Here is a 287,559-nt window from a genome sequence, read left to right on the forward strand (position 1 = left end):
AAAAAAAAAGATGTGTTTATTTTATGTATGAGTGCTCTATCTGCGTGGATAATTGCATGCCAGAAGAAAACGTCAAATCTGGTTACAGTTGGTTGCTGAGGATTGAACTCAGGACCTCTGGAAGAGCAGTCAGTGCTCTTAACCACTGAGCCATCTCTCCAACCCCTTATTATTTATTCAGGCGTACACGTGTATGTCTATGTATGAAGCAGTCAGGTTCCCCGGAGCCGGAGTTACAGTTGCGAGTGATCTGATGTGAGTGCTAGGAACGGAACTTGGGTTTTCTACAAGAACAGTGTGTGCTCTATCACCGCTGAACTAGCTCTCCAGCACACATGATTTTTTTGTTTGTTTGCTTGCTTTTTGTCTTTTGTTTTAATGGAGGGACTGGGGTGTTGGTCAATGAGAAGGGCCTCGCCTGGATGGATTCACAGCATTGGGAAGCCTGAAGCAAGAACATCAAGACTTACAGGCCACCTGGATGACATAGAGAGAGTATGTCTCCCACAAAACAAGCCCGTGGGAGCACAAGGTTGGCAGAACGGCTCTGTGATTTCGAGGCAAGCCTGGTCTCCATAGTGAATTCCAGGCTAGCCAACACAACATAGTAAAAGCTTATCGCAAAAAAACAAAACAAACAGTCAAACACACACAGTCTAATCACAAAATGGGCAAAAGACAAGAATAGACATTTCATAGGCAGAATATATGTACAGATAATGGGGAAAGGAGGAAAGGAAGTCTATTATCATAGCTCAGTGGGTAGAATTCTTGCTTAGCTTGCACAAAGCCTTGGGTTCAACCCCCAACATTACCTAGATTGGATACAGATTCACTATATTAACCAGGCCTGTAATCCAACACATCCAAAATCAAAAGTTCAAGATCATTCTTAGCCACACAGTGAGTTTGAGGTTGGCCTAGACTATTTGAGACTGATTCAAGAAGAAAAAAGAAAAAAAAATACCAGACATGTAGCTCATACTTGTAATCCCAGAACCTTCAGGGCTGAAGAAAGGGTCACCTTGAATTCAAGGTCAGTGTTGCTTATGCATGGGTTTCCAGACCAACACACGTGTGCACGCGTACACACACACACACACACACACACACACACACACACACACTTTTAATTTCATTAGCCATTAGAGAAATATGAATTAAATCCATGATGAGATATCAGTACAATTATAAAGAAGGTAAAGTAGAACATAGGAAATATTTTCAGCATTTGGGAAGCTAAATCAAGAGGGTTAAAACTGTAAGGGCAGCCTGAACTACAACAGCAAAAACTTGGCTTAAAGCTGGTTGTGGGGGTTGGGGATTTAGCTCAGTGGTAGAGCGTTTGCCTAGCAAGCACAAGGCCCTGGGTTCGGTCCCCAGCTCCGAAGGAAAAAAAAAAAAAAGCTGGCTGTGATGGGGGCAGGAAGAGCTTGAAGTCATCCTAGGCTACTTAACAAATTTGAAGTCAGCTTGGGTTACATAACACCCTATCTTTAAAAGTAAATTCCCCACCCAAAAAGGAGGGGTCAGAATGATAGCACTAAATATTATTGATGAGGTGAAATAGGATCTAGATTCTTTTTCCTTAAGATTTATTTAGGGGTTGGGGATTTAGCTCAGTGGTAGAGCGCTTGCCTAGCAAGCGCAAGGCCCTGGATTCGGTCCCTAGCTCCGGGAAAAAAAAAAAAAAGATTTATTTATTTATTTATTCTATATAAGTACACCGTAGCTGTCTTCAGACACACCAGAAGAGGTCATCAGATCTCATTATAAATGGTTGTGTGCCGCCATGTGATTGCTGGGATTTGAACTCAGGACCTTTGGAAGAACAGTCAGTGCTCTTAACCACTGAGCCATCTCTCCAGCCCAGGATCTAGATTCTTAATTGGAATTTAAATTTTCTGACTGAAAAAAAATTTGCTTGCTGGTTGAGGATGCAGAACATTAGTAGAGCATATACAGAAAGAACCCTGAGCTCAATCTTAAACTGAAAAGAAAAAAATTGATCTGTACATGGGACTTGCCTGTAGTCCCAGGTCCTCTGGATGCTGACGCAAAAGAATCACTTTAGCTTAGGGCCAGCCTTGGAAACACAATGAGAAAAATAAAAGACTTATATTGTAGCAAAAATTCATTTACATAGCATTCTTTTGGTGTGGTGGATCAGATCTAGGGTGTCACAAATACTAAGTATCTATGCTACCACTAAGCTGCATATATCTTCAGCCTGTGTAAAACATTGTTAAATAACAAGAAATTGGGAATGAATGAGTGGTTATCAGGAGTTCCAGGTAGATACAGGGTACAAATATGTCTCCATAAAGAGATACTATAAGGAAATCCTGGAATAAATGATTCTGGGTTAGGGGATTGAGATATGGCGCCCAAGCTAACTCAGTCTCTTGGGGACTAGAACTTCCGGTATGAGTCACCATGCCTAGCCCATTTCAGAAAACATTAGTTGTTGCTTTTTGTTTGATTAGTTAGTTAGCTAGTTCATTGTTGGCTTTGTTTATTTGTGGTTTGTTTGGAAATGGCCTCCCTATGTAGATCAGGCTGGCCTCAAATGTACTATGTTACTGGTCTAGTTCTGTATCTTGAGTGTGATGGCAATTGCTCAAACGTACACATGTAACAAAGCTCTGAGAAATCATAAATGTATGACTTTAGGGGGGGACTGACAAGAGCTGAATGCATGTGGGTAACAAGGATGACGGTTTTCTGATTTGTGTTTGTTTTACTTAGCTCGGGACTTTTGTTTTCCTTGTTGTTGTGTGGAAGAATTTGTTCTATGTAGTACTTCATTCACTACGTAGCCCAAGCTGGCCTCCAATTTACAGCATTTCCTCCTTATCCCTGGCTAGCCTGGAACTCACTATGTGCACCAGGCTGGTCTTGAACTCAGAGATCTTCCTGCTTCTGCCTCCTGAGTTCTGGAATAATAGGCATGTGCCACCACTGCCTGACTTTAAGTTGCCTCTTTAAGGCTATTTGATCACAGTAACAGTAGCTAAAATTAATATACCCGGTCTGTCTTAGTTGCCTTATAAAAGAAAATATTTAATCTGGGGATCACTGTTGCAGAAGGTTAGTGTGGGAGCACGGCAGCACCCTGGAGCGCCTGGAGCAGCCACTGAGAGCTCACATCCTGATCTGCAAGAAAAAGGAAGAGAGGGGGAGATAACTGGGAATGGCATGTGCTTGTGAAACCTCAAAACCCACAGCTCCTCCAAGAAGACTACATCTCCTAACCCTTCCCAAATAGTTCCAACTGGGAACCAAGCATTCAAATATATAAACCTGGGAAGGGCCAATCTCACTCATACCACCACTTTGTCCCAAAAACAACCACAGAACAGCAGCAACAAAACAGAAAGGTGGGTCTGACAGAACAGCCCTTCAATCCCAGGAACTTGGCAGGCTGAGACAAAAGGATCACAAATCCAAGGGCGCCAGTGTTACAGAGTGACTTTACGCCAGCCCGGGGAATTCTGTGAGACACTGTTTCAAAATATAAAGCACATAGACAGCTCAGGATGTAAGCAAGCTCTGTAGCAGAGCATTCTGGCATGCAGGAGCCTCTGGGTTTAGTCACCAGGACAACAAATGGCTCTAACTTTTCTTCACAGTGTTTCATCTTGAAAACCTTTCCAGTAACATAAGCAGTATCCTAGCCAAATCTGAGTAGAGGTCCCTGAGGAGAGTGCCTCAGGCTGCTGCCCAGCCTGTGATGTCCCATCACACTCTGCCAGTGGCAGAAAAAAAAATTAGTTGAGACTAAAATAGTAGTCCAAATGACAAAGATGGCTTACAAGCAGTGCTGACTGAAGAGCAAGGTATACTTGGTTTCAGAATATACATTTACATTGATGAGCCCAGGTCCGGGTGAGGGTTAAAATGTAGAACATGAGAGAAAGAAGGAATCAATGTGGCCTTCCTGGGGTTTTTGCCATCTTTGGAAAGGGGCTGTGCCTAATGGTGCACACCTGTAATCCCAGTACCAGAAGCAGGAGGATGGAGTTCAAGGTCGTCTTTAGCTACATAGTGGGTTCAAAGCTAATCTAGGATCCTTAAGAACTTGTCTCAAAAAAGAGCAACAAAATAAAATCACCTTCTTGCTGGTTGGGGTGCACTTCCATTGGATCTGTATACAAAAAGGCCACGTGGGCATTCACTAAAACTCAGGTCTGTCATGAAGCCTGAGAGTCTGAGGTTTCCAGACCTGTTGGTCAGTATACTCTTTAAGGTCCTAGCAGAGCTGGGGTCTTGTTTTTTTTTTTTTTTTACCTTTGTGTGTGCTGGGGTAGCTGTTATTTTATATTTGCTTTTATTTTTAATTATTTAAAAATTTTAAATACATTTAGGGTGGAGGGATATGCACCTTGGTGTGCATGTAGAGACCAGAGGACAATTTGAAGGAGCCCATGTGATCCCTCTGTGTTGCACATTCTGGGTCAAACTGAGGTCAGAAGACTTGGCAAGAAGAGCTTTAACCTACTGAGCCATCTCACTGGCTTGTTATGTTTTTCCGCCAGGTTCTTTTGAAGTATTTAAGCTTTGTTAGAAGTTGGGAGATTCACTGGGCAGACGCTAAGGAGCCAGGATAAGAACCGGAAGGCCTCACGGCTTCCCGGAAGCATGCTAATTACATGACTCTCCCCCATCTTCCTTCCTAACCCTGCACAACCCACCTGGGCTTCCCCTGCAAATGTTCCATGGCCCAACTCAAAACACTCTAAGAATTTAAAGTTAAAAGAAAGTTTTATGGCCATGGTATTAGGGTTCTCTAAAGGAACAGAACTGATAGAATGACTGTGTAAGAGAATGTATTCGCATGATTTATTAGAATGGCTTACAGGCTCTGACCCCCCTACTGCGACTACCACTGTCTTGCTGACACAAGGACCATGACTCTGGTAGTTGTTCGGTCCAGGAGACTGGATGTCTCGGCTGGTCTTCTGTCTATTTTGGAATCAGAAGAAGGAGGTTTCATACTACCAAAGGAACACCTCTGCGGCAGGATAGATGATCTGGCCAGTGAGAGAAAAAGCTGGCAGGCAAAAAAGCAAACAACTTCCTTCTTCCATGTCTTTGTATGTGGGGTCGCCGCATCATAAATAATCAAAGTATGACATGTCAGATTTAGAGTGTGTCTTCCCACCTCAAGAGAGCCAATCAAGACAGTCCTTCACAGGCATGCCCAGCTGCTCCATTTCTATTTGATCCCAGATGTAGACAACAAAGATTAGCCACCACTGGCTCATTAACCTGTCCCCTGGTCAGAAGCCTTGGTCAGGGATTTCAGACTGACTTGAAACACCCAGCATGGAATTCACTGTCTCCACTGACCGACCACACAATTGGTGTGCCTTTCCTACATAACTCTTTTTACTGTTTTGTTTTGTGCTTTTGTGTCACTAAGAATCAAACCCAAGGCTTCATCTGTGCTAGGCAAGCAGTTTCCACTGTACTCGGTCCCCAACCCCCCCCTTTTTTTTTTTGGTTCTTTTTTTTGGAGCTGGGGACCGAACCCAGGGCCTTGCGCTTCTAGGTAAGCGCTCTACCACTGAGCTAAATCCCCAGCCCCACCCAACCCCTTTTTACTTCTCTGTTTTTTCTTTTAAATTTTGAGACAGGGTCTCGCTAACATCGTCCAGGTTAGCCTAGAACATATTCTGCAGCTCACAGCTTACAAACCTCCTTCAGACTCCCAAGTGCTAGGACTTATAGTCACCTAAGTGTCTATATTAGTCAGGGTTCTCCAGAGCAGCACTTCTCAACCTACGGGTTACAAACTCGGGGGGGGGGTCCCACATATCAGATATTTACAGTACAACCCATAACAATAACAAAGTTATACTTGTGGAGTAGGAACAAAATAATATTGTGTCTGGGGGAGTCACCACCACATGAAGAACTGTATTAAAGGGTCGCAGCATTTGGAAGGTTGAGGGCCACTGCTATAGAGGAACAGAACTTACAGAATAAACCTATAGATAGATAGATAGATAGATAGATAGATAGATAGATAGATAGATAGATAGATAGATAATTAGATAGACAGACAGACAGACAGACAGACAGACAGACAGACAGACAGACAGACAGGAAGGGGGTGTATTAGAGTAGCTTATGGACTTGTTCCAGCTAGTCCAGCAATGGCTGTCTACCAACAGAAGCCTTAGCTGTCCGGTCCATGCAGCCAATATCTCAGGTGCTCTTCAGTTTACATCAGAATCCCAGAGAAGTAGGTTTTAATGCCAGTGAAAAGATGAATTTGCCGGTGGCTGGAGAGATGGCTCAGTGGTTAAGAGCACTGACTGTTCTTCCAGAGGTCCTGAGTTCAAATCCCAGCAACCACATGGTGGCTCACAACCATCTGTAACAGAATCTGATGCCCTCTTCTGGTGTGTCTGAAGACAGCTACAGTGTACTTACATGTAGTAAATAAATAAATCTTTAAAAAAAAATAAAAAAGAAAAGAAATGAAATTGCCAGGGAGAATGAGACCAAGCAGGCAAAGAGCAAGCTTCCTTCTTCTGTGTCCTTGATATAGGTTCCAGCAGAAATTGGAGCCCAGATTAAAAGTGGCTCTTCCCGGGCTGGAGAGATGGCTCAGCGGTTACGAGCACTGACTGCTCTTCCAGAGGTCCCGAGTTCTAATCCCAGCAACCACATGGTGGCTCACAACAATCTGTAATGAGATCAGATGCCCTCTTCTGGTGTGTCCGAAGACAGTGACTTATATATAATAAATAAATAAATCTTTAAAAAAAAAAGTGGCTCTTCCCACTTCAAATGACTTAATTAAGAAAAAAAATCCCAGGGGTTGGGGATTTAGCTCAGTGGTAGTGCGCTTGCCTAGGAAGCGCAAGGCCCTGGGTTCGGTCCCCAGCTCCGGAAAAAAAAAAGAACCAAAAAAAAAGAAAAAAGAAAAAAGAAAAAAAGAAAAAAAATCCCTCCCAGGCGTGGCCAGCCACTTGGGTTTTTTTTTTTTTTTTTTCTTTTCTTTTTTTCGGAGCTGGGGACCGAACCCAGGGCCTTGCACTTGCTAGGCAAGTGCTCTACCACTGAGCTAAATCCCCAACCCCTACTTGGGTTTTAATTAGTCCAGATGTTGTTGATCTCACAACCAAGAACAGCCATCACACTAGCTAAACATGTTGTTTGAATACATTAAAATATAATAAAATAATAAAGGGAGCTTATTTACTGAACTTCATCAATGATATCAACTATTATCAAAGGGGCCAGTGAGTAAAGGTGCTGGTCACTAAGGCTGATGGCCTGAGTTTGATCAGAATTCACATATTGGAAAGAGAGTTATCCTCTGACCTTCACACGGGTGCCACCTCCCCCAATAAAGAACCATAAAAATTAAAAATAGAAAGAAGGAAAGAGTAGGCAGGTTTATGCCTGTGATCCCAACAACTTGGGAGACTAAGGTAGGGTATTAAGAGTTCAAGACCAGCCTCAGTTACATAGCAAGTTGCAGACAAGCCTAAAGTACATGACACATTGTCCCCCAAAGTAAAAAAAAAAATTCAAAAAAATCAGATGTAACAACACACACTAGAAAATGAACCAATGAGGATTTTTTTCCCCATTCATTAACAGAGAAAAAGACCAAAAGACATGGCCCTGTTTGTTCATGTTTACACTGGTACCAGAAGAGCTGTGATTCAGACCTTCACCAGGTCAGCTAACATCTGGAGATCAGACAGAGAAGCTGGAATGAGAGAAGTCTACAGGAGACATCGGGCACCATCAATGATCGAAGTGTGACACGTCATAATTTCTGGATTCATACGGTCAGGGAACGTGTTTTTGAAGGATTCCTAGGGTACACTGACACTGATTCGCACCTGATTAGAACAGGGAGTCTTAGATGTGCACTTAAGGTAATGACGGTGCTTAAGAGCATGGGTGTGTTTTCAAAACATATAGGTGTGACTTATGGGTCTGTCACCACTTTAGGAATGTGGCCTTGGATGAGTTACTCAACGTGCCTAAGTGTCAATTTCTAGAGTTGGTCAAGGAGGATAATAGCCCCTACATCGTAAGGTTGTTGTGTGGGTTATATAAAGTAACCTGAGTTATATAAAGTAACCCAGTGAAGATTTAACAGAGTGATACACGGCAGTAAGTGTCAGCCTTGGAAACTGACGATGCCATAGTGGTGGGAATAGGAGCCACTGAGGAGCTGGCTAGAGCATCGTGGTCTAGGGTGACATCATCAGTGGACGGCTGAGGTAGAAAGTGTTCAGCCATGGGGCTGGAGAGATGGCTCACATGTCTGGAACACTAAAGCTGTGGGGAGCAGAGACAGAAGAATCTCTGAGGCCTTTTGGCCACCTGTCTAGCTCCAGGTTCAGTGAGGAAACCAATGCTCTGTTCTGCCCTCTACAGGTGCAGGTGTGCACCTGGAGAGAGAGAGAGAGAGAGAGAGAGAGAGAGAGAGAGAGAGAGAGAGAGAGAGAGAGAGAGAATTTTTGCAATTAAAGAGGATTTAGAAAAGATGCTAGGCCCAAGGGAGGACAGACATTTTGGAATTATTTACCTAAGGTGATCTATAGGACATTACTTTAAAAGGGATGTTAACCAGGTATCTCACTACTGAAGAAGCAGAAGGAGGACTGCCATGAGATCAAGGTTGTCCTGTCCCAAAGACAAGACTCAATACTTATGGTTCCTCCCAGCACTTCTTACTCTAACCCCTAACCTAGGCCTCTCCAGCCCAGGGGGCTGGGCTCCTCTCCCATTTCCTCTTCTCCCCTCCCCTTTCTCTCCTCCCCTCCCCCCAAGCTTCTGAATAGACAATCCCACAAAATCAGCTATTTTGGCCATGTGCTTTCTCTGCTCTTGGCTCCACCCTTGGTTCTCTTGACTTCTTGGTCCTCCAGAAGGACCAAGACCTCCTCTCAGTCTGCTTGCCTTCTCTTCTCTTCCTCTTTTGCTCTCCCCATCTCTCTCTCCTCTCACAACCTGGTCTGTTCTGGTCATGTTTGGTCTGGACCCTTCCAGATGCCTCTGGCTGAACTCTCCCACATATCTACAATGAAACCCTTCTCCACCATACTAGGAAACATCATGTAATCATTGTCACTCATAGGTCAAGCTGGGCAATGAATCAAGATTAGTAGGACCTTGTCTCAAAAATAAGGGTGGAGAAGAGGAGAAGGGAGAGGGAATGGGAGGAGTGACTGTGTGAAGGGGCCAGGAAGAGGAGCAGCAATCCAGATATAAAGTGAACAAATAAATAAATTTTAAAAAATAAAGTAGATTTTTTTAATATAAAAAGGAGGAGGGGATATATATGCAAATTACCATTCATTTGGTGTGTTTTTGTTGTGAAGGAAGTGGTGTTTTCATGTTTTGAGGCAGGATCTTGCTTTGTAGCCCAGGCTAACCTCAACCTCAAGTTCATCTTCCTGCTCCGGCCTTTGGAGCGTTAGAATTAATAGCTTGTGCTACCACATCCAGCTTAGCCTGTATTAAAGTTGTACTATTCCAAACACAAAATATCTTGTTTTACTTTGTTTTGTGTTTGTTTTTGAGACAAGTTCTCAAGCTTATGTTGAGCTGAGACTGATCTCACACCCCCATTCTTCGCCTACCTCCTAGGTGCCGGGGTTCCCTGTGTGCACCACGATGCCTATCTAGCTACTCCACTTGTATTAGCTAATTTAATCACACAACTGCATGGCCTACTTATTACCACTGAGCATGGCTCATTCGGGGTCCGCTGTCCGAGCACGTGGGACGTCTGGAGTTTCATCACCAGCACCGCAAAAACAGGAACAATAACAACGGAAAACCGATGTCCTTGCTTTTCAGGGGAGGAAACCTAAAACCTCCCGTGACTCAGGAGGGAAGAATTACTGGGTCACATTAGTTACCTGGAAGAAGCAGGACCAGTGTCAAGCCCTGCACTGCTAGATCCTGGGCCCTTAACCTCTTGTGGGTTGCTTCATAGTTACACAAGACCGCTCCATTCTGGAGAAGGTCACCGTGGTGTGCAAATAAATCATAAGGGGACAATGAGAAGATGGCATGATTGTTTTTAAATGCAATTTGAGGCAAACAATTCAGCTAGCTGTAACGCTGTCCTGAGAATGGAATTGATCCAGGCCACGGAGGTCTGGTTATTAATGATTTAAAGAATTAGAGCAAGTAATATATTATAACCATGCACGAGAAAAGTACTCCGGGAGGCAGGACAGAGACAGGACATTTATAATACTAATTGAGAATGAGCCCCTGGGGGACATTCACTGCCAGTAATCAAGAATAAAGTATGAACCTGCCTACCTTTGACTCCAGGAGCAAAACTACAAATCACACAGCAGGATCTGTTAGTGAAGGGGATGGTCTGAGCTTCAAGTAGTTCATCTGCCTTTGCCTCCTTGCTTCCTCAGCACGCCCCCACCCCACCCCTATCTCTCCGAAAGACAGAGGCAGATAGCTTTGGGAAGACTCTGCACTACATGCTGATTGGAGGAAGAAGTGAGAGACTGGAACTGTTTTTTATACAGTCTACTGCAAAAACCATAGGAAGCAGGGACTCCTTTCCTTCCTTCTTCCCTCCCTTCCCTCCCTCCCTCCCTCCCTTCCTTCCTTCCTTCCTTCCTTCCTTCCTTCCTTCTTCCTCCTTCCTCCCTTTCCTAACCCTGGATGACTTGGTTCTCGGTTTGTAACCCAGGCTGACCTTGAACTCACAACAATCCTCCTCTCTTAGCCTATAGAGACCGAGACCTGCGTATGAATCCCTTTTAGGCCTGTTTGGGGTCTTTGAGGTAGTCCTGCTAAGAAACTCTTGCTAGCCTAGAACTCACAGTAACCCTCCCACCTTAACCTCCAGAGTATTGGTATTGTACATATACCACTATGCCTGGCTTGTGGACACGACTCTTAATCCTGTTTTTACACAGAGAGAAAGCAAGATGTATGAAGGTTAAATAATTTCCCCAGATATCTCAAGTGTCTAGTCTTCTCCAGAAGACAGTGGTGTGTGTGTGTGTGTGTGTGTGTGTGTGTGTGTGAGAGAGAGAGAGAGAGAGAGAGAGACAGAGACAGAGAGAGACAGAGAGAGACAGAGAGAGACAGAGAGAGACAGAGAGAGACAAAGAGAGACAGAGACAGAGACAGAGACAGAGAGAGCAGAGACAGAGACAGAGAGAGAGAGAGATTGATTTGAAGCAGACTCGTGTATTCCTGGCTGGCCTTGAATGCATTATGTAGCTCAGGCTGACCTTGAACTCTGATCCTCTTGCTTCACTGGGATTACAGGTGTACATCAATACACAAGCTTATTTCCATTTTCCAAGCATAGACTCATCACAGCCTCTAGCAAACCTATGAGCTTTTGGCTTGTAACAGTCTCTATACTTGCCCTGGCCTCGGTATTGGCTTTCAGGTTAAGACTCTCTGGGGAAAAGGATTATCCGGATGAAGAGGCTCAACATTCATGACTTGGTATTCATTTCCTTCTTGCTTTCATGTGGTTTAACTCTCTAGGACGCCCACTGGAGTCTGTAAATTTTTGTCTTCCTCAAGGGCAATTCTAGAGCGGGTTTAACTCTTCCTCCTATTAGCCTGTCTAGTATAGAGGTTCAATGACATGTGATCTGTTATTTCTGGAAAACCATATCTCTATAGTACCTTTTGTATTTGCCATGTTGGGTGAGGTTACATAGCAACAACAAAAAAGAAATCCCAGTGTCTGTGACTAAATAAAACCAAACTCTTTCACTCATCTTGAGCCTGCTTCAGGGCCAGCACCTTTCTCCCTACAGTGACCCTGGGAGCCTGGCTATTCCAATATATAGCAATGGCTTTACTGCATCAGTACAAGAAATAGCACACTATGGGTATCGAAAACAAGTCGCAGGGTAGTTCTGATAGATTTGGCCTGGAGGTGACACTCATCAATTCTTTCCAGCCCACCAACCAAAGCAAGTCAAGTGCTCCTGTTAAAGAGAGGAAAGTAAGAAATATTGCAACCCATGGCCTTCTGGGAGCTGGACCATTCAGCATTCACATAATAAATCACGCAGTCTCCTCTCCCAGGCTAGTTGCAAACCATCCACTTCTACACAACCTTGTAGCTCTAAAGCCACTAGTCACTGCTTTGTCCCTTTTCTTCTTCCGTCCCTCTTCCCCCCATGCTTGCCTCCCGTCAAACGACCAGTGCCCTTCCTGTGCATTCTCCACACCTTCAGTGTTTCCTGACTCTTTCTCCCCAAGTTTCCTTACCCATCCAGTTTTCCAGGAGCTACTCAGCTGAGAGTGGTCTGGGAAGAGCCTCCTGATTTCCTGTGATAGGAGGAGTTGGTGAGAGCAAGACCACTCTTTCTTGAGAAGCAGATGAGGAAAGGGAGACATGGGAAACACAGAAGGCATGAAAACAGGTTGCAGTACTCCTCTGGGAGTTGGGTCCTTCTCACACTCCAGGACATAGTTATATAAACAGTAGATACAAAGACCTCTCTGGGGACGCTGCCCAGAAGGTCTGAATGGCCTGAGCTGACTAATTCGGCTGCCATCTGGGGCTAGATCCGGCACTTTGAGTCAGTCCACTGCAACATCTCCTCTATCTACGAGCTGCTGGAGCATGTGGAGGAGCTGGTCCTGAGGAACAAGATGGCATTGCTGAACAGGGCCAGCCCCTAGCATGAGCTCCAGCAGCTGTAGCCTAGGCTGCTTGCTCTGCTAAAAGATGGAGAGCACAGGGTAGTGGTGCTGCCTGTAGGCTACAAGCAAAATGGTCAAACCTGGCTAACCTCAAAGTGACAGACATTGAGGGTGGGGAGATATGCAGCAATCTGTAGCTGGCAAAGAACCTGCTTCCAGTTCATGGGACACTCTGACCAACTCTGGCTAGGATATCCAAAATGAGTCTCGATGATGCTCCAATAATGATGGTGTGCCAGAAATCAGAAACCTTGAACCAGACCAACAACTTGGGGCAATGAATATTTTCATGTAAAGGTGTTTGGGCAAAAATATATACTATGTGACACACTACAGTTTCCAATACAATGGAGAGGTAGGGGAGATAGAGGAGTGGAACTGTGCGTGCACAGTGGAGAGAGGTGGATCTAAAGACAGGACGACAGTGACAGTCATGAGAGAAGTCTACAGTGGACAGGGGAACTTGTCATTGCCAAGTAGTGTCGGCGGGGTGGTGTGCCTGAAACTTGAGAAAACTCAGCACCTTTCCCCCAGTACGCTGCCCAGTTGCGTGACTGCCCTGGCTCCAAGCAATAGCAGGATATCTAAGATGAAGAACGGTTTATTTTCTAGACTGGAACGTCTCGTAAAACCTCCATGATCCATGCTGCCCCTGGAGGCCATATTGGTATTCATGGCCCATGCTGTTGCCCTATGCCATGTTGAAGCCCAAGGTTTCCGTGGATGTCTGTGGTCTAGGCTGCTGCTGGAGGTCAATGCTGGAGTCCTGTGCTAGCGCTGAAGGCCAGGTAGATGTCCATTGCCTGAACTACAGTAGGAGGCCATGTTACTATCTGTGATTCAGCAGAGGCCGATTTGTTGATGTGCATGGGCTGGTCTGATACCTGGGGCCATATTGGGGTCTGTGGTCCTGCTGCAGCTGGGGTCTATGCTGATGTCCATTGCCTGTGTTACCACCAAAGGCCATGTGGATGTTCACATTTGTGCTGACACCTGAAACCATGTTGATGCTTGTGGCCTGTGCTGCCACTGAGGACCATGAGGGTGTCCATGGTCCATGCTGCAGCTAAAGGAGCCTATTGCTGTCCATGTCTGACCTGTAGCCTGAGGCTATGTTGAGGTCTGAGCTGCAAAGGGAGGCCATATTGACATCTGTGATCTGTGATGTTGATGTTTCTCGTCTATGTTACCACCAAGCCCAGCATGGATGTCTGTGGTCTGTGCAGACACCTGAAGCCTTGGTGTCCATGGCCCATGCTGCAGCAGAGGGCCATGTCAATGTTTATGGCCCATGTTGTTGCAAGGAACCATGTGGAAGTCCGTGATCCATGATCCTGCTGACTGTGAAGGGCAAGGGAGCTACTTCTGCAGTGGTTTGATGACTGCAGACCCACAGTTGAGAAAGAGAGTCATAGAAGGCTTCTGTGACAACCCACTACCCACACTCCAAAAGAGTAACAGCCAAAAAAAAAAAAAAAAGAGTAACAGCCTAGACAGAAAGCCATGGAAGAGAAATCTTAAAAACGTCGGTAAGAGATGCTAAAGTTTAGCTCTCTACAGTTGATGGCCTCTGCTGTGTGTGCTGGCAGGAAAGGACTCAGTTTTCTTTAAGGGCTAGCCACTGGGAGCTTGATTATACTCTGGTCAGTAGATGGGCAACACAAATACAAACTGGAGGGGAGCTTTTGGTTTTGTTTTTTCTTTCTTCCCTTTTTGGGGGCTGGGGGTGGGGGAGAATATCACGAAGGTGATAGATGGGCCTGGGAGGACTGGGAAGTGAATGTGATCAGGGTCCATTATGTGAAATTACCAAATAATCCATAAAAATAGTATGCTGGGAAAAAAGCAAACAAAGCCCCAAAGGCCTCTGGGAAACTGACGTCATAATCTCTGATAGGAATGGCTATGGCTCACCCACAGTACTATACATTCTGATCTGACAAGCAGTAATATGCCTTTTATTATTTTGCATTCCTGGGAAACCTAGGGCTGATCGATGCTAGGCGAACACTCCACCAATAGGTACATCCTTAGTTCCCAGCGTTTTGGTTTGCTTTTGTTTTTGTTTTGCTTTGTGGATATAGTATCTTTGTAACCCAGGTTGTCCTCGGATTCAATGTGTATCTGAGTCTGGTCTCCTGATCCTTCTGCCTCCGTTTCCTAACTTGTAGGGTTACAGACGTCATGCCAGAGCTGGCCTTTGCTATTTTTGTTTGCTTGCTTTTGTGTTTGTTGGTTTGTTTGTTTGTTTGTTTGTGGTTTGGGTTATTGTGATAAAACCTCTCTATCCAGCCTTGGATGGGTGGGTACTTGAACTGTGGCCTAGGTGGAAGCAAATAGCACAATTGTTTTGTGTGTGTGACACATACTCACACTCATACTGACATACTCAACATCTAGTCCAGGCTAGCCCAGACCTTACTATGTAGACGAGGCTAGCCTTGAATTTATGTCAATCCTCTTGCCTCCACCTCCAAAGTGCTGAGATTATAAGCATGTGTAGCCATGGCCGTTTTCAGATTGATTATTGTAACCATTCATACAATTTACAAATCTAGAAGTTCCTTCTGAGAATGAATGTGCCTGAGAACGCATAAAAGCTGATAAGAACTAGCTTGTAGAGATTGCTGTCTTCTTTAATAATTAGTTGTGGTCAGTACAGTGAATGTTAGGTACACAAAGAGGAGAGGTAGGAGGAGCCATAGGTCATTCAGTCTTATGGAGATCCCGTAAGAGATTTGTGGTCTCTCATGGCAGGAAATAGTCATTTAGTCTTCGTGAATAAGGATCCATGGGAATAAAATGTTAAAATTAGGAAAAGTGGGCCAGGTGATGGTGGTGCATGCCTTTGATCCTAGCACTTGGGAGGCAGAGGCAGGCAGGTCTCTAAGTTCCAGACCAGACTGGTCTATGGAGTGAATTCAGGACAACCAGAGCTGTGCAGAAAAATCCTGTCTTGCTGCCCCCTCAAATAATAAAACAAAAATATATAAGTAAATAAAAACAGAAAAAGGAGCAGAAAAGGGAAGTGGTCAGCTTGAAGAACAAATTTTTGCCATCCTAAGAATTCTAAGATAATAGATTTTTGGAAATGGAATGAGACTTTTTTTTTTTTTTTGGTTTTTCAAGATTTTTAGCATAGTCAAATGAGGAAGTCCATTGCATTTCAGATTCTTCACAGCCAAACAAGGGGGAGGAGTCTGCCTAAGCATCTCTGTGTCCTTCTTGTCTGTGATGATGAGGGTAGAAAGGTGTCTGCTGCAGTGAGCTTTGGACTTCACATCATGCTCCTTTTTCTTGATCTTGATGGACTTGCTGTCCTTTTGCTGTGAAGAGGGCTCTGCAGAGCTCTGCAGTGTGATAGCGAGCCCAAGGCTTGCGGCTGGCACCTGGTGAAAACTGCAGACTTCGTCTTTTAGACGGGATCTTATTACATAGTCTTGGCTGGTCTGCTACTCACTCTGTAGACCAGGCTGGCCTTGAGTTCATAGACATCTGCCTGCCTCTGCCTCCTGAGGGTTGGGATCAAAGGTAGATGCCACTAGGCCTGGAACCCGGGACTTTTTTTATTTTTTTAAGATTTATTTCATGTATATGAGTATACTGTCACTGTCTTCAGACACACCAGAAGAGGGCATCAGATCCCATTACAGATGGCTGTGAGCCACCATGTGGTTCCTGGGAATTGAACTCAGGACCTCTGGGAGAGCAGTCAGTGCTCTTAACCGCCGAGCCATCTCTCCAGCCTCTTTCTTTCTTTAAGATAGGATCTCGTTATATAGTTCTGGCTGTCCTGGAGCTCACTATATAGATCCAGATGCCCTTAAGCTTTGGATGATCCTCCTGCCTCTGCCTCTGCCTCTCAAATGCAGGGGTTATAGGTAGGAGCTGATGCATTTGCATTTTGGAGTAAGATCTTAAAGTTCACATAGTCCAGCTCCCATTTTATGACACTGGGCCATATCCTTAATGTGTTGTTCTTGCTACTCTTTATTATTGTTTGTATTTCCTGTGATTGGTCATTTTGCATGCATATCTGTCTGTACACCATGTGCATGCCTGGAGCTGGAAGGCAGCTGCAGATCCCCTGGAACTGGAGTTACAGTTTTGAACCTCTATCTGGACGCTGGGAACTGACCCCTATCTTCTGGAAAAGCAGCCGGTGCTCCTAACCGCTGAGCCATCTCTCTAGCCATTCGTGAACAGCTACAAGTGTGAGACCCCAGTATTCCTCGAGTTCCCATGGCTGTTTTTAAACAATTCTTTTCTTTCTCTTCTCTTTTTCTCCTCGTTGTTTTGAGACACAGTCTTCTTATATAGCTCATGCTGGCTTAGAATTCAATAATTTAGTCCTGGTTGATCTCAAAGTCATGATCCTCCTGCTTCAGTCGCCTTCATGATTAAAATTACAAGCCTGTGCCCTCCAGAGCGAACATGTTCTTTCCTTGCATATAAAATTCTTGTTTCGTTAGAAGGGATATCTGCAGGGATGAATCTTCCTTGTTCCAACCCACGGTCTCATGTTCAATGAGATATCGTTTTGGACTTAAGGACTTGAAAGTAGTACTCACTCCTAAAAGAGGAACTTGGAAGCTTAGTGTGTGGGTGTGTAGGTGTGTGTGTCTCCCTGCTGGTCTGGGACTTGGTATGTAGACCAGGCTGGCCTCAAACTCACAGAGATCCACCTGTCTCTGACTCCTGGGTGCTGGAATTAAATGCATCTGCCAAAACGCCTGCCACTGTGTCCAGCGTGTCGAGCACTTTTACCTGGGCCTTTGACTTGGGAACTTGAAGTGATAGAAGTGTGTAATGGAGCTCTGAACTGACTGTCACTAGATCAGGACACTGGTTCCAACATGACCATAAACTTCAGATGGTTCCCTCATTGTAAAATGATGGGCTTGGGTGCCACTCGGTGCTGACTGACAAACCTCAGAAGGCTGAAATCTCTCATAGAGCAAGAAGTAACTGTCCTGCAGAGAGCTGCTGGCCCTCTGGGAAAACGCCAAGGCAAAGGAAGACAGTGGAAGCTGCAGCCTCTCTGCTGTCCCTTGTTAGACTAAGCTAGGTAGTGAGTGTTTCTTCCCTGCTTCTGATGTGTGGGGCTGTGGATTGGCAAATGGAGAGGACGCTTAGGTTTTCATCTGGCTCTGTTGTCCCTGCTAAAAATAAGCCACGGGTGCCAGACAAGCTGAGTCATTTTCATACATGGCTACGTGGAGGAAAAGTGACAAAGGTCACCAAGGACTATTTCCTTTCTGACCGGACACCACCCTCGTTCCAATCAGCCCCTCTTTTTTCTGTTTTCTTTTTCTTCCAGATAAGCTGTATATCTTAAATAGAAACTGTTTCGACAGCACAGTATTGTGATTTCGTTTGCTCACATCCTGTTTCTGCTTAGGGACTGACCTCGTCTTAGATTTCATTTCTTCATTTCTTTGGTTTTTCCTTTTTTGAGGAATAGAAGTTGATTCTCACTTTTGTAACTGCCCTTTACGATGTGTAGACCGGTTTCATAAGTAGTCATCCCCCTGGTGATGTGGCAACAAGAGGACAGGTTCTAGCTAGCTGACTAGTGTTCTGTCTTCCTTCTCCCCTCCTCCAAACAGAATCTTACTCTGCAGCTCAGAGCTCAGGCTGTACTGGAACTCACTGGGTAGCCTAGGCTGGCTTCTCACTTATGCTAACTTTCTACTTCAGCCTCTGGAGTGGTGGGATTACAGGAGTGAGCAACCGTGCCTGGTAGAAGTTAACCCTTAACAAGAATGGATCTTCAAGGTCATCCCCATGAAATCTGCTTAAAGAATGTTGGGGGGGGCAGATGCAGATCAGGGGCACTTAGTATGTCCAGGGCACTGCCAACAACAGCAACAAGCCTTTCAAAAGAAAAAGCCATGGAACACTGAAAAAATATTCTTGACACTTTTCAAGAGGCCAGCATTCCATAACCAACTGCCTCTCCAAACATGTTACGGTTCGTATGGAGTGATGAGTCACTCGGCCTTGTACACAGCTATACCAGCAGGCCTGAGCCCTGAGAGCTCTCTTTCTCTTTCAGTGACGTTCTCTCTTTTCCTAGGTGGGAAAACATGTGTGTGAAACAAGAAAAACTCAGTGTCAGACAGAAATAACTGTAGCCATGTCCTAAGTCTGGCTACACAACTGCACTGGTGATTCCAGCATTCCCTGATTATAACCATTGTGCTTAGGAAGAAACTCCTCCCTTCCTTCCCTCACCCACCCCCATCTCCTCCTCTTGCAGTTTCCACTATTTCTGAAAGGGTAAGGAATCTCTTGGAATGGAATTTCCTTCCCCTCAGGAATCAAAAGCAAACACTCCGAAGTCCACACTGACTTGTCCCCCCACCCCCACCCCACCCCCCGACAACTCTCGGTCTTTATGATCATCTCAGTCCTTGGCGGTTAGAGGTGAGTTCTGGGAATCAGAGTCTACTCTTGCCCATAAAATTAGGAACTCACTACCCCAGGCTCCTGTTACTGCTACTAAAAACATGTCAGAATTTTACTATTAATCTGTACGAGTTTGTGTGTTGCGTATGATGTACCTTAAAGTGGACGCCAGCACGAGTGCGGCCCTGTACAAATGTGGATAGAGGTCAGAGGACAACTTTCTGAAGTCAACCGTCCACTCTGGTTTCCAGGAGTCAAACTCAGGTCGTTAGACTTGCCTGGCAGGAGCTTTATGTGCCCAGCTATCCTAACAGTCCATTTATTTTTACTTCAAGAATTTTTAACATTTTGTTTGATTTGAGACAGGGACTCTGATAGGTTTTTCTCTGCCAGTGAAATGAGCCAATTCACATCAGATTAACACACAAGCACACACGCACTTGGGTTTATTGAGAAGCTGGTCTCCTCTAGGAGAGTTCAATGGCCCCGAGGAAGGAGGCCAGGGAAGTTGCCACAGGGAAGAAAAGAGGGGAGGATAATGATAGAGAAGCAGTGGAGACACAAAGAGAGGGAGAGAAGGAGAGAGGATATAGGGAAGAGTGTCTAGGAGAAGGGCGTCTGAGCACCTGGGCTGGGAAGATCAAGGTTGAGGGTGGGGTGTGCCAGGTAAGGACTGAGGGATGCTGGGAGAACCTGGAGGCCAGGTCTGCTTTGGTATGTAAAATAAGCACATAAGCCCCCTGTCCATGGGTCTGAAACCAAATACCCCAGCCTTTTCTTGATAGTAAATAAGGGGTAAAGTAGTTGTCTGTGACTACTTCCCGCTGACAATAGGGTGTCATTACTGGGGGGTGGGGGAGCAAAAGCTGGAATGTTGGCCAAGTCCAGGAAGAGCTGGTTGTTTCACTGCTGTCCAGGCTGTGAGACTGCCTAGAGGTAGGAGTGTGTAGGCCTGGCTGAAGCAGTCTGTGAGGCTGGGCCAGAGCTCCTGTGGGTAACTGCTTTGAGCTGTCCTGAATGCAGGCTCTGAGTAAACACCTGGACTTGGCAGGATGCTGGAACAGATGTGTGTGTGTGTGTGTGTGTGTGTGTGTGTGTGTGTGTGTGTGTGTGTGTCTGTGTCTGTGTCTGTGTCTGTGTCTGTGTGTCTGTGTCTGTGTCAGGGGCAGAAGATAAAAGTTAAGGAGTTTTTGGACAAAAAATTTTTTCTTGGTTGTACATTTGAAACTTCTAGGCTAATGGTCTTGATACTTGGAGGAGGTGAAGGTGTGGGGCTGGTGGGTGTTCCAGGGAAAGGGGAATAGATCTTACTCTTAGAAATAGGCAGGTGAGGGGTTGGGGATTTAGCTCAGTGGTAGAGCGCTTGCCTAGCAAGCGCAAGGCCCTGGGTTCGGTCCCCAGCTCCGAAAAAAAGAAAAGAAAAAAAAAAAAAAAGAAATAGGCAGGTGAGAGGGAAACTGTTGATTGACAGTACTCGTCTGGAGTCCATTTGACCTGTGAGGGGTGGATGCAAATGGATTCCCTGAAGCTTATAAGAATCTTTTTTAAGTTTACAAAATGATAAATATTTTCAATTACTTTCCTATCACTCTCAAAGTTTTTTTCATATCCTCTAACCTTCATAACCTCCATTGACCAACCTCAAAACACCTTCCTAGACCCTTAAATACTTTCTTAGAAGTTTTCACATCCTCAGACCTTACATAAATTTTAAATCTTTTCCTATCCAAACTATGTTTCACTATGTGGTCCTGGCAGGTCTGTTAGGTCCCAAAGAAACCTGGATCGAGTCTCAGTACCTGTGGCTCCTCCTAGCACTTTTAACCCCTCCGCTCCCCTAAAGTTCTCCAACTAAAGCTCTCCATCTTCACTTTGTTTCTTTTCCTACAGTTTCTTTGATTTCCACATAACCAAGCCATTTTGATTTTGCACTTGTTTTTCTGGTCTCCTGGCTGGCTTTTGGTTCTCCTCTCTTAGTTCACTTCCCCCTTCTCTCTTGTCTTTCCCCTCTCTCTCTCTCCCTGCCTTTCCTCTCAAGGCCCTTACAGCCCAGTTCAGTCTGGATCATTCCAGATGCCTCTGGCTGTCCTCTCCCTCCTGTCCAGTGTAAAACCTTTTCCTCAACCATACCTAGGGGCGGTCATGCTCTCATTTTTTGGGGGGGGGGCAACAGATCCCATTACAGATGGTTGTGAGCCACCGTGTGGGTGCTGGGAATTGAACTCAGGACCTCTGGAAGAGCAGTCGGTGCTCTTAACCACTGAGCCATCTCTCCAGTCTCCTTATTTTCGTTCATAGTCCAGTCTGGCCTTGAACTGCAGAGATCCTCCTTACTCTGCTTCACGAGCGCTGGAACAAAGGTGTATACTACAACTAGATGCTTTATTGCTTTTTAATAGAGGAAGTGAAAGGGTGACAGTCATTTGTAACTGCAGCGCCCTGTTGTAGTCCAGTAACAGCTCTGCTCAGTTGGTGATGATGCTCAGTTCACTCCCGTCTGGCAGAGATTGACAAATGGGGAATCTTTTGGTTCTGGTGTTCTATCATGGCAATGTCTGTCTCCTTGTTCAGCTTCACCAGAGACACAAATTATAGTCTGGAGTGTGTGGGTGCCCAGTACATGAGCTTGCTCATATTTGATCACGTATGGAGTAATGGAAGGGATCTCAATGCTCTCTTGACCTTCCTCCCCCGCATTTTCCAAGTCATCTAGTCTTACATCCTCCTGCACACAGTCAAAGTCACATCATCATAGGAGAGAAAGGAGAGAGTGCAGACAGACAGGGATCGTTGAACCTAAATTCTTTCTTCTTTCTTTATTGAGCACAACCACTAACAAATTGCAACCAACACTCCCTGAACGATCAACAACCACCAAACCAACCTATTGGGCCTCTAGTATTTATCTAACCTCTGAAAAAATCCTGGAATTCCAAATATCACATAACGGCAGAAACTGCTTGCAGCTGGCAAAACGGTGCCCTGATAGCGCATGAGGCAATCATAGCTTCAGCAAAGCAGTCTGAAGCAGCTCCATATCCCCACGCCTGGGGTTAAAATGAAAACATAAGAACATGCCCAAAGGTCAGAGAAAAGGAGAAAGCCAGACCCCGTTGAATTGCCTTCCTCTGGGGATGAGGTTGAACATACAGAGACTGAGCCAGTAGACATCGGATTCTCACTGGATTTCAAGTTGAGTAGTGACTGCAGAGAATATCCTGGAGATGCAACAGACCCTCACCCAGGAATCGGCAAGAGGAGGGAAACAGATATCGACACATTGTCTATGCTAAACCATGAGCACAGAGCAGTTTCATCCAGCCACTGGCAGCTTGATATTTATGTGCTACCTATTCCCAGGGATGTGGAGTCTCCTGCAGTGGCTGGAGTCTCTGAGCGATCATACCTCACAACACCAGTGCAGGATAAAGATGGCCCTGCTTATGAGACACCTGTGCCCCACCAGGAAGGTGTTAAGGAATGAGTTCTTGTATCTCTTGAAATGTCTTCCATAGTTGGTCACTTTTGTATACTTCTGATTAGACTTGTTATTGGATCATCTGGGAAGATTTGAAGTGGGTTGAAGCAAATCAAACACCAAGTTGCCGAGTTAAGACCCTCAGGTCACCTTGGGAAAACGAGGCCATGCTGAAGCTGAAACGCACCTCAACTCCTACCCGCCAAGTGCTGCCGCTCATTGGCTCAACTCCCAGCCCTGGTTAGGTCCTTGCTGTTTGGATTCTTATCAATTAAATTCCGGTCCCCTTGAAAGGAGATCATGAACCAGATTTGGATGGAAGCATCATATGCCCAAATGACTACATACGTGCTGAACAAACAAATTTGGAACAGTGCATGGATGGAACAATTGCTCTATCGAAAGTTGCTTTTGAGATTCTACCTTTCCTGTCTGTGGAGAAAATTTTCAAGAAGCACCTTAGTGAATGGTTTGAATTCATAGGTGCTCTCTGGCAAAATGACTCCATCAAACTTGTTCCAGGAGCATTTCTGAACCTTTCGGCAGCAGCACTTTTTGGGAGCAAGCTCCAGAGTGCAATGATGATGGCATTCAAAGCCTTCTATCATTTAACCTAGTTCAACCTGGTTCAACCTTGATGGAGCCTTACTACATAGGGCTAGAGCCAAATCATACAATCAGGAATAGGTGGAGAAATGAGTTCTGGGATCCAGGCTGTTCTCAAGGTTATTGATATCAGAGACTTCAACATGGAAAAATGAACCGATGCTTTTATTTATTTATTTATTTATTTATTTATCATTTAATTTATTTATGCATTTTTCAAGACAGTGTTTCTCTATATAACAGCTCTGGCTGATCTGGACATTGCTTTGTAGACCAGGCTCGTCTCAAACTCACAGAGATCAACTTGCCTCTACCTCACAAGTGCTGGGATTAATGGCAAGCACCACCATGCCTGGCTTCATGATTTTGCTTTATAATTACATTATAAATATTAATTTATAAATACATTTAATTTATAATCACATTATTGTAATGTATTTATTATGTATTACATTTATAAATTACATTAGTTTATAATTACACACGGAAGTGTCACAGTATGTGTGTAGAGGTCAGAAGACAACTTGTGGAGCAGCCTCACTGCTTCCGTGTGTGTACTAGGAACTGAATGGACAGCACCAAGCTTGGTAGAAATGGCTTTATTCACTGAACTGTCTTGCTGGTCCTCAGGAGCAGAATTTTAGAATGAAAGGAAAACTCTGGTCTTTCACAAATCCCAAAGTTCTATAAACAAAACTAAGGCTCACTAGTCTTTACTGTGGTGACTTGCACCCAACAAGTACTTAGTAATTGCACCCACCAGGGTTGTTTGCAATGACGGGACATATGAGATTGCAAGGTCCTCAACTTCAAAATCATTCTTTCAACTCTCTTACACCAGGGTATGTTGTTCCACGGGATCTACTTGTCCCTAACTTCATGGTACTGTTTCACTTATTTAATCTAACCTGGTGTATGCTAAGTAAGCACCATGCTCTATCCCTGCCCATCTGCCTGTCTATCTATCTATCTATCTATCTATCTATCTATCTATCTATCTATCTAAGCACCATGCTCTATCCCTGCCCATCTGCCTGTCTATCTATCTATCTATCTATCTATCTATCTATCTATCTATGCACCATGCTCTATCCCTGCCCATCGCCTGTCTGTCTGTCTATCTATCTATCTATCTATCTATCTATCTATCTATCTATCTATCTAAGCACCAAGCTCTATCCCTGCCCATCTGCCTGTCTATCTATCTATCTATCTATCTATCTATCTATCTATCTATCTATCTAAGCACCAAGCTCTATCCCTGCCCATCTGCCTGTCATCCGTCTGTCTGTCTATCTATCTATCTATCTATCTATCTATCTATCTATCCATCCTCTATCTCAGCTAAGAGATCTTGCAGATCAGGGTTTGATTCCCAGCACACACATAGGGGCTCACAACCAGCTAAAACTTCAGTTCTAGTTGATATGACACCCTCTGAAAACACTGCACACGACTGGTGCCCAGGCATGCACACAGGCAAAACATTAGTTCACAGAAAAATAAAATAAAGTTAAAAAAAAGTGATAGGGCATTTAGGGCTCACACTCAACTAGCTAGTCAGCATCCCTATCATCCAGACATACACATAAAGTCAGGGTGAGAAATGGAGACCGGGAGACCACAAGCTAAGGGTAGTGGCAAGGGGGTAAGGGAAATTGGCAGAACACACGCTAAGTTAGTTTTGACAGTTTTCATCTCTGTCCTTTGCACAATGCTTTTGGTGGTTTCCAGGAAGACCAAAATGTAGGAAACTTTGGGGACGATCTGAAACTTCTAAACACCAAACAGGGTATTTAGGACTCCAGGAGATAGCGGAGTTTCTCCCTAATAACTTGTCTATTTAAATCCTGTCTGTTCTTCCCTTATTTTTAGATGAGTCGGAGTCGGTGTACTTCTGAGTCACCGAAGGCAAAGAGAAGGGGCTTTTGCAAGTGTCTTCCGCCAAACTTGAGACTGGAAGATGAGAATACGCGGAAGTGATATTTGACTCAGCCTGCCCAAGGCTAGGGTGTTGTGGCATTCCTCACGAGTGACGCACTCCCAGGAGGGGTGACCTCATGTATCACGGGACTTATTCTCACCACTGACTCCACCCCATATCCTCCTCCGCTTCTTTTCTCACTTTCCAGCTCCGCCTCCCCTTCAAGATCAGAGAGGGTGGTGGTTGTGGCTGCAGCCTAGAACGGTCTTTCGTAGGCAGGGAGCAGAGACACCCAGTGTTTGGAAAAATGCAAGAAGTGGTATTCATTCTCCCTTCTCCAGAGGTTTTGCTCTTCTGGTTAAGGCTATCCTTACTCTGCCTTAACATCAAACAGTACTATCTTATTCGAGGCAACCTTATTCTTTAGATAGTCATTTCAACTACGGTTGTTTAACTCATCCTCTTTTTTTTTTTTTTCTTTCCGTTTTTCTCTAGTCCGGAATTCTCAGTAGGAAGCAGTTCGAGTCTCGGCTCTGTCTCTTTCCTGTTCTAGCTGCATGACCTTGACTAGCCCGTAACCCTGGGCCTAGTTTCTTTGTCTGTTAAACAGGGCCAAACGTCTGGCGCACCGTGAAAGCGCTGGGTGAGCTGTAGAAAGGCGAAAAGACGCTTGCTATCTCCTCGGAAAGTTGTCATCCTCCAGAGCCCCTCCCTTTCCTCTGGGAACGCCCAGCAAACGCAGCCTCCGGCTGTCACTTCCTCCACCTCTCACCTTTCAGCCCGCGCGGCGCTGGGTGTTGGCGTCACAGCCGGCGCACGCCGCCGCAAGGCTCCGCCCCCGGCCGCGCCTGGCCTCCCGCGGGGCCCCGCCCACCGGGGCGACGCGGCGCTGGCCCCGCCCACGGGTGACGCGTAGCGCGCGCGGCCGGGCTGCCCCGGCAGTTGGTGCAGCGGCGGTTGGGGTGAGTGCGCTCACCCCACCCCTCCCCTCCTCGGCCCGGGCCCCGGCCCCCACCCCGCGGGGCCCAGCCCCAGCCCCAGCCTCCGCCGGGCCCGTCCCGTGCGGGCCCGTGCCACCCCTCAGCCGGCGACGCCCGGGGCCGCCCGCCCGCGACCATGGAGCTGGAGGACGGTGTGGTATACCAGGAGGAGCCCGGAGGCTCCGGGGCCGTGATGTCAGAGCGGGTGTCCGGCCTGGCCGGCTCTATCTACCGCGAGTTCGAGCGGCTCATCGGGCGCTACGACGAGGAGGTGGTCAAGGAGCTGATGCCACTGGTGGTGGCCGTGCTGGAGAACCTGGACTCGGTGTTCGCGCAGGACCAGGAGCACCAGGTGGAGCTGGAGCTGTTGCGGGACGACAACGAGCAGCTCATCACCCAGTACGAGCGGGAGAAGGCGCTGCGCAAGCACGCCGAGGAGGTGAGGGCCGGCGGGGGCGGGGGTCGCAGTCCGGCTGGGGACGCTGGGCGCGCCAGGCGCACAACCGTGCCAGGGTGGACTCCTGAAGGGCAGGCCTGAGTCCAGGGCCCGGGACGGTGCTCCACAGCATCTCGGGATCCCGGGACACCGGCCGGTGCTGGAAGCCTAGGCAGGCCAGCGAGTGTCCAGGAGAGGGGTGAAGAGGGAGGGGAAGGCCCGGGGAGGAAGCGACACCTTGGCATGAGGGCACCTGGGACTGCCCGAGGGCGGAGACTTGAGGGTATCTGGTTGCTTCTTGTTTAGGGAAGTTTCCGACCACCGTAGGATAGTCGGGTGCGGGTTCAAACTTTTAGCATGGGGAGGGGCAGTCCTGTCCTGCCTGTGTCAGTTCCGCTGGCTTCGGTACCTTTCCAGGGGGCTGCTGCTGCTTTGGGAAGTTAGAGATCTCCCTCTTTCGGTCAGTTTCTTCTTGACATTTAAATCCTCTTGAGAAGGAAGTCTTCTACCTCATGTACCTTTTTTTCTTTTCTTTTAACACTTTGACACCCACTTAGAAGTCGAATAGCAGGGCCCAGTAAGTTCATAAAGTACATTCATTTACTTTATTAATGTTCCTCACCAAGGCATGCCTTCGTATCAGGTGGTAACCTTGGACAGTTCCCTTACAGACTCCTCTATTTATAAAGACTGGGGGGGCGGGGTTGAGTAGGTGTGGGTAAGTGTTACAACACTTTTCCTGTCTGCCTTTGGTTTGCATACTGCAGTTTACAAGTGCACTTGGCTGGCTCTTCGCTCGAACACCTGAGCAGTGACCTTTGTACTCTTCACCTGAGTGTGGGAGCCTTTTGGAATACTGGGCTGTAAATGATCCATCCTCTGGCTTTTTTGAGCAAGTTAAGGATTTTAGCCTTCAGGCTGAGTGCCTTGGCATTGTTTCTGAAGAACCTTTCTTTGGCAGTCAAAATGCTCTCCTTGTTTTTGTACCAGACGTCCAGTGTACCTAGCTAAATACTTGGAGATTGAAGGAGACTAATTATTGGGGGAACCACGTGTTGTTTTTCAAAAATCCATGACGCGGTAGAAGAATGTGACATTTGTTTGGCAGCTCATTTCCTAGCACTAAATTGGCAGCACTATTTAAAGGTTTATGTTGTTATAGGTGCCTCAGCGTTCAGGTAAATGATACTTTTTTTTCTTTTAAATCATGATTGTAGTGGTGGTTTGTAATTGATATTTTGCAGACCACCGGCCATAAAGGAATGGCATTGAATTTGCCAAACAAAATTGGCTCTTTTTCAAGAGTCTGTGTACGAATATACATGGAGGAAAGGGTTGAAAAAAAGGTGAGACCACACTTTCTGTTAGTTTCTTGGTATTGTTTATAAAGCAGATCAGGGCCTTTAAGGTGGCTTGCCACTTGTTTGTGGTGATACAGGCTTTCGTCATGATGTGGATGCAGTTGGAAGAGAGGGGCCAAATATACACAGATTTTAGGAGCAATGTAACCCTTCACTTCTGGTAAAAAGAAATGTTTGCTCCAGCCTTAAACTACAGACAGGGTGTAATGCCAAGGCCACACATTCCAAGAAAACCATCTGGCACAGGTTGCAGAATCAGAAAATAAAAGTGCTAGGCTTTTTGGTTTTTCAAGACAGAGTGTGTGGCCTGGCTAACCTGGAGCTTGCTCTGTAGACCAGGCTGACCTGAAACTCACAGAGCTCCTCCTGCCACTGCCTACCAAGTGCTGGAATCAAAGGTGTGCACCACCATGTCTCACTTATATTTATTTCTTAAGTAAATGACTAAAAACGGGCTATTTGCTAAGTTTCTTTACGTTGATACTTTCTTAGTTACAGTGTCAGATCTCCAAAATGAACCGTTTGCATAGACTCCTGACCTGAGAATTGAGAACACTAATGAGATGCTAGCCGAACCCTTGCCCTAACCACAAACAAAACTCCTCAGCAGCAGCGCCCATGTCAGATGATGAGCTGTTTGCCTGTACCTAGAAGCTCAGTCTTCCAGGCCAGTGTACAGAGTGGGTTCTGTTTAACTCTCTCCCTGAATGATCAGTGTCTTTAACTCGGAGATTAAGAGCATGCTCTTATAGCAGAAGTGCTCTAGGGATGGTATTTACAGCCAAAGAAATTTGAAAGCATTGTAATTGTTCATCTCCACAGCGTAAATTCTGGGAGCCTTTGTGGCATTTAGGGAGGCATGGGGATGGTGAAGATGTTAAGGAACCTATGAGGTGCTGTAATCGTGTGCTTGCAGAAATTGCCAGCAAGAAGGTGAAATGAAATTTCTATTATGATAGTTGTACCTAATTTGAATGTACTCCACTTTTTTTTTTTTTTGCTTTTATTTGAATTGTGTGTGTGTGTGTGTAGTTTGCTGTTTTAGTGACTCCTTTTAGAACTGTTTTGGGAACTGGAACCTAGCTCAGTGATAGAGTGCCTGCCTGGCATTCTATCTGGGTTCAGTCCTCAGCACTGCAAAAAGTTACCACCAGCAGCAAACAGCAGTAAATAAAATACATAGAGAAAGGCAGAGCTTTACATGGTTTTGGGCCAGTGTCAAACGGTAATAAGTCCTTCCCCTGGACACTCTCGCCTCTGGGTTTCCTGCCACACAGCTTTCCCTTAACCCCGGCCCGGCCCGGCAGATACTTTACTCATATTGCTCCCTTGCCATACAGTGTCTCTCCCCAGAGTTTAACCTGGCACGTTCCTCTCTTCCTTCTTTCCCCCTCCCTTTTTTCCCTTCCTTCCCTCCTTCCACACTCTCTTCCTTCTTTCTTTAGTCTTAGCCTGTGTTTTCTTTCTACATAAATGTGCTCTGTGCCTGCATTAGCCTTGAACTTGAAATTCTTTTACCTCAGCCTTCCAAGTGTAGAGGTTACAGGCTTGTACTGCCATTCCCAGCCAGTTCCTGTCAACTATATGCTCAGTTTAAATGACTTTGTCTATTGTGTACTGAATCCATTTATTTGATTTTTGGGGGGGGGGGGTGTGGGGAGAGATTGAGTTACTCTCTTTTCAAGGCTGGTCTAGAGCTTAGAATTTACTGGCTGCAGGTTCCTGACAACAGTCTCAGCTTTCTTGGTGCTAGGATTATAGTTGTTTGCTACCATGCCTGGCTCATTCCTTTTTTAAAAAGTATTTGTTTATTTATTTAGCATCCTTGAGGATGAGTTTGCTATCACTCATGGGCAGAGGTGAGAGAACTCAGTGAGGTCAGTTCTTTCATTCTACCAAATTGTCCTTGGGGGTGGAGGGGTTGGGGATTTAGCTCAGTGGTAGAGCGCTTGCCTAGGAAGCGCAAGGCCCTGGGTTCGGTCCCCAGTTCCGAAAAAAAGAACCAAAAAAAAAAAAATTGTCCTTGGGGATTAAACTCAGGTCATCAGGGGCTGAAGAGATGGTTCAGCAGCGGTTAAAGGGCTGGTACTGGTCTTGCAGAGGACCCAAGTTCCGTTCCCAGAACCCACGTCGAGTTTGACTGTACCTCCAGCCCCAGAGGGATCTGAGGCCTAAGGGCTCTGTGGACACCTGCCTTCAAGTGCTAATACTCACAAGCAAACACACAATAAAACAGAAATAATTCTTAGGAGCTGGAGGGATGGCTCTGTGGTCAAGAGCACTGACTGCTCTTCCAGAGAACCTGGGTTCAGGACCTAGTACCCATACAGGAAACTGACAATTGCTTCTAATTCCAGCTCTAGGATATCCATGACATCTACCTCTTTGAGTACTGCACTCATGTGTACAAACCAACATTCAGACAACACATAGACATGTAATGATTAAAACTTTAAAAAATAGGTCTGGAGAGATCGCTCAGTGGTTTAGAGTCCTGGCTGCTTTTCTAGAGAACCCCTCTTCTGATGCCAACACTCACCGGACAGCTAACAACTGTGTTCTAGACCAAGGTTATCTGACACCTTTCTCTGGACTCTATAGGCTTGTCATGTGTGTGTGTGTGTGTGTGTGTGTGTGTGTGTGTGTGTGTGTGTAGACAGAATACCAGTGACACAAAAACATAAAATCTCAGAAAATTTTAATTAAATAAATCTAACATACACCAAATACCCTTGGCCATCAGGCTTGGAGACAGGGGCCTTTTGCAGCTGCACTGTCTCACTAGCCCAAGTCTGGTCTTTTCATATTTGTTTGTTTATTTGCTTTGAGGAGGATTTCATGATTTCTCTGCCTCTCGAGTGCTGAGTATACAGGTCTGTCCCACCTCTGTTAATTAGTCATAAAAACAAGGTCTAAGCCAGGCGTCGTAGCTTTTAATCCCAGCACTCTGGAGGACAGCCAGACTAACACAGTAAGACCTTGTTTTAAAACAAATAAAAACTTTTAAAAATGCTTTTAATATTTTAAAATGTGGTATATGTTAATGTATATGTATGGTTTCCATGTTCATTGGGGGTATTCACATGTGTGTGGGGTTTCCATATTCATCGGGGGTATGCATAATGTGTGTGGTTTCCATATTCATCAGGGGTGTATTCACCTGTGTGTGTGGTTTCCATGTTCATCAGGGGTGTATTCACCTGTGTGTGTGGTTTCCATGTTCATCAGGGGTATATTCACCTGTGTGTGTGGTTTCCATGTTCATCAGGGGTGTATTCACCTGTGTGTGTGGTTTCCATATTCATCGGGGGTATGCATAATGTGTGTGGTTTCCATATTCATCAGGGGTGTATTCACCTGTGTGTGTGGTTTCCATGTTCATCAGGGGTGTATTCATATGTGTGTGTGGTTTCCATGTTCATGAGGGGTGTATTCACATGTGTGTGTGGTTTCCATGTTCATGAGGGATGTATTCACATGTGTGTGTGGTTTCCATGTTCATGAGGGATGTATTCACATGTGTGTGTGGTCAGAGTTGATGCTAGATGTCATCCTCAGCTGCTCTTACCGTTTCCGTGAACTTGACTGTTTGTTTTCTTGTTTATCAGTGTGATAACACTCTGATAAAAGCAACCTGAGGGGGTTGGAAAGATAGTTCAGCAGTTAAGAGCGTGTGCTGCTCTCACATGGGACCCAGATTTGATTCCCAGCACCCACATGATGACTCACAACTATCTAACTCCAGTTCCAGGGAATCTGATGGTTTCTTCTAACCTTCATAGATTTCAGGCATACACACACACATACATACAGACAGACATGCAGGCAAAATATTCAGACGTATAATAAAATCTTTTTTTTTTAATTAGGAAACCACTTCGTAGTCCGGGTCCTTTATTTCCCTTTTGTCCATCCGTATGAATCTGTATGGCATGCGCTACAGCAGCTCAGGCTTGTTCCCGTTAGTCCTCACAAAGTGGGTGGCGCAGGCTGGCGCTTCAGCTGAACCCAGGTGCCCTTCTCTTTGGCTTCCTTTTTCTTCTGATCGTTCTCCTTCACCCGCTTCAGGAAGCCGTCTCTGCTCTTCAGTGCTCGATGTGCTCAATCCGCACATTGATCTTCTTGGCCAGAATCTTGCCTTTAACTTGCTTGTTTACAATGATGCCCACGCATGCTGGGTGACACTGTAAACCCTTCCAGTTTTGCTGTGGTAACACTTAAGGGGTATTCTTTTTTGAACAGTGCCCATTCCCTTGATATCTACAATATCACCCTTCTTGTAGATTCCCATGTGTGTGGCCAAAGGAACAACTCGTGTTTCCTAAAAGGCCTAGAGAACATAGACCGAGTACCTCTCCTCTTTCCCTTTGTGTTCCTCATTTTGTCGAGTTACTAGAAGATGGCTGCTGCAGCTGAAAGATAAATAAATCTTTAAAAGAAAAAATAGCCCACGGAGAACAGGCTTATTTTAGCTCACAGTTCAAAGTCCAGTCTGTCATGGCAGGGAAGTCAAGGCCTCAGGAGTTTGAAGTAGCTGGTCACATTGCATTCACAGTCAGAAACAAGGATGAGGCATGCTTCTAAGTTTCAGCTTGCTCTATTCTATGTAGTCTAGGAACCTTGCCCCTAGTAAAATGGGTCTTCCAATATCAGTTAACAATGTAGTCCAAATAATCCTTCAGAGGTATGCCCAGAGGTCCATCTCTCAGGTGATTCTAAATCTCTTCAAGTTCACAGATTCCTGACACCTACGAGGCAGCTTCTAACAGCCCGCAGCTCCAGTTTTGGAGGATATGACAACCTCTTCTGACATCCTCAGACTCTTGACACACATACAAATAAAAATAAAATACATAAATTAAAAAACAAATCTTTTGGGGCTGGGGATTTAGCTCAGTGGTAGAGCACTTACCTAGGAAGCGCAAGGCCCTGGGTTCGGTCCCCAGCTCCGGAAAAAAAAAAAAACAAAAAAACAAAAAAACAAAAAACAAATCTTTTGGCTATGAATCACTTGCTATGACACATGCGATGCTTCTTAGAGAAGCCCACTCTTGCGCTCTCAGGCGTATCTTACTTTCTCAGATCCATCTTTATCTCTTTACCTTCATACTTAAGACTGTTAAAACACCTTTACCAAACCTGAGCTTTGCTTCATATAATATAGTGCTTTGGTTTGTAGCTTCAGTGGAACAATGGCTTCTCTCTTTTCCAATAATCAACTTTGGTGCTGACCTCTTCATTAATCCTGTTAGAGAAAAGGCCAGCAGTCTGGGTGTGGCAGTGCATGACTTTTATCCCATCACTTGGGATGCACAGGCAGGTGGATCTCTGAGTTCAAGGCCAGCCTGATCTACAGAACTAGTTTCAGACAGCCAGGGCAACACAGAGAAACTTGTGGGGAAAAAAAAGAAAAAGAAAAAAAGATTAGCATTGTTCTGGAAACAGCTTTGTAGTTCAGGCTAGCCTAGGAACTCACTATGTAGTCAAGAATAACCTTGAATTACTGATCTTCCTGCCTCTACTCCCCAAGTTCTAGGATTATAGGCATATGCCACCATTTCAGACTTGGTGGATTGTTTAAAGATTGGTATATTTATTTGTGTGTGTCAGTATGCGTGAGTGCATGTGCCTGTGCATGAATGGGGAAGCTAGAAGGAGGTACTGGCTCTTCTCTGTCACTTTCCTTTTGATTTGTATTTTGTTTTTGTTTTTGAGAATGGGTTTCTCTGGCTGCTCTGTGTATCCCTGGCTGTCCTGGAGCTTACTCTGTAAACCAGGCTGGCCTCAAACTCACAGAGATCAGACTGCCTCTGCCTCCCATACATCACCACCATTTGCTAGACTGAGTTAAAAGTCAAGGTTGGTAAACGTTTTTTAAATAAAGACCGTCTTTGAAGTGTCTTTGCTCGCCTGCATTTAGTGCTTGACCCACGTAGATGCTGTATGCCTAAAGATGGCAGAAGACCCCCTGGTACTGGAGTTGTGGGTGGTAGGTTCTGGGAACCAAACCTAGGGCCTCTGGAGAGCAGCCAGGGCTCCTGTTCTACTGAGCCGTCTCTCCAGCCACTACTGCTTATGCTTTTTAAGATTTACTTTTTAAACCTTTTATCTATTTGTGTATTTATTTATTTTTTATTTATTTATTGAACTCAAGATCTCTGGAAGAGCAGTTGGTCTTAAACACTGAGCCATCTCTATAGCTCCAAGATTTAATTTTTTAATAGTTCTTTTTTTCTTTTTTCTTTTCCTTTTTTTTTTTTTTTTTTTTTCGGAGCTGGGGACGGAACCCAGGGCCTTGCGCTTGCTAGGCAAGCGCTCTACCACTGAGCTAAATCCCCATCCCCTTTTTAATAGTTTTTAAAAAAGATTTATTTATTTTATTTATATGAGTAAACTGTGGCTGTCTTCAGATACACCAGAAGAGGGCATCAGATCCCATGACAGATGGTTGTGAGCCACCATGTGGTTGCTGGGATTTGAACTCAGGACCTCTGGAAGAGCAGTCGGTGCTCTTAACCTCTGAGCCATCTCTCCAGCCCCCAAGATTTAATTTTTAATTAGTATGTGTGTGTGTCAGATGTGGGAACATGCATGGTACCCTTGGAGTCCAGAAAGGGGTGTTGGATCCCCTGGAGCTGGAGTTAACGCCCATGAGCTGCCTGGCATGGTTGGTGTGACCTGCACTTGTGAGAGCAGGACCTGCATGTTCCTCAGCCCAGTCAGTAAAGTGTATGGTCAGCCGTCACTCCCTGAATATCTGGATACTCACTGTCAAGATCCAGTGGTGTCATTCATCTGTGTATGAGTGTCAGGGTGTTGATGTATATATGCACATCTTATTAGAATGAGTGTTTGTGTGTATATTAAAGGACAGTATGGTGGAGTCGGTTCTGTCCTTTCACCTTTATGTGGGCTCCAGGGGTCAATCTTAGGCTGCCATATTTGCATGGCAAGTGCCTTCCTTTCCTGTTGAGCTGCTGTGGCTTGTATACATACACTTCTTTTATTGTTGAAGTTTCAAAGTAAGTTGACATTCTGACACTTTCCTCTGAATTTATTTTGAGAATACTTTCTAGTTTACCTAAGTTCTATTTGAATTAATTTAAAAAATTAATTTAAAAAACTTGAGGCAAGGTTTACCATGTATCCCATTCTGGTCTCAAGCTTGACATTTCTGCCTCTTCCTCAAACATGCTGAAATATAAGCAGTGCATTACCACATTGCCATGAATTAAGCTTTTGTTGTTCTTTGAGACAGTGTTTCACGTAGCCCAGGCTATCCTCAAACTTGCTATGATGTAGTGGCTGGCCCTGAACTCCTGTTCTCCTTCTTCACTCCCTCAATAGTTTAGATTACAGATGTATTCAACCAAGCCCGCCTTTGCTTTAGCTCAGGATCATGGTGTATGTCAGTTACAGCAACGAATGAGTCAATGTATTCTAAAATGTTTTAAAATTACTGTATGTGAGTGTATGATGTCTATGTGTACTAGGGGGTGTGTGTGTGTGTGTGTGTGTGTGTGTGTGTGTGTGTGTGTGAAAGGGCAACTTTGTGGTGTTGGTTCTCTCAGTTTTGTGGACCCCACAGCTTGAACTCCTGTCCCTAGGTTTCCCAGGCAAGCCTTCACCTGCTGATTTGCTCATCAGCTCAAGTCATTCATATCTTCATATTAATATAACTACAAGGAAACGAGGAAATTATTGTAATTTATGTAATTTAGCTATTTTTCTAAGAAATTTAAATTTGGCCAGGTGTGGAGGTGCACACCTTTAATCCCTGCACTCAGGAGCTAGAGGCAGGCTGATTTCTGTGAGTTCAAAGCCAGCCTGCTCTACACGGAGTTCAAGGATACCTAGAGCTACATAATGAGAGCCTGTCTTAAAAAAAAAAAAAAAACAAGAAAAACTTTGACATTTACAAAACATTATTTTAACATTAAGAGTATATATGGTCATAGTGATACACTCTTGTACTTTATACTTGGGGAGGTAGAGGCAAGAGGATCAGGTTAAGAGTTCAAGGTCACCTTCAGCTCCATAATGGGTTGGAGGCCAGTATGGGCAACAAAGGTCAAAGGTAAGTGTAGTGGTGCATGCTTTTAATCCCAACACTTGGGAGGCCGAGGCAGGTGGATCTCTTTGAGTTCAAAGGACTGCTGAGCTTACATGGTAGAGAGACAGAGACCAGCTTGTGCTTTTCTCAGTGAGTAGTAGTGGTTGAGTGTTTGGTTAATATGCACAGAGTTGGGCCCTGGGTTTGATTCCCAGTGTGGCAGAGCAAGGAACAAGGGAATAAGGAAGGGAAGGGAGAAGGAGTTTAGCTAGTATGGTTGCTGCCTGTGCTCAGGCTAGAGAAGCCTGGGTTCCAGGGTATACGGTATAAGCTATGCAGTTAGACCCCACCGCCACCTTAAAAAGGAGAAGGAAATAAAACAGGCGATTGCAGATTATTGTAGATGCTGTTCAGGAAGTAAATAGGATGATAGAAAGAAGCAGGCATGTTGACTGAAACGAGCTTATAAAAAAGGTTCTGTTGATGCAGAAGGCAACTAGATTCACACGAATAAATATTTAGGTCTGAAATGTTTAACATTTACATTTAGAATTTCCCCGATTCTAGGAAAAAATGAAAATATATTATTTTCATAAATGATTTCTACTATTTTTAGCCATTATTTTCAAACTTGACTTCCCAGCAATGTATAACTTTTGGCAACTCTTTCCAATAAAAGGTTTTGCAGAGCTGAGAATTGAATTGAGGGCTTATATGCAGGCTGTGTGATTTGGAGAGCTCTTGTCTTCCCACCCTCACCCCCCATTTGGTATCTGACCACTGAATTTTCCATATTATGTTAGTGTTGCTTTTCCTTTTATTTGTCCCTCTGCACACCTGTAGCTGATATCCCTCACTCCCATGGGCTTAATTACCATTGTTCATCACTCCATACGGACGTCTTTGATTAACAAGTACTTATCTTCCCACTTATGTTCTTGGTAGGGATATAGTGCTTCTCTTCCTCTTTCGCTAGAGTTTTGGTTTCAGTCACATTACCTATTGGACATGAATATTTTTTAACATGTTTAAAAACGAACTTACCCCCAACGTCTGCTTTCCTTTATCTCTGACCATCTTTTTTTTTCCTTTCTTTTCTTTTTTTTTTTTTTTTTTTTTTTTTTTTTTGGAGCTGGGGACCAAACCCAGGGCCTTGCGCTTCCTAGGCAAGCGCTCTACCACTGAGCCAAATCCCCAACCCCGTTCTCTGACCATCTTACCTGGCCAATCTTTACTTCCCCTCTCCCTCACTTTAGTTATTAGTATGATCTTTTTTACTTAACTTATTAGTTTTATTATTTTTTTTGACAAGGTCATAGCAGCAGATCTGGAACTGTGCCTTCATTTTCTGTGCATTTATACTTTCTTTCCGTGTCATAGTTTTCTCTTGGGGGCGGGAGGGGTGGCATATTGCCTAAGCTGGTCTTAAATTCCTGAGCTCATTTCCCTGCTTTAGTCTCCCAAATGGCTACAAGCATGCACGGTGCTGATTTCCTTTGGCGGAGTGTCTCAGTCTCTCTCTCTGAGTCGGTTTCTATCATCATGGTACATACAGGCTGTCAGTCTCTCACTCCACACGTCACTCCTTGCAAAGGAAGAAAACTCTGTAGTATCCACCACTATCCCCAACTGGCACAGAGGAAGTACTGAGCATTTCTGAATGAAGAACTGTTTTTTTTCCAGTATTGGTAACCTATAAAGTTTCCATTTCTCTAAAATGGAAGTCTGGGACTGGTGTGTACCTGGGAGGTCATGTGCCATACCCTGGGATCAATTGCAATACTGAAGAAAGAAAACCAAGGAAATCTGATCAAATAATCTTCACACTTAGTCTCTAGCTAAATTTCTTGAAATGGCTTCTTTCTGAGTAGAAGGCTTTGGGTGTAGATATCCCTATCTTGTGAGTTTTAGCCACACTAAGCATTTGTATTCTCTCCTGACCTTCATAAAAGCATGCTTCTTTTAATTTTTTAAAGATTTATTTATTTATTATATATAAGTACACTGTAGCTGTCTTCACATACACCAGAAAAGGGCATCGGATCTCTTTACAGATGGTTGTGAGCCACCATGTGGTTGCTGGGATTTGAACTCAGGACCTCTGGAAGAGCAGTCAGTGCTCTTAACTGCTGAGCCATCTCTCCAGCCCCTTCTTTTAGTTTTTTAAACATCTTATTTATTTGTTGTTGAGAGGGGTGTGCACATGCTGTCAGTGATGCTGTCAGTGCACACATGCTGTCCGTGTGCACATGCTGTCAGTGATGCTGTCAGTGCACACATGCTGTCCGTGTGCACATGGCAGTGAGAAGACAACTTTTGGGAATCTGATCTTTCCTTCCACCATATGTGCTCCTGGGATTGAACTCAGTCAGGCTTAGAGCAGCTGGCAACTTTGCCCACTAAGTTACCCTACTGACCCAGTTTTACCTATGGACTGATTGATTTGTTATTTAAGCTGCAATTCTGGATTGCCTTTTATGAAGACCCAAGTACGGATTATGGTGGTTTCATATCCTCCCACAACCAAGTGTCTTTTTCTTCACACCTCACCTATCACATCAGACTAACTATTGTTTTTATTCTTCCACCAAACTGGGAATTCAGTGCGCACGTAATAAGTGTGTGTTGACTAAATGGATAAATATCTAAAGGTCAAATTGCTAAGCCTAAGCTCATTTAAAGTTCTCTTTGTGCATTCAAATTTTTGTCCCTTACTGTTGGTGCCAAGTTATGCTAAAACTTCCAAAAAGTTTTTCCATAAGTCTTTTGGCTTTTTTCTCTCCCGTAACTCCATTTCTAAGGGTATCTAACATTCTCTGGCATCACAGAGTGCACAAACATACATGTGTGCAAAACACCCACCCATATAAAATAATACAGACATTTGAAAAAAGTTATTCCCCTCCTCTGTTGCTATCTGTTGTATATTAAGTATTCCTTCTTGTTTTGATTTGCTTTCCCACAAGACCCTACTTTAGTTGAATATGTTTACTGATAAATTTACTGATAAATTCCTTTTTTTTGGTGAATTTTTTATTCAGCTTTATATGCTTAGTTGGTAACAACCATACCTGAAAGTACATGACTAGGGGTTGGGGTTTTAGCTCAGTGGTAGAGCGCTTGCCTAGCAAGCGCAAGGCCCTGGGTTCGGTCCCCAGCTCCGAAAAAAAGAAAAAAGAAAAAAAAAAAAAAAGAAAGAAAGAAAGTACATGACTAGTTTTGATTTCAGAGATTGTTTTTGGTGGTGGTGGGGTTGAGAGAGGGTCTTTCTATGTTAGCCTTGGCTTGCTTTGAGTTAGTGATGTAGAGCAGGCTGGTCTTGAACTCACAGAGATCCACCTGTCTCTGAGTGCTGAGACTAAAGCTGCATGACAATATTCCTGACTTTTTCTTTTTTAAAGTGAGCTAGTAATCAAGTGTTTCATTCTTTTGTTTTAGCTGTTTTTGTCTCTATCTCTATGTCCCTGTCTGCCTTTCTCTCTCTTTTTGAACAGCCTGAATGCTCTTTGATGACCTTTATAATAAATAGTCTATTAAGGTCATCACTCAGGTGAAAGGCATCGGAAAGTCTGGTTTAAAAGATTGATTGTAGGGGTTGGGGATTTAGCTCAGTGGTAGAGCGCTTGCCTAGGAAGCGCAAGGCCCTGGGTTCGGTCCCCAGCTCCGAAAAAAAGAAAAAAAAATGATTGATTGTAAAAGAGTTCATGAGACAGCCAGCAAAATCTGAATAGTAACCAGGTATTTCCTATTAGTTTATTGAGAGTTGAGAAATGGTTCTGTTTCTAATTTATTTTCTTTCAGCACATGGCAGCTAGGTTTTCTTACAAAGGAGTGTTTCTTTTTCTCTACTGGTTACCTTCAGGTACAGTTTCTAAAAAGAAAGTGTTTAGTGCGTCTTTATACTTCTAGATTTTTGGGAGCTCATACTTATTTTTATTTTCTCTTCCCTCTCTCTTTTAAAAATAGCCCACTGTTGTGGCTCTATGGGAGCAGTGACTTTTCTCTGTCTTTGACTATATTAATTATAGTTTTCCTTTACTCCTGCTTTGTCTGTTTTCCTCAGAATCTCCTCTTCCCCCTGTAATAGTTTTGCTCTCTCTTTTTTTAGGTTGTAGTTTCAAGTGTCTGATGACTGTTAATTACCCCTATCTCTTCCTTTGCTTTGTCGTCGTCGTCATCATCATCGTTGTTGTTGTTGTTGTTGTTTGTTTTTGCTCTTTTCTTTAGACAGGGTCTCACCATGCAGACTCAGCTGTCCTGGATCTCACCAGGTCCACCAGGTTGTCCTTAAACTCAGAGAACTATCTGCATCTGCCTCCAGTGTGTGGGATTAAAGGCGTGTGCACCCTGCCTGGCTAACTTCAGCAGATTTTTCATTTTGTTTGGTTTGGTTTCGGTTTTTCAGGATAAGGTTTCTCTGTGTAGCCCTAGCCATCCTAGAACTCACTCTGTAGACCAGGCTGGCCTCAAGCTCAAAGATCCATCTGCCTCTACCTTCTTAATGCTGGGACTAAAGGCGTGTACCACCACCACCTGCTTTTTTTTTAATTTTCTGTTACTGCATTTACTATGACATGTATATGTGTATGGGTGTGCACATGCCAAGTAGAAATGTGGAGGTCAGGGCACAGCTCCCAGGCTGGTTTTCCCCTTTCACCTTCTGGGTTCTAGGGATTGGGGTTCAGTTGTTAGGGCTTGAAATATATGATTCTCTTGTCTCTGCCTCCTAAATTCTGGGATTATAGTTGTGTAGCACCACAGCTATTTTGTGTGCGTGCGTGTGTGTGTGTGTGTGTGTGTGTGTGTGTGTGTGTGTGAGGAAAGGGGAGGGGGAGGAGAGAGGATGTCCTAGTGTGGAAAGTATTTTGTAGCTGAGAATCACTTTGAATTTCTACTCTTCTGTTAGAATTATAAACTACCATGCCTAGTATAAACCTGATTTTTTTTACACTAATTTTGAGGTAAATAACTTATTAATGATTTTTTTCTACATTTAGATTTGAGGGTGTCCTTCCCATGTTACTTATATGACCTTGAGTCCTTATCTCATAAAACAAGCTATATTTAACTCAAAATAAATAATGATTATATAATGGAAATAATTTCTTCTCCCTTCAGAATAAGTAAGGGTGTTTATCTTGGAGGATGTCTGGCAGCAAGGAAGCCTGTTATTTGGTGGTGCTAAGTTTTTAGACAATTGCTATACTCAAAATTCTATTTAAAGGACTCTCCAACGTTTGTTGGCCTCCTGTGTCTTACTCCAGAGAGCAGCAGTCTCTGAGGAGCCTCCCTTTTCAAAGAATTCATTTGTTTTTATCTAGAACAGTAGGGCAAAGCAGTCCCTATAAGCCATCTGGACTTAGAGGCATTTTGCTTCATCAGAGGGCTGATTCTTTTTTAGATCCTGACATAAGTTGGTATTGTCCACTACTTTTTTTTTTTAAAGCAGTGTCTAGTTGCTCCCAGGAGACTTCTGTCTGAAGTTTCATCAGTATTGTTGCTGGCCTGGTAGCTGTTAAGATGAAGAGTATCTGGTGAAGATTTGTTTATTTTACATATTGAGAATTCCCATTCATAGGCTTTAACTGTCTGCTTAAAAGAGCGTATAGGAGAGACCATGGTAAGAGGAATAGGGAGAGAGACTTATGCTATAACATTTTGGAAGTATTCAACCAACTCTATTATGGTGGGGGTGAATAGCCAGAATTTCCAGAAATGAAGTCATTTAGTAGTTAGGAAAATGCATTTTTTAATCCTGTTTTTATATATTTGGTTGTGAGCCTAGCCTTTAACGGCTGAGCCATCTCTCCAGCCCATAACTTTTCTTTTCTTTCTTTTTTTTTTTTTTTTTCCTGGAGCTGGGGACTGAACCCAGGGCCTTGTGCTTGCTAGGCAAGCGCTCTACCACTGAGCTAAATCCCCAACCCCCCTATTTTTAATTAAAAAAAAAAAAACCTGCCACCATGATTTGCTAGTTCTCTAACTTTACCATGACTGTTCTGATGCTACTAGCCAAGTCTACTTCAGGGTGACCAACTCTGTAAAATCATGCCAGTGTAAAGATAGTAAGTCATATCATCAGTCAGTTATGAAGGTCCCTATACATAACTACTAATTTAGGGTTGTTTCTTTTTTTAACATGTCTCTGGCTGCCAGCATGGTGGCATATACTTATAATCCCAAAGGTCCAAAGTCACAGGCAGGCAGATCACAAATTCCAGGACAGCCTGGGCTACATTGTGAGCTCCTATTTCTAAACAACAAACCTGCATTCTAAACAAAAAGTCTGCATTACAATAATGGTTCAAAAATCTTATTTTGCACACAAATGCTGTTATATATAAATTATAATAAAAAGAATCACCGGGTTGGTGAGATGGCTTATCACTTGCTGCATAAGTCTTATAACCTAAATTTGATCTCTATAATCTATGAAAGGTAGAAGGAAAGAATTGATTCTACAAAGTTTTTTGGCCTCTACATTTGTGACTCATCTGAGCTCCCCTTCCAACACATCATGTGCATGAACACACATATGCATGTGCACACACACACACCACCACCACCACCACCACCACCACCACCACCAACACCAACAATAATGTTTTAAAAATCACAGCAGGTAGTATTTTTCCTAATAATTGGCCAGTATTCCAGAAAGGACTCTGAGCAGTCTCTACCTAGGGAGATGGAGTTACCACCCATCAGATTACATGGACTGAAGAGAAGTAGCATGAAATAAGAAGAGACATTTCCCACAGAAGACCTTGTGTATAGACAGAAGCTGTTTTCTGTAGCATTTGGAAAGCTTGGGTTAGGTGCAGTGGTTTGCATTTAAAGTCCTGGAACTTGCAATGCTGAAGCAGGAGAACTGCCTCCAGTGTGAGGCCAGCTTTTAACAGTAGTTCTGTGTCATCAAGGGCTACACAGTGAGTCTGTCTCAAACAAACAAAATAAAAAATAGGAAAAGAAAGGTTAATACACAGCAAAGGATTAAAAAATTGTACTTTAAAACTAATGAATATTTTTTATTGTGCTAGTTGTGCTAGTTATAATAACCAAGATGTGGAATCAGCCAAGATGCCTCTTCAGCAGCTGAAAAGATAAAGAAGATATATATTATAATATATAATGTATATATTATGCATGTTATTATATGGTATGTAGTTTTATTCAGCCATAAAGAAGAATAAAATTATGTCATTTGCAGAAAATTGTATGGAAGTTAAGGTGTGATAATACAGGATCACAGAGACAAATATCTTGTTATACATGAAAATATAGGGGAACTATAAGGGAAGAGGAAGGGATTCAGAGAGAGAGGAGATGGGGAAACGGATGGTAATGGGAGGAAGAAACTTAGAATACTGTGTTCTCTCTGCAGCAGAGTGTGGACTTACCTGCACACATGCTGATGTGGCAGGAAAGCAGAAGGGGAAGTGCTGGGGGATTAGTGGGTGGAGGGAAGGGTCTATTAGGTGAAACTTCACTCCCTCCCTGCCCCAGTTTTGTGGTTCTTTGGCTTTTTTGTTTCGTTTTTGGTCAGTTCTGTGGAAAGTGCTCTACCATTGAACTATACTCCTCAGCTAGTAAATCAGAAGACTTCTCTTTGTAATTTATAATTTTTTTGTGTAAATTTCAGCTTTTACTTTGAAACTTTAGTTATTGATTTATTTGTATTACAAACATTTTAGAACCTATCATCACTTTTTCTACTAGGGTTACATCAGTACATAAAACAATGCTTTTATGATGCCTGCACTGTGGCAAGGATAGTAAATAAGATAAATTATTAAAATAGTCAGTATGGGGTATGGGAATAATTGCTCTGAAAAAGAGTAAGGAGGGGGAAGATGGGAGAATAAGGAGGTCTCACTAGGAGGGTGATGTTTGTGCGAAGGCATGAAGGCCAGTGAAGAGGGAGCAAGCCATTCTTCATCCAGGGAAGAGAATTTCAACTAACAGGAAACAAGTGCCAAGGCTCACTCCTTAAGCCTCAGTACTACAGTCTCTCAAAAGGAGTTTGATATCAAACAAATAGGATGGTGGGAAAAGATTGTGTGGGTTCCAAGATACCCATTGTATGGGCCGTGGTAGATAAACTTTCAGATCTTGAGCAGAAGAGAAAATCTGACTTCCTTTGAAAGGATCTACCTAACTGTTTTGTACTTTTGAGGATCAGGGTGAACGAGAAAAGATCCTTAAGGAGGTGAATTCTATAGCAATAATTCATACAATAGATAATGATGGCACAGAGCACAGTGGTGATGAAAGGCAGGCATATTTGAGATAGATTTGCTGATAGTATTAGACATGAATACAGTCATTTAATGAACCACAGACCAAGAAAAGATCAGGTTTCAACAAGCTTAGTTTAAGCTTGTCTATTAGAATCCAAATATGTGGCCTAGTAAGTAGACCGTGGACATGCAAATTTGAAGTTCAGGTTTGGACTAGAGATAGAAAATTGGAAGTTGTCAGCATAGGTATTATTTAAAGCAATGAAAATAGATGAGCTCACCAAAGAAAAGAGCAAATGAGAGGTGAGGAGATGACTGATGGGTAAAGAGCTTGCTGCACAAGTGTTAGGACTTGGGTTCTTTTTTCTTTCTCCTTCCTTTCCTTCCTTCCTTCCTTCCTTCCTTCCTTTCTTTCTTTCTTTCTTTCTTTCTTTCTTTCTTTCTTTCTTTCTTTCTTTCTTTCTATAGTTTTAATGTTAGAATTACTATCCCACTGGAGAGATGGCTCAGTGGTTAAGAGCACTGACTGCTCTTCCAAAGGTCCTGAGTTCAATTCCCAGCAATCACATGGTGGCTCCTCACCATCTGTAATGGGATCTGATGCCTTTTTCTGGTGTGTCTGAAGACAGCTACAATGTACTTCTATAAATAATTCTTTTTTAAAAAAACTTTAAAAATTACTATCCATGAATGGAATACTTGTTTGTTTGTTTGTTTGTTTGTTTGTTTGTTTATTGAGACAAGGCTTCTTTGTGAAGCCATGGCTGTCCTGGAACTTGCTCCATAGACCAGGCTAGCCTTGAACTCATAGAGATCCACATGCCTCTGCCTCCCTGAGTTTGAATTCTAAGAGCCTACATAAGACCGGGGTAAGGTAGTACAGGTTGGTAATCCCAGGGTTCCTTTATGAGATGGATTCCCACACAGGAGAATCCTTAGAGGCTTGTGGGCCAGCTAGCTGGTCACAAGAAGTAGTGAACAACAAAAAGACATTGTCATGAACCAATACCTGAAGTTGTCCTCTGACTTCCTCAGGTGCACCTGCCCTCACACATGTGAACACAAACACACAAGCGGACATCTACAGAGTCAACAAGGAGGAAGCCAGTTGCTATGGCACTATAATACCACCTATTAGGGAAGGGGAGACTGAGGCAGGGGGATTGTGAGCTTTAGGCCACTTTAACAACGTAGTAAGGTCTCCTTCAAAAAACAATTTAAAGGGCTATTAAGATAGCTAAGTGTGTATGGGGTTGGGTGTGGGGCAGAGACTGGAGAGAAAGATGCCTCTGTGGTTAAGAACACTGGCTGCTCTTCTAAAGGTCCTGGGTTCAATTCCCAGTATACACATGGCAGCTCGTAACTGTCTGTAACTCCAGACCCAGGGGTCTGATCCCTCACACAGACACACAAGTAGGCAGAGCATCAACATAAAATAAAAAAGATAGTGAAGAGGACGAAGGCACTGCGTCCTAGCCCTGCGAGCTGGGATCTGAACTCCCATTTCTAAAGCCCATCTAAAAGCAGGAGAGAGCAGACGCCACAGATTGTCTTCAAACTTCCACCATGCATGTAGTGAGCGACACGTATGTGCACATACATGAGTACGTTTTTAAAACAAACAAAAGAAGAACAACTGAAAATGTGTCCGAGGACGGAGCACTTCAGTATGAAAAAATGGAGGAGCAGTGAGTAAAGAGCAGCAGAGAGGACAGCGAGAAACTAGGAGGGAAGTAGGGAGAGCCAGAGGGACAAGAGAGCAAATGGTAGATGCGCTGATAGAATGATTAAGATGGAGACCAAGTAAGGTTTAATGACTTCATTTGACCAGTCTTTTTAAAAATTATATTTGGTTGGTAGTAATATTCCTAGCCAAGGTTCTTTCTTGAGTTTAAACCTATATCATTAGTAAATTCACAAGATTACTTATTGCTGATCTTTTTATCATCGTCGTCGTCGTCGTCGTCGTCGTCGTCATCATCGTCATCATCATCATCATATATAAGTACACTGTAGCTGTCTTCAAACTCACCAGAAGAGGGCATCAGATCCCATTACAGATGGTTGTGAGCCACCATGTGGTTGCTGGAAATTGAATTCAGGGCCTCGGAAGAGCAGTCAGTGTTCTTAACCACTGAGCCATCTCTCCAGCCACTTATTGCTGATTTTATTTATTTATTTTGTAGTGCTGGAAATAGAACCCCTGCTTCCTACATGCTAGGCAAGCACACTACCGTGGAGCTGCATACACCCCCAACTCCAGTATTACTTGTTAAATAATCACTCCACACATAGTATTGTTATTCTTTGTCTCTTCTGTATATACTATGGATTGGAGATTTGCCTCCAACTTAAAATGAATATGCAAGCATGCTAAAAGATTTTATTGTAGTGGGATATATATATTCTCTTTGGTGAATGTAAAGTGATAACACCTTATACTACTATATTCTGTATTTGAGGTTTTTGGTATAATGTTAGAGAAGCTTAAAATTAACCCAATTTCATGATTTTCCAGATCTCTTAGATACTACTATATATTTAATATATGTGTTTAATGTATATAATTTATTTTTTTTTAATTTTATGTGTGATAGCATGCATGGACAGGGCAAAGGAGTGAGTTTTCTCCTCCTACCTTTTGGGTCCTGGGAATCAAATTCAGGTCATCAGGCTCGGCGATAGATAGATGACTTTATGGAGTCATGTCATCAGCTTGTTTGTTGTCGGCTTTTGAGATTTTTGCATGTAAGTGTGTCTGTGTACCGCATGTGCACCTGGTATCTTTGGAGGCTAAAAGGCTGTCAGATTCCCCTGGGACTGAAGTTACAGAAGGATGTGAGCTGCCATGTGGGTACTAGAACCAGAACTCTGGGGTCCTCTCGAAGAACAGCCTTAACCTTGAGGCATCTCTCCAGCTCCTAATTATTATCTTTAAAAAACAGGTGTTGAAAAATATAAAATAGAGTTCATTTTCAATAGTGAAAGTGTACATTTTTCTTTATTAGAAATTCATTGAATTTGAAGACTCTCAAGAACAGGAGAAAAAGGATTTGCAGACACGAGTGGAGTCTCTAGAATCTCAAACAAGACAACTCGAACTCAAAGCAAAGAACTATGCTGACCAGAGTAAGTAAAATGCCTTTCTCCTCACTAAAGAGTGGACTCCTAGGGAGTGATTGGCCCTGTCATTTGAATATGCGCTGGGAATTGTCATCACGGGGTGCAGTGTGAGATCTGGGTGCTCTGATAATAGTCATTCCCTTTTGTGCCCATTGTGCTTGACACACATACATGCAGCTATGGCTGAGCCACAGAAACCTGCCTGACTTCCCTCTTTAGTTGAGCCGTCAGCCTGTTTGTGGTTATGTATGTTCTTTGTTACAGACAGACACATGCGTGTGGAGCAGTTCTGACATTGATGAAGCACACACAGCTCCATTGGTTCTGTATTGCTTTGAAGTTTACCAATATAAGAGAAACTAGCCTTGAGTGTGTATAAAAAGTGACTGTTCTGTTCTTTTTTGATGAAAAGGTAAAGGTCATTTAGGGTAACAAGTTCATTTTTCAGATTTGTTTTTAAAACTCTTTAAAAACTTTTTATGTTTGTTTGTGTGTTTTTTTTTTTTAATGTGTGCCAATGTTTGCCTGTCTCCGTGTATGTGTGTGTATCGTGTGCATGCCTGGTGCCCTTCCTCGCAGGTTGGAAGAGGGCATCAGATTCCTTGGAACTGGAATTAGAGAAGGTTGTAAAATACCAGTGGGTGCTGGGAATCCAACTCTGGCAAGAGCAGCAAGTGCTCTGAATTTTTGAGGCATTTCTTCAAATCCCCCAGGTTCATTTTTAATGCAACTACATGTTATTTCTGACTTTTAAAATTATTTCAAATCTCATGGATAATTTTGCCTTTTGCTAATGAAAATGGACAAAGTTTTAAAAAGTGAAATTTATATAAAGCACTGGTAAAAATTACAAAAGGAATTGAGAAACTTCATGGTCCCTTTTCTCTTTAAGTTAAATTAGTTGGGGGGGGGGGCAGGGCACACATGGCATGGTGTCCATGTGGGTGTCAGACGACAACTCAGAGGAATATGTCTTCTTTTTCTGCCGTGTGGATCCAAGGGATTGTCTTAGCTTATCAGCCATGTCCTATCTCATGTTATGCTTCTCAGGTCACTCGTTAGGGCTTTATACCAACGCCTGCTGTTGTGTTTTGGTTTTTTGAGATGGGGTCTCCTTACTATGTAGCTAGTCTGGTATCAAGCATCGTCCTTCACAGGGCTGGATGACAGGAATTTGCCTCCAGACCCAGATGTGATAGCTGCTGTTAAGGAAGTGCCAGTTGTCAGGGATAACTTCCAACACCAGAAAGTGAAGTGTATGTGAGAATGGAACTAAGTGCATCCTCTAGAACTCTAGGGCCTACTTGAGTACATACAGACCAGTAGGAATTTGGAGCTCAAACACTAGAATTCAGGAATTCACAGGCTATTTAGCAGACATTATGGATTTCCAGTAGAGAGTTGGTTTCAGAAGCTAATGAGCAAAACAAGGAGCTATATCCCATGACTTTATTTTAAGCTTGCTGATACATAAGAGTTATGCAGCCTCCTTTTGTTAATTAAGAAATCGGTGGTTTCTCTAAATTTTGCTGTAGACTCTGCTAAGAAGCCTGAGAGCTTGTGAGGTGCTCTAGTTCAGACTCAAACACTGTGAACAACACTCATCTGGAACAACAGTTTGTGGCAGTAGCATTTGGTACACTTTTAAGAGTTGAGTATCCTATATTCAAATAAGAAAAATTGGCCTTTTTTTTTTTGAGACAGTCTTACTTTTTTTGAGACAGTAACCCAGGTTTCTGGAACTCATATAGTCTATGCTGGCCTTGAACTCACAGTAGTCCTTTCAGCCTCCCAAGTGCTGAGAATACACATGTGAGCTATGCTCAAGGAAGTGTGGTTATTGAAGATAATATTTTAATCCTAAATTAATTATACTGTTTTATGAAGGATTATATAATGCCTTAGTTTGAGTTTTATTGCTATGAAGAGACACCATGGGGTTGGGGTTTAGCTCAGTGGTAGAACGCTTGCCAAGGCCCTGGGTTCAGTCCCCAGCTCCAGAAAAAAAAAAAAAAAAAAAAAAGAGACACCATGACCAAGGCAACTCTTACAAGGTCAACATTTAATCTGGGCTGCCTTACAGTTTCAGAGGTTCAGTCCACTATCATCATGGCAGGAAGTGTGGCAGCATCCAGGCGGGCATGGTGTTGGAGAAGGAGCTGAGAGTTCTGCATCTGGATCCTTCTGTAGCCAGGAAAGACTGTCTCTTCTGCACTGGGCAGAGCTTGAGCACCAGGAGCCCTCAAAGCCCGCCTACACCAGTGACACACTTCTTCCAACAAGGCCACACCTCCTAATAGTGCCACTTCACATGGACCAAGCATATTCAAACCACCACACATAGTATTCTAGAACTACACAATAAAGACATAATGGGCTGGAGGGATGGCTTAGAGGTTAACAGCACTGACTGCTCTTCCAAAGGTCCTGGGTTCAATTCCCAGTGACCACATGGTGGCTCACAACCACCTGTGATGGGATCTGATGCCCTCTTCTGGTGTGTCTGGGGACAGTGACAGTGTACTCACATACATGAAATAAATAAATAAATCTTTAAAAAAAAAAAGGCATAACAGAACCAGACAAATTTTCATTATTTTGCTAAGTGGTGTGGTGCACACCTTAATCCTAGTACTCAGGAGGCAGAAACAGGTGGGTCTTTGAGAGTTCGAGGCCAGCCTAGTCTACAGAGTAAGTGCCAGGGCTGTTACACAGAAAAACTGTCTCAAAAAAACCAAAAAGCAACAACAACAAAGGTTTTTTTCATTATTTTAATGATCATTTTTCTTTGTACAAAGTACTGTTTTTGCTAAGACTTTTTCTTTTTGACTTATCTAAAATCTTTTTAGACATAAAGTGATATGTTTCTGTTGTAAGAAATTTGAGCAAAGCTCCTTTTGTACCTAAAATTACATTAAATGTTTCTTATCTGTATTCGTATCTCTGAGTACCTACATATATGCATATGCACCACCTTTGTTCCTGGTGCCTGAGAAGGGTGTCAGGTAACTACAGCCATGTGCCTGCTAAGAACCTGTCTTGCTCCAATTCAGGAACAGCAGGAGCTCTGAACCTTTGAACTGAAATCATATTTTTATTTGATAATTTGTTTCACATTGAGCAGAACTACTGTTGCTTTTCCAACAAAAGGTAGATCCAGTGGATAACTCTCCTGACCCCTACCCCAGGCACATTATTAGCCTTTGTTTTAAATTTTTTTAAAGATGTATTTATTTATTTATTTATTTATTTATTTATTTATTATGTAGCTGTTTATTATATATATATTGTAGCTGTTTTCAGACACACCAGACAGACCAGAAGAGGGCATCAGATCTCATTACAGATGGTTGTGAGCCACCATGTGGTTGCTGGGATTTGAACTCAGGACCTCTGGAAGAGCAGTCGGTGCTCTTAACCACTGAACTATCTCCCCAGCCCCATTATTAGCCTTTTTAATCACTAAAAATAAAAAGCAAAACTTTTTCTTCTTTCTGATGAATGTAAACAAAGCATACTTGTTAGGTTTTTAGTTTTTCAAGAGAGGGTTTCTCTGTGTAGCTCTGTCTGTCCTAGAACTCCATGTAGAACAAACTCAAACTGGCCTCAAACTCAGAGCTCTGCCTGCTTCTGCCTCCCAAGTGCTGGGATTAAACATGTGTGCCACCACTGCCTGGCCTAGGTTTGTTTTCTAGCTTAGTGAACCACACTCAGTGTTTTGGATTTGTCATGTTCTAGGAAATCTGTGTGTGTGTGTGTGTGTGTGTGTGTGTGTGTGTGTGTGTGTGTGTGTGTGTGTGTGAGAGAGAGAGAGAGAGAGAGAGAGAGAGAGAGAGAGAGAGAGAGAGAAAGAAATCTATTCTCATTTCTCTTGTCAGAAGTATTAATTATCATATCTTTATTTTAACTCCAAGGTTTTGTTTTGTTTTGTTTGAGACAAGATTTCTCTGTGTGTAGCCTCAGCTGTCCTAGAACTCACTTTGTAGACTAGGCTGGCCTTGAACTCACAGAAATACTCCTGCCTCTATCTCCAGAGTGGTGGGATTAAAGGCATGGGCCACCATGCCTGGCTATTTTTTCCTTTTTCAAAAATATGTAGACCTTGTGGGGGAGGGTTAATTAGCTTTACCTCCAAATTTCCTGAATGAACTAAAGCCCCTCAAAATATTTTTTTTCTTTTTTTCGGAGCTGGGGACCGAACCCAGGGCCTTGTGCTTGCTAGGCAAGCGCTCTACCACTGAGCTAAATCCCCAACCCCCGAAATATTTTTTTTAATGTTCTTACACATGTCTCTGGAGACTGAAGGAATTATCTTGGGCAACATCTTCAGAAATGCTGCCTACCTCATTTGAGACAAAGTTATTGATTTGGCTCACTAATTAGACTGCATTGCTAGCCAGAGAGCTCCAGGTATCCTCCTGTTTCTGCCTCTCCAGTGCTGGAATTATAAGCATATCTTCATGACCAGCATTTGCACCTGAGTTCTGGGGATTAAACTCAGGTATTCAAGTTTGCAAAGCAAGAACTTTACTAACTGAGCTGTTTCCCCAGACTTTATTTAGTTCCTTAATTAAAATGAGAGGGGGGAGGGGAGGGAAAGGTGTTTGTAGCACGTGTGTGGGGGTCAGAGGACAACTTTTTTTTTTTTTTTTTTTTTTGGTTCTTTTTTTCCGGAGCTGGGGACCGAACCCAGGGCCTTGAGCTTCCTAGGTAAGCGCTCTACCCCTGAGCTAAATCCCCAGCCCCCAGAGGACAACTTTTGAGTCAGTTCTCTCTTTTCACCTATTGGCACTGAAGATCAAGCTCACATTGTCAGGGTTCAACCTGAGCCATTTCCCTGGCTCAGCCCCGTAATTGAAAAACATTATTTCACTTGTGTGCATATGTGTGCGTGTGACTATGCCCATGTGGAAGTCAGAGATAGCTTCCTGGAGTTGGTGTTCTCCTGCCGCATGGACCCTAGGAATCGACCCAGACTCAGCATCACATAGCTTTACCTGCTAAGCCAGCTCCAGCCCCAGGCCCCTTAGTTAAAAAACAATGGTGGCAAGAAGTAGTTATATCATTGGACTCTACACTTTTGGGAATCCAGGCCTGGAAACGAGATTTTGTTTTGTTTTTGTGTTGTTGTTATTGTTGTTTGATATTTAGTTTGCTGGTGACTGTTTTTCAGCCTGTTTCAACACAGGGTTTCTCTGTGTAGCCCTGGCTGTCCTGGAACTAGCACTGTAGACCAGGCTGGCCAAGAAATCACAGAGGTCAATGTGCCTTTGCCTCCCGATTGCTGGAATTAAAGGAGTGGACCACCACTGTGGAATAAGAGCTTTTTAAGAGATGAAAATAAATTTCTGCAGACTATGTCACACTTTGTTTTATTTTATTTATTAACACAGGCTCTGGAGATAGAATCAGTGCTGGCCTCAAACTCTCCGTCCCTCGAGCCTCAGTCTCCTGCATGCTGAGATCAGAGTGTGCAGCTACATTGGTTTCCATTTCTAAGTTTTTTGTCTGAACAGTGGAGATTCTCTAGTTGTAAATTTCTGAGTTTGTCAGCCTTGGTTGATTTATTTCAAAGTCCACATTCTTTTTAAAGTAGTTGTTAGAAGCCCAAGTTCTTCTCTAAAGACCATTTCCTATTTTAAAAGAGGAAATTTTGGTTGTGGTTTTCTACGTGAAAGCAAGAAAAGGTAAAGAAATAGGAACTGAATTAAAGGGTATTCTTCACCCCTTATTTTTTTTTAACATTTATTTGGGTTGAGGGGGTGTGCATGTGTGCCACAGTGCATGTGTGGTAATCAGGAGAAAGTGTATATGGACGCTCTCTCCGTCTTACTACCATGCGGGTCTTGGAATTTGAAGCAGGCCATAAGGCCTGGTGGAGGTTTCCTGTGCCAACTGAGCCACCTCAGCAACCGATGGACAGCTGTTGAGAGAGTGGTTTATCAGACAGTGATGCGGCCTAACTGCTGAGAGGCTAAGTCTCTCAGGAATCTTGTCACGGTTCTGTGGTAATGCTTGAGTTTGGAGATTTCTGGTTGTTCTTCTCTCAGAACAAAGCATTTGAAAAGCTTTATGTTCTTTCCCCAAAATAATGGCGACACTCCTGTTAATTAACACTGCATGGTTCTTTCGAAGGATCTGAACTAGGTATGATGTTTGGTAAGAAATATGTAAATTGAAGAAGTCCAATTTGGAACTTTACAGCTAATCAATTTTGCCATTCACAGTATGGTAGTAATTTTATTTTTAATCAGAAAATACCTTCTACACTCATCATTTCTGTTTTATTTTACATTTTATACTTATATTTGGTCTCTGTTTTATCTTATAAGCTACTTAGGGTCAAGTAAATGTAGACATTTAAGCACAGTTAAGTATGAACTACAGTGTGTTTAGCATTCCACAGTGCTGTGTTCTGGCTATGGTACAGAAGAATAAGATAGAGCCCTGGTGTTCAAAGAAATCACACTATTGAGAGGTAGGAGGGGGAAGGTTAGGGCCATAGCTGTCTAGTTATTTCATTTGTTCTTACAACACTTAACGTTGTACCTTAAGTATTTCTCCATTGTATAACCTTTATTTATTTTATATGTATTAAATATATTATATATGTACACATACATTTATCCTGATTTTTATTTGTTATTGTGCAAACAGCACACGTTTGGTTATTAGAGGCAACTTTGTTAAATGAGTTCTCTCCTTGCAACCTTTACATGGATTCTGGGCATCTAACTTGGTTACTAGGCTAACCAAGACATTTTGGCAGTTCTGATCAGTTTTTAGAAGTTTTTAAGATTATATTTATTGTGCATGTGGAGGTCATAGAACAACCTTCCACCTTGTGGGCTCCAGAGATTGAACTCAGGTCATCAGGCTTGGCAAAGCCAGTGCCTTTACCTACTGAGCCACCTCACTTTGACCCTAATCAATTGTTTAAATGTGGATACTTTGAACACCTAGAAGCTGTGCTATCTATCTGTTAGTAATTCTTGTTTCTCCTGAAGAACTATGTATCTTGCCTCTAATGAGAATTATTTAATAGCCATTTCTTTTTCTTTTTTTGAGACGTGGTCTTTCATGTAGTCCACGCTGGTCAGTATTTGCCTTTCCAAATACTGTCAACGTGCTCTTCTCTGTGTCTCTCTCCTTTTCCCTCTTCCCCCTTCCCTCTCCCTCTCCTTGTCTCACTTCTTAAATTTTGGCTGTTCAGAAAAAACTTGAGGCGAATGTTATAATAATATTTTGACTTGATTATCACATTAATATTTTCTAGACCAAAAGATGGTAACAATATTGAATGCTACTTCAAATCCTTCACTAAATAAATCAAGGCGCAAATAGGCTGGTATAAAGTAGAAGCAGGAAAATGAGAAGTTCAGGACTAGTCCGGTCTACAGAGTAAGTTCAAGGCCATTCTGGGCTCTATGAGAGAGAGGGAGGGAGGGAAGGGGGAGAGAGGGATGGGAGAGGGAGAGGGAGAGAGAGAAACAGACAGAGGTAATACAACAATCAAGGTAGAGGTAAATGTGAGCCAAGTAGGAATTGTAGTTCACTGGTTGGGGAACTATACAGGGGGATCAGAACAAACAAAACCCAAAGCTTCCTTTACCGGATGGATGGATGGATGGATGGATGGATGGATGGATGGATGGATGGATAGATGGATGGACATTTTTTTATTAAAATGAAGGATATTAACAGTAAATACTGTTTCACATCTATAGGTTTCCCCTCTTGTCATAATCTTCTTAGAATATATTTAAGGAAGCTGGTCAAGAAATATGAACATTTTTAGTATTTGATAGTAGTTGTGTGCTGTCATAGTTTTTGATTTTGGACATTTTTAAACAACATATTAGTACTGAGAGTAAATGCTAATATTATTATATATTAATATATTTTTATATCTAAGTACACTATAGTTGTCTTCAGACACACCAGAAGAGAGCATCAGACTCATTACAGATGGTTGTGAGCCACCATGTGGCTGCTGGGATTTGAACTCAGGACCTCTGGAAGAGCAGGCAGTCCTCTTAACAGGTACAAACTGTTTAGGCTACTTGCTCTGGAACTGATTGCCTTACACTCAGCTCCTGAATTTAGATTACTTTCCCTAAGGTAACCTAAAGGTGTTATTCGCCTTTGTGATGTGATGACAAAAAACAGAGATTTAGTGTGCATTGATTTTCTCTCTCTCTCTCTCTCTCTCTCTCTCTCTCTCTCTCTCTCTCTCTCTCCCTGCCTACCTATCTATCTATCATCTATCTTTATCTAGGTATCTATTTTATATACATTGGTGTTTTACATGCATGCATGTCTTGTGAGGGTGTCGGATCTGGAGCTGGAGTTACAGACATTTGTGGGCTGCTATGTGGGTGCTAGAAATTGAACCAGCATTCTCTGGAAGAGCAGCCAGTGAGTGCTTTTAACATCTGAACCATCTCTCTAGCCCCAAGATGGCATTAATTTTTAAGCTGTGTGAAAACTGTTCTCTAACTCTGCCATGCTTCCTTTGAATGGAATCCTTTGTATGATTTAATATTAATTCCAAGTTGGCAGATGTTTGCCTGCATGTATGACTATGTACCACTCGTGTGCCTAGTACCAGAGGAAGTCATAAGAGATTATCAGGTCTCTTGGAATGGAGTTATGGGTGGTTGGGAACTGCCATGCATCCATTGGAAGAACAGAGTGTAATTTATTTGCTGAACCATCTCTCCAGCTCTATTTTTGAGACAGAATCTCCTTATTTGAACCAGGCTAGACTTGAACTCACAGAGATTTGTCTGCTTCTACCTCCCCAGTGCCAGGATTAAAAGCATGCTTGCTTGAAAATTTATTTTTAAAAATTAAATGGAAAATATTGAAGTCTAAAAACATGTATTAGACTTGTTGATCTTTTCCCCCTTTTTGTACCTCACCAAGACGTTCATTTACCTCTTCTATTTGATAAAGATCTTAGTCTAATAAAACACTCTACGCCTTCATCTTGAAACTTTGTTGTTGGAAGGAAAATACCTCTTGTTTCTTTTTCAAAGGAATAGTCACTTTATTAGTTGGAAACTATGTAAAAGTAGTAAGGTTATCAACACACTGTGTTGTAAAAGAGTAAATGGCTCTAAGCAGACCTTCCAAAGCAAATCTGTTACTGAGTTGATTGATGGTTGGGTTTTAACACCTCAGAAGGAGTAGACAGTTTTAAGTTTACAAGGTCTGTTTTCATGCCTAAACCTTGTTTGGTTTTTTTTTTTTGCTGTGCTTTTCAGTAAATGTTACTATTCTGAGAGGAGGCAGGGACGTGGCTAGGTGGTAGCTTACACAGTGTAAGGCAGACCTTCACTTCAGTCTTCAGTACTGCAAAGGAAAAGAAATCTGAAGACGCTTGAGGAATACTGTAATAAGTCATCTTACCCAGTTTAGTTTTATCTTGTCAATAGAAAAAATCTCTTCTACATAATTCTTAGAGCAATAAAGTTAGATAACATTTGTGGTTTGTTTTTTAAAGATAACTTTAGAAGTTTCAGATTTGTATTTTCATACTAAAAAAAAAAAGACCTTGGAATTAACTGTGCAGAAGGTTATTTTTAATTCATTTCAATTTGAGTTTAGTTCTTTTAGGTTTGGAAATCTGTGTATTTAATAAGCTTTACTTGAGGGAATTTTTTTTAAAAACCTGTCTATAAAAAGCAAAGCAGAAGATCAGTGTAGTGGAAGTGTGCAAATGGCGGTAGTCGTTACTTCTGTATCATTTGATAATGGCATCTTCTGCTGTCTGTTTGTTGTCTGTATTCGGGCTTTCCATTTTTATAGTCTAGTGTTTGCTATTGAGAATATTAAAAATGTAGCTTATAATTAATATCCAAAACTACAGGTACTTAATTTTTATGAGTAAAGATCAAAGAATTTCTGGCCATTTAATTTAGAAAACATAAAAGGTGAATTAATTGATTTCCCCCTCAAATATGTGAAGGGGTGAGTGGATAAAGCAGATATCAAGCTGTCTTACTATAAGTTCAGAAGATTAAAGGAAGTCATCTTGTTGGTTTTGGTACATTGTGAGGAAGTATTTTGTGATCATGTGGATGATAATAAAGATATATGCTGAGGTAGAACATGGCCCCTCTTTATATAGAGAGTCTTTAGGCTGGAAAGAAGCCAAATTTCTGTTGCTCTGGGAGACATCTTGAAGGCAGTGGCATAGAGTGTTAGAAGTCTCTAACACTGGAAGATGTTGAAGTTATCACCCTTAGAGTTTTAAAATATCATTGAATGTTTTGTTTTTGATTAATGACATGCAATACCTTTCTGAAAATCTTTTGACAGATGTGGTGAAAGCCTTGGTCAAGGACAGGTTTCTATCACTGTTTTGATGTGTCGTGTGAGATGGTTTGCTCTTAAGTCAGCACTTGGTTTCTGTTTACTTTTTGGACTTTTGATGCTAAATTGTTGAAGGAGAGTCTCTGAAAGGCCAATGTTAATCCTCTGAGGTCCAGCAACAATTGGATTATCTGCCTTCCATCAACAGTAAGAACTGATGATTCCTTTTGAGAAGGCAACTAATAGTCGGATGTGGCATTCTAGCGGGTCTGTTTCTCTTTCTTCCCCCCATAGGCCTATCAGCAGTCTGATGGGGCAGAAGACAGCAGAGATGGAAGGTGTTCAGGCCACCACTCTGAGGAGGTAAGCTCCGACTTTGAGCCGGCAGAGCAGGGGGCTCTTCCTGCCTCAGTTATATCCCTGTGCTCTTTGGAAAGCTGGGTAGAGAGAAAGAGCATCCAAAATGAGCTGAAGCATCTCATCCGCCCTGTTAGAGGGGAGCTCTAGGGTGCTTTGAACGTTCTATCTCTTGTTCTTTCCCACTTTTCCCTTTGAAATCCTGTGGTTTTATTTTGTTTTTCTTCCCAGAAAATTAGTAGTCAAAACAGGCAGATTGACCATCTGTTGTATGGGGATGATCATGAACAGATCCGCGTGCGTTCCCAGTCAGCGCTGAGTTGTGTATAGCGAGTCTTGATGAGTATAGTAATCATGAGAGTTTAAGGTTTTTCCTGAGATCTTGGTAAAGTGTGGGTTTACTCCAACAACGAATGACCTCTGACTACAGCTTAGACGTCCTGCAATAGACATTGGTCACTGCTGTGGGACTTGAGGCTGTGGGGTGACAGTTGTTGCTGAGGTAGGGTTTCCTTCCTGCTTTGCCTTTGCCTCTTCCCTATTTTCCCCTTTAATGGTTCCTTAGTGGCACTTGGGACTCTCAAGGTGGCTTTTCCTGTGTTAATCGGTGTCTTCAGAAACAGTTATGCTATTTACCGTTACTTAGTCCTTAAGTTATGCTTACTGGATATGTTGTTGTATGGAGTCATTATATTTTCAGAAAAGTGATTTCTTCTGAAGTTGTATTATTGATCTTGGCACATATTGAAGCATTTGTACATAGTACATAGTTACTGTATTTATATGATATTGTATGATATTTATGATTTGGGGTATATGTGCCTAAAAAGGTAATATTGGTATTTAGATCATAGTACAAGTAAAGAAAACATGAAACACAGAAGTTACTAACTGTTTCTGTCAAGATCCTTTCTGTAGGCATTAGAAAGGAAAAATAACCCCTGGAGGCATGCTCCCAGTAACACAGACAGTAGTGATAACCTACTCTTAAAGCAGGGCTCTATGATCTAGAATGCCTTTTATAAGGACTTTAATATATGTTTATAAGCTAAAATACATTTTAAACTTAACTTTGGTAGCTGTAGTGTATAAGCCATGAAAATTTTATACCTAAAGACTGAATAATAATGTTCCACCCTGGTGAACTGCATTTCTCACAGAAGTCCTGTGAAGTTTATCACCTACTGCCATCATAGCTGAGCTTGTGTGTGTTTGCACAGTGATTGAATTGGATAGTGAGGCAAATCTGAGGATATATTGGTTTTTGTTTGTTCATCTGTTTGTTTGAGACAGGGTTTTTATTGTACGGCCTTGGCTGTCCTAGAACTGGCTCTTAGACCAAGCTGGCATCAAACTCACAGAGACCCACCTGTCTCTGTCTCCTGAGTGCTAGGACTAAAAGCATGCAGCATCACTGCCTGTCTTCATGTAGAAATTTAAAAATTAAATGTTTCTGATAAATCAGTATCAAGACAGACATTTTACAAGTCATGGCATCTAAGTTTATTATATTCGTGTACATTAAGTTGGAAGACTAGAAGCAGAAATGGAGGATTGGTTGTGGACTGTGTATAATGGTCAGGCATAGGGGTAGATACACAACTAGAGTGGTGTCATGCAATAGGAAACCACTTCGGGTAACATTTGGGGGCCTTTGCCTCAGCTTAGCTTTCATTAGGTGGTACTTTGGTTTATGTGTTCAGGCTAAAGGAATTTAGAGCTTAGCAATTATCTGTGTATTCTTTCTACTGCGAATTACTTGGGAAAGAGAAGAGGATTTTTGTTTGTTTGTTTGCTGTTTGTTAATTTTGTGAACTTTTGAGCTTAATGGAAATAGTATTTATGGCATTTAGCTCTTACAAAAATAACTGGTAAAATAAACTGGCAATCTATATAATGGATATAATCCAGCCATAAAAAGTTAGGGAGTGACCTTAAATACATACACCTAAGTGAAAAAAGTAGTTTGAAAAGACTGCACACTGTGCGATCCCAACTCTAGGATACTCTAGAAAAGAAAAACCTTTGAAGACAGCACAGAGATCAAAGACAATGTGCCACTCTTTTATTTTCTTTAATTAATTAATTTATTCTATATAAGTACACTATACCTCTCTTCAGACACACGAGAAGAGGGCACTAGATCCCATTACAGATGGTTATGAGCCACCATGTGGTTGCTGGGATTTGAACTCAGGACCTCTGGAAGAGCAGTCAGTGGTCTTAACCACTGAGCCATCTCTCCAGCCCCACAGTGTGCCACTCTTAGTATGGATAATGAGATTGGGGGAGTTGTGTTTGTGTTGAGGAAAGAGCTGGGGCTCAATTTTACAAGTCCATTAAAACAGCACATGCACCTATACACACCTACGATCTTGCTCCTCAAGATTCTGAGGAGGATTCTGTGAGGTTTAAGGCCAGCCTGGGCTTCACAGTGGGTAAGACCCTGCCTCAAAAACAAACAAAAGACAGCACCACAAAACTTAACATGTACAATGGGCTCCAGGTCAGTTACTAAGAAGACCATACAGTAAGATCTTGTCTCCAAACAAAGAAAACAACACATAACACACAGGACAAGTAGTCTGTAATGCCTATTTATGTATCATCTGTGTCTGTATGTATCAATTTATCTGTCATCTATATCTACCCATCCCCTCCCTTCTATCCATCCACCTACCCACCCACCTATTAGTCAACAGAATCTCTCTGTCAGGCTGATTTCAAACTGCCTTGCCTCACTTTTCTGAGTGCTGGGTGATAGGTGTTTGATATCTCACCTAGCTTCAAATGTTGTTTTAGGGAAAAATAAGAAAATGGTGCCACGTGGAAATAATTGAAGCAGAAAGTATTCTTCATGGCTAGAAAGCTGTGAATGGAAGCCAAAGGAATTATTAGTGATAATCTGAAATGTTTAAAAAACAAAACCACCAGGTGGCGGTACCCCTTTCATCCCAGCACTTGGGAGGCAGAGGCAAGTATTTGGATCTCTGAGTTTTTGGCCTACATGGTCCACAGAGTGAGTTCCAAGACAGCCAAGGCTACACAGAGAAACCCTGTCCAGAAAAACCAAAAACCAACCAAACAAACAAAAAGCAAAAAGAAAAAGAAAACAAAAAACAAACAAAAAAGGAAATATTTTGTGAATAAACTTAAGCCAATCCTAGTGACGATAAATATTAATTCGGATAAATTTGGAAACACAGAAGTCAGTCATATACTGGGGTTATAATGGCTAATTTCTTACAGTTTTGTAAAGTGGTACATTTCAATGAAGCTATGCAAGCCAAACTTGATTAGCAAGCTAATATAAAATCAGTCAGGACCTGTTTCTGTAAGCTATAGGCTCTGGTCAACTCTTAGGAAATAGCACACGTATCTAAGCATTTCTTAGGTATACTTACTTACATTTAGTTGTGTTTTAGTTTATGAAAGCTGTCAAAATAAAATACTACAATTTAAATATTACTGTCACAGTCTGGAAGAGGAGGTCAAATCAAGCAATGGCCGGGTTGCTTTTTTATTTTATTTTATTGTTTTCTGTCCTGAAGCTCTTCTTCTTTGTTCGTAGGTCATTGTCCTTTTCCTGCTTGTCCACATAGCTATTGCTGTGTGAATAGAGTGGTAGCTCTAGTGTCTCTTACAGCCCTGGTGGGTCAGTGCACTCCCTGTTAATTATAGTCTTAAAAACTATTGCCGGGGTTGGGGATTTAGCTCAGTGGTAGAGCACTTGCCTAGGAAGCGCAAGGCCCTGGGTTCGGTCCCCAGCTCCGAAAAAAAGAACCAAAAAAAAAAAAAAAAAAAAAAAAAAAAAAAAAAACCTATTGCCAAACACAGTTCCATTGGGAGTTAGGGAACCCCATCTTTGAGTTTGTGAGCTGAGGCCCAGTTTAGTCCTTAACAAGACATCAGTGTTCTCCATGGGGTTTGGAAATGAAAGGTAATGTGATTTGACACATTGGATCCTATAACGTCTGGACCATTGTAAGAATGTCTCCTTATTTTAAACAAAGCAGGGATCATTGAAGAATTACAAGCATGGTATTCTACCCAGACTATAGAATAAAAGCTAAGTAGATATACTAGTCAGGAGATAATTGTAATAGTAGTACAAGCATTAGATGATATGATAGAATAAAATTTGATGGCACAGATGGAAAAAGTAGTCAGAGTCTAGATTTATTTATTATTATTGTTTTTGAGACAGGATTTTACAATGTAACTCTCATTAGCTGGAACTCACTATGTAGACTAGGCCAGCCTTGAACTCACAGAGATCCTCCTGCCTCTGCCTCCCAACTACTGCGATTAAAGTCACCACCACTACACCTGGCTTGTATTTATTTTTTTTTAATTTTTTTAAAGATTTATTCATTTATTATATATAAGTGCACTGTCGCTGTCTTCAGACACACCAGAAGAGGGCATTGGATCTCTTTACAGATGGTTGTGAGCCACCATGTGGTTGCTGGGAATTGAACTCATGACCTCTGGAAGAGCAGTCGGGTGCTCTTAACGGCTGAGCCATCTCTCTAGCCCCTGTATTTATTTTTAAAATTAGATACATTGTATTTACTGATAAATGCTTTGACAAAATAAGTAGAACAAACAACTTCAGGGAGGAAAGATATATTTTGGCTCATTGTATCAGAGATTTTAATCCTTTGCATAGGGAGGATATGACAGGAAACAAAGATGGAGGGAAAGATTAGGGACCAGGTGTAACATTCAGATTATGGCCCAGAAACCTACTTCCTCTGGCTAGACCTGGTCATACCATTTCTACCACCTCCCAAAATAGAACTACCAGCCTGGGACTAAGTGTTCACCTCATGAGCTTGTGGATAGTTCAGATTGACACAGCAGTTGGAGTACGGTGTGAAAGGAGGTATGAAGAGAGGGGCAAGTGTGGGGAAGGGAGGAGATTTGGGGGAGGGGAGGGTGGCTGCAGGACTTTTGCCTGAGTAAGGGTATGGGAATGAGCTGCTTTGGGAGTCAGTTTTTGTTTTGTAAATATCTTACAGGCCATACTGTTTGTTTTTAGTATATTTTTTTCTTTTGTTTTTTGACATTTTTGTTTTTGTTTTTGCTTTTTGTTTTATTTTGTTTTGCTTTGTTTTTTGAGATAGGGTCTTACTCTGTAGCCCTAGTTAGCCTGGAACTCTACTACATAGACCATCTGGCCTCAAATTCATGGACATCTATCTACCTCTGCCTCCCTAGTACTTGAATTAAAAGCAGTATCATCATGCTAATTAAAGGCATGTATCATGATGCTTGGTTATAGATTCATTCTATCTCTCATCTGTCCATCATCCATAGCTATCTATCTAAACCCACTTATTTATTTATTTAGAGACAGAGTTTCTCTGTGTAGCCTTACCTGTCCTGGAACTTATTCTGTAGACAAGACTAGCCTTGACTTCAAAGATCCCTCTGCCTCTGTTCCTGAGTGCTGAAATTAAAGGTGTGCATCACCACTACCTGGCTTTTTTATTTTTAGTGTGTGTGTGTGTGTGTGTGTGTGTGTGTGTGTGTGTGTGTGTGTGTGTGTGTGTGAACTTGTGTGCCTGCCTGTATGCATACATATATGCATGTGGAGGCCAGAATAGGGCATCAGTTCTCTTGGGGCTAGGGCTACAAGCACTTGTGAGGTACCCAGTGTTGATATTAGGGTATAAATTCGGGTGATCCAGCCCCTGTTTATTTGTTGAGATCAGAGTCTCATACAGCTCTGGCTGGTGCAGAACTCACTCTTACGTGGAACTTGTGATCTTCATGTCTTCCCCTCCCAGGGTGGTGCTAAGATTCTATGCACAACCATTCTTGGCCTACTCTTGTCTTTTTATTTTCTGTGATATACTTTCAGTCCCTGTTCATTTACATAGGCACAATCCTGAATTGGTGTTTTCAGATAGGCGGCATTTCTTTTAAGAAGCACCTTTAATTACTATATTTTGTTTGGAAATCATATTTGTGGCAACATTATTCTTTGTCCTTTGCAAATATTAACTCACTTAATCCTAATGGGAACTATTATTACTAAACAAAGAAATAAGCCCAGAGAGGTTAATTTATTGAAGTCATGTGACAGTAAGATAGCAAGCATTATATTCTACTTTCATTTCATAATTTCCTATATTTCTCCACTATGGTAGCATGCTTGCATTCTCACTGTAAATTCTGAGCACCTTGTTTAAATCTTCTGCTGATGTCAGAGGACATACTAAGTGGATTGACTATTCAAGCTAAAGGGAGTCCCTAGGCAAACAGATAGATACAAATTGTGTTTGAACTAGAGTGGGATGGTTAGTAGGCAATTAAATCCATCTCAGAGGTAACTACTGTAATTTCTTTAATACTTTATGTGTTATTTTTGTACCTTTTAGCTTCTGGTCTTTCTTGCTATCTTACTTGTGCCACTTATCCATGATGAGTTTGAAAATAATTTATTCATTCTTTTTTTTTTTTTTTCCGGAGCTGGGGACCGAACCCAGGGCCTTGCGCTTCCTAGGTAAGCGCTCTACCACTGAGCTAAATCCCCAGCCCCCAATTTATTCATTCTTATATAGTATTCCTGATTTGGGAATGTGAATATTTTCTCCACTTTGGTATGCCTTGACAAGGAGGTTCTTTCCAGCTTTGGATGATTAAACACCATTTAATGCCATTACGTATGTGGTGGGTTTCATCACTGACAAAAACATCCAATAAAAACAGTTCAGTGAAGGTGAGGTCTGTATCTCGTAATCTCAGAGGTTTGGCTGCATGGGTGTGTATGTATCTTTTATTGATGATATTGGATCAGTCACTTTTTCAGAGAACCTATAGCACAGGCCTTTGAGGTACATTTTACATTCAAACTTTAATATTGGGCACATATATTTCTTAGCAATAAAGTATTTTGTCGTAGGTTGGCAAACATTCAGCCTTGTTAATTCTTGCCAAACTTTTCAAATTGGTTTTGTGTGTGTGTGTGCGTGTGCGTGTGCGTGTGCGTGTGCGTGTGCGTGTGTGTGTGTGTGTGTGTGTGTGTGTGTGTGTGTGTGGAGGTGTTGGTTTTGTTTGTTTGTTTGTTTGTTTGTTTGAGATACGGTGTTTGTTTGTTTGAGATACGGTTTCTTTGTGCTGGCCTGAAATGCACACAGATCTACCTGCCTCTGCCTCCCAAATGCTAGGATTAAAGGCACATACCACCACCACTCAGCTTGTCTTAAAACTGAATGTAGCATTTTACTCCTGCCAGCAATGTATGAAAGTTGTATTTGTTTCCATTTTCACAAGCATTGGTTGTCTTATAGTACTTATTTTAGCCAACTTGATCAAGTACAATAAGCTGATTATTCATTTTAATGCATATATCAATGGGCTTTCATTTAGTTCATAGTTCTAGTGGTTCAAAGTGGAAGATAAAGGATTCAGGCTTACTGGGCCTCTGGCATAGGCCTGTGACCAGTGGTAACACAATGTTGGGGACATCTTCAAACAGTAAGCCAGGGGGCAATTAGGAATGAGGCTCTTTCTTCCAACAAGTTGCTTTTATGGGAATTCAGAAATCTGATGGTATTTAATTTCTTCCAAGGACAGTTTTCCCCCAATCAACCAGAGATCTCACCAGGCCTTATCTCTCTGTGGTTTCATACTGCCTCCCAACACTGCCACCATAGGGACCAAGCCTGCAACACACTAATCCTCAGGGACAAATCATATCCAAACAAGGATAGTTTCTCTGATGATTCAAAAAGTCTGACTATGCATTTTCTTTCTTCCTTTCTTTCTTTCTTTCTCTCTTTCTTTCTCCCTCTCTTTCTTTCTTTCTTTCTTTCTCTCTTTTTTAATCTTTTAAATGACTGTTTCTCTTTTTCTATTTTTTTAATATAGGCAAGACATGACTTCTTTTCTTTTCTTTTATTTATTGTATATGAGTACACTGTAGCTGTCTTCAGACACACCAGAAAAGGGCATTGGATTCTATTACAGATGGTTGTGAGCCACCATGTGGTTGCTGGGAATTGAACTCAGGACCTCTGGAAATGTAGTCAGTGCTCTTAACCTGTGAGCCATCTCTCCAGCCTACCGAGTATGCATTTTTACTTGGCAATTTGATGCTTTAAGTTCCCGAGACTGGGTTATCCTATAAGGAAAAGGAATTGTTTGAATACCATCCCCTGGAAGTGAAATGTTTTCATTATTATTTTTGTTTTCTGTGTATAAGTCTCTTGCCTGCATTTCGTGTCTATGTACAGTGCACGTGCCTGGTGCCTGTGGAGCCGGAAGAGAGTGTTGGATTTCTAGGGACTGGAGTGACAGATGGTCGAGAGCTACTTTGTAGGTGCTGGGGACTGAACCTGGGTCCTTTACAAGAGCAGCGAGTGCTTCTAACCGTGAGCCATTTCTTTCAGTCCCCCATACCCAGGATGGGCAGGTTCCATTATATAAAACAGATTAAAAGGCGTATTTCTCTTTTGCTTTTTTGAAGACTGGGTTTATAGCACAGACTGGCCTGGACTTCACTGTAACAGACTGATGTCAAACTCACAGCAGTATCCTGCCGACCTTTAGATTCCAGGTGATCTAACACGCCCGGCTGAGAGTGCGTTTCTTCAGGCAGTGTAGCACGGTACCCAGGTGCCTCTACTAGGAAAGAATCATCTTTGTGACCTTCAGTGAGTTAGCCATATTGCCATGGTTTTCTCTCCAAAATTAATATAAAGCGATGCTTCCTTCATAATGTGATGATAAAATCATTTTATGGTCAGTTTTTAGGGTATGCTACAAGCAGAATGTCAGTATGGTATTAATATAAATTTTATGAATTTATTTCAAGTGGGTTGGCAGAGTCATGGGGCTCTAATTGTAATACATTTGAAGTTGAAGTTTATGAATGATACTGGCTTCTAATTTAACCTTAATCTTCCTTTCTTTTTTTGCACATTATCAAGAAAACATTGATTAATAGGGCTAGTGAGTTAGTTTAGTTAGTATAAAGGCACTTGCTACCAATCCTGAGATCTCATAGAACCCATGTGGTGGGAGGAGAGAACCAGTTGCAGCAGGATGTGGTCTGACCTTCATACAATACTGTGGCATACATGCCAACCCTCCCAGTATACACAGAACATAAATAAATGTTATAAATAAACAAAAATTATCAAAATACGAATTGACAAAGATGAATAATTAAAAAGGGTTGGTAGTCTTGGGATTCCCTTAACTTTTAAATAAGCTTAGTTAATGAGCAGTAAACAATGTTTAGCTCCTTTTTAAGGTTTAATTTTATTCACTTATATATTTGAATATCTGTGTGTGTATGTGGGTGTGTTTACAAATACATGTGTGTGAGCTCCTGAGTGCATCCCATGCATGCAAGTACCTTTGGAGGCCAGCAGATCAGATCCTCTGGCACTGGACTTACTGCCAGGTGTGGGTGCTGGAAATGCACCTTGGGTTCTCTATAAAAGAAGCAAGTGCTTTTAACTGCTGAGTGGTCTCCATCATATAAAATAAATGACATTGTACTTTTTTCTTATAAAGTCTTCAAAAATTATTTTGAAATTGTTACTAAATATCTACAATTTGCGTAGATTACCTGGTTGTGTTCTTTATGTATTTTTGTTTTAAATGAGCAGCACCACACATTTTCAGATTTCAGCATGTGTTGTGTTACCCTAGTGCACTATAGTATTAGTGACTTATTACTGCTTTGGGTCACAGCATAAAGTCAAAAGCAGATGTGCCCATTACCTGTCTATGTAAGAAAGTGCACTCCACAAACATTGTGCATCGTGGTATAAATTTAATGAGCCAGACATACAGGCTTGAGTTACAAACAAATTATGCCAAAAAAGAAATTGAGTTCTGAATAATGACATATTTCTAAGACATTCCAACAAATTCTGGCAGGCAAATGTGTACAAACCCCACACTGTGCAGCACATTAATGTTCTTGGTGCTTCACATGTAAACATGAAGCATATAAAAATGTATGTGCCCTTCTGGAATTGTCTAGTTGTCTTTGCAGCTCATTGGTTGACCTTACACAGAATGTTTCTAATTTATCATGATTTAAATGTTCTCTTGACAATGCCACTAGCATTGTGGCTGTTCTGCTGCCCTTAGCCACGGTGGGGTTCTTCAGCTGCCTACCCAGTCTGCCTCTGCCTTGTAGCCATGGTTTACTGTAGTAGCATATATCTGCAACTTGCTCATTAAAGGTCACCCCAGTGTTATTTCTTCATGAGCTTCCGGGAGCCCTTCTGCTCTGAATTGCTCTATTTTCTGTCAGTCACCTTTAAAATCCTATCCTGACATTTTGTGTCTCAGAATCTAATTTTTTTTTCCGTTTTGTTTTGATATTAAAAAACATTTTGTGAGCCAGCTCCACATCAGTGCACTTCACAACATCCACCTGCAGAGGGAGCTAAATAAAAGAAGATGAGACCCTGAACTCCAGAAGACTCAAAGCAGAGAACGTTTACAGCGAGACGTTGTCATCCTGCTAGTACTGAAAAAAGAACTTGATACTCAGAAATGGTTGAGTTGAAGTCAACCATATGGGTTCTGACACAAGGACCAGACTTGTGTGATTTTTGTTTCTGAATTCTCCATCGTATAGAAAGCTGTAAAAGGATGATCTGACACACATGTATACGTTAGAGAACCAATCTGACATTTGTTCTCTTCTCTGAAGGTGGTATTTAAGGACAGTAGAATGTGGTCGTTTTGTGACCACAGAATTTCACATAGGGAGCTGGGCTAAGGCTGAAGTGCTAAAGCTGTGGCTAACATACAGTATGTTAAAGACAGGCAGTTATTGTATAACTAAGGTTTTGTACTTGTTTGATTAAGCATATGTATCTTGATTGCAGTCAGCAGACTTGAAGAGAGAGAAGCAGAACTGAAGAAGGAGTATAATGCACTGCACCAGAGACACACGGAGGTGGGTGTCTGTCCCTACTAGGTTAGTGCTGGAGCAGAGACGCCTTTGTAAGTCTGCGCTCTTGGAAAGTTAGAACAGTTCATAGGCATAATTTCCAGAAAGTATCATGTGGCATTTGACTTTTATTCTTTTTAAATCTGGAATTAAATTTTCCTGTAGGAAATTTATATGCCTCAGAATAATGTTAGTTATTTAAGACAGTTCCTTAGTAGTCTAGCAAAACCCTTTTGCATATAATAAAATGTTGACTTGATGCTGAGAAAATTGATTTGCTACCAGTTAGGAAAATGCTGCATTGGTAAGATATTGGTATAGATCTCTCTATATATAATTTAGTTGTAAAGGACTTATTAAATGAATTGTTTATAATTTACATTATATTTTATATTAAATTATATCAAATTTATACTTACAAATTTATAATACATTAAAATGTATTTAAAATTATTCCAATTTTCAGCATTTTAGGTTTTTTGAGATTTACTTATTATTTTTAGATTTTTGTTTTTTTGTACATGAGTGTCCTGCCTACTTGTAAGTGCAGTGCCTACAGAGGCCAGAAGAGGGCATCAGATCCTCTAGAACTGAATTACAGATGTTCGCTTCCTACATGAATGCTGGCAACTGAACCTAGGTCCAGGGTGTTCAACTGCTGAGCCAACTCTCCAGTCTTCTTCAGTATTTTAAATTAGTCTTTGCAGCATATAATCGCTTTGTGACCCTTGTTTTGAAGAGTCCATTAGTCTTTAACATATTGTATTTGTTTCTGTCTTGTCAATGTGATGTTTATTCCTGTGTGTTATGGTCAGGCGGAGATTCACGGGCCTTTTTAAAAAAAAAAAAAAGATTTATATTTAGTTCATGTACACTGTCGCTGTCTTCAGACACACCAGAAGAGGGCAGCAGATCCATTACAGATGGTTGTGAGCCACCATGTGGTTGCTGGGATTGAACTCAGAACCTCTGAAATAGCAAGCAGTGCTCTCCACCACTGAGCCATCCCTCCAGCCCCACATACCTAAATGAATTTCACAGTACTCCCCTCTTCCCTCTCCTTCTCCTTTCTATAGCCCTGGCTTGCCTGGAACACACTATGCAAACCAGGCTGGCCTTGAACTCACACATACCTCTGCCCTCAATTCTGGGGTTAAAGGCCACCTCTCTTGGCCATTTTCTCTTTGCTAATCCTGTCTTATATTGTACCTAATTCTAGGTTGGTTTGTTTGGGTTGGGTTGGGTTTTTTTGAGACACGGTCTCTCTGTGTAGCCCTGGCTGTCCTGGAGCTCTTCTGTAGACCAGGCAGGCCTCGATCTCAGAGATGCGCTTGCCTCTGCCTCCTGAGTGCCTGGACCAAAGCTATGCACCACCACTGCCTGGCTTGATCTAGTTTTTTATCTACCTACTTATTTAGGTGATGGCGACTGAGTCGGGGGCTTCGCTCATGCCCCCGCAGTCCTATTGGTAGACTTCAGTTCCTGTTTTCCTTCTTTTGCTGCCTATGGTAGAGACCAATGGTGCTTGCTGCTTTTAAGCATCATAAAATCATATTATACTCAATTTCATTTGTTTTGAATAAAGCAGAATTTTTTTCCTATTCATGGGATTGAGGTTAGGCATTACTACCCCGGAACACAAATTGTCACAGAATTAATAGAAGTAGAAGGGAAGTTTGGTCATAAGGGACATAGGCCCTGGAAAGATGGAAGTAGGTTAGACAGTAGGTTTTATTAAGTTAAAACGCCTGCTTCAGTAATACAGCGCTTACTAGATAGGAAGGGTGTTCCTACAGACACGCCCTGCTTCAGTAATACAGCGCTTACTAGATAGGAAGGGTGTTCCTACAGACACGCCCTGCTTCAGTAATACAGCGCTTACTAGATAGGAAGGGTGTTCTCACAGACACGCCCTGCTTCAGTAATACAGCGCTTACTAGATAGGAAGGGTGTTCCTACAGACACGCCTGCTTCAGTAATACAGCGCTTACTAGATAGGAAGGGTGTTCTCACAGACTCGCCCTGCTTCAGTAATACAGCGCTTACTAGATAGGAAGGGTGTTCCTACAGACACGCCCTGCTTCAGTAATACAGCGCTTACTAGATAGGAAGGGTGTTCCTACAGACACGCCCTGCTTCAGTAATACAGCGCTTACTAGATAGGAAGGGTGTTCCTACAGACACGCCCTGCTTCAGTAATACAGCGCTTACTAGATAGGAAGGGTGTTCTCACAGACACGCCCTGCTTCAGTAATACAGCGCTTACTAGATAGGAAGGGTGTTCCTACAGACACGCCCTGCTTCAGTAATACAGCGATTACTAGATAGGAAGGGTGTTCTTACAGACTCGCCCTGCTTCAGTAATACAGCGCTTACTAGATAGGAAGGGTGTTCCTACAGACACGCCCTGCTTCAGTAATACAGCGCTTACTAGATAGGAAGGGTGTTCCTACAGACTCGCCTGCTTCAGTAATACAGCGCTTACTAGATAGGAAGGGTGTTCCTACAGACTCGCCCTGCTTCAGTAATACAGCGCTTACTAGATAGGAAGGGTGTTCTTACAGACACGCCCTGCTTCAGTAATACAGCGCTTACTAGATAGGAAGGGTGTTCTTACAGACACGCCCTGCTTCAGTAATACAGCGCTTACTAGATAGGAAGGGTGTTCTTACAGACTCGTAGGTAAAAGCCTGCTGTTGATGCTTTCCACACCATTGATTTCCATATCAGAGTAAGGTTCTGGATATATGCAGTATTTACTTACATTGTTTATTGATGATGATATTTACAAAATATATTTGGAGAAATATGTTTAAATGTAATAAGTAATTAATAGTAATAATGTTTTTAAAATAAAGTTATAACTTATAGTAATTAGAGATTAATAAATTGTGATATATTAAAATATATTTAAATTATTTATATTCTTCATAAATATATACATTCTTCAAAGAATAAATATAAAGTGAGATTTTATTTTCCTAATATCTATTTAATAAAAATGAAGATATATTTCTATAGAAATTTTAAATCTTCCCATCTGTCTCCTATGAAAAGGCATAGTAGGGGTTGGGGATTTAGCTCAGTGTTAGAGCACAAGGCCCTGGGTTTGGCCCTCAGCTCCGAAAAAAAGGAAAGAAAAAAAGAAAAGAGAAAAAAGAAAAGGCATGTTAAGTTTTCTGTCTGTTTCCGTGCCTTCAGAGATGTACACTATTGGAAGAGAAATGCTCTCAAGAAAGCTTAGTTACCAAGTCAGAGACCCGGGGCTGGACGTCATCAGGCGTCTTTGCCTTTGCTGACTGACAGCTCTTTCCTAAGCTCCTCTCTTGCAGTTACAAGAGGCTCTGTCTTTTGCCCTGATAGACTCTATTTTATTTGCTTTAAGTAGGCTTATGTAACACAGATAAGGCTGCTTTAAAGGTGAGTCTGTTCACTATAACCTAAAATTTTCTGTTTTTCCATTTGCTCTAGAAACTCCATTGAATTAATTAGCATGAATAAATAGCTCTGGAATCCCGTAGGGTGCCTTTCCAGAGAAAGGGACTCTGTACCTGTTTATTGTTATTTTCAAGGAAGGTAGCATTTTTTTTTACAGGCAGAATTATTTTAATATTACTTTGACAAAATACAATGCTTACTGCGAACAGTGGGAAATTTATTCTGGCTCCTTTTGAAAATGTGAATGGCCATTCTTTAATCAAATAATAAATTTGTGTGCATTACTGATTTTACTTAAAGGAATGCATACCTTGCTACATGTGGTATATGCTTATAAGCTACCTTATCAGCACATAGAGGTTGAGGAGCCAGCCTGGAGTTGTGAGTTCTAGGTCAGTCTAGATGTTTAAAAAGACACTTTATCATAAAACTAATTTAACTGTTAGTTTCCCAACAACACAGTGTAGGTAAGGAAGTGTTTGTTTACTTTGGTTCCTGGTCACAGTCCATCTTGGCAGGGAAGGCATGGCGGCAGGCCCATGAAGAGCTGGTCGTTTGTACACGGTCAGGAAGCACAAAGCATACGTGCTCAGTGAGCATTTCCCATTTATGCAGTATGATATCCAAGTCCATGGAATGGTGCTACCTAAATTTGGGGTAGTTCTTCCCACCGCAGTTAATCTGCACAATCCTTCACAGATGTGCCAGTGGCTTGTTTGCACAGTGGCTTGTTTCTAGATTCTGTGAAGTTGATAGTGTCAGCATCACACTGACTGCTGACTGACCAAAAGACACACCTTCAAGTCAGCACAGGCGTGAGGAGTGGTTACGGAAAAGCATTGGGACCACATGACTTGTGTTCTTTTGCTAACCACTACACATGTGAACTTTGTGCAGAGCTGAGAGAGTTTCATATGGACCATTTAAATTCACTCTTAGAGTTTTCTTTGGCCAACTTATCATTTCTCCATACTTTATACTTGGGAATTTTTAGAAAGATATTCTGGTGTGATGTCCCCAAATTCTCTGCTAGTGACTAAATCTGAAACTTGGTCTTCCTGATTCTATGATTTTAGGGTTTTCTCTATGCTGTGTGTGTATGTACCTGTGATATGTGTATGGGTATTTTGCCTGCATGTACGCCTGTGTACCACTTGTATATCTGGTGCCCATGGATGCCAGAAAATGGTATCGGATCCCCTGGAACTGAAAGTCGAGTGTGCCATGTGAGTACTGGGAATTCAACCAGGTCTTCTGGAAAAGCATCCAGCACCATTAACCACTAAGCTATCTTTGCTGTTCTTTAAAACAGGGTGTCATATAGTTCAGGCTGTCTCACACTTGCTATGTAACCGAGGATGGACCTTTAAACTACTCATCCTTGCCTCCATTTCCACGAGCTAGCATTACAGGCTGAGTGCTCTAGATGTTTTTCTGAGCCTGTCTCATGGAATCCCACTGGTTTTAAGAGAGCAACTTTAAGGGCTGGAGAGATGGCTCAGAGGTTAAGGGCACTGACTGCTCTTCCAGAGGTCCTGAGTTCAAGTCCCAGCAAACCACATGGTGGCTCACAACCATCTATAATGAGATCTGATGCCCTCTTTAATAAATAAATAATTCTTAAAAAAAAAAAAAAAGAGAGAGAGAGAGCAGCTTTAAGAACTGTATGGAGAAAGATTCAAGGTGACTACTGAGAGTCTGTGCTCCAATCTATGTGGTTTGCTTTTTGGTTTTGTCAGTGTGGAGTCAGTCTTGGCTGTGAAGACAACTCCACCGAGGGTAGTCTGTGCCTGTCCCAAACAACAGTTTTTCAGATAATACAGCGGAATCTTTGATGAGTCTAGCTATGTGAGTTGGTTTGCTTACTGGGAAATTAATAGCTTATCTGAGATGAAGGAGACTAGAACTGGTAGACTTGGTAAACTGTGTATGAAACGCCCTGGCCCACTCTCACATCGTTCTCTATCTGGAATGTTGTCTTTCCTCTCCCTCCATCACCCCCTTCTTTTTTAAAATCATAACCATAATATAAATTATTTTTAAAATTTCATGTGCAGTGTATTTTGTATTCTGTTTGTTTGTGACATATAGCTTGTTATTTTAAATATATCAGGAAATGCTTTAGGGTGTGGGATTTTCTTGTGGGTGTGAAGAAGAAAGAACAATGGGTTCATTGCTTCACTGGAGAGTTAACTAAAGGGCCAGATGCATCCTGGGTCCTGCAGTGTGGAACTGCTCAAGTAGCTGCATCAAACAGATTTGAGTCCCAGCTTTAAAGCTAATGGCGGAAAACACTTTATTGTTAGCTGTTTTCTGTTGGACCTGGGGATTATCTGTAAAATATTGTGAGGGTTAAATTAAAAATATTTCTGTTAAAGTGGTTAGCATTCAGTACGATAGCTGCTGTTTTGCTGTCCCTCTGTCCTAGTAAGGGCTACTTTAGTGTGGTCTGTATTTTCATATTAGACTATTTTGGAATGCCAGGATATTATAGTGTCTTCTAAATTTTAAATATTTAAGCATTTAAGATAATAACCTATTTGTAAAATTGGTTCTATAATGAATTACTAATAAAGACAATCTGAAGGAGGTTTCCTTTTCTTTCTTTTTAAAAACATTCTTTCATTTGAACAAATCACCTCTCCATGACTACTGTCCAGACAGGAGAACCCAGCTAATGCTTTCTACGACTTCTCTAACATTCCGTTTGCATATATGAGGACCAACATTGCTATATTAGTCTCGGTTTATTTTTTTTTCCTTGAAGTCCTTTCTTGATACAAGAATAAAGTGGCTCATTATTCCTGATTTGCTGACACAGCCAAAACTTTTTATGCAAAATTCTTAAAATGGTTTGGAAGAGAAAACTAGACATTTTAATAAAACATGTAAATGTCCTTGTAACTTTGTCTTCATTTTTCTTTACTGTTAACAGCTCTCATTTTGACTAGCCTTTTTATTTTAAATGTTAGTTTTAGTTGTCTGTGTGTGTGTGTGTGTGTGTGTGTGTGTGTGTGTGTAGGCCAGGTGTATGTGAGTTCCCATGGAAGTCACTTAGATTTTTCAGCTCTTGAACTAATGTTTTTTAAAACTATTTTTAAAATTGCATCTCTCTCTCTCTCTCTCTCTCTCTCTCTCTCTCTCTGTGTGTGTGTGTGTTTTCATATGACAACTTGTAACTTTTCCTTCCACCATATGAGTTCTGAAGATCAAATCCCATCCTATTTATCTTTTCTATCATGTGGCTCCTTATCTATGACTCAGAATCAAAGTATTTTTTATTTTTATTTTCTAATTTAAATTTTTATTTCTATTAATTTGTTACAATTATATTAAATACTGATGTTAGTAAATTAGCACAGGAGAAGGTACTTCGAAATTTTTTCAACTATAAATCTGAAGAAATAATTAAGAATACTGTCTTTAAATTAAATTGAAATTTATTTTTACTCTGGTAATTACTATTAGCATGGAAAGATGAATATACAGAATTTTCTCTCAAGTTGGGCATTAATCTTGATGTTCTCCATTTAAGTGCATGGTTTCTCAAATGTTACTAATTTTAGTCAGCATTCTCTTAGAACCTCCTACCAAAATCTGGGTACTACTTTGTATTTATACCAGTATTTTTCATTTAATAACATCACATATTTTACGAAACTGTTATGTAATGCAAAGGAGGATCTTAGCTGCGCTTACTGATTTTATTGTCTGAACTGTGAGCATTTGCTATTCCTTTGCTACCACAGGCTTTCATCCTCAGGACTTACGTCTTTACACGAAATTGAGTAATCTTGTAAGAAAGTTGTGCCAAAATGTTTCCATTGCTATAATTCTGTGTTCTATTTTAGGTGATAGCCTTAAGTTTTGTTTCTGTTTTTTCTTTCTTAAAATAGATGATCCATAATTACATGGAACACTTGGAAAGAACCAAACTTCATCAGCTCTCAGGGAGTGAGCAGCTAGAGGCCACAGCTCACAGTAGAATTAGGTAAGCTTTGCTGTATACCCTGTGCCTAAGAAAATGTGAAAATCAGTAATCCATCTTTTTTGTTTATGTTTTTCCTGTTTTTTAGTCTGAGAACAATAGTCAGCTCCCCCAAAATCTCTACAGGAAAGGGAAAAAAATGTAAAAATAGAAATATCATTTTAAAAGTTAAATTATGAGCTTCATGAATTATAAGCAACATAGTGCAGGGTTTTAATTATTTCCTTGATACTTGATGGAAAATCAGAGTAGGTTTGAAATTTTCCCGTTTGTGGGTATGCCGAAGTTTTTCAATTCTCCCATATAATTGGTCCTTTTTGTTGCACAGAGGCATGTTTAAAAGGATTAGCCGGCCGTCTGTTTGATGTAGGAGTGTGAATAAATTATGTAGATCGCTAGGTATTGTAGCCAATGAGCTAAGCCAAGACTCTTAGTGGCGAGGAACGTAGTTAGTAGGCTGGCTCTCCTCCGGGTTGCTGCATAAATGCTAGGAGCAGCAGCTCTATGGTTATGAGGTGGGGGGGGGGGGGAGCGGAATGACGTCATCTCTCGGGAGCCGCTGCAGGATGGAGTGGAAAGCTGCTGCTGATGGCATTGTTTTTGTGGCAGCAGCTGAATGACAGATCCTCACTACAAAGATACCCTTTTGGCCCCCGCGTAGGCCTCCTGGTTCGGACATTTCACCATGCCAGCACAGCGCCATGAATCCTGGATGCATGCTGCTGTTTGTGTTTGGCTTTGTTGGCGGGGCGGTGGTCATTAATTCTGCGATCTTAGTATCTCTCTCTGTTTTGCTGCTTGTGCACTTTTCTATTTCTACCGGTGTGCCAGCGCTGACGCAGAACCTACCAAGGATACTCAGGTACTCCGTCCAGTCTCTCTTGGAAGCTCCTGCTTCGCTGGTGGTCTTTTGTTTTTTAATTCTTAGCACCATGAGTCTGCTTTGTAACCATTTCTGTTGCAGATTCAAACAATGGAAACGGCCTCAAGCTAGGATGTCTATTATTTTGTAGGTTCCTAAATGGAACTCTGTTTTGTGTTTGAAAATTACAGACCAAAAAAAAAAAAAAGGAATTCTCTCTTGTACTTGTACATAAATATAAGGTCAGCGTGGTCTGAATGTTGAAGAGTAAGGAAGATCGGGAGCCGAGTACCAGGTCCAAGTTTGTATACAGCTCTGGATTTAGCTTCTGAGCATTTAGGGACAAATAGCTTTTATGCTTTCTGTTGCAAATGGTTAGCCACAGATTGTAGGTTCTATTTGTTTGAGTTGTCCTTTGCCTGATGTAATGTTTGATATCAGTTTTATAGTTATTAATAACAGCTTATGGAAACTGATATTTTCCTGCTATTATAAAATATATTTTAAACTAAAAAAATTTAAATTCTTAAGAGAAGAATAGAATGCCTTCCCCTCAGTTATTTGCACATCAAAGTTGTGAAAGCTTTACAAAGCCTATTCATTATTGTTTGGTCAGATGTCACCCTTTCTTTTCTTTGTACTCCTGGGTGACAAATACCCAGGCCTGCTTGTGGGGGTGGTCGCTGGTCTGTGTAGCTTTGCTGCTGTTCTCTACTTGCAGCCTGTGTGAACCACTTTCCACATCTTAAATGCTTTTGTCTAACTCATAAACTCAAAGAATCTGATTGTTCAGATTTCTCTTTTGTATATGAAGATTCATAGACTATAACTAGTTAGTATCAAGTGATTGTAAAGATACTTAAATCCTAATTCAGATTTCGGCGAGGAGAATGGAAATAGTTTCTTCTATGTGGTTCTTTTTTTTTAGGCCAGCTCACGCTTACTTTTTAACACTCAGAAATTAGTCTTCTCGTATGGTCTAAAACTAGGTACTTGATCATTCATTTTCTTTCCTAATTTATTTGCTTTTGAGAAGTCATATAGTCGAGGCTGGCCTTGAACCCCTCAGGAGCAGTCTCCTTGTCAGGGATGGAATTACACACAGTTCTCTGCTCAGTCCTTTACTGATGTGTACAATTGAGGAACAGTCTGACTATTTTGTATATGTTAGCACATAAAAGAGTTGTATACAAGTCTATGTATATTTAGGATATAAGGAAACTAAAGCTTGTAGGCTTGAAAATATGTATAATTAATATAAGATTAAGCTGGCTTAGGCGCTGCTGGAGAAGTTTGCCATGCAGTGGCTAAGACTTTGGAGTCGAACTGTTCTGTGCATGCAGCCTTGGGGCCTTTGGCAATTGTTTAATCTCTTAGGTTCCTTCTTTTAAGGTATTTACCTCAGTGACAGATTTTAAAAATCAAGCGAGCTATTATTTTGCACTTCATTACAGTTGCAGACTATATGGTCCATTACATAAGTAAATCAACTTCATGGTCATTTGTGCAGCTCACATTTTTAGTAGAAGTGACTTTTAATCTTCATCATTTTTCCTATTCTAAAATCTGGAAAAGCAGTCCTATTTCCTGGTTGGTTAGATTAGGTAAAGTACATCAATTATCTGGCTCCAGTACCTGCGAGTATAGCCAAGAGGCTACTTGAAATACAGATTTTCAAAAATCATGTATACGCATAAGCTGATATTTAAATAACCAACTAAAACTCAATCTATAGGAAGAACCAAAGCTACCAGCTACAGAATGTAACAAAGATTCCATGCTCGCCAGCTTTGCTTCCGTTAGGGAGTAAAATGCTGGACAGTGATAGCAGGGGTTCAGTTTAGGGATTTAAATCTGCCACTTGGCATTTTTCTACAGGCTCTCCATTTTTTGGTTAACTTTTCTGACTTTCTATGACTTGAAGTGTTTAATACATACAGTACCAAACATGCACAACAACGAAGTCCAAGACTAGTGTTAGCCTTTCAAGAGCTTCGTTTTAAGAGTGGAGTGTGTCAGACTTCCATAACTGCACATCCGGTCCACAGAGAAAGAAGCCTACGGTGATACTAATATTCTAGATCTGGAGTAGAGAAACCTGACGCATATTTGACCCATTTGACCCCTTCCTAGAGATCTACTTCTCTTAAAAAGTGATAAGAGCAAAGTAGAGGGTTGGGAATTTTCCTTGTACTGTGGAGTATAGATGGAATAGGAATAGGAAAACTTGTGTTGGCTTCAGCCGTTTAAAGCATGTTCAGTCTTCCGTGTGTAGAAAGGAGTTCATCTGGGAAGGTGATTACAGTGACTGGTTCCAATCTCGGAGTCTGTGCTATCTTCCTAGCTTTATAGTAGATAGACTGATTAAATTCCTACATGCTTTTTTCTTAAGGCATAAGGTGTGTTAGAAAAGAGAGACAAATAGTTGTTTGGGAGTCTCTATTCCCAAAATATGTTTTCCAAAATTGGGAATAGACATCAGGCTAGCAACTTTTCATTCTGTTATTTAAAGGGAAGCAAAGCACTTGCTATCATTTAATGAGAAAAGTAGATTGGGGTTTAAGAACAAAGGTGCAGAAATGATGTAGTTTAATGTAAGGCTAATAAGTCTCAAGAGGTAGCAACTGCTGTTGCCTGCAAAGACAAACATTAATAATGTAGTATACTGTCTACTAGCAAAACGCCTCCTTTTCTCACTGACACGTAAAACAGCCAACTAGTGTTTATTTTGTTTCAAAATTTGATTTATTTATTTGTTTATTGATTGTTGGAGGGTGAATGTGGCGGTCAGAAGACAACCTGTAGGAGTTAGTTCTCTCCTGCCACATGGGTCCTAAAGATTGAACTCAGGTTGACAGGTTTGGTGGCAATTGCCTTTATCCACTGAGTCATCCCACCAGCCTTCTTTTTTTTAATATTTTGTTGGAGACAGTATCTAATGTAAAACAGGCTGGTCTCTATTTGCTTTGTAGTACTAGGATGACCTTGAACTCCTGATCCTCCTTCTGTCTGTCTCCTACATGCTGGGACTGTAGGTGTGCACCATCACTTCCAGTAAAGAAAGACTTGGGAAAGAGCTGCTCTGCTTTCCTGACAGTAGTTTTCTGTACTCTGCCTAAAAGAACTGATGTAGTATGATTTGTAGAAAACCTGAACTTCCATAAAAAGCCTTTTGAATTTTTACTATTGAATAGTATCCCTGTTTCAAAGAGTATATTCATTTTCCTCTAGGAAGAAAAAGCCTACCCTAAAAACACTGTAGCTTGAAAAAGTGGGAAAAATGAGGACCAAGGGACTGGGGAGGCTGCCTTCGCTTGTTCCCCATGACCGCTAGCCTACACTGTTAAAACTCAGCAGCTCTTCTCCAGGTTTCCCAGACCTCACACCACCAACTTCCTGGCGGAGGCAGGTGTGCTAATGCATGCCTGTAGTCCCAACATAGAGCAGCTAAGGCAGGAGGAGCTCCAGTTCAGGGTCAGACTGAGCTAAGTTCTGAGACCTCATCTCTGACCAGCTCCAAACTTGCCAGCCAAAACCAGTGTCTAAACAGTGTTTCCACACTTTTCGGCTAGACCCTGACCTTAGCCTGCCTCATTTCCAAAGAGCTGGGATTCTATTCACAGCCTAGGCTTCTAACTTCATGACAAATAAAAAACCAAAATGAATGTTTAATTTTTTTTTCTCCTCTCTTCAAATAGAAAAGAGCGTCCTATCTCATTAGGGATTTTCCCTCTACCTGCTGGAGACGGGTTGCTCACACCTGACACTCAGAAGGGAGGCGAGACCCCAGGATCAGAGCAATGGAAATTTCAAGAATTAAGTCAACCACGGTCTCATACCAGCCTGAAGGTAAGACTTATTTTACCAGTACACTCTATAAGCATTCTTGTTCAAAAGAAGTCGCAGAAAACCAAAAGATAATATAATAGTGTAAGGCTGCCCAGATAGTTTATTGGGTGAAAGTGCTTGTCATCAACCCTGACAGTCTCCATTCTCAGGACCTAAATGATAGAAGAGAGAACCAACTCCCGAATATCCTCTGACCTCTGCAGAACCACCGTGACTGTAGTTTACACCTCATGCTATTGCACACAAATAAGTAAAGACCTCTAAATTTAAAAAATAGTTTATATATATTTTAGTTTGAAAATTATCTTAAAAATAAACAATTCAAGATGAGCTCTTCCCAGGGGTGTATGTTTTTGCAGTTAATTTTAAGTTACATAGGAAAACAAAACCAAATGCTGTTCTGTCTTTACCTTGTTAAGGTTATTGTTGCTATTATGAAACACCAGCTTGGGAGGAAAGGGTTATTTGGCCTGTGCATCACTATTCATCATTGAAGGAAGTCAGGGCAGGAACTGGGAGGCAGGAGCTGATGCAGAGGCCATGGTGTAGGGTGCTGCTCACCACTTGCTCCAAATGGCTTGCTCAGCCTGCTTTCCTACAGAACCCAGGACCTCCCACAAGGGACTGGGCCTTCCCCCATCAATCACTAAGAAAATGCACAACAGCATTTTTTTTTTTTTTTGGTTCTTTTTTTCGGAGCTGGGGACTGAACCCAGGGCCTTGCGCTTCCTAGGCAAGCGCTCTACCACTGAGCTAAACCCCCAACCCCGCACAACAGCATTCTTAATTGAAGAATTTATTCTTCTACTTACAGCCCAATCTTAATAGAAGCATTTTCTCAATTTAAGCTCCTTCCCCTCTGATGACTCTAACTTTGTCAAGTTGATATAAAACTATCCAATACATTCTTGCTTGTAGTCTAATGACAAGATTTTTTCTATATTTAGTCTGTCTAATATGAATCTAGAATTTAGGGTCCAGTGACGTGTGGAACTAATTGGTATTTTGTTTGTGTGTGTTTTTTTATTTTTGTTTTTATGGGTACTGGAATCAACTTAGAGTCTTGTTGTTACTACTTTTGGAACCCTATATTCAGAAATTCCAACTTTATTTGTTTTTAGTATCACTGTTGCTGGTGGGGCACATTTGTGCAAGTCAGGAGACAACTTTTAGGAGTTGTTCTTCCACTGTAGGTTCTAGGAATAGAATTCAGGTAGTCAGGCTTGTGCTAATCCTTAGCTCTGGGCCAGGAGCATGATAAGCATGCACTCTGTTACTGAGATGTATCCCTTTAGTCTGAGATAGTGTGCCACTAAATTGCTCAGGCCAGCTTTGAACTCACATCGCTGTAGTTCAAGCTGACTTCAAACTCGTGATGACTTTCTTTCCTCAGCCTCAGAGTAGCTTATAAGTATACATCTTCTGGCCTGATTTATGTCTTTTTATTATCAAAATTGTATATATGTCTGTGTACCTGCTCGTTGTTTCTGTATGTGCCACCTGGGAGCAGTGCCTGTGGAGTCTAGAGGAGGGCACTGACTTCCTGCAGAGCTTCACTTCATTGTACTTCTTATTTGATTCAGGGTCTCACTATGAAGCCCAGACTGACCTTGAACTCAAGGTAGTTCTCCTGCCTCAGCCTTCCAAGTGCTGGGATTGCAGGTATACTCAGCATTCTCAATTATAATTCCACCTGAAAGAGTGCATTTTTCCTTCCTTAAAACTACTTTATGAAAGTGATAGATAAAATGCATTCTCTTTAGCCCAAAAGGCCTGGTGTTAATTCATTAAAGAATATATTTTGATCTAGAAAAATTTAGAAACTAATTAATAAATGTAATTAATAAGGTACTCTAAGAAGAGATATATTAAGAATGCTCAAAAATATTTTAAAGTTAGTCATGGTCACATGCAACTATAATTCTGTTAGGAAGGCAGAAACAGGAGGTTTGCAATAAGTGTATCGTGGGCTGGCTTCATGTTGAGCATCATGACAACCTATGCTTCAGAGTAAGATCCTATCTCAACATCAGAGAGGCAAGCGGAGAGGGAGAGAGAGCTGTCATTTGAACTCAGCCTGGGCAGCATAGACCTTACCTGAAGAAACAAACACATAAAAATTTAAAGTTATGTTCTATATCTTATAAAATAGAATATTTATAAAGGAACTATTGATTGTTAAAATGAAAGCCAGCCAGTCACAGTGAGCATACCTTTAATCCAATCCCAGCATTCTATAGTAGAGACAGTCAGCTCTCTTAAGTCTGAGGTCAGCCTGGTCTACACAGTGAGTTTCACGACAAAGAGCCACATAGTGACTGTATCCAAAGATAAAAAAAATGTAAAAAGCCCTGGTATATTGTAAAAATCTTCTGAATCATTAAACAAGCAGGTTGCCTGTTTATGTATAGATGAATTCTTTCTTCTCCTTTTCTGTGAAACATGGTCTCAGATATCCCAGGCTATGTAGTCAAGAATGACTTGAACTTCTCATGTGAGTCCACCTCCTGCATGCTAGGGTTATAGTGGGCATGTGTGAGTACACATGGTGTGGTGCTAGGAATTGAACAAAGCTTTCATTAATACTCGGTAAGTACTCTGCCAACCGAGCTTTATCCTTAGCTCCTTGTATCTTTTCTTACCTTTTCCCCTGTCTATCACTATCTAAGTACCTGTTTATATCTTCTAAAAGATTAAGTCATTTATTTTATTTCTCTCTGCAAGAACAGAATAATTACAGGAATGTGTGCAGTGTTGGAATTACTACCATCTAGGAAAGTGACCAGCAAATGGTAGGAAGTCAGCGTTTGTTGTAGAGACAGGGTCACACTATGTACCCCAGTTTGGAGTTACACTTGTAGTTACCTGCCTCAACCTCTTAGTGCTAGGATTATAGACATACCACCACACCCAGCTGGAACTCTTTGTTTATGAACTGTTTGATCTTTGTGTGTATTTGTATGTGCCACCTGTGTGCAGTGCTCAAGGAGGCCAGGAGAGGGCATCAGATACCCTGGAACTGAAGTTACAGGTGTATGCTAGTTGGCTATGGGTGTTGAGAACCAAACTAGGATCCTCTGGAAGAACATCAGTGTGTCTCCCCAGGTCCACATTATTTGTTTAGAATTTATAGTCTTCTGAGATAATATGAATGAATGATCTTTCAGCTGTAGATGGTAGAGATATTCAGAACGTTTCTGTTGATTTTTTGATATGTCCTCAAAGCAGTAGGCAGTCACTAAATATTTGAAAGTTCTCCTCTTCTCAAAAGTGTCTTAGACACTAAGTTTGCCTGTCCCACTTTTTTTTTTCTTTTTTTTCGAAGCTGGGGACCGAACCCAGGGCCTTGCGCTTGCTAGGCAAGCGCTCTACCACTGAGCTAAATCCCCAACCCCGCCTGTCCCACTTCTTGTATAATTTGTCAGTGGCGATGTCATTATGACGTATTTGTTCTTTATTCTGTAGCTACACTGACCTTTTTCTTTTACTTTTAGGTTTAGTAGATCTTCCAAAATACCTTCTGAGTTGCTCACTTCCTGTGTTCTCTTTTCTAAAACAAACTTAAGTAGGAAGGATACTTAGAACATATCAAAAGTGTGCACCAGATGGCAGCCATGCTTTAATTACTATCCAGACTGGACAGTAAGGGAAGATTGTCATAGTTCTTTATTTAATCCTGTAATAAGCTATGACAAAACCTTATTGGCAAGTTATAAACCAGTTAAGAAATGATTAATAATGATGGTTTTTGTCTACTCTAGAAAGACAAAGATAACATTACTCCCCAAAGAGTTTATAAAGCAAAATCCAGTCCAGTCTGTGTCTTCATGTGGAAAGGCTCAGCAGGTAACAGTTTTCAGGAGCACACACACACATGCAGAGAGAGAGAGAGAGAGAGAGAGAGAGAGAGAGAGAGAGAGAGAGAGAGAGAGAGAGAGAGAGAGATTGATTTTTAATAGAAAAAAACAAAGAAAGCAAAGCAAGAAACATTTGAGCAAGATATATACAACTATGAAATGTTACTGTGACATCTTCAACATTGTTAGTGTACGATAATCATGATAAATCATAGACAGAAAGCCAGGTAAGTCAGAGAAATAATTTGTAGGGAAAGATGCTATTTTGGGATAAGTGTGAGAATGACAAGTGGAAATATTTCCCAAGAATAGTTTTGTGAGAAGGACACAACAGCATCACCCAGGCTCTGTGCTTGGGGCCACACTTGGGGAACTTGAGGAGCAGAGAGGAGCAGTTTCTCTTCATCCTGTTCCTCTCATCCCTTCGTAAGAGCACTGATGTACCTTTGGTTGAGCTGGCCCCAGACATCCTCCTTTGCAGCCCAGTGGGAAGGTCTCAGTCCTCACCTTGCCTTTTCATCATGCCCCAGGCTGAGTCCCTTCAGGTTCCTGAAGGCTTCCTTCCATTGGCAGGCAGGATAGCCTCACCTCCCACTTGCTCTTCCTTCTCTGGTGGTTTTGCTTCACTTTAGTCCTCTAAATCCCGGGTTGTCAGTACTTAAACCTCTGCGCTTCTCCTAGTCTAGTTGGTTCAAGTTCCATGTCTGCACATTGTCTGAACATTGCTGTTGATGAGTTACCTCCAGCCATGGCTCCTTTCCTGAACTCTGGGACTCTGCATCCAGTTGCATTTCTCCAGCTTTTTCTGCATTGGAGCTTTGCCTGCTTTACTCACCAAAGCACACCCTTTGACGATCAACCCCAGGCACTACAGTTTACATGAAGCTGTTCTCTTGACTCTTCCCTTATCCCCTGCCCCTCCAGGGTCTTGCCCTGGCTGGCCTTGAGTTCTCAGTCCTTCTACTACAGTACCCCTCCACATCATTGCTGACACTGGATTAGCATCCTCAAATAAAATTTAGGGACCAGTTCAAGGGGGGAAGTAAAGGAGTTTTGTATTTTATCATTAACTGAAATCTGTTCTGTAGAACTTCAAATGAGTTGCTAAAAATAAACCAAATGGGTAAAGCTATCCCTTCCTTCCTTCTTTCCTTCCTTCTTTCCTTCCTTTTTTAATGTGCCAAGTATGAGAATGAATGAAAATGTTCAAATTTAAGTGAGAATCCCCCTACCTGCATGGTTCTGGGCTTGAACCAGCCTCTCATCTTTAAACCCAAGGTCAGCCTTTTCACCTAACTGAATGGTATTATGACCAAATAAAGGAGGAACTTGTATATAAAAGGCAGTCCCAAGGTGATAACCGCAGTCTCAGCACTGTAGTGGAGCACTGTTTTATCTTGCCTTCCTTTCTCTGTACTGGTCAGACTTACAGTCACTAGAGGAGGGCAGAACAGGCAGACTTGGATCTTCTGGGTGGTGACAGTCTGGAATAGTGTTAGAGCTGCAGCAGCATAAGGGATGTCCTGTTAGCAGGGCAGCCTGACCTGCATGCCAATCCCTAAAACAGCAACCAATGCCTACCTACGTAGAGATAGCAGACGTAGGTATCTGAGCCTTACCAGTGAGAACATGGAGGAGGGCCTATTTGGAAAAGTATAGGTGTAGATTCGAGGACTTCGAGTTGCAGAGCTAATAACAGGAGTACATGTGACTTAGAGAAGGGGAATAGCTTATTCAAGAAAGGAAGCATGGTGGCAGGAGTTGAAAAAAGAATGGAGTGAGGATGGCAGGGGAGAAGAAAAAGCAAACCTGAAAGACTGGTTTTAATGCGTGCTTAGGAGACTTCAGCAGAATTGACAGCAAAAGAGAAAAATAGATAGACTGGAATCCTGGCAAATGGGCAGGGAAGGGAATCACATTTTCACTGCAATTCCTGCCTTCCTTGAGCAGGCACCTTAGTTTTCCTAGGTTTTGCCGTTATAAGCAATGCTGTAGTGAGTTGCCAACCACAGTCTAAAATGAGCACAAAAGGTCTGTAACTAGGATAATAAATACATTCGTTTATAACTGCCTCTATGTGTATGTATATGTTCCCAAAAAAGTATTTGGGATAGTATTTGAGTAGTATTCTGGGATGTTGATTGTTAGCAGGATATGATGTGCAGGAGTGAAAAAAACAAATTTAAATAATTAAAAGGACTGGGTTGTAGGTACCTAGTAATCTTTTGAAGAGTCCTTTATAACACAGTGATGTGACTGCTGTAGGACACTGCACAAAGCGCACGTTGGCAGGTTCTGTGTGTAAAGGCAGGGGTCAGTGTGTGCTGCATTCTTCAGGGGATGTGCTTAGCATGCAGAGCAGAAAGCTAGACAGAGCCAGCATTCTTGCTAAGAGTTTTCCGGTCTCTCTGTGTGTGGTAAAGTTCAGGAATTGTTCCTGTTCCCTTGGTCTTTATAAGTAGTCAGTCTCAGTAGGAGTCTCTGCACCACATTTCTGCTGTCTGTTCCTCCCAGGAAATAAAATAGTAAGTGTTTTAAAACTTTTGAGGTAATTTTATACTATAGCAGAAATTAAAAATAAAAATGGAATTTTAACAGCAAGTGGATTGTATTTTGTAATTCCATATTCTTCTTGCTTGTGACAGAACATAAGAAAATTGTCCTATACTTGCAGTTCGTCTGTACATTTTTCCCCACACCTCTATCCTTATTTGATAGATTCAGAGTGAACTCATAGAAGGGTAGACTTGGTCTTGTCACTCGTTTTAAACTTTTGGGAAAAGAAGATAGTATTATTTCTTTGTGGAAATTTATTTCGTTTGTTTTGGAGACAGGTCTCACTCTAGTCCAGGCTGGTCTAGAACTCAGTGCGTATCGAGGCTGACCATGAATTTAAAGCAGCCTCCTATCAGTATGAGCCCATGGCTCTATAGTACTCACATCATAATTTTATAAAGGACTTGAAATGGTGGTGTTTAAAGCATATCTATACATCTATATAGATATCTTCTAAGTTATTTACACATAGGCATTTATTAAGTACTCACTGATTCTTACCTAAATGTTTGAATAAACTTTCAGAATAAGGAAAAAGTAAGGACCTTGCCTCAGCCTCCTGAGTAGCTGGAATTACAAGCTGTGCCATCATGCCAAGACAGACCTTAGCTTTTACTGGTGCATATTGGTAGCGCTGTGTGTGTGTGTGTGTGCGTGTGTGTGTGTGTGTGTGTGTGTGTGTGTGTGTGTGTGTGAGTGAGAGAGAGAGAGAGAGAGACAGACAGACAGACAGACAGAGAGAGAGAGAGAGAGAGAAATAGGCTTGTGCTCTAGTTTTTTTTTTTTTTTTAGCTTGCTCTTTTTCATTTTAATATGTATGAAAGCTTTGCCTAGTATATCTACTATCAGTGTGCCTGGTGCCTGCAGAGGACCAAATCCTGGTCCTTTGGAAGAGCATGGAAGTCTCTTAATAACTGAACCAGTTGTTAACAGTGTTTATCAATGGGGCTGGGGATTTAGCTCAGTGGTAGAGCGCTTGCCTAGGAAGCGCAAGGCCCTGGGTTCGGTCCCCAGCTCCGAAAAAAAGAACCAAAAAAAAAAAAAATAGTGTTTATCATTTAGGAGTTTCTCTGAGTGGCTCTGGCCAGTCTGTAATTGATTATGTAGCTTAGGCTGGCCTTGAACTCAGATCTGGTAATTCTGCCTTCTGTGAGCTGGGATTAAAGGTGTGTGCCACCACACCTAGCCACCTGTATACTTATGGAGAGAGAATACTTTTCCCTCCTTTTTTAAAGATGGGTGTAGAAATAACCATTAAACAAATCCTGGCTGCAGATTTGCTACCTGCCTCAATGGTTTATGTTCTCCAATGAAAGACAGGCACACAGCCTTTATATTTTAATATGCCTTAAGCAGCTCAGTAGCTGGGCCAGTGCCTAACCTCCATCCCCTTAATATTATTTACTAATTCTGTGTTCTATCTTGGCTGCTCTGTACCCAGTTGAGCAGCCCTCTGGGCCATGCTGTCTTGGCTCCTTCACGTGGCGGTCATGCCTCTCTGTCCTGAACTCTTCTCAGGTCTGGCGTCTCTTCTCTACTCCACACTCTCTGGGCATGGTGCGTCTCTTCCCCCTTCTCCTTTTCCTCCTAGTAACCAAGTCTGGGAATCTTAAAGTCCCACTACGTCTGTCCTCTCCAACGATTGGCTGTTGGCATCTTTATTTACCAATCAGAACCAATTGGGACAGGTTCCCAGAACCTAAGGGCAGACCTCGTGTTAACATTTTTTGGGGGAACATAATTAGCATTTGTAATACAAGCAGCTACAGATGGCTATATGAGATGTGTATGTTTTTGTATGTCTGAGTGCAAGGGTGCGTGTACACAGCATGAGAGTTAGGTTGGTTGTTAGTCCCTGACTTGTGTCCTGCCTGCGGCAGTGTCTGATTTTGTGGTTCACTGCTGGTCTAGATCCTCACTCACATTTGCATGGTGAGCACTTTATCCAGTGAACTGCATTCCCGTCCTGTAGTGACTGTTTTCCCGTTGATGAATATGCTTCACGTTTCCCCTATCCCTCTATTGTTGAGCACCCTGACTGGCTCCACAGCCACTGAGGGTAGTGCTGCAGTGGACGCTGAGGTACAGTGTCTCTGTGGTCTATCGTCTGGAAGGCTCTGTGTATATACCCATGGATGGTACATTGGTTTAAATGGTAGATGAATTTTAGTTTTTTTTAGAAATATCCTCCTTAGTTTTACAGTAGCTGGGCTAGTCTGTATTCCTACCAGCAGGATATAAGGGGCCCCTTTTGTTCACATTCTCACCAGCATTTGATAGTTGTTTTCTTTTTTCTTTTTTCTTTTTTTTTTTTTTTTTTTTTTTGGTTCTTTTTTTCTGGAGCTGGGGACCGAACCCAGGGCCTTGTACTTCCTAGGCAAGCGCTCTACCACTGAGCTAAATCCCCAACCCCGATAGTTGTTTTCTTAATGATTGTCATGCAAACATTTGTCGTTATTCTATTTTCTAATTACATTAACTTTCTTTTATTTGAGAGAGTGTTATCATGTGCCACTGGCTGTCCTGGAACTTACTGGGGAGACTAGGATAGCCTCAAAACTCATTTGCTTGCCTCTGCCTCCTCCTGGGAATAAAGGTCTGCACCAGCTGGGTGGCCTTACTGAGTTTTGCTTTGCATTTCTCTAATACTTAGTACTAATTGTTTATTTTCCACGAGGCTTACTATATTTTTAAAGATTTATTTATTATGTATACTGTATTCTGCATGTATGCCTACATATCAGAAGAGGACCAGATCTTGATATAGATGGTAATGAGAAATCATGTGGGTGCTGGCAATTGAACCCAGGAGCTCTGGAAGAACAGCCAGCACTTTTGACCTGAGAGCCAGTCCAAAGCTTAATATTTTTAATAAAATTTTACCAACTTTTATATTTTCTAGAGAGAAGAATAACACACCCAGAGACACACACACACAGACACACACACACATTTAGTATGTATGGGTCTTTTTGTATCTATCATTCAGTTTCTAGTGTAAAAAATTAAATGTAGGGGCTAACAATTAAGGATAATTAATACAAATACTGTAAATAAGAATTAAATCTTCCCCTACCAGCTCTTTTTTTTTTTTGTTTTTTGTTTTTTTGTTCTTTTTTTTTCGGAGCTGGGGACCGAACCCAGGGCCTTGCGCTTCCTAGGCAAGCGCTCTACCACTGAGCTAAATCCCCAACCCCACGCACTTGAACTCTTGATCCTCTGCCTCCACCTTCCAAGTGTTAGGATTATAATAGATACCCCACCTAGCTAAGAATTAAAGCAGGTTACATGGGGATTTTGATAAATTTCCAAACCAAGAGTATTTAAAGTTCAAGGTTGCTTGAAGTTAAAGAGAGTCCCTGTTTGCTTTTGTTGTTGTTGTTTTTATTTTTTGTTTTACAAAGCCACCCTTTCATCCTTGGGGTTAATGAACAGTTTGTTTCATAATGATGAGGGAATAGCATACATTCTCAAGTGTGCCACATTGGAATATTTGTATGTTATATGTCCGTGTGACTAGTCCAGATGTCAGGAAGAGTTTTGCTGTTATAGAAATAGTAAAAGCACTGTCATAAGCATTTCATCAAAAAGTATAAGATCTCGGGCAAGTGAGATAGTTCAGCAGGTAAAGAGTGTTACTATGCAGGCCAGACAACCCCCAGTTCAGTCCCCAGAACCCACATAAAGTATCTGCAGTCCTAGCAGTCCTGCATTAGAGAGCCTCGAGGGTTGTTTGAAATCTTAGGTTCCAGCTAACCTGGATACAGCACAGCACCAGAGACACTGAGGCCCCTATCTTGACACAGAGACACAAAGAGCCATTGTAAAAGCTGTCCTCTTGGGGTTGGGGATTTGGCTCAGTGGTAGAGCGCTTGCCTAGCAAGCACAAGGCCCTGGGTTCGGTCCCCAGCTCCAAAAAAAAAAGAACCAAAAAAAAAAAAAAAAAAAAAAAGCTGTCCTCTGACATGCAAAGAAAAAATAGGAGGTAAGATTCTCCTCCAGGATCTTGTAGAACATCATTACTTCATTATGTCATACAACTGAATTTTAACTGTACTGGGTTGTCTAGTTTAGTTTGTTTTCACTTTCTGAGATAGGTTTTCTCTGTGTGGCCCTCGATGTCCTGGAACTCATTCTGTAGATCAGGCTTCTCTCAAACTTACAGAGATCCGCCTGCCTCCTTCTCCCAAGTGCTGGAATTAAAGGCTCTTTGAGTTAAGCCTTAATGTTTTTTACATTAAAAAAGTCTCTCCCTCTCCGTGTGTGTGTGTGTGTGTGTGTGTGTGTGTGTGTGTGTGTGTGTGTGTGTGTGTGTGCGCACATGGGGTCAGAGGCGACTTTCAGGAGTTGGTTCCCTCCTTCTACCATGTGGTTCTGCGGCTGAACTCAGATCATCAGACTTGGCAGCGAGCACCGTAGAGCACTCCGGCCTAGAAAAGGACTCACTGTGTTCCCAGGCTGGACCAGGTCTTACCTCAGCCTTCTGTCTTCCCGCCTTAGCTTTCCCGAGCTGAGATCACAGGCAAGAGCCCCAGTGCACAACTCTCGCCACCCTCATTAAACACAGGAGGGAGTAGCTAGAGACACAGCCTAACAAGTAGTGTATAAACCAAAATACAGATTTGTTAACACCGAGTAAATAAAGATTTTTTCTTCTTTATAATCTTTCCCTCTCCCCAGGTCAGCCATAGCCCTGAACCTCTGAAGGCTGTAGAACAGGAGGTGAGAAAAAAGTAAAGAGAAGAGATTAACTATTGGTTACTTTCTCAAACTGCTATTCTCCAGATATCACATGCTCTATTTGGAAGATTATTGATGTTATTCTCTGAAATACGAAGAAAGTTATTTACAGTGGTTGCCAGGGCTTTACTATGACTATAATTTGCTCCTCCTTCAGAGTAAGCATTTTGAAACTTAAAAATGTAAGTGCATTCTGTGAAAAAAATCAGTCTGTATCCATTTATCCAACTCTGGGTAAGAAATTTTGCACACATTCTTTGCCTAGGGCAGAGTATACATGACTTGTATAGCCTTAGGGATAACCAGGATGTCCTTTTGACCAAGGGCCACTTCCCCAGATTAATAGCGTTCTTCAGTTCTACCTAGGGCCCCATTCAACTTAGTTCCCAGAAGAACTGTGAAGCGTCTGCTGCAGTCAGACTTGCCATGCTAAGCACTCACTCAGGAAGACTGCCCTGGTCTAGGTCAGCACTTAACCCAGGCCCATGGGTGCTTCCGAATTGAAGTGCAGCAGGGCGGTCTTCTTTCAGAGACATCCTCGAGGTTAGGTCACTCCTATCTTTCCTTAATCACCTAAATTTACACCACATGTATTTTACTTACCTGTCTCTATAGTTCTCATGTTTCTTTGAGTCACAGACTGTTGTGGGAGTCTCCTTACCAAAAACTCTTTCCTAAAAAAGTGCATATACTCTCAGAACCTTGTCACTGTGTGCTGTAGTGTTGTGAACCAAAAGAGTCTATACCAGTCGCTTTCAAGGCTGAGTTTTATTTGGAGAGAAAGTGACATCAACATAAAATGACAAGGTGATATGTGTTATCACTGGGGTTTATATAGGCTGGTTACTTGTTTGCCTTCATCTGCTGTAAAAGTTTTAAATCTAAAAAGCAGATAGATTGGGGAGATAACTAGTGGATATTAGTAATTCTAGTGCTAGGGAGCCATAGGCAGACGGATCCATCCCTAGGCCTCATTGGCCAGCTAGACTGGCTTATTTGATGTTTACCAGACCAATGAGCTATGCTGCTGAGAGCTGTGACTGCTCTTCCAAAGATCCTGAGTTCAATTCCCAGCAACCACATGGTGGCTCACAACCATCTGTAATGGGATCTGCTGCCCTCTTCTGGTGTTCATGATGACAGCTACAGTGTACTCATATATAATAAATAAATCTTAAAAAAAAAAAAAAAGATTAAAAAAAAAAAAAACAGACGGTGAACAGTGCAGGCACCCGAGCTTGTTCTCTGAACACAGACGCAAACGCATGCATCCATGCTTCTGCAGGTAAGAAAAGGAAGGAAGGCGAAAGCTGTGGCTTCCCCTTGGTTAGTTTCTCCTTCTATTGTAGAAATTATTTAACTCCAACCTGGGGTTTTACCTCACCTTTAACCATTTAGTTCAGGATAAAAGATGCACACAACCTTTGTATTTACAATAAGCCTTACACAGCGCAAGAGCTGGGCTGAATCTACAGACAACCCTGAGTGATTACTTACTGTGTTTCATCTGAGCTGCTCTTAAGTCCAGTTGGCCAGCCCTCAGGGCCACATTTACATGACTCACCTAATCCAGGGCAGCTTTTCCTTCCTCTTCCTCCACCTCCTTCTCCTGGTTCCTCGACCCCAAGCCTGGGAAACCTAAACCCCATTATGTCTCTACTGCCCAGCTATTGGCTGTTGGCATCTTTATTTACCAATCAGAAATAACTTGGGGGCAAGGTCACTTGAGTCTACAAGCAGACTTCGGGTCTAGGGGGTTGTACTTAGCTTACAATAGACAGACAGCAAGACCAAACTCAAGGAGCCTGCATGGCTCAGTTGAATTCATTACTCCTGCTCTCTGACGCGCTATGCAGCTTCCCTTTATGTTGGTCTCTTCCCTAGCTCTTTGACTCCATGCTTTTAGGTGCACAAATGGATTTAGGAGGTGAATTTTTGCCAAACTGTTTATATTGTGAATTCTTCACTTATTAAATAGAAAAAATCCCCCTCCTCTTGATTTTTTTTTCCCAAATAACTTGACGGATGTAATCTTTTTCTCTGTACAGATGAACTTCATTAAGACTTCTCTAGAGCGGTGATTCTTGATCAGTTGGTCATGACCCCTTTGGGGTCAAATGACCCTTTCACAGGAGTCACATATCAGATATCCTGCATATCAGATATTTATATTACAATTCATAACATTAGTAGTAAAATTATAGTTATGCAGTATCAATGAAAATAATTTTATGGCTGGGGGTCACCACAGATGAGAAACTATATTAGAGGGTCACAGCGTTAGGAAGGTTGAGAACCACTTCTGTAGAGCTTTTTGAATCTACAATCTTAATTTGCTTGAGGGCCTCCATTAGGAACACAGATTATTACTTTTTTTAGAGGTGTATTATATTTTAAACTTTTAACATAAGTTAAGCAGATATTTTATTTTTGAATGGAATGTACATCAAAGCAAAAACAAAGACTTCATGCTGAAATGATGATAGTTCACATTTTTTTGTGTTGTGTCTTAGTTTGGGTTTCCATTGCTATAAAGAGACACCATGACCAAAGCGATTCTTATAAAGGCAAACATCTAACTGGGGTGGGCTTACAGTTTCAGAGGTTCAGTCCATTATCATCATAGCAGGAAGCATGGCAGTTGTAGGCAGGCATGGTGCTGGAGAATGAGCTGAGAGTTCTACATCTTCATCCACAGGCAGCAGAAGGAGATTGTCTGCAGTCAGCCAAAAGGAGATCTCTTCAGCACTGGGCAGAGCTTGAGCATAGAACTCTAAAGCCCACCCCCACAGTGATGAACTTCCTTCAATAAGGCCACACCTATTCAAACAAGAACATGCCTCCTAACAGTGACATTCCTTGTGGGCCAAGCATTCAAACACAGGAGTCTCTAAGGGGGCCAAACGTGTTCAAACCACCACATGCTATATCTGGATCCAGACACATGACAGCCAGTTTTCCTGACTCCAGCCAGCCAGCTAATGTGCTTCACTTAATAGAACTGTCAGACACTTTGATGTCAGGTGCCAGTCATCATCCTAAGGAATTAGGGATTATTTTATTTTGGGTAGGTAGGAGGTAATAGGGAGAACTTATTTGTGCCTTTCATGTGTTTCATTGGAAATGAGTCCTGCACTTGAGATCCACAGAAGAAAATAATTAGCATCACTCAGCTATCAAACAGTGTAATAAAGTATGCATAGCCTTGAGTTACTGAGAAGTGTGACTGGCTTAAATTTGTTTAGAATTTACCCTTCCTTTCCTTTGTCATTAAAGTAACACATCATTGAGAAATTTGGAAAGAATAACAAGGTATCATAAGCAAGGAAAATTATATGCTACCTTAAGTCATTCTACATGTTTAAGAAAAGACAACTTGAGGACTGAGTATCGTGCCTTATTCTTAGAATAACAGCGTTCTAGTGGCTGAGTTAGGAGGCCCAGTTTGAGGCCTGCCTAAGCTATATAGAATCGGGCCAACTGCCATTACAGAGTGAATCCTTGTCTTAAAAAAACAAAATGAAAAATCACAGAAATGAAAAAACACACACACACAAAATAACAAAACCAACTTTCAGACTTAATATATCCACCATTTTTTAACTTTGTTTTTGGTGTTGCTGGGAATTGAAAATATTATACATCTTAGACAAGCAGTCAGCCACCAAACTGCACTCCAGCGCAACAACACAGGGCTGTCCCTCTCCTTTTTTCTCTTTCTCTCTCTACTCTCCCTCTTCCCTCTCCTTTCTTCTTCCCTCTCTTTTTGAGACATGTATGTCTTAGGCCTTGAACTTACAACAGTTTTTTGCCCCACTCTCTTGAGTTGTGTGATTGCAGGCATGAGCCACACTATACGTAGATACTACAACACAATTGTTTTGTTTTGTTTTTTTTAAAGATTTATTCATTTATTCTATATAAGTACACTGTAGCTGTCTTTAGACACACAAGAAGAGGGCATCAGATCCCATTACAGATGGTTGTGAGCCACCATGTGGTTGCTGGGAATTGAACTCAGGACCTCTGGAAGAGCAGCCAGTGCTCTTAACTGCTGAGCCATCTCTCCAGCCCTACAACACAATTGTTAAGTGTTGCATAGTATTTTGTTGTATGGATTTACTAAAAATAGCTTGTTCTCTCTCATTTTGGTGCACCCAAATTATGTGCATGGTGCTAGGGATTAAACCTAGGGTTTCATGTGTTTTAGGCGAGACTGATCTACACATACAGATACAAATACTTTCTATCTTTATTTCAAATTTTCTATCTAGACAGTTTTCGCTGGGCAGTAGTGGCACACTCCTTTAATCCCAGCATTTGGGAGGCAGAGGCAGGGAAATCTGCCTCATTTACAAAAGTAAATTCCTGGACTGTCAAGGTTACACAGAGAGACCTCATTTCTAAAAACTAAAAAGAAAAGGAAAATTTTATGCTTGACTGAAAAAAACTTTTTTCTTTCTTTCTTTTTTTTTTTTTTTGAAAAAAATCAGTTGTATGTATTATTATTTAGTGTGAAGTACACGTATGCCAGAGTGAGTATGTTGGAGTCAGTTCTGTCTTTGTACCTTGGCTTGGGTGCCTACGATGGAACTCAGGTGGTCAGGCTTATTACACAGTAAGCACTGAAGTCCATTAAGCTAATGCTTCTCAACCTTCCTAATGCTGTGACCCTTTAATACAGTTTTTCATGTCGTAGTGAGCCCCAACCATATAAATTAGTTTTGCTACTTCATAAGTGTGATTTTGCTGCTATTAAGAATCATAATGGTTCAAGGTCTATGCAAGAGTAACCTGAAGGAGAAGCAGGACTCTCAGCGAGCACATAGTGGTCATGGATTACTCTCAAGAAAGATATATTCCAGGACAATCTATAAGCAGGGTTCCCAGTCTGCCTTGGGGGAATCAGAAAGGAGGCCAGAACCAAAGCCTTTTCCATAAAGCACTGAGACTGCATACCAGCCGACTCCCTCCCTCCCTCTCTCCCTCCCTCCTTTTTGACCCATTTTCCCTCTTCTACAGTACACTCAATAAAATAAAGTAAATAAATGAAAAAAAAAAAAGAATCCTAATGCAAAATGCAAGATCTTGGATATGTGACCTCTGAGAGACGATCCTAGGACCCCAGAGGGGTCGTGGAGCACAGGTTGACAACTGCACTAAGCCATCTCACTGGAGTAATGGGATTTATTTACAGATTACTTAGTAATTTATAGTCTACTATCAATGATTCTTCCTCTCTTTCTCTGACTCTTTATTATGACTTGGGCAAGTTTATTTCTTAAATCATATTTGAGGTATCTTAGAATAAATTACATGCTTTAAAATTTTCTTAATTACTTTTTATTTGTAGGATGAACTTTCTGATATTAGTCAGGGTGGATCTAAAGCTACCACTCCAGCTTCAACAGCAAATTCGGATGTGTCAGCAATTCCTCCTGATACTCCGTCAAAGGAAGATAATGAAGGACTTGTAAAAGGCACAGATACACCAAATAAGGCAGAGATAAGCAAACACATAGAAGTACAAGTTGCTCAAGAGACTAGGAATGTGTCTACAGGTCAGTACCTCCAAGTTCTTACTAGCAAAATATTCAGTCAACCCACATAATATGAGTATTAGAAAATGCATCTCTAGAGGTGTTACTGCTCTAAATATATAAATAGATCATCTCTTGTATACAATTTGTAAATAAAGAAGTAATGTTTACACAAAATTTTGGAGAAAGCCCCTTAGTTAGAGGCTAAAGAAAGCTTAATATGATGGGCTATTGTGTTCCGTCCCCTTATGTAGGTTTGTTTGCTTATGATAGGGTCTCATTATGTTGTAGCATTAAATTAAGCTCCTTATGCCTTAGCTGACTATCTGGGACTATAGGCATATCAACCATGGCAGTGCCACGCACATTCATTACTTTTTTAGATAGTATCACGTATCATAGGCTGGCCTCATGCTTACTAAGTGGCCACATGTGACCTTCAGCTCCTGAACCTCTTGCCTCTACTTCCCAACTTCCCATGAGCTGAGATTGCAGGCAGTACTTTATCCTGAGCAGTTAGCATCCCCCTTCAGCAGGGATGGAATCAATCCTGTGGTACATTGTACTGTGTGTCCCACAAATACAAATGAAAGCACAGGTCGTGGTTACTTACTAGTTCTGGACATTGGCTGTTAACTCAGTGTGAGACATTGTCTGACCTCATATTTCCTAGAACATAGCCTTGAGAGTTTCCAAAAATGTCCATTCAGTAGCTGCTTTAAGACCTTAAAAGAAGTTTTCATAAATACATGTAATATATATGCATTTATTTCATCATATTCTACCCTTAGATTCTGCCGAAAATGAAGAGAAATCAGAAGTTCAGGCAATCATTGAATCCACTCCCGAACTGGATATGGACAAAGACCTCAGTGGATATAAAGGTTCAAGGTACCGAAAATACCACATTCCATGATTATCTTTCTTTTTCTCATTCTCATTAACACTCTGATCATCTTTATGAGTAAACAAGATCAGTTTATGTTGTGCTAGAGAAATACTGTTAATGGAATTCAGGTTTTGTTAACCTTAGAATTTGCGCATTGCTTGTATTTTAAATTTCTGGAGGAAGTTCATGTGGCAGGATCAGGGATTGGGACATAAGGGCGGGTGGTTATCTTGTCTGTGTTGCTGCCACAGTAGCTATACTGCACCATGTAGATGAAGAAGAGAGGCTTCTTCTCTCAGAAGTCTCAAGCTAGACAGTTCAAGATCAAGGCCCTGGCTGGTTCATTTGTCCAGTGTGGGCTATTCTTTATTTCTAAGATAAATGCCTTCTTGCTGGACCGTTTGGAGGAGAGGGTATAGTATCCTTTCAGGGTAGAAGGCAGAAGAACAAACTCACTTATTGCTGTATGAGAAGTGTCTGTTCCAAAGGACCTTACCCTAGTCTCACAAGGGAGGAGCCCTTACCAACCTTTCACCCACATAGGACCCACCTACCATTTCATGGTCACCTGGCTCTGGAAGAGACGCAGTCACTCAGTAGGAGATGAGGAAGGAAGGAGCCAGAACTACCCCTGCAGCCTGAGGAAACCAAGAGGAGGGCGGAGGAAGTAAAAATATTCTATTTAGAAGTAGAATGATCTCATTACTAGGGAATTTAGTCTCATTTTATGTGGGAAGCTTGTTTAATGATAACTAGGCATTGTTTTAATCAAGGTAATCAAAATATATTGATTAGAATTGAGCTTTGAGTTTCCTTGGCAGATTTACCTTCAATGAATAATGGTTATAAGCAGGTGACATTTATTAATCCCTACTGAGTACTAAGTAGTCAGTAATGAAGTAATGGTAAAATACTTGGACCCCAGGATAAGCGTAACCTCTAGCAGAATAAGACTTACATGGGTTCAAATCTTGCTTCTCTATTCTTTTCTATTACAGCAAGGCTAGAGATTACATCTGGCGACATCCATCTTTTCATTCTCTAAATTTCGTTATATCTTAATTTTAGTTCAATTAGAATTTATTAGTGACATTAGTAGGCCTATAAAAGTATTCAAACTTAGCCATAAATTTTCTTTTGATGCTTTGTGTTTTCCTGGATTTGGTGAAATCTTAAGTCATTAAAATTGTTTCCTTTTTATAGTGTTCTATGCACTTACCACTAAAATTAACAGACACCAAATTTCCTCAGTGTAAGATCCTCAGTATGAGCAGACCCCAAATCTAGCCATCTTCAGAGCTCTGCCCTTGGCCTTCTAGTTCCCTTCTCATGTGGACTGCGGTGTGTACCTGGTTCTGCTGTTTCAGGTCTTCTCTACAAAAGAGCAGGACAACAGACAACAGGCTCTTTATTACACTCTGGGACGGGCTCTCTGGACTGTCCTAAAAGCAGAGTCCCAAGTACAACGGCTTTGAGTCTTTTAATCAGTTTTAGGAGAGGAACAAAGAGATCCAGGGAGCCCCCAAGACCTTCTTTGTAGTCCTGCAGTGAGATCACAGTTTAAATAGAGGGACAAGTGTGGTCTGGCCCACCATAGACTATCTGGGCTTCAGTTCCATCCTTTAAGGTGGTTAGACTTATGTGAAATCTCTTTCAGGAAAGCAAGTTGCCCCTCTGCTGATATCTCTTCCTTTTCCCAGCATGAGATTCCTGTGAAAATTCCTATTCCTCTGAGTCTGTTGTTTCAGTAGTCTGATAGTCAGGTTGGGAGACAGAGTGTCTCTTTAGAGTGTGCTCATTCTTGTCAAATTGGTTACACAGCCTGTCCCTGGAGGATCAGAAGTCCAAGGTCATCCTCAACCACATAGCAATTTTGGGGACAACCTAAGTGACATGAAACCCTGTCTTTAAAATAAAATAACAAAAGATCCTGGATTCTGAAACAAGATCACCCTAGTTTCAGTTCTTCCTTTTTCACCTAATTGCTGAATGATTCTTGTCAAGTTCCTTAAGCTCTTCAGTGTCCATATTTCTAAAACTGGGCATCTGCTTTGTGGGGTAGCTGTGTATGCTACAGACCAGGTAGCTGCCAGGACTTCACAGAAGAAGCATAATTCTCTGTACTCTCTGTGGAAAATCCTTGGAAAACCACTGAGAAATCATTATTGATATTTTATAGTAAATGGAAATTGTTAAGTAAGAAATTACTATGCTACATAATTATTTCATTAAAATATAGTGTCAGAAAGTCTTTGTAAATTGTTGATTTGCTTTTATTGTTTTTGTTGCCTAGCACACCCACCAAAGGCATAGAGAACAAAGCTTTCGATCGAAATACAGAGTCTCTCTTTGAAGAACTGTCTTCAGCTGGCTCAGGCCTTATTGGAGATGTGGATGAAGGAGCAGATTTACTAGGTATGACAGCTCCTCCAGAGAAGTACTATGCTGTTTAAAAATAGATCTCATTAATGACTTGATTGACAAATCATTTAAAATGTCCCCAACTGCCTGATGGTACAAGGTTATTATACTTTAGGAATTACTTAGAACATATTATTTGATATCATAAAGGTTTTAATGAAAAGTATATATATGGAAATATCAAAAATGAATTTATATTTAAATTTATATTTTTAGTTCAGTTTATTGAATTGCTATATTCTAAGAATAGATATTACACATAAGGAACACAGTGCAGGGTGTGTGTGTGTGTGTGTGTGTGTGTGTGTGTGTGTGTGTGTGTGTGCGCCCAAGTCCATGATTGGTAGGCAGATAGGTTACTGGCTTATATAAATCTCATTGGTTTGTGTTGACCTTAATTAATTAAGCAATAACACTTAAAATTTATAATTTACCTCTGTGGAAAATATAGACATTTTAAAGTTTGTGTTGAATTGGGGTTATATTCCAATTTTTAGCCACTGCTGCTGTATTGTTCCCTTCTCCAAGAAACAAAAACACACAAAGCAAAATTTGTGTCATTGAGCACATACCAAGCCTGGGGTGGAGGTGGAGAACTGGGTTTAACTGTATTCAACTCTTTCTGGGTGATCTTCAGCAAACTGATCAGCCCTTTTGTCTGTCATGTCATTTTATTGCATTTAAAAGAAGTGGTTCGCCTCTCTTCCAGGGTCTGCTAGATAGGTTAGTGGAGTAAAGCAGCTAGCCTCTTCTGTGTATCAGTCAGGTTTGACTGAAACAGCCTTCCTTTGCTGGGTGTGGTGGTGCACCCTTGCCTTTAATTTGTGCCCTTGGGAGGCGGAGGCAGACAGGTCTTTGTGAAGCTAACTGGTCTACAGAGTCAGCCAGGACAGCCAGAGCTGCTATACAGAAACCCTGTCTCAAAACACAAACGAACAAATAAACAAGAAGAAAAAGAGAGAAAAGAAAAAAAGAAAGAAAAACAGGAAAAAACCCTGGCCTCCTCTACATCTTATTTGTTTACTTGCTGTCTCTGATGGCTTGTACTTAACATTACTGGAGTCAGATAGTTTCTAAAAAATATGATATGGTACGCAAAAATGTAAAATAATCAACACTGGCCCCATAAATTAAAATTTTCCAAGCTGTTCTCTTAAGGTTGCTTTCAGTAGGAATTCTGTGATTCTAGTTCATGGGAATTAGTTTTCACACCTTCCTTGTAGTTGAAGTCAGTGTAGAAATTGAAAGCTATAGACTCTTCAGCAACAATGCTAAAGGTTCCTTTACTGTCATTATCCTCAATGACTGCACTGTTCTCAAAAATCTATGCTTCTTGGTATCATTAATATGCTACAGAGTGAATTGATTACATTAACTTATGGTACATTTATTGATTGCCAATTATGTGCTTGACATTGTGAAGATTTTGTTTTCATTTTAAATTATAAGTTTAGCCAGGCTTTAGTAGCACATACTTCTAATTCCAGCCCTCAGAGTGTAGAGAGAGTTGAAGTGTGAAAGGTCAGCCTGGCACCATAGAAGACCCTCCTTCAGAAAGTTAGAAGCAGAGTGATAGTGTCTGCCTTTAATCTTGACACCCGGGAGGCAGAAGTAGGGGGATCTCTGTGAGTTGAAGGTCAGCCTGCATGACGTAGTTCTAGACTAGCAGAGGTCTATAGAGCCCCAGTGTGCAGCAGTCTACACAACTTCCACAGGATCGAATACCCTCTTCTGGCCCCATGGGCATTAACCGCACACAGACATGCATGCATGCAGAATACCTGAACGATAATAATGGTGATGATGATACCTAAACCATGCCTCCCCACATAAAAGTCCTGTTAAACGTATACCTAGTAACTGAGATTCAACTGTTTATAGTTAAACATGGACTCCCACCTTTAAAATCTTAGGAAAACTTTAGATGAATTAAATGAATTCGTTTTCCGAGGAAGACTCAGAAAGAATAGTTCTTGAGGAAACTTTATATTTAAGCTTATACCTTTGTTTTCAGTCTCACTCGGGAAAGCTCTTTGAAAGTTTGGCTGATTGGGGTGGCAAGATGGCTCAGTGAGCAGAGACACTCAGCACCAAGCTTGCCGACTTGAGTTTAATTTCAGGACTCATATGATGGAAGGAGAGAATGGACTTCTGCAAGGTGTCATCTGGCTTCGCTGGCACACCATGGCATGCACTTGTGCACACACACAATAAAAATGTAATAAAAAGTTGATTGACTTAGAAAACTTGACTCCCCAGCAAATTTAAGGATGAATTCAAAATATGCTAGGAAGTATTTAAAATTTATTTTAAAAATTCATATTGAAATTTATACATAATAAAATTCACTGTATTTTGAGTACAAGCCTTTTTTATAATCTCCTAAAACCTTTTATTTTTGAAAGTTTCATGTGTATATATATATATATATATATATATATATATATATGAAATATTTTGACAACATCCACTTCATTGCCCTTCCTCGTGTCCCCTCTCCTTTCAACTGAAACCCTTCTTTCTAAGAAGCTACTCTTTCAGTGTCCATGTCTTGCGAGTTTCTTGTCTGAGCATGGGCTACTTTTCAGTAGGTATACTGCTGACAAAAAAAATGATTCCTGTTCCCAGCAACCATTACCAGCTAATAGTCCTGGGGTACAGTCTCCTGCCTGTGCTCTCTCCATGAGGAAACACTGCCTATGGTTATGAAGGTCTTAGGCAACCACAGCTGTAGTGAGTTCATGAGTGAAATGGCGAGGCGAGGTGAGGTGAAGCGAGGCCAGGAAGCATCTCTTTGCAGCAGATCACCTTGTCCTCCAGCTCTTACCTTCTTGCCATCCTCTTCCTCCTTGTTCCCAGCATTGGGGGGGGGGTGATAGAGATGTTCCAGTTAGGGCTGAACACTCCACCATTGCTTACTATAACTCTGACAGTTAGGATCCTTCCCCCCTGCACTCTTAGATAGAGACTTCCCTTTTTAAGATCCAGTGAACTCTGAGCCAGGACACAGTCTTCCTTCTGGAAGTCGCCTTTGTCAAGTATTAATTTGAGGCTCTAATCCATCATTGCAAGGAGGTCACAGTGGCAAGAGCTTGAGGCCACTAGCTGTATTTCATCCACACTCAGTAAACAGGAGATAAATGCATGCTCACCGAGCACAACATCTTAAGTTTTGACTTAAAATTATCAAACAGCCACCAGAATCACTTATCACTGTGTCCTTCCTGCTGCCTTGGATGAAGTACCCAGCAGGATAATTGGTATAACGTTTTTTATAGTAAAGTGAGTGAATGAGAGCCAGGGTTGGAGTTCAGTCAGTAGAGGGCTTCTGCTTCAGGGCACACAAGAAGCCCTGGGCTCAGTCCCTGCACTACTAAACCAGTCGTAGTAGCACACATAATCCCAGCACTTGGGAGGTAAAGACTGGAGGATCAAAGTTGGTTTGTCTTAGGATACATGAAATCCCACCTAAGAACATGGTTAAATGGCGTGTGTGCAGTCCAAGGATGCTAATACAGCTCACACAGCAGGGTGTATCTGTGTGAGCCACAAGTCTCTAATTCTTCCGTCTGGGTCAGTGAGCAAGTGCATATCTGCATCTTTATTTTTTTTTTTTTAAAGTATAACTTCAGTTTTATTTTTCCATGGTATTTTTTTTCTGCCTTCATGAAATCACCTCTTTACATGGGATTTGGTGGAGGTCATGGTGCAGCGCCAGCAGGTCTGAATTGTGGTGGGGGTGTTCGGTCCTTCCGGGCCTCACGAGATGGATTCCTGACGACCATGCTATGAATGGCACAGCTCACTCAATAGTGCAGCTTGACATAGAGCTTGGGAAGCACTTAAGCGTCAAAGACGCTTGCTTCAGATATGTCCCTGACTGCAGTGGCTTCTACAATGTTCCGAATGACAAACTTCTTTTTTTTTTTTTTTTTTTGGTTCTTTTTTGGTTCTTTTTTTCGGAGCTGGGGACCGAACCCAGGGCCTTGCGCTTCCTAGGTAAGCGCTCTACCACTGAGCTAAATCCCCAGCCCCATGACAAACTTCTTAATGGCCTTATCCTAGGGCATGCACCGGGTGCAGTTCATGCAGCGAATTGGCTGCACATGGCCGCGGCCCTTTTTGGCACAACCGTTGTTTCTCCTTTTTTTGGTCATATTGGAGCCAAGACTCAAAAGCTGCGTCTTTATATCATACTCATTTTGCTAGGTTTTGCTTTCAAGTTTTTGTTTTAGAATGAAGTTTCCTTTCATCACTGTACATATGTTCATCATGCAGATAACCCTTCTTAGCATTTTAATAATTGAACAAGACGATCTCAATCATTTTCCTTCCCCTTTTTGTTTTGTTTAGCTTTTGGTTTTTGTTTTTTAAAAAATATTTATTATGTATATATCATATTGCTTTCTGCCTGCATGTATGCCTGTAGGCCAGAAGAGGGCACTAGGTCTGATTACAGATGGTTGTGAGCCACCATGTGGTTGCTGGGAATTGAACTCAGAACTTCTGAAAGAGCAGACAGTGCTCTGAGCCATCTCTCCAGCCCTGTATTTTTGTTTTTGAGACAGGGTTTCTCTGTGTATCCCTGGCTGTCCTAGAACTCACTCTATAAACCAGGCTGGCCTTGAACTCAGAGATGCATGCCTCTGCTGGAATTAAAGGCATATGCCATCACCACTTGGCTTTGTTTTCCTTTCTTTTTATTCTTATTCTAACTTTGTTATTTTGGATGAACCTTTTTAAAATTAACTGCTCTCTATTACTTGGAAATCATACACTTGGTTATCCATCTTCCTTCTCTTTATTCATTTGGAGTTTTCAACCTCACTGTCTTTTACTAAGAGCATCCCTCCACCCCAAACCCGGCTGTCTTTAGATATTGGAATCCCTTAGCTTCAGCCTCTGACTGCTGGGGCTGCAGGTGTGCATCGCCCTGCCTAGCTGTAGGTCTTTTCCTTTTCTCTATTTAGATTTATTCATTTTATACGTGCGAGTACACTATTATCTTCAGAAAGAGGGCATCAGATCCCATTACAGATGGTTGCAAGCCCCCATGTGGGTGCTGGGGATCTAATTCAGCAGTTAAGAGCTGAGCAATCTTCCCAGCACAGATTCCTTCCTTTTTGCTTTTATTTTATTTTTATTTAAAGTAAAACAAGGCAGGTTTATTGGGAAGCTGTTCACAGGTGAGTTCAATGGCTCCAAGAACGGGCCAGAGAAGTCACCATGGAGGTTGGGAGTCAGGGAGTACATGCAGAGAGAGAAGAGGTGGAAAAGAGAGAGCAGAGAGAGTCATTTCTTCCTTTTTTTTTTTTTTTTTAAAGATTTATTTATTTATTATATATAAGTACACTGTAGCTGTCTTCAGATACACCAGAAGAGGGCATCGGATCTCTTTACAGATGGTTGTGAGCCACCATGTGGTTGCTGGGAATTGAACTCATAACCTCTGGAAGAGCAGTCGGGTGCTCTTAACCGCTGAGCCATCTCTCCAGCCCCATTTCTTCCTTTTTAAAAGTAGAAACTATTTTCTGCAAATCCAGAAGCTGCCTGTTACTCACCGTCCTCCAGTTCTTGTCCTCTTTTCTATTTCTGTATGAGACATACCTGTTGTGTGCTACAAACTGTTCTAGATAATTGTCACAGCAGAGCAGCAAACAGACTTCTGCAGTCTCCTCCACACCTGCCATGTTTATAGTCTCCGATTTGCTGTGCCCCAGGGTTTCTTCTGTTATGTCACATGACATCTAAAAGCTGTTGACTTAAACCATCCTTGTTGGGTTTCCGTACGTTCAGACTTGATTCCATCCATCTTTGCCTTTGGTGCACTTCCTCTGCTCTTCTTTCACGTGTCCGTAGGTTTGCTTGGGGTGGTTTTTTGTGGGGAGGGGGGAAGTGGTGGTGAAATGATGTATTTACTCTTGTTTGTAGCTTTTTTGAGATATTACATGCATATGCATATAAATTAATTTTATGTTCATTGGTGTCTTGTTTGCATGTATGTCTCTGTGTGAGGGCTCCATCCCAGATCAGTCCGGGCCTCTAGACTTTTATTTCTAAACTGACCGCCCCTTAGATGTGATAAGTCACCTGGGGAGGGGGCAGAGAAAGAAAGAGCGTGCATGCAGAGTTCAGACATCCCTGCATATATTTGCCTGCATCTGATATGCAGTTTATTTAATCACCTCCATTGCCTGCTCCCTCCCTGAGACTCTCCATCTTGTAATACTTCTATCTCAGTGAGTGAACATCTTTGGCGTCATTGAACTGTCCACCTTAGACCTAACCTTTCCCTCACAGCCAGTCTCAGGTCCTGTTTGTCCTACCTCCTAAATATTTGCATATATTCATCTTTCTTGCCTCTGCTTAATTGACACATCCTCCAACATTTTTTCTTTGATTCCCCAATTAAAGCATAATCGTCCTTGAAGTGTGTGCCCAGAGCAGTGACTTTCATAATGCTATTTCTCGTGCTTCCCTGTTCTCTATGTACCACTCTCCCTGGATAGACTTGAAGTTCACTGTGTCCCTTCTCGCTGCTGTTGGACATTTAGCACAGAACAACATTTAAGTGAACGAGTGGGATTGTGAAATAAATAGTCCTAACAGTTTTGCTTCACTTGAAAATCTGTGATTTACCTTTTGAATAGAATTCTTTAACAGAAAGATTTTTAAAGAGTGTGCACCTTTATAGGAATGTATACTTGCAGGTAAATGACACAAGCATTCTCACGGAATTGCAGATAACTCAGATGTCATATGCGTATGTCCTTCTATGGACCTAACTTAGCAATTTTAAGTAAAAACTGCAGAATAGGGTATTTTTATTGGTTTTTGCTTATTTTTTTATAGACAAAAATGTATGTATACTTTATTTAGACTTTAAATCTTGAATAGAGATAAGTCACTTCAAGTCGTATTTTTCTTATTATTACTTTTACTGGTACATTTCAAAATAATAATTTTGGATAATCTTGCTTATACACTGCATTTTAAGAGAATTCTTCATTGAGTGTGTATAAGTTTAACTTTTGTGATTATAAGATATGTTCTCAGGAATACCCAATTTTCCCTTTATAATATTTATACTTTTATATATAGTTGATGTTTTTCTATATTGATTCAATTTTTTAGTCAGATCTTTCTCATTTTAAAGTAAATTGGTTTAATTCTTGCTTTCTGAAAACAATCTAATTGAGTTTCTTGTTCATTTTTCTCTTGGGCTGCTAACCCAGGGGAATATTCTGGTGTGTATGTCTTTAAATACTTTCCTGTCACTGCTTCTCAAGCTAGGTGCTCTTGGCTGCTGCTCTCATTTGATGCTCTCTCACCAGTTTTGGTTTTTTGGTTTTTGTTTCCTGCCTGACTATTTTTCTTTGCATATATTTTTAGCTTTTATGCTGCTCTAAATGTTTCAGAGTTTCTTACAGTTGTTACATAAGCATTTTGAGTGAGCCTGAACTCCATTTCATCTGTCTCTGCACCTTTACTAAAGAGTTAGCACTAGTGTTAAGGAAAATATCTTGGCACCATTTGGAGACAGAATTTGAAAGCTTTCAGGTTCACCACCCAACTTTGTGGTGAATACAAGATGATTGAATGTGCTGTTTGTGATGCTTGAGAATATTTGAAAAATTGTAATACAGAATCCATATGTCAGCATTAAACTTTTTTAACATTCCCAATTGGTTTTGTTTTAAATAATTTAAAAATTATTAAGAATATTAACCTTATAATTTTCCTTTTTTCTTTTTTTTTTTTTTTTTTTTTTTTTTTTTTTGGCTTTTCAGGACAGGTTGTGTAGCCCTAGCTGTCCTGGAACTCACTGTAGACCAGCATGCCCTCACACTTAGAGATCTGCCTGCCTCTGTCTCTTGAGTGGGATTAAAGGTGTGCACCGCCAGTGCCCAACATAATATTAACTTTAGAATAGTCATTTTGTTTGCCTGAATCAGAGCTATTGCTTCTCCTGATTGTGTCATCTGAGTTAGTAGGGAGTCCTTGGTTTTGTTCTGCTGCGGATGTTTGCTTTTGGTTTTGGGTTTTTTCTTTCTTTTCGGGTTTTCTTTTTTGCAGGGGGGGGGGCATGTTTTGTCTCCACTATTCTCCACAAACTGTTTTTTTCTTCCGTCTTTTATGAAAAGCAAATGGCTTATTTTTTTAAAAGATTGTTGGATCTTACATTAGAAACATATATCTTATACTATTGATTAAACATTAGCACACTTTATAAAATGACAACTAAAAATTATTATTTTATGTGTGGCATTTTGTAGTGTTGCCTTGGAGTTTTCATTGTAATTAAATTCAATTTATTGTGAGGGAGAATTGGTGAAGCGTTTTAAGTGTATCAGAGAGCATCCTTGTGAGGGAAGGAGATCATCTTTAGCTCTGCCTTTTGCATATCATAATGCATTGAGTCATAACATTGTGAGTCCAGATGTTTTTCTATCATGCATAGAGCTTTAGAGATTAATAATATGTTTTCATGCTGTTTCTTACATAAAACATTTCTTGTTCTTTGTTTTGCTTTACATGGAATGCATGGGCTTTAAGACCATAGTTTCTTTGGTAAGGTTTCATCTGCATTGGGGTCTGTCTTCAGCCTTACATCTGCTTGTCTTCTGTTAGTCTTCTAGATAAGTGTTAGGCGAAGCCTACAATAGCACCTATGATTTAGGAATAATTATGAGCCTTATCAATGTTCATTTTTCCCTAAATAATAATACTTCTTAAGACTATTTGGCAGAAAAGTCTTGATCCTCCTGAAATGCTATCTACGAAAAACAAAATGTCTGTAAAGAATTGGCCAAGAAGAGCTGGGGATCATGGCTTGCATTTGCAGCACCAGCTGTTGGGAAGTTGAGGAAAGAAGAGCATTGAGCAGAGGAAACCAAGACAGTCTGAGCAGTGTAGCAGAGCAAGCAAGATCCACCTAGAAAGCACACAGCAGCAAAGAGATTTAGCTAATAAAACCCTCAGCTGTGGTCTGGGATGACTAGTTACTTATAATCAATCCGTTCAGTAAATACATCAAATGAAGTAGACTAAATAATTTTAAAGAAAAACCAAAAATAATAAATCTTAGAGGACCATAGCTTATTTGTAATCTTTGATAAATTTCTTTTCAAAGTTTCTATCATTTTCTTGTGATAGGAATGGGCCGTGAAGTGGAGAATCTCATACTAGAGAACACGCAGCTGCTGGAAACCAAGTAAGTATGAAAGCTCACATGGACTCACGGATTGCCTCTGTCCCTGTCAGCACTTTCCACTGATTTGACACGGCACTGCGCTGTCTCCCTACTCCCCTTTTGTTCTCTTCCTGGCACCTGTGCGCACACAGACACGTGGGGCTTCATGCCGATGGGTTTTATCACTCTGGTATTTCTGTAAAAATGTAGTTTTTCTTTCTTTTCCACCACACAGGTATCAATATTCTGGATGTATCATGCACCTCTTTTTTCCTCTAAGATGTGCCATTTTCTTATTTTCTTAGCTTTGGGTTTTTTACATTTTTACCTGAATGTTTTGGCTTCTACCCTGCCAATCTGTAGAGCCCACCTTCATAGTTTTATATTTTAATATTTATATTTAAGTTTTATGTCTTAAGGCCCTCAAATAGCATGTTGGGGTAGTATTTAAGAGGACAGGTCCTTTGTCATATGAAGGTACCATGTAAGGACCACTTGTCCGTTTGCTGTAATTTGGAACAACCGTGCCTATCCACAGCACAGCACACCTGTAGATGAGCTCAGACGCAACGTACTGGAATGTACTGCATCTCATACTGTTTCTTCTCAGCTCATTTCTAATTTAAACTACATTTTCAGGAGTTATTAACGGCAGCAACAAAGAGAATTTGACTGTATTATTGAGTAATACAGTACTAGTAGCCTTAGAAAGCTGGGTTTTGTTTTGTTTGTTTTTATTTTTCAACACTGGATTATTCTGTGTCTGGCTGTCCCGGAACTTACTTTGTGGACCAGGCTAGCCTCAAACTCAGTGATAGACCTGCATCTGCCTCCCAAGTGCTAGAATTAAAGGTGTGTGCCACTGCAGCCTGACCTGAAAGCAGGTTTTTTGTTTTTTTTTTTGGAGCTGGGGACCGAACCCAGGGCCTTGCGCTTCCTAGGCAAGCGCTCTACCACTGAGCTAAATCCCCAACCCAGAAAGCAGGTTTTTAAGTTTAATTCTTCTTAATGCTGATTTTATTTATTGGTGGTATGTCTTGTATCATTAGGTTGGCAAGTATGAAGAGCAAACATTAAACTCTGACTTTATGGCCTTTGTCTGTGAGAACATTAGGAAGAATGTATTGTAGTGCACAGTTCAGTTTTAGGATTTGGAAGGGCGTTTGTAATGATGCACTTGAAATATGTGTTTTTTAGAAATGCTTTGAATGTAGTGAAGAATGACTTAATAGCAAAAGTGGATGAGCTGACCTGTGAGAAGGATGTGCTTCAGGGAGAGCTGGAAGCTGTGAAACAAGCCAAGCTGAAGCTAGAGGAAAAGAACAGAGAACTGGAGGAGGAGCTCAGGAAGTAAGTCTCAACAGTGTTGGAAGCCAGGCTGTCCAGCCTGACAGATACTACAGCATGAGGCTGCCATCCTCATGTATGGGACTGTGGTCATAGCCGCTCTGCAACACACGCCCGCTCTGAACTAAACACCTTGCCAGGGTGCCACGAATAACCTGAGACTGAGACCTTCAGCACACTCCAACCAGGAAGGGTCCTGAAGAGCGTAAAGGGTCTGCCACGAGCTGGCTTCTCTGTTTACCACTCTCTTAACCAAAAGGTCCTGTTTTATGTTTTGTTGTTTTCTTTTTCTTTCTCCTATCCATCTTGGTGTCAAAAGTTATAACTGGGCTGGAGAGATGCCTCAGCAGTTAAGAGTACTTCCTTGCTTACTCTTCCAGAGGACCAGAGATTACCCACAGTAGGCAGTTTTCTCAATTGCCTATAACTCCAGCTTCAGGGGATCTATACCACCCTTTTTGACCTGCTCACACACAGATATACACAAATCTTTAAAACACAAACAAAAAAAACCTTAAAATCTTAAATTTAAAAAAATTATTTTTCTCCATCTAGCTTGCTTTTGTTGTTGCTTCTGATCTTGAGACAGTCTTATATGACATAGACTGGCTTCTAATTCACTGTGTGTAGCAGAGGATAGCTCTGAACACCTATCCTCTGTCTTCAGCCTCTCGAGAAGTGATAACATTTTTCCAAGTTGAAGGCAGCTGTTTGCTACCCTTTGGACAAAAGAAAAGTAATCTTTTAGTGGCAAATAAAACTGTTTGCCTATTCTTTCATTATTTTTGAAGATGAGTTCAATTGTAATAATATTGTTTTGGGGTTTTTTTTTTTTTTGTTTTTTTTTCCACTAGAGCTCGTGCAGAAGCTGAAGATGCAAGGCAAAAAGCAAAAGATGATGATGATGTAAGTTTATGGTTGGAAACAGCTTTTTGATATTTTGGGAGTACCTTACTAATATTTAATATTTATATAAACAAATTATAAATATATTACTTTAAATGAAATATAGTTATATATAAAGATATAAAATAATAGATGGATAGATAGGTAGATAGATGGATAGATGCCTTTAAAAGAAGACAAGTTTCTGGATCATGAGTAAGCTGGCCCATGCTTCCATATGGTATCCACATGCTGTATTTTCTAGTGCTACATGCTCACTTTTTCTCAGTAGTTGAGTGCTCTGACGTGTGTTAGCATGCTATTGTATTTGACTTTTATAAGATAAGGTTTTGTTAGGTAGCCCAGACAGGCCACATACACATTAATTAACTAATTAATTAATTTTATGGGTTTCATCTGCCTGTTTGTGTGCCACATGTATGCCTGGTTATTTATTAATAAAACAATTAATAAATTATTTAGATGGGCTTGCAAGATGGCTCAGCATGTAAAGGTGCCATTTTACCAAGCCTGATGACCCGAGTTCATTCCCCAGGACCACACAGTAGAAAGAGAGAACATTTTCCCACAAGTTATCTTTTGGCCTCCGCATGTGTGTTTTGAAATGCATGCATCCAGACACATACATAAATATATATCACACACAAAACACATAGACAAGCTAAGTAATAAATGTAAGTTTAGAAAAGCCTAGAATACTGCCAAATATATCCCCCACCCCAGAGGAAGTCATGACCCTTTATCATTTATTTAAGTAAAAAAATAATTCCATCATGTAAATATGCACACATTGTTCTTTCGTTGTTGTTGTTTTGTTTTTTGGTTTTTTCCCATTGTTGTAATTATCATGAACAGTCACCTTTCCTCAGACTACAATCAGTCACCTCAATCAAAGCGTCTCACTTGAGTGGTTGTCTAAATTGCCAGTGGATAAAGGGGAGCCAAGGCTTCTGGGGCTGGCGCCATCCCTATGCTTACCAAGCACGGGCCAGAGAACAAGCTGGCAAGGAGCATTCCTCCATGGTTTCTACTTCAACTTCTACTTAGGTTTCTTCCTTGACTTCGCTTGATGGGCTTTGACCTGGAAGTATAAACTAAATTACATCTTTTCCTCCCATAAGTTACTTTTGGTCCCTGTTTTATCAGTGCATAGGAAAGAAAATAGGACACACACAGAGTTGATATCCATGCAGATCTTAGAATAGTGTATCAAGTTCATATAAATGACAGCTAAGGTTTTTTTATTCTTTCCCCAAAATGTGCACTAATACAATTATACTTTGTAACTCCCATCTGGCTTGAAACTTACTATGTAGAACAGGTTAGCTTCAAACTCATGGAGATCTCCTTGGCTTCTCTCTCCTCAGTGCTGGGATTAAAGGCCTACACCCTCATACCCAGCATCATAATATTCTCCTTCTCCCTCTTCCTTTCCATATATATGTATTTCTGTCTTCAGACACAACAGAACAGGAAATCAGATCCCATTACAGATGGTTGTGAGCCACCATGTGGTTGCTGGGAATTGAACTCAGGACCTCTGGAAGGGCAGTCAGTGTTCTTAACCACTGGGCCATTTCTCCAGCCTCAAATCATAGTTTTTTTTTAAATAAATTATTAAAATGTTTGTATTTAGAAATTAAATTTCCTTCTCTATAGTATTCCTACAAAGTATGGTTCTGGTTTTGTTTCATACCACTGTTAGGGCCAGAGGTCCCGGCTCAGTGGTCGAGCACTCATGCCGGAGGCCCGGGTTCAGCCCCTCATATCACTGAGACACTATACTCTATCTTAGAGACTTGCTGTTTTGACTCAGTAGTATAGTTTGAGATTCATTTGTGTTGTAATAACTGGTGTAGTTCATTTTTAGCATCCCACTATATGAATGTGCTATAGTTTTTCTGTTTTCTTGTTAATGAATATTTAAGGTAGGTATTTCATCTTTTTCTCACAACAAACAATGCTGCTGTTAAAGGCATTTAATAAAATAGGTGTGGTGATACTTGCTTGTAATCCCAATATGTGCAAAGCCTGAGGTAGGAGGATGGCACATGGAACTGTGTGTGGAGAGGTCAGTTGTACTAGCCTGGATGGCATAGTGAGGTCTGTCCAAAACAAAAACAGACAGGTGATGGTGTGTCCCTTTAATTCCAGCACTCAATGCAGGCGGAGCTCTGACTTTGAGGCCAGTCTGTTCTACATAGGGAGTTCCAGGTCAGCCAGGGCTATGCAGTGAGAACTTGTCTTAATATCAACACCCACCCTACACCCCCCACCCCCGCAATAAAAGAAAACAAAGAAACAACAGTAACAACAAAACCCAGAACATTATAGTACAAGCCTTCTGGAATGAAGACTTGTGGATTGTTGTTGTTGTTCAGAGTATATGCCTAGTCATGAATGGTATTACTGTGTTGGGGAATTCAGAGCTTTTGTTGTTGTTTTCTGTTTTGCTTTTTGAGACAGGATTTCTTTGTAGCTGTGGTTATTTTACAACTAGCTCATAAACCAGGCTGGCCTGCTTCTGCCTCCCTAGCCCAGGTATTAAAGGCCTGTGCAGCCCTCACTACCACCCACCACCCAGCAGAATTCAGGACTTTTGTTATTTGTGGATGACTTTTGTTTGAAGAGGCAGGCTAAATTCTGAGGCAGGAGGACAGAGCAGGAAGACTGCTAAGGTTTGAGTGAAGCTTCTGTGTCACTGTTCCAAAGTGTCAGTATTGACCTAAAGTATACACACCTCTCTGAACAGAGCAAAGCCCTGTTATTAAACTACCTGCTTCCCCTGTGGTTTTGTTTGTTTGCTTTTACTGTTATAGTTAGGTTCTTTAGCAACTAGATAATAGGTTCACTATGTTGACTCCTGGATATGTTATGTGGACTGGTAGTTTGAGATAAATGAGCCTTTTTGGAATTAATTGTAACTATTTGCTGAATATCAATTGTAAATGTTAGAAAAAATGTTTCCAAGTAAAATTTTTGAGAGCATATTAAATCTGTTACACCTGAAACTTTTTAATTCTTACTAATCCTTTTGTATATTCAAATAGTAATATTTATATTCGGAAATTGGATTACCTACTTCTTTTCAGTCATAGATAAAAATTTGAGTGCCCGATTTTATTTTATAAGGCCATTTTAAGGTCATCGAGTTAGAAATAAAGAAATGCTTAAAAACTTGAGATTTGGTTTAAGTGTGAGTCTCAACATCAGATCACGTATAAAGCCCGAGTGACCTGCCACCCTCCTATTACAGAGCGACATTCCTACCGCCCAGAGGAAGCGGTTTACCAGAGTGGAAATGGCCAGAGTTCTCATGGAGAGAAACCAGTACAAAGAGAGGCTGATGGAGCTTCAAGAAGCTGTGCGATGGACAGAGATGATCCGGTGTGTATGAGAAGTGCTCCGATGTTTCTTGCTGTTTCATTGGATGCATGTGTTTCTTCATTGCCAACCAATCCCTGACTGAGGGTTCATGCCATTTCCTTATTCAATAGGAGAAACTTTCGGTTAACGTTTCTAACATTAATAACAGAACGAGACCAGAGATGTCCCAAAGCCTAGGTGTCTTTTGAGATAGTACATGACCTTAGAGGATAATCTCATAACTTGTAAGAGATAGTTGTTGTTACTTAAGAATAATGGTCATTTAAAAAAAAAAAAAAGGAAATAATATTCTCTCCCAGTGTCGATTTCACATGCAGTATATGGAAAATATATTTAGTATTTTCCTATTAAATATACTTATTTGACTGCCCCCTCTTTCTCTTCATGCACAATATATTTTTCCTTTGGTGTCTTTCTGTCAATTAGACGTTTGTTTTTATCATTAATATGTTGTAATGGTTCCTGTTGGTGGAGTTAAGTGCCAGCCAGTGTGTGCGTACCATGCTGTGTAACCAGACCCAACCTTCCGTTATTCACTCTCCAGACCTGCTAGCCTCTAATCATCACTCTTTGCAATCAAGCTGACTTCTTTGTAAACTCTCCCTTTTTTAAAACTCAATTAAAATATTAATTTTATTAACAGAACTTATGATCCATTTTCTATGTTGTATATGTTTTACAACTGCAAAAGACAGAGAATGTTTATTTCATAACATTACTTGATATTGATGAAATTTTGTACTTTATTTCCCAAAATTTTATCTTGAAGTTTATAACTAAGACTGTTTCTGTACTATCTATCCACTCCCTACCTCTAAGTACCTTCCTTGACAAATAAGATTTAGTGCACTCAACAGGGGATGTAAACTGTCAAAAAGTAATCATTTAGACTCATGTATCAGCAGCCATTTCTATATTTTATTGTAGCATGCCTGATTCCTAGAATGTCACAATATCCTTTCTTATTAATCCAGTGCCATGTGGGTTAAAAGAAATATTAATTTTAGCAAGGCTTGCTTTTGCTATATTCTCATGTTCACATCTTTTTTTTCCATATAAAACTGTACCAATTCCTACAACATTCCAATAGCTTACAGATCCAAGGCCACAAGACTGGCCCTCCATCACAAACAGCTTGAGAGGACACATAGTTGTCCTTTATGGCTCTTAAATCTCACAGACTGCTGCCATCTAGTGGTCATGATCTCAGTAGACATTCCCTCCTTGCACTCAAAAACAGCTATAGAAAAGTTTGTCAGCTGACTTTCCATTAATTTACTCATATTCTTGAGTTTGAATTATCACATCAGATTTATACATTGTTTTCAAGTTTGTAAACCTAACCTTGAACCCTCCTCATACAAACATCATTTTTAGCACCACTTACTTAGTAAGTTGCCACCAGAGCAGTATAGTTGCAAGATGTTCAGTGAAAGTTTAGAGCGCAGATAAAAGAAACCTTAAAGTAAGAATAGGAATTTGTAAGAAGTATTTTAAAGAGGGAGCTAGAGTATATCTTTAATTTTTTTCTTTGCTTTTTGTTTGTTTGTTTGTTTGTTTGTTTGTTGAGAGAAGATCTTGTTCCAAACTGGCCCCAAACTTACAGTCCTTCCACCTCAGTCCTGAGTGCTGGGATTAGAGTTTTGTGCCATTACACCCGCCGTGAATGCTTTTGTGCTGTTCGTCAGAGGCCTGCTCTTGGAGTCTAGCCACTTGAAAGATGATGATGCTAAGAGGAGTTCTCGAGACTAAGACTTTAGGGCTAGTCTGAACAACAGAGTGACTCCTTGTTTCTTAGTAACAAGAAAGGGGGAAAACTTAACTATCAACATTGAGACTTACTGGTTATTTGTCTAACACTGGAATAATGCTCTGACAAGAGTCTGTAAGAAAGTCTAGCACTCTAACAAATACATTTGTTTGTTTGTTTGTTTGTTTGTTTGTACATTTAGGGCCTCTCGAGAAAATCCAGCTATGCAAGAAAAAAAAAGATCAAGCATCTGGCAATTGTGAGTATAGTAAGGACCAGAATCAGAGGTGATGCTTGGAGACAACACGATACTGACTTTTCCCAGTTGGGAGGAAATAGCTAATCCGAAATCCTTCTCTTTAATATACAGCATGCCAACTCGGTAAGGCTGTGCCTCAGGACCCAGAGTAGGCTATCGTAAGCTGCACTGTGTTGGTTATGCCTTTGTGGAATCTTCTGCTGGCTTACATAAAACCATGGGGAATTATTTATAAAATTGACAGTTACATGAATCCCCATCAAAGAGAAGATGAGAAATTTGATATTTGTACTGCTCAGTTAGTCTTGCGTGTGTTAAACTTGATTATGTTTGCACCAGAAGTACTGTCTCTTTTTTGACATTAAAACTTACCCTTTAGGATTAATCTTGTTTACTGGAAGCATAAATGTTTAAAACTGTGGACATGAAAATAGATCCTCAAGTTGAGCCTAGAAAATTCATGATATGAGTTAACTTGGTGATGTGTGTTCCCGGTGTAGCAGACCTTTCTATGCACTGCACGCTAAGCTTTGACTGTCATCACAGTCATCCCCCTGCTGCTCACTGACCACTGTGACCTTGTCCCATATAGGAGCTAGCCAAGGAGCCTTTGTATCATACTTGTTTAGTGGAAGCTTTTTGTACGCAAAAGCATCTCTTTCGTTACAGAACTTGCTTATATCTGATCTGGCATTCTAAGCAATACTTACTTTCCCCTGAGTGTCCACGTTTGGTTGTGACTGACTGCTAAGGCTGTGGTATAACTATAAAAGCGATTTTGCGAATGTCTAACTCACTGCCTCGTAAAGTTCAAACTTTCTTAAGCATAAAAGTTTATGGGAAATTGGGGCTTGGTTTTCACAGTGCATGTAATAGACATAGCTATAGGTTTTGATTGTTTGCCTCTCTTATTTTGATAGTTTCAGCCGACTTTTTAGCTCTTCAAGTAATGCAGCAAAGAAGCCCGAACCCCCTGTTAATCTGAAGTACAATGCCCCCACCTCTCACGTGACTCCCTCCGTGAAGAAAAGGAGCAGCACTTTATCTCAGCTCCCTGGTGACAAGTCCAAGGCGTTCGATTTCCTTAGTGAGGAGTGAGTATTCCGAACAGAGTGCTAGAACCGGTCACCCTTACTAACTCCTCAGTCGCTGAGAGAAGTCGACTGTTTGTAGCCAGGCATAAAGGCTTATGTTAATCCAGGACTCAGGGTGCTGATGCAGGAGATCATCACCAGTTCCTTGCCAGCCTGGTCTGTACAGACAGTTCAGGCTAGCATTGGCTACACACATAAACCTGTCTTAAGAACAAAGACTATTATTTTGCGTGTTGGGGTTATGGATAGAAGTGGAAAGAAGAAAAAAAAAGGATGGTTTCTATAGCGTGGATGGATGCTTTTAAGTAAATTACCTGTAGAGCTTAGTAATGTCATTCTAAACCTGTGGAAGCTGAGGCAGGAGGATTGTAATTTTGAGGCCATCCTGAGCCACAGGGATTTGGAGACTTTGCCCCAAAATGAGTGAATGAATGAGTGAATGAATGAATGACTTGTAGCCAGCATTTCTTGTGAAAATTGCACTTTAGGACTAGTGAACTGGTTGAGCAGGTAAGAGTGCTGCCAACCTTGGTGGACTGAGATCCATCCCGGGACCTGTGTGTCGGAAGGAGAATGCACTCTTCTGGCCTCTGAGGGCACCAGGCATGCACATAGTGCACAGACATCCATGCAGGCAAAACATTCCAAACACCTAAAGAAATAATTATATCTAAGTTTAAAAAATAATCATGAGAAATGGTGTAGAATCTAGGAGTTTAGCTTAATCACCTTCCATAACAGCTGGCATTAGAAAATTCTCAGTATTTTTTAAGAAAAGAGAGATCCCAAATTACCTCAGAAGTTTATGCTTTTAAATATAACATCTGAAACGTCATAAGTTTGATGACTAATAACTCAGTTTAATACAACATGCTGCTTATTCCCTGTTGAAGGCTGGTTTCACAAACATGGAAAAATCAGCTTTGGTATAATCCTCATGAGCGCGCGTGTGTGTGTGTGTGTGTGTGTGTGTGTGTGTGTGTGTGTGTGTGTGTATCTGTCTGTGTCTGTGTGTCCGTCTGTCTGTCTCTGCGTCTCGGGTACAAGGCTCCAGGGTGGAGTCAAGGATGACTCAAATGCTGGATTGTTGCATTCTCATAATTAAAACTGCAAATGTCTCCTTTTAGAACTGAGGCTAGCTTAGCCTCCCGCAGAGAGCAAAAGAGAGAGCAGTATCGGCAGGTGAAGGCTCATGTTCAGAAGGAAGATGGCCGAGTGCAAGCTTTCGGTTGGAGTCTGCCTCAGAAGTACAAGCAGGTACTTGGGGATGTGATGAGCGTGTCTAGCAGGAAGTGCACACTGAGAAGAGTGTGCTTGAAAACTGTGAACTAGAGGCAACATCCTAAATTCCTCATTGCGGCCTGCTTCGATATGTTTAGACAAATTTGGAGGATATGGTCTTTCAGGCTATTTTCTAGAGCCCTAGAATGTAGTAAACATGCCAACTCCTAAAGACTAAGCACTTTTGTTTACAAACATGCATTTACGTACACATGCATGATGGTGGTTTCTGCCTCCTGCGAGCTCTCGTGCTTACTGTCTGCAATTGCTGCTTGAGTTTTGCTTATTTTTCAAGTAAGAATGACAGAATCAGACTTGACTTGATTTCAGGAGCAAGCCTGTGACAGTAATGCTACTTATGTGTCTCAGTAGTTCTGTAATCTCAGTGTTAATGGGACTTACTGATGTGTCCCCCTTAGGTAGCCAATGGTCAAGGGGAAAATAAGATGAAAAATTTACCTGTGCCTGTCTATCTCAGACCACTAGACGAAAAAGATGCGTCTATGAAGGTAAGCTGTGACATTGAAGGAGGGACTCTCAAACTCCAGTAGATTTTCCACCCCTAAAAACTGTTTAAAACTGCCTTTGTAGTAGAACAAAGCTCATTTTAACACTTGGTCATTGTTTGTATTTTGAGACGAGTCACTATATAATCCAGGCTGATTATATCCCTTTTTCTTCCATGTTTTAGTCTTGAACCTCTTTAACTCTGCCTCACTCCCCCAAGTGCGTGTGCTACCACAGTTAACCAATAATATCAGAGTATACCGAAATACCCATGGTTCTACCTTTAGTTATCTTTAAAAGGTGAAAATTTTCTTACTACTTGTAGAGAAAAAAATGACATAATAACTCTCTCCCCGCCCCTGCCTCCGAGAAGCTGTGGTGTGCTGTAGGAGTCAACTTATCCGGCGGCAAGACAAGAGACGGCGGGTCTGTGGTTGGAGCAAGTGTGTTTTACAAGGACGTTTCTGCTCTGGAATCTGAAGGCAGTAAACAGCGGAGTGCGTCTCAGAGTAGTTTAGATAAGTTGGATCAAGAACTCAAGGTAAGAGCGTAATGACACGTGACTTCCTGATTTAGGAATGTAGAACTTGAGCTCTTAAATGCAAAACTTGTTTGAGGCAACCTGTAGTGGGGATTATTGTGCACTTAGTTTCCCCAGATGTCCCTTCAACATCGATGGTATTGAGGTATTACTTACATATACTCAAGTGACTACAATTCCACTGTGCCAACTGTGTATCACCACTACTGCAAAAAAGACAGCGTTTTTTTAATTGCCAACCTGCTAATTTAACTACTAAGTTTTAATCCAGAAATACTTGTAAACAATTGTATTTTGACCCTTCCAAATAATCTTGAAATAACTTAAAATAATACTTCGTTTTAGTATAAGAACAGTCTTAAGAATATTTGCACATTCATATAATTTTAAACATTTTCCTCTGCCTACTCAGGAACAGCAGAAAGAATTAAAAAATCAAGAAGAATTGTCCAGTCAAGTCTGGATCTGTACCAGCACCCATTCAACTACAAAGGTTATCATCATTGATGCTGTTCAACCTGGCAACATCCTAGATAGTTTCACTGTTTGCAATTCTCATGTTCTGTGCATTGCCAGTGTCCCAGGTAAAGCAAGACTCCCTCCCTCCCTGTGTTCCCTGCACCTCCTTTCAGGTGGATATGGGTGTGGAGTTGTGGAAGTTGATAAGAGTTGTGTTCCTGGGCTCGTGGTTACAGACTCTATGTTCTAGTAAGAGAGAATTTAAAATAAGATGGGAAGCCATTGAATAAAAATATTTTTAACTAGTTAAAAATAGTGTGACAAATATTTAAAAATGGCACTGAGTCTTGGTGGTGGTGGTGGTGGTGGTGGCACACACCTTTAATCCCAGCACTTAGGAGGCAGAGGCAGGTTCTCTGAGTTCAAAGCCAGCCTGGTCTACCAGAGCGAGTTCCAGGATATCCTGGAACCCTGTCTTGAAAACAAATGGCAACATGTGAGGGTGGCTAATTGATAGAGAATGAGGCGCCCCCTAGATGAATTAGTACAGGAAGGCTGCCAAAGTTCTGAAATGGGTGTGTAAATTTATAACAGTGGTTCAGAAAGATTAGTCAGCCATAAAAGAAATTACACTCTTTTTTCCTGTTATTAAATAATTGTGGTTGAAACACTTTTTTCCGCCTTGAGACAAAGTCAGCCTGAACTATATAGTGAGATTGTGTCTCCAAAAGAAAACAAAAAGTCTAAGCTGACAACTTTTATATAAAAAAAAAAAAAAAAAAAAAAAAAAAGGAACTGCTTTAAAATGTCAAAGCTGGGTGGTGGTGGCACATTTAATCCAGAACTTGGAGGGCAGGGGCAGGTGAACCTCTGAGGCCACCCTGGGCTATAGCTCTTTCAGGCCAGGGCCACATAAAGAAAACCTTGTCTAAAAAAAAAAAAAACAGGAAGCGCAAGGCCCTGGGTTCAGTCCCCAGCTCCGGGAAAAAAAAACAAAAAAAACAAAAAAAACAAACAAACAAAAAAAAAAAACAAAAACAAAAACATTAAATAAAGTAATATTTTTAAAGTGATAAAAATGGTTTTCCATTGTAAATGCTTAAATGTTTTTATGTCTCACTAGTATTTTAAGCCACGTATGTCTTTTAGTGATAGTACATAATAGAAGCCCATCTTAGTAATAATAGCAGTGGTAGTCTTAATAAGTTAAATACTTGGTTTGTTTTGTTCTTTTCTGTTTGTTTTGTTTGATTTTTTTTTTTAAAGATTTATTTATTTCATGTATATGAGTACACTGTAGCTGTCTTCAGACACACCAGAAGAGGGCATCAGATCCTATTACAGATGGTTGTGAGCCACCATGTGATTGCTGGGATTTGAACTCAGGACCTCTGGAAGAGCAGTCAGTGCTCTTAACCACTGAGCCATTTCTCCAGCCCCCTGTTTTGTTTGATTTTTGACACAGGGTTTCTCCGTGTAGCCCTGGCTGTCTGTTCTGAAACTCACTAGATAGACCAGGTTGGCCTTGAACCCACAGAGACCTGCCTGCTTCTGCCTCCAAGTACTAGGATTAAAGGTGTATGCCGCCCCTCATCCAGCTAAAAATAAGTTTAATGTATTTTTATTTTCTGTGTGTGAGTTTTTGCCTGTATGTATAGTGTGTGCATGTCTGCTGTCTGTGGAAGCCAAAGAAGGCATCAGATCCCCGGGAACTGAGGTTACAGACAGTTGTGAGTTGCCATATGGATTCTGGGAATTGAACCATGGTCCTCTCTGCAAGTGCTTCCATTAACCCATCTCTCTAGAACCCTCCCCCGCAAAGTTTTAAAGAAGAGTTTTGTTGCATTTTACTTAGTTTTGTGTGATAGTGGAAATGACATCATACCACAGGCGTTAGTTCTCTCCTTCCACGTAGCTCCTGGGGATCAAGTTCAAGGCCGTCAGGCCTGGCAGCAGGCACCTCTATCTGCTGAGCCATCTCACCAGCCCCCGTCCCCTGTTCCTGACTTGATATTAGATATTACTTGTCTTTAACTTCATAGAGCAAAGGTCACATTGTTTATCTCAGAGTGTGCTCTGTTCAATTTCTAGTTAGTATGAAAATTAGAAAGTTCATGTAGATAAGATCCAAGACAGTATTCCCAGGTCTTTGTTGAATACAGTGACCTACCTAAGAACTTGCTCTTGTCAAGGGGTAATGCCAGGACTAACATTGGCTCTCCTAAAAGGTATATCTATCTTGATCTTATTTGGGTCTGAGTAAATACTGTTGAAACTTGAGCTACTGATATTGCCTCTAAAATTAGATCCTTTTAGATTTAACCTATTACTACTTTGGAAAAAAAGTTAACCAATGTTATCTTGTCATTCAAACTTGATATTTCTTGTTATAATTTTAACCTTTGCCCAAATATGAAAACTACCCAGTGAACTTGGGGAGTTTCAGTAGAAAACTAGAAGGCATATGAGTTATTGGTAGGTGTTCCATTTAAGTATTGAAGTGGAAGGTCAGGTGTGGTAGCATATGCCTGTCATCCCATCCCTTCTGAAACAGAGGCAGATCAACAGTTGAAGGTCAGCCTGACCCTATAGAGCAGAACATTGTCTCAACCCCTTACCCAAAAGGATAAAAACCTGATGAAAGTATAAGTTAATGGGTGTGTTTAATAGGGTTCACTTGGATCAGTCTGTTGTTGTGTTCGTAGGGAGTAAAATCAGGTATTACACTGAATGTGATGCATAACTGACATTAATTTTTGGCCCCGTTTGTTGGCTGGTTATAGTGTATATTGGTTATTTGACCACTGATCAATTTTCTTCTTTACTTACTGTATAAATGGTTGTTAATTCCTGAAATGGGACCCTGTTCAGTCTTTAAACTTTTTTTTTAAGATTTATTTATTTATTTATTTATTTATTTATTTATTTATTTTATGTATGTGAGTACACTGTGGCTGTCATCACACACACCAGAAGAGGGCATCAGATCCCATTACAGATGGTTGTGAGCCACCATGTGGTTGCTGGGAATTGAACTCAGGACCTCTGGAAGAGCAGTCAGTGCTCTTAACCACTGAGCCATCTCTCCAGCCTCCTCTTTAAACGTTTTAATTGTTTTTATTGTTTATGTGTGTGGTGTGTGAGGAGGCCGCGTATGCCATGGCACATGGATGGGGTCAGAGTACTGTGTGAGTTGATTCTCTCCTCCACCTTAAGTTCCAGGGTGCAGACTTGGGGCCCCGGGCTGGTTCAGCAGGTGCTTTGCCGGCTGAGCATCTCACTGTCACCTTTTCTGTTTTGTATGTTATGGCTTAGCCAGGTGTGATGGACACCTGTAATCTCTGCTTTTGGGAGGTGGAGACAGGAGGACCAAGACCTTTAAGGTCAGCTTTGACTATATACAGTTCAAGTCCAACATGGACCAAGGGAGACCTTGTCTCCAAAAATCACACACCCATGTTGTTATCGAACATTAATAGATCCATATTATAAATACCTTTAAATGTTTAAATAATTTGTTATTGTGTGTGGAAGTGCACACATGCCACATTCATGTACAGAAACCAGAGGAAAACTTTGCAAGTTGGTTCTTTGTTCCCACTGTGGGTTATAAGGACCAAACTCAAATCATCAAGTTTGTGCAGTAAATATGTTTTTACCTCCTGAGCCATGCTGCTGCCGGCTAGAGGTATTACCTTTAACCTGTTTTTCATTAGAATATGAACTAATAGAAATATGATTTTTACCTCTAAATTTTTCATTTTATCAAGATTTCTTTAACTCTGCATTATTGATGGTATTCTAGTAGCTGTATGGTTCACCCATATACTCTCACTTCAAACTAGAGTAGCTTTAATAGAAAGAAGCTTCTGCTTGTTTACTGGGTATTCAAAAAAAGGTTTTTTGTGTTTTGTGTTTTGTTTTCAGGGGCTCGAGAGACAGACTACCCTGCAGGAGAAGAGCTTTCTGACTCTGGTCAGGTAGACAGAGCGTCTCTGTGTGGGAGCATGACCAGTAACAGCTCTGCAGAGATGGACAGCTTGCTGGGAGGCATCACAGTGGTCGGGTGCTCCACAGAAGGAGTGACGGGAGCTGCTGCTTCCCCAAGTACCAATGGTGCTTCTCCGGTGATTGAAAAGCCACCAGGTACACCTTTGAGAGTCTGAGGCTCTTTTGAGAGTCCACATTACAGATTGTCAGTCTTAAAGTAGCCGAGGTGAAAGGGCTGGAAGAAGATGCGTGCCAACCATGTTAGAGAGAGAGCTGTCCGTGTCACTATGCAGTCAGTGCCGAGGAGGGCTCATGGGTCAGAGCTCCAGAGCAGGGTGGTGTAGTGAAAGGATTGGAGTGGACAGACTCATTCAGCATAGTGTTTTATGTCTTTACAGAGGTGGAGGCTGAAAACAGTGAGATTGATGAAAACATTCCAACAGCAGAGGAAGCCACTGAAGCCACAGAGGGCAATGCAGGATCCACTGAAGACGCTGTGGACATCTCCCAGCCTGGCGTGTACACAGAACATGTGTTTACAGATCCTCTGGGAGTTCAGATCCCAGAAGACCTCTCCCCAGTGTTTCAGTCAAGGTATGCCTCCTAAATCAGTAACTTCGGGGAGTCTGCACAAATAAAAAGAATCAAAGTCCTGTCAGATAGCCAGAATACCCACTAACTGACATCCTTGGAGGGACTGAAAGATGTTTTATTCTCTCCTATGTGCTCTCTCTAGAGAGTTTTCCAAACATTTCGTCATTATATTTTCTAACTTTTTTTTTATTTTTTCTCGGATATTTTATATATTTACATTTCAAATGTTAATCCCTTTTCCCCCTTCTCCCATACCGACTACCTCCTCCCCCTGCTTCTATGAGCATGCTCCCACTCCCACCTCAACACCCTGGCATTCCCCTACACTGGGGAAGTGAGCCTTCACAGAGCCAAGGGCTTCTCCTCCTACTGATGCTGGACAATGCCATCCTCCGCTACAACAGGCAGCTGGAGTCACGGGTCCCTCCCTGTGTACTCATTGGTTGGAGTACACATGGGAGTTCTGTTGGGGTCTGGTTGGTGGATATTGTTGTTCTCCCTATGGGATTACAAACCCCTTCGGCTCCTTCAGTCCTTTCTCTAACTCCTCCATTGGGGTGCCCTTGTTCAGTCCGATGGTAGCTGCAAGCATCCTCATCTGTATCAGTAGGGCTCTGCAGAGCCTCTCAGGAGACCCCCATATCTGGCTCCTGTCAGCAAGCACTTCTTGGCATCAGCAATAGTCACTGGGTTTGGTGGTTGCATATGGGATGAGTCCCCAGATGGGGCAGTCTCTGGATGACCTCTTCTTCGGTTCACTCTTTGTCCCTATATTTCCTCCCATGAGTATTTTGTTCTCCCTTCTAAGAAGGACTGAACCTTCTACATTTTGGTCTTCCTTCTTGAGCCTCATATGATCTGTGAATTTTTTCTTAGGTATTCTAAGCTTTTGGGCTAATATCCATTTATCAGTGAGTGCATACCATGTGTGTTCTTTTGTGACTGGGTTACCTACTCAGGATGATATTTTCTAGTTTCATCCATTTACCTAAGAATTTCATGAAGTCATTGTTTTTGATAGCTGGGTAGGATGTCATTGTGTAGATGTACCACGTTTTCTGTATCCATTCCTCCGTTGAGGGACATCTGGGTTCTTTCCAGCTCCTGGCTATTAACTTTTAAAAGCTGAAACCAGGGCTGGACAGATGTCTCAGTGGTTAAGAGCACTGACTGCTCTTCCAGAGGTTCTGAGTTCAAATCCCAGCAACCACATGGTGGCTCACAACCATCTGTAATAAGATCTGATGCCCTCTTGTGTGTCTGAAGACAGCTACTGTGTACTCGCATACATAAAATAAATAAATCTTTAAAAAAAAAAAAAGCTAAAACCAATACATATCATGTACATACAGGTACAGCCTAAGTCTGCCTGGTCATTTTCCCTTCTGCTGTTACTGTCTCTGTTGTGATTGGTGTTCTAACTTCCATCCTCCCGACAGATCTGACGGTTCTCTCTGGATTCACCCACCCCAGCTATCAAGACTAGATATTGCCATTACTTAAATTTGTCGTTGTTTGATTTTCCCAAAATGGACTTGAATTAAGTTCTCATGCACATTTTGTTGGTGAGGCCTCTACTTTAAGGACTGTTTACTCCAGAGCCATTTAGTATATTTTTCTATCCCGTTAGATACAGCTCTGGGAAAGCTGGTTTCCTTCTAAGCTTGTTTTTCTTAGTATATAGAGCAACCAAGAGTTTATTAGCACTTATAATTAATGTGAGAACTAAGTTGTGTTTTGAGTTTAATAACCCAGTTTTATATCATCCACTTACTGTGCCCTAACAATCCAAAAGAAGAGGTTTATGATAGAATACAAACATATTTTACTATAATTTATTTTATAAAATTAATTACATATTAGAAATTATACAATACCTCCTGGGAAGTCTTGAATGTTAACTGATGGATTTTATTACTATATCTTATTCCAGTTCTCCACTTAGAACTTCTTCCTAGTTTGTTAGTATTTCTGGTACAGTTATTGAACTACTTAATGTGTAATCATTTAACACCGACTCTTCTGGAACCTCAGTGTTTGTTCATTGTAGTAAGCTTAACTGTTCAATTCTTGAAAACTAAAGCTGAATACACTTAGTGTGGGTTTTTTCCCTTGTGCCTCATTTTCCCAGTAATGACTCAGATGTGTACAAAGATCAAATATCAGTATTGCCAAATGAACAAGACCTTGCGAGAGAAGAAGCTCAGAAAATGAGTAGTCTTTTACCAACCATGTGGCTTGGAGCTCAAAATGGCTGGTAAGTACCTAAGGTGTCTTTTACTTCTATAGTTGAAAGCAGAAAATAGGCCAGACATGATAGTGCAGGCCTATAATCTCAGCACTTGGGAGGTTGAGGCAGGAGGATTGCAAGTTGAAGGTCAGCTTGGGCCACGGAACCTTCCATGTTAGCCTTGGCTTTGTGTGACACCTTCACAAAAACAAAAATCCTAAGTAAGAGATAAATGAAGTGTAGTAAACATAAATATAAACAAAAGGTGTAGATTACTACACAAACTTGTATAAGCACAAAAGTAGACTTTGGTTAGTGTTAAATGGTAAACTTTTTCTTTGTGACAGCATTTTCTCTCTATGTAATAGTCATAGGAGGAAAGGAAAGCAGGATGTTTAAACTGAGTCAGATGTGGTAGTGCAGGCCTGTAATCTCAGCACACAATGAGACAGATGGACGGATTACATAAATTTTAGACCAGCCTGACTTAAAACAAACCCTGTCCCAAAGAAAAAAAAATTGAATGTGTGTGTGTGTGTGTGTGTGTGTGTGTGTGTGTGTGTGTGTGTGTGTGTGTGTGGTGTGTCTTTTCCATAGTATCTGACTTAGTCTGCAGGCCACAGTCAGCCACTGATGTGAAATTGGTTCTGTGCAGATAAGGCATGGGGCAACCCGGAGTTAGCTTGTGTCATTGGCTAATACTCTAGTATCAATAGTGGGTCTAGCTTTGGGGATTCATACACTTCTGTTTGTGTAAATAGCCTGTTTCTCTGCCTTAGGCACGCATCTCTCTCCTCCATTCTCCTTCCCCTCTCTTTCTCTTTCTATCTCCCTCCCTCTTCCCACCCTTGCTCTTTTTCTTTTTGTACAAAAGAACAAAGCCATTTTTCTAAAAATTGAATGTTAATGTGCTGTTGTCTTGGGGGTGCCATCGTCTTTCTTAAATAGAAGCATTGATGATTCTGTGCCCTAACCTTCTTGACTTGACTCCTGCAGTTTGTATGTCCACTCGTCTGTAGCCCAGTGGAGGAAATGTCTCCATTCCATTAAGCTCAAAGACTCAATCCTCAGTATTGTGTAAGTTTTGTGCTTTAAATTATTCCTTTTAAAAGTTTTGACTTTGATGTAAAATAGATTTTAAGACTATTAAAGCTAACATGTATCTCATGACACATCAGTATACAAGCTTAAGTTTTTTGCTTGTTGGTCTTCTTTTAAATTGGATAGTTTATGAATTTACATTTCAGATATTATCCCCTTTCCTGGTTCCCCCCTTTCCCATACCGCCTCCTCCTGTTTCTATGAGGATGCTCCCCCTTCCACCTGCCCACCCCCTCCCACCTCACCGCCCTGCCATTCCCTTACACTGGGGAAAGGAGCCTTCACAGGACCAAAGGTGTCTCCTATTGATGCCCGACAAGGCCATCCTCTGCTACATATGTGGCTGGAGCCATGGGTCCCTCCATGTGTACTCTTTGGTTGGTGGTTTAGTCCCTGGGAGCTCTCGGGGGCAGTGAGGGGTCTGGTTGGTTGATATTGCTGTTCTTCCTATGGGGTTTCAAACCCCTTCAGCTCCTTCAGTCCTTTCTCTAACTCCTCCACTGGGGTCCCTGTGCTCAGTCCGATGGTAGCTGCAAGTATCCTCATCTGTATTGGTAAGGCTCTGGCAGAGCCTCTCAGGAGACATTCATATCAGGCTCCTGTCAGTAAGCACTTCTTGGCATCAGCAATAGTGACTGGGTTTGGTGGCTGCATATGGGATGAACGCCCAGGTGGGACATTGTTGGTTGGTTTTAACCATCACCTTAGTTCCTTTCTATTGCTGTGATAAAACACCATGACCAAGGAAACTTACAAAAGGAAGGATTTATTTGGGCTATGGATCCAGAGGGTTAAGAGTGGACTCCATCCTGACAGGGAAGCATGGCAGCAGGCAGCCTGGATCAGGGTACGCTATACCCACATCTAAGACTGCAAGTAGAAAGAAAGAGAGCAAGATAGCAATGATGCAAGTCTTTTAAGCTCTGAAAGCCATCCTCCAATGATACACTTCCTTCAAGGCCATGGTTTTCCCAAAAAGCACTACCAACTGGGGACAAAGTATTCAAGTACCCACGACTATAGGAGACAGCTCTTTCAACCCACCACAACCATTTTTTTATAAGGTTTATTATTTATTATATATAAGTACACTGTAGCTGTCTTCAGACACACCAGAAGAGGGCATCGGATCTCATTACAGATGGTTGTGAGCCACCATGTGGTTTCTGGGATTTGAACTCAGGACCTCTGGAAGAACAGACAGTGCTCTTGACCCCTGAGCTATCTCCCCAGCCCCACCACAACCATTTTAATGGAACTAGAGAAACTGAATGGGAATGAAGTTCTAAAGTGAGAAGTAGATACAAAATGTTTAAGTAGAAGAGAACTTTCTGGATTGAATGAATCTTCACTTTAAAGTTCTGTGTTTATTTCAGAGTATTCCTTATAGCTCAGGAATACATTGATTGGGTGATTGGTTGCAAAGTTCCAACAGTTTGTTCCTAAATCTACAGGTATAGCGGTAAATTGTTAATCTGCTCTGAGCTCCCCGAGGGTGGCATGTGCTCTGTACCCACCACCACCCAAGAACCTTGGATTCACAAATGAAACACACAAACACACACACACACACACACACACACACACACACACACACACACACACCCCTCTTTATATTTTGGTATGCCTTGATTAGCTCAATGGTTGGGCACTTTCAAACCTCCCTGCAGCTAGCACACTCTCCCTTCCAATATTCTTGAATTAATACTTGCCAAATCTATATTTTAATCTCTGCTACCTTAGACCCAATCCAGGGAGTGACCCCTGGGGCCAATTTCCTGGATTCTTACTTGTCTGCAGGCCTTTAATTTCGATCTTTCTGCTTCTCTGTCATGGCAAATCCATTCTACGCCTCTCTAATGGGAGAATCCCTTCTCTCCCCTGTTTCTTGCCTGGGGAATCCTAAAAGTCTCACCCTGCCTAGCCATTGCCCATTGGCAACTTCATTTCCCAACCAGAGTGAACTTGGGGCAGGCTTCCTCTAGTCTAAGTGCAGCACATTGTAAACAGGTTTTTTGGGTAACACAATTAGCATGAGAACACAAGCCACTACATACAGAACTGACTCTGTTCCTGTGAAGATGTGTGTCTGGTCTGTAGAGTTACATTGAGGTGTGATGAAAAGAGAAGCCTTGGGCTAGAAAGCCACACCCTGAGATAAGCACGCATGCTGTGCATTAGTTTCTGTGGCATGTTTTCATAAGAAGATGCTCACAGGAAATATCCACATGTTCAAGGGTTGTCAGTCCCTCATCATAACTAGCCCTTTGAGAGGTCTGCACCAGCTCAGTAACACACAGTCCATTCCGTACTCCTGAGTGGAGGTTCTGAAATCCTTTTTCCTATCTGCAGACACGTGAAAGGAATTGTGCTGGTGGCCCTGGCTGATGGCACCCTTGCAATCTTCCACAGAGGACTTGGTGAGTTGTTATAATGTCATAACCAACATGTTGCTTTGCAGAGCATTTTCAAGAAGACTTGCTTACTGCATTTGAAAGAGTGATACCTAAAAAGAGAATGAAGTGTTTTTTGTTTTTTGTGTTTTTTTCTTTTTCTTTTTCTTTTTTCTTTTTTTCGGAGCTGGGGACTGAACCCAGGGCCTTGCGCTTGTTAGGCAAGCACTCTACCACTGAGCTAAATCCCCAACCCCGAGAATGAAGTTTTAAGTGAAATATTTGATGTATATTAGTCAGTGTATGGATGCCTTTGTGGAGATATGTCTTAGGTATTCCTGATGAACAAGTGTGTTTATCAGGATGAACAAAAAGCTGAGCATTTTCTCTGCCCATATATATACATTATCTTTGTGTGTGTGCTTATGATGTATGTACATAGGTGTCCTGTAAGTGAATATGGGAATGCATGTGCCGTGGGGTGTGTGTGTGTTGTGACAGAACAGCTTTGTGTTAATTGTTACCTCCCTACCTTATTCTAGATGGGGTCTTTTGTTATTTACTGATGTGTGTGCCAGGCTAACTGGCCTCCCAAGTTTCCAGAAATTCTCCTTTTTCCCTCTCCTAGGAGAATTGGGATAACAGATGCATGCTACTATCCTGCTTTACATAGATTCCGGAGATCTAAGCTCCATTCTTCACCCTTGCCCAACAAACACTTTGTCTACTGAGCCATCTCCTAAGCTCTCTGATGCCCTTATACAGTATAATACAGCAAGTTTTTCATATATTTAATTAGAAAACATTGGCAAGGATAATTTTTATCCCTTGTTTGTTTGTTTGTTTGTTTGTTTGTTTTGAGGCAGGATTTCTCTGTGTAGCCCTGGCTGTCCTGGAACTTACTCTGTAAAACATGTTGGCCTCAAATTCACAGAGATCCACCTGTTTCTGCCTCCTGACTGCTGGGATTAAAAGTACATGCTATCACATGCAGCCTTATCCGTTTTTAAAAAAAAATTTTTTTTTATAAGCATTGATTGGTGTTCTGCCTGCATGCATTGTCTGTGTAAGAGTGTTGGATCCTCTAAAACTGGAGTTGCAGACAATCGTGTGAGCTGCCATGTGGGTGCTGGAAATTGAACAAGGTCCTCTGGAAGAGCAGCGAGAGCTCTTAACCTCTGGACCATCTCTCCAGCACCTCCCTATACCATTCTATCTACTTCATTTAAGAAAAATTTTGTTTTGTTTGAGAAAGGGTCTCACTCTGTAGCCCAGATTGGCCTAGAATTAACAGTCTTCTTATCTTAGCCTCCCAATGCTGAAACTATAAATATATGCCACCAAGCCTGGCTTAAAATCAATTTTTTTTAGATTTATTTACTTTTTAAAAAATATCTATCTGTATGCATGTCTCTCCATGAGTTTGCATGCACTACAAATATGCGTGCTCCCACAGAAGCCAGAGGACATCAGGTCCATTGGAACTGTATTACAGGCAGCTGAGAATCATCTATCATGGATGCTAGGAACCAAACGTGCTCTTAATTGCTTCTAGCTCATAAGCCCCTAGCTATTTTTCAGTCGAATACACTTCAATCATTTTTCCTGTTACATTATTTCTACGACCCGAGACAAATGTAGTGACTTGAGAAAGTCTGTCTCAAGCAGGGCGAATTCAGGAAAATCTGTATCATTATAACTAACCTTGCTATGTGTGTCATCCAAAAGTAATTATCACTAGGTTGAAGGTCAAGCAAATCTGAAAAAAGGGTAAACTAATTGGGTTTTAATGAAATCTCCTGTCCTTATTGGCACATAGATGTGTTAGAGACTCAGGCTCCTGGGGTGGATTTATATGTAGAGATTGCTCACTAATGACTGTCATCACAGAGAGAAGGCCGTATGCTGCTTCGCTCTGGTCTTCTCCAGAATTTTCTGTGTTTAAACTTCACAAACTGTGCCTTAGTTAGAATTTTACTTTTGTGAACAGATAACCATGACCAAGGCAACTCATTTAGTTGGGGCTGGCTTACAGGTCCAGAGGCTCAATCTAAGGCAGGAGCATGGCAGAGTCCAGGCAGGCATGGAGCAGGAGGAAATGAGAGTTCTACATCTTCATCCAAAGGAAAGTAGGAGCAGACTGAATTCAGGTGGCTAACAGGAAAGCCTCAAAGCCCACCTCCGCAGTGACACATTTCCTCCACCAAGGCCACATCTCCTAACAGTGCCACTCCCTTGGCCAAGCATATTTAAACCACCGCAGGCTCTTATGAGGAATTCTGTTGTCTTCTTCCTTACTTGACAGTAATGAAGGAAACGGAGGCCAGCATTTTAATCCCTTACTCACAGACCCTTTAGTCAGTGAAGGACTGGAAAAAGTGAAGTAACAGAAGTTTCAATAAGCAGAATAAAAATTATATTTGCAGAATAAAACAATTATATATTTTAAGGATCAATACCAAGTCCTACTATTTGGTTCAAAAGAGCAAGAGATTTCTAAGGAGTCAGAATGACCTAAAGGTTGAGTATCAGCTTAGGAAGATGTAATTGGTGCTAAAGCTTGCAGAGATATCTGTCACAGGGCTGGTGATGACCGTACTCAAGTATATGCAGCGAGTGCCAACCAAGGGAACCAGCATGACGGGCTTGTAAAGGATGGCAGGTGTAACATAACACAAAAACGCTTGGTTTGAACAGACATAGAAAAACAGGCAGTGGTGGAGCACACCTTTAATCTCAGTACTTAGGAGGTTCGAGACCAACCTGATCACTGAGCGAGTTCTAGAACAGCCAGGGTACACAGAATAGTCCTGTGTCGAAAACCAAAAACAACAACAAAAACACAGAAATGTCATAAAGTCAGGGTTATATTTATTCATTGTCTTTCTGTTAGGCAAAACTACAGACTGATGGGTGATTACACGCATGTGCCATGTCAGCCCTCAGTGTTTCTAATTTCTCAGCATTTTGGATTTCAGAGTTATAAATTATAGTTGCTCATATTGTTTGAATAGTTCCTACCATATTAGCAATGAGTTGCCTTCAGTTTCTACTTAAGAATCCATCAAAATGCAAGTAAGAGAGACATAATCCCCCAAGTAACTATCTGTTCTTGTGCATGTTGTATGTGGGTACATGCTACTAGAGATTGGACCCAGAGTTTTGCGTGTGTGACACAAGTACTACACTTCTAAGTCATGCCTCACGCCCTAAGTCCATTCTAATTCTAAAAAGACTTACCATATTCAGATAAACTATGTCTGATTTGTCACAAAACTGCTCTTTTCTAAAAAATTAGATCTCACGAAGTATCCATTGTTAACCTGGAACTTACGGTATATAATTCAAGATGACCTTGAATTCAAAGAAATCTGCTTGCCTATGACTCCCAGCGGTGGGATTAAAGGTGTGCACCACCAAACCAAACTACATTATCACTTTTAAAAACAGGATTTAAAGGGAATGCACCCAGCCAGTGGGTGGCAGGTTGGAGCAGACCCACAGCTTATACAGGTGGAGGTATACTTAACAGATGGTGCTTTGAGTACCTCACCAATAAGAAGTGGGACACTAACTCTAATCTACCTCTTGCTTTAAAGATGGACAGTGGGACCTGTCAAACTATCACCTCTTAGACCTCGGACGCCCTCATCACTCCATAAGATGCATGACCGTGGTGCATGACAAAGTCTGGTGTGGCTATAGGAACAAAATCTATGTGGTTCAGCCAAAGGCTATGAAGATAGAGGCAAGTTAACCTCTATTTTGTGTACATACTGAATTGGTATTCCCAGAGAGACTCTTTCCCAGGTCTGTGTTTAAAAAGAGCACTTCAGATCTAGCTTTGGGTACCTTAGCTTTCTCTACTACTTTACCTCCCTTGTCATTTTGGGCTATGAGGTTAAGAAATGATGGGGTTTTGTTTTTGTTTTTGTTTTTGTTTTTGTTTTTTTGGTTCTTTTTTTTTCGGAGCTGGGGACCGAACCCAGGGCCTTGCGCTTCCTAGGCAAGCGCTCTACCACTGAGCTAAATCCCCAGCCCCTTGTTTTTGTTTTTTGATTAGTTTTTTTGGTTGTTGGTTCTATTTTATTTTGTTTTTAAGGACAGAGGACTCACAAATATATACAAAGATAAAGGTTTGTATATATTTGTGTATGTATTTTATTTGAGTATATGTTTTTTGTTGTAGGGTTTTTTGGTTTTGTTTTGGGTTTTTTGGTTGGTTGGTTGGTTGGTTGGTTGGTTTGTTTGTTTGTTTGTTTTGAGACAAAGTCTATCTACATAGCCCTGGCTATCCTGGAACTCACCGTGTTGACCAGGCTGACCTCAGAGATCCACTTGCTTCTGTCTCCTGAGTGCTGGAATTACGTGTGCAATATCATGCTGGTTGAATATGTAGTTCTTGATATGTCTAGTCATACAAGGCTTGGTTGAGAGGGTTCATACGTTTCTTTGCCTCTACCCCATATACATTCAGAATCATCTGGATGTGTATCACAAATTGAGAAATAACAATACAGTGAAAAGTTTTATAAAAACAAGATTTTAAATGTTAGGCACAATGTATCCAATCTTACAGTCTTAAAAAATAATTATAATAGGGAGTTTTAAGGTGAGACTTCTATTTCTTCCTGCCCCATGTCTCATTTTCTTACTTAGGAATCTCACAGTTAATGCTAGATATGATAGCACGCCCCTTATACTGGCTGGTTTTGTGTGTCAACTTGGCACAAGCTGGAGTTATCACAGATAAAGGAGCCTCCCTTGAGGAAATGCCTCCATGAGACCCAGCTGTAAGGCATTTTCTCAATTAGTGATTAAGCGAGGGAGGGCTCATTGTGGGTGGTGCCATCCCTGGGCTGTTTCTATAAGAAAGCAAGCTGAGCAAGCCAGGGGAAGCAAGACAGTAAGTAACATCCCTCTGTGGCCTCTGCATCAGCTCCTACTTCCTGCCCTGTGTGAGTCCTGACTTCCTTTGGTGATGAACAGCAATGTGGAAGTGTAAGCTGAATAAACCCTTTCCTCCCCAACTTGCTTCTTGGTCATGATGTTTGTGCAGGAATAGAAACCCTGACTAAGACACCCCTATAATTCTAGCACTCACAAGGCCAACATCTGAGACTAACCTAGGCTACATAGCAAGACCTTGTCTTGGCAGCCACCCCTTCTGCCGAATCCATCCCACAGGAAACCATGTGGTAGTTATTTTTCATGACTGCTCCTTATACAATGTGGGCTCCTTTTACTTTAGTTACCCATAGGATCTTTCTTCACATTGCGTGTATCAACGCCAAATCCTGACATCACCTCTCTGAACACCATACATGGTGTGGATGGCCAGCATTAATTATTTAAGGTAATCCACTGTATAGTGCTGACCTAACTCCATTTGGTTCTGTTGTTGTTGCCTCACTATTGAGCCACAATCTCACTCTGGCCATGAACTCACAGCAGGTCTCCTGTCTCAGACTACCAAGTGTTAGAATTACAGGTATCAGCTACCACACCCAACTACTCTTTAGTCCTTTGTTTCTATTTGCGTGGGTGGGACTGGTGAGTTGCATTCTATGGTGGGAAAACTTATGGAAGGACAGTCATAGAAGATAAGGACATTTTGGCCCCTTTAATAAACAGTCTTCAGATTGTTGTGCAGATTAGCAGTTTTAAAAAAAAATGTTAAGTGTGTTGGTGTTTTGCCTTCATGTATGTCTGTTTGAGGATGTCTGATCCTCTGGAACTGGAGTGACAGACAATTGTGATCTGCCATGTAGGTTCTAGGAATTGAACCCAGATACTCTGTTAGACCAGACAGTGCCCTTAACTACTGAGTCATCTCCTGCCCCAGATTATTAGGTTTTAAACAACTTCCTGTGAGACAAAAGTAATTTCATTAGTCAAGCGTGGTGGTGAATGCCTTTAGTCCCAGCACTTGGGAGAAAGAAGCAGGCATTTCTCTGAGTTCAAGCCCAGCCTGTTCGATGTACAGTACGAGTTCTAGAACAGCCAGGACTACACAAGGAAACCTTGTCTTGAAAAACAAAACAAACAATAATGTGATTATTTAATATCTCTTCTAGAAATCATTTGATGCACACCCCAGGAAGGAGAGCCAAGTACGGCAGCTTGCGTGGGTGGGTGATGGCGTATGGGTTTCCATCCGCTTGGATTCCACGCTCCGCCTCTATCATGCACATACATACCAACATCTCCAGGATGTGGACATTGAACCTTATGTAAGCAAAATGTTAGGTAAGCTTCCAGAATGTTTTCTTTCTGAAAATCAGTGGGAGTCTTTGTTTTGGTTTGTTTATGCAGTGTTGTGCCTTGTGTGTACGAGCAGATGGACCATGACTACAGCACACCTTCATTTTCCTCTAATGCTCGAGAGTCACTGAGTAAGTTACCACATGATTAGTTAACTTTCATCACTGCAAGTATCAGACAGATATGCTGAAGAATAGCATGGCTCTTGACTAGAATTTGTTTTGTTTTATTTTGTTTCTTTCTCCTTCTTATTCTTTCATCTTTCGATGACCTGGAACTCTGTCAGATTTGAAACTACTTTCAAGTCAAATACTGTGTCTTGATGACTGTCACCTCAGGCCAGGTTACTGTCCTTTTCCCATTTGAGAACCTCGTGCTTCCTAACTTGTCTTCTCCCTACACTAGTCTATTCTCTACATGGGAGTAATGTGCAAAAATACCTAGATGCACTTTGCCTCTAGCCTTCAGGCTAAGTGACATTCAGATCACCACAAGGAGACCTTCTCAGTCTACCCATATTGATTGACAAGTCCCTTCCATTTCAGGGCCTTCACATGCACTATGTGCCCTCACATGAACCGTGAACCCTCACATACACTGTGTCCCCTCTCATGTCCTGTGTCCCCTCACATGTCCTGTGTCCCCTCACATGTCCTGTGTCCCCTCACATGTCCTGTGTCCCCTCTCATGTCCTGTGTCCTCCTGTCTTGAAGGTTTCTCTTGGTCTTTGTTTACTCACTCTCAGGCTCCTCTGTCATATTGAAGAGGGACCTTTATTTAGGTCCTATATTTAAAGAAAACAAAATAAAAAAGGAAAGATAGGGTCTCACTGTAGCCCAGGTTGGCCTCAAACTCACAGATATGTCTGCCTCTGCCTCTTGAGAGCTGGGATGAAAGGTGTGTGTCAGCACACCCAGCTGTCCTTTCCCTAGGTTTAACAGTAGTGCGAGTGCATCCACAGTATGTGAGTTTTGTGTCTACCCTAAGGCAAACCCGGGAACGGCAGGGGCGGTCTCTGCTCTCATTCGCTACTGTACTTACTGTACAATCTAATGCGGATCTTAGGAAAGATCCCTAAGGAAAGGTTGATTTCTCTCAATAACTTTTAATCATTTTTGGTCATCGAACACAGAGAAGCTGACTAATTGTTAACTCTCTCCATAGATCAAGCATGTTAGAAGCATGCGCACATGAATTTTAGAGTTGCACTTTGATTCTTGATTAAAGATTCCTACCTTAAAGCTGGAGAAATGGCTCGTTGTTTAAGAACATTTGTACATTTGCCGCTCTTGCAGAGGACATGGGTTTGGTTCCTAGTAACACAGTTCTAGGGGGTCTGACACCGTTTCTGACTTGAGCTGGTCGAAGGCATACGAGTGGTGTGCATACTTATATGTGGGCAAAGCACTCATACATAAAATGCATCATTAGAGAGACACTTTTCTTTAAAAACTGCTAGCTTAGGCTGAGCAGGACTTATGATCGCTTCTTACATTGCTCATGTGATCAAGGCTGCAATTCTTTGAGTCACTGATGTTTATCTCAAATGTTTCCTGAAAGTGAGAATAAATACAAAAATTCTCTTAAAATACAAAAACTTGGGACTGGAGAGATGGCTCAGTGGTTAAGAGGCACTGACTGCTCTTCCTAGAGGTCCTGAGTTCAAATCCCAGCAACCACATGGTGGCTCACAACCAACTGTAATGAGATCTGATGCCCTCTTCTGGTGTGTCTGAAGACAGCAACAGTATACTCACATACATAAAATAAATACATACATATTTTAAAAATATATATAAACTTGTTCTTCCTAAGTTTTATATATGCCAATTTTTCTACACTGATTTAGAGCCTAAGTCTGTAAACAAGAAAAAAGGTATGTTTTGTTAGCAAAGAGATTCAGTTTTGTTTTGTTTTTTTCTTTTTTTTTTTTCGGAGCTGGGGACCGAACCCAGGGCCTTGCACTTGTTAGGCAAGCTCTCTACTGCTAAGCTAAATCCCCAACCTGAGATTCACTTTTATACATGTAAAGAAATTTAAAGCAAATTAGGAACCTTTTCCCTTTATAAAATCAAATGACATTTGATTTCCCAATCTAGCAAACAAAACTTTGGTTTGTTGTTGCTTCCCTTTGTCTAGTGTTTGGGTTTGATTTGGGAGATATATATATATATATATTTGTTTGTTCTTCCTAAGTTTTATATATCCCAATATTTCAAAATACATATCAAGATACCTTACTTGATATGTATTTTTTTTCTTTGTACCTTCTGTTTGATAAAGTAATGCCAGCCATGTGTAGAATTTTCTTTTTCCATTAGCCTTGACTTGTCAAACAATATAATCAATAAGAGTTTGCTCTGAGCTGAACATGGTGGTGCCTATCCTCAACCCCGGTATTCCATTGTAATTATGCCACTTGTGAGGTAAAGGCAGAAGGATCATAAGTTCAATGTTATCCTTGACTACATAGTTCGTTCAGAGCCATTCTAGGCAAAACACACACACACACACACACACACACACACACCTTTCAAGCACACATTTTTTTTTTTTGTTTGTTTGTTTTCTTTGTTCTTTTTGGACCGGAGACTCCTGGGGATTTAGAATCTTGCTCTAGTTTCTCAACAGACTGTTCTTCCCCTCCCTGCCCTACAGGTACTGGAAAACTGGGTTTCTCTTTTGTGAGGATAACAGCTCTTATGGTGTCTTGCAATCGTTTGTGGGTGGGGACTGGAAACGGTGTCATTATCTCCATCCCATTGACAGAAAGTAAGTATATTTTAAAATAACTGTCACAAGTCAAAGAATTGCAGGGAATAATTGTATCCAGAAGTCAGACTGAGGAATTGTTTAGATTTTGCCAAATCTGTGACAACGCTGAAATCAGTTTACAAACTACAGAATCAGCTCGTAAGTATCTGGACTATTGTCCCTATTTCAATGTTTTCATTGTAGAAAGCCCTTTTTTTCCCTCTCAATTCAGGAGTCATAACCCTATTTCATCTGTTATATAAAAGGTCATTTCTCTTGAGTTTTATTATACCAATATTCAGAAACACTACATTTCATTCATCATAGTTTTCACTCACTCTAGCTAATGGTTGTGGCTATCCCATTTGTCATATTTGAAGTTTTTTAAAAAAACTTATGGGAGAAATCTCAGATAACTGAGTCTTTCCTTGTATTGAAGACAGGCTGTGTGTTTGACAGGAGTCGGCTTTATTATTTTATAGAACAAATGTATCTTATGTGTTCCTCATGTGTATTCCAGTCCACTGACCATCCACTGAGTGTTTCTGTATTGCACATGCACAGGCAAGGGAGCAGGAGGGATGCCCTAGGTCCATCAGATAAGTTGACCAACTCCCTTGTTGAGTGGAAGGAGGAAAGGTCACCAGAAGGTGGGTTTGGAGCCCTTACAGACTCCATGGTCTGAGTCCCTCCTTGGTTTTTGTGCAGTTACTTACAGGTCTGCATGTTCAAAGCACTTCTTAAACATAAGACATTCCAAGGTGTCTGAATTACCTTTTCTCCTTAAAAGCGGGTGGCATATAGCTTAATTATTTAAAGGTGGTTTCTTTTGGGTAGACTGAGAGAGAGAAAGTTTTAGTATGCACTCCACATCAATTCTTAGGGTGTTGATTCCATTTCACTGGAATGGCTTCATACAATCATAATAAATCAAATCATTGTTTTTGAGCAAAGGTGTTTGTAGAGGCCTTGGTGAGACCAGGCTGCCATGATTCAGTAGGCCACCTAGAAGAAGCTTAGTGCAGCTCACGGTAACGCTTCTCCTTCCTGTGTGCACCTCCCCACGTCCCTTTCCTCCTCTCTCACTTTAGCTGTAATCCTCCACCAGGGACGTTTACTGGGGCTGAGGGGTAAGTGCACATCCAGAACCAAACTTCTTCCGGCTTCTCGGAGCCACTTTGAGACTGTCTCCTCGTCTCTAGAGCACCCTCCTGAATGCTGTCCAGTGTCACCCACTCGCAGTCACTGCATTGCAGCAGAATTTTTGTTTTTGTTTTGTTTTTTACTTTAAATGTCTGTCACCCAGCCACAACTGCTCCGCAGCTTAGTCTACTGATCATCTTTTGTTGCAGCTAAACTTCCTTTCAGACTCGGTTTTCCTTACAATAAAAACATGAAACATCTCTTAAAACTCATTAATCTACATTATTTACCCTATTATCAATCATGTTTTTTTCATTCACTTACCCATGGAATCAGGGGTATTTTGTAAGTCTGGCCATTCTATAGGAATCCAGCAGACTGTCAGACAGACATAAATGCAAGCGTCCTTGTGAAATTCCTGCTCCTTACCATAGGGGAAAAACCAGAAGATGATCTATGAAGATCTTATTTAAGAGCATGCATTTCAGAACCAAAAAAAAAAAAAAAAAAAAAGGGCTGGGGATTTAGCTCAGTGGTAGAGTGCTTACCTAGGAAGCGCAAGGCCCTGGGTTCGGTCCCCAGCTCCGAAAAAAAGACCAAAAAAAAAAAAAAAAAAAAAAAAAAAAAGAGCATGCATTTCTACTGTAGTCTATATAATGCTTAGTTTCCTTTTAATAAGGCCTAAGAACCAAAACTAAGCAGACTTAACTATGATTCAATTCTGTTGTTTACTCTAATGGTTTTCCTCAGCTTGATAGAATCTTAGTTCTTGCTAGACTGGCAAAATCCCCTACTCCATTCCTGAAGTACTTAAAGATAACCGGCATGCTGTCTTTCTCTCCAGCTTTGTCTTGAGCTGCCGTTGCTGCACTTACATTCTCAACTGGCTGTAGCGCTTAGATAATAGCTAAGGATTAACCAGTAACCTCTTGCATCAGTACTGTTTTCTAGAGGAAAATACTTGGTATTTGGTTTTCTGTTGCAGCAAATAAAACCTCAGGGACTCCAGGTAATCGTCCTGGAAGTGTAATCCGTGTATATGGTGATGAAAACAGTGACAAAGTGACTCCAGGGACATTTATACCCTACTGTTCGATGGCACATGCGCAGCTTTGTTTCCATGGGCACCGGGATGCTGTGAAATTCTTTGTGGCAGTCCCCGGTGAGTTCATTCATTCTGTTGAGGTATCCATGCAATTGTGTCCATCTTCCTTGTGTGTCACCACCCCTCCAAAACACTAAATTACCAGGATTACCCACAATTCCAGTACAATGCCTAAGGAAGCTCTATAATGGAGATGTGATTGGAGTAAAATGGATTTTACTTGAAGTTATTTTGCAGTCTTTCCTCTACTCCCTAAAACAGATATTTTCAGGGTCTTGCTTAGTCATTCTTGGCTACATAATATGGGCTTAAAGTCAGCCTGAAGCACCACAACTTACTAGAGACTAGTTTGAAGCTCACTGTATAGCCCACATTGCCCTTGAACTATCAATACCTCTAATCAGCCTCCATACCATATTGTGTGTGTGTGTGTTGTATATAGTATGCATTTATGCATGCATGTATGAAGGCTGAAGTCAGTGTCAGGTGACTTCCTCTATTTTAAGAGTCCTTTACTGAATCCAGAACTCACTGATTAGCTAAACTGGCTGGTCAGTGAGTGCCAGGGATCCCCTGTCTCCACACATGCACCTGCACCCTAGCACCAGTATTTGTCATAGGCTAATTAGCCTGAAGAATGAGGTCGTATTAGATTCATCATTGTGAATGCTTTGCCTTCTATTGCAGACCCCACTGTAGAAGTTGTTTCTAGCAGGTTTAAGGGATTCCAGAGTGAGCTTGAGTAATGCAGTAATGAAGCCCTATGAGGATCCATCACACTACCCCCATCCACTTTCAATTAAAAACATAAATTTATAGTGCATCACATCGTAGGGCAGTGGCCTACTAGTTCCTAGAGGCATACAGTCTGTGAGATTTGACCAAAGAACAGCCTCTCTCTCTCTCTCTCTCTCTCTCTCTCTCTCTCTCTCTCTCTCTCTCTCTCTCACACACACACACACACACACACACACACACACACACACACACCACCTACAGTTCTGGGGATTGGACACCGTCCCTCACACATGCTAGGCAAATGCTTTGCTTTTGAGCTATATCCCCAGCCCATAGTCAGAGGAATGTCTGGAGATTGTTCAGTTGTTCATATTGTGAATAATATGCAGAGGTTTCTCTCTTCTGTGACATTTTATACTCAAAGATTCTTAGAATTTGAACTGTAGAACAAATGACACATTTAGGAGTAATTTTATTTGCATACTCTTAAATAAAAATAACTTTAACCTTTTTTTAACTATAAAGAAAAGGACATAAATTTGAGATATATTTAAAATATTATATTACTTACTTTTCTATTATTGTCTATAAAATACCAGGACCAAGGGAACTTATAGAAGAGTCCCCGAGAGTTGGAGTCCATAATAAAAGTGACAGTGTGACCTCAGGAAGCTAAGAAGTCACATATCTCAGTGGGAGATTTGTGTCTCCCACTGACCTTTGAAGATTATCTGTTCCTGTTTGCTTTAGAGTTGGTTTACTCCAGGTACCAGCGTTCCCAGTACCCTGATGTTGTATACTTTGAGTCTGTGTTAAAGATTTACTTTTTCATTTAACTTTTTTGAGGCAGGATTCCACTGTGCATCCTTGACCAGTCTCAAACTCATTACCTTGAGCAGGCTGGCCTTCAACTCACAGAGATCCTTCTGCCTCTGCCTCCTGAGCCCTTAGACTAAAGGCAGTCAGGGTGCTGTCTACAATATCTTTAATTTTTGAATCAAGATTTCTGTAGCCTATACTGCCTTGAACTCAGGACCATCCTCCTGCCACACTCTTCCTAGTTGCAGTCAGGAATCAACCATATGATTTATTTAGTGTTGGAAAAGTATAGGAAAAACAGCATTCCCTGCCTGCATCTGTGATGGGTGATATTCACTGTTCTGTTTCTGTATAAAATAGGTCAGGTCGTTAGCCCACAGAGTAGCAGTAGTGGAGCAGATCTAACAGCTGACAAAGCAGGCTCGTCTGCACAGGAGCCCAGTAGCCAGACGCCCTTGAAGTCTATGCTTGTCATCAGTGGAGGAGAAGGCTACATTGACTTCCGAATGGGTAAGTCTTTGGTTCTGGGAGGTCAGTTCCTACTGTGCTCTGTGAGCTGGGTTTTCACTCAAGGTGAATAAGAAATCACTCTGATGATGACTTATAAGTTCTCTTTGAATCTTTTACTTGGAGAAGGATTTTGCATGTTTTTCTGCCTCTACATATATATGTGTGTGTGTGTTTCTTTCATTAAAAAGTCATTTGAAAGAACATTGTGAGTTGCAAATGGCCCACATTAAGGTTGTGTAAAGAACTGAAGAATCAAATGGCCTTCAGCAAACTATCCATCCTTACATAACCTTTTTTCTTACACACAAAATAAGGAAATAAAAATACTTCATAAAGCTTGATGTGAAAATTATTTTATCTGTTCACTTTCTCACCTTGTGCCTGTCAGCCTTAAGATTGATCAGTCCCTCATTCTCTTTTAATAGATTTTTTTTTTTAGGTGAGGTCTCTCTATTATGCTGTCCTAGAACTGGCTATGTAACCAGGCTGGCCTCAGATTCAGAGATCTGCCTGCCTCTCCCATCTAAGCACTGGGATTAAACACTTTCTTCCTTTCAGTAGGTCTTATAGACCAGCACAGAACTAAGGTTGTTAACAGTTAAAATACTGTAAATGTTGTGGTGGACACTTGTTAGTTCTTCCCATGGTGGGAAGATAAGGCAGAGAAGAAATGATGCTTGAGTCAGCTCAGATGGTGGTAAGCTAAAGGCCTCTTTAGGGAACAAGTTGGTGAGGAGAGGATTAGCAGTCCTGATTTTTAAAAAAAAAAACAATGGCTCTACTGAGGTGATGCTGTTTTGTTTGCTTTTTGTTTGTTTTCCAATGTCGGGTATTGAAACTAGGACTTCATTCATGTTAGACAAATGTTTTACCACTAGGCATAGCATATACCCCAGTCTAACTAAAGATTTTAAAAGATTAAATCCATCTTAAAGACAATCTTTTAAATAGATGATAGGAGAGAGTATAAATCTTGTATCTAGAAAGGAAAGTGAGCTGAGTTATTTATGAGTATATGCTGTGTGTTTAGACAGAAAGAAGGAAGAGAAATAGAAAATATTTTCCCCAAGTATCTCAGGCTTTCTATTGCTGCAACAAGACACCATGAGCACAGCAGCTGTTGTAAAAGAGAGCATTTACTCGGGGCTGGTCTACTGCTCAGAGATTTAGTCCATTCTCGTTATGGCGGGAGCTTGATGGCACACATAGAGACAGGAGCTGAGAGTTCTGATCGGTAGACAGCAGATACTGGAGCTGGCTTGAGCATCTAAAACCTCAAATGGTACCACACCGCCACTAATGCCACTCCCTGTGAATCTATGGGGGCCATTTGCATTCAGAGCACCACGAGTAAAGTTTGCGTTTATCTTTTAAGCAAAGGAGAATTGCAGAACTTGAAATGGAGGAGCAGTGTGTTTAGATTTGGGTAGAAGATATTTAGGTTCAATGGAAATGAGTTAGAAAAGGTGGATATCTGAGTCAGCTGATAATGGTGGAGACAGAGTAGCATGGTGAGGACTCCTTAGCTAGTAAACAGAGCTCACTCAGAGCACTGTCTAAATGAGAGCAGCCTGAAAGTGCGGAGGAAAAAGAAGTACAAATGCTTGCTTGGTAAAAAGAAACACTAGTCTAATAAAAGCCGTAGTAACTTAATGACTTCTCAAACAGAAGTTATTAAATGCTTGTAGAGAAACTAAGGAAGTCTATCATAGACGAAAAACACAGGGCCTTATCAGTGGCAGTGTACCACAGATAAACCAGAACATGGAAAGTGGGAGGCTCACGGCATACTTGTGTGGGACAGAGATATTAATGTAAAATTTAGAGATTGATGCCAGCAAGAACAGCAGAGTTTTAGAGCATTTCATGGAATGTTTTATGGAATTTATTTCAAGAATGTTGTGACTTATAGAAAGGAATTAGAGGCAGTGTCCTTAGCGAGGGTGGCTGTAGCTGTCTCTGGGAGTGCAGTGTGGCAGTTGGAGTCAGACCGAAGAGCCTGCTCGAAGAGCCTGCTCGTGGGCCTCTGTAGTCGTCCACCTCCACTAAAGGTTTTCCGTTGCAGATTCTGCAATAAAAATTGCTTAACCAGGTGTGTCAATATCTCTAGTAATTCAGAATACACTTGTGTTTTAAGCAGACCCTAATTTTAATAGTGAATATGTTGTTTTGTTTTTAAACAAAGCATGGTAGTAAATGCTTTTAAATCTCAGCACCCTGGGAGACAGAGACCGATAGCGCCAGGTCTAAGTAGTGAGTTCCAGGACACCAGGGGTACAAAGTGACCCGCTCTCTCGAAAAACCAAAAGAATAACAACAAAAACACCTTGAATTTAATCCTGTTGCTGTTCTTATTCATTTTCTGTAATGTTTTAGCAATAAGGAATTTATCTCAGAAGTCCCATATTTATAAGGGCTCAGCTTGAATTATAGGACATAGAGACCCTAGGAAACAAGATATTAACAGGCTCCAGAATAGCTTAGCAGGCAAGTAACCAGCAACATTTGTCTCAGCCACTTCGTAGCTTGCTGTTGTTTTTTGAAATAGGATCTCGTTGTATGGCCCTTATGGCTTGCAATTGGCCTCTAGACCAGTCTGGCCTAGAACTCACAGAAGTTTGCCCACCTTTGCCTGAGTGCCAGGGTTAAGGGTGTGCCCCTCAATACCATTGTAATGTTTAAAATTTAAGAGCCAAAGTTGGAGCTGGAGAGATGGCTCAGTGGTTAGGAGCCCTACCTGCTCTTCCAGAGGAGCTCATTCTATCCCCAGTACACACTTAGAGGTTTATCCAATTGTATAGGATCTGGTACCCTCCTCTGGCTTTCTTGGGCACTGCATATACATGGTGCATAAATATGCTGGTAACATACCCATATACATAAACTAAAAATAAGCCTTAAAAAACAAAAACAGTTGGAGCTAGAGAGAAAACTCAATAGTTAAGAGCACTGTCCTTTTCCAGAGGTCCTGAGTTTAATTCCCAGCAACTACATGGTGGCTCTAACCTTATCTGTGGGATGCCCTCTTCTATCTGATGCAAATAAAGTGTTCGTATACATACATAAATAAATCTTTTAAAAAATGCAGCTGGGTGGTAGTGGTGCACGCCTTTGATACTAGGCAGAGATAGGCAAATCTGTGTGAGTTTGAGGTTAGCCTGGTCTAACAGCCATAGAGGTTACACAGAGAAACCCTGTCTTGAAAATCTAAAACCAGGGTTGGGGATTTAGCTCAGTGGTAGAGCGCTTGCCTAGCAAGCGCAAGGCCCTGGGTTCAGTCCCCCGCTCTGAAAAAAAATAAAAAAATTAAAAAAAATTTAAAGCGAAAATCTAAAACCAACCAAACAAGGAGCAAAACCTTTTTTTCTTAATATTTGGTTCTATTACTTGGAAGAACTTGACTTTTGACCTGACCATGCTCACTCTGTATTTTGACATTAATGTGAAAAAGCTGTGTGTATGGGAGATGTAGGGGAAATGGCTTGCAGAGAAATGGGTATATATTCTATTGCTTCTCTTCCTCTATTTTTAGTCAATAGTGTCATTTTCTCCTGAGAAATTCAGAATTCCAGTGCATCAGTGGAATATCTTTGTTTCTTAGTATGCACAGTTTTAGGATTCTGCTGAAGAATTCATCCCACTAAACAAGTTGTCAGCTGGAGTGTACCAGAATAACCGTGCTCTGCACAGCATAGGTGACAGCTGCAAGTCTGTGGGGAGGAGCAGCAGTACTTCTTCAGTACTCATTGTCTTCATTGGAGAATTTACCCCAAAAATCAACAGGATTTCCTGGGCTGTAGAGGAATTTTAATGCAGCAACATGGCTGCTCTGACAAGGGATCACATCCAAAGATACGATCTGGCTAGAATATACACATTCAGTCCATCTGGCTGGCTTACAGACAAGCACTTAGTACATACCTTTACTTCCAAACAATGATGTCAAATTGCGGGACAGGCAGTGATGAATCAGAGAAAGATTTGACAGAATGAATCACAGATAGGATATGTCCAGCTCTCACAACAGAAGGAAAGAGATGCTACTTAAAAACCAGAGAAGGAGACAGAGTCAATTGAATCCATTTTAGTTTGGAGCAGTTTAGTTTGTGGAGTTCACAGGCAGTCTTTCCAAGAACAATTCAGTAAGAAGCTGAGAGAAGCCAATTTGAATCAGTCAACTTGGAGAGGAGTTTGACCCAGAACAGCTGAATTGAACCGGCCAGCCAGATTTCAGGAAGAGCTAGAAAGTGTGAGTTTATTTAGTAAGTTATTTAGTAAGTCTCAGAGGATGAAACATTCTAGGCCTAGGTTAGATGGAGGCTGGTAGTTGAAACCTTCAAGGTCCAGGCTTGCAGAAGATTAGATTGTACAGAGGCTAGAGGCTTGCAGGCCTAGGGATAGTTAGGACAGAGAAGGAAATTCTTATCACTTCATCTGAGGAAATAAACGCAAAATTTACACTGGGTCTTATTTAATATGCTCCGTATTTCTGTTCTCTTAACTTGATATAAACAAGAGTAGAATGTGTGCTCTGGATAAACAAAGCTCACCATGTTTGCTCTTCGCCTCCCATTTCTGTGATCCTCTGTGAACAGACATGTGGGGCTCGAATAGGTTTGCTCCCCACAGACTCAGGTGTATGCAGGCTTGACCATAGGGAGTGACAGTGTTAGGAGGTGTGACCTTGTTGGAGGAAGTGTGTCACAGTGGAGGTGGGGTTTTGAGGTCTCCTATGCTCAGCCTCTGCCCAGTGTCGAATCCAGGCTCGTGCTTGCCTTTGCATCAAGAAGTTGAACTCTCAGCTCCTCCAGCACCACACCTGCCTCCATGCTGCCATGCTTCCTGCCGTGATGATAATGGACTGAACCTCTGAACTATAAACCAGTCCCAATTAAATGTGTGCCCTTATAAGAGTTTCCTTGGTCATGATGTCTCTTTACAGCAATAAAATAAGCCCCTAAGACAGACATGTTATAATGACTGTCCAGCATTGTGAGCTAGCTTTCGTGTATGAGAGGAAAAAGGAATCTCAGAAGTCAGGCAGTAGTTTGGGTAAGTATGGGTGAAGATACTGGCTCTGGTATTTTTTGTCATTAGTGTGTATTTTTGTGTGTATGTGTACATACACTATGGCAGGGTACATACATTATGGTATACATTTGGAGATCAGAGGGCAATTTGTGTGAATCAGTCCTCTCCACTGTGTGGTGGTAAAGGCTTTACCCACTAAACCATTTCACTAGCCCCAACTCCTCTTTTACTTTTTTTTTTTTATTTGTGTGTGTCTGTGTTTGTCTGTCTGTCTCTGTCTGTGTCTGCGTATGGCTACCCTCGGAGGCCAAATGAGGGAGTCAGATCCCCTGGAACAGTAGTTACAGGTGGTTATGAGCCACCTAACAGGGGTGCTGGAATCAAACTCAGGTCCTCCAGAAGAATTTTAAGTGCTCTTAGCGTCGAGCCACCTCTCATCTCCCCACGCCCCTGGGGTTCCTCACTGTGTTCTCTGAGGAGAAGTGGACCACGCTTTGTGCCCTCCAGGTCACAGCACCTGTATTCAGCCTAACTGCAGTTTTCTTTTATGATCCATTAGGTGATGAAGGTGGAGAATCTGAACTTCTTGGAGAGGATCTTCCACTGGAACCTTCAGTCACCAAAGCAGAAAGGAGTCACCTGATAGTGTGGCAGGTGATGTGTGGCAATGAATGAGTCCATGAGAGACAGGTGGAGATGAGGACGTTGCCTCTTCTGCATGGTTTCTTTTCCCTTTTCCCTTTTCCCTTTTCCCTTTATTTAATGCTCTTTTCGTGAAAGACATTTCACCACATAATATGTGAGCATTTTTTTCCCTGTTACCTTTATGTCACAAAATCTGTTCTATGGTAACAATACAGAGAGGAGCGAACTGGCTTACTGCACCAGTGTTAATAGGAAATTTCAGTATATCATGAACAAATCAAAGGTTTACTTTCTGCAAACTGGTGAATTACAGAGAGCAATCCAGATGTGGTTTGCTCTGCCACAGTCTAATGTCACTCACTTAATTGATGAAGTCATGTTTTACCTATCACTAATAATGAAACTAATGGAAAAGACTTAATAAATGAAATTGTACTGTGAAGTACAATAGAGTTTTTCCCACTGTATTATAGAATTGACACACTAATATCAGAAGGATTATCAGGAATTATCTGGATGTCCCAAGAGGGCTAAGAGCTAACTGTAAATTACTTTAACTTTCACTTTCAATCCTGACAAATCTTGTTTATATGGTATATAAAGCTTTGTTTTCATCAGACTTGGGGGGTTTTTTATTAAAGAAATTAAGGCTACACTATTTAAATAAAATTTCTTGTTCCTGTCTCATTAGAACTCAAAAATTTATGAAGCCTGCTTCTCTGAATATTCTCATTTTTTAGATTAATTTCACCCATTTTCATACTGACATTTAAGAAATGTATTATCTGAAGTTTAGGAAATATTCTGGGAAGTGCAGAGGACACTTCAATATTGGAAGGATGTTCTAAAAGGAACTCGTGTTTTGTACTCCTTGTCCTAGAGGATGGTGGTAGTGGATTCAGTTTTTTCCATGGAAAAAATGTACCTGTTAGCTACATGTCCCCAGGCTTCTCTTAACGTGTCAAGGAGGGGACACTGTGGTGGCTGTGGATTCTGCCCCATTTGCTGAATGCTGAATGATTAGAAAAGTTGGTTTGTTTTGCTCTGTATAAAACTACCAAACACCTAGTGCTTGCTTGGTATAAATAATCTTCAGCATTATCCCTGCTTCACGCCATCTCCCGGGGAAGCGCCCAGCACCATACATGGCATCCAGTTGAGAAAGTGGGTTCACATCTAGCTTTGACCGGTAACCTTAAGAGGCTTCAAAAGCCATGATGCTATAGACATGCTCCCTGAAAATGTGTGGTTTACCTTTCCTTACCCACCGCTGCGAGCAAAGGTAAACATGATTGTATGTGGCCTCTTAAAGGGACGCCAGAAACAGGTCCTCTGTCACTGGAAGGACCACCTCACAGACAGGAAACCCAACACAGGTCTCTAATTGTCTGAGTATCCTTGATACCGGGGATTTGCCCCAGACTGTGATACAGAACTATATGTAACAAGTATGCCAGGGGTTTTTTCACACGTGTATGATTAGGCTAGATCCTAAAACACATAGGACCTAGTGAGCATGGGAGGCTTTTGTATCATTAAGCACAGTGGGCACACTCTAAAATTGTAGCCCTGTATGTTTTAAAAGAAAAACATGTGTTTTGATAAAGCTGTACAAAGAGTAATATTTTGTTTGATCTACTAATTCATTTTTCTTTGGAGCAAACCACTTTTCCTTAGCTTGTTTGCTATGCTTTTATTTTAAATCTGAGTCATTTGGGGCAAATACTTTTAAAAATCATTATTAACATTTATTGGAAATTATAAATTCATAAGGAGACACAAAAGTTTTGGGGAATTTTAGTCCCAAGAAGTGTCCCTTTGTCAGACCCCCTCATCATTGTTCAGAAGCACTTACACGTGTGTGTGGTCCAGAGTAACTCAGGGAATTGGAAGCTAAAGAATGCGTTACCCTGGTTTAATTGTTTCTTTGAATTTAATGATGTTGACCTCACTTGCAGACTATAGGTGCATGGTGATTTTAGCTAAAGACCTCAAGTCGCTGGGGCCCTGTGCACTGTTTCAAAGCCTGGAGAAAGCAGGAGTGCCTGCACAGCTTGTTTTAAGGGCTGCGCTTGCATTTGGAATTCTGCTTCTCTTCCCCCATAACACATATGTTCTTGTGGTGTTTATTTTGGTGAAGGGGGTGATCTTTGGCAGAAATACCAGGATATATGCTGCTTGCAAACAGTGACAGGGTCTAAATTGCCATTGTCACCACAGGGCCAAGAAGGCTCGAGTGCCTCTAGGCAGCCTCACAGGCAAAAACAAAACAAAACTGACTTTTAAAGGAAGAAAATAGAGCACTAAGAGTTCTCATTTTGTTACATCTGGGTTATATGGGTTATATATGAGGCTGAACCCCACGAATTACCAGTGTACTGCCATTGCTGGTCTGTAGAAACAGCAGCACTGTGTGTCTCAACCTAACACCATAGGAAGTGCGGGTTAAATTTCTGGGAAGCAAAAGGAGGGAGACTGCTTTCTAGAACTCAGTTTTGAGAATATCTGTCTCTAACTCATGTAGATCCAAACTTGTATCTCTTACAAGCTGCAGCTTGGGGGGTGGCGTATAAAACACTTCAGCACAGAGCAGTGCAGCTCACCTCTATGCGGGTGGAGTGTGTTTACTGTGGAAAGTTTGGAATATACTCTCACCCTCTGGAGCTGAGAGGAGACTTAATGTGCAGCCTTTGTAACAAACCTCCAGAGAAGGTGTGTCTTGCAAATGCCATGGAAATGGAGATCTGTTTCCTAGTAAGTATTAGGACTATTACCAAAGCACTCGGCCAGATTTGGGTTCTTCTTAATCATGTTGGAAAAGAGGCTGATTGCATCCCACTTTATAAGATGGGAAAAAAGGAAATAAATGTTGAAATTATAAATGCTTTTCTAACAGGGTTGTGCTATTCTGTAACACTAATTGTCTTTCTCTTAAAAATGAAGTTTTATTAATAATTTTATCATATATTTCTCAATATTTGAATATGTTTTAACTGTTTGTGTCCTAAATTTGTTTTCATTCTAGAAATCCAGAACTTTACTTGCCTCATTAAATTGGGTTCTAGAATGTCCCATTTGCTGTCTTTAGAGGCCAAGGCTTCGTTTCTATGCGTAAAAGCTCATTTAGCGATGTAGTTATTTCAGTATTTATTTCTATTATGGAATCCCTGGGGTTCGGAATGTAACTTTGTACATGAAATATATATAAATATGTATATGAAACATATGTGAAGTCTCGTGTGCTTTGTTTTTATCTTTCTTGGGGCTCCAGACTTGCTTTTTATCAGAAAGTCCAGCAATATGTCCTGTAAACCACGTCATTTCTGAGAAACGAGATCATGGTTGTTTGGCACTAGGGACATTTAGACCTGTCTGTGGCTCCTGAGTACACACATGGCACTGGTCAGGGGGGCATTTAGTTGACAGGCAGAAGTGCTAAGTGAGACCTGCCCTGAGCCTCCTTCCTGCAGTTTATCACTCGTGGTAAGACGCGCTGACACGCCTGACAGACAGACAGACTGTTCAGAGATGTGAGAGCATGATTACAGAGGACGCCATGATTGTAGCACAGTGTGAGTGCATGGGTTAGTGCAGCCGCATTTATTGTTACACCAACGTGATTTGATTGAAGATGGGCGAGATTTGGTGGACGCCGAGATTTGGTGCCAGTGAGGGAAGGTGCTAAAGATCAGTTCCCAGTCCATATGATAGAAGGAGAAACATGACCCCTACGAGTCATCTTCTGACCGTGGCGCGCGCGCGCATGTGTGTGTGTGTGTGTGTGTGTGTGTGTGTGTGTGTGTGTGTGTGTGTGTGTGATCTGCCTGGGATATGGCCTGCCCCCACACATACACACACCAGGGGATAATTTTAAAAATTAAAATTTAACAGAAGTGGAGTTCTTCCTTTTCCCTCCTCTTCCTTTTCTCCTCCTCCTCCTCGCCTCAGACTGTAGACACTCACATTCTTTCCCTCTTACTGCTAGGATTTAGAATCTGCACTATCATGGCTAACAGAGGCTGCTATTACCACTTCTTAATAATAATAATGGCCTCTATTTTTTGTTTTATTCTTTTAAAACAGGCTCTCCCTTATTGGCCTGGGCTTGCTGCACACAGTAGGTTGGCCTTGAACTCACAGGGTAAGAGACTGCCTGTCAGCAGGTTCCTGGCCATCCATGGGGTTGGGTTAGGAAGGGTTAGAATACTTAAAGAACTTCCAGTTTACCTAAGCAGACACGGAGCCAGATAGTTTAGCTCTCTTTTGGCCAGCTGGAAGCAGCATAACGGCTTCCACCCACAGAGATAAAGAGTTGTGATTTGAGTCTAGGCCCTAAAATAGAGGAGGACAAAATATGCCCAGACTCTGGGTACAGCAGTCTCGCCCATAAGATGCAGTTCTCAATCTGGCCAGAAGGGGGAGGTATGGCCATGATCTGCCCTGAGAGCCATTGCACAACAGGGTTGTTCCTGCTTTCATCTCAGAGTTACCCAGGTGATTCTGACTCTGAAGTTGGTAACATTTGCTTAGGAGAATGGAGCAGCCTCGCTGGAGTCCCAAACATCTTGTTTCCTAGGAGACAAAGCTTCCTTCATTCTCTGCCCTTTGTGTGGTTAGCTCTGTGAGGTTCCCCCATCTCAACTTCACGGTCCTTATTTTCTGATTCAAGGCCAGTTGAAGATTAGGATAGGGTAAGCTTGATGCTACCCCAGTATTTCCCCTCATGAAGCCTGTGTTGCTTGGCAAGACGATTCCTTATAGTTTTTATGGGAAGGGGTCATTAGCTTCATACCTAGCATATTTTATGATATCTAGTTTTTCCAAGTTCATAGGCAATGTGCAGAGAACCTCTGTGGAAAGCATTACTGACCCTGTGTTATCCAGAGGCCTGACCTTAGAAAATGCCGTGTCTTTTGATAGACAGATCTGACAGATAAGAAGGACTGCAGTGGCTAGAGAAAGCAGATTAACTGGGCATGGAGCTGCTGCACATGGGGGTTGAGATCTGCATTTGAGTCCCAGTCAAATGTTATTCTGAAAGTTAAACACAGGAAGACTACTACATTTTACATCTAAGAGCTAATTTCCTCCCTATGCAGACAGAGAAGCATGCAAAGCATGGTCAAGGTGACATTTTTAGATACCATTCAAGCGTACTTGATACCTGTTGCTCATAATGCTTTATAACAAGAAACAAACTCAGTACATGAGTGGAGCACTGACCCAGAACGAAGGAAAATTAACATCATATGTACAACAGGGAATTGGGGGGGGGGATGGGGTCCAGAAGGTTTCTATGCTTTTGATAGGATTTTAAAGCATAGCATCACTCTTCCCAAGCAAGAAGGCAAAGTTTCATCTTTGGAGAGGTCAGCAGGTTTCTCAGGCACAGACGCCCCGAGACTCTGCAGTTAGCAAGACACCCGTGTCCTGTTGTGCGGGTGCCTCAATCTCTTCTTCCTGTTGCCTTTGTCAGCAAGCCTACCTTCTTAGACCTTTGCCTCATCCCACACAGAGGTCTGTGGTTTGAGTTCCAAAATGCAGAGTGAATTTTCAGCTACCGGCCTTTCATGCTCTTTGGTTTGGTCTGCAGCTGTGGGGAAGCTGCCCAGAGGTCTTCACAAAGGACTAGGAGCAGCAGTGTAAGGCTTTGAACACGGGTGAGATTTGGTGGATGCCGAGATTTGGTACCAGTGAGCTGGCACAGTAGGGGAAGGTGCTTAAGATCAGTCCCCAGTCCATATGATAGAAGGAGAAAAATGACCCCTATGAGTCATCTTCTGACCTTGGCCCGTGTGTGTGTGTGTGTGTGTGTGTGTGTGTGTGTGTGTGTGTGTGTGTGTGTGTGTGTGTGTTTGTTATTATTACCAACAGGTGGCTTTACTGACTGACTCGGGGGCATCTCCAGCACTTGTGTTTCCTGGGGGAATCCTGGAGACAGGCAGAAACTGGGCAAGTATCAACACCTTCAGACGCCTTCTTCCTAGGCCTCTTTACCTGAGATGACGATGAGAGATGAAATTTAGGAAGGGAGAATCGTTGGATTACAAGACCCCACCTCTTCCAGAGCAGGAAAGGAATGGGTGATAAAAGACCCACTGTGCTTTGAAGAAACCGGGCTACTCTCCGCTTTCAGCACAAGGGGGCGCCATGCTGGCGTTAACCTTGCAAGTGCGAGTGAGCCAGAAGCCAAGAGCGGCAGCAGCCTGGACCTCTTGGCTCTTATTAGCTCAAGGTCTTCCTTACCCCCACAGTGCTTTGCTTTCTCACTGCCCTGGTTCTCCTCCTCACCCCTTCACTAGGGGTAGGAAAACCTTTGCTCAGCTCTACCAAGTCAGCCTAGGCATCCAAGCATAGGGCTGGTTTGGAGGTGAGCAGGTTTTAAAATGGGTACAAAAACATTGGCTTAAGGAATTTTTAGAAGCATCCACACCACAGTCCCTGGTCTTTGAAGTTGCAGAGGAATTTCTGCCGCGGCCTCTAAGCACACTAAAGGAGATGTCACGGAATCAGCTTAGCGAGGTGCTTCAATGGAGACTTTATCCCAGCCGAGAACAAATAGGGGTTACATAACTCAGCAGGTCACAGCACTAAGCCCATTACAGGCCATCAAGCCACATCTATTTCCTGGCTTTTATAGCTGTTGCTGCTGCTGCTGGAAAAGAAAGGAGGGGGTGAAGATTAGAGGGGAACATCTGTGTGCCTGGACAAACCTCCAAGGCCACACTCCCTGTCCTCTCCACACTTTCTCCCAGGAACCTGCTAGTCTGCTACCCTTGCCACGAAGAGGCTCACAACCCCCTCCCAAGCTGCGCCGTGTGGCCACGCTTTTTTTACCTTGGTCTTTTTTCCCTCTGAGCCTTGGTTTTCAGTTCTGAACATAGCAGTATTGGGCCAGATGGGTTGGAGCTTTCAACAACGGGAGGTGGGGTGAGAGGGGTGTCCTCCATCTGTAATGGGTGTTACGAGTTAGTGGGTCTTCCTGAGGGTAAAGAAGATGAGGCAGACATCACCAAAAGGCTGGGGCAGGTGACGTTTTGACTGTGATCCGCATGGAGGGAGGCAAGCTTGACCAACATTACCTCCCTGAGATACTAACACATGGAGAGGGTGAGGTCTCACTGCAGTCCAGACAAGTGAGAGCTTACCTGGGCCACACAGTTGGCTAAAGCAAGCAGAGGTTGAAGGATGGGGCATCTCAACATGTCAGCAGCGACTGGCAGTCCCAAGCTTGGGGATTTAAAAGTTCAGAGGATTCACAGTCATCCCAGAAGGATGGAAAGGACTGCCCCAGATGCCAGTGGACGCGTCCCTGGGGTGGTGACCCCTTCCATCTGGATGCTGAAAGCCATCCTGAACTGACCCTTGTGCAGTCCTGCAGTCCGGATCCCCCCAGCTAACATGACTAGACAACAAGGGAGAGAAAGGGAAGATGTGTCAGGAAATGACAGAGACGCTGGCTGGGAAGGAATTCGATTAGCCGGAGAGGTGAGGGTCCATGGGAAGACCCCGTTCAGGCAGAAGTCAAATTCCCAGCCCTTCTTTGGGGACCCTGACCCAGTACAGAATGGCAGGAAGGCCAGTCCTTTCCTGACCCTCCCCAGGGGCGAGTCCACTGGCATTACAGACAGAAGACTGCTAGAAGGTGAGGGTGGCCTGCTGGGCTGCAGCACTGGGCAGGCTAGTAGCCACGCCCATGTACCCCCCCCCTGCACACACAGAGTGGCAACATAATGGGAAGAAAGGTAAAGATTGAATGCCATGGAGCAGGGATTTGCATGAGATGGAGGTGACCCCAAGCAGAGGTGACCCTGAGGCAAGTGGTGACTCTTCTGGAACCCCAGACCCCTCAAGAGCCTCACCTGCACTCAGGATCTCGGGGCTTCTCCTTCCTCCAGGGCGGGGCTCTACAGCCATTGCTGCATTTCTTTTGGAAAAACTGCCTGCTTGCACTCATCAAAGGCGACAGCTGGGGTCCAGAGCCAGGCCCATTGCCACGACCCAGCAGCTTGACGTCATCGCCATAGTGGGGAAGATGGAGCCCTCTGTTGAGATGAGACAGAGGGTGTTTGTGAGTCCTCAGCCCCACAAGGTAAGCAGTCCCAGAATGGGGGCTCAGGGTCACTTGCTGTCAGGTGCCTCAGAGCACCTGGGTTATAAGAGAGGCTCTGACACCAAAGGTGCGTAAGGTGCCCTAGCAGAGTCTAGAGGCCAGGTAGAGACCCTAGAGATCATTTGGGGACACCAGGGAGTCCTGGTTTATATAGGAATGGTGTTTGTAGAGGCCAAAGGAGAACGTGTGACCACTAGACTGTGTGGCAGAAGCTTCCTGGCCCTCTAAGGTATTCCTGCTCCTTAACAGGTCCACCTCCCCTTCTTGGGTTGAAGGCTGGATCTGAAAAGAGAGCTGAGAGAGCCATTTTGCACCTCACTGCCCTCAGCTTCTCCCAGTGAATTCAGTGCCAGGGACTACATGCAGATCCAGTGGACAAGGCTCATGAAACAGGATGGTGAGTGCCCAAGCCTGGGTGCCCTTCCAGGCCTATTTGTCCTTGTGTCCTTGCTGAAAGAGTTGAGAAGTCAGCATGGACTATTCTAGAAACTTCCCTGTGCTGGGCAGGGGGACAAGAACACAAAGACCACTACAAAAACTGAAGGTCAGGCCTGTGCCCATCAGCTGGCTGTCCTGTCTTCAGTTCTGACCTGAGCCCTAAGAGACTTAGAACACCATTTTTGGTTCTGACCCACTAAAAAAACGTCTAGCAGTACCCATTCTCCATTTGTGACAATGGAAACTGTTTCTAGATGCTGCTAAATGTCCCCTGGGAACAAAAGCACCCATCCACTTGAGAACCATGGTCTTAGAGGACAGGTGACCAAAGACTCCAGGGTGGTCCATCCACCTCGTTCTAAAAGCCTTTCCACCAGATGTCCTTGCTGTGGCTTCTTCAGGGGTAAAAGTCCCTTTGGGGATCTGGGAATGACTTCTTCCCTAGTCATGTCTCCTACCACTCATTTGAAGGGAGCATGTGGCAGGTCTTTATCCACAGGGAGAATGAAGGGAGCATCTTTCCATCTGGATGACAGCAAGCAGGGGTAGCCATTTCTTCACTTCCTGACCCTAAGAAGTACACGACACTAGGGTAGGAGTGACAGCAGAGCTGCGCAAGAGACCCCTCCCTACCCTTTCGAACACCTGAGATGAGGCCACGCCCCTCAGGCTGGTGGCTATGTGCTCAACCCCACTCGGAACCTTGCACCTGAGCTGCCCTGACTCAGACTGCTGTATGTGACCTGTGGTTGCCACATCTCAAGATCATTCCCTATGGCTAATGACCTAACACCTGCCAGGTGTACGTACCTTCCCCTGAAGGCGGGGGATGGGCCCAATGAATCCAGAGGCAGCTTTGAATCGTGGGTTCTAGAGTGAGTGGAATGATGGTGGAGGGAGACACACTAAAACGTCCAGGAGTTTCCGAGGTCCTGGCTGGCCCTACAGTGTATTGTAAAGACGCTTGGTATTCAATTCCCTGTCAGCCCTCATGCTGGCTCTCTGGGTCTCAGTCTCCTTGTTTGTAAAATAGAGGGTTTGGAGGCCGTGATGTGTCAAATTTTCCTGTGCCTAGGAACATCCGACATGATATGGGTTTTGGGTCCATTGTGTCAATTGGGTGGCACATTATCCTATAAAATGACTGTCCTCACATTATAGCCAAGGAAATTGAGACTTGCTTCCCCCAGGTTACAAAGTCAGAGGTGTTGGGTCATGTGATCAGGCCTGGCCCCTGGGTGGCGCTGCTGAGCACCTCAGTGGCTCTGTAAAAGGCCAACTAGCTGGAAGCCGGAAGGGTGGCCCTGCCTGCAGACTGAAGAGGGGCAGGGCAGGTGCCCAGTCCAGAGAGGAGGGGCTAAAGATGACAAGGTTCGGAGCTCCAGGGACTGGGTGGTGGCAGTGCTATTAATGGAAACAGGGAAGTCCGGAGGAGGAGCAGGTTTGGGGCCAGGAGACGATGAGTTCATCCGTAGACAATGATGACCCTAATCTGCTAACAGTGGGATATTTTGGCTGAGGTCTAGCCACAAGTCAATGAGGAAAAATTAAGGCCTAGTAAATGTCCTTGACCAAAGCCAAATCCCCAAGCTGCTTCTGCCGTCCCAGGCTCCCTGGCCTGGGCCTCAGGCTGCAGTGTTAGGATGGTAACCGGCTAGCCTGAGGCCCAAGTTGAAGCCCTACACAAACCACTAGGGGACACCACTGTGCGCAGACTGGTAGAGCTCCCAAGGTCTGCCAAGTGAGAAGAGGGTTTGGAGCCAGGATTCCTCTCACAGGAGACAGAGGTCTTTCCTCTCTTTGTAGAAGGTAGCAGAGACTCACAAGAACAGACTGGAGAATCCAGCAGAAGATTAAGCTTTCCCCAAGAGTCTGATTAGCCTTCTCCATCAGGTCCGGGTGACCTTGGAGCCAGGAGGGAAAAGCCAGAGACCCCTCACCACAGGTGCTTTGAGAACAGCTCTCTCTGTTGCCCAGGGGGACACAGTGTCCAGGGCTCTAGTGACCTTGCTGGGAGCAGGGTCCCAGCTGTTTCAAACCTCCACATGTCTCCCTTGACATTTGCGTCAGCAGCTCTGCCCTTTGACCTTTCACTCCCCAGAGAGGACGGTGAAGGCAATCAGGACTAATTATTTGCAGTTCAGTTTGTCCAGCAGTTTATTGGGGTTGGACCTGGCTTTCTGGTGTCCCCCACCCCAGCTTTATGATCTTGGTCTCCTGGGGAAGCTAAAGAACCCAGGACAGGAGTGGTTCCTCTTGGCCTCCTGGTGTTGAGAGCTCTGTGGGAAGGAACGCTTGTAAAAGGGCTTGGAGAGGTGTCCCCACGCTCACGCCCAGCTCAAACTCTGTTCCCACCCCCACCCCCACCCCCACACCTTGAGCCTCCTGCTGTGCTTAGACTTGTTGGGACATGTCCCCAAGTGGACTGGGGCCAGGAGAGGGGATGCCAGTCTCCTGGCTACTTGCCCAGGCTGGAAGGGGGTGGGGGTTGTAGGGCTCCGAAAGAGCTGGGGGTGGGGCAGGCACTGTGGAGTCCATGGAGCTCCCTGGGCCCTGGGCCTGTGAGGTATCTGGTTCCCAGTATATTTGGCCTTGACATTACTAACATGCCCTCTCGGAGGGGCAGGCAGCCAGCTGTACCCATGATGTCTCCTTGCAGGGACTGGATTATTTGAGGGCTCTGGGGGAGGCAGCCGTAGCCCAGGAGGGCTGAGAGTTTTAAGAGGACATTTCCTCACAGCTCCCGGTCAGAAAGAAGTCAAGGGTAGATGGCATGGAGAACTGGCCCTGAAAGTTTTCTAAGAATTCCCAGTACACTTACTAGAATGTTCCTTTTGTTCAGGTTTCCCGAGGAAGCCTAGGCTCTGTGGTGGCAGGGGTGAGAGGGGCATGATCCCAACCTCTTCCCCAGGAGAAGTTTTCTGGGTATTCAGGTACCCTCAAAGAAAGGAAAAAAAAAGATCCTTTTATGCAGTAGGCACCTATAATCCCCAAATTGCAGAGGCTGAGGCAGGAGGATCACAAGGTCCCGGCCAGCCAGGGCTACCTAATGAGACTGTCTCAGAAAAAGGAATGAAAGGGGGACACCCTGCACACACACACACACACACACACACACACACACAAAACAACTGCATTGTAGATTTTCCCAGAGTCACCGGAGGAAAGGGTCGCTGGTCAGTCCTCAGTGTTAGCGTGTTAGCGGTATCCCTGACTTCCATTTCCAACGAAGCAAGGGGGATCTGCCAGCAACGGTTTTCCATTCTGCTGCGTGCACTCATGCCGGCCGGAGGGACTAGCAGTGCCTCCCTCCCTCAGAGGAAAGTGACTTTCAGACCCTATGTCACTTCACTATACGTCCCCTGTCCCCTTCTTTCTCCTGCTGTGGGCAGAGCTGCACACAGGGGCAGCTGTCCTAGGCATGGTCTGTAGACACTTATTCCAGGAAATGTTGGTCCTTCCACTCCTTGGCCAGAGCCCAGCACCAACAGCAGCCAGCCCTGTTGTGGGAGACCCTCCCGGACACTCCATGGCTAGCTGTGGTCACCTCTGTGGTCTTGTCCTGGTTACCTTTGCTTCCCTGTAACTCCTCCCTGTGTGCGCCCCTCCCCCAGCCTCCACAAGACAAGCAGGTAGCAGGTAGGCTCCCATCTCCCAAGCTGGAAATGAGAGGGCCGCTGCACTGTTCACTGTTGGCTGTGGGACCCAGTCTGTCCTCTGAGAAGTCACATGGCTGCCACGCTCCCTGAGAAGGCTGCTGCTGGGGCAGGTGTCTGGATCGGAGAGGCCTGAGCGCCAGCCACTTCCTGGCCCTGTGATCTGAGACTCATCCTGAACTTCTCTCTCTTTGACTTCAGTTTCTTAGTCTATAAAATGGGTGTATGACTAGCTTGTCACGGGGCCTACAGTCAGCACTAAACCAGAGGATGTTTGTGAAAAGTCCTTTGTGGACTACAAAGGTTATATGTAGGGTAGTTATTACTCTTATGGGAAACTAGTAAATGGTGGAAGAAAACACCCCAAAGCTGATCTCAGCTTGTGGGTACAAAGGCCAGGCTCACACCCACCAGGTCTGTGATCTGGGGTCCCTCCAGCCCTGCTGAGGAGACAGTCTGAGCCAGTAGTCCGTGATGCCTCAGCTGGAATAGAAGCCAGCTTCCGGCCATTGGTGGGGGGGGGGGGTGACTGAACTATCTACAGTGATGGGGTGCACAGCTATTGGTGTTGATTGCTCCCCAATAGTAGGAAATTATATGAAGGCACTCCCCAAGAAGAAGCTCCTTCAGAAGGGTTTGAAAGCCATAATGCCCAAGGGTCCAGAGAAGGCCCAGGACTCACACACACCAGGCATTCAGTCTCTAGTGGCTAGATGCTGCTGTGTGGAACAGAGTCCCACCCCCAGACCCAGTCTCAGTTTTCTTATCTGTAAAGCAGGGATAGGTGTCCCTCCTCAGAATGGCTGGGTATGCAGGAGGGGTAGCCCCCAAGAAGCCTCAGGAAGGGAAGTGAGGCCAGGTTGCCTCTCCCTGTCTGGAAAGAAACAACAGCCTTGGCCTTGACCAGTGGCCAAGGGGGCAGGTCCCCTGGCCCAGTCAGGCTCCAGGTCCCCACCCCCTCAGCCAGTTGCTCAGCAACCAGTTGTCATGAAGTCATTGCCACCTTCCCAGCCTGCTCTGCCTGCAGGCACCCCCTTCCCCTCTCTCGCCCTGCCCCGCCCCTGTGCTGACAACCCATTTGGCAAAAAGGTTGGAAAAGCCGCTGACTCTTCCAGACCCTGAGTTCATTGACTGGTCAGGGCCCACTGGCCACAGACTGATCATGAGGAAGAGGCCCTTACCGGGGCCTGAAGTCCCCCAGCCCCATCTGCCAGAACAATTCCTCTAACTCGTGCCCATACCCCACACTGTTACCCATCTTCTCTTCCTTGCACCCCCACCAAGATCCTACACCCAGTCTCCCGTGTACACCACCTCCCACAAGGACACACACACACACACCTTTATACTGTGGAATGAGTTCTTGGTCATCAATGCTTGCTACAGCCACAGCCACTCACACACCTATCTTGGATCCCCTTGACCCTCACTAGATCAAAAGACACCAGGGCTGAGCCAGACGGGAATGGGGAATGGAGTAGTGGGAGTGGGATGGGGATGTGGGGAGGTGGGGGGGGGGGTGTTTGTCCTCTGGTCTAGAAGGTGAATAGAAAACAGGCAGCAAGCCCCGAGCCCTGCTCACTGCTGGAGCCAAGCCGGATAAACAAGGAGAGTCAAGTCACAGGGCAAAGTGCTGTCCAGTGTTTCAAAGAGTGCAAGACTGAGGCAGAGGGTGGATGTGGTTGCATAGTCCGCACAGTGAGCAGAGGCAGACCAATCTGAGTTTGAGGCCAGCCTGGTCTATACACAGAGTCCCAAGCCAGCCCAGAGCCATACAGTGAGAAGTAGTCTGAACCAAACAGTATACCCTGCCTGCCTACCACACTGGGCCAAGCCTCCCAGAACAGGCAGAACCAGCTGCAGCTGGCCTGTCCACAGCCTCCTCCAGTTTTGCCACCCAGATGGGCGCCGGGTGAGACTTTCACCGTCTGTGCTGGGGGCAAGGTCACGGGAAGCTGCGGGAAGCTATGCAGGGGAGGCCCTGCTACTGAGCCATAGCCTTCCAAGGCTGAGAATGTGATGTTGAGTTCAGCCTTGCCTGTCCTTGGCAAACACTCAGCCAAGGCCTCCATCTCCCTCCCTCCTCCCCCTGTCTTGGAGTCCATCTCCAAGTCTCATACATAGAAACCCTGGGCCGCTGCCCTGCCTCAGGCTTCTCTGTGGACTTTCCACTGATGGCGGCCTCACAAGCAGTAACTTCTGGGAGGTTCCTAGTAGAGGCCCAATCTAACTGCTGAATGAATGACTAAACTGGGTGTCTGTCCCCTGCCCTGCCCGAGACCACAGGTGGGAGTTTGGGGTCCAGTGGGACGAGCCATCAGCCAGGAGCTGGGAGATCAGTGTGATGGTTGTGACCCGCCTCCAGCGTACTTGGTACTAGGGATCGTATCTGCACAATTCCTCCAGGCTGCCAGCTTCTTTCTCACTGACTCGGGATAGGCACCCTTTGGAGCAGACCCAGGCTGGGGAGTCCTATGTTGTAAATAAAACTGCTACCCAGAATAGTCCAGAACATTTGCAACCCGGGAAGCAAGGCAACAGGAGTAACTGTGGTACCTTCCCCTAGCCGCACCCCACCTCCCCCCAACTCACATGGGACTGGATCCACCCTGAGGAGGTACGGGTCAACATCCTGTTTCCGGCAAGCCCTCCTGGAGGCCACACAGAGGGGTGTTTGTTCGCAGTGGGCGGCGGGAGAGATGCTAATCGCGGTGGATCGCTGGTCCCAGCTGAAGGTCAGGAGGTAAGGCGACCCACGGTTATAAATAACCGTGCCAGGCTGCTGAGGGCAGCTTGCTGGATCCACGCCCCTCTCCAGCCGACCAGCCCGGATTGATTTCTGGCCTACCGGCTGCCACGGGAACTTGAACCCCAGAGAACTGAGCGCCATGACCTTTGGGGGTGGCGCACAAGGTCAGGCCAGGCTGCTTGGGCTTCCCTGACTAAATCCAGACGGTTGTACCTTTGCCATTCTGCAGAGGTGGAGGCCGCTGTGTATGCGATCCCCCAGCCGCCAACACATGTACCTGTTCTAATGCACCCCATCCCACCAAACCCTAGCCCTCAGCCTGCTCCAGTTGAAACTGGAAGGCCCAGCCTTCAGAGCCTGACCCTGCCTGAGACACCTGATCTAGTACGGGGTTGATTCCAGAGCCATGTGTTCTCTGCTAGATGGAAACAGAGTCCCCGGCGCACGAAGAAATTCTAGCGGCAACAGTCTGGCAGCGGGTTGTGTACCAGGGAGGCAGGCACCTCTCCTTATGTCCTATGGACAGAAAAGGGAGGTGGAGTTAACCTGCGGCGGGCGGGGAGGGGGCAGGGGCGGAGGATATGACTTCCATTTTTAAAAACAAAACAGAACGTTTTTTTGGGGGGGGGGGAAGGGGCGTTAAGTACACAGGCTAACCATTACACAAACGTGTACAGATGAGGAACACGGGGTAAGGTACACATACTCGTTAGCCAGACCAAGAAACAGCTCCAGGCAGGCGATGCAGGGCCGGGAATGTACCTCAGTTGGTAGACCCCTTGCCTGGCTTGTGAGGCCTTGAGTTCCGTGTCTCCTGCACCTCATAAAGAACTTGCCTGTAATCCTAGAGCTCAGAAAGTAGAGGCAGGAGGATCAGAGTCCAAGGTCATCCTTAACTACATATCAAATTTGAGGCTACCTGGATTACATGAAACCCTGCCTCAAAAAGAAAAGAAAGCCAAAAAGACACACTCAAATCAACCCGGAAAATTCATCAGGACCCTCCTAAGTGACTGACAGCTCTAAGGGTAATCCCCTCACCTCAGCCAGCCCTCTAGCCCTACAGGCTGAGACGGCCAGTTTATGACAAAGCCTGCATGCAGCATGGAGTTACTATACCTACTGTGTACATTGGGTTTCTTTTGCTCAGTGTCTTGTCTGTGAAGTCCTGCCGTGCCCTCAGGCCGCTCATCTTGCTGGGAACTTGTCGCTGTGTGACTCTCATAATTTAGTCACCCTTTTTACTGTTGACAGACATTGGGGTGGGTTCCAGTCGCTGGCAACACTACAGAGCATCGCTGGGCCCACTCCAGCCTCTGCCCAAGAATCCGTAGAACTATCTCAGCTCAAAAGATGCAGGAGTGCTAACCTCTCACCAACATGGTGGCAGAACAACCCAATGTTGTTTTTTATTCTAAAAAGAAAGCCGCCGCCTCCTCCTCCTCCTCTTCCTCCTCCTCCTCCCCCTCCTCCCCCTCTTCCTCCTCCTCCTCCTCCTCCTCCTCCTTCTCCTCCTCCTCCTCCTCCTCTTCCTTCTCCTCCTCCTCCTCCTCCTCCTCCTTCTTCTTCTTCTTCTTCTTCTTCTATTTCTTCTCCTCCTCCTTCCTTCTTCTCCTTCCTCCTTCCTACTTCCTCCTTCTCCCTCCTTTCTTCTTCCTTCTTCTCTTTTTTCTCTTCCTCTTATTTCTCTTCCTCCCCCCTCCTCCTACTTTTAATGGAAAGTGCAGAAATATAAAAAAGAAGGAACTAACACTGTTACTACTGTTTAGAGTCATCCATTCGGATGACAGTCAATGGCTGTTTTCTGAATCTCTTGTAGGTCAAACTCAGGACAGGGAAAACTTGTTTCCCCTCAGGCACCCTCTGCTTGCTCCATAACCTCCATCACTACTCCTTGCCCCCGCAGCCTCCATCTTGCTTCCAGACCTAGAACTTCCGGCTCACCATGCACCTCCAGCTCAAGGCAGAGCCAGGCCGCGAGTCAGCCAGCACCCCAGATTCAGCACTGGTTATCCAGATGGCCTGAATGGTTTATTGCAATGGGGAGATGGGAAGGAGGGAGGGTTCGGACTGTTGCAGGGAGGTGGGGTTGAGAGTCAGCCCTCTGGAGGAGACAGCCTGGATGGGGAGGTGGAACCCACAGACCGGACCTTTGCCCTCCATCCCAAAGGTTAAGCAGAACTGGGGTTTTTACTATTTGCTTATTGTAGCGGTTGGGGACTGAACCCGGGGCCTCACAGAAAAAGGGCAGGCACTCTGCCTATGAGGTACATAGTATCAGCTAAGTTACCCAGGCTGGCTTTGAACTTGCTATGTAGGTTAAGCAGGCCTTGAACTTTTGGTCTTTCATCAGCCTCTGGGCTGCTGGTCTCACCAACCTGTTCCCCCACAGCCAGCCAACAGCGTGCTTTTCTAGCTCTCTGGGTCTCCTAGCTTTTGAGCACAGGAAACCAGAGGGCGGGGAAGGAGGGTTGACTCGAAGACCTGGGTGGAGGTGTGGTCGGCTGAGATCTGGGGGATTTCTTTCCCTTCTTTCATGCATGTGAATCCACTTTTGAGGATTTCTGGAAGCCAAGTCAGTTAGACTTGAGAACTGAGCCAGTCCTGGGAGCCCTAAGAGGGGAGAGAAGTTTGTTCGTGCGTTCATTGATTCATTGATTGATTCATTCATTCATTCACCCTTTCATTCACTGTTCGTTCAAGTGTAGGTGGACCTGCCCTGACACATTTCCACGCCTGAGCCCTGTTAAAGTATGAAGAAAGTCAAAGACTGGCTGCCCTCCAGGTTCTCCTCCCTGTCCAGTGGCTGAGATGTGCTCCTCGGGTTGGACTCAGGCTGAGCAGCTCCTATAGGCCTAAAGCCTGTAGCCCGGGGATGCCCAGGACAGCAGAACAGACTTTCAGATCCGCCCTCTCCTCCTCGGGACTACCTCACCATCTACACTTGGATTAGTAATGGGATGGTCAAGCCGAGTCTGCTCAGAGTCAGCCCTGACCTGCCAGTCCTCTAGGCTCCTTCCTAGTTGGCTAACCACAGTCACCTCCTTCCACAAAGTTAGGCAAAACCCTGATCGTCACCATTGCTCATCGAGTATCTATGCCAGAAAAATGGAGGGGGAGGGGGAGGAGGAAAGAAGAAAAAATTAAAATAACAAAAAAGCGCATTCGCACGGAAGAATGTGTGGTTTTTTAGATTCTTTATTAATTTAATTATATACAGGTGCCCAGAGGCCAGAGGAATTGGATCTGCCAGGAGGAGCTAGAGTTCAGGCGGCTGTGACCCACCTGATGTGGTTCTTGAGACTCGAACTTGAGTCTGAAAGAATAGTACATACTCTAAACTGCTGAGCCATCTCTCCAGCCCCCCAGGAGCCCCTCTTCCCACCTGATCCCAGCCAGCATTGTCACTCACTGGATGTGCATCCTAGCAACAACCCTCACCTAGCATCCACCATCATCCTAGCCTCCGCCCTCATCCTAGCATCCACCATCATCCTAGCCTCTGCCCTCAGCCTAGCATCCACCATCATCCTAGCCTCCGCCCTCATCCTAGCATCCACCCTCATCCTAGCCTCCACCCTCAGCCTAGCCTCCACCCTCAGCCTAGCATCCACCATCATCCTAGCCTCCGCCCTCATCCTAGCATCTGCCCTCATCCTAGCATCCGCCCTCATCCTAGCATCCACCATCATCCTAGCATCTGCCCTCATCCTAGCATCCGCCATCATCCTAGCATCCGCCATCATCCTAGCATCCGCCCTCAGCCTAGCATCCACCATCATCCTAGCCTCCGCCCTCATCCTAGCATCCGCCCTCATCCTAGCGTCTGCCCTCATACTTTCCCGCTGTTCCTGGCACCCTAGCCAGAGTGATTTTATTAAGACGGGACTCTGATGGTGCCATTTGCCTGGTTTCCCTGTCCTTGTCCTTCTGAGGGAAAGCTGAAGTCTTTGTGATGGCCTTCTTTGTTGTTCTGTTTTGTTTTTGTTGTCATTGTTTTGTTGTTGAGATGGCCTTTTACCATCGACACTGCCCCACCTCATTGCCTACACTGCTGTTTTTTTTCGTTCTTTGATTACACAGCCCATGCACCTGCCTCAGGGCCTTTGCACTGACACCCCCATGCTTTGCTCCTCAGGCCTTCTACCTTATCCAGGTCCTTATTCAGGACCTCCATGTTCAAAACCGGAGATCACTGCTGTACCTGGATCTTGCTTTCTAATACTATTCTGTAATGAAAGGACTCATGGCCTCTCCAAGAAATGGCCACAAGAAGACCCACAGAGTCAGCTAACCTGGTATCATGGGGGCTTACAGAGCCTGGGCTACCAACCAGGGGGCATGAAGGAGCCAGATCTAGATCCCCTACACATCTGTGGCAAATGTCTAACAAGTGGAGGAGGGGAGCGGTCTTGGTCTCTGTCCCCTTCCCCCTTCCAGGTCCCCTGGACTGCCTGTTGGACCTGCTGGGACTAGATACCCCAGGCTGGGGTAGTACCCAAGGGGGGCTCCCCTTCTCTAAGTTAAAGAGGGGGCAGCAGGGAGAGGGATTTGTAAGGGTGGGGCTGGGAAGAGAGGAGGGAGGAGTGCCGTGATCGGAAAGCAAAGTGAATTAAGGAAATGAATGAATGATTGAGTGATTGAATGAATGGATGGCTGCTCCTTGGACTTGGGTGGAATGAGCCTGGAACTTCTCAAAGCATCAGAAAGGAAGGACTGAAGGCAGGAGCCACAGGAATGTGGGTGTGTCAAACCATGCCGGAGCAACTGCTCAGCGCAGCGAATGGGACTGGACTATAGCCCAGGGGTAAAACACATTTACCAGCCTGTGACAAATAAGTGACGGAATAAACCAATCAGTGGGAGAGAAGAGCCAAGGCGTCACGGGACGCGATATGTCGGGCTCCTCAGCAGAGCCCTCACAGCATGCAGCAGCCAAGGGCCAGGCCATCAGCAGCTGGGTCAAGTTGGCAGTGTGGCACTGCCCCTTTGTCACCTGGCTCCTCGGGGCTCACAACCTGTGAGAAACCAGCAGATGATTGACTGATTGATTAATTGATTGATTGATTGATTGATTGATTGATTCGTTGTTTTTTGGTATTTTAAGACAGGTTTTTCTGTAGCCCTGGCTGGCTTTGAACTTACTATATAACTGAGGATGGCCTTGAACTCCTGATTCTTCCTGCCTCCACCTCTGGGTGCTGGAATTATGGGGTTCTGCTATGACACCCAGCAGGCAAATTCTAATTCTAGGATATCTACAAAATACCTGACCGGGACCCCTCAAAATACTAGAGTCATCAAGAGCTCGGGATATGCGAGAGCTGCTGTGGCCAAGAGAAGCCTCTGGAGAGAAGACAGTGGCATGGAATTCGACTGTGGGGGGGTCCTGGAGCAGAAAGGGATCAGGTGAACAAAGGAAGTCTGGTGAAACAACTGTAGAAGTTTCTGTGGGTAATAATTACTGTTGGCTGTGGCGACACTCACTGGAACCCTGACACCCAGGAGGCTGAGGCAGAAGGATGCTAAGTTTGAGACCAGCTTGGGCTACGTAGACTCTGGTTCGAAGAACAACCACCTCCACCACCACTCATGGCAATAAATGTCCGATGTCCTGGATAGAGAAGCTGATGGGGGAGTCTTGGTACAGTTCTAATTTGTATATGAATCTACAACTCCTCCGAAATGCATTCTGGTGTTTGTGTTTCTAAATCATGGTCTCTAACATGGGCACAGGGAGGCATACCAGTAATCCAGCCCTCACGAGGCAGATACCAAAAGATCATGAGTTCGAGGCTAGCTTAACCTACATAGTGGGAGCCCATCCCCCAAAAAAGTAAATAAGACCCCGCTAGGCGCCTCTAGAGGGTGAAGCATTCAGGACCGCCTGACAGGCCCAGAATTTCCTTCCCTGGAACTCATGTAAAGCTGCAAGGAGAGAAGTGACTCTCGTTCTCTGACCTTCCCAGGCATAGCAAGGAATGGGCATCCCCCACCCCCACCCCCATATACACGTACAATAATGATAAAGCAAATATTTTAAAAGCAAGTAAATAAAAGCAACCAGAAAGCAACCATCGCCCGAGCTGCCGCGCCCCTCCCTGGCTTTTTCCATTTGTACCTTTGGCCATTTAAACTGCTGTACACTGACCTCACAAAGTCTGTGACCTGTACCCCGTCCGTCTCTGGGATTTAAACTCTATTATAAAGGCTTCTGCCTGTCCGCTGCTGTGTGCCCAGAACCTCAATCAGTCTGACAATAAATATTTGTTGAATGATAAATTTCCACAGATAAGCTGTTAGCTTTTCCAAGTACCCCTGTGCCTAAATACATTTTCTACTGTGGTAAAATAAACAGGAGATTACACTGCAGTGCCCGGCTCTCTGCTGGCTGCCGATCGCTTTTGCCTGCTTTCCACAGTCCTTTCCCAGCCTGTGCTGTTATTTGCAGGCAGCAAATGGTTGAGATTCAAGAGGCAAAGGCTTCGGGGACGTCTCTTCTTCTGTGTCAGCCCTGCCAGGCTGCCACATGGGCAGAAGGGCTGGAGTGATGCCAGGGCCAGCAGAGGCCACTCCCTCCCTCTGACATCAGATCCGTGGGCACTAGATCCTGCTTGGCGGTGAACAGGGTGCGTCAGAACCCAGGGATTAAATAGATTTTGAAATCCACTGGCTTATCTTTCACCAGCCAGAAGGCACATGCCTGGACCTTCTGACAGCTCGGGCACTGTGGAAAACTGTGTGCACATGCAGGGCCATGCCACTGACAATGGGTCACAGCCAGGCACAGAAAGATGTCCCCGGACCACAGGGCTCTGAGAAGCTGAGCCCCGAGAAAGGGCAAGCAGATTGTGGGCTGGGAGCAGTCAGCTTCTCTCTCCATGTCCAGTCAGCTGTTTCTCAGCCGATGTAGTCTGGAATTCTATAAGATGGGACCCAGGCCCTTGCACGGGCCAAGCAGGCACTCCACCCAACCTGCTTTCAAATCCTGCCACTCTGTCTGCCTTTGTGATAGCAACACTGGAGCTACCCGGAGGCTGTGTGACATTCGAGTGCCAAGGATAAAAATACTCAACAGATATAAGCCTCTGGAAAGTGGTCCACGTGTTCCTGGGTCGTTCAGCCCCCCTCGAAACCAAGATTCCACTCCCACCCCAGGGTCCCATTTCCGTGGCCTTAGTCACTCTGTGAGGATGAAGCCGTGTTATCTGAGTGTCCACACGTGTCCCCTTGTTCCAGCGTCTGGAAGGAGCCCCAGTGTGCACAAGTTGGGGTTGCACACACTGCACCTGTCTGTGCTTGCTTGGGCTCCAAACTATGGCCGTGTGTGTCCATTTGTGCTGTTTTGTGCTTCTCTTCCTTGCCGTGTTGAGTGTGAGCGTGTATGGTGCACGGGTCTGTGTGGATGTACTGCATGTGTGAGGCTCCTGTTTTCGTGGGTGAGAGGATTCTAGGAGAGGTTTCCACAAGATGTGTGTGTGCTCCTGCAGATATGCAGGCCGGCATCTGCTTGTATGTGAGTTTACGTATGTGTGACTCTGTGGGCATGTGCCTAGGAGTGTACACATACGTGTGCAGAGGCCCACAGTCAAGGAGGCCCCACACATCCGATCTGATAAGTGCCGCCCTACCCAAAGTTCACATCTTTTTGGCAGGATGGCTGGGTCCTTTCCTATCTCACAGGTGAACTGGCCTCTGCTTTTCTCATACCTTGAATTTCCCACGCTCACCTGAAGTTTTCCAGAATTCTCACCTGTGTCCCATGACCCTAGCTCACTGTTTTGAAGCTCCCTAAGAGAATCAGGCTCCTCGGTCAATGTACTTTTGCTGAAAGTTGTACCTAACTCACCTTCAAGGAGAGATACATAGTAAAGGTCCTTCGAAGGTCGAAAGAGACCAGAATGGGTTAGCTCTGTGAGGGACTTGAACGGCTTAGCCGCTGGAGCGTGCGCATGCGCACATCTTATGGAAGCCTTTTCTAGAATCGTCTCACCCACCAAAAAACGGTATTGCAGAAATGGTAACCTTGGTGGAATAGGGACGTCTGCAGTGACACAGGAAATGTGTGGCCTCCCTGCTGTGAGCTTCTGTCCCAATCATGTCTGGTTGGTCAGCGCTGTGGGACAGACTCGACTCAGCAGTAGGGACCTCTTGCTTGGGAAGGTCATGCATACGAAACAGCAGTGAACTCTGGCTATTCCCTGAGGAGCCATGTCGGGGACCCAGGGAACCGTTCAGTTCCCACCGCCAAGCCTCCAAGCAGCTCAGAAGTGACAGGGCCCTGGCCAAGCTGTCAGGGCAGGTGATGTTCCAGGAACAAGGAAGAAGTGCCATGGGCTCTGCTTCAAGCCGAGAGCTGCCTGGAGGAGGAAGACTGAGGCAAGTGAGCACCTGCTCCTTCCCCAGGGCTACAAGCTCTGCCTCTCTTCCGTACCTGCCAGATCAGACACGAACTTACCCCAGTCCCAGGACCCCAGGCAGCCAGCCTCTCGGTGGTCAGGAGACCTCCAAACATCCCCTGGATGGGGGATGGGATAGAGAGAGCTCAAACCTTCCTACCAATCCTTTCATTTAGGGTGGGGATCACATGTTTTCTCTGTGTAGCTCTGGCCATCCTGGAACTCTCTCTGTAGACCAGGCTGGCCTCAGAATCAGAGGTCTGCCTGCCTCTGCCTCCCGACTGCTGGGATTAAGGTGTGCACTAGCACTGCCTGGCTTTAACCAGTCTGCTTTTGTTTTTTTTTTTTTGTTTTTTTGTTTTTTTGTTTTTTTGTTTTTTTCGGAGCTGGGGACCGAACCCCAGGGCTTTGCGCTTCCTAGGTAAGCGCTCTACCACTGAGCTAAATCCCCAGCCCCAACCAGTCTGCTTTTAATCTAACCACTGCTTTCAGGAGAATAAGATGGTTTGGATGGCTCCGTGCTCTCCCTTCAGTAAAAACAAATCCTTAAAAGTAGGCAAACATCACACAGTCACATCACACAAAGTAAAAACCGATTTATGGGGCTGGGGATTTAGCTCAGTGGTAGAGCGCTTACCTAGGAAGCGCAAGGCCCTGGGTTCGGTCCCCAGCTCCAAAAAAAAAGAACCAAAAAAAAAAAAAAACCGATTTATTACATAGCTCCCCACCCTCTCCTTAGTTCCACAGCATAATTTACCGTGCTAATCATTCACTATGTCTTGCTGAGCATGGTGGTGCACACCTTTAATCCCAACCCTCAGGAGGCAGAGGCAGATGGATTTCTACGGGTTCGAGGCCAGCCTGACCTACAGGGTATGTTCTAAGACAGCCACAGTTATGTAAAGAGACCCTGCCCCCCTGCCCCCCCCCCCCGAAAAAAAATCGCTGCCTCTCTCTTGACCGGGAATGAGACCCAAGGCCTTGGGACCGATATGCAATGCTCTGCCACTAAGCAATCTCCTCAGATTTGGTTTTCATAAGATTTGTTTTTGTTTTAATTTTAAGACAAGGTCTTGGGAAATTGCCTAGGTTGCCCTTGAGCTACCACGTACCTCAGGCGGGCCTCCAACTTGCAAGGCCTGCTAGCCTCAGCTGCTCTCCTCCGTAGCTGGGAAGTCGCTTCATCTGCAGACTTTATTTTTATTTTCTTTCTTTTTTTTTTTTTTAAAGATTTATTTATTTATTATATATAAGTACACTGTAGCTGTCTTCAGATACACCAGAAGAGGGCATCAGATCTCTTTACAGATGGTTGTGAGCCACCATGTGGTTGCTGGGAATTGAACTCATGACCTCTGGAAGAGCAGTCGGGTGCTCTTAACCGCTGAGCCATCTCTCCAGCCCTTATTTTTATTTTCTTTAAAGGTGGAGCAGGAGCGGGCCTCAGCCAATATAGGTACTTGTGGACAATCAGGAGAGAACTGACTCCTGAATGCTGACCTTTGACCTCCACATGAGCGCTTGGCACACCGAAAGCTCTCTCCCTCCCCCACCCCCACTCCCACCCTACCAGAGACTGCGGCGTGGGGGTGGGGGTAAACCTAAAAAAAAACCTGTTTTAGGCTTATTGGTGATGGACACGTACACGCCACAAGTTTTGGCAGCAAGTTCAGTTACCGGATGAGCCATCTTACTGCCCACCCCACCCTGTGTTCTTTTCCATTTTGAGAGAGGTTCTCAAGTCTCAAAACTCAACCAGGTAGCTGAAGCTACCCTCTGGACGCCTGATCCTCCTGCCCCCTCCTCCTTCAGCCGGGATTCCAGATGTGGAGCGCTAAATTCAGTTTATGAGGCGCTAGGAATGTAACCCAGGTCTCCATGCGCTAACGCCTGGACTATAGATCTCCAGCACCGTTTTCAGATTTAAATAAAACAGCACAGACACAATCATATTCTATTTCCTCGGCTTGCATATATATATATATATATATATATATATATATATATATATATATATATATATATATAAAATAACAATTGGATCTACCTCAACGCATCTCAGATCTCAGTCTACCCTACTTTCTTTTAAATCAGCAACTCGGTTTTCCTGTCCGCTCCATCCCTCCCCTGGTGAGAGGCGTGCTATTTCCTTTCCGTCTTTTCTTTTTCTTTTTCTCCCTATTTCTGAACGCTGGTGCGACGCGCGTCTCCCAGCAGGTGTTGGGGGTGGGGCACGCGGGTGAAAGATGCACCCCCTCCGCCGCGCTCGCAGGGATCAGCGGGCAGTGGAAATCACGAGGAGGCTGGGGACCACAGGACACCGCCGGTCCTGCGTCTCCAGCCGCCCGGCTCCGCCCGCGTCGCCCCCGCCTCCAGCAGCCCGGCGCTGCCGTTTTTAGCGCGCCTGGAGTACAGACTCCATCACCCCCGGGAAACGCGGCCATCATATTTTTGGTTGCATAAGCAAACGAAATTAGAAATCTGGAACGCGTTCAAGACCTTCGGAGGGGAGCGCGGGGCCCAGGGCAGAGACAGATAGGGATTAAGCGAGTTGAGCGGCAGGAGGATGGTTTCCTCTTTTAATTTGGGTTTCATGGGCTCGGTTACGTAAGCCCGGTTACACAGCCGTGGCTGCGGGTGGCCTGGGGCCTGAGGCCTCGGTCTCCGCCCGCTCGCAGAGGGCTCGGGGTTGCGGGTGCACAGCACTACCCTCCGCCCCCCCCCCCCTGCACAGAACAGGAAAGCAGCCAGGGACACATGGCCCTCCACTCTCACTGCCCTGGCACAACAAGCCATTGGAAGCCACCAAGATGTGTGGCGTCGTGTGCAGAAGAGTTTAGAGAGCCATGCGGCAGTCGTATGGCATATTATAGAGCAGGAAAAAAATGAATGGGGGCAGGCGGCAAGCACTGAAGGACGCTCTAGACCAGAATAGTCGCAAAAGCCAGTCTGAGAACAGCAAGAACACATGCTGTCATTGGTGTTAAAAGACAGCACAGGGGTTGGGGATTTAGCTCAGTGGTAGAGCGCTTGCCTAGGAAGCGCAAGGCCCTGGGTTCGGTCCCCAGCTCCGAAAAAAAGAACCAAAAAAAAAAAAAAAAAAAAAAGACAGCACAAAGAGCCTACGCAGCGGAGCCGGCAAGGAGAGGCAGGAGAGCACCCCCAAGGCAGTCCTTGAGCAGGTCCCCACTGTCCCTAAGCACACTACTGCTCGGCCGCCAAGACTACAGATTCTTTAATACCCGTTTAAGGTAGTTCTCTGTCCCTCCGCTTTTGAATCTGGACTGACCTTAGGAACTCGCTTTTCACCCCTTGAATTCAGAGGAAGTGACACTGCCTGGTTCATGGGACCAGATGATTCCTTCTAGATATTGTGGGAGGTCCAGCTGGGTTTGGGGACACTCTGTAAGAAGTTCAAGTACCCTGAGGTTGCCTAACCAAGAGGCAGGTCACAGAACTCCAGTGGCAAGCCCAGGTGACTGGAGCCATATTATGCTTTTGGATTATGGCAGCCCATAGTAGACCCCAGGTGAGAAGTGCCTGGCCTTCCCAAATTCCAGCTCCACAGAACCACCAACAAAGGGCTGGAGAGATGGCTCAGGGGTTAAGAGCACTGACTGCTCTTCCAGAGGTCCTGAGTTCAATCCCCAGCAACCACATGGTGGCTCACAACCATCTGTAATGGGATCCGATGCCCTCTTCTGGTGTGTCTGAAGATTGTGAGTATAGTGACAGTGTATTCACATAAAATAAATAAATCTTTAAAACAACAACAACAAAATGAGATAGTGCACTTACAACACAGAATGAGTGATTTCACAAAGCAGAAATATTGGGCGAGGGGGGTACAGCAATGAGTAAGCATGGTCTGCCCCCAATAAACTAATAATGGAGAAGCCAGACACAGAGCAAATAATTATAAAATAACATGGCAAGCTCAGCAAAGGGGTCACGCCCAGGTAATGGGGACGAGGCCGAAGAGTCTGAGTCTGTAATCTAGGCGGGCGGGTGGGTGGCTTTCCTAGAGCAGGTGACTTTGGACTGGCTTTGAAAGGTGAGTAAGGGTTGACTAGGTTAAGGGATGAAGGAAAGGTATCTGGGGAGGAGGAGGAAACGAGAGAGGTGAGACCCAGAATGATGGGGGAGCGGGGGCGGGGGCTTTATGGGAGCTGGGAAAGAAAGCTGGGTAGACGGTAGGACCTCAGATCATGGGAACGTTTCGTGCAGGCCAAGAGCTTAGATTGACAGCAACTGGGAGGCATCGGGGCTGATGGGAGGTGGAGCTTCCTAGGAGCAGCAGGAGGATGGAGGCTGGGGTTGGGGCTGGGGGTGGGGATGGGGATGGGGTGGATGTGGTATGGGAGGAAGGTGGACCAGTGCCTGGTAGAAACCAGAAGGGGATGTGGGGTGCAAAGCAGGGAGTGGTTGAGAGGGATAAGGCATGAAGAGCAGTTAGGGGACCCTCCAGCCTGGGTGCCTGGCTGGGGTGTTGTGGGTAGCGTCCAGTTTTGGGTTTCTATCTCAGGTGCATACAATGGCTGATGCACCAGCCACTTAGAACACCTTAAAGCAGAAGCCAGTGTGAGTCCAGGAGGGGCAAGCCTGCTGCGGTAGCATTGACCAACAGGGTCGGTGGAACTCAGTGCCATGCTGAGAGGCAGGTGCTGGGGTCGCAGGGCAGGCACGTGGGGAAGAGCAGCTACTCCTCAAAGGGTGTCGGTGAGTGAATGGTGGGGTGACTGCCCGCGTGTAGGTGGGTGTTGAGCTCATCTGAGTAGACGAAGCAGTTGGGATGTGGGACAGGCCCTGGGGCGGAGGACTCTGGTGCTGCAATTGTCCAGGGAGGTTAGGGTGGGAGCCAACAGTGATGACAAAAGGCCTGATAAATCCTGGTCACAATTTCCCGGGGTGTGTCCCCACAGGTAGGCCACAAGAGAACACAGGAACAAAACAGAGACATCCAGAGAGTCAAATCCAAGAAACAACACAGTGGCCACCATGTGCCCACACAGTATCACTCGATCGAGTCCTCAGGCGCTGCACTTGATGCCAGGAGAGAAGTGAACCCTGTCCGTGTGGAGCTCAGATTAGACCCTGTGGAGCTCTTCCCATTTACTGAGAGATTAACTCAGTCAGGGTTATCCGTTGGCTGGGGTGGGGAGGTCTGTCTGACTCAAGGCATAGAGTACTCACTACAAGGGCTACGAGACCACCCGATCAAGGGGCACAAGTTTGTGTGGAGTCCGAGAAACATTTAGTAATCAGGTTAGAACAGTCTTCCTTTTCAAAGAACCCGGACTCCATTGGGACTTGAGAAGGCAACAGAGTTCTTGGTATCAAGACATGCACCTCAGGGCTGGGCTGAGACTTGGCAACTTAATGTCTCCACCTCACTGTGACTGTTGGGATGGTCCCTTCCAAGCAGGGCAGCTCAGCTGTGTGCTATAGCAGCCTGCCCATTACCAGCCCATTGTACACATGGAAACACTGAGGCCCAGTAGGGTGGTTATCTGCCTGAGCTATACTGCCAAGGAACACAAAAAGCCACATGACTGGTCCCATTGAATCGCAGATCTTGAGGGTATAGCCGCTTCCACAGTGCGGCCACCACAGTGGGTATGGGAACAAGGTGAGTCTTGACCTGTGGGTGGAGACTTGGAACCCAGCTCTGACTGGGGAGTGTCACACGCCTGTGGTCAGAAAAGGCGTAAGCCATAGTTCCTCTTCCGCGTGCCCCAGGGCCCAGACTTCTCCTGCCCAGGACTTAGGACCTTCCTTCTAACCCCCAGCTTATCCTAAAATAAGAACTACTTAAACTCTGCACACTCAACCCTTTACCTACTTAAACTCTGCACACTCAACCCTTTACCTACTTAAACTCTGCACACTCAACCCTTTACCTACTTAAACTCTGCACACTCAACCCTTTACCTTGCACAGTAGGAAACAGACTCAGAGAGTGAGAGAGCTATTCAATCCCACCCTTTAAGTCTGTGACAGACCCTAGGCTAGATAACCGATGATGGAGGTCCACTTCTCTTCTGTGGGCTAGACAGGGCATGACCCCATTGCTCTTCCTACACACACACATACACACACACACACACACACACCGTATACAAACACATACACTTGCGTGCACTTGTACACATGTGTACACAGATATACTCCATATGGATCCACATATGTGCATGTACATATCACACATGTACCATACACAAACATATACACATGTATGTATTTGTATGCACATGCATACATATGTATATACATATACTACATACAGACACACATATGTACACACATGTCACACATGCACACACTACATGTAAGCTATACATGTACACATAGCACAAAGCAGCTAAAAACAGTACCATCCTGGACAGTGCAGGGGAGGGCATTGGCATACAAGGCAATGGCAGGGACCACGGCAAGGTGATAGGTGTGTGCCTACCCGAGGAGGTGGCTGTGCTTGACTGCAGCTTACAGAAGCCTCTACAGCTGTGGTTCTCAACCTGTGGGTCATGACCCCACAGGGGATCAAAGATCAGATATCCGCATTATGATTCATGACAGTAGCAAAATTACAGTTATGAAGTAGCAATGATACAGTTTTATGGTTGGGGTCGCCACAACACGAGGAACTGTATTAAAGGGTTGCAGTGTTGGGGCTGTTGAGAACCGATGTTCCGCAGGGAAAGCTTGTGTAGAGACACCAGCTGCTCAGTAAGACGCCTAACTGGAACCGTGTCAGGTCCACACACTTCCCCCCTCAAATTAGCAAACAGCTTTGCTTGGCTTCAAAGACACAGGCATAGGAACCAGCCTAGGTAGCTCAGGACTCTAGCCTTAGTCCTGGAGAGGTCAGGAGTTCAAATTCATCTTTAGAGAGTTCTAGGCCAGCCTGAGATACATGACCATTTCTAGATAGAGTAAATAAAACCAAGTCACAGTCACAGTGTGAAAGGATGGCTAAGCAAGGCAGCCCTCCATTCTGGGCTACACCGTCTGGCAGACTAGAGGAAGACAAGGAGGCTGCCTGTGAATTCCTGGGGACCCTAATCCTGCCTGTGCCTCTCCCTGTAAACCTTCAGGTTCCTGAGCGGGCCAGCATGTTCGGAATCCCGATGCCCCACCTGCGCCAGGTTCATTACGCCTTGGCAGGAGCTAAGTACCAGCCTTCTTAAGAGAGCCACATGGGTTATTCCAAGGCACAGAGCGGCACCGATGTCACATCGTTGGGACAGCTGGTTAGAAATGCAAGTTCTCCACCCAGAGGCCCCAGGGTGGGGCTGAGGGGGGGGTTTGCTCGCCCTCTGGGAGGTTGGGGCTGGTACCATTTGAGCAGCCGTCTCTGACCCAGGAGGTGTGAGGCTAGGAACTCCAGACATCTGACCAGAGATATTTAATAAGAGGTGTTGGATTTAGACACTTTTTTTTTTTTTTTTTTTGAGCTGGGGACCGAACCCAGGGCCTTGCACTTGCTAGGCAAGCGCTCTACCACTGAGCTAAATCCCCAACCCTAGACACTTTTTGAAATAAAAACTAAAAATATTACTCTGGCTTATTAATTACAAAGTATGGAGAAGCAAATAGGTACAAGCCGGGTTGTTTTCTCTTGTTCAGTAGGAAACCCTCTCTCCTCGAATTCAGAGTTGTGAAACCTAACACCACACCACCCCCCTCTCCTTATTTTTTTGGAACAAGGTCACAGTGTCCTCCCCCTCCCCCCAGGCACACGAGCTGCACTCTTGTGTTACCCAGGCTGACTTGATCTCCTGGGCCCAAGGGCTCCCCTGATCTGAGACTGCAAATGAGACACCATGCTCCTCTCTCCCTGCCCTCCCCGCTCCCTTTCTCCTTTATTTTATTTTATTCTTTCCCTCTTTTTCCCCTCCTTCTCTCCTTGGTCTTTTGAGACAGGGTTTTGCTATGTAGACCTGGCTAGCCCAAAACTCACTGTGTAGTTCAGGCTGGCCCAAAGCCCATTGTAGTCCTGTCTCAGTGCTGGGATTACAGCTGTACCCCTTCTTTTTTTTTCTTTTTCTTTTTTTAGGAGCTGGGGACGGAACCCAGGGCCTTCCTTGCGCTTGCTAGGCAAGCGCTCTACCGCTGAGCTAAATCCCCAACCCCCAGCTGTACCCCTTCATACCCAGGTTTTAGACTCCTTTCAGTCCGGGGTCCTGAATCCTTATACACAAGGCTGGCACCAGTAGGTGCTCATTAAACACCCACTTCTCTTTCCTTTCCTCTTAGAATGTCTAGAACGATGACTACTGCTGTTTTGATTTGTAGTAAAGCTAGCCTCATGGTCTAGCTGCACTCTATGGGAGTGGCAAACGGTCAGGGATTACGGATTAGTGTGGCTCACCCGAGCAGCCTATTGTCCTTACTGGAAAGCCTGTACCATAGCCAGAGATAGAAAGGGCAGTGCATGAAGTCAAGTCGGAGGGCAATCATGCTGGCGACTTAGCTCCTCTTGGTGATGTGTCCTGCTCTACTTCCTGGTTCTAGGATCCACCATTTACCCCCAGGTAACTACTACTTACCAAGAAAGATCCTGGTTTAGTCCTCAGATGTGTACATGTCAGTTAAAAGATGTTTCCATCCATTGCGGGTGGCTAGAGGGCTCGCTCGGTAGCTAGGAGTGATGGCTACACAGGTTCAGCGATGTGAATTCAGTCCCCAGGACCTATGTAAAGCATGAAGGAGCTGACCAGCTACATGGTTATCTTCCGACTTCCCCACGAAGGCTGTGACCCACACCCACACCAATAAATAACTTATTTCGTGCCTGCCTGAGAGTGTTTACCTGCTTGTATGCCTCAGAGCAATGTGCGTGCCTGGTACCTTCAGAAGAGCTTGTCAAATCCCCTGGAATTAGTTACGTCCAGAGCTGCCATTCGGGTGCTGGGAATCGAACCCAGGCCTCCTAGAATAGTAGCAATTGCTCTTAACCACTAAGCCAACTCTCTTACAGAGAGAGACAAGTCTGCAGAGTGAGTTCCAAGATGGCCAGGGCTACACAAAGAAACTCTGTCTCAAAAGAAAATAAGATATAGCGAAGGCTGAATGTGCGGGCTTGTAACGCCAGCTGCTTTGGGAAGGTGATGGAGGAGGATCAGGAGTTCAAAGCTAGCCCAGGAGCTATGTGAGTCTGTACCAGAGGCAAGATGAGTAAATAATGATAAGTAAGCAAAAGAAAAGTAAAAGGACGAAAGGGGGTCTGGGGGATAATGGCTCCACTGGTAAAATGTTTGCCTTGCAAGCAAGAAAACCCAAATTCAACGCTCAGGACCCATGTGAGTAAAGGTGTCAGGTTGGGTATTTCCAGGGTTGTAATCCCAGGGTTGGAGAGGAAATGGGTGGGGCTTGCTAAACAGTTGCAGGCCCTGCCTCAGAACTCAGAACTGGTGCTAGGTGTATAAGTGGATTGTTACTTGTTACTGGGGAGCAATTTGGCCATTTCCACAAACATTAAAATGGCATTTGTCACTTGACCTATATATTGAGGTTCTCTTTGAAAGCAAACAAGCACATAAGAAAATTACAGAGGGAGAGAAATTCCACCATCCATATCTAATAATCCATAATCAGGAGAGGCAGCCCTTTGGGAAACCTGCTTTAGAGATCCCAGCTCTCAAAAGCGGAACCTCGCCTCCGTGGGATCTAGACTAAGTTACTTGTGTAGCCTCAGTTTCCATCTTGCAAAATGGAAAACCATGATCCTGGCTGTTGCTCTGGCTCCCGTTTGGTTAAAGACTCAAAGGCACGGATTATGGAAGGGACAAGGACTTGGAAACCCTAATCCCCTTAGGCCTTCCTTGGAGGGGGTAAGATAACCCCACATACACTCCTCAACCCCAAACACAAGGCTACAAGCAGATATTTACCAAGCTAGCCCAGGGCCCAGTGGGTGCCCTTTGCCTCCTACAAGGCGTTCTCTTTATTGCTGGCACGACTCCATACTTCAGATTGTAGCCAAAATCTCAGCTAGATCCACTGGGACCTGAGGAGGCCTCTGTGCACAGATCCAGCTGGTCAGAGCACACATGCCTGGTGCCACCTCAGGTCACTCAAAGGGTCCCAGATTTCCACCATTAAACCCTGGTTATTCTCTTTGAAGAAATCAGTCCACAGATTCGCAACAGAAATGCAAAGGTCTTATCTCAGCAAGGCCAATGTTAACATTTAGATGGGAAATCACAACCCACGTGGATTTATCTCATTTGACCTTCGCAGGCTTTTTACGCATCTGATTCCCCCCACAAAGCCATAATCCATCTTGTTCCGGCAGGCTGCTGCTCGGAGGACCTGTTGTGGCAGTTTCCACAGCCTGGGCCTCTGAGAGATCCTCACAAGCCGGAATCTAGAAAGCCTCAGGCTTACAGTGCCAGAGCTTCCAGCTACGGCTTGGATCAGGGAGGCTGGAAGCAGAGAGAGCTTCTTGCTCAGACACAGGGAGAGTTTACCACTCCCGTTGATAGAGAGAGGAACCCCCAGTCAGTAAGAGCCACGGCTGGGCAGTCATCTGGTCTTTCAAAGCATTTCCTGAATCCCCTGTCTGTGGGGCATGATCCGATAGGGACTAAAGGGCACTTAAGTCACTCGGTCCCCTCAACGGAGCCAGATGTGGTGGTCTACGTCTATAACCCCAACACTCAGGAGGCTGAGGCGGGAGGATTGAAAGTTTAATGCCAGCCTGGGCTACAGAGTGAGTTCCAGGTTAATCCAGGTTATATAACAAGACCCCCTTTTCAAAACACGTAAAATAACAAGCAAAAACTATCCTCTCCGTTTTGCGGTCCCCATTTATGGATGACTAAACTGAGGTTTGGCTAAGCCAGCTCACAGGGCTACCCCACCCTCTCGGACAATCTGCACCCTCATTTCTCCCTCTCTGCTTTCCAGGTTTACTGTGCCAAAGAGGAAGTTCAAAGGCCTGTGTAAGACTCTCCATCTGTTACCCTTGGCGCACTGGTCACCCTGGACTTTCTAACTGGGGTCTGAGTCTCCAGGGGGTACCCCCTCCCCCCACCCCCAGCCAGGACTCTGACCTCTGGCAGCCCCAGTGGGGCACTTTTCACTGGCCCTGGGCATGCCACGGTGGGGAGAGGAGGTCTCGAAGCTGACCTCCGCTCCAGCCTCCCTTCCTGCAGTCTAGAAGCCATGTGCTCTCAAGCCCTGTGCTAGCATTCCATGGGATTCTCTGTTAGCAAAACACGGTCTTAAAGTATGGGAAGTTTGGGAAATGGAACAAAGGTGTTTGTCCCAGTGCCATGGGCTGGGCTAGTGCCGACCACCCTTGCTGATGGCACGGTTTTCCCCGCTGCCGTGTGGGCAGAAGTCCTGGTGCGTTGCCTGATTTTCATACATTTTCCTTCATCTCCTTTGGCTTGTTTGGGACCTTTGGAAGCAGGAGGCAAAGCCTTGGGAGTACAAAGCACAGACGTCAGGAAATACTTGCTTCATGAAAGAACGACAGGCAGAGATGGCTCTTGGTTGGTCCAGATGCTCTCTGCTGTAGGCAGGTACGTCCAGTACCGCCTGAGAGCCCCGTAGCTATTCACCTCACAACCGGGCCTGACTTGGTAGCCCTTCAACAGAGACACACAGCTAGAGAAGGAGGAGCCCAGGCTCAGGGCAGCAGGTCACCCGGGAATCTCTGTCTCCTCCTAGGCCAGAGGATTAAAGAACTGGAGTCCTCCCCTTCAGCCCTCTGGGAAGTTAAGGAGGAAGATGGCCAAGAAAGCAGGAAAACTCGGTGTGAACCCAGGAAGGCCACGGTCTTCAGCCCTAAGCAGGAGACTCTGCTATTTGCCGGGAAAGGTCATGAAGTTTTTTTTCCTGGAGATTTCTAAGAACAGGAGCACAGGGGAGATTTTATGCCCCGGAGTCAAGGGCTACCAAGCCACAGACAGTGGCAAGGAGCAGGAACCTTTTAAATGAGCCCGAGCTAAGAGGCCCCTGCAGCTTGTAGGACAAAAGAGGGTGTGGCGTGAACTGCGCTGGAGGTGGCCCTGTAGACACTGGCCTGGACACTGGCTTTCCTTACTAGCCAATCGCTTTCCGAGCCTCTGTAGGCAGCCGGGAGGGAGGGGCCAACTCTGTGACAATCCCTTGGCTTAGATCTGGGTGTTGGAGGGCCTGATACACGGAGCAGGATTACTCTACGAAGGTAGACTGGATTCTTTCTGTAAAACCAATAGATTCCAGGCTGTGGGGCCAACCTGAACTGAAGAGGCCTCGGGGTGGGACCTTGGACCTCCCCATTTTGAATCTAAACTGTGTTAGGCTCCTACAGGTAACCAGGGGCAAGCAATAAGAAACACAAAGAAGTGAACCAGACGGGGATAGCGGCACACACCTGCGGTTTCAGCACTCTGGAGGCAGAGACAGGGGGATTTCAAGGTCAAGGTCAACGAGCTATACAGTGTTTGAAAGAAACCCAAATCCCACACCACCACGGATGATAACAGAACTCAAAGCACAAAAGGCACCCGGCTTCATCTGTGCGCTTCCCCAGAACTGCCATGAGGCTCCTGAGAGACAGGAGAGGCTAACACAGCTAATGTATTCCACGGGTTTCTTTCTTCAGCAATGATTCTCAGAGCGACCTGCACTCAAAACTCCCCACCCCCTGCCAAGCTTGTCTGCCCTGTCACAAGATCCAGGCCTAGCAGATCCAGGGGACAGGATCCCACTAATAATGCTCAAAGGCCATTGGCATCAGGGGTCCTGAACAGGTCTCCCTCTCCCCTTAAACTGCCACACCCCTCCCCCCAGACCAGGGATTGCAGACTGCAGCCCTCCCTCCACCCCTTTGCCCCGTCTCTCCTGTTGTGTTGTGAGTGGTGGTTTCTGGGATGCAGTGTGGGGTTTTGTCTGCCTTCCCTGCCCTGTGCCAACTCACCCAGCAGGCCTCACTGCCTTGGCAACGCATTGCAAAGTCCACACAAAGGGAAACGGCACAGGGGAGGTTGGTCCTGCCTGACGCCTGGGGAGAGTTTCCATGGCAACGATGACATCACTAGACTCGTTTGGCTACTGAGCCAGGCCTGAATGGAGGCGCCTGGGTGTTCACACTGCAGAGATGTGGAGAAAGGCTTGTCAGGGACTCGGCAGCGATGCTGGAGTAGATGGGCTGGTCCAGAATCCCATGCGGAGCCCTGCCCTTGACTGGCCGTGAGGGCTCGTCAGTCTCCTCACCTACAAAGGGAACCCACACTCTATTTAAGTGAGGGTGGCTTGAAACCACGCATACTATGCAGGCCTGGGGTGGGGGTGGGGCACACTGTGCCGGCTCCTAGGCTGGCAACTTTGAGTGATTTTCAGGGAGTTGTGGGAGCAGCTTGGGCTCTTGACCACTGGGCCCCTTGTTGTTCTATCCTTTGGTGAGCCCGGGCTTGCATGGGGAGAAGTCACAATCAGTTATGAGTGGACGAATCCTTGCCTCTGCTTTAGCAGGGAGGGTGGGTGGGGTGGGATATGATGTCGAAAGATAAGACTTTAGGGGCTCAGAGCTCTTCTGGGTTTTTACCCTTAGCTCCCTTAGTGGTTCCAGACCCAGAAGGAAGGTGTGCCAGGCACAGGTGCCTTCCTTGCACGGGGGTGAGAGGGAGGGGGCGGGGGGGGGGACAGGACTGGGATACCCACAAGAGTATTCTGTGGCTTCTGGGTGGGACCCTGGGTGGAGCCCGTCTGTCTCTGCTTTCTACATAGTGGGCAAAACCCTGAGTCTTCTGCAGGAAATAAATAGTCAGAAGCACAAGGCTAGAGGGGCGGGGCTTTTTGAGGTCAGTGAGTCTGCAGTCTGCCTGCTGTGTGTGCCAGGCAAAAGGGAAACCAGGCTACAGGGAACAGAAAGTCCAAGCGGGCTTCTTTACGTGTATCTCCGGAAGGTTTCCTAGGCCACACCTTCCCAAACTCTGACTGGGGTCCCCATCCCTCCCGACCTGACCTTAGTACACAGGGTGGTGAGAGCCCCCAAGTCCTTAGCCACTCGGCTGGGGCCAATTCTAGATGGAATCAAATATCCACTGAGCTATCTGCTGCCCGACTCACTCCTGATACCAGATTTGTCCCTTAGGGCTGTCCTCATGGGGTCTGGGACCTTCTCAGATTACCGTCTGCCAGGAGATGGCCCCATGCCTTTCTATTTTATTTAAGGTGACGCTCAGGGTGGCCTTGAACTCTCGGTGTAGCCAAGGGTGGTGTGACCTTGAGCTCTGGAGTCCCCCTGCTTCTCCTTCCAGAATAGTGGGATTTTTAGCTGCAAGTCACCGTGGCCCAGTTTATGCAGTGCTGGGAATCGAACCCAGGGCTTCTAGCATATAAGGCAAGCATTCTCCCCACTGAGCTCCAGCCCAGGCTGGACTTGACTCTTTTCTGCCATTCTACTCAATTTCCACCCAGAGCCCCACTCTGCTCACTTCCCACTCCTCAGCTCCTTTAAAGGATGCCTGGGTTGAAGGCAGTCATGTCTGTGGAACGGCCGCACCCCAATACAAGTTCAGAAGGTTGTTTTCCTCCACCCAACCCACCTAGGAACCCCTTCTTTTACCTCCAAGGTGAGGAGCGATAGCTACATGCTCCCCGGGCTGGCACAGGTCCATTGGTCACCTTCTAGCTCCCTGGTAGACAAGGGCCAGCTCCCCCATATGTACCATTGTCTGCCCTGGTCCTTCGGCCTTTGGCCCTCTTGGCCATGGACACCTCTGGCTCAGCTGGCTTGTGTGCCACGGCACTGTTTGATTTCAAACCGGTTCTGTAAAGGTGGCTCCAGTCCAGTGTCCTGGACGTGGCAGCGTCACCCACTGGGTGCACTGAAATAAACAGGCATGGGAGGACATGAGACTACGGAGGCACAAGGACCCCAGAAGCAAACTCCGTGCGCCTGCGACACACACTCTTGCTCAAAGCAGGAGGGGGAGCTTTCTGGATTCGCGAAAAGATGGCGGTCAGCCTTGGGCCCTGGAAAGCAGCCACACTCTTTCCCTTCGCCTCAGAGACGGAGGAATTGGGTCAAAGGTGGCAGGAGGCTCCCCGCTCATTAGTGTAATAGGACCTTGTGTCTCCACCCTTGGACAGGTGGCCCCAGGTGGACGGGGCCTGGAATCCCGTGAAGCCATCTGCTTTCCGCCCCTCACTCAGTCCACCTACTCTGCTCTTAGCACACACCCAGAGCTGCTTAGAGGCCCTGGGGTGGGATGGGGTGGGGCGGGGCTCAACTCCTATTTCTCTGACCTGAGAGTGCGTACTCCACTGCTGATTTACATAACGAGGTTTCGGAGGGCAACCAAATCAGCTTTCAGGATAGCAGGACCCAGGCTGTGACCTGCTGTGGGCAGCTGTCCTTGGTTCAACCTCCCTATGGTCCTGGGTGCACCTCCTACTGGCCTTTGCAAATTCTCCAGTTAAGACACCATCACCCCCCATCAAGGCCCCCATGAAAGATGAGCCCGCTCTATCTCTCATAGGGAATCCTAGGTCACCTGCCCCTCTGAGACTGACAGAGAGCCATGGGCGGTACTTCCGAAGGCCCACTGTGTGCTGGGCCCCACCCATGGGCGGGACAAAGAGGGCCCACTGCGTGCCGGGCCCCACCCAAGGCTCTTTCACACACATTAAATCGTTGCTCCTTCACAGGACCTGCTGAGGAAGGTAGTATTGTTCATTGCCAGGGAAGCAAGAAAGCAAGTGAGTCACAGCTAGGACTCTGGGGACAGAGGTGACCCAGGCTTAGCTGATGAACATGTTATCTTTGAGCAGAAGCATTACCCTCAGGGGAGGGGTTGGGATCAGCACCTTCATCTCTAACTCCCAAGGTTCCTGATGCTGACCTCTGCTCAGCTCCCCTGGGAGGCCTCTTTCTCTCTTTTGTCTCACTGTAATGTTGGCACCCACTGAGGCTGGGCAGGTAGGTGACAGGACATATCTGCCAGACAAATGCTGCCTGAAAACATTCCTCATTGCCGATACTGCTGTTTGTCCTCCCAGGGTCCAGACAGACTGTAACGTCAAGAGAAGCCATTTCACACCTCATCCAGAAGCACATTCCCATAGCTCAGCCTTGGAGAGGAGAGGCCAAAGCAGGAGGGTCTCAAGGTTGTCTCCAGGCTGAGATGTATGGGGGTGAGAAAGAAAAAAAAGGGAAGTGAGGGAGACTGGAAAGATGGCTCAGCAGGTAAAATGCTGGCCATACAAGCCTGGGACATGGATTTAATGCCCATGACATTCATGAACACACACACAAACACATACACACATGCACACACACACACATACACACATACACACACACACATACACACACATACACACACATACACACATATACACACACACGCACATACACACACACATACACACACATTCACACACACATACAAATACACACACGCACATACACACACACATACACATACACACACATACACATACACACACATACGCACACACATACACACACATACACACATACAAACACATAAATATATAACAAATGCACACACACACATACACACACATACACACACACATACACACACACACACATACACACACACACACATACACACACAGGGTTTCTCTGTGTAGTGTGTAGCTCTGGCTGTCCTGGAACTCACTCTGTAGACCAAGCTGGCCTTGAACTCAGAGATCTGCCTCCCTCTGCCTCCTGAGCAGAGGATTAAAAAGGATTAAAGGTGTGTGCCGCCATGCCTGGCTAAATATAACTGTAAAACTAAAAACAAAAAGAAATTTGGTTTTGTGTTCAGACCTTTCACTGGGACTTTGACACTTGGCACAAAGTCCCCCATATTGTCTTTCCCTGTCTACTGAAGGATGTCCTGCCTATTAGGACACTGTGTGGGAGGGGGTGAGGCCCTGGGACATAGACCAGAGGGAGAGGCCTCTCTTGCCTGGCACATGGCTGTTGCCCAGGCCCACCAAGAACATTTGATGTTTGAGAACCAGACCAATGTCAGGGAAAGCCTCTGCCCCTCCCCTAACCTGCTCAACTTCTGGCTCAACCATGTTTAGCCAGGCCCGAATGACTCAGAAGTGAGCTCACAACCTTCTGCCTCAGTTGTACCACCTGTAAAATGGGCATAGCAGCTCTCGGTTAAGAAACCACACAATGAAAGGTCTTTGGTGGTTGTGCTCTGTCATTAAATGCTCAGTCTTCCCAGCTCTTAATCACCTGGCTAGGGAGGCCTATGAAAGGGAAAGATCTGAGGAAAGGACAGAATACATAATGCCAGGCCTGGAGGTTCACACCTGCCACCCCAGCACTTGGGGGGCTGGGGGTCCAGGATCACCAACAGTTCAAAGCCAGCCTGGGCTACACAGTGAACTCCAGGGCATCCTGGCCTACTGAGTCAGACTGTTTCAAATAAAGAAAAGAAGGGACTGGTGAGATGGCTCAGTGGGAAAAGGGGGCTTGCTGTGCAAGCCTGAGGACCTGGGTTGGAAACCCCAGAGCCCACATTGAAAAGCAAAAACACACCTCTCTTGTTGGTTTCAGTGAGGGACTCTGCCTCAAGGCAATGAGGCTGAGAGTCTTGGAGCAGGCGTGAAACATCTTCCTTTGGCCTCCACACATGTGAGGATGGGCACACAGACGCACAGACCACAGACAAGAGCGGGGAGGGGAGGAGAAGAGAGAAAGAAACATCCTCTGAACAGCTCAGTGCGAGCTGCTACTACTGAACTCCGTCCAAACTGGTGGCGAATTCCTTGTCACCAAGGCCAAGTTACTATTTAACCAACCTATGGGAAGTGAGGCCAAACTCTCCAAATGACAAAACAACACGGCCTGTTTGCTGGGGTTAAATAGCCCAGTGGAGCCTGGAGTAGGACTCTCCTCCCACAACCTCCCACCCGCCTCCTGTCCTGCCCAGTCCTGCGTGGTGACCTTGGCCTCCAGGTAGTATGGGGGAAAGGTGACTTGCAGGGGCAGAATTAAGGCTTAAGGAAAACAGACGTTTAAATAGGGGCGAGTTGGAGTAGATGTGTCCCCATTGGTAAGTGATTGCTTGGTGTACTCGAAGTCCTGGGTTCGATCTCCAGCACCTCAGAAGTCTGCGATGAGTCAACCCAGTAGTACATTGCCTTCAGTCCCGGCACTCAGGTGGTGGAGGTGTGAGAATCAGATTGTCAAGGTCACTTGTAGGGGTTGGGGATTTAGCTCAGTGATAGAGCGCTTGCCTAGGAAGCGCAAGGCCCTGGGTTCGGTCCCCAGCTCCGGAAAAAAAAAAAAAAAAAAGGTCACTTGTGCCCACATAGGAAGTTTAGACCGTCTGGATTACATGCAAAGGCTGAGGTGGGGGAGAAAGAGGTTCCTCTACCTGGAGGTCACAGCTCTGGGGCCGGGAAGCAGGGATGGACTGATAGACCAGTATCAGGCTAGGCGAGCTTTGGACAGCTGCTCAGGCTTCCCTTTCACCACAGTTGAGGGTTAGCTCCACAGGGTCCCCCATCTCTCATTCCCTAAGACCGGTGTTTACCGTTGGGCTCTGACTTTTCTCTCCAGGAACCCCCAAAAAGGTGAAAGAACTCAAGGTTTGTCAAGTATTTGTGTGGGGATACATTTTGCTATACACCCATGCCCATAGTAGGACCATATTATATTTGTCCTCAACGTTTTTAATATATTTACAAGGTAAAGTATCTTACATCTAGAGGAAAGTACGGGAGAATCTGTCAGGTAGCCACGTACCCGTTACTGAGCTTAAACAGATGGCAACATTTGGCTGTATTCCCTTTGGGTCTCTCTCAGTGAAAATTTTAAATATTAACCGCAGAACTGAAGCCATCTCCTGGTCCTCCCCTCTTCTCTTCAGAGGAGACCGTGACCTGGGAACTGCTTGCCTCCTTCTCATAACCATGCTTCAAATGGCTCTGTGCTCTGCCGTTACTGTAGCCCTGCATGTTCAGAATGTGATGGGGGAACATGCTGCAGGGTGGGTGACACACCTCAGTGGGGAGAATGCTTGGTCAGCATGTGGAAGTTCTGGCTTCCACTCCCAGCGCCGAATTTAACTGGGCATGGCGACACACAGCTATAGTCCCAGCATTGAGGAGGCAAAACCACCACGAGGATCAGGAATTCAAGGTTAAGGTTGGTTACAGAGAGTTTGAGGTCAGCCTGGGCTACCATAAGACCATGTCAGGGGGAAGGCAGGCAGGCAGGCAGGCTGACTGGCTGGAGTTGAGATGTGTATCTAGACTATAGGCCTACCCTGTGAGTTTTCTATAGAACAGGAGATGGGACAGCTACAGGCCCCCCTCTCTCAACACCGCAGCCTCCCTCTCTGTGGTTTACACCCTGGGCCATTTCCTTTTGAAATCTGGGAAATGCTTGAAAGTCGTGAGTCTAATGGAAACCCTCACCTGACAGATGATGGGACTCTCTCCCAGGAAGAGGAAGCAGCTTCCTCCAGGCCACAGGGCCAGCAGAACGGCAGGGCTTTCTGATGCCCTGAGGCTCTTTGATCTTTCCTCACAGGCCAAGGAGGAAAGACTTATGGTCACTCAGGCCCAAGGGATGACTGACTTGCTCCTGCTTCTGGCAAAGGCAAACAGGTCAGAGGAGGCCAAATAACTTCACCTATGAGGAGCGGCAGGCTACAATGAGAAGTTCTAGGTTGATGCTGTCTGGTGCGGCTGCCCTGAGTCATATGCCCTGAGTAGTTGGTGTTGGGGAAGGAATTAGTGTAAGCTGAGGTTTGCTGAGAGAATAGTGTTTGGTTCACACTTGTTCATTCGTTGTGGTGCCTGGGATTGAACCCAAAGCCTCCGGTGCGCTAAGACAAGTGCTCTTCCACTAGCCTGTGGCCCTAGCCTGAGAATGCCGCATACAAGGTTTGGAAGACTTCATACAAAAATATATCTATATCTAAAGGTGCTTATTATTTTTATACGGGCAGTCTAGGGAAACAAAATTCTAGATATGTTAAGTAAAATACATTCCTAAAATTAATTTTACCTGATTTTGTTTTTACTTTAAAAAAAAAAACACGGCTATTAATGAATTCTCCACTCGCTAAGTAGTTTACATTAGATAAACAGATTGCCGCCAGCCTTATATACAGTGGCCCGAAGACTGGAGGAGAGAGAGGTGACCTCCACTTCATCTCCATCTTCTGGCCTTTGGCCTTTACAGACTTGGGGAATCTGGATCTTGGTAGAACTCTCCTAGACTATGCCACTTTCTTTTCTTTTCTTTTCTTTTCTTTTCTTTTCTTTTCTTTTCTTTTCTTTCTTTCTTTCTTTTTTTTTTTTTTTTTTTTTTTTTTTTTTTTTTTTTGGAGCTGGGGACCAAACCCAGGGCCTTGCGCTTCCTAGGCAAGCGCTCTACCACTGAGCTAAATCCTCAACCCTGCCACTTTCTTCTTAGATACCTGGGAAGGGTGTCTGTTGGTCCACACTTCCTCACTCAAAACTGAATGCTGCATCTGGGCCTGCACACCCCTTGCTTTTGAGGGCATGATCCTCCACAGGTGCAGGGTGTCTCCCAGGAAAGGCATACAGGAATGCTCCTGCCGAGACAGGTGGCCGCTGGAAGGCCTGAGTCTCTGGGGACAGTGATTCTGTCACGGGAGATGCCCACCCTGGTGGACCTTTCTGATTTGCACTGTTGCCCAGGCTCTGATGTTCCAGCCAATTATCACCCCTTCCCCCAACCCGAGCTGGCAAGACATGACATTTCCCTATTGGAAATGTTCATCTGCTGTCTCCCTGAACATCTGGGAGTTGTCAGCCGCCGCTTCTCCCACTTAAGGCAGGTGGGGGGAGGGGGAGTAAAAATTCCATGCTGTTCAGTGCAGGTGGCAACAGGTAGAAACTGTTTCTCCCTCTAGAGAGACAGAGAAGCCACATAGAAACAATTGGGGCTGGGGTCAGTCTCTTGGGAGCAAAAATATAAATAACACAACAGAGCCCGTCAGTGGCACACTTTTAATCCCAGCACTTGGGAGGCAGAGGCAGGCAAATCTCTGTGAGTTCAAGGCCAGCCTGGTCTACAGAGTGAGTTCTAGGACAGCCAGGGCTACACAGTGAAACCCTGTCTTGAAAAAAACAAAAGAAAAAACAAAGCAAACAAACAAATAAAAACCACTAAACTACAGCAGGTGCCCTCACTAGCAGATGTTTGTGAATGTGTGCATGTGTGCACCCATGTGTCACAAAAATAACACAGATACTCAAGTAATCCCAAAATTGTTTGTTACTTCATCTATTTATTTTATATGAGTACACTGTTGCTTTCTTCCGTCAGGCACACCAGAAGAGGGTATCAGATCTCATTAACAATGGTTGTGAGAACCATGTGGTTGCTGGGAATTGAACTCAGGACCTCTGGAAGAGTAGTCAGTGCTCTTAACCACTGGGCCATCTCTCCAGTCCTGTGTGTTTTCTAAAGATTGACACCTGATCTATCTTTCACCCTTTGCATATCCGGAGGTGTGAGCTGGTCAGAAGTCCTGGAACCTTCCCTGCAACCTGGCCAGTCTCAAGAAAACCTAATTTCACAAAAACACTTCCCTGGAAATCTGCTTTCTAATTGCAGGAAGGTTGTCAGCATCTGACTATGCTCCAGAGACCACTGGCAAGGAGGACTGTGCATCAGGGTGGAGGGGTCACTGTCGTCACCATATAACACACCTAACAGAGTTCATCAGACACATAGCTAATGACATGCTCATCAGAGTGCTTCGTGGGCATTAGACAGGCGCTCAGAGTAGTTTTCTATAAGTGATGGTAAGTATATTGTTGCCTTTAGTCAGCCGAAATCAAGGCATGTCTCTCTTGTCGTCGTGTGACTTCCGAGGGGCTCTGACGAAGTTTCCTGTGGGTTTCTGTGTTGTTTCTCCGTTGTTACCGCCCCACCCTCCTCAACCATCCCCGCCCAGACCACAGGCCAACAGCAAGCTCTTAATGGCTGCCTGCCCTGCACAACTACGTAGAATTCTGTGTTCTGACCAGTGGCTACCTCTCCTCAGGATCCCCAAGAATGGTGGGGAAACCCCAAATCAATCCAAACAAACAATGACCTCAATGGGTGGCAGCACATTTCTGTAATCCTACTATCCATGAGGTGGAGGAAGTACGGGTAGGAGTCGGAGTTCAAAGCCAGACCAGGCCATGTGAGGTGCAGGCTCTAACAAAGACAGGGAAGATAAGTTCAGGATCCTTGTGCTGTCCCCAATGACAGATTAGGATGAAGCTACAGCTGGGTAGCCTGCCTCGTGCCATGTCCCTGGCTGGTGTATGTTCTCTACACTCTGGGGACACCCTAGTGGCAGGCAGTTGAGAACAGCAGGGGGTTGGGCTTATCTAGAGGGACATGGGCTATAGAGGGTAGGAATGGGGGTGGGGATTTTGCAGTCACAAAGGACCAAAGCTCAAATGCCTGCAGCTCACACTCTGGGCATGGGACCTCCAAAATATGGTCCCCTCTGAACCTTGGTATCTTCACCTATGAAAGGAGGAGGAGAAGTGTTCAGATTTTTCTCAGAATCAAGCAAGCTGATGTCAGTGACAGTCTGATGCATAGGGGTAAGTGCCTGTCCCCTTCCCAGAAGGGTGCAAGGATAGAGGCAGGGATGACAAGTTTGGTAGCTCATGCATCTGGATAATGGACTTGGCTTGTTGGGAGAAAAGGAGCAAGGAAGCTATGCTTTCCAATGAATCCTCTTGTTTCGTTTGCCTTTGAGGTAAAGTCTCACTATGCAGTCCCGGCTTCGATAAGGTCTTCAGCTGGCTTCTAGATACACATCTGAAACTCCCAGCAATCCTTTTGCCTCAGCCTCCCAGCAAGTTATTTGTTCTGAGATAGGACCTCCCTGTGTCACCTTGGCTGTCCTGGGATATGCCATGAAGATCAGGCTAGACTTCAACTAACAGAGCTCCACCTACCCTTGCCTCTGAAGTGCTGGGATCAAAGATGTGCGTCACCACAACTGGCTTCAATCACTTGTGATTGAAGGACACTTGAGAACAAAACTCCACAAATTCTTCGGAAGACTAGCTGTAGAGAACCCAAATTTCCTGAGAGAGGACAACCCCAGGGTTGTCCCAAATTCCGTCACAAGGCTTCATGTTGCCCTTTCATGTTTCTTTGGGCTAGGAAAGGGTCACACCCCTGTCTGGCCTTCAGCTGCAGGGGTAGGGTGTCACTAGGAAGCCCCAAGTGAAAGGGAACAGAACACACAAGTGAGACAAAATCCTGCCACCTTAGCACCTTGCCTGTCCTCTCTGCTGTCACTAGCAGGGGACAAAGAGAGGTTGTGTGTAAAGGTACTTTGTGTTCCTATGGCAGATAGCCAACAGGGAACGCTTGTCACCTGGCCATGCTGGGATTGCAAACTAGCAGGACAGCCTCTGGATGAGGCAGAGGGCTGGAGGGGACTCATCCTCAGGCTCTGGGACACAGGGTCATTTGGGCTGGAAGAGCCATTAGGGCCCCCCTCCCCTGAGGTGCTCCTTAGCTGACTTTCCGGTACACAGAGGTCACTCAGCTATACTGGGTTGAGTTCTAGTTCTGGCTTCCTCCAGACACAAGGGGCTACCTGCTACTTTCCTCTGTGCCTGCCTGCCTGTTTCCTCACCTGTGAAACGGGGCCAGTGTTCAGCTTGCAATGCTATGCAGACCCGAGTGTGAGTCGCCTGCTGAACTTGGCGGCTGACTCAAGAGACAGCCCATCAACCCAGGCCATTCATAAGAACAGAACACATACAGAAACAGTTCTTTCCAGAAATACCTGCTGAACAGTCTGAGACAGGCTAGGCATGGTGCAGGGTGCTCTCCGAGATCTGAACCCCGCCTTCCTGGAGGAGGCACACAAAGGTAATTCTAACCCAGCCTAGGCTACGGGAAGGGCGGTGCAGAGGGGAGTGTTCCGAGAGGGCATACTTGGAGGAGGTGGATTCTGAGCTGAATCTGGGCAGCACCGGGGACTGTGGGGGCAGGTGAGGTAAAGAGGATTGTGGCTACACAGAGAAAGGTACAGAAGTAGACAGGGGGTGCAAGTTTAGCCCAAGGGGGCTCCATGTGGCCCCAATGCAGTGTCCAGGGGGCATAAGTGGAGGGGAAGAGTATTATTGTCCCCAAAACATGCCACTCACTTCTGCCAGTTGGGTGACCTTGAGAAAGGTACTTTCTATTCCTGGGTCTCACGTTTTTAATGTATCATGGATGACCTGATGGAAGGGCCCCATCTTTCCCTCCTGGACCTTGGTAATTCTTTATTTATTCTCCATTCTGCCTCCCACACGCTTGAAGGTTTCCGTGAGGCTGTGGTGGAGCCCCCTCTGGCTTGATGGCAGTGGGATGGTAAACAGGAAAGCTAACCTCGAGTCTGGGAGGCTGTGCAGCCCATGAATGGAACGGCTGAGGAGGAAGTGGCTAAACGGAGGTGACCAGAGTCACTCTAAAGACTTGGGATCCCATCTTCGAGGGGCTGTGTGGGTTGGTATTTGAGCCCTAGGTCAGACACACAACCTGGGTGATTAATGGTCAAGATGCAAGGCTTTTCCCCAGAGGGAAAAGATGCATTGGTTTGGAATGACTGCCCCAGGCCACCCAATGTGATATGGTGATGCAAGTCACAGATCTGGGAGATTCTAGGCTGAGGAGAGACTAGAAACCCAACTCTGTCTTGTCTTGCCTAGGACATTTGCTCCAATCCAATGAGACCCAGGGTTATCAAGGAACAGACAGAGAGAATGGTAGGAAATTAACCACCCAGGGCCTCAGTTTACCCATCTGTGGAATGGAAGGATGTCTTGAGGAGTGGACTAAGGGGCTTCTGCTTTGCACTTCTCATACCAGAGTGATCTGTTTCCCAGCTGGTTTCCCTGCCTGCTTTAGTCCCCAGCACTCAGACCCAGATGGTGTTACTTCCGGCTCCTACAGTCATTAGCTCTGAATCCCCCTCCCTCCCTTAACTGCGGCTGAGGAGCAGAGGCTTGGAGGTGGTGCGGGATAGGATCGTCTGGGTAGGCCATTTCTATCCTAGCGGCAGAGAAGGGAGGCCTGGTGGTTGACCGATGTGTTTGCCAAAGGGCCTGCTAACCCCACTCAAAGTAAGAGATCATTTTTATATTTTAGTTCAGCTTCTAGGCTCTGCCCCATGAGGGATCTTAAAGAGCACCCATTTCTTTTTTTTTCTTTTCTTTTTTTTCATTTTTTTTCGGAGCTGGGGACCGAACCCAGGGCCCTGCGCTTGCTAGGCAAGCGCTCTACCACTGAGCTAAATCCCCAACCCCAAGAGCACCCATTTCTAAATTCCTGCTCCCCATCCCAGGTCAGCATCGAGAAGGAGGAGGAGGAGGAGGAAGAGGAAGAGGAAGAGGAAGAGGAAGAAGAGGAGGAAGAGGAGGAGGAGGAGGAGGAGGAGGAGGAGGAGGAGGAGGAGGAGGAGCCTGGAGCTGCCTTTATCTTTGTAAGAGCCTAGCAGATTGGAATATTTGTTATGTTAAGGCCATGCAGGCTTAACGAAGCGTCAAGTTCTTTGCTGGAATTTTAACCAGGTGAGCATGCGTGGTAACTATACACCTATCCAGTCAGGATTCTGTTCTGTGGGCAGTGAGACCATGACAGCTGAAGGAGAAGCCCTGACTAGATTGCTTTCCTACCAAGCCAGCCTGTCCAATTATAATTACTGGATAGTGTTATCTGATGGCCCTGAAATTTTCAGACATGGAGTCAGCTCGTGGTGTGTATGAGTGTGCGTGCGTGCGTGCGTGCTTGTGTGTAGAGGAAGAGGGGATATAAAGAGCTGGAATAATACAAAAGTCAGAATGTAACTAAACCGAATGGTATAGTCCTGTAATCCCAGATGTTCAGGAAGCTGAGGCAGGAGGATTTCATGTTCAAAGCCTGACTAGGCAACTTAGTGAGATTCTGTCTCTAAATAAATAAATAAATAAATAAATAAAGTAAAATAAAATAAAATAAAATAAAATGAGAGCCAAAGAGATGTGTATCGGGTGATTTCACTAAGCCTAGCATTTGGGGGTAGGCTGATCAGAGTTCAAGATTACCCTAAGTATATAACCAGTTGGAGGTTAGCCTAGGCTACACCAAGACTCTGTTTCTAGAGTAAGCAAAGGACAACAGAACAAAACAGAACAAAAACAACAACAGCAAACCAAGAGGGCTGAGGCCATCGATCTTTAGTAGAGCTCTTGCCTATGCAGTTCAAGACCATTTGTCCGATCTCTAGGGCAAGGGAGGGATGGGGGTGGTAATACTGATTTTTTTTTTAAATAAATAAGGTACCATGTAAATGGCAAAGTTAGGAGGGATAACCCCAGCAAAAATGGGCCAGACCCCAGAGGTCCTAGCCCTAGCTAGGCAGCTGGTGATCCTTCAGGTGTGGGGAAGATTGGGGAAGAGGAGGGATTAATTAATTCTGTATATTCAAGCTGTGACTAGCAACCACCTGGGAGATAAGACAGGACCTTCCTGGGGACACAAAGCCTGTGAAAGGAGAGTTGAGCAAGGCAGGAAAACAGGTGCAAGTGACAAGAGGGAAGGGGGGTTGCTGACACAGAGTGATAACCAGAACCAGACAGAAGAGAAGGGGCTCTTGGGAACCCAGAGGGGAGGACTCCGTATGGCCAGACACCTGCTGAGCCAGACCTCCGTATGGCCAGACACCTGCTGAGCCAGACCGGATAGGGCCCAGTGGTCTCTGCTGGTCTCTCTGTGCCTCTGAGTCCTGGCAGGGCAGAAGCAGAGAGGTCTGAAGGGAGAAGCTTGTCTTCAGCTGGCTCTGGCCCATACCTGGGGTCAGGGCTGCCTCTTGCAAAGCCTTCGGCCTTTCTTCGCTTTCCCCACTCATTCCCCATCCACGTGGGCTTTCCTTCTGTTTCTTCAGAACCAGCCCTGTTAACAATCCTGCCCAGCGGCTGGGAGCCTGACTGTGTGGAAGAAAGAGCACTGGGCCAAGAGTTCAAAGTCCAGGACTCAGCGCTGGCCTGTCTCTTCCTTCCTGGCCCCCTCTGGGGGCTGCAAAGCCAGCCCCACTCAGAGTAAAGGTCTCTGCGACTATCCAGGCTGGAGCCTCACTTCTGTTCGCCCTAAATTGCTTTTATCAACTTGAGGATGGGACAGCTCAGGCTTGCCTCTGTGGGCCACCTCCCTCTGCTGTCCCAGCGTGATCATGGGCACCTTTCCCCAGGTCCTCTAGTCTTGCTTAGGCAGCCAGCTGCCACCTGTGTGAGGGGTGGCTGGGAGTGCTGCCCGGAGCTGAGGAGAACCTGTCCCTGAGGAAATGGCCCAGGCCTTCTTGTTCAGCCAGAAATTCCAGCCTTTGAAGGATCCGGGCGGAGAGGGGCCTTTTCTAGGCTGCTTTTCTAGAGCTGTTTTTCCAGCCTGGCATTAGCACCCAGCCTTAAAGAAAACTTCCCTGGTCTTTAATTGGGTTTTCTGGAAAGGTGTTGGCCTTCGCCACCCTGTAGGGAGGTTCTGTCCCCCCACACCCTCCCCCCCACAAAGTTTTTGGGAAGGAAGGATCTCTGGTTGGCTGGGAACTTGCAATGTAGTCCCAGATGGCCTTGAACTTCTGACTATCCTCCTGACTCAGCCTTCCAAGGGCTGGGATTGCAGATATGTGCTACCACCACCTGTTTAGGAATACTTCTTAAAATCAGCTTTATTGAGGTCTACTTGCACATATGTATCCATTTGAGGCACGCTGACCAATGATGGATACATGTGTCTGTGTAGGTGCCATGTGGATCAAGTCATAGAGCATTTTTGACATCTTACAAGTTTCCCTCATGGCTACTGCTCGATCACTAGGATCCCCACTCCAGGCAACCAGGTTCACTACAGACCTGCTCAAATGTCTCATGTTCCTCACGGTGCACCTGCGAGTCATCCACAACATTGCATGGGTCAGTAGTACTGTAATGGTAGGGTACTATTCCACCTCATGGGTCTATCTTACTTGTCTGTCCATCCATCCACCTGGGTTTAGACATTCTGGTTATTTATGGTTTGGGGTGTTATGAATAAAATGCCTATGAACTTTTGCATTTGAGCCTTTGTGTGTGACCATGTTATGTTAGTAACAAAAGTAGGGTAGTTAAGTCCTATGGTTGTTTGTGGCTTCTCTCTGTCTATCTGTCTGTCTGTCTGTCTGTCTGTCTGTCTCTCTCTCTCTCTCTCACTTTTCCAGGATCAAACCAGACCCTCATACAGACTGAGCAAATGGTCAGCCTTTGGGTTTAAGCATATACAGTGTTGGCTGGAACTGTCAGTATTTCTCCTTGGTATTCTTCCTCCTCCTCCTCCTCTTCTTCCTCCTCCTCCTCTTCTTCTCTCTTCTTTTTTTTTCTTTTCTTTTTTTTTGGAGCTGGGGACCGAACCCAGGGCCTTGTGCTTGCTAGGCAAGCGCTCTACCACTGAGCTAAATCCCCAACCCCTTCTCTCTTCTTTTTTACTTGAGATTTATGACAGCACTTATAATAATTTTAGATCTATTAAAATTTTCCATATGGTATATTTTGATAGCATTTCCCCCCTTTCCTCAACTCATCTCAGATCCTCACCACAACTCTATGTTCTTTTTCTGTCTCTCTCTCTTTCCAAAAAAAGAAAGAAAGAAAGCAACAAGAAGACTCCATAAAAATGGAAGTCAAAACACACGGGTCAAAGACCGATAGGATAAAAAGAAGAACCAAAAGTCTGCAGAAGCACCACAGAGTTCATTTTGTGTTGGCTAACTATACTCGGGCATGGGGCTTGCTCCCTAGAGTTTGATTGATACACCCAGTGACCCTCCGCTAGGGAAAAGAAGGCATCAATGGCAGGTAACTTCTCGGTTAGGGGTGAGATCCTGTGTCCACCTCTCAGTGCTGGGACCCGTCTTGAACCTATGCAGGTCTCCTGTGTGCTGCCACAGCCTCTGTGGGTCCATGTGTGCATCAGGGCTGTTGTGTAGAAGACAGTTTCTTTGGGGTTATCCATCACCTCGCAGCCCTCAGTGTTTGGAGACAAGGTCTTGGCTGTGTCGCTCTGGCTGGCCTGCAACTGTCCATCCTCCTGTTTCAGCCTCCTGACTGCTGGGGTATTTGTTTCATTTCCTAAGAAACTGTGCAACTGTTTCCAGAAGTGACTGTACCACCTACAAGTGGGAAGGGACCATGACTGTAACATCCCTGCCCAGATCCTGACCTTTTCTCTGCCTGAGACCAAGCAGGGAGTTTTGGTAAGTGGTGTGGCGCTTCCAGTTGTGGGGGTGGGGGGAGCTTTTCCTGAGAAACCATCTCTCTGCCTCCTCAGAGTCCCCGAATGAGGTTATGGTGGCCTAGCACAGCAGAAGAAAGCATACACATCTACTTATACCCGAGTTTAAGCAGATACGGTGTCGGCTGGAACTTCGTTATTTCCCCTCTGCTCCCTCTTGCCACCAAGAGAGCGTTCTTAGGCAGAGCTGCTGCCGAGACAGCAGCACCACCCTGTTCCTGACTGCTGCCACCCCCACCCCACTGAAAACAAAAAACCAGGACACTCAGGGCCCGTGTTCCAAGTGTTCCTTCCCTTCAGCACAGGCTGAGAACTGGGGTTGACCACAGCCAGCTGGAGAGCTTTGTGTTAGGACTGTCAGTGTCCCAGCTCTTGCTCCCCTGTGTGACCCATTGGTCCACCTCACTGTCAGTCACCAGGGAGCTCTGCTTCCCTAACTCAAGATGATGTTGCTGATCATAGAGAAGGGCCGAAGCCTTGGCATGTGATCAAACACCTTATTAATGGCTCAAAGGAAGGAAAGTACAGAGAAAAGGAAGAGGGTGCTGTTGAAACAAGAATTAAGGCCCCTTTAATTCCAGCTCTGACGAGTCTGAGGAGAGTTAAGGAAATTTAACAGCTGGGACTGCATACCTGCTGAGCTTGTATTTCTCAGCACACAAACACACACATACACATCACACACGTCTACACACCTCAAATACACACAATATACATCACAGAGACAAACCACATACCCGCCCCATATGTATCCCCCACATATACCATACCCCCCCACAAACACATTATGTACCTCTCCCATACATATCCATTTGCCATATATACACAATGTATACACACCACACATACACACACACCATATACACACACATATGCACCACACACACACACACATACACACCCCCCCACACACCACACACACACATACATACACACACATACACACACACATACACACACACACCACACACACACATACACACACACCACACACACACACACCACACACATACACACACACCACACACACACACATACACACACACCACACACACATACACACACACCACACACACATACACACACACCACACACACATACACACACATACACACACATACACACACATACACACACACACACACACACACACATACATACACACACACCATCTTTACCCATCTCCCACCTTAAAGTCTGAGAACCAGGCTAACAGATGACTTCTTTAAGAACAATCTGATATTGTAAGACTTAGGGTGTTCTCATTTTCTCTGTCTCTGTCTGTTTCTGTCTGTCTCTGTCTCTGTCTGTCTGTCTGTCTGTCTCTGTCTCTGTCTCTGTCTCTGTCTCTCTGTCTCTCTGTCTCTCTGTCTCTCTCTCTGTCTCTCTCTCTGTCTCTCTCTCTGTCTCAGCTTTCAAGAGAGTTAAGTAACCACTCTCGCCTACCTGGGAAAACGATCCCATCCGGGTGCCTGGAGTAGCACACTCAGATGCTCTAGGCTCTGTCTTCTAGGAGGCCCTTGATGGGCAGTAGGAAACCAAAGCCTGAACTCTAACACGGAAAGCATAAGAGGGACCACCCTCAAAATTCAGCAAGAGCACTTGCCAGCCAGACCCTCAGTCTACAGGCTCCGTGGCTGCGCTTTAGGTGAGACAAGGTCTAACTATGTAGTCCGGGCTAACCTCTGGCTTACTTTGGTCCTCCTGTTCTAGCTCCGAAGAACTTGGATTGCAGAGAACAATCATGTTTTAAACTGACGGTGTTATCCAGGTGGATCTTTGTGAATTCCAAACCAGCCAGGGCTATGTAGTGAGGCTATGTCTGGAAACAAAGAAACAAGCAAGCTAAACCCCTTTATTATTAGCTGGCTCATTAGCTAACCCTTCCCTCAAATTGGCTTAATGTAAACCTGAGTCGTTCCAGCCACTGTGGTGATTTTCATTAAAGTTCGTAGATGAGCTGGGTGTGGTAGTAACACTTGTAATCTTGACACTGGGGGACCAATGTCCAAATCATCCCCTACATAGAATTTGAGGCAGCCTGTGCTACATGAAACCCTGTTTCTGAACAAACAAACAAATAAATAAATACATAAATGTAAGTTTAAATTAAATGACATAGGGGTGGGGATTTAGCTCAGAGGTAGAGCGCTTGCCTAGCAAGTGCAAGGCCCTGGGTTCGGTCCCCAGCTCCGAAAAAAAGAAAAAAAAATTAAATGACATTATCCATAACTCCTTCTTGGCACATTCTACATTTCACAGGCTTCGTTCCCACACGTGATAAATGTACCCCACGAGACACGCAGCCCTGAGGTATTCCTGCCACCACAGATGTTCTACTAGAAATGGCAGGTTTAAAGACTCTGTGCCTGCAGTCCCAGCTTCATCAGTCAGAACCTTCTCTACACCGTCTATACATGGGCTTTATCTTGGCTGGGCTTCAAAGAACAAAATACCTCGGCGATACGGATCTCTGCCCCCAGAGAGCTGCAAACCAGGACAGCACATTGGCGGGCAGGACTGAAGAGAGTAGAGGGCAGAGATCACATTGTATAGTGAGGGGCCCCATGAGGGCAAGAGAGAGAAGTAGAGGGGAGGGGACCCAGGGAAGGAGGGTGCAGACTCCCACGAGAGTGCTAAGAAATGGGGGTGCTTCTAGAAAAGTCACAGAGAATCACTAAGGACTTATTTAACTGGACCCAGAGGATGGACAGAAGGTTTGTTTTTTAATGTAGAAAGTCAAGGATATTGAGAGAGAGAGAGAGAGAGAGAGAGAGAGAGGCCATGAGAATCAAGGGACTGGTTTGGGAACATTTTAGGGTCAGGAACATGGAGCATGAGACAAGTCAGATTTTAGGAGGCTTCATTTGTTTATTATTATTAATTATTAATTATTAATTATTACTTAGATAGTGTCTTATGCAATGGAGGCCTTCTCAAATTCCCTAGTGGTGGAGGATGTTAAACTCCTGATATTCCTGCTTCGACCTCCTGAGTACTGGAATTACAGGCATACACCACTACACTCTGCCTGGCTGGTGGGGGAGGGCACATTGTGCCATGCTAAGGGGCATCTTATTAGCCCTGAAGAGACCTGAAAGTTTTATAAACAGGGGCAGCATTTGCACCTAGAGAAGTCACTTTTGATAAATGGGCATCCCAGCCATTTGTTCCAGGGATAGAAAAGCAACAAGTGTCAATACGATGGGTAACCCAGGGATGAGCAGGTGGGGCAGCTGGGAGGACCACGTAAGAACCCAGAAGGAAACACTCATTCTGAACACACTCCTGGACAGTGAGGGTAGAGAGAACAGGAAAAAGGGAAGAGGGGCTGGTGGTCCAGCCTGGGCTAGTTGGATCAAGTGGAACATTTGTTACACCTGAGACTTGTAGACTCCATTTCACAATCCACATTGCTCTCAATCCAAAGCTCCCTGTAACGCTTCCACTGTTTGTTCTTCAGGTCAAGGCTGCCCACACTGAGTTCCTCCAAATTGTGCAGTGCCCTTCCTGAGACATCAGCTTCCTTTTGAGTCAATGATGGTTAGAGAACGGTTTCTTCAAGGAAGGTTCTGGGACCTGTGGCTCACTACTCACAGACAGCTTAGCTGTGGGTCTCTGAACCTGCTTCCTGTCTTTATTATAATCTTTAGTTCACCCTTCAGGAAGAGCAACCCACTACAAATTAAAGCCAATGAAAGGAAAGGATGGCTACCAACGAATGATGCAAATACCACTGAGCTCAAAGATCTCTGGCGAGATGAGCCTGCGGCTGATCACAGCTCCAGCTGTCTCTGTCATCCTTAAGATGCTTGCCCCACCCCTTGTGGCACCTGTCTTCCTTCAGTGGCTCAGCAGCCTATTGTCATTACCAGTCACGATTCAAGTTCCTCAGGTTCAGAAAGCATGCCATACCCAGGCAAGCCCCGCCCCCAGCCTCCTCCGGCCCACCTCTGCCTTTTGGTAGGGCCAACCCTACTCTCTGTGCCATCGAGCCCTGAACAGAGCTTCTGGAATCCAGCCGTCAGGAGCAGGGCCTCCCTTCCACAACCCTTCCCAAACTCTCCTCTGAGCCACCCCCTTTTTGCTCTGGGTCTCTCTTCTCCTGTGATCTTCTTCTCCTCCCCACCCCCTTGCCCTTTGGCTGTCCTTGTATGTATGACGCAAATATTCTGGAAAGGGCTCTGCTGGGCACTTGGGCACTGGGGTGAGACTCCCATCATGATTGGAAGCTTCCACAGCCTTTGGATTTTGTTTATCCTGGTCATTCCTTTTCTTCCTTCCTTCTTTTCTCTCCTTCCTTCCTTTCTCTCCTTCCTTCCTTCCTTCCTTCCTTCCTTCTTTCTAAAGATGAGAAACTAGATAGGGGTTGCAGGCCTTGCTGTCTGTCTGCCCTTGGCTCCTCTGCCCTACCCCCCATCTCTAACAACATGCTTGTTGATGACTATTAAAGTTGGGCTTGGTTTCTGGCAATCCACCCACAGAACTGAACTGGTGTGGGTCCCTGGCAGGTAGGAAGGCACCTTTGACCTTTAGCTGTCCCTCAGAACCTTCACATCTCTAACACAGCAGTCCCAGAAGACAGTGAGCTCCCTTGAGGGCTGAGGTAGTCCGTGTTCTGGCTTGCTCTTCACTCAGCAGTGAACTCTAGGCTTGCCGTTCCTTTGGATCAAGGCTTTCCATTCAGTTCTGGTGTCATCCAGCTCTCTGACTTCCCAAATGGGCACCAAGATGGCTCATCCACTGGGATGCTACTGTCCTGCCAACTCCGAGTGTCCTCACAAGGCTCTTGGCCTGGTCCCCAGGGAAGCCAGGCTGGAAGCCCAGTGAAAGAATGGAAGAAACCAGTCACACACACCCCCCACCCCCAGAGCTGGCCAAGCCAATGAGGGCAGATGTTACAATGTTACCATCAAGGCTCTGAGGACTCTGGTTCCATAGGTGGTCCACCCACACAGTGTTTACAGGACTGCCTCACCCACTAGACTGCCAGTCCTGTGTGGGCAGGCCTGCCGACATGCTGCTGATTCCTCTGTACCTAGAGCCCACTGGTTCCCCAAAGCCTGTATATTGAACGAAGAAATAGAGAACAAACGATCCTTATTTAGTGCCCGGGTTTATGTCATCCTCAATTACAGAGGCCAAAGTCGGAGATGTTAGGGTTCACAGGCCTAGAGAAATCTTCTTGCTTTGCTTTTGTGGTGCGAGGGGAATTAAATCTTGGTCCTGGGGCATGCTAAGGCAGTAATCTAACAGCAGGCTAGACCTCCCTACACACAAGGCCATTTTGAAAGCCACACTGAGTTGTCACCGGTTGTCATTGAACTCTCTCTGGGGTCCAGGCCTTTGCCACAAAATCCTTCTGCCTGGGCACTCAGAGAATCAGGGATCACAGCTTGTCTCCCTAGTTCTGATCAGTCTAACTGATTCTCTCTTTAAAATTATTTATCTTATATGTGTTGGGGTGTGTGTGGGGGGGGGTTAGAGGTCAGAGGACAACTTGCAGGACTCAGAACTATGGGTTTTAGGAACTGAACTCAGGTTGTCAGGTTCAGTGACAAGTACCTGTCTCCCTGGTCCTGAATCTCCTTTTCAAAAACACTTCTTCAGGGGTTGGGGATTTAGCTCAGTGGTAGAGCACTTGCCTAGCAAGCGCAAGGCCCTGGGTTCCGTCCCCAGCTCCAAAAAAAAAAAAAAAAAAAAAATTAAAAAAACCCCAAAAAAACAAAAAAACACTTCTTCAATATTGCCTTTAGGGACTGTGTGTTTCTCTCTGGGCTAACTCTGCCTTTCAGTTGATTTTTTGTGCCATCGTGATTATTATTGGTTGTGTTTTGGTTTGGTTTGGTTCTTTGTCAGGATCTTGCTGTGTAGATCTTGTTGGCCTGATTCACATTCTGTAGACAGAGTGGCCTTGAACTCACAACTCCCTTCTCCCAGCTTCTGGAGTGCTGGGATTACAACCAGCCTGTGCTACTTTGCCTGGCCAAGTCTTCAGGTTTTAATTCTCTTCTCTGTTACCTGCCCATCGTCCTTGTTGCTCCCTGGAATCATCTTCTACGTAAACATCTCCGGTTACTCTCCATTTCTTTCAGCTCTTCTGTGAACTGTTCCAGACCTCTGTCCAGCCTAGCTCTGGGCCCTGTGGGCCACTCAGAATTGCTCCTTGTGCCTCTGTAATTATTCATTTCCTACCATATCGTGCGTGTCCTATATCCTCTGCAAACATTGTGTTCCCTGATGAACTCCACTCCCAACCATCTATCACACTCCTTTAGGATCCAACCAACCGTCACCTCCTTGGACTCCAGCGAAGGCATAAACCCAGTCATCAAACATCCCTTTCTTAGGCTTCTGTCTTAGTTGATTTTCCGTCATTATAGCAAAATACCCAAGACTGGGTCATTTATGGATAAAAGAGATTTATTCGTGATCATAATTCCGGAGTCCGGGAAGTCCAAGATTGGGCCACTGGATCTAGGAAGAGCTCCATTCTGCTTCAAACATGGCAGAAAGCAGAATGGCATATGGGCGTGAGTTGAAGAGAGAAAATCACGCCAAAGCCCTTTGGATGTTAATTCATTCCCACGAGAGGAACATCAACATCTTAGTAAACAACCTGCAACCCAAGGACTTCCCACTTAGGCCTATAACAACACCGCCATATTGAGGAAGCAAGGTTTCAGCCCAGGAAGTACACTGACACCTCAGGCAGTTCCTGGTCACCTCGTATGCATCCCTGGCACCTGGGAGATTCATCCCAGAGACTTGCCAGTCTTCACTACTCATCATGGGCACATGAGCTTTACAGGGACAATGTCTTGGTCATATGCGCTGTCATACATTCACCTGGCCAAGAGCTTTGTTTGTGCTAGTGAGAGAGGTGGCACACCATTCTGCAGGCTGTGCTGCTTTGGATAATAAACAACCCTCTCTGGTTCTCTTGCTCACCTCTAACACTGAGGTAACAGTCACTCCACTGAGGCAGATGGAGATGAAATCAATTCTTCTAAAATAGGAGAAGCTGGACTCTCTCAGCTCAAGCCCTTGGCAGCCATCGCCGGCCATCGTTCGAGTGATCAGCAGGCCTGTGGAAGTGTTTTCTGAGTGGCAAGCAAATGGGATCCTGCAGAGGTGAACACAGCAATTTCCAGTCATAAGAAACACTCGGTATTGGAATCCCCGTGTTGTAAAGGGAATCTTCAAGACAGGTCCTGGAACCTATCACCTGCACTTGCAGGACACTGTCTTGTTTGTGGGTGGCAAGCAACTGAATTTTCAGGTTGAACAGAAAGTGTTCGGCTGAGGAGAGGCGACTGCGGGTGGGGTCACGTGCTCACAGAAAGAAGGGCAGCGATTCATCCCTATGAGAAGTTGGGGAACCCGAGATTACTCAGCTGCTAAATTACAGAGAACCCAGCAATGAAGGAGCCAGTTTGAGGGCACCCTTTAAGTACAGACCACTGTCTGTATCCAAAAAGCTAATTTCAAGACCCTGGAGTGCTGGGGCCAGGGGAAGCTCAGCTGAAGGTATATGCCTGAGTTTTACCCCAGAACCCAGGTGAAAAGCTGGATGCGGCAGGGCACACATCTGTAACGTGACGCTCCTGGTCTGGCACATAGCACACTGGCACAGGTAAAAGAAACTCCCTAGGAGCCTGCACATGTGTGCCATGGTGGTGTGGCCCTCTTCCTCATCTTTGTCAAATAGAGAGAGAGAGAGAGAGAGAGAGAGAGAGAGAGAGAGAGAGAGAGAGAGAGAGATTTAAAATATAAAAGATACTTGAGCCAGGCATGTCAATGCTGGTCTTTAATCCCAGCACTCAGGAGGCAGAGGTAGGTGGATCTCTGAGTTCAAGGCTCGCCTGGTCTACAGAGCGAGGTCCATCGAGCTGTGTCCACACAGATCTCATCTCAACAACAACAGCAACATCATCATCATCAACAACAACAACAAAATTATAATTTAAAATAATGAAGACTGGAATGCCAGCCTTCTCTGTAGAGATCATGACTTCGACCTCCACGCCAGTTCTGGACCTGTTATTTACAGTATTTGAAATCCAGATGTAATTCCCCAATCCTGTTGATCCACAAGATGGGAGTAACTCTGGCCTCACATGGCTGCTGTCAGGTTGGAAGGAGGTGACATCATTTATCCTGTGAAGCACTGTGGTGACAGGCAAGGACAAGCCACGTCTGAGTTGTCTGAAACCTATGCTGTGCTTAGAGCTAATAAAATTACCCACCTTGTCGGCGAAGGCAGCAAACAGTTCTGCCTCTCTCGTCAGTCGAGCTAATACGAGTACTGTGGGGTCTGGAGAGCTCAGAGGTTAAGATCACGGGCCACTCTGGCAGAGGATCTGAGTTCAGTTCCCAGCATCTACGTCTGGCTGCTCACAATCACCCAGAAACTCCAGTTCGGAAGGCTCCACCACCCCTTTTGGCCTCCATGGGCACCTGGGCTCCCATGGATGTAACTCCTCCACAGATACATAATTTCAAATAAGAAAAATAAGTCTCTTAAAAAATATCATGAGTCAAACATTGTGTTAATGGCTGGGGAAACAATACAAACAAACTTGAAAAATCCAAAGTTATGGTGACATATACCTTTCATCCCAGCACCCGGGAAACGGAAGCAAGAGATCATTGTAAGTTTGAGGCCTGCCTGACCTATATATTTAGTCCCTACCTAGCAAGGGCTACGTTGTTAAACCTTGTCTCAAAAAGAACAAAGAGGGCCGGAAAGATGACTCAGCAGCTAAGAGAACTGACTGCTCTCCCAGAGGTCCTGAGTTCAATTCCCAGCAACCACATGGTGGCTCATAACTATCTGTAATGGGATCCAATGCCCTCTTCTGGTGTGTCTGAAGACAGCTGCAGTGTACGCATACATACATACATACATACATACATACATACATACATACATACGTACATACAATAAATACATCTTTAAAAGAACAAAGAAACAACCCCCCATACCAGACTTACTTAAAAACACAACCATTGTCTTGAAGTAGCAATTGTCTAGGGAAACAGTAACAGTGTATCCTGGTTGTCCTGGACCTCACTCTGTAGACCAGGCTGGCCTCAAACTCCGAGATGTGCTTGCCTCTTCCTCCTGAGTGCTGAGATTAAAGGCCTGTGCCACCATGCCTTGGCCCACAATAACAGAGTTTAGATTTATTTTATTTATTATTGTGTGTGTGTGTGTGTGTGTATAATGTGTGTGCGCCTGCACACGTGTGCCCTGTATTCTTGCCATGGTGCATGTGAGGATACATGAGGACAACTCTCAGGATCTGGTTGTTTCCTTCCTGTGTCCACCCCATGTCAACAGGTTTAGAAGACAAGCACCCATGCTTGCTTTCCCTTCTCTCTTGTTTTTCTCCTTTAAGACTGGGTCCAGTTCCGCAGGTGGCATGCCATGTCCCCAAAGAGGAGAGATGCTTAAAGGAGAGGAGACAGGGTGAAACTCCCAGGAGGGATGCTTAGAGGAAGGCTTGAAGGCAGACAGAGGAGGACAAAGAGAGCTCATTCCAGGCCAACAGAGGAAGATATGCAAAGATCCTGGGGTACCCGCCATGGTCTCATTCTAGAAAGGCAAATTGACAAGGAGGTAAAGTAAATATGTTTTGTGAGGTGGCAGAGGACACTGGAAACATGAGAATCTTGGTTTGGTGCTTCTGTAACAAAGACCACAGATTAGATAATGTGTAAAGAAAAGAAATGTCTTTCCTACAATTCGGCAGGCTGGGAAGTCAATGTCAGGGGTGCTTATGTCTATGTCATCACGTGATGGGGGTGGAGGGGCAATGGGTGACAGTTTGGACTTACCTTCTTGTTTTTTTTTTTTTCTTTTTTTTTTTTCCGGAGCTGGGGACCGAACCCAGGGCCTTGCACTCGCTAGGCAAGCGCTCTACCGCTGAGCTAAATCCCCAACCCCCTTGTTTGTTTTTTTAAAGCTGAGAATAGAACCCAGGCTTCTCACATACTAGGCAATCACTCTGCCACTGAGCTATACTCACAGGTGGTTTTACTGTTTTGGTTTCTTTCTTTCTTTTTTAGGTTTATTTTATGCATATGAATGTTTAACTTCGTGTATATATGAGAACTGTGTGCTTACGGCAGTCAGAAGAGGACATTGGATCTCCTGGAACTAAAGTTACAGATGGTTGTGAGCCACCATGTGGGTGCTGGGAATTGAACCTGGGTCCTTTCCAGCCACACAGAATTATTTTCTTGTGTTGTTTTACTTTGAGAGAGTGGTCAGGCTGTCTTGAACTCACTCTGTAACCCAGATGGGCCTTGAACTTATCATCCTCCTGCCTCAGCCTCCTGCGTATTAGGATTTCAGGCCTACTCCATAAGGCCTTTTTACTATGATGAACTAATCTTATACAATGGTGACTATCTCTCTAGGCTTAGGCCCAGTAACCCAGAACTCAGGAAGCAGAGGCAGCTGTTCAAGACCATCCTCAGATATATTAAAAGAATCCACCTAGGAATTTAGATTGGAATCAGAAGAACCAAGCCAGAAATTTGGAGGGTAATTCAGATTTCTAGATCCAGTTTCAAGGTGAGAAGCTGAAGCAAGGAGACTTCTGACCTTTGAGGACTGAGGAAGAAAGGAAGTGCCTCCTGTCACGGGATCCACACCGGGGTTGTGTGGTCTTCATCATAGCTGGTGATGACTTGCCAGCCAGGCATTCAATAGACGGATCCAGAGGAAGTGCCCAGTTCAAAAGCCTTTTCAGTATCATGGCTGAAAGGCCCTGTGTAACCAGGTATGGGGAAGGAGAGTAGTGTCCTGTTGACAGAGACCTGATCAACATTGAGCGCATTCATCCTGGGGGTGTGAGACGAAAATAAGTTCCAAGACAGCTTCATGACCCATCCCAGCCTTCTCCCCGAGTGAATCATCAGCATTGTATTATCCCATCAGCCTTCACTGCCCTGGCGCCCACGACAGAGCCATTGAGATACCACGTGGGCTGCGCTGCTTCCGGATAAAGCTTCCGGCCTTTACCATGGGGAAGATAACACTAGCCAGCCTCATCAATCATTCCCGGGTGAGCTGCCGCCTCCCTTCGTTTCTTGTGTTCAGGATTTGCATAAGCAGGCACTGTGCAGAGGTGTCTGTCTCTGTAGTTCTGTAGAACTCTGAGGCCAGGGTGGATGTGGCCAGTCACTGAGGCCTGCTCCTACCATAGTACTGCTTGTTAGAGAGTCCCACTTTACAGCAGAGTATTAATTAGACTTGATAAGAGTGCCCAATCCAACTGCAGTCCTATCAGAAACAGACTTAGGAGAACAAGCGAGCCTGTGATTCCAGCTATTCAGGAGGCTGAAGTAGGAGGATCATAAAATTCAAGGTCACCCTGGTCTGAAAATCAAGTTCCAGGACAGCCGGGGCTACATAATGAGACACTATCTCAAAACAAAAACAAAACAGAAACAGAAAACAAAGCCAGCCAAACAAAGGAACAGACTCTCGAATAGGGCTTTGAATTTCCATCCTGGGTCCACTGTGCAGAAGCTGTGTGAGAGAAAGTGGTCCTTCAGCCTCTTGGAGACTGTCCTTTTCTGCTAATTAGTGGCGACCTATCCGTTGCTGCTCTTCTGGAGACTAGTTGACATTTTGAGAGCTTAGAGTGTGCTCTGGGTACTGTTCAAAGGCCATTGCATTTCTGTGTCTGTCACTTCTAGCATTAGCAGGAAGCCTAGGCAAGGGACATGGCGCTGTTTTTTATGATCAACCCCACTACTCCCAATCCCAGTGAGGATTGACGTGCGGGAGCTAAAGTGCTTGCCTGAAGTCGCACAGCTACAGAGAGTGGACTTAGATCTGAGAGGCTGACCTGTGCAGTACACGTTCATTGGACTCTTTCCTGGTTTTGTTTGTTTGCTTGTGGCAGCACCAGGTTGAAGCCAGCTCCTTGGGGACACTAGGCAAGGCTGTAGGTACCTCCTAGTCCTTGGGGTTCATGTCTCCGATTACTACAGGGAGCACACAGAACGGCGGCACATGGGCCATGCTCTCAACGTGCGGTTGTTAGTGCTTGACTTAACATTTGCCTTAACCAGGCATAGTAAACACACCTGTAACCCCAGCACTTTGACACCTACAGCACAAGGATAGCTAGGGCTCTACCTTAAGTTCCAGAACAGTATGGAATATATATTAAGATCTTGTCTTTAAAAATAAAACTTTTAAAAAGGTACCCAGGTGGTGGTAGCAGTGTATGCCTTTAATCTTAGCACTCAGGAGGTAGAGGCAAGCAGATCTCTGAATTCAAGGCTGTCTTGAAAACCGAGAGAGAGAGAGAGAGAGAGAGAGAGAGAGAGAGAGACAGAGACAGAGACAGAGAGAGAGACAGACAGAGAGACAGAGAGACAGAGAGAGAGGAGAGAGACAGAGAGACAAACAGAGACAGAGAGACAAACAGAGACAGAGAGACACACAGAGAGAGGTTTGTTATTTCTGGTATATTTAGAGAAATATGGTACCCAGGAAAAAACAGAAGACTTTACAGAGGTGAGGTATTAATTCAGGAAAGATTCGAGCTGGAAGCATGCCGGAGGTTAGACTCACAGAGCTGGGAGGAGAATAGAGCAGGTGTCCAGTGCAGGTTCTCTCCAGGAGTCACAGGGACCATTCAGAGCCTGCGGGTGTTGGGAGGAGCCCAGCCAGGCAATCAGTGCAAACCTCGGGAAGGACTGGGCGATAGGAAGTAGAGACACAGCCAGTGGCCTGCATTTGAGGCAGGAGACTGCTTTCTGGTGGATGAGATTAAGGAAAAAGGCACATTAACTAATAGGCCGGCATCCACACTCTGATCTAAGAGCCAACTGCATGGGAAGGAGTCAGAGCTTGGTACTGGAAAATCATATTGTGTCTTTGTAGATGTGATTGGACCACAGTGGGACACTTGGCCCACCTCGGAATTTGAAGGAGGGCTCCAAATTCAATAAACAAGAAAAAATGATATTTTTAAAGATTTATTTCATGTGTATGAGTGTTTTACCTGCGTGTATGTATGTGTATGCACCATATACATGTCTCATGCCCGTGTAGGTCATAGAAGGCATCGGATCTCTGGAACTGGAGTTATAGATGGTTACAAACCAGCATGTGGGTGCTGGAACCTGAACCTGGGTCCTCTGCAAAAGCAGCAAGTGTTCTTAGTCACTAAACCATCTCTCTAGCCTTTAAAATGTTTGATTTTGAGACAAGATCTTGCTAATTCATCAGGCTGGCCTTGAACTTCCACTGTAGCCCCAACTAGTCTCAAAGTTCTCCTGCCTCAGCCTCTTGAGTAGCTGGAATTCTAAGGCACAGGCCTGGCTTGCCTCAGGTTTTCTGTACCATTGAGATAATACTAGGTACACACATGATGTGGTTCTGTGGACTTTGTAGACACTAAGAGCCATCCATGCCTTAAGATTCCTCAAATCTCACATTCAGGACCCAGAGGAGCCTAATCTCAGCCACAGGCAGGCTGGCTGCTCCAATGGGGCCAGGAGAGAATGCAGCAAGCAATTGGTATTTGTAAGCTTGAGATCCTGGAAGTGGAGTACCTGTCGGGTTCCAAGTAAAATCAGGCTTTAGCTAGTTAGCTAGAGTCTGGGGGGAGAGAGAGAGAGAAAGAGAGAGAGAGAGAGAGAGAGAGAGAGAGAGAGAGAGAGAGAGAGTGAGTGTGTTATGAGTGAGTGCATGTGTGAGTGTGAGTGTAAGTGTACATGCATGAGTATATATATGTATGTGTATGCATGTGAGTGTGTATGTCAGTGTTTGAGTGTGCGTGTACATGTGTGAGTGTGTGTGTATGTGTGAGTGTGTATGTGTGAGTGTATGTATGTGCATGTGAGTGTGTGTGTGTGCTTGTGCGTGTATGTATGTGTGCATGTGTATGTGTGAGTGTGTGTGTGTGTATGTGAGTGTATGAGTGTGTGTGTACATGTGTGAATATGTGAAAGTGTAAGTGTGCATGTGTGAGAGTATGTATGTATGTATGTATGTGTCTGTCCCCGTCCCCCTATCCCACACACCCAAAGGTTAACAGAAGCAATGGATCAGGCTGGAGGCAGCTGGTGGAAAGGGGACTTTAGCAGCAACGACAGAGTCTGGAACAGAGACTCCTTCAACCATGGCCAAGATGCACTGCCCTGGGCTCCCATTTGTGACAGTGCCTAATCTCATGGCATTATCTCATGTGAATGGCTTGGGGCAGGTCAGACTGGGAGGGACATCTGGACTGTAAGTAAGATACACACAGCAGGAAGTTGGAAAAGGGAGGAGATGATTGTTGGCAGAGATGGAGGGCAGGGCTCTGTTCAAAGGGCACGCATGCCAGCCAGTGCTGCTGGTGATAGTGACGTGGGCATTATTTTAGCTGCTAGGATCTGGGCCTCAGGGACCAGGTTCTGACTTCTCACGGAAGAAGTGAGCAGAGTGGAACCTGATATTTTATTACTATCCCTCCCCGCCATAAGTCTGTGTCCCAATATCATCCATCATCTTTCTAACGTTTTATACCATTTCCATTTATTTATTTATTTATTTATTCATTCATTCATTCATTCGTTTATTTATTTAGTGTGCATGTGTGTATGTGCCTGTTCATGCCTAACAAGCACATGGAGATCAGAGGACAACTCATGGGAATTGGTTCTCTCCATCTACCGTGTGGATTCCGGGGATCGAACTCAGACCACCAGTTGGGCATCAGGTGCCTTTCCTTTTTTTTTTTTTTTTTTCCGGAGCTGGGGACCAAACCCAGGGCCTTGAGCTTGCTAGGCAAGTGCTCTACCACTGAGCTAAATCCCCAACCATCAGGTGCCTTTCTCTACCCACTGAGCTATCTCACCGACCCCAAGCAACGTTTTAATTTGCTCACACAAGAGGACTCAGATGACCGACTCCCCCATCCTCTACCACCAAACTTATCACCCAAAGTCGACCACGTGACTTCAGAATAGGATCCATTCATGATAGAAACAATCAAAATCAACTTTGAAATTTTCACCGTTATGTGCACTCTCTCCCCTCCTAAATCAGTTTGCTGATGATGACCAGAAATGCTGTCCTCTAGCAGGGACAATGGAAGAGCAGACTTCAGGGTGCCCTCATGCCCAGGGACTCTAATTACCTTTTGCTTGGCTGGGAGGAACATGGCAAGGACCATGAGTTGGGTGAGGGTGTCTCCCACATCCTCAGCCTTTGATCTGACCAAGGCCACCCTCATCTTCCTTTCTGCCACCTCTAACATCTCTCTGCGAATACCTTGCTCACAGGGGCAATGACCTTCTTGTTTCTGTCTTAACCTGTACCCACTCTAATGGAGGGCCATTGAGTCTTCCCCATTGTCGGCCTTCCTTTTCCCTTTGAGCTTGACACCTACATTGTTTGTTTGTTTGTTTGTTGGTTGGTTGGTTGGTTGGTTGAGACTGGGTTTCTTTCTGTAGCCCTGGGTATCCTGGAATTCTCTCTGCAGATCAAACTGGTCTCAAATTCAGAATCCATGCACCCCCACCCCACCCCCGGCCCCCCTGACTTCCCGGAACTTCCTGTCTCAGTTTGACCTTTTGCTATATCTTGCCTTTTCACCTGCCTTTCAACGTATACCTTGCTCCACCCCCTCCCTGAACTCCTCACATAGGCTCAAGTTTCCAAGCACCTGCACAGGATGTTAGGGCTTATGGCCACAGTGACTGGGACCTAGTACTTCTTCTCTGACCCTGTGGGAGACAGAGGAAGGGCAAGGCTGAGTTTCAAGTTGCAATACTACCTGTAGACAATAATGGGCCCCTGGCAAGGTGCTAAATGGGTAAAAGACCTAGAAAAGCATGTCTCTTAGTGAATATGCTCTCTAAAGCGAGACTAAATCGCCTGATCATCTCAGGAACTTTTATTTCCCACGAACCCCTAACTCCCAATGCCTACCCTCACCTTACTTTCTGGCATCTCTAACGTCCCGCCCTTTTGCAACTTACAAACAGCTTTGCATAGGAGGCCTTCCTCCAGGCCACCGGTTGCCTTGTTAAAGTGCTGAGAGAGGCATCCAAAGACACATTGAGACGAAAGAGTTGGGGTGCTACATTCCTGGGCACACACACCGAAAGAACTAGAAAGAAAATAGGCACTAAAGTTCTGAGACCACAACGTGTGGCAGGACTGGGCTAGCTTTGCCTCCAGGTTCTTGGATGCTTCGGTCCCTCTTGGGGCTGAAAATGAATGCTCCCCAAGGGCAATCCAGGGAGAGTGACTCAGTCTTGAATTGAGTCTCAGCGTCTCAGTTGATTTTTTTTTCACGTTTTTCTTAAAGTTTATTCAATAATCTCCAACTTCACTGAGGTGGCTGACCACGACCAGGACAGAAGCCACCTCTAAACTGGAATTCTGTTGCTGAGCCAGCCCCAGCCTCAGCTTTCCTGTCAGCTCCAGGGGGCACAGCACTCCTTCTGTAGGTGTCTCTGTCTGCTTCTTCTCTCATGAGTTTTGCAGGCTGCCCACCCTCTGGACCTTTGGGCCGAGGTCTGCGGGTCTTGGGACAGCTGCGGCGCAAAGTGGCGGGCACAATCCCCGGAGGTAGGTAATCCCAGAGATACTGGATGCCCTCCTTCGTGAGGTACCAGTAGAAATGTCTCCAAGCAAACTGCTCCTTCACGTAGACTCGAGACTTGAGACTTGAGCATGGCCTTCATGACGTGAAAGTTGGGCTCGTTCTTGTCTGCCAGCTAGTGGTGCTTGGCCATGTGATCATCTTTTTTGGCAACCATCACCCCTTCCTTAAAAAGGGGTTCATAGATGGCAGCTTTAGGCATCTTCTTAGGCATCAACATCACGGTGGCTGCAGGGTCTGAGGCCTGTTTTGATTTTCAAAACCCATTGATTTGGGGCTGGAGAGCACAGTGTCTAAGAACACAGGCTGCTATTGCAGAAGACCTGGGTTCAGTTCCAAGCACCCACATGGCGGCTCACAACTGTCTGTCACTCCAGTTCCAAAGGATTCGTCATCTTCTGTTCTCCACAGGCTCTGGGTCTCACACATGGCACACATACAGATTAACGTGCGTATACACACACACACACACACACACACACACACACACACAATTAACAAATGAAACACATAGATCTGCTGGTACCCGGTTCCCTGGCCCTCCTCTCCCACTCATCCCAGAAGGACTAGGCCTTTCCGACCTCCTGCCTCCATTGCAAGGAAGATTGCAGCGTGTGATGTCCCCATCTACTGAGGCTTACTTCCCACTGCATTGCTGGTCCTCGGTGTTTATGTAAATAAAAGGGCACAGACCCATGAAAGGGAAAAACAAGTCAAGGAAGCACCATTTAAAATATTATTGAGGGGGGTTGGGGATTTAGCTCAGTGGTAGAGCGCTTGCCTAGGAAGCGCAAGGCCCTGGGTTCGGTCCCCAGCTCCTGAAAAAAAAAAATATTATTGAGGAGTTGGGGATTTAGCTCAGTGGTAGAGCGCTTGCCTAGGAAGCGCAAGGCCCTGGGTTTGGTCCCCAGCTCCGAAAAAAAGAGCCTAAAATAAAATAAAATATTATTGTATGTACGTATGATTTTATTTGTAGGAGGTTCCCGAGACTGGGTTTCACCGTGTAAATCCGGATGGCCACGAACTCTATCTAAACCAGGCTGGCCTTGAACCAGTAGAGGTTCACCTGCCTTTGCCTCCTGAATACTAGGATTAAAGGCATGGGCCATGTGCCTATCCCTGAATGGGGTTTTTGAGGAACTGCCTGGTGCCTGTAGAGGCCCAAGGAGTATTTAGATCTCCCAGGACTGAAGTTACAGATGGCTTTGAGCCATCACATGGGTACTGGGGATCAAACCTGGGTCCTCTGGAAGAACAGCCAGTGCTCTTATCCAGTGAGCCCTCTGTCCAGCCCCTTGCTATTATTAATTTATTAAAGGAACGTTTGGGGAGTTGGCTCTCTCCTTCCACCTCATGGGTCCCCAGGAATTGAACCCATTAGACTTGTGGTGGGCACCTGTACTCTTTGAGCTCTTCCCAGCGCCTCCCCCCAAGTCACTTTTAATGATTTGGTTTAGTTCCAGTGATGGAATTTCCCAAGCAGAGAGACCAGAAAGGATGGTGAAGAGACCTGTCATGTCAGCCGCTGAGACCAGAGATTTTCAAAACCTGCTCTACTTTCCTGCCAATGTCACAAACACTGGTAAACCTGCCCGCTGGGGCAAGGGATGTCCCCAGGAGGCCTGCTGTGTCATCTTTGGTGTCTAGCCAACCTTGTGTTCCTACAAGGGTTTGCCCTCTGGTCTGTGCCTGATCTCTAGGGTGTTTTCCCAACTTTCCACATGCATTCATGCAGGGAGTCATCACTTTCTTTCCCCATGGGAAGCTGGAAGGAGACGGGGCAGTCTGGGTGCGAAGGGTGTGGGTGTGGGTAGGGGGAGTAGGGGGATCCTGAATTCAAAGTCTACATCTGCGTCCGAGACCTGGCTGTGCTCCTGACCAGGGCAAACTCCCTAATATGCCTGAGATTATGTTTTCCTGAGTCAGGCAATCTGTTGAGATCACTGAGTCTACGTGTACTTATTAGTTTTAGTTAATTTTAAGTGTACATGTAGAATTATGTAATTCACCAGGCAGAGATGTAGATTGTAAAGAAACATGGCAAGAAGGCTCCCTCTTCGCTAAGCTCAGCGTGCTGGAGGAGCACCCTTCCACCACTGATTGCACATAGAAATCATTATGTGTGCACAGAGCCCTGCACCTCTCATGCCACAGGCTAGCCATGTGACCCCGCAGCCCTAAGACCAGGCTGTGGATTCTCATCACATCTCATTCATTTGACAACAACTAAGGCTTCCTTAATTATTTATTACCGAGCCCAGAGCCTCGCTAAGCTATATGCTGCAGCTCTAGAGAGAGTCTTGCTAAGTTTTCCAGGGTGGCCTTGAACATGGAATCCTCTTGCCTTAGCCTCTCAAGTACATGAGATAACAGGAGTGCACTACCATGGGCATGCCAGTTCCATTTAATTCTAAATATATCCACTGTGCGCGAGCATGCACACACACACACACACACACACACACACACACACACACACACACACACACACGAGATAAGGAAAGGATGTGGAGACAGCTTGTGTATGACAAAAGCTGAATTTAGTGGAGAGAGGAGTATTTACACCACAGACATTGGTGAATGCCACAAACCAGGGCTTCCCCTGCCATTCTGCCCCCAGCGAACTGCTGTGTCCTGTGAGAAACATGGTTGTACAACTTGGAGGGCAGTTGGCCTCAGGTGTGGTGGCGCAGGCCTGTAAGCCCAACACTCCAGAAGTGGTGTCAGGAGGATGGCCGAGTTGGAAGTCAGCCTGAGATGCATCTCGAGACCCTACTTCCAAGTGGGGTAGGCAGCTGGACAACCTCTGGACTGTCTGATTCTTGAGTTGAGGGACTGGATATGTCAGCTATGTCTCCACTAGTAGAATTACAGAGCCCTGGGCAAGATCCTGTGATCGGAATCCAGCAGAGGCAGGGGTTTGTGATCGGAATCCAGCAGAGGCAGGGGTTTCCTGCCCCGCTGTCCTGACCTTAGCGCCTCCTGCTTCACGGCTCTTAACCTCTGTGGCCATGGTAGAAATATCAATCCAATGTGAACTCTGCCTCCTGTGTCTACACCCCTGCACAACATAAAGTGGTACTAGCCTTATGGTCTCTTATTTTTTTTAATTTATATTTTGTGTATGGGTATTTTGCCGGCACATAATATACCTGAATACCTGCGGAGGACGGGAGAAGGTGTTGGATCCCTCGGTGCTGGAGCTATAGACAGTTGTAAGCCGTTATCTGGGAGCTGAGACTCAAACCCGGGTCCTCTGGAAGAGCAGCCAGAGCTCTTAACATGTCTCCAGCCCCTTCGTGGCATTAAAAAACCCGTAGGAGGGGTTGGGGATTTAGCTCAGTGGTAGAGTGCTTGCCTAGCAAGCGCAAGGCCCTGGGTTCAGTCCCCAACTCCGAAAAAAAAGAAAAAAGAAAAAAAAAAAACCGTAGGATATGGCAGAGAAGATACGGAACACATCCTGAAGCTTAAACCTGAAAGGTCTTCCGGCTTCTACCCCGGCCCTTTCACAGCCTAAAAGCCTTGTGCTTTCATGAAGCTCAATCAATCACTTCAGGGGTTGGGGGTGGGGTGGGAAGCCATTTGGAAAGATAGTCACTAAGTATATGAGACCAATGAATAACATCATGTTGGACCCTCCAGCCCAAGGGATCAGCCTACGTGAGACCAAGAAAACTTCCCAAGTGGATGATACACAGTATCGGGGCTGGGCTGCTTGTGATACCTGTGGGTTTTTTGTTTGTTTGTTTGTTTTTGTTTTTGTTTTTCTCCCCCCGCCCCCCGGAGCTGAGGACCAAACCCAGGTTGTTAGGCAAGCGCTCTACCACTGAGCTAAATCCCCAACTGATACCCGTGTTTTCTTAATAGCAGTTCTAGAAAGATAACATACTCCAGTGGAATTGGACCACTTTGCCCCCTATTCTAAAAGTTCCCAGTTGTTCCCACTCCTCTTTCCAGACCATCAGGGGCATCATCCATGGCCTATCCTCACAACCCAAGAGCCTACCACAGTGCTTATAGCCAGGTCGCAAGGAATGCAGCTGACTCAGAATCCCAGCTTCAACTCCCAAGATCAGGACGAGAAGCACCGGCGCTGAGGGCCTCTGCAGTTCTGAAATTGTGAAAGACAGAGAACACGGGCAGCAGAGCCAGGGGACAGGACTCTAAGCCCAGGGAACCTGCTGGCCTAGCCAGACCAGCACCACTTCCACAGCACTACCTCTGGCCCAGCTCTTCTCTGTGGCGTTGCTAACTACAAGGTAAGGTTGGTAAGGTTGGGCTCTTGGTGCTCTGTTCAGGTGACGAGAGGCAGCTCATCTGGAGAGGACGTGTGCAGCATGCATGGAGCCCCGTTGCTGTCTTCAGCGCCACAGAAGCTAGGCTTGGTGGGGGAATTAAACCCCTGTCATCCTAGTACTGGGGAGGCCTATGAAGGAGGATTCTGAGTTCCAAGCTGGCTTGAGCTACAAAGAGAGACCATATCTCAAAAACGGAAACCAGAAGGTGTCTTCCTCTTTCTATGACTCTAGTTCTGCTTTGGTCACCTGAAGCTGGAGCCAGAAAAAGGGGTTCACTTGACCCCTTTGACTGGTGCTTGGAAACCTTCTCCAGGATGAAGGGAAGCAGAGAAGAAAAGAAAGGGTGGAGACCGGTGAGGACTGGTGATAAGATTACCTGACACTCCTGCCCAGATTCCTCCCTGACCTACAGATTAAAGTTCAACCTTTTTTTTTTTTTTGGTATGCAGAGCCCTTCCCATTGGGCTCACCCACGGTCACAGCCTTATTTCCACCTTGCCCTGCTCTGCCCTGACAACCTTAGAGTTGATAGCTGGTAGCTTACTTGTGATGAAGGCTCTTAGTCTGTAATGGCCTTTCCACCTCCCCATCCAGGAGCGATACCCTCCCTGAAAAGCCTACTTCTTCTCCAGCAGCAACTGCTGCCCCTACTGGGGTCAGTCTGGTAATATAGTAGGACCACTCATTCATTCATTCATTCACTTGCATTCATTCGTTTGTTCATTCATTCATTCATTCTTCGTTCATTCCTGAGCACCTGCAGGAGCCAGCAGTGTTTGGTTCCAAAGACTCTACAGGTCAGATTTGTTTATTAAAAGATCCATCTGCTGGGGATTTAGCTCAGTGGTAGAGCGCTTGCCTAGGAAGCGCAAGGCCCTGGGTTCGGTCCCCAGCTCCGAAAAAAAGAACCAAAAAAAAAAAAAAAATCCATCCTACCAGGGGGTGTCGATGAATGCTGTTAATTCCAAGCATTTGGGAGGCAGAGGCAAGTGGATCTCGGAGTTGGAGGCCTGCCTGGTCTACAGAGTGGATTCTAGGACAGTCAGCTACACAGAGAAACCCTGTGTCAAAAAAACAAGACAAAACAAAATGAAAGAACGCCATCCTTCTAGCTGGGGGATGCAGAATGGATTGGATTTGGGGGTAGAAATGAGGCAGGAAGGCCAGGGGAAGGCTGGGCCTCCAAGTGGTTCAAGGAAAGACCCACAGGTGAGAAGGTTAACAGATGGGTCACTGTAGGTTACAGATAGAGAGCAAGAGAGCAAATGAGGGGATTCTGACTTGGTCCTCATGCTTTTGGCTTGAGGACTGTGCCTTTTCCATTAGCAGGAGGCTGTTATTATCTCACCCAGAAGGGTAAATCAGAAAGGAGGAGACAAAGCCTGTTGGAGAGAGACCCATAGCAGGGGAAAGAACCTCAGAGAGGGAAGCTGGCTGGAGTGGGAACCTTGCAGACAGGGGATTTGATCCCTGCCAGGGGCTAGAAATGTTGAATGAAGCCATTGTAGCCATCTGTTCACCGAATTCTGAAACAAACAGAAACATTATTTCAAAATACACCAAAATCAGATCTCCTCCAAAGTGATAAGTTAATTGCTTGGGGATGGAGCACAGAGGTGGGTGTGACAGTTTCTTTTCCCTTATGTGAAGGACAGAGTATAGTTTGAACTAAAGGAAGCTTCTGGAAACAAACATTCTTGTAAATGAAGGTCTCAAATACAAAGATTATATACATATGTAGGTATATAGGTTTTATGAAATAATTAAACATAGAAAATACAATGTCCTATTTATTTATTTATTATGATATCTATTATATTTTATGGTGTGTGTGTGTGTGTGTGTGTGTGTGTGTGTGTGTGTGTGTACCAAGTATGTGTGTATAGTATGCCATGGCACATCTGTGAAGGTCTGAGGTAAGTTTGTGCTGATTCATCCTCTTACTCTGCCATGCCAGGCCCAGGCATGGGCCATCAGGCTCGGTGGCGAGTGCCTTTCCCTCTGAGCCAACTCTCCAGGCTCTTAGTATTTTAGTTTTAGTTGAAAAGGTAACTGCTTAGGCTGGAGAGATGGCTCTGTGCTTGACTGCTCTTCCTAGAGGTCCTGAGTTCAATTCCCAGCAACCACAGCGTGGCTCACAACCATCTGTGATGGGATCTGATGCCCTCTTCTGGTCAGTCTGAAGACAGCTACAATGTACTCATATACATAAAATAAATAAATCTTTGGAAGAAAGGAAGGAAGGAAGAGAGAGAGAGAGAGAGAGAGAGAGAGAGAGAGAGAGAGAGAGAGAGAGAGAGAAGGTGACTGCTCATTGAGAAACACTTAAATAATAAACAAACATTGGAAGCTGGGCCGGGTTGCCCAGGCCTGTAAGCAGAGCACTTAAGAAGCAAAAGCAGGGGGCTGGGGATTTAGCTCAGTGGTAGAGCGCTTACCTAGGAAGCGCAAGGCCCTGGGTTCGGTCCCCAGCTCCGAAAAAAAGAACCAAAAAAAAAAAAAAAAAAAAAAAAGAAGAAGAAGAAGCAAAAGCAGAAGAGACAGTAATTTTCAGCCCAGGCCAGCCTGGGCTACATGAGACTCCATCTCAAACAACAACAAACTGTACCCCTCGTGACGTGCATGCAAACACCTTTTCTCTATACAACAAACCAGCCGTGGGATTATTCTATTTTTTGGTAGCTTTCTTGTCTCCCTAAGAAAGTACAGTCCTGTGGAAGAATGAATTGGGTCATAATTAACCCAGAGGCTCCCAAATTGAATAGTTGAGAAGCAAAACCCAGGGGTGCCACAGCTCGAAGCTGCATGATCTTATTGTACCCCATGGTGCCCCAGCACAAGATTGTATGAACAGTTGGGTGTCTTTCTTTTCTGTTTTCTTTTCTTTCTCTTTTTTGAAGACAGAATCTTGCAGTATCGCCCTGAGCAGCTTAGGACAAGATATGTAGCCCAGCGTGGCCTCAAATTTGCCTTTCTGCCTGACTCTGTAGAAATGAAAAGGGGGCGGGGTGTGGAGAGGTGGAGAACTCTGATACATTGTAACTACTTCTCTGATCAGTAAGGCTCCCACTCCTCAACAGTTACAAAGTTTAAGAGGTGTCAAAATCCTCCAGTCTGGCCTCTGTCATAAAGCAGTCATCAAGGCACCGGCTGAGCAAAATCCAAGAGCATGGAACCTAGGGTACAAAGAGAAGTGACTCTCAAAAGTTGTCCTTTGACCATACACACCATGGCACATGACCGCCTACTACATTTTTAAAAATTAAACCTTCTAGTGGTCCTCTGTCGGATATTTAAACTGCTCCCCCCCACCCCAATTTCCTTCACAATTCTACATGATTCTGAGGATAAGCACCTTGGAAAACTCTGTCTTTCTACATACCCATGGAGACATCTCCATTCACTCACAAAACCGTATTAGTTCCTGTCCCTGCCCCCCACACATGCTATGTGAATTCCCGTGGATGAGCCCTTCCCCCATCCCTTTGGCCAACACTAGCCATTAGCAGTTTTTTTTTTGTTTTGTTTTGTTTTTTTTTGGTTCTTTTTTTCGGACCCCCATTAGCAGTTTCAAAGAATGAAGTTCTAGGGGTTGGGGATTTAGCTCAGTGGTACAGCGCTTGCCTAGGAAGCACAAGGCCCTGGGTTCGGTCCCCAGCTCCGAAAAAAAGAACCAAAAAAAGAAAAAAAAAAAAGAATGAAGTTCTAGTCAACCTGTGTATTTTCCTACAGCCTAATCTTATGGAGGCATTTTCCCAACTGGGCTTCCCTCCTCCCAGATGGCTCTAGTCTGTGTCAAGCTGACATAAAATTAGCCAGTACTAAGCAACAACAACAAACAAACAAACAAACAAACAAACAAAACGCTCCAATAGTTTCCCATCTTTAAGAGCCAAAAGACTACATTTCCTAATATAAGACCCTCCATAATCTGACTTCTGAGCAATGGCTGACATCCATCCTCTAGATTCTTACCTCTGAATCCTGCACCCCCAAGCCACTCTGGGACACTTACATTGTCCAAATAATCTGTGCTCTTCCATTGGATTAGGCAGTGACACAGCAAAGACTCCAGCTAGTCAATATTGATTGACAGCAAGGCCCTAGGACGTTCATGGGCAAAGGTCAAGAGAAGCAAAAGATCTGGTCCAAACAACATGCTTGTGATCCATCACAGGAGATAGGACAGTTAAACCAAGGATTACAGAACAGTCTAAGATACAGAAGCCTGAGACGGAGAAGCAACTGGAAGATGGAAATGGCGTGGACCACTGTGTGTGACCAAAGACAGTGTCAATATTTGTTGGACGTTTAAAAGCAATTTCACTTATCTTTGTTCCCTGAGCTGACCCAAATGGGACTTGAGTTTCGGACAGATCTAAGAAGCAAAGACGGAGAAGGAGGAGGAGAAGGAAGAGGGGGAAAGTAGAAAAGGACAGAAAAGGAGAAAATATTATGGCTTACAGAGTGTTTTCCTGGGTACCTCCCCACTTGCCTTTCACAGAACTCCAAAGGCTTGGTCTATCGCAGGAGGGCGGAGGCTCCTGGCAGCCGCACGGGAGGCAGCCACACCCAGCTCATACCTACAAGTGCAACCACTCCAATGCAAATCCTTTACTTCAAGTTTGTGTTTCTCTACTGTGCTTCACTGCAACTTAGACAGCAAGGAAGTGGGAGCCCACGGGGACAGCCCATATTGATCCAAGAACAGGTGTAAATCCCTGAAAGTCAAGAGAGTTTTCTCAAGTCCACCCTCAGGGAGTGGCATGACATGTGGCAAAGGTCAGAGAGGAAATGGCCTGACTAAATAGCAGGAGAACTTAAAAAAAACATTAAGAAGAAAAATTCACAGTGTGTGTGTGTGTGTGTGTGTGTGTGTGTGTGTGTGTGCACATGCTCGCATACGCATGTGCACATATGTGCACGTGTGCACCACATGGAGGTCTCAGGACAATCTGTAGGAGTGAGCTTCCTTTCACCCTGTGGGTCCCAGCGATTGAACGTGGGTCGCCAGGCTCGGCAGCTTACATTTTTTTTTTTTTTTTGGTTCTTTTTTTTTCGGAGCTGGGGACCGAACCCAGGGCCTTGCGCTTCCTAGGTAAGTGCGGCAGCTTACATTTTTAACTGCTGAGCTATCTAAGCAGTCGAGAATGATTTTTGTTTGCTTTGATTTAAAAACTGCATTCCTTACCTTGGGGAGGCAGTGAACAGTTTTAATCATATCACCCAGGAGGCAGAGGCAGGCAGGTCTCTGTGGTTCCCAGGTCCGCTTGGCCTACAGGGTGAATTTTAAGAGGGCAAGGGCATCGAAGTGAGACCTTGTCTCAAAACACCAAACCAAACCAATCAAACAGACAAGCCAACCTCTCATTACGTGATAATCTTTGAGTCGGTCAGAATGCTATAAACAGATCAGAAAACAGCCTTTAAGGTTTGAGCAGCAAAATCACAGGTTTGTAATGTTTGGGCAAATTCTAGAGCAATGTTTATGATTGGGGTCATGTCCGGTCATGTATTTAGTCTGCAATGTGCAACATCTTCCCCAAGTTGAAAAGCACCATGGTTGTCACAGAGAAGAGGCAGAGACTAAAAAATTTATACAGGGGCTGGGGATTTAGCTCAGTGGTAGAGCGCTTGCCTAGCAAGCGCAAGGCCCTGGGTTCGGTCCTCAGCTCTGAAAAAAAAATTTATACAAACATTTGGTCAAGTGCTTTCTGGGAAAGTTGAGAAACCCTAACAACTGAGTTCAGTCCCTAAAACTCATGAAAGAAAAGGCTCCACAAAGCTGTCCCTGGTCATCTCATGTACACTGAGGCATTTATGCATCCATACTCTCATCCCACATAGATATGTTGTAGTAGTAGTCATAGAAATAATAATAATGATGATGGTGATGATGATGATAATGTAAATACCTGGAATATTTAAAACATGCCTACCCTTCATAAACAAAAAAAAAACATAAATTAAAGCAAAAAAAGTATAATCATAGTAACCGAGTACTTGGAAAAATATTTAATAAAAAATATTGGCGAGGAACGTTTTGAGACTGAAATAGGCCTTCACTGGGAGTGTAAGAGGGTGTGATATTTCTAGAGGGTGGTTGTCCTTCTGTGCTAAGAGCCTTGAAAAATGTCCCCTTTAGAAGAGACTGGGGCCCAGGAGCAGAGCGCTACTCTAACATACACTAGGCTTTGACTTTAGTCACTAGTCATGGGGTGGGGGGAGAGTGAGAAGAAACAGTCTCCCTTTTGATTAGGTAATTCCCCAAGGAAATAATCAGAGCCATAACTAAAGATGTCTACATAAAAATGTTTAGTATAGTGTGTCAGCAAATGTCCAACAATGGCTAAATGAATTTTTGCAAATCCTCGGAAGGGGATGTAGTGGGCAGTCATTTAAAACAAAAACCAGAGTCAGGGAAAACTTGATGTGGAGTGACCCGCAGGCAGAGGCTGAGGGAGGACTCGGAGGGTAAGTGCTCAGTGTGAGTTCAAGGCCCCGGGTTCAGTGGATCCTAGCACTCTGGTAAAAAATTAGGAGTGGCTGTTTGTACACCTGTAACCACAGCATTGTGAGAAGTAAAGACAGAAGGACCACTGGACCATGCTGGCTGCCGGTCTAGTTCCACATTCAGTGACAAGAGACAGTGTCAAAAGAAGGCAGAGAGTGACAGAGTGGGTCCTCCTAGGACCTCTGTGTTTCTGTGTGAATTCTCTCTCACACAGAGAAATAGAACAGGGTGTTCCTCATGGTCACCACTTTTATTTGTCGTTTTTTGAGACAGCATCCTCTTTGTATAGTTCAGGATGCCCTTGCATTTGTGACCTAGGGTTTGAATTTGTGATCCTGCAGCCTCAACTTCCAATCATGCATCACCCTACCTAGTTCCCACCCCTGCCCCCCGGCCAATATATGATGATCCAAATTTCTGTGATACAAATTTCCTAAAATGAAGATTTCTAGGTTTGACACCATTTTAAAAAAATAAAAACATTATTATTCAAGGCAAGGAACGATGGAAATCTTCATGACATGTCTTTTGTGGAGGTTAAAGAACAACTTGGTGGAACTGGTTCTCTCTTTCACCTCCACATGAGATCCAAGCATTTAGCTCAGGTCATCAGACTTGAATGGCAAATCCCTGTACCCACAGAACCACCTCACTTACCCAGATATTTTATACTTGATCTTTTAAGAATTGAGTTCTGGTTTCCTTTTTAAAAAAGTTACCAGTGGGGATAATTTTGTGTGTGTATGTGTGGTTTGTTTACTTGGTCTGGGCTGAGTATAGTTTGTTTCAATGTGAGTTGCAGAACACTTACAGGGGTTTAAAAGTAAACCAGACCTAGGGAGTTACCAGCATTGGTGAGAGGTCCTGTTTCTGTAGCTATCTTGCATTTCCTTTTTTTGTGATTGTAAGAAAAGCTGGTGAGGTTTTCCAGCAGACCCATGCTCAGAGACAGGAAGATAGTACCAGAGCTGCCATAGTTTATTAACTCATTATTTCTTAGTGCTGGAGATTCAACCCAGGTCCTTGTATATGTCAGGGAGGTGCTAAAGTCTGCCCACAAGCTGTTAGGTATTGAGACAAGGTCTTACTAGATAGTCTAGGTGAGTCTTGCATTCTCTCTCCTACTACTAAGATCACAGCCGTCCACCACTATGCCGTCCACTACTATGCCTGGCTACTGTTCCCTGGAGAGGAAGAATTAGCTCCCTCCCATGGAATCTGGCCTATGGTGACTTCAGTGTTCACGGGGTGGTAGTGGTGGTGTTTTGATTTCAGAAGCTGGGTCACAGGAGGCCGGGTGGCCTCCACGTGGCTGTCTCTGTATGTTCATTCTTCAGAAACTCCCTCTTGGAAGGGTTCTTCTTAGAACCAGTGGCCAAACCATGAGAAGCCCAGGCCCTGCAGGGAGTTTAGAGGCTACAGAGCCTCAGTGCCAGCTGAGCCTGGTGTTAGAGTCATATCAACCCAGGCGTTAGCACGGCAGTCCCCAGCCCTGTGCTGTCCAACCCAGGAATCACTGACCACATGTGGTTATTTAAAGTTCAACTTAATAACAATCCAGTTCTTCAACCGCCCAGGCCACAGTCCGTGGGCTTTGTAGCTCATGTGGCTAGCATGTTAGATAGCATGAATGTGTCCTCTTTCTATCTTTGGAGAAAGTTCCATTGTACAGATCCGTTCCATTTGATTCTCAGTCCAGTGTCTTCCCAGCACAGAGGTTCTAGTCATCAGAGAGCAGAGGCAAGGCACGCATGTCCACGTGCCCTTCTGAATTCCTGACCCGCAAGGTTCGCAGGCATAATACAATGGGTGCTTTCTACCATGATAGATGGGGTTTGGGGACAGTTATGTGCTAAGAGTGACTGGGGCAAACCCCTTTGAAAAGAAATGCTTCGCCCAAATCCATTCCAGCTGACTTTTGTGTGACATTGGTAGAACAGGGTCTCAGTGCTTGTCCCTACTACAGTGAAGCCTGGGTGAGAATGCACTAACCCTTGTATAGCCTCTTCAGTTAAGGAAGACCAGGAAGAGGAGGGAGGGGGGCGTGGGAATCCACTGAACTTGTGCCAGAGTCTGCCACAAGTGTTTGTGTATAATTTTAGTAAGCCAGGCTACATAATAACATATGCAAGCCGTGCTTGAAAATGTATTTAAAGTACTCTAATAACATTTGCTCTTGGAGAACTTTAAATAAATGTTCTTTGTGCTCAGGATGCCTTCAGCACAACGTCGCTCCTAGAATCTGCACTATCATCTCTCGCCAAAATCAAAACCTACACCTTCGGCTACTGGAGAGCCACTTCAAGAATTGGCTTAGACGTTAGCTCACCAGGATAAGGGGCGGGGGAGACAGAGAGTTTCCTCTTGGCCTGAGTTGCCTCTGTGGGATTGTTTGTTCCAAAGATGAATAGGGTGGTTCAGAGTTACCTGGTTTATCTTTTAGTTACACTTAACTGAGTGAATCTGCTCTGGAGAAGGTTTGGCCTTCTACAAACTCTGGTAGAAGGTCCAGGAAACCACACTGACGTTTCCTCAGACACTACCGCATTGCCATCCTTTGAGAAAGAATTAGGAAAGAACTAGTTGTGTTGGTAATAACTCTACGATGACTTTGTAAGTTGGATTGATAAAGATAGGTTCTCCATATGTGCTCCAAGCTGACTTTCATCTGGTGATCTTCGTGCCTAGCCTCCGTCAGAACGGGATTGCATGTATTCTGCCCCCTTGCCTGGTAGAAAGTATGTATGGGCTTGTTTTGTTTTGAGATAAATTTTCATGAAGCCCAGGCTGGCCTCTAACCCACTATGTTGTTTAGGATTACCTCAAACTCCTGATTCTCCTGCTTCTACTTCCCAAGTACTGGAGTCCCCACAGATAGCTCCTAGCAAATGATGTTTGTGAGAGTCTCACCAAGACTGACTTCTTCTGCCTCAGTTTCTGCTAGGATTAGAGCAATGTACACACATCCAATGTATTTTTTTGTTAATTTTAAAATGTCTATCTATGGTTTGTGCTGTACAACTATGTAAGAAGAAACGGGTAACAAATAGCGACATACTTGCATATTGCCTTATTTTCGAATAAAGGTCAGCTCTCAAATGCTCTGGGTATCCTGGTGGTTCTCTACTAATCTCACTTCTGTTGATGGGGAAGCAGAAAAAGATGGTTTCCTCTCAGAAATAAGGATGAGGGTGTGTGTGTGTGTGTGTGTGTGTGTGTGTGTGTGTGTGTGTGTGTATGCGCGCGCGCGCGCACGCGCGCGCACGCAGTTCAGGACACTTTAAACTGATGCAATTTATGATATAAATGACCAGTGTTAATTTTATTATAATGTGCCCCTCCAGGATTCCTTAAAGATGTAAGGTTGTGAAAGGGAGGACTGGAGTTTCTAGGGAGCACTATTTCTTTTCTTTGTTGACTTTGGGATACCAGGGATTGAATCTAGTAGGGTCTTTTCATGTGCTAGGCAAAGGGAAAGCAAATGCTTATGCCAGTCACAAGATAGGCACTTATCTTTTATTTATTTATTGTAGAGATAGGGGGCTGGAGTGATGGCTCCACCATTAAAGGCTAGGCTCACAACCAAAGGTACTGTAGAGATAAGGTCTTACTATGCAATCTAGGCTGGCTTCTAACTTGCCATCCTCCTGCCTCAGACTCCTGGGTGTACTGGGGTTATAGGCTTATACTACTGAACTACAGCCCCAGATCTTTTTTATCTTAAGACATGGTCTCACTGTTGCCCAAGCTGACCTTGAACTCATTTTGTAACCCAGACAATCGTTGAACTTCGATCCTCCTGCCTCAGCCTTCTGAGTACATGTTATTACAGTCCTGAGTCATCAGTTCCTAAGGAGACTCTCTCGATTGCGACACTGCCTGGAGCCTGAATTCGATATTTTTATCTCTATAAATTTATATGAATTTAAGTGATGATTTAGCAGTCTACACTGCTGTAGAATTCTAAAGCAACTGATAAGCGGTGGTAATTTGCAGCGAGGGACCCTTTAAAGTGCAAGACTTGAATAAATTAGTGTTATAGTTGACCTTTGGGTTGAAACCCTCTCATACTCCCTGCCTCCACCCTCAAGAGTTCTGGAAGTAACCCATAATTTGGTCTGTTTTTATCTTTTTTTTTGTTTTTTTTTTGTTTTTTTTTTGTTTTTTTTGTTTTTTTTTTGGTTCTTTTTTTCGGAGCTGGGGACCGAACCCAGAGCCTTGCGCTTCCTAGGTAAGCGCTCTACCACTGAGCTAAATCCCCAGCCCCCATCTTTTTTTTTTTGAAACATGTACCCCAGGCTAGCCTGAAACTTCCCTTGCAGCCCAGGCAGGCTTTAAACTTGTGATCCTCCTGTTTCAAGCTGAGTGCTAGGACTTATGGGTGTGTGTCACCATGCTAACTCATACACTTTCAAGTTGCTGTAACTGATACTTTTTTTTTTTTTTTGGTTCTTTTTTTTCGGAGCTGGGGACCGAACCCAGGGCCTTGCGCTTCCTAGGTAAGCGCTCTACCACTGAGCTAAATCCCCAGCCCCACTGTAACTGATACTTAACCAGTCCCTAGGAGGAAGTGCTTTAGCACTTTATATCTGGGACCGTGGATTGGAGAAATTCAGTAGGGGAGAAATCGGAGAAAGAGACCTGCTCATTTTCTCTAGAGAATTCTTGAAAAGTATACACAAGCTTAACAAAATTATGATTCATCTATTTTTAGTGAGACATTTTAATCTCAGCCAAGCCTAATATGCTCCCTAATTATAGTGATATATTTTCCAAATTACAAATCAAGACACATGGCCCAGCACATGTGTCTGTAATTCTGAGCGTTTGGTACAGTAACATTTGCCTAATGGTAATAAATTATGCTTCTAGGGCACATGAAAGATAAAGTGTTTCTCTTGGTAAGCCATTCCCAAAATATCTTACCTAGATTCTTGCAATTTCTGTGCCTAACTACAAAATTAAAAATGCCTTATTTCTGTGACAAATTAACGTAACGTTCACTCTAGAAAAGCAAAACCGCACAGCTGAAGAAACAATGGAAGAATAATTTATATTAAAATATTTTGCTGCCAGATGCTTCAGTTTTAAACACCATGCTCTCACAATCTAATCCCACTCTGCAACTAAAAAGCCAAATTACTAAAAATAAAACAGGGTTTAAAGCGTTTCTGAGTAAAACTTCTATGTTCTTAAGGAAAAAAAAAAGCACTACTCAAGTTTTAGGAACCTGTGCAATGAACAAGAAATGGGTCACCTGACCGGTCCCCACCCCACCCCTCAGCCCATTCCACAAACCCTCCCCTTCTCACATGCTGTGAGACTTTAGAAATATCCTTTCTCAAAGCTGTTCCTTCTAAAAGAGGAGGTGGAAACCCACGCAAGCAGGTCCGAGTGCAAAATAAAAGGCTACATCCAGACTTTTGCATCCATAAAACGAAGTCTCTTGGCGGGTCGCATAGATGAGGGTTTGTGCCCTGGGTGGTACAGATGGTCTACACAGACGGTGAGTTGCGGTTTAACCTCTAGACAGAGGCGTAGAAATGCCCGCCCTGCAGTGTTAAAGGGCAAGGCAGCACTGGGACCGGTTTTTTTCCAGGAAGCATGCCCCGAATGCCCAGGACAGGGAAGGGGAAGGCAGGGCCCTGGGCTTTCATTCACTGCTGCGCTTTCTCCCCCCTCCTCTCCGTGGCTCCCCCTCGACTTTCTCTCGCCTTTACACAGTCCGAGTTTGACGTCGGTCTCCTGGAGACCAGACAGCCAATCGCCTGGCCGCTGGGGTGCAGTGCGACCAATCAGGCATCGTTGCTACCTGTGAGTAATTATTTTTAGCCAAGAGGAACGCCCCGTTCCACTCCCGACGTTAACTCGGATTTCTGGGCTGCAGGTTGTGGAAACGGCGCCTCTCCGCGCTCCTGGAGTCTCTTGCGTCCCCATTCCCTAGACACCCGTGCACAGTTCAGAAACCAGCAGGTTCCTCAGCAAGGCACCGTGTTTATTTTGTGGGCCTGGGTGAAAGCCCTCAAAATGCACGCGTGGGCGCATACACAGTCACATAGGCAGTTTGGCAGCGCGTCGCTCTCCGGGATCTTTGATATAAGACAATTTCTTTCTTACGGTCTCAAGCAACCCTCATGTCCGAGCTGCTGCCAGGTGACCCGGGGAAATCTGGCCAGGGGGGCTGCAGAGGCAGTTAAACTGTCACCTGGGCGGGAGGTGCAGCAACGTGGCCTCCCTTCCCCGCCCCCAGGTTCTGCAGTTGTCACTCTCGGGGTGGCAGTTGGCCTAGGTCCTGCGGGGATTAATACTCAATGAATCGGAGCACGAGTCCGGGTCACCCCGGGGTGGGCTGGAGACCCACAGGATAGCTCGCCCAAGAGTGGGGTTCTCCTCAGCCGCAGTCGCACTCGGAAGCAGCCTTTTCCGTGTACTCTGCCCTCCCTCCCCCAGCCTCGGCCGCCCCTCCCGGTCGGCCTCCGCCCGGTCGCCACCTGCTCCCCCTCTCTCCCCCTCCCCCTCAGGCCTCCGGCGCCCTGCCGCCCCACCCCTATCTCCGTCCTCCAATCCCGCTCCAAGGCCCCCCTTAACCCCGCCCCCGGCCTCTCGGGCCTGTCAGATGATTGGTGGTAGCGGCGTTCGGGAGGCGTGACCATCTATCAGCGGCTGTCTTGACGTGGGCAGGCGGGACTTGGCCAATGGCGTCGGGGGGCAGGGCAGGGGCGGAGTCGGCGCGGCCCCGGGGTGCCGGGTGGGGAGGGCGGGACTGTGACGCGAGCAGCGCGCACCCCCGCGGAGGCTGGGGGTGGGGAGGAGGCTATAAAACGAGAGGCGGGGCGCGCGCCGCGGCAGAAGGAGCGAAGCTCTGGCCCGGCGCGCTGAGGGCGCTGTACGGGGACGCAGGGCCGGGCCACCGGGCTGTATAGAGAAGCGAGCGCGCTTGTGTAAGCCTGCCGTCCCCGCCACCCCTGAGCCAGAGCAGCGAGCTCCCGGGCCCGCCCGAGGCGTCCGTCGCGCGTCCGGCGGTGGCGACGTCTTGCACCCGGCCGCCTCGCCGCTCCCGACCCACCCGCGCCCCCGCCCGCCGCCCCTTCTCCCCCGCCCAGCCGCTGCTCGGCGGCGGCCGCAGCTCCGGAGCAGCCTGTAAGTACAGTGGGGCGGCGGCTAGGGGCCGAGGGAGTGGCTGCAGCGTCCTGCGAGCCCGGGTGCGGAGGGGCGGCCGCGGGGACCCAAGGGAATGGAGTGGCTCCGGGGACCGGGTCCCGAGGCTCGGCGGCCGGCCGGCAACCGGGAAGAGGGAGCACCCGGGGTGGGGGCAGCGGCGCCCAGGCAGGGGGAGGGAGCGCCGGGATACAGGGATCGGGCCGGGACCGGTGCTCCGGGATGCTGGCTAGGTCCCAGGAGCCTCGAGCGGGGAGCAGAGGGGGGGACGGCAGGGTCAGGTTACGGCGGGGGAGGGGAAGGCAGGGCGGCCCGCCCCGCGACCTGCCGGTGCCCGGGGCCGCGTCCCTGGGGTGGCTAGAGAGCCTACTCTCCTTTTCCCCCGGCCGAGCTCCTCCTCCCGGAGCAAGGCTAGTAGTCTTCCTCCTCTTCCTCCTCCTCCTCCACCACCACCTCCGGCTGTTGCTGCTGCTATAGCGCTCGGGCTCCCGGCGCTGTGAGCAGAAATCTAATGAGACCCAACTGGCTGTTTATGTAATTCTTCACAGTCCTATGTTAAGGCGTTGCTTTAAAAACCACCTTCCACCCAGCCTGTCTGGGCTCGGCTGCACCTTTAAGCAATCCAGCTGAATCTGCTTTCTCTGCCTGCACTTGGGTTTCGGCTTGAAAAGTGTAGTTTGGGGGCTACAGGAAAGATTCTTTGCCCTTTGTCACCAAGAATATGGCAAATGGAACAGACAGATTAAGACCAGTTTGATTATTTTAAATGCCCTTTTTGATCAACCTCGTTGTACAAATAGCTCTCCCTTGGAAATACCTCTGTTTGCCCTTGATCTTTTCTTATCCCCACCCAGTGCTGATCCAGCAAACGTTTAAAGGTCGACCTTATCCCTCCAACCTCTCCAGGGACTGTCGTTTATCCGAAGAGGGAAGGAGATGGTTTTTTGAAAATTAGAACGAAACTCAGAAACTCTGCCCTTTAAACAGAGTAATCAATAAGAGTTTTAAGCTGCTTGTTTTTCTTATACTTGCAGCTGAGAGGAATTTCAGAATGTAGGAGGAGGCAGTACACAATAAAAAAAGAAAAAGGCTCCCAGAAGAGCAAGTTGTGTGAAAACCCTTGGCATGGTTAAATGTAGAGGGGATAATTTGGTTTCATTTACCAAGGTAACAGTCCATTTAGTACCTTTAATTTTTGTACCATACACTTTGAAAATTCAGAATATTTTTGTAACTTAATAACATTTCCCAATATTTAACATAAAGCAGATTTAAATGTGATGTTTCCAAAAGGATCTCGGGAGTCACTTCTAAAATGGTGACCAGCAAGGAAACTAGTGACCAACTTGTACAAGTGGAGTGTGGGGGGGTGGATGAGTGTGCAGTACCCGTTAGTAAACACTAGAAAGACAGGATACATACTCTGGAGGTTCCCTAAGTCCTGCTCCCAAACGGTGTGTAATCGCTTAGAGTGCTGTTTTAACTATAAACCTGTCTTGAACTTTAGCAAGAGATTGTTTTGTGGTCTGTTCCTTTATTCTGTAGCGGTATTTTCCAGTCTTTCTAGCCCAGTAGACACTTTCAAAAATAAAACTGCTTCAGGTAAAAAGCTTTTGGAGCTAGTCCATTGAGCTCACTTGGATGTGTTTGCTTTTGTTTTGTTTTCTTAAAGGAACAAGACCACGGAAGGTTGAAGGATAATCTTCTAGTACCAGCACTTTGAATGAGAATTTGTTTCTCTGCCACAAACTGATTTTTTTTTTAAATTTTATTTTTCTGGTGGAGGAGTTGAAACAAACCTACCTTTTGTGGCATCGCAGCTATGCAGCTTGAAATTCAAGTAGCACTAAATTTTATTATTTCCTATTTGTACAATAAGCTTCCCAGGAGACGTGTCAACATTTTTGGTGAAGAACTTGAAAGACTTCTTAAACAGAAATATGAAGGGCATTGGTATCCTGAGAAGCCATACAAAGGCTCAGGGTTTAGATGCATACACGTAGGGGAGAAGGTGGACCCGGTGATCGAGCAAGCGTCCAAAGAGAGTGGTCTGGACATTGACGATGTTCGTGGCAATCTGCCGCAGGATCTGAGCGTGTGGATCGACCCGTTTGAGGTTTCCTACCAAATCGGTGAGAAGGGACCAGTGAAGGTGCTGTACGTAGATGACAGTAATGAGAACGGGTGTGAGCTGGATAAGGAGATCAAGAACAGCTTTAACCCTGAGGCCCAGGTTTTCATGCCCATAAGCGACCCAGCCTCCTCTGTGTCCAGCTCGCCGTCGCCTCCCTTTGGCCATTCTGCTGCCGTCAGCCCCACCTTCATGCCCCGGTCCACTCAGCCTTTAACCTTTACCACTGCCACTTTTGCTGCCACCAAGTTTGGCTCCACCAAAATGAAGAACAGTGGCCGTAGCAGCAAGGTAGCACGCACTTCTCCCATCAGCCTGGGCCTGAATGTCAATGTGAACGACCTCCTGAAGCAGAAAGCCATCTCTTCCTCAATGCACTCTCTGTACGGGCTGGGCCTGGGCAGCCAGCAGCAGCCTCAGCCGCAGCCGCAGCAGCCGCCATCCCAGCCACCACCGCCACCACCACCTCCACAGCAGCAGCAGCAGCAGCAGCAGCAGCAGCAGCAGCAGCAACAGCAGCAGCAGCAGCCGCAGCAGCAAACCTCTGCTCTTTCTCCCAATGCCAAGGAATTTATTTTTCCTAACATGCAGGGTCAAGGTAGTAGTACCAATGGAATGTTCCCAGGTGACAGCCCCCTTAACCTCAGTCCCCTCCAGTACAGTAATGCCTTTGATGTGTTTGCGGCCTACGGAGGCCTCAACGAGAAGTCTTTCGTAGACGGCTTGAATTTTAGCTTAAATAACATTCAGTATTCTAACCAGCAGTTCCAGCCCGTAATGGCTAACTAAAAAAACAGGAAAAGAGAGAACATGTGTCGTACAAGTTAAAATGCATCGGCCCAAGGGGGACTTTTTTTTTTTTTTTGCCTCCTTGAGATTTTTTTTTTAAGCTTATAGTAAGGATACATTCAAGCTTGGTCACAAAATAAAACATGCATCTTTTTTCATTTGCCAACCAAGCACAATGTTATTTTATACTGACTGTATATTTTAAAGTATACTTTCAGATATGGCCTCTTACAGTATTTAAGATATAGCAAGGACATGGCTGATTTTTTTTTATATATATATATAAAAAATTGGCACTAATAAGTGGGTTTATTGGTCTTTTCTAATTGTATAATTTAATTTAGTACAAAGTTTGTAAACTATCAGAGGATATATATATATATACATATATATATTGTTTCTACGACACGGTATTGCATTTCTATCTTTTTACTACAGTGATCTGTGGCAGCGGCTTCATGTTGTATTTTTTTTACTGAAATTGTAAAATATCCATCTTAAAGACATCAACTATTCTGAAAATTGTGTACAGGATATTCCTTTAGTGGTGGAATTAAAATGTACGAATATTTGCTTTTTCAAAAAAATGTATTTTCTGTTAAAGGTTTAAAGATTTTTGCTATATATTATGGAAGAAAATGTAATCGTAAATATTAATTTTGTACCTATATTGTGCAATACTTGAAAAAAAAACGGTATAAAAGTATTTTGAGTCAGTGTCTTACATGTTAAGAGGGACTGAAATAGTTTATATTAAGTTTGTATTAAAATTCTTTAAAATTAAAAATGCCTATCATGTGGTCTTTTGCTAAAAGCCTGTGCTCATGAAGAAGGAAGATGTGGCTCGCTGAGTCAGGGAGCAGTAATGGAAGGCAGGGCTCTGCCAGAGCATCGGTGGCGCTTGGTAGAGTGTTTGCCTCAAAAGCAGAAAGCCATGGGTTCAATCCCCAGCACCCTATGAATGTCAGTGGTACGTGCACACCTCTACTCCAGCATCCATCTAGGAGAGAGCCGTGGGGTAGGAGGACGTCGTGTAATCCCTCAGCATCTATTTAAATTGTGAGAAGGAAGTCAGGAAATGCTAGAAAACCCTTCACCTTTTACGTTCAGCCATGGTCTGTAGCTAGAATTTAGGGTTAAACCCATGCACAGTTGGGAATGTTCATGTCTGTTTCTTTTCCCAGTAAAACATCTACATACTGTGATTTTGGGGGTGGGGGGATCATGGTATCCAACCTAGTTAGGGCCTTTAACGGATACTGATAATGCCTGAAATTATAGAATCTTAGGAGTTTTAAAAAATACTTAAGTTTTTGTTTTGTTTTGGCTGATGAGTTAAAACACCATCAAAATGGCAGATGTGTTGACAAATGCCTTTAATCCCAGCAGCACTTGAGGCAGACTTAGTTCCAGGCCAGCTGGAGCTAACATAAATAAGACCCTGCCTTTTAAAGCAGAACAAAACCTTTAAGACGAGTCATTTTACTGTTTAAATGTTTGCTGATATGTGATAGAATATTGGTGAAAACATTGCCTTGAACTGAACGGCTCAGCTTTTCTAGTAAGGCACCAGCACTGTCTGAGTTACAAGTGAAATGAGAGTTTTAGACACAAACCTACAAAAGCCTTTTGTCACCCAAGCTGTCTAGAGCAATAAAAGTTTTAAGGCAACAGGCACTGAAATAACAAGGAAGCTGCCCCTTGTACTCATGGTGAGGCCTTTGTCTCTTGGGCAGAATGAGGCTCTGAAGTACTAGAGTAGAGAGTGGAGCCTCACAGGTCATCCATTCTGAGCTTTTGGGATCACCGTTTGGATAGCAACAGTCAAGCACCAGGTGACACAAGTCCGTGAAGTTATCATAGCTTTAATTTGGAAGAAAAAGCTAGCATTAACACTTGTTCAAAACGTCAGGATAAGACAGCTGGCCAACAAAGACAAAAGGATTTGTGAAGACAACATGAATCCTTCAGCTCTTCGAGAAAGGTCATCTTGATACATTCGTGTTGATTTGAGACAGATTATATTTTATCTTGATTGGTTTCAGAAAAACCTGGTTTGGGCTTTTTTATAAGAGAATGATCAAAGGCCCTGTTTGTGTGCACTCCTGTTTTTTTCCCTCCCTACGAGTGGAAATTCTCTTAAAGGAACTTGTGTCTAACAGGTTTAGAAAAGCTTGAGTCTTAATCCCAGATCTGTTTTCTCCCCACTGTCATCTGCTTCGGGTCTTCTGAGGGAAGACTGTTTCACTTACAGTTTGAGAAGTTATATTCCTAGATGTAGCCCATCTTTTCGAGCTCCAGTAGGGATAGTTCTTGTACCAGCCTCTGCATGCTCAACCCTAGCATGCAACAAGCATTCTCCCTGGGGGTTGGGGGACTGGTGGTAGCTTCAGAGTTTAGTGCATCCACTGCCTAAGATCCATAAAAAAAAAAAAAAAAAAAAAAAAAAAAAAAAAAAACCAAACTTTTGTTTCTTTTTGAAGCAAGATCTTAAATAGTTCCATGCCTCCAATTCATTTTATAGCTGATGATCACCTTGAACCCCTGATCCTCCTGCCTCTACCTCCCAAGTGCTGCGATCACAGGTGACTCCCATCACACAAGGCACAGACCACCTGCAGTCAAGACACATCTGATGTGGCCAGCCACATTCCTTTGTTGGGATAAATTGATTTGCCTTTGGAAGGGAAAGCTAAAGTTACCCTGGAGTGGAAGATGTTTTTCTAAATGGTGTTAAGGTACCTCTATCTTAACAGAGATGTTAATGGAACCTTCAGGACTTGGGGTATTTAAAAATAAGTCTTTTATCCCAGCACTCAGGAGGCAGAGGAAGACTGATCTCTGAGTTTGAGGCCAGCAAGTTCCAGGATAGGGAGGACTACTCAGGGAAACCCTGTCTCAAATTAAAATAAAATAAAACAATAAAAAATAAAAATAAAGGGGTTGGGGATTTAGCTCAGTGGTAGAGCGCTTGCCTAGCAAGCGCAAGGCCCTGGGTTCGGTCCCCAGCTCCGAAAAAAAAGAAAAGAAAAAAAATAAAAATAAATAAAAATAAAAAGTCACTAGCATACAGTCATAGAAAACAAAATTTATTTCTTTGAACAGACTTAGAATGATGAAGTAAAATGTTGGTCGGAGACTTTCCTAAGTACTTGTTCCCTATCCAAACAAGCTGTCACAGGCATGAAATAGGAATTATATAGTTGTCACTTGGTATCCCTGAGGGATTGGCTTTAGGACCTCAGCGGATTCCAAAACCTGGGGATGCTCAAAGCCCTAATATAGACTGTGTGATATTTGCATATCTTCCATACACACTGTCCCATATACTTTAAACACTTTCTAGATTGTTTATAATATCGAACACAATGCAAATGCTATATAAATATGCTATATTGTTTAGGGAAAATGACTAAAGTATACGTACTGAATAAAGACAAAGGTCTTTCTGCTTGTAGGTGGTAAATTCATGGGTCCAAAAGCCACAGATAAAGAAGTCTTTCTACCCTTGGCTGGCTGGAATGTGTGCCTCTGACAGAAGCTGGGAACAGTGTAGGAACAGACGAGGAAAACATCCTCATAGAAGACTGCACGAAATTGTCACTGCGGAGGAAGAGCCAGGACATTGTTCAGTGTGCTGGGAGGTCACCTGAGATCAGATTTCTTTAGTTTCTGTAGCGTACTTGGAAAGTCTTTTCCTCTTTTGGAAAGATCTAGAATCGATATCTGCGCACGCAATTGGAAAAGTCAAGCACTTGTGATTGTTGAAGGCAGTTTGAAAAACCTTATAAATGATCCAGTTACATACTTCGATAGTATTTTCTGTGTGCCAAGCACCATTCTAACCCAGTTTAGGAACCACGTGGGGTGGGGGTGGGGAAGAGATTGAAGTACAAAAAGCTTAGCCCGGGATTGCGTGGCTAGTGAGTGACACACTTAGGACTCAGACTCAGTGGTCATGGCAGGGTTCATGCCCTTACATACTAAGTCATATTCCCTCAGATTCCTTGAAACTGGTATTTGAAGTCAAGAGAATAAACCTGTTTTTGATGTACTAGACACATGACTTGTTAAAGTTCTTACAAAAGTGTTAGTTAATACAAAGAATCTAGCAAAAGTCATTTATGACCATCAGTTTTTTTTCTTATTGAGGCTATTAACTGAGAAACAGTTTAATTGGACATGGCATATGCCTGTAAGCTCAGCATTTGGGAGTTGGGGGTGGGGTGGGGATCAGGAGTTGAGAGTCCCATGAGCCCTTTCAAGGGTCCTGCTCCAAGGACCTAAGGCCCTCCCAATGCACTCCACCTCTTAACCACCCATGGAATCACCCAAATGGGCTACACTGAAGACCGAGGTTTTTAAGGGATGGGCTGTGGAGAGATACTGTATCCAGACTGTAGCACCACGCTCAGAGGTCATGCTTTGGGAAAGATACAAAGTTGTTTAGAGTTGCAAAGCACTAACTCTCAACTGCAGCTCCATCTCCCCAGCCCCTCTTCTCTGATTTAGAAGCACTGCGCTTAAGGCTGTACATTTACTGTGACACTACTTCTAAAACCCACGGGCCTATGCGGCTATTATCTTTTGTTTTTCTGGATGGGGTTTCTCTGTGTAATAGCTTTGTTGTCCTGGACTGGCGTTGTAGACCAGACTGACCTTGAACTCACAGAAATTTACCTGCCTCTGCCTTCTGATGATGGTATTAAAGGTGTGTGCCACTCTGTCCAGTCCCCCAAGGCTATTTTTTAAAAGATTTATTTATTTATGCTACGTATATGAGTATACTGTTGCTCTGAGGGCATCTGATCCCATTACAGATGATTGTGAGCCACCATGGGGTTGCTGGGAATTGAACTCAGGACCTCTGGAAGAGCAGTCAGTGTTTTTAACCACTGAGCCATCTCTCCTGTTCCCCCACACCCCCCAGACTATTTTCATTCCTTACCTGTGCTTATTGATAAATACTATGAGGAGGGGCAAAGTAACTTTCCAAAGTAATTTCTTTGATACATTACTAGCATCTGTCATTGGTTTGAAAATTACCATTACTATTAATTACTATTATTAAAGACCTTCCTTAAGCAAACCTTTGTAAGATATGATTCTGTGTCTGTGTCTGTGTGTGTGTGTGATGATGCATGTGTGTGGTGGTGTGTGTGTGTGTGAGATGGTGTGTATGTGTGATAGTGTGTGTGTGTGTGTGTGTGAGATGGTGTGTATATGTGATGGTGTGTGTGTGAGATAAATGGTGTGTGTATATGTGTGTGTGTGTGTGTGTGTGTCTGAGATGGTGTGTGTGATGGTGCATGTGTGATGGTATGTGTGTGTGTCTGTGTCTGATAGTGTGCAATAATGTGTGTGGTGGTGTGTGTGTGGAGGTCAGAGGACAACTTTGTGGAGTCAGATCTCCCCTTCTACCTTTATGTAGGCTCCAGAGACCAAGCCCAGCTTATTTTACCCTCTGAGCCATCTCACCAAACTAGATTTGGGGTCTGGCTACGTAGCCCAGGCTGTACTCAAACCCCTACTCTTCCTGCTTTGGCCTCCTGGCTGCTGGAATTGCAGAAGACTTTATATTTTAGAAGGATCCTCTGTTGGAACTGTAAGATGATCTCACAGTTAAGCAAACTTTCAAAGAAAACATCCAATCGGGAGGCAGTTTGTGCTCAAAGACTACGTGAAGTCCAATTCTTTCATCGCCTCGAGTCACTTAGCACACATGGCTACATGGCTTTGCAGAAGGGGCAGAGTGACTCGAACGTAATTGGGGAATGCAAGGACTCAGCACTTCGCTAATAACAGAGCTGAGCGCACTGGTGCAGACCTGCAACCTAAGCACTTTGGAGAGGTGGTGCAGGAGGATCATCCTTGATACACAGCAAGGTTAGGACCGATCTATATTACATGACATCATAGCTTTAAAAAAAAAAAGTCAGAAAATCAATTGTAGATGGCATGCACTGCAGTTCAGTGCTCCAGGACTTGGGCCACTGGCACTGAAGGATCTCGCATTCATGGCTACAATTGAGTGGCCTGAGAGGCCAAGAGACTGGACAGGCAGACAGAACAGTCGGTGAACTGCTAGAACACACATGTGCTTAAAGGTGCACGTTTTTTTTAGAAGCCACAAAGTCCATAACTTTAGCCATGTTTCTTCCCCATGGGATCAGAGAACTAAAGGAAAACCTGCCGTGTTCGCTCGTTGGTTGGTGGTTGGTTCGGTTTTGGGGTTTCTGAGACACGGTGTCACTTCATAGCCCTGGCTGGCCTGGAACTCCTTATGGACTAGGTTGGCTTTGAACTTGTGATTCTTCTGCCTCTACCTACCTCCCAAATGCTGGGATTACAGGCCCGAGGCCACCATGCTTGGCTCTCTTCTTAACATCAGCACCTTGTTTGTATCGGTTATTGGCAGGGAATCAAAAGCCCCTCAACACCCTAAGTGCTATTCTGTTCACATCTTCATAATAAACACCGTGGATTCTGTGTTTTCCGTTTGGAGACACAGAGGGAAACCCATGTCTAGCACTCCTTGGTGGATAAACTGCTTTAAACCCAGGACTCTAGATGATACGTCTAAATCTAAGTGTCCATGCTGCTGTGGGAAAAAGAAAAATTGTGGTAGTGGTTCCTATTTCAACCATACTGGGCCAAGGATAGGAGCAGTTAAAAACAGCTCTAACGATGGATGCACCAGATGGACGATGACGCTAACTGTGCTGGTGCAGGTAGAGAAGGGGCTTTGCTTTCCAGAAGGGAGCAAACACGGAGACTTGTAAGGAGAAACACATTCCTCCAGGCATTATGAGGACTCAACTTCCCTGACAAAATACGACCAGCGTGCAGAACGCAGAGCAGGTGTGCAATATTTTTAGACAAACCTTGGCATGTACCGTGGGTTGCCTCCCTTCTGCTTGTACACTCCTCAAATGTTGCAAAAAATAATTGTGGGAAAGCCGCTTTGACAAAAAGAGCTAGACATTACTTTTATGCTAAAAAAAAAAAAACAAAAACAAAAACAAAAAAACCCACTGCAATCTTTTGTTTTTGTTTTGTTTTGTTTTTCCTTTGGAGCTGAGAACTGAACCCAGGGCCTTGAGCTTGCTAGGCAAGCGCTCTACCACTGAGCTAAATCCCCAACCCCAGCAACCCACTGCAATCTTAAAGTCAAACATACACTTCCTTTTTGGCCGCAAGGTTGCAGGTTGCAGCCATCTCTCCACACCGGTTCTGCAGATGCCCTGCCATAGTTCTTGAGGGTCACTGGCTTCCTTAGCACTGTGGAGAGGGCTGGGAAAATGCAGTGCCACAGACTCTTCTGGAGTGTGTTATCCCTCTGAAAATGGATTCTGACTTAAAACATTTTCCCGGGGCTGGAGACATAGCTTGCTGGATGAGAGCTTGTGTTGCATAAACATGAGGAACTGGATTTGGATCCCAGAAGCCACATAAGCTGGACACACAGTCATATACACCTTATATCACCAGCACTGTGGGGTCAGAGGCGGGGAGGATCATTGATGTTTGCTGGCCACCAGCCTAGCTTCAGGTTTAGTGAGAGACTGTCTTAAAGGACACCTGAGCTCCTCCTTGCCCTCGGCATACACAGATGTACATATACACAAGTCTACATACACCACACACAGTCACTACATTCACACCCACAGCTCTACATGCCATACATGTATGTATAGTCAACACATTAATTCACAGTTCCTTTAGACCACACAGTGTCACAAGCAAGGGCACATACTACTCTAGTCTGGTCTCTGTATTGATAAGAGAAGGGACTACTATCTTTATCATACCAATGCGGCTTAAGAAATGGGATGGATCATTGGGAGGGGACAGTGAGTGGTATGTAAAGTGAATAAAAAATTTTAAATAAAAAAAAATGGGATTATAAGAGTGGGCATGGCGGCACGCCTTTGGGAGAGGGAAGCTGGAGGACCAGGCCTTTAAGAACAGCCTCAGCTTTATCTCACACACACGCATGCATGCACACACACACATACACACACACATGTATGCACATACACACACATGTATGCACACACGCATACACATGGATGCATACACACATGCACATGCGCACACACACGAGAAATCATAAGCCCACACATATATTACTTATGTTAGCACAGGATCGGCATGCTAGAACCAGCCTTTTACTTTTTGCCACAAGCAGAAACCCTTCCCGATGGTTCCTATGGCCCATCCACCCTCCCCCACCCACGAGTAAGGATTTGCCTTATTTTGGAATGAGCTACCCGTTCTTCGTCACCTTGATTTTCCACATATGTCACACCATTTGCCCATGTCTTCCCCAGGGCACCCTCCTTGCTCTGTAAGCTATTGTTCTGGGGTTCTGTACAGCCCCAGTGACTTACTTTCTGCTAATTCCTTCCTCTTTCCAGGAAATACCATGGGGATACTCAGCCATTTCCATTAAGCTTAAGATGTTACAAGGCCCCAGCCTCTCTAGAAACTAAGGTGGCCCCAGGGCCTCCTTAACCAAAGACAGAGAACAACATAGTTGTCATCGGAGAAAACTCGGAAATACCGTGTTTTCCTGGGTCTTCCACAAGATCAGAAGAAGAGAAGAAAGTGTGTGTGTGTGTGTGTGTGTGTGTGTGTGTGTGTGTGTGTGTGTGTGTGTGTGTGTTGGAAGGGGAGGTGGGCATAATGGGAAGAAGTCTGTGGCTTTTTTGTTTATTGTTTTTTGTTTTGTTTTTTCTTTAGGAGATTTTTGTTGTTGTTTGGCTTTTGTTTGGTTTCATTTTGTTTTTGTTTTTTGAGGCAGGCTGGCCTCAAATTTGCTATAAGGCCAAAGCCTTAAACTCCTGATCTGATCTTCCGGCCTCCACATCCTAAGTATTGAAAGTGTGCATGCTGCCACACATAGCTTTTAGGGTTTTATATAAGAGAGATAAAGCATCCTTCAGGCCAAGCGACAGGTGTGTATCCTGTCTCTGACCTCCAGGTCTGGGAGCAATGAACGGTCACCTGAGAAGAGAGCTGTCCACACTGCCCTGGAGCCTACCTAGAGATTGGCATCCCTTAGTGGAGGTTTTTTGGAAGGTCTGAGTCACACATGTGTATGTCTCCCTCTCCCCCTCCCCCAGTTTGAAGGAAGGTAGGAAGTCAGATGTGTTCCTGTCAGTGCTGATTTTGCCACAGTCACAAAGTCTTTGAGGCTCCGGAGGAAATGATCACCCTCAGAAGCCATGCACTCATCATAGTCAATGCTCACACTGTCTCGATACTGCTCTAAGCCCCTGTGCATTTTAACTCATCTCAATCTCTAAGAACATGCCTCTGGAATTGTACCATTTCTCCCTCTCAGATGAAGAAATGGAGACAAAGAGCTTGCGACAGTCGGAGCCACAAGAAGGCTGGCTTTAAGCTGTAGGATTCTATTTTGCAACCCTTTCTCACAGTGGTTGCCTTCAATAGGTCAACCCTATCTGTCCATCAATCCATCCATCCATCCATTCATCCACCCAACCACCCTATCTACCTATCTACCTACCTACTTATCTACCGGTTTCTCTATGTAACCATGGCTGTCCTGGAACTCACTTTGTAGACCAGGCTAGTCTTGAACTCATAGATCTACCTGCTTCTGCCTCCCAAGTGCTGGGATCAAAGTCGTGGGCCACCTTGCCCAGCTAGTAGGTCAACTTTATAGTGAACCACCCTCTACAGGAAGACACCTCATATCTTCCTCTGGTTTCTGTGGGATCACACAGATGTATGTCCACATATGCACCATACATGCATGTGTATACCCACATACCCAAATACAATAAAAAATAAAGCCCATCCAAGCTGAGTGTGTGCCTAAGTTACATATAGGAAACCCAAGATCCTGTACCACCACGCCTGTAGTCCTAGCACTTGGGAGGGGAAGACAGGAGAAACAAAACATGTATCTTTAGGTACATGGAGAGTTTGAGGCCCACGTGAGTCCCTATCTCAAAAAGCAAAAGACCCCCCCCCAAAAAAAAAACAAAAACAAAACCCACCAATGACCACAAATAACAATAAAAGCTTAGGTAAGGGGTCATATAAAACAGGCTTCCCCAAATCTTCCTCTCCTGTAGACGCCCGGCAACCGCAAACTAGTTTTAACATCAGCCTTAGCCAGACACTGCTTTCAAACCGGGGGTTAGTGGTGCCTACTGACATCGCTACCGCTCTCTGGTTCATCAGCTTGAGAAGTGGTCACAAGCATTTTACCTTCTGAAGTCTTTGGTCCTGGCCTTCACTAGGAGCTGTGTCAACTCATGTGGCTCCTACATGCGCCGAATTTCACTCTGGTTCCTAACTTCTTGCTTAGACAAGACACCATGGGACGGTCAATGTATCCACTGGAGAAATTTCCTCTGGGAGCCACCTGGTGGGTCAGGACCTGTGGCGATCTCCGTACACAGAACATTTGAAGCCTTTCATGAAGCTGTGGTCTAGCAGAGGTTAGTACAGTGTGTCCTAGGTCACCGGAAGTGTGAGACACTCACAGACACCACGTAGCTCTGAGAAGCTGTAGGCCAGGAGGAGTCGTTAAGTCATACTGAAGGGGTCACCAAGTGTTCACTGGGGAAGCCTGGGCCCCCCACCTCCATTGTTCAGCTCCCACAGAGGGACAAGAGAAACTAAAAGGTCTTGGACATGACTTCCTTGTCACCTGGTACGTGGGCGGTAGGAGGAGTCCATGCTGCTGACCCTTGGGAGAAAGATGGAGGGAATCAAAACACAAAGTTCTATTGCTCCTTGAAGAAGCTGCCTTTGAACTTGGAAATTTTGACCTCCTACACACACACACACACACACACACACACACACACACACACACACACACACACACCATTCCAAGCTTTGTATGGAATCCCTGAGAAAGAAAGATGGTTTAGTACTTCCTTGACGGAGAGGGTAGGTTGGAGGTTCAAGGGCAGAGCAGCAGTGACAAGGGCAGGACTGGGTTGTGTAAGAGCCGAGGCTGATTCCTGCCTTTCAAGACAGGTTTTCCATTTCTGAGGAGCCTGGAAACCTCCTCAGGCAAGAGGCTCCCTCTAGGGGTCATCTTGCTTGATTCGTACCTTTTGTATGAGTTTGGTGACGTCAGTGTTTGTACAAGGTCCCACCCTTCTAGAAGTCCACGTTAGTGGAAAGGGTGTCCATTGCACAAACTCGGAACCCCCACCCCCCACCCCCGGCACTTTCCTGTGTCAGCCTCAGCGCCACACCCTGCCCCCCAGTGTAGGAAGCAAATCTTTATGAAGCTCAATCAATTGTTGTGTCCCGTCCAGGTTGGTTGCTGGATGCCTGAAACAGTTTTCAGTTGGGGCATAAATCAAAGAGTGAGACTTTGAGAGTGGGAGGAGAAGACGGATGAGTAGAGCGCTTGCTCTGCATGCATGAAGCTCTGGCTTTGATCCCAGGCATCATGTTAACTCAGGCCTGGTAACACAGGTCTGTACATCCAGCACAGTTTGGGCAGGAGTTCAAGGTCATCCTCAGCTACATGAAGATTTTGAAGCCAGTCTGGGTTATATGAGACACTGTCAAAAAGAAAGAAAAGGGGGTTGGGGATTTAGCTCAGTGGTAGAGCGCTTGCCTAGCTAGCGCAAGGTCCTGGGTTCGGTCCCCAGCTCCCAAAAAAAAAAAAAAAAAAAAAAAAGAAAGAAAAGAAAAAAAAGAAAGAAAGAAAAGGAGGAAGAGGAGGAAGAGGAGGAAAGAAAGAAGAAAGGAAAGGAAAGAAAAAAGAAAGAAAGAAAGAAAGAAAGAAAGGAAGAGAAAGAAAGGAAGGAAGGATGAGTTTTGGGGTTAGTCATGGGAGAGCATGCTAGCATCTCTAGAAAGGCCTGGTGATACACGGTGAGACTCTGTCTCAAAAACAAGAAACAAACAAAACCCCCACAAGCTTTGGAGGTAGCCTTTTATATAAACTTTTATAGAAACTAGCCCCATGTAACTCTTCCCCCTTGGACCACTTCTGCAGGCTTTCCTTTGCGTCTTCAGTGGTCTGCCAAAAACTCCATCACAGGCTGGCCCCGCTCTCCCGTGGACCTGAGCCTGTTCAGAGAGTGTGGCTGCTCTGCCCACACGGAGCTTACATTGGCATAAAAAGGCCAAGTGTTGGGGTTGGGGATTTAGCTCAGTGGTAGAGCGCTTGCCTAGGAAGTGCAAGGCCCTGGGTTCGGTCCCCAGCTCCGAAAAAAAGAACCAAAAAAAAAAAAAAAAAAAAAAAAAAAAAAAAAAAAAAAAAGGCCAAGTGTCTGGTCCAGGTCTCAGGCCAAACTTACAGGAAGGGACGGGTGTTCAAGCCTTGCTGGTAGCACTAAAGCTCTTGTTAGAAAGTTCTGTAAGGATACAAGGAGCAGAGTGTCTGGTCACAGCAGTGGTAACTCATACCTTTAAGCCCAGCGCTTGGAAGGCAAAGGCAGGTGGATCTCTGAGTTCGAGGCCGGCCAGGATGACACAAGGAAACCCTGTCTCAAAAAAATCAAAAATGCCAAAGCTTGAGGAAGTCTCTAGATCACATTACTCCCAGTGTTCTCATGTAAGCTGCAAAGGGGGCAGGGGTGTTAGACTGCATGCCAAACCCATCCCTAGTAGCTGTGCCCCGTCAGTCAGACACATTTATTCTCTAGAGGAGTATTGGAAAAGTTCCTCGTCAGGGCTGTTTCGATGAGCGTATGCGATATATAAATATCAGTCACATTCTCCTCCTCCACACATAATAAGTTAAACCCATATGGGAGGTCAAGCCTTCCTTGGACATGCTCTGTCATGAGAAACCAGGGAGGAAAGGCTTATGACCAGAGAGGAAGCTAAGGCCAGAAGGAGTCATTCATCTCTATTCCTGATCTATGGTGATGGTTATGCATGTGGCTAAATGTGTAGGCTTCAGAGTCATGGGGGCCCACCTAGGCTTGGTCTCTGCTGCCTCAGGGACCTGGGCAGACCATCCCACCTCCCTGAGCATCCTTCGTCATTTCTGAAATGAGGAGACTATTAGGTGGAGGTGACTAACACACACCTCACAGGGTGACAACCACTTAATGATAGAATGCACGTGGAGCACTGGTCTCGCTCAGTCATGGATACAAACCTGTCACCGAGGCATTTAATTGGTCAAAGGGATCCACCTCAGCGGACGTCCAGCTTTGAGTCCGTCCTTGATTCTAACAGGGCTGTGAGGCCGTTGCTACATTTACTCTATTGCTTCTTGTGTCCTGAGATCAAGAGAGAAGGGGTATGGTCCTTGAAAGGAGTTGGTGAGAACCCAGCTCCCTGATCTGAGGCGCTGGAGCTCGGAATGAAGGGTAGAGAAAAGGGTAGGGCTCTCCCTAAAGGCCCAGAGCTTCCGGCTTTACTCATGTGGTGTCTTCCTTCTCTGCTTATTGGGCTATCAGCTGCCCGACTCAGTGTTCATGGCGAGATAAGGGTGAAGTTTTCTCTATTTCTTTTCTTTCTCCCTACCCTTCCCCCTTCCCCTTCTTTTCTCCAGCCGCCCTCCTCCTGGACCCTTCCCTGCCAACAACTGAGTTGACATTTACTCTCCCTTTGTTCTCCAAGGTAGCTGTGGGCAGACAGCCATTCTCTGTTTTTCTGTTCTAGCCCTCGGCAGAAGCATGCAAAAGCAATTATTCCCCAACTGGAGCAACCGGCCCCAGGACAGTCAACTTTTGGAGGGCATGTCAGCTAGCGACTATTATTATGCCGTTTACTGATGAGGCTGCAGAGGCAGAGAGGGCCACTTACCCACGGCCACACAGCTGCTATTTGAGCCCAGTCGGTCTGTCCCAGGAACAAATGCTCTCTCATAACCTTGACCTTTTCTCGCTGGTAGCCGCTGTGGGCAGCAAGGAGGCTTGAGGACCCTAAAGCTAAAATGTCTCACCCCTTTATTTTTTCCTACTGATTCATTCAGGACAGGTGCTGTGAGGGGCTTCGTGAGTGTTACACTCTTTCGTTATTTTTTTTTTAAACTAGACTCTAATTTATTTTGTAAGGGACACCTGTATAGAGGTCAGAGGACAACTGTGAGGTGTCTTTTCTCTCTGTCTACCACGTGGACCCTGGGGATCAGGCTTGGTCACGAGCACCTTTGCCCACTGAGTCATTTTGCTGGCCCCTTTCTCCTTTTTTATATTGAGACATAGTCTTGCTAAGCCGTCCCAGCAGGCTTTGAACTTGAGATCCTCCTGCCTGGCTCTCATGAGAAGCTGTGATTACAGGCCAGTATCTTCAAGCCTGGCTTAGTACCTCTTTAAAGACTCGAGCAGTACAATTACCATAGCAGTGACCTTGAATAAAGCAATTCTTAGGCTTTAGTCAGGTTGTCCTCACAAGAAATGACAGGGCAGCATGGGCGTCTCTGAAAATATGGCAAGTTCTGCACTGCTGTCAACCTGCTTGGGAGGTGGCAGCTGTCACAGGCATGGTGACTTGCCCTGGGAGGGCTTAGTCTCTAGTTCCTGCAATCAGCCACCTCTCTCTGCTGTCATTAGCTCACATTTTGGTAGACTCTCTTTTACCTGAGAGCGATGTGTGTGTGTGTGTGTGTGTGTGTGTGTGTGTCTGTATGTGTCTGTGTCTGTGTGTCTATGTGTGTCTGTGTGTGTCTGTATGTGTCTGTCTGTGTGTCTGTGTGTGTGTGTATGTGTGTGTCTGTGTGTGTCTGTATGTGTCTGTGTGTGTCTATGTGTGTCTGTGTGTGTCTGTGTGTGTCTGTGTGTGTCTGTGTGTGTCTGTCTGTGTGTCTCTGTGTGTGTGTGTCTGTGTGTGTGTTTGTGTGTGTGTCTGTGTGTGTGTGTCTGTGTGTGTGTCTGTGTGTGTGTCTGTGTGTGTGTGTCTCTGTATGTGTGTGTCTGTATGTGTGTGTCTGTGTCTGTGTGTCTGTGTCTGTGTGTGTGTGTGTGTGTCCACGTGTGCAAGTGCCGGTATGTATAGTGAACCTCTTCAAAAGCCCTGGGATACTGAGCCTCATCTGCCTGCAGGTTTGTAAGCCTTCTGGGAGAAAAGATGTGAGGATCCTGAGGCTGAGGTTAGGGCCTACTCACATTGAGTAGAGAGCCCCTATAGCGTTGCTGGCTGTAAGACCGTGAGACCACATACCAGCAGATGGTTAAAAATAGAAAGCCCTAGAGTCCTTGGCAAGACAAACGCATAGCATTAAGGAACACTAGAGATACCCAGACCCCCTACATGAGTCGTCTGCCAGGGAAAATGATCTGCTTTTAGCTCAGAAGAGGGCTGTGCCGGGTAGACCACAACGGAGGATTTTGTCCGTGTCACACAATACAGTGCCGCTACGATGGCACCTGAGAAGTGCTCAAAGTGACTGAGGAACTACATTTGGAACAGCGTTTCTTCTGAGTTCATTGATGTGTACTCAATACCGAGGGTACTGCAGAAAGTGCCTTCACAATCCTGCAAGGCTCAGTCCCCTCAGAGGCCAGCGAGGACCAGATGGAAATACTGGGCAAGGATAATCAAGAGGGGAACTACCACCGAGGGCCTCGGCATCTAAGCAAAATGACTCAGATACATACACTTCCCTGGAAAGGGCATGGAGTCAGCCCCACCCGGGTCTACTGTTGGTTCTTCCATTCCTTACCCTGTGAGGTAAGGGAAGTCGCCTTAAACGTTTAGTGTCGCAAACCCAGCATACGTAAGGTAGGGGAAATGGTACCTGTGAGGCAACTTTCCTTCTATGAGGCACTGAAGACTTTCTTTATTCATTCTCCACTAAACAACTACTTCACCCTCTGAGCGGCCTGGCCTTGGGTTAGTGAATCCAAGAGGCATTTTATCTTTCCCTTCTGATTAGGGTGGGGTCTGCAAACAGCAAAGTCATAAAATAATGTCAGCCTAAGGAGGGCTGGGCATTAGCTACCCATTTGCTGTGAGGGAAAAGAAAAAAACCTACTAGAGCAACTTGAGGAAGAAAGGGTTCAGCCCACCTCAGGATTTGAAGGAACACAGTTCATCATGGCAGAGATGGCATGATGGTGGCGACAGGAGGGTAAGGTGACGGTTGTACTGCACCTACAGTGAAGAAGCAGAAAGAAACGAATGCTGGCGTCCAGGTGGCTTTCTCCTCCTTATAAATTCTGTGTGGTGTGTGTGTGTGTGTGTGTGTGTGTGTGTGTGTGTGTGTGTGATGTCATGTACATGTGAAAGCCAACATGGAACTAAGATGTTAGTCTTCAGAAGGTAAATCTCTTACTGGTTTGGAGTCGTCAAGCAGGCTGGATGCCCCAAAGATGCATCTGCCTCTAGCTCCTCGGTGCTGGGATTGAGAGCTTTATCACCACAGCAGAATTCACACTGGGGGTCGGGAGGGTGGTTCTGGGCGTCAAACTGAGGTCCTCGTACTTGCAAGACAAACACTGCCAACTGAGCATCTCCCCAGGGTTTCTTTTCCCCTTTTTCATATTACTCTGGGATTCCAGGTCATGGGACATTGCCAACCCGTCATTCAGGCTGAGTCTTTCTTTAGATAAACCTCTCTGGGAACATCCCCTGATTTCCAAGACAGGCCCAGAGCTGTGACTCCTAGGTGCTTCTGAGTCTAGTCAAGTGGACGATGCGGACAGACCTTCGAGAGCTGTGAGGGACGAACAGCGTGTGTGGAGGACATAACTCACAGCGTGGCTGGCACACAAGCATCTGCCCCTCTCTCTGGTAGATGCTTCTCTCACTCAGGCCTTGCATCCTGACTGTCACATACAAAGGACACAAGTCAGCCTCCAGCCACCATCCTCGGCTGTCTGTTAGACACAGCTGCATAGGTCCCTTCCCATAAACCAGAAAAAAAAAAAAAAAGTCAAGATGTTGACAACCTCATCCTGTGAGAGCTCTGAAGGTTCCTTAAGACTCAGAAGGGGAAGATACACCAGTATGTTGGGGTAGCCCAGCACCAGTGATGTGCTGGGAAGAGGTCCATCTCTGGGCTATCTTGGGCTGGTACATGCTGAGACAGAGTCCTGCATCCCTTCGTGGGAGAGAGGTTACAGGTGACCATTACGGTTAGACATTTGGATGTCAGGGTTCTCCGTCCGTGGCTAACTCGAGATGTGAACAGAGAGACTCCAACCTGACCTTCAGGCAAAAATGCTAAGGGGCTTCAGAGCCTAAGATGTGGGAGGGAGAGGGCTGGACAGTATGTCCACCTGCCTGCCCACACTCTTCCTTGGGAGGTAATGACCCTGGAAGCTTATTCTTGCTTCCTCCTGACAGTCTGAGAGAGCACATTCCAGAATGAGGGCACAGCCAAGAATAGGACCCAGGAGCCCTGCCACCACCCGCCTGCATTACTCACAAATTCCCTGGAGAGGAGGAGAAGCCCTAGCTCCTTGGTGGGATGAGAAGAGGAGGAGGAACTACAGGAGAGGGGCTGAGGAGAAAGAAAGGCCCCAGAGGACCCATTCTTGGCACATGGTAGTCAAAAAATGCAGTGCCCCCCTCAGGTCCCTCCTCCCAGATCCTGTGTTCATCCAGCCGTCTACCCTGTGAGCTCCGAGCTGGGCCACAGTATTCCTGGAGCCCCTGGCCATTACTCTGATTTGGGTCAGCACCCGCCCAGGGGCATTCGAGACGTGAAGAGACTGAGGTAGCCAGGGACAGCAAGGCTTCCCCCAAGGAGCTGCCTCCTGAAGGATGAGGAGGCTGATGTCTGGCTCAGGAATCTAGGCCATGACTGCAGTTGTGTGTGATGGAAACTCGTCACGTGTCCATGAGGTAAACATATCTTGGGTGATGCACCAGAGGCTGACCAGCTGGAGCCGGATTCTGTGGAGGTGTCAGGCATCGGGTTGGATGCCTCATTGGCCGTGCGGGCACGTGAGTGAGTTCGTGTGTGTGTGTGTGTGTGTGTGTGTGTGTGTGTGTGTGTGTACAAGTTGTGGGAACAGGCTTTCCTTTTCTACTGTGTAGTCCCTAAGGATGGAGCTTGGGTCGTCAGGTTTGGCAGCCAGTCTTTTTACTCACTGAACCATCTCTTTCCACCTACATTTTTAGAACAGGATTTTTCACTGAGTCTGGAGCTCACATATTCAGTTAGGCTGGCTGGCTGGGTAAGGCCCCCATCTCCTGAATTCACCTCCCCAGCAAGGGGATTACAGGTTGTACCCAGCTTTTTACACGGGTTCTGGGGGTCCATGCTTGAACGGAGGCATATCCCCAGTCCTTTTCTTTCTTTATTTTTCTCTTGTTTAACCTTTGCTTTCGAGATGGAGTTTTCTTTGTGTAGTCTGGCCTTGTACTTGAAATCCTCCTGCCTCTGGCTCCCAAGTGCTAGAACTGTAGCCCTGTGCTTTGGCCATGGCTGAGTGAATTTCTCATTACGCTTGCCTTATTTTTCCTCACGTAGGAAATGTCACTGTGCCTGATGGGGTCTCAGTGCGGACCACAGGAGAAGGCACTTGATAAAGTGTCAGTCCGGTGTTAGCATAATGGAGCAGTTGGAGGTCATGGCTGAAAGAAACAGCCACATGCCTTTGTGTTACTACTGTCTCCTTTCCCTAGTTAGGTTTTGTCGTGGCACTTGGGCAGCTTTCTGGTGCCACTGTCCAGAGGGTGACATCAGACTAGTGAACAGCTGGGTAGACAATGGAGCAAAGTATCCTAGGAGGGTGGGAGCTCAGGAAGAGGGAGGGAGGGAGGAGGGGACATAAAGCCACAGTGCCTTGTTTAGGGGTGGTGGGGACAGTTCTGACCTAGTGTCAGCCAAGCCTGAATAGATTAGAAGACAGTAAAAGGCCTGGATAGCAGGCTAGTGGTAGGGAGAGCCACATAGCCTTGAGGTAGCAAGGGGTGAGATCCTCCACAAACAGGACAGCATGAGACTGACCTGGCTGCAGGTGGCCTCGGTTTCCTCCTGTCCTGGAGCAGAATTGAGGGCATGTCTAACAGACTGAGCCAGGTGACTGCCACTGCTTTGGGAACTCAGGTTAGCCCAGTATGAGAACCTGACCTGCTCGTCAGAAAGAAACCAGCCTCATACAGCAGGTCAGAGATGGCCATAGCTTCTCAAGCACTCGGCCCCTAGTGAGCCCTGAAGCTTCTGAGCCCCAAGTCAGCCCACGGAAGGGGCCTACTTCGATGTTCTTTGTGATAATCAGAAGACTGCTGAGGCCCAGTGTCTAGAACAATGATGTATAGCGTTTGGTCCTGGGGCCCATCTTTGCCCAGGGAACTTCAGAGGGCAAAAGGACTGCTCTAGGCCAGGCTGTAGTTCTTACAAGGGTAATGGGTTGAATCCCAAATCGCTTTAAGTGCTAGGACTACCTACGCATCATCGTGAAACAATCCTGACTGAAATAGGAGGATCACGAGTTTGAGATAGATCTGGGCTGCAGAGTGAGGCTGAGATCAGTGCAAGAGACTCGGTCTAGAACAAAACAACAAATCCAGGGCAGAGGAGATGACTCGGTGGTGAACACTTTCCTCACAAGCACGAGGACCTCAGTGTGAATGTCTAGAACTCACATGAAGCCAGGCGCAAGGCAGCGAGGACCTGTAATCCCAGTGTTCCTATGGTGGGATGGGAGATGGAGAATCTCTGTAAGCTTCCAAGCCGCTGTGTTGGGTAAACAAGTCCCGGGTGGAAAGGGAGGGCAGACACCTAAGGCTGTCCTCCGACGGCCACACATGCAGTGTGGTATGAGTGTCCCTGCATTCACACACACGAGCGTGTGTGTAAGTGTGAGCGAACGGGCATGTGAGTGTGCTGGTAGACACACAAAAATGACAAACCAGTGACATGACATCAGTGTTCTCACTTCTCTTTGTGTAGCTAGGTGTGAAGATGGTCAGAGTCAGCCAGTTAGTGATGGAGGTTGGATTCAGATCTTGGTGAGCCCTGGTCTCATGGGCTTGGTAGTTTCTGCAATGCCCACCTCCCCTGAATCTCCCTCTCTACCAGGGGAGCAGAACAGCAAACTGACCTAAACATGGGGTTTACACTCTTCTTTGTATAAGAAAACTAAAGTGGCAGGTAAGGCTGGAGGCTGGAGAGTGGGCACTTGGTTGGACATTGTGGCCTAGAAGCAGGTTCAGTCAATGTCCACAGGCCATTATGGACAGAGTGAGGTGACAGTTCTCAGCCTCCCTGGATGCCTGAGTAGGTTGGGAAATGACCATCAGTCATGTTGTCTGGCTGGCTAAGTTCCTTGCTTGGTGTCCTTCAGTGATGGCGTGGCCTTCCCACCCCTGCCCTCTCTTCTCTTAGAAATAGAGGCTCCGGGGTTGGGGATTTAGCTCAGTGGTAGAGCACTTGCCTAGCAAGCACAAGGCCCTGGGTTCGATCTCCAGCTCTGAAAAAAAGAAAGAAAGAAAAAAAAAAAAGAAATAGAGGCTCCTCGTCCACTCCTCAGGCCTTTGCTATGGGTTAAAGAGGCTACTCTAGGCTAGGCTGGGCCTGGCTTGAATTCCTCCTTTGGGTGTGGTCCTGAGAACCCCATGAAACTACAAGAAAGGGGGTGCCTCTGTTGAGGGTCAGACAGGCTATGGGTTCCACACATTTGACTGGACCTAGGGAACAGCCATTCAGTCTCCCTGGGGCCAAATGCACTACTACTGGCCTTGTGAGGACACTGGAGAGCAGGCCTCTTCCTCATGTCCCTACAACTCACAGCTGAGTATGAGGGGCTCTTGTCCTCCCACCTTCACACTTAGACTCCACAGTATCAGAGGCAGGAGGACCTTGTCTGTGGCCCGGATCCCCACTGTCCCCCACAGAGCAGTTAGACCACACTTCAGGGTCTGAGCCCTTCTTGCCTACGAGTGTGGAAAAGTCACCCTGCCTTCTCGGTAGGGGTTTCTCCTGTTGTTTGTTTGTTTGTTTGTTTATATTTATATATTCTATATGAGTACACTGTAGCTGTCATCAGACACATCAGAAGAGGGCATCAGATCCCATTACAGATGGTTGTGAGCCACCATGTGGTTGCTGGGATTTGAACCCAGGACCTCTGGAAGAGCAGTCAGTGCCTCTTAACCACTGAGCCATCTCTCCAGCCCTTCTGCTTATTTCATATTCTTCAGAGTGTGGTTGAGGAGCTCATATTTCACAGGGGACCTGAAAATCTACCGTGTCCCTCCATGGCTCAAATACAGTGCCATTGGCCAGACTTCCCTCCTAAGAGGTCACCAGAATCAACGACGTGATCACAGTCCCTTCCTCGCCTTCCCAAAATGACCACACATGTGGAGCAGTTGACACTATGAATTTTTATTTAGTCTTGTCCTCTGTATATTTGAGGAAGACATTAGGACGTCCCACAGTGCTTCCATTGGGGGAATGCGGGCAGAGTGAAGGGCTGGGGAGGAAACAGGGCAGATGCAGTGATGACAGAGGGGCTCCAAATCCTCTTTCCAGTGCCTGTGTGGCTGGGACCAGAACAAACAAGTGATCTCAGAGCTGCCATCTCCAAGAGGCCCCTCCCAGGCCCCACCCAGATAGAGCTTTCCTCCCGACCCCTGCAGGTGCCCAAATGCACCACCAGATGGCAGCATCGAGCAATATTCATGCTCCCTGGGCCCACCTCCGCTCTGATGCTGTCCCCTGTCCCTCCTGCCTTTGTCTTCTTTATTTCTCTTGCTACCAAAACAGATCTTTGGGCTTCTCCAAGGAAGTCTATGGCATATGAAAGCACCTGACCCATCAGATGGAAATGCCTAACCGCTGTCAATCACCCACTGGCTCCTGGGGGGAGCGTGGGGGACTGCCTTCCAGCTCGCCCAGTAGAGAGGTATCAGCTCTCTATGGTCCCAGCACCTGGCACCCAGGAAGGGTCCACTGGGCTGAAATGAACAGAAGTAAACCAAGAAACCGATGCAGCTCAGGAAAAAAAAACATGGATTCCCCTGGTGTGGTGACACAAACCGACCCCAACAAAAGTAGCGGTCCCCGCAGCCTTCATTAGGATAAGTTATAGCCTAGGGTGAATGCTCTGGCTTCCCACTGCTCACAACCCTTTATGTGGGTGGTCTCTGACTACAGCGATGTGGTGGGGGCAGGAGGCAGTGGGGCAGTTGTCTTAAGTGATCCTTGGCCTCTCTTTTCTCCCCCCACATTACCTCCTATACAAGCTAAACCATTTAACAATGCAGATGGTATCTCCTCCTGACCCCAGGCTGACACTGGGCAGAGGGGCACGGGTCAGCAAAGGGGAATGAGACTGCCTGAGGGAACCACTCATGGAAAACAACTTACATGTGTCCTTTCTTCCCTTTTGCCAACCCCCTTCCCAGCTAAAAAAAAAAAGAAACGGACCTTTTTAGCCAGACATGGTAGTGCACATCTTTAATCCCAGCACTCAGAAGGCAGAGGCGGGTGGATCTCTTAGTTCTTGGCCAACCTGGTCTACAGAGTAAATTCCGGGACAGCCAGAGCTACACAGAAAAACCTTGTCTGGGGGTAGGGCTAGGGTGGAGGGAAGAAACAGACATTTTATTGAATCCAAACACCTGTGAGGCTCCTGGGTTTCTTTTAGCTGACTGCTCTCTTCTAAGCCCAGGGGGTACAACCACTATTCCCATTTTGTATACAATAATCTAAGGCACAGAGAGGTTAAGCAAATTGTCCAAGGTCAAGGGGCTGGTAGTATGGAGAGATGGGCCACAGACCTCTAAAGGGGGGCATGTGCTCCCTACCATTTTCAAAGGGAGAACATGGAGAGGGAGAGAGAGCATATGGGTGGCGCTAAAACTTCAGTGGCTTTAAGACATTGGTGGCTTTCTTCCCACGTGTTAGCTGACGTTTCTTCCCTAGTCAAGGCTGTCTAACCTGACTTGTCTGGATGGCTAGCTGAGAGCAGAGCGGGTGGGCGGAGGAGGGACAGGGTAGCAAGGCTAGCTTCATTGCAAGCCCAGGAAGTCCTTGAGGACATCGCAGGTTTTCTTGTACATGACCTCACGGAGCTTCCTGACCCGCCGAGTGCTTGATGCACCCACAAAGCTATCAGGTTTCAGCATGGCCATACCCCCCTCCACTTCCCCCATGATGATGAGCGGTGTCTCTCCCACTGTCACATTGGGGCAAGGACAGGTCCAGTCCACATGAAGCAGAGTGACTTCCAGCGGTTCCCGGCCCAGAAACTTGAGACCCATCTTCTCGTCTTTTAGGACCTCATCCACGGTCACCAGGGCACGGCCTGAGTCAGGCTCTTCGGTCAGCTCAGAGACCCTGCCCAGGATGACAAAGTCACTCCGACAGAAGCTGGTAACGAGTTTTTGTCGTGGCTTGCAGGCTCGGCAATTCTGGTTGCCCCTTGGGAAGGGACAAGACTCCTCGCAGGCCTCACGGCTTTCAAAGTTGTTTCCATTGCCTTCACAGCCGCCATAGACGAAGGACTGGCATAGGCCGGTCTGGCTGTTGTAGGCCCAGCGTGGCACGTAGGCTTTGCAGGGTCCCTGCAGGGCGGGCAGGCTGCATGTGGCCAACGGCCCACTCATACAAGCCAGCATGCAGGCCTCATAGGTCTCGAAGTGGTTGAGATTGCGGTGGCAGTGGCCAAAGGTGAACGTGAGGCAGTTGTTAGCCTGGGCATCGAAGTGCCAGCGTGTCTGTTCCTCTCCACAGTCCTCACTGTCTGGGGGCTTCAGGCACTCTGTTGCCGGGAAGGCTGTGCCGTTAAGACTGCTCTCTGAGGTGGCCCTGGCCTGACCTCCCCTGACCACTGACAATGGGAAGTCAGCCCTCAGGACCCCAGCGACATTCCGAGCTGTACAGGTGTATATACCTGCATCCTGGGGCTGCGCATTGTAGATGACCAGCTGGGCGATGTTGGTGACCACCACATTACCACGCACGTGGTTGGGTCTCATGACCACATTCTCTCGATCCTCCAGCTGTTTCTCCCAAGTGAGCTCTGGCCTAGGCCTGCCTACTACGTCACAGAGGAAACTCACAGTCTCACCCACAGTGACTGACTGATGGACGGGGTGGTTGAGCAGGGCCGGGGCGGCCATGTCCAGCCCGAGAGTCTCTGGAGAGGCGGTGGTAGGGTGTACAGTGGTCTCGGGCGGAGGAGGGCTGGTGTTGGGCCAGGTGAAGTGATAGCGGCAGGTGACCACAGACAGTGTGACGCCCTTGGAGCAGGCCTCGGCGTCCATGTAACAACGGTTGTAGTAGGTAAGGCCGTCAGAGGCACAGGTGAAGCTGGGCTCCTTCTCACAGCGGTCTTTACACTTACACACAGGCTGGCCGTCCCAGATGTCACACTCGGAGCCCTGCTGCAGACACATGAAATGGTCACACGTGGCCTCCTTGGGCATGCCCACAGGGCCCTTCTTCCCTTTCACATCCATGTAGCGGGCTGCTACGCAGCTCTTGGTCCCACACACATTGGGGCAGCACTTCTCATAGGTCTCACATTCCTGAAAGAACCAGAGAAAAAGAGAGAGAGAGTTCTGAACATGGAGGAAGCAAGAATGGACAGGTTCTGACATCTCTGCCAGAGGCTGGACCGTGGGGACTTAGACCTGCGTGCGATGACACTAAGTACTTAAGGTAGATAAGAGCTCACATAGACCCAGCATCCACTGTCTGTCAGGCTCCTGAACATCCTTCTGCTTGCCACTTTGTACACAGCAATCTAAGGCACAGAGAGGTAAAGCAAGTTGTCCAAGGTCACAGGGCTACAGAGAGAGATGGGCCACAGACCTCTAATGGGGGACATGTGCTCACTACCATTTTCAAAGTGAGAACATGTCAGAGAGTTGATGCTCAGGCCACAGAGAGGAGAAGTGGCAGAAAGGGGCTTCCTGGAATGGAACATGGTACAGTTACCATGAAGCACCGGCTTACATTGTGAGGTTGACTTTTCCTTTCCTCCACTAGGGTAAGGATGCGCTGGCTAACTTGAAGAGGTCGCATCTTGGACCCATGTTCAAGGCTAGCCACACCTACCTCCCCCCATCTGGGAGACACCGACATACACAAAGGTGTCAGAGACCCTTGCGACCAGAAAATAAAAAGTGCTCCTGTGTGGTGTCGGTGAAGCCTTGCCAGTCTGTAATCCCCCTCTGACTTCTGTGGAGTCATGTAAGGCTTTACTCTAATTCTTCAGAATTAGCACATGCCAACTGGAGCCCACACAAATGCGGACTGCATGTGGTGCTTTGCACAATGTCACACCGTGTGGCTGGGCAGCTGGCTGGGCTGCTAATCCTCCACCAGGTAGTGGCTGTGTGAATTAGTCCCCACCACACTGGCCTCTTGTCCTTCCCACTTTGATTCTAGCTTTTTTGACATTCCACATGAGCTAAGAGGGGGAAAACAGCCCCCACCCGGTTGTGTGGAGCCGGCTGCTCCACTTGTTTACTCTTTTCCCTGCTTCAGCTCAGAATAAGGACTTTGTTTTGAAGCCCTTGTTTGGCATAGGCTTCTGGGCCACAACAGGGGAAGCTTGGGGACAGGGATGGGTCACATCCAGAGCTGAGGTTCAAGGGAGAGAGAACATTAGAATGAGGGGTAGACAGGGACACTGTGATCTGTGAACAGGAAAGCCTGCTCTTTGATTTGACGGCTATTCTGTTCCAGTGTGCCTAGGCAATTCCTTCAGGGTCCAGAGGTCCAGGAATGGCGGGATACTCAGGAACCAGAGTCCTTGGGGATCAGGTGAAGGAAGGCTGGAGAGAATACTTAGAGTACTTTCACTTAAGGAGATACAATGTATCTAGGCTACCTGGATGCTTAGCTCTACTCTGGTGCCTTCTCCAGACAACATGCAAAGCCAGCCAAAGTCCTACTGTCCCTAAGTCCCACCTGATTTCAGGCTAGCTAGTATCAGGGCAAAAGATTCTCCAAGGGTAGCCATCTGATGGCATGAGCTCTTTGATGGGAGGACTGCCACTTTCCCTGTTCCTTTATCCCCACACTACCACTGTGGACCACTGCAGCATCCTACCACTGTGGACCACTGCAGCATCCGTCTTGAGAGGCTTGAGAATGGTCCCCAGAGAATGTGAGGCAACAGCCACTCTTTTTCCATGCGAAGCCCCATGCTTTCTCAATGTGACCAGCTACTTCTAGAAGCTCCCAGGTCTCCCATGTTCGTTAGTGGTGCCTATCCCAAACCCAAAGCCCTTGGAGACTCTGGGCTACCCTCAGAGATGACCAGCAAGGTAGTGGCCACACTTAGTTCAGGCACCAGTACTCTGATAAATGAACTGCCAAGGGACAAGAGAGGACAAGGGTGGCCCTTAGAAGAACCCACCTGACAGCCAGAGAACAACTATCTGGAGGTGGCGTTTGACTACAGCAGCATCCACAAGGGAGGAGCATGTGGGAACACTGAAGAGGCAGAGGGGTGGGAACTCAGTTCATTTCCCTCACAGGACACTTAGAGTGTTTGTACATACTGGCTCCTGCTCAATCTGCCCAGTAGCCTCATTACTGTATGGCTGAGTTCAAACCTGAGGAAAAGCCTAGAAGCCTGGTGAAACTAACTGCAACAATGTATCCAACAGACATGTTTCCAAGCCAACCTGTCTCTCCCTGGCTCTGGCATCACTCTGTGAGCATCCATTTTCGACCTCTGAGTGAGCAGCAGAACAGCCACCATTGCTGCTATATTATCCCGAGAGACGTGCCTTCCACAGTGCTGGCCCATTGCATCCCTCAACAAACACAAAGAGGAGTGCTCAGAGATGGATTTGGACACTACACCCTCTTCTTCTAGGTCTCAGCCAGGCTCAAGCCCTGTTTGTCTCAAGGTGGGCAGGGTCTGTGTCCCTTTATGTTCCTGGAAGCACTCCTGAGGCGTCCCTGCACCACAGCTCCCACACTGTCACCGTCACCGACCCACTCAGGTGGTCCATCTCAGGCTTCAGGAATCCCACTCACCTGGTCTGTTTCACACTCTCGCTTGCAGGTGCTCTGGGCATCCACCCAGAGGTTGGGGTTCATGTCGTTGGGGCAGATGCCTGCATGGGAGTATCGGATGTGTGGCAGCGCTAGGCCTCGAAGGGGAGCCCCGAGGAGCAGCAGCAAAAGCAGCCCCCAGTGGAACCAGAACCGATGATGCCCTGGGGCCCACATGGTGCTGTCTGCAGTAGCCAGAGGGTTCCCCTGTGATGACACCAAGGGCTGAGGGCCACCAGGCCCTTCTTCTCCAGGGCTGGCAACACCTGCCCTCCTCACCCCAGCAAGTCTCCTCGCTGAGGCTGCTTGCTGGCTTTCGGCTGCTGTGACTGGCTCCGCCAAGTGCAGCCTGCTGGGCTGTGAGGCTTCAGATAAAAGAAAGGTCTTTGGAAGGAAACTCTGTTCCCCCCCACCCCTGGTGCGCAGGGAGAGGAACACAGCAGGGGCTCGAGCCTGGATTTATATCCTGGGCGCACCACCCGAGTGGGAGCGAGCTAACCCGATGCCTGTCAGAGGCCGGCTGCTGGCGCCTCTGTCCCGTGGCTGATCACAGACGTATTGCAGAAAGGGGGGAAAAGCTGGAAACAGTTTAGGCAGCGGTCTCTGGCACGGTGGGACACCTGCTTGTTTTTGACTCCAGGAGGCCTTTAACCCCTTCCAGGGACAGAAATGGCATGTGCTTTGGGGGGGGGGGAGCTGGCCCCAGGACACGCACGCTCACTGTGAGGCAGGTTTGTTTCCCTTTCCCCACCTCCTTGGGGCCAGGCCCCCTCCTCCCCTTCAGCCACCTCTAAAGAACACACAATCGCTTGTTACGAGGAAGGACCTGAGCCGCTGTGTTAGCGTCGTCCAGAGCGATAGTACATTTGAGAGCAAATGACGTGGAAAAACAAGTTCACGGCCATTCAAGGGCGGGCCCAGGCAGCCGGCGCTGTGCTGTGTAAGCTGACTCCCACCCCGGGCACCAGGTCCCCTTGTGGGGGGATGCACACGGGTAGCGCCACATCCCTGTGTTACGGGTTACCGGCAGTCCATGTCTTAAGTTCCAACTTTGGTGAATTCCCCCAAAATCATTCCAGAGAGACATACCAGATACCAGATATGGTCTGGCTCCCCCGGGCTGCTGGGACGGATCACATTCCTCGCTCCTGTCTCTACACACTTGTGGAGTCCAAGAAATCGGTGCAGCTACAGTGTCCCAGGACTCCACTACACCAGCACCGAGCTGCTCTCGCCGGTGGCCACAGTGGCCCCCCTGCTTGGTGGACCCTTGGGTGCTGGGCACCCTATGGACTTGTGGTTCGCTTCCGATGGAAGAACAGAAGCCATTTGCCTAGGGTCCTCAGAACCACCAATCATATCAGTTAATCCTTCCGTGCTCCTGACTCTCTAATACATCACTCCATTTAATCCTCCCAGCAAGCTGTACATCCAGTTTGGACTTAAGCAAAGGATGAACGCACAGTGAAGCTAAGCAACTTAGCCCGTGTCACACAGCTCCCTTCAAACAGGAGGCAAGGGCAGCGGCTTGCTGGGGGTGGGCGGGGCCTTTCGAAGCCACCCCTCCCCCATCCGTCTGCCAAGATTGCTATCAAGGTACAGCCCAAAGTCTGGTGTTTTTACAGAATGGTTAGGAAGTTTTTGAAAGTCAGGGGTCGTATTGGTGGAAGACCTCGGGAGAGAGCTGTAAGTAGCCAGGAGGGGCTATTTCTATCCCAGTAGATTGAGGGTGTCTGATTTCGTCATTAGATGCTTAGGGTGATGAGGAAAGGAACCCTTGAAAGACAGAGGTGCCTTTTTAAGGATAAGCCAACAAGGTTTGGAGAGTAGACTGAGCAGTGGTAAAGGGCACGGAAGTGGCTGGAAGATGGGGTCTGAGGCCCCCCAGTTGCTCTCTTGATAACCATGGCTCCCCACCTAAGAGGACTGTAAAAATCACCCGCAAGATCATCTCCTTTAGATTCTTCCCTTCCTGGCATGGTGAGGCACTGGCCTTTCTCTTTCTGAGCCAGTTCCTTCCGTTGTGTGCTTCTAGAATCTGACTTCTCTATCACTGTCAAAGGGCTAATGAAGGGTGTCAGGTCTTGATCTGCTAAGTTACCAAAGCAAACCTCCCTCAAAGGAGGCCATTTCCAGTAATGAAACCAGACAGCGGGCGATGCCGGCTGCTTTGAATTCCCTGTAATTTCATAAGCCGTGTTCCTGCTGCTCGAAGCGGGAGCCTCTACACAGCCCTGCCCTGCCCATGGCTCACCCACTCAGCCTCCCGCAATGCCACAGAAGGAAACAGACAGTGACAAGTTTCTAGGCAGCACTTAGAGAAAGTGTCAAGAGACATCATGCCAGGGCAAGCATCTTAAGGGAGGATGCCGCGTGTCTGGGGGTCTGCTGAGGCCATGAGAGGTTCTGGTCTCCACTCCCTGTTTTCATGGTTGGTGGGAAAAAACCTTCCACCCTGTTTACGATGGTGACCCCGCTTCCAGTCCCAGGAGATACCTGTACGGGAACGGAAGCTGAGCAGGAAAGTTAGGCTGGGCCTGCCTAGTAGTCCCCCAGTCAGGGGAACATGGCCCAAGCTTCCCCTGCTGTGTGAGCCACAACTGTACTTACTGTACCACGAAGTCCAGCAAGCCTCCCTCCCCAAGCCCCTTGCTGAGACCTCCCCCTCTCTGCCTCGGCCCTGAAGCCTGTTTCTAAGCGACTCTGAGCTTCCCACCACCCCAAGCCTCTCTGTGATCCCCCTCACACCCAATCCCACTCTGCCCCAAGTTCCTCACTGGGAATGGATGTGGGGCTAAGCTGCTGGGCAACGGCCTGGCCTCTGGGTATCTTCTAGCTGTCATTCATCTTTCCCCGACATAGGGTCCAGCTTCGTTTCTCCGCCACTGAGCGTGAGAGGCGAGAGTGAGGGCCGGGTGCTGGTCTATGCTAGAAAAGCTAGACCACAGTGCCCTTCACTCTCCTCCCCATGCGTGCGCTTAGGACCTGCTCAAATGTCCTGCTGCCAGGAGGCCACCCTCAATCTGACAGTGAACTCTGGGTGATCCTTGACCTCAGGTTCACCCTGAGCTTCCTGACCCAGTGGGGTCTTGACAGGGACAGCACAGCTGACCTATTACCCAAATTAGCCAGCCCCACCCTACCACTCAGCCACAGCATACACCACTGTAGGCCACCCAGAGAACCCAGAGGAGCCTCTCAGACACAATAGTCATGCACAAACCAAGCCTTTTACCTCTCATCATGTCTGTTCCCGCTTTCCCTAGCTCATTTCTCTCCTCAAATGGTTCTTAAAGCCCCTACTATGTGCACACACGGAAATCCACAACTTCACAGTCTGCACCAGAAAACAGCATGGCGCAGTGATGATAATTGCAGGGACTGTGGGGTTGGGGGGGAGGTGGTCTTCACCCTACTGAGGGGTAGCAGAAGGGCTGGGCTTGGGGTTGATGCTACAAGATGATTATTGGGTGGGGCTTGAGACCAAGCAGCAGCCTGCAAGAGGAAAGAAGGCAGCTTCCTATACTAGGCACAGTGAGGCCTGGCCCACAGCTCTGGGCTCCTCGGCCAAGACCCCACCCCCACCCCTTTGTGGGGCCCAGGAAGGGGAGATGAGGGCAACTCAGGAGGTTTAGAGGAGTGGGGGGTGGGAGCTGCTCCACTCCTTTAGAAAGACAACCCCCAGCAAAGGCAGACCAGCAGCCCATTCTCCACCACGCCTAGGCCCTCTGTAGGGCGTCCATACTGTCTCATGCGGGAAGCCAGTCCAAGTCGTCCTTCTGGCTTTGTGTTTGGAAGGATTTGGGGAGCAAAAATGGGAATAGGGAGAAGACGCTGTCCTCCATGAGGTGCTCAGAGAGACTGACTTAGGCCACCTCAGTGAAAGGCTCATTACCCAGCTGGGGACCCCCTGCCCGAGCAGCCTCAGGCCTGGCTTACATTACAAGGCTACATGAGCTCTTCCCTCCAAGTGAGGCTGCACAGAGCCTTGTAATAATTATGGGGCCTCAGCAGATGGTGGAGGTGGATGGGGGAGGCCTTCAGCTGGGGGACACGTGACCCACCAGCATCTGTGTGGAACAGGACCTGGGAGTGTCCAGGCTGAGCTGACGGTGGTAGGGGGTTGGCACCGAATCAAGATCATGAATTACAGGCTTGGGAGGGGTGGGGCACAGTCTAGGGAGGCCTAGGGTTGTTGTCAGAGCCCCTGGACACTGGAAAGATCCGTGTGTATCCTCAGGCACAGAGGGATATGCCAGGCACACAGGGTTGGGTGGCTTTGAGAACTTGCGTGTCCTGGAGGGTTTTAGTTCAGATCCTGCTCCTCTGTAGTTCCTGGGCCGGAGTGGCAATTCATTCACATCTTTCAAGGAAGGACCACCTCCAGTTCCCCATCTGAGGCCCCTTCAGCTCCTCTGTGATCCACGTCTTGATTCCTCCAGATTTGCACTGATGGAACCAGCTTCAAAAAGCCCCGTGAAGTTCTCAGCCAAAACAAACACAGGCAGGCAGGCCCGAAGGTGTCTGCTCCTGACTCTGCTCTGCCTGAGGAAGTCAAGTCCCAGCTTTCCCACGCCTTGGAGGCCAGGAGGAACACTGCATGAGGAACCCGGACTCCCTCCCAGTTAGGGCCCCCCACCCATTTTAAAAACTCCCCTGGCCATTGTGGCCTATGACCCCACTCCTGCCTTGTTCCTGTTCTTTGTTCATTGAGATGTCCGGAGGTCAGGGGGCTCCCTAACACCCTATGCTGTCCCTCAAAGTGGCTCATGCTCTCTAAAGTCATCTGCACCCCTGAAATGCATTCCGTTGTCAGTGTGTCCTGTTTTATGTGCACCTGCGTGTGTACACGGTGTGGAGGGGGTGGGGCCAGAATAAGAGTCTGCTATTGAATGACTCTGGATTAACAAAGGTCCCTGCAGATTGAGGATGAAGGCAAACGCATTCAGTCTGGACCACCAGGAACCGCTGTCTCTGTTTAAGTTAGCATCCCCGTTCTTTCCCTAACCTGCCCGAGCAGCCATACTCCCACTCTGGTCTTCCCAGCTCTTCCCCTCCAGTCTTACACAGACTTTGGTCTCTGGCAGGGACTCTCATCTCCAAGACAGCAGCTTTCTGACCCATCTCTGAAGCCATACCAGACAGGAAGCTCTCCTAATCCTGGAGGACCAGGAAAGCTGCTTCCTGACCAGAGGTTCCCGGTACAGTCCATAAATAATAAAAGCAAAACCAAACTGAACGACAGCTTACAAAGTGACATGTTTGGTGGAGTTGGGTTGAAGGGTGACCCTCAAATGTCCCGACCTCAGAACCTGGGAATGTAGCCATATTTGGGGAAAAGGTCCCTGCAGGTGCTAAGGCTCTCGAGATGAGATCATTCTGGATTGTCTGGGAGGGAACGGCACAGATGGCAGGTGTCTGCCTAGGAGATCTGGAACAGGAGAGGGTCAGACACAGACTTGGAGAAAACCGCAGCCAAATGTCGGAGCAGCAAAGGGTTGTCACCCAGAGCTTTAGGGGGATCAAGCACCTGAGGACATTTTGATTTTGGCTCTTCAGCCTTTAGAACGGTGAGGTGAAGCAGGTGCAGTGTCTGAAGCCAGCAAGTATGTGGTACATTGTCACAGCAACCACACAAAGCAAACACACCTGTCTGGCATTGCTCAAGGGCCCTTTCTGGTGACAGTTAAATAGCACAGCGGGACCCACCCCTTCTCAGTCCCTCCAGTTTCTCCTCAGCAAATTGCTTCTCCAGAACATATTCTCTTCTGACAGGTTTATATTCTCTCTGCTTTTATTTCTGTTCAGCCCGGAGCCATAACTTCATTAATAATAGAAGGAACACAAACTTCAAACCAAGCTACACCAAAAAATAACTAGGTCCTTGTTTTCAGATGGCTCCGTTGCTAGCTTCAGCCCGGCACCTTCATGCCGTCTGCAAGCTCCTGCTTCTGGCAAGGCCAGTTCTATGCCTTTAACTCACACTTCGGCCCCATCAACCCCTCCCTCTCCTCTTCACTCTTGTGCAGCTGGAGTCTGTGTGTTTTCTTGAATGTCTGAGCCGGCTTCACCTTGAACTTGGAATTTCACAGCGGGGACGAACTGTGCCTGCTCACAGAAGTCCTCAAACTCCAGTCTGCTGCAAACGACAACAGGATCTGAAGTTGAGTCCTTGCAGTCTTCTGGTCTGGAGATGATGAAGATGTTGCTACATGGTGACCCCAGTCCCTCCTAGACAGACGGAGACTCTGGACCCAGGTTCCCCAGCCTCCTCTCCACCCCAAGTCTGCTATACTTACCTGATCGGCTCTTTTTCATGTACCAAGGCAGGGTCTCTCTAGGCAGTCCAGGCTGGCCTGGAACTGACTTTTCTGCCTCAGCTCTTTGAGTGCTGGGTTCGCATCACTACGCCCAGCTATTTTGATTCACTCTTATTCTTTTTTTTTCTTTTTCTTTTTTCTTTTTTTTCGGAGCTGGGGACCGAACCCAGGGCCTTGTGCTTGCTAGGCAAGCGCTCTACCACTGAGCTAAATCCCCAACCCCTCTCTCTTATTCTTGTGTTCTTCCCTCCCTCCCTTCTTTCTCTTTTTACACAGCCCCTCTCTATAAAGCCCAGACTGGGCTGGAACCTCTGTATAGCCCGGGATTACAGATGTGAGACGCCTCGCCTGGCTTAGGTCTAATTAATTAATTAATACTTTACCTGCATTGGTGTTTTGCCTGCATGTATGCCTGTGTGAAGATATCAGTACTTAGAGCTACAGACAGCTGTGAGCTGCCAGGTGGGTGCTGGCTGGGACTTGAACTCAGGTCCTCTGGAACAGGATGACTTAACTGTTGACCATCTTTCAAGTCCTAGAGCTCTTTTTTTTAAAAAAATACTTATTTATTTATTATGTATACATAATACATCATACAGCTTTCTGTCTGCATATGTGCCTGAAGGCCAGAAGATGACCCCAGATCTCATTACAGATGGTTGTGAGCCACCATGTGGTTGCTGGGAATTGAACTCAGGACCTTTGGAAGAGCAGTCAGTGCTCTTAACCGCTGAGCCATCTCTCCAGCCCCCTAGAGCCCTTTTTTTTTAATGCTAGGATTGTATTGTTTTATTCTTTAATGGAAACAATGACCTTTATAGAATGCCTTTAAAATATTTTTATTTTAATTTTTATTGTGTGCCTATGCGTGTGTACATATGATATGTGTGTGCATACATGCATGTCATGGCACATATGTGGAAGTCTTTGGGAGCCAATCTCTCCTGTTATAGGTTGGGGGGGTTGAACTCAGATCACCTGGTTTGCCCACCAAACACTTCTACCCAGTGAGCTATCTCGCTCACCCAGTCACAGCAGTTCTCGAAACAAGCACAGAAAGGAAAGCAAACAGGACAAAGTCCACCTTTAATCTCTGATCCTCAGGGGAAGAAACTGCAGCAGATCATAAGAAATGCATTTTGGGTCTCAGCGAGATGGTCCAGCGAATAAGGCATTTGCCGTGGATGCCTGACAACTTGAGTTCCATTCCCAGAAGTGACTTAAAGTTTGAAAGAAAAAAAACCTCCCCACTGGGTTGTCCTCTGACCTCCCATGTGTGCCAGAGCAGTGCTCCACCTAACTAACCATTTCCCTACACAATAATAAATAAATAAATACTTAAAAAGTAACCATATCGGGGTTGGGGATTTAGCTCAGTGGTAGAGTGCTTGCCTAGCAAGCGCAAGGCCCTGGGTTCGGTCCCCAGCTCCGAAAAAAAGAAAAGAAAAAAAAAAAAGTAACCATATCTTGCGGGCTAGGCATTAATGCCTCACATCTATAATGTCAACACTTTGGAGCCTGGGGTAGGAGAAATGTCATGAGTTTGAGGCCATTCTGGCCTACACAGTGAATTCCAGGCCGGCCTGAACTGTAAGGTGAGATCCTATCTCAAAACATCTCCTAGAGTCTTCTGCTAGCAGCCTTCAGATGAAGACGTAGAACTCTCAGCTCCTCCAGCACCATGCCTGCCTGGATGCTGCCACGCCCCGCCTTGATGATAACGGACTGAACCTCAGAACCTGTAATCCAGCCCCAATTAAATGTCGTCCTTTATTTAAAACAACAACAACAACAACAACAACAAAAAACAAAAAACAAAAACCATCCTCCCAACTCTAAGAAGGAGGGAGAAAGAGAAATATATTTTTCCTGGCTACTCAGTTCATGTCCACAGTTGTAGCAAAAGTTTTACACCAGCTGGGCATGGGGTGTTAATTGTAGCCCTGGGGAGGCAGACATAGGCGGATCTCTATGGGTCTGAGGTCAAACTGCTCTACATTGCAAGTTGCAGGTCAGGCAGTCAAGGCTACATCAGCACACGAATACACCACGCGCACACCACACACACACACACACACACACAACACACACACACACACACACACACACACACACACAAACAAACAAAAATATTTTATATATGATGACAGACTCTTGAGTGTTCCAAAATTTGAAGACCACTTGTTTGTTCTTTTTATTGTGTCCTTCAGAAGGTTCAGCGTTGCAAGATACAAGATTAACATAGGAACTGTTTGAAGTTGAAATTAAACAACATGGGTCAACATCATGGCTGGCTCACTGGAGGCTAACGCACTTGCCACGGGCGAGCCTGATCACCTTAGTTCAGGCCCCAGAGCCTACATAAAGACATATGGAGAGAACTGACACCTAAAATCTTCCTTTCACCTCCACACACTGTGGTGGTTTGATAAGAATGGCCTCCATGGACTCGTGTGTGTGAAGGCTTGGCCATAGGAAGTAGCACCATGAGGAGGTGTGGCCTTGTTAGAGGAAGTGTGCCACTGTGGAGGCGGGCTCTGAGGTCATATATGCTCAAGCTGTGCCCAGTGTGACACACAGTCTCCTGCTGCCTGATATAGAGCTCTTGGCTCTTCTAGCTCCATGTCTGACTGCATGCTGCCAGGCTTCCCACCATGATGATAATGGACCAAACCTCTGAACCTAGAAGCCCAGCCCCAATGAAGTGTTTGCCTTTACAGGAGCTGCTGTGGTCATGGTGTCTCTTCACAGCAATGAAACCCTAATAAAGATGTACACCGCAGCAAGCGCTTCCACACTTCCACACCTGTATTGGTGGTGTAGCCCCCTAATCTCAGCACCTGGGAGCTGATGGCTGGACACTCGGAAGCTCAAACTCACCCTCAGCCACACAGCAGTTCAAGACACAAGCTGGGACTACTTGAGATCCTGTCTCTGAAAAAAACAAGAGAGGAAGGTAGGAAGGAACGAAGGAATGGGGAGAGGGGAGGATGAAGGAAGGAAATGAAGAGCAAGGGCAAGACCCTGAGGTGCTATGATTTGGTGTGGTCGGTCCCCAAAGGCTGCGTGTAGGAGAGCTGGTCCAGTAGGGCCATGATGAGAGGTGGGGGGATCTTTAGGAGATGGACCATGTAAAGGGTGTGGAGGCCATTAGGGGCTTCACACTTCGAAAGGATTGATGCTCGTCCCATGGGTGACTTTAGAAGCCTGCCCTTCAGATCTTTGTCTGCTTCAAATATCACCCTGTACTTTCTTTCATGCACCCATTCCCACCAGGATGCTACCTGCCCGCCATGTATAGTCAAAGAGGCCCTCACTGGAGGTCAAACAGACAGAGCAGGCCCACTTTAAACTTCCAGCCTCTAAAAATATGAAATAAATAAGCCTTATTTTTTTTTTCGGAGCTGGGGACCGAACCCAGGGCCTTGCGCTTCCTAGGCAAGCGCTCTACCACTGAGCTAAATCCCCAACCCCAAGCCTTATTTTTTTAAAGCACCAAATTTCAGGTATTCTGTTAGAGCAACAAAATGGACCATCCCATTGGGTACAAACATCAACAGTAGACTCAGGGTCTACACACAAGAAGTTATAAAACCAGGGATTGGAAAGATGGCTCTGTGGTTAAGATCACTCACTGTCTGCTCTCCCGTAAGACCCAGGTTCAATTCCCAGAACGTCCCTGGTGGCTCACAATCATCTGTAACTCCAGTTCTAGAGGATCCAATGTCTTCTTCTGGCCTCTTAGGTGCTACACACATGGTTCGCAGACCTATGGGAAGGCAAAGCACTCATAACACAGAAGATAAAAACAGAAACATTTTTTCAAAAGAAGCTATAGACTGTATCGAAAGAAAACAAAGAAACGCTGAAGAGGCAATGCTGACCATCAATGGGATGGCTGCTGTTGAAGGAGCACTTCTCACACACTCTATCAAGTCAACAAAGTCCTAGCAAACCACTTGTGACACCAACGAAGTGACTCTGATGTTGACATGGAAGGGAAAAGCTCACCCTAAAACAGAACACTGGATGGCTGACATTCCTTAATTTTAAGGCTTCAGATGAAGCTACAGTAGCCAAGGCAGTGCAGTCTTGGTGGATACTAGACGGATCAGTTGAATAGAACAAAGGGCCCAGAAATAGACCCAGACAAAAGCAGCTGGTTGATCTCTTTCAAAGGAACAAAACCGACCAAACAAAGACAAGATAGCCTTGTCAACAGTCAGTGCATGGTCAATTGGACATCTGCATGCAAAGTAAAGAAAAGAATCATTAAAAAAAAAAAACCATACCAGATAAACATTATGCTCTTCCCAAAAATTAATTAAAAACATGTCAGAGAGCTAAATGTAAAACATAAAACTATTCAAGTTCTGTAATCTAAGAGGAAGTTAAAATGCTCTTACACTTGGCGGATTGTAGATCTAATACCCACAGCCAATCTGTGGAGGAAAAATAACAATGACTTTTTTCCTGCCTTGCAAAAGTCAGTATTAGGCGGATGAAAAACAGAAGTCACGGAATGAGAGGAAAGGGAGGAAAGGCCAGCATCCCTCAGCATCCTTGCTAGCTTTATTTCTGTTCCTGTGATAAAACACCCTGACAAACTAACTCAGCAGGGTGGTGGTGAACACCTTTAACCCCAGCACTTGGGAGGCAGAGGCAGGCAGATCTCCGACTTCGAGGCCAGCCTGGTCTAAGAGTGAGTTCTGGGACAGCCAGGGCTATACAGAGGAGCCCTGTTTTTTGTTTTTGTTTTTTGGTTTTTGAAGAAAAACAGAAGGAAAGATGGAAGGAAGAGCGAATGGGCCATTTAGGGGAGCTTGCAATTCCACATTATGGTCCATCACGGAAGGGAACTCAAGCCAGGAGCTCAAATAGCTATTTACGTCATCACATCCACAGTCAAGAAGAGGAAGAAATGAATGTGTACCTGCACTCATTGGCTTGTTTGTCCACTCTTACCCACTCAGGACCTCCTGCCTCAGCCACAGTGCTGGCCCAGCAGCCAAACACCAGGGCTTTCTCTTACTCTTCTGTGAGGCTATGAACCTTCTAAGGCCCTGGTGATGACAAACAAAGTCAGGAAGGAATTCGAGGTGTGATAGAGGACATCAGTGCGCAACCTTCCTTGAAGTTAGGATGAGGTGACGTGGGCACTCCTAGCAGGTGTTCACCATCTCTGTGACCTCCTAGAGAAAGTTGTTTCCTGGCATTTGCGGGTGCCACCATGTTGCAGGATGAACAGGAAGAAGAGCATGATATGTTTCGTTTTATCCAGGGTTCTTCCAACCATGAAGTCTAGCCCGTGAAGTGACAAGTTAGACACCGGTCTGGAAATGTTCCCAAGAGAAAGGCCTTCAAGATGTGGCCTATGGCTCTCTCTCACTTCCAGTTCAACCAGGCCGAGCTCAACATGGGTGGTGGTGAATTCTTTGCTACTCTTTCCATAGAGAGATAAGATAGAGGTATTTGCCTTCCCATTGAGTCTGGCTGTAGTTGATGTTGACAACAGAATGTGCTAGAATACAACTGCCAAGTCAAGCCTTAAAGATCACAGTGTTTGCCCCTCTTTAGAAGACTCCTTTGAGGAAGCCGGTACTATGTGAGAATCTCCCTAACCTTAGACTACCTTGGCACAGAGAAGGTACAACCAGCCACTCAGAGGGTCTCAGCTGAGTACTGCAGTACCACAAGAAGAGGATTATTTTCTCTCTGCTATTCCACAAAAGAACAAAATGGCCCAGGAGAACCCCTACCCACTACCACCCTGCCTGACCAAATCTCTCCAAAGAGAATGTTCAGCCAGAACAGGGGGAAAGGAGGTTGTGGAAGCCAATTCAACAGCCTGGGGCCTCATCCTGAGTCAGGAGCTGACAGCATTCCCTGCAGATGCAAGGGAGAATACTTGGAGATGTGTTTGAAGTTGACGCTCTCTCCTCTGTTTACCACAGGGGCTGGGAGCAGGCTGGAAGGGAAGCGCCATCCACAGAGCATTAACCCCACCCTTGGTCGAAGGTAACACCTTGCCTGTAGGGAGGGTTGATTGGTTAGTTGTTTGCTCTGCACAAAAGCTTGAGTAGGTTTGCCTTGCCTGGCACTGAGCAGATGTCAGACAGTAAGACGCACCGGAAGGTGCGTGGTCTACAGATACTCGGCAGATCCACATGCGGATGGAATATTCTGGAAGGCTTGACAGCAGCCTCTGTTCCCATCCCTGACAATTTCTCTACCTAGGAATGGTGGTAGGGTGGCTGGAATAGATTTTGAACAACAGCTCAGAAAACAGAGAAGAACGTTGGCAAGGGGAGGCCTGCTTTCAACTTAGGGCAGAAGCCAGAGGAGGCATTTGGAGGAAGCGCTGTTACCATGGAGACATCTGAGAACTGAGTGTATAAAACCTGAGAGGTGAAAGGGGGCTGGTGGCCCAGAACATTCGAGAAACGGCAAGGTGGCCACGTTAGCTGGAAAGGAACTGGGACTTAGACTCAGGCTGGCCCCACTGTAAGGAAGGAGGCTTCACTTTGAAATCTGTTTTGCGTGGACGTTAGGAGATGGAGATTCAAAGGGAAGAGCCCACTGTGCAACCTGGGAAGTCCAGCCACTGCTCTGGCTTGCAGCTGGCTGACTACAAATACAGGATCCAGTGATTGACTCTCTTCAGTTTTGCTTCCAGCTCTGACTGAACAGGAAATGGCGTTCGTTGAACTGCCGGAAGGAAGAAAAGAAGGAAGCGTTTGCTCATTCCCTGCTTGCCCTCACTCTCCCTAGTGAGTTTGTTTCTTCCCTGATATTACAGCCTACTTCTTTGGGATTCCAACATATACCGAAGACCACCTCATGGACCAGACGACTAGTGTATTCTTAGACCTTCTATTGGGAGACAGCCATTGTTGGAATAGTTGGACCACAGATGATAAGCCAGTGTACTAAATCATATATCATTGATTATATTCTTCTGATTAGTTCTACTCCTCTAGAGAGTCATCACTAATACAGAGTTCGAGCCGTGGGGCAGACACTGGCTAATTCATGGAACACCACTAGAGAACATGATCCGGGAGTGAGGGTAGCTGAACCCTGAATAGCAAGCCCTCATCAGGCTGACAGCATCGGATCTACCACCATATGGAGGAAGGGAGGAGAAAGAAAAGGGAACCTAGCCAATGTGCTGAGGACCTTGTGTTTGAAGACGTTCAAAGACCCCTGTATGCAAAGGAATGCTCTTGGCACCCTCAAACACTGTCTCACCGCTCCTCCCAGCCCGTTACACTGCCTTCCTACAGAAGATCGTCACTGCAGAATGGGCGGGTCTAGCCCTCCCCTTCTCTTCCTCCTTAGAACTTCGGACCCTCCATCAAGCTTCCTAGCCTCCACCTCTGCTCAGCGGGATCAGTTCTGCTAGCATTTGGATACACTGTAGCCTCTCCTACCCCAAAGCTCTGAATCACTCCCTGCAGCCTACACTTTGCCACCACCAGAGCCTTGCCCCTCCTCGCCTTCCAAGCTCATCCCCAGGTTCCCAAGTCCCAAACTCCCTAACTGACCAACCTCCCACAAGGCTCCATCTCTGTGTAACATCACAGGAGACCACTACATCCCTAACCACCTCCCACCCTCACACCCTCAGAGGTGTGTGTGTGTGTGTGTGTGTGTGTGTGTGTGTGTGTGACTACTTTCCTGTCACCCAGACCTTGTCCCTGGGGTACATACAGGCTGACTCCTTCCTTTCTTTCTTTCTTGCTTCTCCTGAATCTCCCATCACAAGCAGACAGCATTTGCTGTACGCTAGAATCAATAGGCAGTTATTTAAAATAAACAAACAAACAAACCAAAAAAAATCACCTTGAGTGCCCTGCCCCCTCCAATTAAATCAGGGTCCTAAAGTATTGGCCAGATGTGGTGGACCTGAAACAGCCCCAGATGAGTCTTGAATTCGGCCAGCATGTGCGGATCCTGAGACATCCAAAGACAATGTCATCACCATTCCTGTGTTTTCTTCTCAGCTTTCACGTGAGCCATTCCACAGCTCAACACTGAAGTCACATGGCCACCCCTCTAATCTGAATAGAATCTGCACAGACATTTCTGTAACAGACTAACGAGGAGCAGTTCTGAGACTTTAATGGGATTCCAGTGCAAGTTTGCTAATTTTATTTTATTTTATTTGGAAATAGCATTTCTCTGTGTAACAGCCCTGGCTGTCTTAGACTCGGTTTATAGACTGGCCTTGAACTCACGGAGATCTACCTGCCTCTGCCTTGCCAGTGCTGGGATTAAAGGCTTGTGCCACCACACCCAGACTGCTATTTTTATTTTTTAATTTCTCTGGAATACTGAACCATCTTGGCACTAGCTGTTTTCTCACTAAGTCTCTTCCTCTCTCTCTCTCTCTCTCTCTCTATATATATATATATATATATGTATATATATATATATATGTGTGTGTGTGTGTGTATATGTACATATATGTGTGTGTATGTATATATACATACGCACATATATATGCACATATACATACATATATATGCACATATACATATCTATACATACATCTCTCTATATTTTTTAAGTTAATTGAGGAAGGAAGCAGCTGGAGATTCGCAAGGTAACTCAGTAGAAGATGAACCAGACTTACCCAGGCATCTGAGGCTGGGTAGCAGGGAGGTTCCCTCACTACCCAGACAGTTGTGCTATGAATGAAGGTTCCGGGCTCTTCAGTTCTGCAGAACCTCCCTTGCTGGATGAGGACTCCATTTTCCCCTGGGAGGTTTTATTTCCTTTTTTTTTTTTTTTTTTCGGAGCTGGGGACCGAACCCAGGGCCTTGCGCTTGCTAGGCAAGTGCTCTACCACTGAGCCAAATCTCCAACCCTCCCCTGGGAGGTTTTAAAGAAGCCACTTGATTGGTACCCAAGTCCAGATCCTGGATAATCTCACCTGTAATGAGCAGTGGCTGTGAGCCCTGCCCAGTGTCCTGCCAGCCCCTCACTTCGGAGGCAACTGGAAGCTTCACTGTGGGTTTGGGGAAATACAAGGGTACATCAGGGGTTTCCGGATCTGCAGCACCATTGTTGTTTGTATTAAATGTCCAAGCATATATCTGCCTGCTGTAAAGACTGGGACTGCCTTCCAGTTTATTCAAGAACAGACATGGTGTCTTAGTTAGGGTTTTATGGCTGTAAAGGGACACTCTTATAAAGGACAACATTTAATTGGTGGCTGGCTTACCGTTTCAGAGATCCAGTCCATTATCATCATGGTAGGGAGGGTGGCAGGGTCCAGGCAGACGGTGCTCTAGAAGGAGATGAGTGTTTCTACATCTTGATCCAAAGACAGCCAGGAGATGCGGTTCTGCAGTCGGCTAGGAGGAGGGTCTCTTCTGGATTGGGTGGAGCACTAGGAGCCCTCAAAGTCCACCTACATAGTGACACACTTCCTCCAACAAGGCCACACCTTCTCATAGTGCCTCTTCCCAAGGGCCAAGCATATTTAAAGCACCACACATGGAAATGTGGAATAGCCACACAAATGAAAGTTTACTGAGCTATAAAAAAGAATAAAAATCAAGACCCGAAGATGCAACATAAATGGACCTTGAAAACATGCTGAGTGAGAACGGCCATAGTCTATCTGCTTGCTGTTGTTTGAAATGCCTAGGAGAGGGTAAATCCACAAAGAACAGGAAGGGGGGGGGGATGATATTAGGCCCTGTGAGGAGGGAGTTGGATGCCTGCTAATAGGGGGCAGGTTTCCTTTTGAGGCTTCCTTATGGCCACCAGAAGCATAACCTTACCTATGGGACTGACCACTGGACTTGCTGACCCTTCCCTTTATCTTCTTATAGTGGGTTGCTAGGGGAGAGTGGAAGTGACCAGGCAGCTGTGGGAAGTCACTCCCTCCCTCACCTGCACATTGTCTCTCCATGCACTAAGCATTTTCGCCTCCTTCAGAGACCCTTTCCCATGAAGAGGGGTGTCCAGGTTCGCCTCAGCAGCCCTTTGAGAAAAGGGGGAAGCCTTTCTCAAGGGCTCCCTCTACAGACTCCCATCAAGCCCTCTTCCTTGTTGGGAGGATGGGTTGCTAATACTCAGCCCCCCTCAGCCTCGAGGACCCCCAAAGATTGAGTCTGCTGGTCCCAAGTCTAATCAGTAAGAAGCAAACAAATATATTGGTTTCTGCATTCTACTTACAAGTCCCTGTTCTGTGTCCAGAACAGTATTTGTTCTGGCCGCCTTGGTCACACAGACCCCATGTGTGGACCACCTCACCCAACGTTCTGGAGATGGGTCTGGGTCTAGACAGACTCTGAGCAGCAAGTCTTGGCCCTTGGGACTACAATATCTGTGCTGAATGCTACACGTTCCTCTCCGAAGTGAGCTATTCCAGGTGCTCTCCCTGCTTCTGTCCTTCAGTTTCCTCCTCATAGCTCCATTCTGTCCAGACAGGACCATGATGAGCTTCTTAGCTCCGCTCTAATGGCTGCTGAGATTCAAGTGCTACTTAACACTGTTACACCTTAACGCCAACAGCCTCCTCTCCCCAAAACTAACTTGTACCGGAAAGGAGGAGGAGTGTTTTTCTTATTTAATAAACAGTTTTGGTGTTGGCAGGGAGAAAAGACTCAGGGAGACCAGAATGATGTGCAAAGTGAGACTTGAGTCCATCTTTCTGCCTCTGCTGGGGTATTTGTTCAAACATTGCTTAACTATATCACATGTGTCTTCCCCTTCAGTCTACCATTCATCTGTGGCGAATGTCTTTACTACAGTAAAGACAGTAAGCGCTCAAGACTCACGACTTCCTAATTATTTTACTTCACTCTGGGGATGAAAAATGAAAGTCAAGTTTCTGTGGTTGGAAATAATGTCCCTGCTGGCAGTTGTTAGCACAACCCCGAGGGCCTGTGGGTTTCGTGTGGCTCAAGTAACCTTCTGATGCCTCCCTTCCCACCCCACTCCCCTGGAGCAGAGTTCTAAGCTATCCTGGAAGCTTTCAGTCCCCTGGCATGTGCCATACTATAGGGGGAGTTTTGGTTTCTTTACAAAGCCCAGTTCTGTTATGTGAACACGCTTACGTATCCCAGGCGTGTGATAGATTGCTTCAGATGGTCCATGGCTGTTTACTATGATTCGTCTCGTGCTTTAGGAAGGGTGTAATTTTTGCCAGCTGCATAGTTCTGAGATTCTGGGGAGGTTATAAATGAGAGTTCCAGTGCCTGTGGTGACTGTTACTTCTACTGCTGCTTTTGTTATTGCTAAATGGTTGTTTTTGCTGGGTTGCTGGTTCGAGATATCTTGATGATGGGGATTGGACTTGCCCCTAGGGACCGGATGTCCCTAATCGGCAGGAAGTAGTCTAAAGAAGTCTAAGCTCCCTTCCTCTTTAACCTTTCTCACTTACCTAGTGTTGGGGGGCTGGAAGGGATTAGGGTGGAATAAAGGTTGGAAGGGTGGTAGATAACAGAACCCAATTAAGTAGCCCAGACAGTCCGCCAACACTCTACCATCCCTCATGTCTGCCGTGTGTTGGTCCTATGCTCTCACCGACTTGCTCCTCCTTATTTATTACTGTGTCTTGCAGCCTTTTCTGCCTCTCTATAGGATTCTCAAAAATGACTTATTTGACTTTTGGAGAGGGAGAGCAGAGAGGAAATATGTAACCAATAAGAGGCCCCCGGGTTGGAGGGTGGAGCCGCCAGGATTCGCCACCAGAGGGTTTAACTTAGAATGGCTTACAAATTAGGATGTTAGTTGTTGGGCCCAGCGATGATGTTACCTGTTGATTCCAAACAAACAAACAAACAAACAAAAAACCCTGAAAAAATGACTTATTTGGAATTTTTATGTGTATATGTGCTTTGCATGCATGCATGCATGTATGTGCACTGTGTGTCTGCCTGGTGCCTGAGGAGGCCGGGAGAGGGCATCAGATCCCCTGGAAGTGGAATTGCAGGTGATTATGAGTCAGCACATGGGAGCTAGGAACCTAAGTCAGGCCTCAGGTCTTCTGCAAGAGTAGGAGGTGCTCTTGACCATTGAACCATATCTCCAGGCCCTCTCTACAGGTATTTTGCACACTGTTGCCAGGTGTGCTGACTCTCACCTGTAGTCCCAGCACTGGAAGAACTAGAGGAACTCATGTTGAAGGCTATCTATGTTGGAGGATATATATATATCCAAAAAAAAAAAAAAGTTTGAGACTTGGTGCTCTATGGCTATGAAGAGACGCCATGACCATCACAAACTCCTAAAAGCAATGCATTAATTGGGGCTGGCTCACAGTTTCAGAGGTTCAGTCCTCAAGGCAGGAAGTATGGCTGATGTGGTGTTGGAGAAGGAGCGGAGTTACATCAGGATCTGCAGGCAGCCGGACGAGAGAGACCCCAGGTTTAGTTTGGGCTTCAAACTTCAAAGCCCATCCCCAGTGGCAAACACACTTCCTCCAACAAGGCCACACTTCCTAATCCTGTCAAATGGGCCACTTCCTGGTGACGAAGCATTTTGACCTAAATAAGGGCCATTCCTATTCAAACCACGATGCCATTGTACAGTTCCGGGGGTCATGATCACCCCAGAAGGAAACTTACTCCCCATCTTCCTCTCTGGTCTCTTTAAAATTATGTTTTTGTGTGTTTTGGTTTGGTTTTGAACTGGAGTCTCATTTAGCTCAGGTTGGTTGGACTCATACTGTAGTCATGCATGGCTTTGAACTCCTGATTCTCCTGCCTTCACATCCTGTGCTCTGGGGTTATAAATATACACTAACACCACGACTGGATCTATTTATATATTTTGGAGTCGATATGATATATTGTGCTGTAGCCCAAGTTGGTCTGGATCTCATAATCCTCCTGCCTCAGCTTCCCAAGTGCTGAGATTATAAGTGTGTGCTAACTACCACACTCGGTCAGTTTTCTTGTTTGTTTTGAAATAGGGTTTCTTTGTGTAGTCCTGACTGTCCTAGAACTCCCTCTGTAGACCAGGCCGGCCTCTGCCTCCGGAGTGCTGGCATTAAAGCACCGTCACTGGGCTCAGTTTCCTGTAAGTAAAAAATTGTAAATAAGCACAAGTAATCTGCTTCCGGGTCTGTATCTAAGCAGGGAACTGATGAAAAGTG

At 45.1% G+C, this 287,559-nt stretch overlaps 4 protein-coding genes, 4 long non-coding RNA genes and 1 pseudogene across 54 annotated transcripts; 5 read left to right on the forward strand and 4 right to left on the reverse strand.

The window, feature by feature from the left end:
* Positions 1 to 19,256: 19,256 nt before the first annotated feature.
* LOC148003044 (endogenous Bornavirus-like nucleoprotein 1) lies at positions 19,257 to 26,031 on the forward strand (annotated as a pseudogene).
* Positions 26,032 to 26,055: 24 nt separating this feature from the next.
* Positions 26,056 to 154,325, forward strand: Spag9 (sperm associated antigen 9). Of its 17 annotated transcripts, XM_087573131.1 has the most exons (32): positions 26,056 to 26,534; positions 47,194 to 47,314; positions 68,854 to 68,924; positions 76,253 to 76,347; positions 80,905 to 81,055; positions 92,149 to 92,190; positions 97,562 to 97,769; positions 98,540 to 98,639; positions 100,931 to 101,052; positions 108,294 to 108,305; positions 110,215 to 110,272; positions 111,449 to 111,601; positions 112,453 to 112,504; positions 115,761 to 115,891; positions 117,844 to 117,900; positions 118,821 to 118,994; positions 120,122 to 120,251; positions 120,695 to 120,784; positions 121,156 to 121,323; positions 121,736 to 121,907; positions 125,710 to 125,928; positions 126,171 to 126,366; positions 128,498 to 128,623; positions 129,593 to 129,673; positions 132,050 to 132,117; positions 135,690 to 135,838; positions 138,168 to 138,339; positions 141,013 to 141,126; positions 142,200 to 142,238; positions 143,237 to 143,413; positions 145,274 to 145,423; positions 151,014 to 154,325. In XM_087573131.1, exons 1-32 carry the CDS (start codon positions 26,232 to 26,234, stop codon positions 151,127 to 151,129), a joined length of 4,017 nt encoding a protein of 1,338 aa, XP_087429257.1. In that variant the 5' UTR covers positions 26,056 to 26,231; the 3' UTR covers positions 151,130 to 154,325.
* LOC148003045 (uncharacterized) lies at positions 153,242 to 166,391 on the reverse strand. Of its 25 annotated transcripts, none has more exons than XR_015631947.1 (7): positions 165,899 to 166,281; positions 162,472 to 162,588; positions 158,962 to 159,144; positions 158,248 to 158,329; positions 157,937 to 158,081; positions 157,533 to 157,754; positions 156,265 to 157,096 (listed from the first exon to the last, which is right to left on the reverse strand). XR_015631947.1 is itself a non-coding variant. In XM_087575009.1 (6 exons), the coding sequence occupies exons 2-6, from the start codon at positions 159,054 to 159,056 to the stop codon at positions 157,093 to 157,095; spliced, it is 336 nt and encodes a 111-aa protein (XP_087431135.1). In that variant the 5' UTR covers positions 159,057 to 159,144; positions 165,899 to 166,044; the 3' UTR covers positions 156,265 to 157,092. The 25 variants fall into 25 exon arrangements, 6 of the variants coding, with proteins under 6 accessions (XP_087431135.1, XP_087431133.1, XP_087431132.1 ...); XR_015631943.1 differs by adding an exon at positions 158,463 to 158,504 and having other exon boundaries at positions 156,265 to 157,754; positions 157,937 to 158,049; XR_015631938.1 differs by having other exon boundaries at positions 153,242 to 157,751; positions 157,937 to 158,049; positions 158,248 to 158,504.
* LOC120095280 (uncharacterized) lies at positions 160,909 to 169,219 on the forward strand. Of its 3 annotated transcripts, XR_015631957.1 has the most exons (4): positions 160,909 to 161,021; positions 165,873 to 166,049; positions 167,962 to 168,225; positions 168,764 to 169,219. It is a non-coding gene; the product is annotated as an uncharacterized LOC120095280 (long non-coding RNA). The 3 variants fall into 3 exon arrangements; XR_015631955.1 differs by lacking the exon at positions 167,962 to 168,225 and having other exon boundaries at positions 168,759 to 169,219; XR_015631956.1 differs by lacking the exon at positions 167,962 to 168,225.
* A 12,686-nt stretch (positions 169,220 to 181,905) lies between these two features.
* Positions 181,906 to 189,212, reverse strand: LOC102555690 (uncharacterized). 4 transcript variants are annotated; one of them, XR_015631958.1, is made up of 4 exons: positions 189,018 to 189,178; positions 187,368 to 187,663; positions 183,267 to 183,386; positions 181,906 to 183,146 (listed from the first exon to the last, which is right to left on the reverse strand). It is a non-coding gene; the product is annotated as an uncharacterized LOC102555690 (long non-coding RNA). The 4 variants fall into 4 exon arrangements; XR_015631960.1 differs by lacking the exon at positions 183,267 to 183,386 and having other exon boundaries at positions 189,018 to 189,212; XR_015631961.1 differs by lacking the exons at positions 181,906 to 183,146; positions 183,267 to 183,386 and adding an exon at positions 185,132 to 185,883 and having other exon boundaries at positions 189,018 to 189,202.
* A 3,057-nt stretch (positions 189,213 to 192,269) lies between these two features.
* On the forward strand, positions 192,270 to 202,363 carry LOC148003046 (uncharacterized). 2 transcript variants are annotated; one of them, XR_015631963.1, is made up of 3 exons: positions 192,270 to 192,383; positions 199,765 to 199,990; positions 201,343 to 202,363. It is a non-coding gene; the product is annotated as an uncharacterized LOC148003046 (long non-coding RNA). The 2 variants fall into 2 exon arrangements; XR_015631964.1 differs by lacking the exon at positions 192,270 to 192,383 and adding an exon at positions 198,350 to 198,427.
* A 7,762-nt stretch (positions 202,364 to 210,125) lies between these two features.
* On the reverse strand, positions 210,126 to 216,391 carry LOC148003047 (uncharacterized). Its single transcript, XR_015631962.1, has 3 exons — positions 216,319 to 216,391; positions 214,333 to 214,572; positions 210,126 to 210,843 (listed from the first exon to the last, which is right to left on the reverse strand). It is a non-coding gene; the product is annotated as an uncharacterized LOC148003047 (long non-coding RNA).
* Positions 216,392 to 239,990: 23,599 nt separating this feature from the next.
* Tob1 (transducer of ErbB-2.1) lies at positions 239,991 to 242,025 on the forward strand. The gene is given in 1 exon segment (NM_133317.2): positions 239,991 to 242,025. A coding segment is annotated over 1 exon segment (1,098 nt). The 5' UTR covers positions 239,991 to 240,140; the 3' UTR covers positions 241,239 to 242,025.
* Positions 242,026 to 262,465: 20,440 nt separating this feature from the next.
* Wfikkn2 (WAP, follistatin/kazal, immunoglobulin, kunitz and netrin domain containing 2) lies at positions 262,466 to 268,556 on the reverse strand. Its single transcript, NM_001398592.1, is given in 2 exon segments — positions 262,466 to 265,634; positions 268,105 to 268,556. Coding segments are annotated over 2 exon segments (1,716 nt in total). The 5' UTR covers positions 268,300 to 268,556; the 3' UTR covers positions 262,466 to 264,113.
* Between the last annotated feature and the right edge of the window lie 19,003 nt (positions 268,557 to 287,559).

Source organism: Rattus norvegicus, chromosome 10, assembly GCF_021556685.1.
Source record: "Rattus norvegicus strain SHRSP/BbbUtx chromosome 10, alternate assembly SHRSP_T2T, whole genome shotgun sequence".
Classification (NCBI taxonomy): Eukaryota; Metazoa; Chordata; class Mammalia; order Rodentia; family Muridae; genus Rattus; species Rattus norvegicus.

Coding starts and splice junctions, on each gene's coding strand:
- LOC148003045 (XM_087575005.1), bottom strand. CDS start 166,196: ATGGCGCTCAGTTCTCTGGGGTTCAAGTTCCCGTGGCAGCCGGTAGGC. Junction 162,589..165,898: donor CAGGGTGGATCCAGTCCCAT/GTGAGTTGGGGG, acceptor CCTTTCTTTGAG/GGTACCTGAATACCCAGAAA. Junction 161,930..162,471: donor TGAACAAAAGGAACATTCTA/GTAAGTGTACTG, acceptor TCCTTCCCACAG/AGCTCTCAACACCAGGAGGC.
- Spag9 (XM_087573131.1), top strand. CDS start 26,232: ATGGAGCTGGAGGACGGTGTGGTATACCAGGAGGAGCCCGGAGGCTCC. Junction 26,535..47,193: donor TGCGCAAGCACGCCGAGGAG/GTGAGGGCCGGC, acceptor TTTCTTTATTAG/AAATTCATTGAATTTGAAGA. Junction 126,367..128,497: donor TCCCCAGTGTTTCAGTCAAG/GTATGCCTCCTA, acceptor TCATTTTCCCAG/TAATGACTCAGATGTGTACA.